The 233922-nt window shown below is 34.3% G+C and overlaps 1 protein-coding gene across 6 annotated transcripts; it reads right to left on the bottom strand.

The window, feature by feature from the left end:
- Positions 1–19245: 19245 nt before the first annotated feature.
- On the bottom strand, positions 19246–149811 carry Hmgcll1 (3-hydroxy-3-methylglutaryl-CoA lyase like 1). 6 transcript variants are annotated; one of them, XM_076860069.2, is made up of 9 exons: positions 149704–149811; positions 115780–115860; positions 115469–115576; positions 90838–90933; positions 88557–88705; positions 80749–80812; positions 77935–78123; positions 23053–23178; positions 19246–19347 (listed from the first exon to the last, which is right to left on the bottom strand). In XM_076860069.2, the coding sequence occupies exons 1-9, from the start codon at positions 149809–149811 to the stop codon at positions 19246–19248; spliced, it is 1023 nt and encodes a 340-aa protein (XP_076716184.2). The 6 variants fall into 6 exon arrangements, with proteins under 6 accessions (XP_076716184.2, XP_076716186.2, XP_076716185.2 ...); XM_076860071.2 differs by lacking the exon at positions 23053–23178; XM_076860070.2 differs by lacking the exon at positions 90838–90933.
- Positions 149812–233922: the final 84111 nt, after the last annotated feature.

Below are 233922 nucleotides of genomic sequence, written 5' to 3'. Positions count from 1 at the left end.
CTGGCTTTCAGAGCTGTTTTTTTTTTTTTTTTTTTTTTTTTTTAATGTGGTTGAAAAGACTGGTTTTTAAGCTCAAACTCAACAATGACTTCTTTGTTCTGGGACCAGACCCAACCTGTCTCAGGAGTAATGAATACTGTTGTTTCATTGGTTTTGGAACTGTAGCATATCATGATTTAAGGAAAATGAAAAAAAAAAGGTGGCTTAAGATTTTCCATAATTTTCCTATTATATACACACAATAGTTCAACAGAACATTGGTTCAACTAAAAGAAAGTTCAACTAACAGTTAATAAAAATAAATGTGGAAATAAGTACTAGGGAAATGAGATGAAAAGAAGTGAGATGAGAGGAAGTAGGAAGATAGAAAGAAATAGATGCTATAGAGTATCAGAAATTAGACCTCCTTCCCTCTCTTTCCATCTCATTCATTACTTCTATTGCATGTAGAAGATGAGAGAGTTATTATGTCAGAAGCATACCAAATACAAAAACCACATGGAAGACAATGCTTTTGTAGGTATTTTGTGACTGGAGTTAGCCCATTGTTGTTTTTCAAGTAATTTCATTATCATTGCCACAGATCAGTGAAGACAGACTCAAAGCAAATAATTTTCCCACATCATATCCCATTTGCTGGTCAAATTCAATCCCTTTAGTTAAGTCCATGGAACATGGCTAAGGTTTCTGAATAAGAATTAGTTTGATTCCCGTTAGTTAGTTAGATCATGGGCACTAAATCTAGTATCTACAGAAATTCATTTTTATGATATAGGTATTAGAAAGCTGAGTTCCATTTTAAACCTAACCTTTAAAATGTATTATTGATTGTACAGTTTTTATGATAATTTAATTTTCAAAAACATCTGTTTTGATTTACCTTCATGAACTTTCTTTGATCAATATACTAATACCTGTAAGAGATGTATCAAACAGGATAATTGGGTTATTCTAAAGTAATAAGCAGTCATGAAGCATAAATGAGTTATAATCAAAGAGTTTTGTTTTTGATCACACTATGAGTCCATTACAAGTAAACTCTGATCTACATCCTTCACTGGGAGGCCTAGGCTGATGAAATCACTTTCCTCTGAATATTAGCAGAGGGAGATTAAAGATTATGACAAAGTACACATTTTATCATAAAACTTGTGTTTTGAAGTAACATATCTAATTCTGTTCACATTTCATTGGCTAAACCAAGTCTATGTCTGCCTACATCAGTAGGCAGCAAGTGTAGTCCTACAGAGCAGCCCAGGGGATAGGGAAAATAACAACACAGTCTAACAAAATATGTTACAATTATTTAATTACTCAATGTGGCAGTCTTCCAAGATTTACATTTAATACTCATCAGAGTTATCTTTGATAGGCACAAGGTTTTTCTTCATGTTTTAGATGAACAACAATGAATTTAGCAAGACTAAGAAATCTGTTGAAATTTATACAGTTGATAAGGGGCCAGGTTGGAATTAGAATAGGATTTTTCTACTCAAAATTCAGTCTCAACTCCTATTTATTGTACCACATATGGTTTGTAACTTCTTTTGGGATAAGAAGGAGAATGCATTTGACATATACAAAAATAATAACTTAAGTGATCCATATTACAACTCCGGGGTTAAGAAAATTCAGTTTTAATGTAAGCAAGTTTCCTTAACTCTGCTTAAGGAATTAAATGCCAATGATCCAAAGTTGTTGTCATTAAGGTAGTAATGTTCTCTCACTGGCAGCTAATTAATCTGCAGCTGGGAAAACACATTAGGTATTTAGAAAACCAGTCAGGCCAGGCACGGTGGTGCATGACTATAATCCCAGTGACTCAGGAAGCTGAGGCAGGAGGATAGAGAGTGCAAAGCCAGCCTCAGCAAAAGTGAGATGCTAAGCAATTCAGTGAGACCCTGTCTCTAAATAAAATGCAAAATAGGACTGGGGATGTGACTCAATGGTCGAGTGCCTCTGAGTTTAATCCCTGGTACCAAAAAAAGAAAAGAAAAACTGTCAACTGGGGGGTCCATTGGGATGGCTTAAAGAGATCAAAACCAGAGATTTGAAAGATGAAAATTATGTACATAAAGTTAAGTTACATGTATGAGAGAGTGCCAAAGGAAGAATTAGTGCTAAATGTATTAATTGCCTCTGTCTGTTTAAGATGTACATACTTTGGGGTTTGAAAACAGAATCATATTCATTATGTAAGTTGGGAGCATCTTAATTATCCTGTCACTGACTCCAACCATTCTGGGATTATTGGATAATTCCAAAATTACAGTTTTATAGTTTTCTTGATGCCACTTCTTTTTGCATAAAAGATTGCTCTTGCTTTCCCAGTGTTATTCTCCAGTTGCTTTCTCATGCTATCAAAGAGAGATAATAATTAAAAATTTGGGGTAACACTATCATCTACCATTTCTTGTGCTGGACCTGTATATTAGAGACAAAGTCCTTGCTACAATTTTCATGGAGCTGAAAGTCAAGAAGAGGTGACTTAGATATATAATTACACAAATACTTTCACAAATTAGCATTAATCATAGCAATATTGAAATACTTTGGCAGTACATCCCATTTGAATTCTCTTTACTTGGTATCCTGAAGTGGAAAGAAAAGCAATATGCAAATTTAATCATTTTGAATCTAACACTATGATTGATTTATACTCTATATTAGAAAGTAAATATTTGCTAGTCTTGATGATAATTATTCATGCCAGGACAATGATATAGTAGGGATTTGGAAATAGTTTTAGCAGAATTGAAAATGTATTTTGAGGCTTAACTCTTTTGAAGGCTTAAAACAATTAAAAATTTATTCATGAAATATTTAACAATTATTAAAGAACTTGGCAACTTTCAAAAGTTATTTCAAGCCTGGTGTGGTGGTGCACACCTGTAATCCCAGAGACTCAGTAGGCTGAGACAGCGGAATCAGAGATGCAATGCCAGCCTCAGCAACTTAACAAGGCCCTAAGAAACTTAGTGAGTCCGTGTTTCCAAAACAATTTTTAAAAAGGGTTGGGTATGGGGCTCAATGATTATAACATCCTGGGTTCAATTTCTGGTTAAAAAAAAAAAATTTCAAATACATTTACAAAATTTAAAAGTTATCATAAATATTGGAAAATTCTTTTGTTAATTAAAATTTCTCCCATTTAAATCTACAATTATGTTACTAATAGACTTTTAAAGAGTCTATCATGAAAATAAATAAATAGTACTATACATTTAACTATACTATGATAAGAAAAATTAGATTTTCTGGTTTTCAGAATGCAAAACCATGTATTAAACTCAGCCTGAATACCTTAAAGTACACCATGCAGCTTACCACAAAAGCAACAGGCCCTGAAACAGGTGGAGAATGTAATTTTCATTTTTCTAATGTATACCAGAATCTAAATTGCATCTTGCCTTCATTTGAAACCCAGCCATTTAGTTATAGTAAACTGACTTGATGGGAAGTTTATCTTAAGACTTATGTAATCTTCGCCCCTTGAGTATCATGATATTTGGGGAATATGTTTTCTGGGAATAACATCTGGTGGAACAATCTTTCAGGTTACCTGTTGTGACCTTACGTTTGCATCATGGGGGGAAAATATGCTTCCAATTAAAATCGTCCTATGGGGATGCTATTCTTTATGAAATCAGGGTGAAGAATAGCTAAGGAGTCTGGTCTGTGTCTGACAGCTGGTGCAAAGCACCTTGAATCAATAAAATTCTTATTAATTCCATCCTAAGTACTTGCTATTGGTTCACATGGACATGATTCTACAAATAACCGTAGATTTGGAAACTGATGATTTGGCTATTGTAGAGAGAAATACCCAATATTCCTGTAAAGATGCCTACATATTAAAAAAAAATCAAATAAATTAATAGTTGTACACCAGAACTTTGTGTGGTCCATTTTAGCTTATTTGAGGATCTCAAGTAGATTTAAAGATATAATTTCTTTATCCTAAATGATGTTTCTAAAAAACAAGACATAAAATTTAACTTAAGGTTTATGTGGAGGAGATAGAAGTTCTCAAATAGGTGAATTTACTTCCAAAGATGATCCAACCATTCACAAGCTACCTCCAAGATTGAACCCTGAATAATGTTAAGCCTATTAAACATTCTGCAGTCATATAAAACCTATTAAAAGGTTGATTTATCTGGTTTTTTCCTCCTTTACTGTTCTCAAAGCATTGTCTTTCAGACCTCCCTTTATTGTGCTTATCTCCCAGTGCAAAGAAAGACAATAGAACATCGTGTTAATTATCCATTATTTACACCACATTACAATTTTTGGGGGGATATTATATCTTATTTTTTTCTGGAACATTTTACAGAACATTTTCTGATTCATATTTGAATATAAAGATCCAAAGAAACAATATTTTATTTTGCTACATGTACTTTAGCCCCTGGCTTCCAGTAGAATATCAACTTCATGGCCAATAATGCGAAAGGAGTTGACCCTTCATACACTTCCTTTCACTATACAAATCTCGAGGTAATTGCTGTGGTCTGAATATGGTTTGAGTGTGTCCCCCAAGGTTCCATGTGTTGAAATCTCATCCCCATTGTAAGGTTTTAAGAGGATGGAAACATAATCCAACTACGACATGTAGAGGTAAGGCCTTTGGGAGGCCACTGGGATTAGAGAAGATCATTAGGGTCATCTCCTATGCCTGAATCTGGTGACCATTAAGAAGTACATAAGAGACCACAGGAAACATCAATACACATGTGTGTTCCCTGTCTCCCAGCACATTATAACCTGAGCCTCCTTGGGACTCTTCCAGCGAGAAGGTCATCACCAGATGTGACCCCTCAACCTTGGATCTTCAAAACTGTGAGCCAAAATAAGCCTCTGTTCATTGAAAGTCACCCAATTTGTAGTCTTCTGTTATTTACAATAGAAAATTGACTACTTCAGTAATTAAGCCATAAAAAAAGACAGACTCATTCCAGATGCTCCTTAGGAGCCAGCCAACAAGAAGAAGTAATCTCCCTCTTCTTCATATTTTTTTAGTCCCAAGGAATTGGGGTATCATTCAAGAAACCTTTATTAAAATAATAATACTACATCACATGTCAAAGCTAATTTTTTACCTAAGTTTCAATTTATGCCTTCTGAACACATGGGCAAGGAGAGTGATCACCATGACTCATAAGTTTGAGGCAGTAAACATGACTCCCAAGCATCTGCCCAAATGAATTCTTTAATCATTATACTTTGAGCTCCTTGTTACCTAACGTGTGTTTATACATGAACATCCCCCATTTTCTCCTGTGCTCTCATCACACTTTCCTTCTTTAAATTTCCCAAACAACACTATGCTCCTTCCTTGTAGAAGGTATTTACATACATGTTGCCATCACATAAGAGTAGCCTTTTCCGTTCTTTTCTATTTAGCATCTTATTCATCTTTCAGATTTCATCTGAATCATGAATTGTGCCTTTTGGATGGTCAGGCTTGGCACATACACTCTTAAAGACAGATGAACTTCTCTTTCACAGCACTTAGGATTATAATTATCATTTGATAATAATTTCGGTGATTGCCTGATTACAGTTTCATAGAATACCATTGATTCGTCTTCTAATTGTTATGTATCTAGCACATGACAAAGTCTGGTCCTTATTTGAAATTGCCAACATAGTTGTCATACATAGAATTATAATCTTGTTTGGAGTACCAACACCCCCAAATAAAAAGCTTGAATTGTCAGACTAAGCATGGTGATGTGACACAGTTCTGCTCAATGACATTCAGGTTTCCTTGAAAAATTACAATTTTCCCAATAAAGAGGTAGATACAGCAATATTGCTATTGTCTCTTCTGGTCTGAAATATGGATGGAAATTTTGAGGTACAGTATTTTGGTAACATGAGAAAACAGCATAATGATGAGAGCTAACATATTTCCAAGCTATCTAGGATGGTGGAGTAGAATGATGGCATTAAGAGTGTTTTTATGACTCACATAGACACAATGAACCTACACTAAAAACCGGCCCAGAAGTTCAGACTGATGATAGCACATACTTACTAAGAGAATAGAGAGATTAATAACTCACACTTTGAATCTTTCTGAGAAGAGAAGGACTGATAGCCAAGCAGAATGACAAATAACTTGAATGAAGGGGATGAGTGGCACTAGTTCTGTTGTGTCTAAGGCATAGAACCAGAGTGAGGATTCCTATAATTTGAATTTACCTGCTGATGATAACATGGTTTGAACTTGCTCCACTGATGGAGTAGACACCTAAGCTCTCTTACCAGTTTGCACACAAGTAACACAAAAGTGGAAAGGAAAGGTGGGACCTGGAAGCTGTCAGTAGTTATATATCAACCACTGACTATTTGTTGTATATGGCATGAGCACAACAACTGCATCCATGTATCTCTTTTCTTATTTTCAGGCAAATGCAATCCTAACTTTTCATAAAGTGCTAAATAAATATATGTTAAGAGTAAATACTTTTTAATAATAAATATTTGATAAAGAATGAAGAGATGTATGAGAGTTTACAAGGGATACAGAGGCTTAGAATTTCAGGTCTTAATTTTAATTTTACTTTTTTTTCTGGGTAAAAGGTCCTTTAACTTAGTCACTGTGACAAACAGCTAAAGATAGATTGGATAACTAAATCCATGCAATGGTACATGATCATCTCTAGATGCTAGAATTTGAAGCCAGACATTGAATCAAAACCAAAGTAGTTAGACTGGAACCATGGTGACTGAGGAAGAGAAAGGTTGACATGAAAATAGTCAAGTCGGTATAATTATGTGATAGGCCAGACAGGCCTAAATTTGATATTAACTCTACCCATCGAGAAATGCCTTCCTTTTTTTCACATAAGTACTATTGGTTCCTAATAATATGGATTGATATAGATCACGGGAACCTTGTAGACTCTTATCTGGAAGACCTTGTTGAGCATATCAGATACACATTAGAGCTTACACAGTGCCACTACTTCTGTCACTTGTACATCTATACCTGCCACCCTACTGAGTGAACACTAATCCTGAACTAAGGTACCTTTCCAGCTTCAGAGAGTGATATCAATAAAGACAGGAACTATGTTTGGTTTATTTACTATTAAGTCCTCAGAACTCAGTAAAGTGTTTAATTTGTACAATGCTCAATACAGATGTTCATCAATTAACAAAAAGAATTATGCTGAATAAGTCCCATTTGTTGATTCTAGTTATTAACTCTTGTGCTATGGGTGTCCTATTGAGGAATTTGGAGCCCGACCCCACAATATGTAGATCATAGCCAACTTTTTCTTCTATCAGACGCCATGTCTCTGATTTGATATCAAGTTCCTTGATCCACTTTGAGTTAACTTTTGGGCATGGCGAGAGAAAGGGATTCAGTTTCATTTTGTTGCATATGGATTTCCAGTTTTCCCAGCACCATTTGTTGAAGATGCTATCCTTCCTCCATTGCATGCTTTTAGCCCCTTTATCAAATATAAGATAGTTGTAATTTTGTGGATTGGTTTCTGTGTCCTCTATTCTGTACCATTGGTCCACCCGCCTGTTTTGGTACCAGTACCATGCTGTTTTTGTTGCTATTGCTCTGTAGTATAGTTTGAAGTCTGGTATAGCTATACTGCCTGATTCACACTTCCTGCTTAGCATTGTTTTTGCTATTCTGGGTCTTTTATTTTTCCATATGAATTTCATGATTGCTTTCTCTATTTCTACAAGAAATGCCATTGGGATTTTGATTGGCATTGCATTAAAACTATAGAGAACTTTTGGTAATATCGCCATTTGGATGATGTTAGTTCTACCTATCCATGAACAGGGTATATTTTTCCATCTTCTAAGATCTTCTATTTCTCTCTTTAGGGTTCTGTAGTTTTCATTGTATAAGTCTTTCACCTCTTTTGTTAGGTTGATTCCCAAGTATTTTATTTTTTTTGAGGATATTGTGAATGGGGTGGTTGTCCTCATTTCCATTTCAGAGGATTTGTCGCTGATATACAAGTTTTTTCTCAGCAAAAGAAACAATAAGAGAGGTAAATAGGGAGCCTACATCCTGGGAACAAATCTTTACTCCTCACACTTCAGACAGAGCCCTAATATCCAGAATATACAAAGAACTAAAAAAATTAGACAATAAGATAACAAATAACCCAATCAACAAATGGGCCAAGGACCTGAACAGACATTTCTCAGAGGAGGACATACAATCAATCAACAAGTACATGAAAAAATGCTCACCATCTCTAGCAGTCAGAGAAATGCAAATCAAAACCACCCTAAGATACCATCTCACTCCAGTAAGATTGGCAGCCATTAGGAAGTCAAAGAACAACAAGTGCTGGCGAGGATGTGGGGAAAAGGGTACACTTGTACATTTCTGGTGGGACTGCAAATTGGTGCGGCCAATTTGGAAAGCAGTATGGAGATATCTTGGAAAGCTCAGAATGGAACCACCATTTGACCCAGCTATTCCCCTACTCGGTCTATTCCCTAAAGACCTAAAAAAAGCACACTATAGGGACACTGCTACATCCATGTTCATAGCAGCACAATTCACAATAGCAAGACTGTGGAACCAACCTAGATGCCCTTCAATAGATGAATGGATAAAAAAAATGTGGCATTTATACACAATGGAGTATTACTCTGCATTAAAAAATGACAAAATCATAGAATTTGGAGGGAAATGGATGGCATTAGAGCATATTATGCTAAGTGAAGCTAGCCAATTCCTTAAAAACAAATGCCAAATGTCTTCTTTGATATAAGGAGAGTAACTAAGAACAGAGTAGGGACGAAGAGCATGAGAAGAAGATTAACATTAAATAGGGATGAGAGGTGGGAGAGAAAGGGAGAGAGAAGGGAAATTGCATGTAAATGGAAGGAGACCCTCAGGGGTATACAAAATTACATACAAGAGGAAGTGAGGGGAAAGGGGGAAAAATATAAGGGGGAGAAATGAATTACAGTAGAGGGGGTAGAGAGAGAAGAGGGGAGGGGAGGGGGGAGGGGGATAGTAGAGGATAGGAAAGGCAGCAGAATACAACAGACACTAGTATGGCAATATGTAAATCAATGGTTGTGCAACTGATGTGATTCTGCAATCTGTATACGGGGTAAAAATGGGAGTTCATATCCCACTTGAATCAAAGTGTGAAATATGATATATCAAGAACTATGTAATGTTTTGAACAACCAACAATAAAAATTAATTAAAAAAATAAATAAAAATAAAAATATAAAATCCCCCCCCAAAAAAGAATTATGCTGACTGAAATTTATAGGCAAACAAGAATCATAATTTACACTTGGACCTTTTTTATTGTCTTATAGGAGGATTGACAAGTTCATCCACAGCTTATCAACTTGTATATAAGTCTAGTGAAAATGGTTCAAACATCAGACATATCTTGACTGCTTACTAACACTCAGCTTGGCTTCCCATCTTTGGAGATTTAAAATAATAATGAAATAAAAAATGCCAAAAGCTTTCCAAAAACTTAGTCTTAGACTATTGAGGGCAGGGCTTATGTTTTGTCCTATATATCTCAATATTTACTTAGACTGTTGGTAAATAAAGTTTACAATAACACTCCCAATTTATTAAGATGGAAAATGATGTAAATTCATTCAGCAAATGTTTATGGAGTGCTGCAATATATCAGACTTCATGAGAGTCACTGGGGATTCAGTGGAACATACGATTTAGCCTTTGCATTTCAGAATCTCACATCAAGTGAGAAAGACTGGCACCTAGCTAATAGTCATACCCCAGAGTGAAGAATGCCATGGGACAAATGAGTACCAGCTGCCTGAGAGAGAAGGACAGCAGAGGCCAAGTACAGGGCATGAAGAAAAGGTAGGAATTCAGGAGCAGAGAACTCTTTTGAGAGGTTTGGTCAGAAGCTATGGAGGGAAGAGTAGAAGAGGATAAGAGACAATAATGATAGAAGACAGATTTAAATCCGTAGTAACTATGACCTTGTGTTTCATGAGGAGTTCGGCTTTAAGACATTTCTGATCAAAAGTTTTGGAGAAGAAATGATTGGGTAATAGCCTTAACCTAATCAGTGAATTAATCCCTGATGAGATTAACTGAGTGGTAACTGAAGGCAGGTGGGGTGTGGCTGGAGAAAGTGGCTCATTGTGGGCATGGCTTTGGGGTATATATTATCTATCTGGAGAGCAGAGTCTCTCTCTCTGCTTCTGATCCACATATGAGCTCTTCCCTCTGCCATATTCTTCCACCATGATGTTCAGCCTCACCTCAAGCCACGAGGAATGGAGCCTGTTGTCTATGGACTGAGACCTCTAAAACTGTGAGCCCCCAAATAAACTTTTCCTCCTCTACAATTGTGTGGTCAGAACTTCGAGTCAAAGAAGCACAACTAAAACACTCTGTTGCCTAGGTTGGTGTTTAAACTTGTGAACTCAGGCAATTGTCCCACCACAGCTTCCCAAGAAGTGTTTATTCTTTATATATTTGGAATGCACAGTGGAAACTTTTTGTTTACATGGATCCACATGTTTTTAATAGTTCATCCTTAATTTGTTTAGGTAAATTACATTATATGGGTTGTAAAGTAATTTTTTAAAAAATAAAATGATATTTAATGAAATAGAGAAGTAAATGAACACTCCTTCAAAACTGTCACCTTGCTACTCTAGACAACGCTCAAACATTCTGCCAGGAAAGCAAAGTTTACTGCTTACTGAAATTATCTTATAAACATTTGAAATATTCTTTTGGACTACCTGGAAAAGAGAAAAATTAACTTGTCTCAGCCTGCATTTGATGTTTAAAAATAATTGAACATCATTTGCACTAAAATCTCACGGATAATGTGGATAAACAAAATGGGTAATGTCATGTTTGTTGATAAAATTAATAAAGCATGAAAACAAAATACAGTAAATGCTATCATTGCTAGCAATATCCACATACTGTAAAACAGAATAGTGCAGGAGTAAAATTTAGTTTCTTATATAGAAAGGACTCAATACCATTCATTTCTAAAAGATAATGTCACTGACATGAGTGCATGACTTCCCCAAATGACAACTTCAAAGGGCAACCTTGCCTGCACACATTAAGAATGACCTAATGACATTAGTGTTTTCTTATAGAGTCCAGTGGTCCAGCCAACAGCTTCTAGCTACAAGAGTGGTTAAACTAATTTTTCAGAAGACAGAAGAAGACTAAGAGGCTTTCAGTGTCTGTGTTCAACACTACCCTTTACAAGTGTGTAAATCTCCTCTAGGAAGACAACATTTTCCCCACTTCTCCTGTTAGTATTCATCTCCACATATTTCTCCCTTATCCCTCATTGAGCATAATTCTAACCTGAACTCCTCTGATCCTCAACATCTGTGAAGACTTTTAGAGTCCACAAAAACTAAGATATACTGCTCTTTGTTTAAGAAGTGTCCATAGACCTGCTTCTCTGGATGCTACTCTACAGTACTGAGTGTAGAGGCTGCTATAAAATACTTCCACTGGTATTCCCTGTTCCCCTCATCGTTGGAGTGTACACACATTTACAATATGAATTTTGTGAGCTGATTCTATACATTCTGATTTCATGTAGTGAAGGTCCTTGTAAGAGCAGGCAATGTATGCTTGTAATATGGTGACCTCTCTGCTTCCAGAATGTCAGTGTACAGTCTGATACGCTGGTATTCATGTACAGATAGAAAAAGACCATGACAAACCTGCAAATGGGGAGCTATATTTTTGGGACTCACACAATACAGGATAATGGTCTGATTACCTGGAACCTGTGGTCTACTTACCAATGACAGAATCCTTAAAGAACTGACTAGAAAAAGGAAATTCAGATGTAACAGTCATCAGAAGTTTGGAGTTGCTTCCTCTGAATTCCTTGAAGAGCACAAACCCTATCATAAGCTGCATCAACTCATCAGTATGACGCGGGTCAGAGGAGAGATGATTACAATGGAAGCCCAAAAGAGTACTCTTTTCCTAATGGAACCATGTAGAACAAGAAAGCAGAAGCCCACCCAGCTCGAGAGCCCACCAAGCTCAAGAGCCCACCAAATAAATACTGGCAATTCATGTTGCAACAGATATTAAAATCCACCTGCTCACTTGTCCAACTGCCAAAAGAGTGGGACAAATTACTATGTTCATGAAATTTCTAACTTTAAATGATATAGGATACAGAGACGGAGTGTACTATGATGGTCCATACATAAGTTTACTCAGCAAAAGTCTCATAATAAATTCCTAAGGTAAATAATACTCACATAAACTACAGAAATAAGTAATTCAGAGTACAGAACTCAATGATGCAGCTTCCGAGAAAATCATGCCAATTTAAAACTATATGGCTTTGGGTTTGATGATAAGTGGTAATTTGGGGGGATCCTGGCAGACCCTTTAAGACAACACAAACTCAACATGCAACAGGATAAAGGATGATCTTTTACAAGAGCCTCTCTGGGACTTAACTCATAATGGAAGAAGAAGTTCCACTCCAGGGCAGGGCCATAGGAAGGGATCATAAAAATGACGATAGTTAACATTTATTGATCACTTACTAAGTGCCAGGCACTTTGCCAAACACATAAGCATTATATCATGAAATCCCTCCAACAGCTGTGTAAATAAGCACTATTGTTATTTGAGTTTTACAGGTGAAGGAAGTGAGGTTTAAAGGCATTAGATAAATTGAACAAGGTTGCATAGCCAACGAATAACAGAACCAAGACTCAATACCAGCTGCCTGCCTCCAGAGCCCAAGATCAGATGTTGCCAAAGAAGCCCACCCCCCTCTGCCCCCAAGATTGATGGAAATGCATTAAGTCCATTAAACTCCTCTCTCACCAGGCCAAAATTGTTAGGTGACAATTTCTCTTTCCTGCAACTGATACATTATTATCATCTTCCTTTATGGCTGTCTCTACTATTCAACTTCAATTTGCTTTAATACTTATAATGAACTTAATAGGTACCATGTATAGAAACCTGATGGAAGCCAAGTCTCCTGTAAAAATCCTGATAAATAGAATCAAGGGGAGGAATGTGACAGAGAATACCAATGTTCTGCATATCTGCCTCTTCCTTGTACGCCCTATTCACATTGGAAATGTGAAATCATATGTTTAGATTATATGAATGTTAGTTGAAAATGGTAATTTGTTTTTATGGATAAAGGGGATGCAAAACTGAGTCTTGTCCATTTTTTATTCTGACCTAATTGCAAGTGTGGCAAACCATTATTTTGGAAGACAATTCATGCTAGGGCAGTGATTCTCAAACTTGAGGGTCCCTCACAATCACCAGAAGGGTCTGTTAAAGTACAGATTAGTGGACCTTGACTGTAACCCAGAGCTTCTGAGTCAGGAGATCTGGGTTGTAGCTTGAAAATTCGCAAATCTAGTGAATTTAATCACCATTCTAATGAGTTCTCTTACTTTCCCTCATTTCTGAAGAATATCCACAATCACAATCCGGATCTTGTGACCTGACTTCCAGATGATCCAGTTTGCAGGGAAAAACAGGCCATGATGCTCATGCTGCTGGTCTTGGGATTACACTTTAAAAACTATTGCTCTAAAATGAAGATTTCCAATTAAAAACTGTATATAATAATTGCCTAGTATATATGTATATGTATGTATACATAGATATATATGTGATATAGCTGTACATATTTAATGGTAATGCATGAAGCCTAACTGCAGACCAATTAAATCAGAATCACTGGAGCTGAAATTCAGACATTAGTATTGTTAACTCCCCATTTCCCATCCTGCAGTGATTAATCTAATGTGTAGCCTGGAATGAGACCACAGAGAGTAAATTATTTTGCGTATCAGACACAGAGAATTGAGGGGTTTGTGTATGAGAGGGTAAGACAGGTAAAACCAATAATTAAAATTTGATTCTGAAATATCTGTAAATGGAACCTATTGAAGGAATATGAGAATAAACAGGCCTGAATATCAAATCATTGTGAAATTTTTCCATCTTAATCATAAGATGATAGCTAGTATAACGGTTCACTTGTTTATTCAAATAGTGGGTATTTGAATAAAAAAGGCTTTTCTCTTTTCTTGAATAGAAAATAGATTACAGAGAATGTGATAAGGAAACTGAGTTTTATTAGCTGAAACTAGAATGGTGTATCGTGTGTGTGTGTGTGTGTGTGTGTGTATAAGAGAGAGTCAGTGAGACAGGAAAGGAATTACAAACACATCTAAATGCCCAAAGTAAAACTGCTTAATGGCTCTGTATACCTATTATTACTTCTCCACTTCAGGAAAGTTTATGTTGTTAATGAAATTGATTTATTCTTATTAATTCCAGAAGTTTCACTTTGGTTTGGTTCCTGCTTAGCAACACATTTATTTCCCTTACATTTTTGGTTTCTTAAACATTTTTTAACAACCTCATTGGTGTACATATGTATTAATTCCCTAATAAATCATTCATCATATGTCTTAAGGACTTGCAATAAGCATTTGCTTCCAAACTGGAACAAATAAATTCAGAAAAACCATTAAGGGCTCAGGAAATTTAAAAATACGTACATATCCCCAAAACAGCTCTGGTGAGATGATCTCCTCCCTTAATTTACCAAATGTTTGAATTAAACCCATTTTTCTTCTTTCCTTTATTTTAAAATAAAATTTATTGACAGAAGTGGAACCTATATTCCACTATAGCCCTAGCACTACATTCTGGGAACTAAGGAACTCAAAGTGGACAAGATAGGAACTATCTATTCTGTTGGGGAAAAAAAAAATAACTATTAGAATGGTGATTAAATTCACTAGATATGCGAATTTTCAAGCTACAACACAGATCTATAATAAATATTAAATAAGTTGAAGTGACAGAAAGTAACTGAGGATTTACTTTAGACTGAGTTGTCCAGGAAGACCCATTCAGGAGGGGACATTTATGCTCAGACCTGAGTGACAAGGAGTTAGTTTTGCTCAGGAAAAAGCATTAGAGGCAGAGGCACTAGAGTATCCCGAGATGGATGTGAGTCAGCCTCACTGGAGAAACAGAGAAAAGATATGGGCTAGAGTACAATGCAAGAGGAAAGAAGTGGTAGAAGGTATTTTGAAAACACAAAGTTTCCAGTGCCTGTTAGACACCAAAAGGAGGTGCCAAGCAGGCAAATACTTTTCAAACTGAACATGCCCATGAGTCCTATGAGGACACTGATAAAATGGATAAAATGCAGATGCGAATGCAACAGGTCTGAGGTGGAGCTCGAGACCCTGAAATTCCTAAAATATCCCAGGATAATGATCCTTCTGGGCCTGGACCAAATGTTGAATAGTGAAAATGTATTTATGAGTATTTGTGTATTTGTGAGTCTGTAGCATGAGCAAAAAGGAGAAAGCCAAATTTTTAAAAATGTAGAGAGAAGCAGCCAGAGAGGTAGAACATGGGGAGAGAAAGTAAAAAGTATTTGAAGCAGGTGGGAATGTGTCCCAGGCTGGGTGGCAAAGGTGGCTTAAGGTCAGATCAGTGTACTTAGATTTAGTACAGAACCGCCACTGGAAAACTTTTATAGAGTAAGTTAACTTCTAATGGTGCTCTGCTGTTACTACCTATCCCCCAAGTGATGGACTTCAGATTTTACTATTCTTCTGAGTCCTCACCCCACCCCCCCTCTCTAATGCCTGAAGATCTCACTTCCTACCTCATTGGGGGGAAAATAGATACCAATTAGCAGCATTAACTCCATTCATCTTAAAACATATTTATTTCAAATTTAAAAAAAAGAAGAAGAAAAAGTTCCAGTTTTCATCCCTTCCTCCCATCTCAGAGTGGTTAGAAATAGGATCCTTCCTTGGAGTTGTTCCCTGAGGTTTTCTTCCCAGATCACCAGTGATTCCATTTGGTCTATACAGTGGGTCTATTCCCGTGGGAATGGGGTATGTAATTATGTCCTACTCACTGGACTCTGAGGGGGAGTTTGAAATGGGGTGGAGGACAAACTTCCTTGATTAAAAAGGACCCTGGAGAAGGCAAAAGCCCTGCAACTGCTGAGCACTAGAATGTGAAGTCTGAGAGTGCCCACTGCCTTGCACCCATGAGGAGCAAGGGTCTAAAGGTGACCCCATACCTTGAGGTTAGACAAGAAGGAAAATGGAGAGAAAATGTTAACTTGTAACACGATTGAGCCATTGAGTTAAACAGTGGTGGAAAATCATTTTTTTTTTTTTTACTGAATATTTGGCACATAAAAGAAGTTTTATTGTGCTTAAGCCTAGTGAGTTTTCTGTTACTGGTGCACCCCATCACAGTAGAATCCGTCCTTCTGTTCATCCATTCAAGTGTAAGGAAGAGCTTTCTCACCTCTGCCCCTCTGTCTCTTTCTAATTCTCCCATTCTCCTTCCCTCACTCCATGCCTACATTCCCCCATCTCTGTCTCTCTTACTTTCCAGTCCCTTCCTCCCTGTCTTTATATCACTAAAACTATTGGGACTGCCCCATACAAGTACAAAACCCATATCTTCAGTCCACAAAAGCAAAATGGTCACTGGCATATATAGCAGTCCTTCTCCTGTATATTTCTTCAATTCAGATTTCTGACTGGTTCCCAGTCCTTAGTTTTATTTCTTCATTAAAATTGTGACAAAGATGATATCTGTGACTTATTTTCTCTGTGCTAAATAATCTATGACTTAATAATATTTGGAGTTAATCACTTAGAAGACACAGAATGTACATATATAGAAATTAATAACCATATAAGTACAGTTAAAAAGACATTTATTAAATGTTGTGGTGATCATAATGAATAGCATCACAATGGCATCTGAATTTCCCCAGAAAGTCATAGCCAGATTTCATTCATTTGCTTTGTGAATTTTAGGAATGCAGGATTCTAAAATTGTTATTTTTCAGAGAATGTAGTCTTAAAATGTTTGTCTATAATAGGTCATTAACACACACATGATAAAAATGCATTACAGGTTCTAATACATAGAATGAATATTTTCTTGACTTAGGCATAGATTTTATAAAATATTATTTTGATTTGCATTTCAACAAAAGCTATAATTGCATTTTTATTCTTAAATCCTTTCCCCGAAACTAAACATGGTATTGATATATGAGCAGGTGAGTTATTTTGGTGGGTCTTGCAATGATTCCAAGGATTTCTGGTTAGCTGAGACATAACTTTGGGTGGATTCTGTCTGTGGGTTTCAGACAGCTTTATATGATTATCTGAGTTTTCTTCCAAAACCTGAAAAAAAATCTCATTAAACTAGCAAAGAATTTGGGGTAAAGAAAGGGATACCAGTATCTAAAACATAAACTTTCATGTTGCAAATATGATTAGGTAACATCAGATAGTCATGAAAATGAATCTGCAGGCTGATATGAGTGCTGTGTAACTGTGTGCTAGAAAGAACCTAGAATTTCTATTTGCTCTGTTTCTTGAACAGTCCATGATTTTAGTTCAAAACAGCAACATTTCCCCGTCTCAGTTTCTATATGCAGTTTGTATCAAAAGGTACTTTTTCAAATATCTCAAAACTAAGAACTCAGCAGCTTTGAGAAAGAGAGGAAAAGCCAGTTTCCCTGCTGTGCACACTTGGTAAAGGTACCTTTTTGCTCCCTTAGTGTGCAAGGGTACATACTTCATGGAGAGAGATGCACAAGGGAGATATAACTGAAGCAGATCCATAACCAGTTGCCATTTTGCATGCTGCTCACACTATCCTCACACCCTACTTGAACCCCCAAACAGAGAACTGCTTCCAGTACTCTGCAAAACGAGTGTGCTATTACAGTCCCTGCTCCAAAACAGTGTCGCGAGCTGGTAGGTTGGCCTCTTCCAAAGGAATTTAGTTTGGTTTTGTCAATTATCAATGCTGACTTTCTGATACTTTTCTTACCCTGTATCTTTAAAGATGACTTAGTTGCAATCCATAATTATTTTCTTAAATCTATTTTTATTTCAATGGTTTTAATGAATATATTCCAAAAAGTCCATAAAGTTCACTTTCATATTTCAATTTATATTAAAATTTATTCAAAGATAAGATAACCAGTATTATTGGGAAAGTCTATATAAGTAATAGAACTGACATTCCAGATCCACATGTAAGAACACCATCCCTTTATGATTTGCATAGGTTATAGCAATGTTTTTCTAAATACCGTTCCCTGTTTCCCTTTATCTTAGTCTTTAATATACTAAATTTGTCTCTCTGGCAATGTTGTTGAGTACAAAAGACAAAATTTCTCCCATTTCAACTTTAAAATAACCATTTTAAAAGATGAACCAAAAAATGATCTGATAGGGTCAAGGTACCCTGAATTAACATAAACCAACATATTTCATGAACTAAAAATCATCTTAATATCCTTGGGATCTCAGTGATATTTCCTTGGGCAATTTGGAAGTGAACTGAAATTAAGGAGTTGGATTATGGTACCTGCATCTATGTGTTCTCATAACTGAAAACTTAAACATCTAAACAAAAGTCATACTTTATGATTTCTCAATAGTTTAGTAACATCATGCTTTTTTTTCCTTTTTTTCCATAGCTGATGAAAGGTAAAGTATGGTAAACTGGATGCGTGTAACAAACATGGGCGGCTATAATGCATTTCCAGGATATGGCGTCTTGCCATTGACCACAGTCTCTTGGAACCAGATAAAGTCACTGAAATAGTTAACAGATGTTAGCCTTACTTGAAATATAAAAGTTCTATTGCTAAAATTATGCAGGGTCAGATGGAGATTTGGCTCTTTATCCATAACTTAACTGACTTGGCAAATGGAAAGTTGAGATCCAGAGGCATAACACATAATATCAAGGCCACACACTCTGCACACTATGCGGGAGCTCATAAACTACTGACAATGTGTATACTGTACTAAGCTAGCATGATTAAGTATTAACATAGTACGTGACACTTAGGGAAATCTGAGGTCAACATTCACGTCTACTAAATTAAAAAGTCATCTCTACAAGAGCAAAAGATGAGACATTTTTTTCCTCCAAGTTCAAAAGGATGTCTACAAGTTTCATTACTCATCCTCCAATTATGATTTACCTGATGACTGGTATTGCTTACTATTGATGTCATAGTCTATTCAGTAATAATGTTTTTAAAAAGTTGTTCCTCTTTCTCCACCTTTGCCTATTACATTTCAAAATGAGTTGGCACTAATGATTTTCAGATGAATGTATGCTGCTGAAATGGATCTTCTTGATCTTAAGTCACAAATCCACTGATGTCAAGCACTGAAGGAGGCTTGTGCTACTTTAGAGTTTGTATTTTTATGCACAGCTTTGCATATAAAGTCACCAGCTTCCATTACTTTGTAGAGATCCACACCCTAGTGAGGAAAAGAAGAGACAGCAGAGGGAATGGGGCATTAGAAAGAAAAAAGACAAAACAGATCCCTTTAAATATTATTAGTAATCAAATAACTATTAAAAATTTATAAACACTGAATTGATCATTTTATTGACTTGGGGGCAACATTTGTTTTCATGAATCATGTAATCAATATTTAAGGTTGTTCTCCATTATTGAGACATAGAATCTTACATATAATAATATAGGCTAGGCATGCCTGAATAACTCAGTGTAATTCAGGAGAATATCAGATTTATAGGAAGGACAATAATGGAATTAGAAAAGAGTTCACAAAATATCAGTAATAGAAATAAAAATGATAATGTCTTGGAGAAAGTTGTATATGAGATTTGAATTTGGAAAAAAATAATCTCTTTAATATACAAGAAATAAATTTGATAAAGCCATTTGGATTACAGAAAAGATGAATGTAGCTTTTTAATTCATTATTACCCATATGATGGTAAAGGGGTTAGTTGTAAGTTAGATAAAATGAGGAAGTATTTAGTACACATCTGGAACTTCTTTGCCTGAGAGTGTGTACTGTCTGAAAATATAAAGAGGATCAGCAAAAGCTTGGGTAAATCCCTGGATGACAGACACGGTTGGGTATGAAGTCCAAGTTCAGGGCATACTCCTTACTCTGGGCCTTGAAGAAGCAAAAGGTCACCATCAAAGTCAGCACCCAGAACTCTTCTTTCCTAGGGAGGGTCACAGCATTAAGTGGCTCAGCCACAGACTGGCCCTTGTGTAGCATTTCGTAAGCTTTGTGCCCTCCCTTAGCATGGGCTAGACACAGTGAGGGCTTACAATTAAACATGTGCAGTCTTCCTTGCTCTTAGGTAGTAGTTTTAATCTTTATAGAAGTCTGAATTTCTAAAACAGACAAGTGTAAATGTTCATAGAGGTTTTCATAATAATGATCATCATTTTAGAAAATGGAGACTTTTTAAAAACTTCTCTTAAATATTTAAAGCACCGTTTTCTTTGTAGTTTACTTCTCTTTTTCCAGAATTATCAAGAAAAACAGTTTGTAAAATAACACATTTAAGTGACTGTCATTATTTTTCTTTTATTGTAGAGCTGTTTCCAGGGTAGTTGTTTTCAGGAGTGAATTTGCTTTGGTATGAGAAATTTAGTTTTGTCATAGTAATGACTTCAGACAGTATTCATTAGGCACATTTTAGGTTGATCCAGTAATATTTAAATTTTGTAAAACTATCTTCATGTGTCTTTCATTTCTGAATGATATTCGACCAGGGTTCATAGGAAGATTTTGGTCATTAATGTTCCTATTTGCTTTCTAAGGATTTCATTTATAACTATTAACTCTGGAATTCATTGATGTTATTCCAAAGAAGAATTTCATCTTGGTCCTTCTCTACCATTTTATTTGATTCACAGATATCCTCATGAAACAACACAGCATTTATTTTTAAATCATTTATCAGGTGCCTAAACATGTGTCATGCACTATCATTTGTTCTGGGGCTTTCAGAATCTGACATGGAATATGGTTTCTGTCTTTAGGGAACTTCTGCTCCCTGATGTAGAACCATAAGCAGAAAAATGTGTACTATAGTTTGAGCCATGGAGATATGCTCAGGTGCTTATGAAAACAGAAGTGTGGAGCAACCAACTCATGAGGAAAAGGAATGGAGATAATGTGTCAGGGAAGGGTGCTAGGAGGGGTAAATCCTGACTTGGATTTTATATGAGAGAATGAGTCTTTGAGAGGAAGGAGGATGTGTGGGGCACTATAGGCAGAGAGAAAAGCAATATAAGATATCTAAAAAATAGCAGGGTACATATGGAGGACAGTGGACAAGCTTATCATGATGCTTATTGAGAAAAGCCAAAACATGACTTTGGAACTGAAAAAAAAGTATAAATAGGCTGGATTATATGATAGAGCACAGTCTTGGTTTTTGAGGAAATAAGAATCCACTGATGGGTGTTCAAGGTACACTGTGGCATATTCATACTTGTATTTTAAGATAAAATGTTTTGATGGCAACATGGAGGATAAATTCCAAGGCAAGTCAGAAGCCATCATCAATGTAGGAGATCACTATTCAGGAAAGAAATAAGAGCCTACCCACATGTAGTCATGGCGAGGACAGTGAGGAAGGTATAAACAGCCAAACTTAAAAATCAAACTAGTGGTGCTTGGCAAATGATTAAGCCTGTGATTCATGGTGAGATTAGATTCTACAGAGAGCCTTGCCTTATGAGCCTGGACAATGGTTAAACAGTGGCTGCCACTCAATGCTATAATCCTTCTTAAAATTCTTAGAACCAGAGCAACTTATTTGCATTTGGAACCCACAGTTACATAACAGGACCTGACACATACTAAACATCACTGAGTTTGATTCAGGATCTATTTCTCTACAGCTTCTGTCATAGCCTTCTGATAGAAATGATTAAGCTGCTTAGTAAATGAAATTGTACTTATTCCTAACCACAGAATATAAAAAATAGCTTTTGGTGTTTGTAGAAAACAGCTGTTGGTATTTGGTGTCAAACAAAATCTCAATATATAGTTTTTGGACTTTTTTATTATGTCACAGGCATTGAGTATGAAGCAGCTACAATAATTGCTATCTGCCTGTGCAGGATGTTGAACAGGTAAGCAGAGTCATGATACAGCCTTGTGTGGTGTGTTCCAAGGTGAAGATACAGAGAGTAGCAAGGAAGGACTAAGGAGAGGAGATTCATCTCTTGGCCTAAGAAATAGACATGGAGATGCTGGGAGAATACTTTAAGGATGAAGGTACCATGCTTTCCAGCCGAAATGGAGTATGTGTCATAAGGCTATTCCAAGGAGTGGTAAATCATAAGGGGTAGAGGTGAGAAGCAGAATGTGGACAATAAGCAAGTTTGGTGCTGCAGGAACATTCATGTAATTAGGGTGAAAAAGAAGACAGGCGGAAGGCGGGGAGGGGGAAAAATCTATTTAGTAATACAGTCCATGCTTTTCCATCTTAGAAAACAGTTTGGATTTGTATTCAACTGTGCATAGATTTTTTTTTTTTTTGCCTTTTATATTCTTTCTTTTTAAAAACTGCCTTACAGACTTACAGATTGTTATCAAGTATGTGGCAAAAATGGCATCGATTTTGGTGGATGTTACCACACAGCATGTGCCTTTTCAGGTGCTACTTGGAAAGGGACCATTCTTGCCATCAATGTCTCACATGCTAAATATTTCCAAGCTCCATTCCCTTACTGATCATTTGATCATTTGACCCTCACTGGGGTTTTTTCAGAAGCCCTCATTGTCACTGTGAGACCATCTAGATCTCAGTTTCCTCCAAGGAAAGTATACAAAACACAAAACTGCAAAATTCAACAATCATAACAGTAAAAGACACAGGCTCTCACAAAGTGTGTAAAGTCATATCAGATCATACATGGAAAAGTACTTTGGAGTTTATAAAACACTATAAAATGTGAAATAGTAGCACTATTGATGATTGGGCTATAGCGATAGTTACTTTATGAAACTGCTGGGGGAAAAAAGAAAAGAACTCTATTATATTTTCCCACTGTGCATTTTAGCAAATAACAAATATGTAGTAAAACTTTGACCTCAACATTGCTTCTCAAATCTGAGAAGCATTTCAATTTGGAACTGGAAGTAACACGTGAGTATTGAAATATTGTTAAAGCAACTTACTGTATTGAGCCCCAGGCCATTAAGCATATATATCAAATCCTCAGTGGCTACGTTCCCGGAAGCACCTTTTGCATAAGGGCAGCCACCTAATCCTGACACTGCAGAGTCCACCACGTTAATTCCCATCTGGAAAATAAACCAAAACACCTAAGGCTTCTGTGTGTAAATAGTTTCATTTCTATTCAACCTTGGCAAACAGCAAATAAACAACATTGAAACATGTTATCCAAACATATTCACTTATCCACCTGCTGTTAGAACAGTCCCTGGGGTGCCCATTTCTTTTCTGACTCATCTTGTGACTTAGACTAACAGAAACTCTGCTAAGGATCTCCAGAATTAGAAATCCTTTCAACAGAAATTAAAGTGGTATTATTTTTTGATAATAGCCCAACTGTAAATAGTAGAGCTTTCTGAAGTGAAGGATAATTCAGTACCAGTTTTATATATTCTACAAATTTCTATCTTTATCATAAAAGCATTGCATAAACAACATTCAATAATTCCAATACCACAACTCAAAATCAAGGTATCTGAGAAGACCTGTAAGTGTGTGACAGAGAGCAGACATGGTGTTTGCAACAGGATTTTGAGGTTTTGTCACCCTTTCAGTTTGTGCGATCTTACTGAAATATTATTTTGTAGACAAAACTCTGCTCCTTCGGGAGAAGATAAGCAATATTTAAGAGGCAACACACACCACTAACAATAACACCAGCTCATTTATTGAGTTCTTACCTAGTGCTGAATACTAATCTTAACACCATATGTATCTTAACTCTGCATTATCAGAAAGTCTCATGAAGAAGAAGATATTTTGACTTTGTGTGTGTGTGTGTATGTGTGTGCGTGTGTTCCTGGGAATTGAACCCAAGTGTGTTTTAGCACTGAGCTACACACCAGCCCATTTTTATTGTATTTTTGAGACAGAGTCTTGCTAAGTTGCCCAGGCTGTCCTAGAATTTGAGGTCCTCCTGCCTCAGCCACCCAAGTAACTAGGATTCAGGCAAGTGCTGCCATGCCCAATTTCAGAAGAAACTTTTGGATTATCAACCAAAAAAATAGAGAAAAACACGTATAACAGGTACAGAGGGATTAAACAGTTGGCCCAAGGTCACTGTCTGCCAGGTGATGTACTCTGCAGAGAACTCTTACTCTGCCTTGATTCATAGCCACTGGAAACATGCAAGGTGGTACCTGACTGTATGCTTGGGGGCATAGAAGTGAAGATCTATGTGCTGGAGACACTGGAAGATGAGCACATACAGAAGGCCCTGGAGATCAAATACTAAGGACATGTGAAGAAGCAGGGCATGTATGTCATTCCTCTTGAAAGGTGATGATTTGATGGTCAGAAGTTACAGAAAGGACTGACCTAATTTTTCACTCCTGAGCACTGTAGAAAAAGTAACATGACTTCATCTAAAACAAGAAGCTCCTTGAAGCAAAACTCTTGGCCAGCTGCCTCTTAAGTGGTTCTCAATCACAGAATCTGAATCACAGATTGCTGCTACATCCTCGGAGTTTCTGATTCAGGAGATCCTGGTTGGCACCTGGGAATTTTAATTTTTCAGAAGAAAGATCCCAGCAACTGCTGATCCTCATTTCTTTTCTCCTCTCCTCTCCCCTCCCTCCCTTCCTTCCTTCCTTCCTTCCTTTCTCCATTTCTTTACCTTTATTTTAAAAATAAACTTTATATTTTTGGACACTTTTAGATTTTCAGAATACATGTGAAGACAGTACAGAAAATTATCATGTACTACTCACTCAGTTTCCTCCACTTTGACCATCTGTTAAAGAAAGCATTTTGCAAGGATACTTGTTAAAGCCCAATGAGGAAGACTTCATTAAGGGTCATTGTGATAGCTACAGGATCCCTGCAATAGAGTTTTACTGTGGGAGAGAGACACTGGGACCAACTCCAAATACAGCATGCACAAGTGGGAATTTATAGCTAAAGAGCAGGGAGAGGGGTCAGTGAATGGAAAATTACTAAGAGGGAACAATAGGGGTAAAGGGGATTCTAACTAAACCAATCTAACAGGCTTTTTCTGAAAATAGGCAGAGTGATCAGTCATCAGGTGGGTGATAGTAGAAGATGAGAAACTTGATCAGATACAGAGGGTGATCAGATGTCAAGGGTTGGGGTTCTTGCTACACTGATTTAGCAAGGATTGCTAAAATTGGATTTTTGGAGCAATTACCCAGATGAACCTAGAAGAAAATTCAGAAATCTGACTAAAGTTTGGATACACAAAGTATCTGCCGAATTTTATATTATTATGGTATATTTGTCACAACCATTAAACAGATACTGAAATGTTATTATTAACAAAGTAGATACATTATTCATATTTCTTTAGACATTTTAAAAGGAATTTCTAAGGCTGGGGTATGGCTCAGTAGTAGAGTGCTTGCCTAGTATGTGTAAGACCCTGGGTTTAATCCCCAGCCTCTTAAAAAACAAAACAAAATTTCTTAAGATATTTTTTAGCCAGTGTCTTTTTCTATTCCAAGTGCTTTTCAGGACACCACATTACATTAGTGACCATATCATCTCAGGCTCGCCTATTTTGAGTAGTACTAGAATATATTTTATACAATGTGCTTCAATTTGGGTTACCTAATTTTATTTATTTTTTTCTCATTGCTAGACTGGAGATATAGAACCCTGGAGGGAAGACCACAGAGGTGAAGTATTATTCCCAAACATCATATCAAGGGTACATACTGTTGCCATGAGTAATGACTGCTAATATTAACCCTGATAACCTGACATTTGCCAAGTGTCTGCACTGCAAAGTGTATCTCTCTCTCTCTCTCTCTCTCTCTCTCTCTCTCTCTCTCTCTCTCTCTCTCTCCCTTTTCATATTATACTCTTTGAAGAAAAAAAAAAGTCACTGTGTGCAGTTTTCCCTTAAAGAATAAAGAATATCTACATAAATTATTTGTAATTCTTCTAAATGAGAGATTTGTCTATTTTGCCTCATTTATTTACTTATTTATTTGAACATTCATTTGTATTAATAAGGACTCATAGACACATAGATACTTATTTTGCACTTTGGGTTACAATCCATTACTATATGTTTTACTGTTGTAGGGGACAGATGAGGCAAGGCACCAAAGATAACAGGAAACAGTTTTATTTGGCTGCAGCAGGTTCAGAGGGCACACTTTTGCTGTAATCAATCAATCCCCTGAACCCCGAGTTCAGGTAGTTTCAGAATTTCATACCCGGCATGTAAGAGGAGGGGCTCAGAAGTTCACAGTCTGCAGAAGTTCACACAAAAGAAGCTTTTTCTTTCACTGTTCTGGGCAAGTTAACCCTTCAAAGACAATATCTGAGAAGGGGAGAGCTTCTTCTCCCCTTTTTTTCCTCCCCCTGCCAGCTGTTACCAGGGAGCCCAATTGGTAACTCCTCTTATCTTAGAAATGTAGACATCTCTGTGAAACTCCAGCTCAAGGCCAGAGGCCTTGCTTACACATTTTTACAAACAACTATACTGGATAAATGTTTGTGAAAAACTAGTAAGGGGGTGTCCAGCACCTGGCATGCTGATTTCTTCCCGGCCAGTGGCCAAGTAAAACAGGGCAACACGAAAATAGGAAGTTTATCTACATTGAACTTTTTTGAACAGACTCTTGTTGACAGTGCTAAAATCAGCCATGGTGAAGATTTCTGGAGAAACCCAGTGGAGGAGGAGGGGTGCCACTACATTACAATATAGACATGTTCCACATTTGGCCACTGGGAGCTCTCTCAATTGGCTCCTGTGTCCCTTTGGCATTCAAACAGAACTGCAGTTTTTGAACCACTTTTCTAGTTTTCCTTAAAAGATTTAACAGGATGTTCACCAAGGCTCTTGAGGGTAGAACTACAGTTCAATAGGTCCTGGTATTATTGGGACCTGGGACAAGTTTACAAAAGATTGGTAGACTGTTTTTGTACCTTCATTTTTCTCATTATATTCCTCAATATGGGAAAGCCTCAATAATTCTTTCCATTCCCCATAACCTTTCTCAAATAATTATCTGACAAGATCAATTATATGCAGGTTGTAATAACAAATCAGCTAGTAGACTGGTCTATATAGAGTAATTTACATTTGATATGAAACAAAATAGTAAGAATAAAGAATTACACTATAGTGCCTGGCGCATGCCTGTAATCCCAAACGCTCAGGAGGCTGAGGTAGGAGGATCGCTAGTTCAAAGCCAGCCTCAGCAAAAGTGAGGCACTAAGCAACTTAGTGAGACCCTGTCTCTAAACAAAATACAAAATAGGTATGGGATATGGCTCAGTGGTGGAGTGCCTCTGAGTTCGATCCCTGGTAATTCCTGCTCCCCCACCAAAAAAAAAAGAATTACACTCTAGAAGTAAAATTTATGATATTATCTAGTGGTTGGAAAAGGCAAATATTGAAAAGTGCTCCATCTGGGGGAGTCTGCCATGACAGGGCTTTTTTTTTTTTTTTTTTTTTTTTTTTTAACATGAAGGTTAAAACTGATCTATTTAACAGAATTGAATTTATTATCAAAGACATAAAAATTTCAGTAGTTCTCAATCCTGTCTACCTATTAGAATTACCTATGGCTCTTTAAAACTACCAATGGCAAAGCTTCTCCCCAAAGTAATTAAATCAGAATCTCTGTCTGTGTATAGGGCCAGGTACTAGCATTTCTTTGAAGTTGTGCCTAATGATCTGTAACTAAATTCTCTGGGGCAGAGGTTCTTATCTGTATCACCCTTTGATAGTCTCAGACATGAGTCAGCCTGAAGAAGTCAACCATGGCCTTCCATTTGTCCAGAACTGCCATCTTCCAGAAATTTGCCAAAACAATGAGCACAAAGGGAAAGAGGTGAGGCACCCAATACTTTGTTCTCTAGGACTTTTAGAAAACATGGAGTTGTTCCCTTGGCCACATATGTGAACATCTGCAAGAAGGTTGTTATTGTAGACATCAAGGGAATGAATGCTGTTCAAAAATGAACCACACACAAATGTTTCCTGGGCAAAACTGGCAGTCAAAAATCTTATCCAGCATGCAGTTGGCACTGTTGTAAATAAACAAAGACAAGATTCCTGCCAAGAGAATTAACATGGATATTGAGCACATGGAGCACTCTAAGAGCCCAAACAGCTTCCTGAAACACATGAAAGAAAACAATCAGAAAAAGAAGGAAGTGAAAGAAAAAGCTATCTGGGCTCAACAGAGTTCAGCTTGCTCCACCCAGTGAAGCACACTTTGTGAGACTCAATGGAGGGAGCCTGAGCTCCTAGAACCTACTCTCTATTAATTCATGGCATAATGGGTATAAAAAAATAAAAGACCCCTGAACTGTGAAACAAAGGAAAAGACATTAACCATGGCCAGTCAACATTTCAAAGAGGTTTTTTGTTTGTTTTTATTTGTTTTTTGAGTACCAAGGATTGAACTCAGGGGCACTCAACCACTGAACCACATCCCCAGCCCTATTTTGTATTTTCTTTAGAGACAGGGTCTCACTGAGTCGCTTAGTGCTTCATCATTACTGAGACTGGCTTTGAACTCTCTATCCTCCTTCCTCAGCCTCCTGAGCCACTGGGGATTACAGGCATGCACCACAGCACCTGGCTCAAAGAGTTTATGAAAGAAGACCTCAAAAAACCCTTAGATAGCAAAAGTCTGAGGAACTAGCATAATAGGTGAAAGATAGCTTCAGCCCACCAGGTGATGATTGACTCCTGGGGTCTGGAATCCATGCATCATATCCATTTTCTCACTGCTGAGGATCAACACCCTGCAACTATAGGAGACCCAGAAGGAAAATTCCTTTCCTTGTCAAAAAAGCATGTTTTTTTTGTTTTGTTTTTTTTTTTTTTTTTTTTTTTTGTTTTTTATTCTTAGTTGACCTTTAGGGAAACAATGAAAAGAAAAAATCACTGTCCTATTTTGTAAATAAAGGCCCCAGTGACCTATTGTTTGGGCAAAGGTGAAAGATTAATTCACAATAAAGCAACCAGTGTCACAATAGAGAAAAGAGTCAACAGAGAATAGAGAAAACAGATCACCTTGGAGGCCAAGCCAACATGCTGAGTCTCACAGGAAGTCAGAGAGGGTGAGTGAGAACTACAACACTGTGACGCCTTAAGCTTCCAGACTGAAAAAAATGAAAAAAGAACTTTGGCCGTGAAATAGGATAGCATAGACAACTACACAGGAAATAACGTGTGGCTTCAATGGCAAACACAAGTCCCACAAAGAAAATCTTGCATAAAAGAAGATGAGCACCAAAAACAATATTAAATGATTCCACTTAGATACAGTCCTAAAATAGCGCTGATCAAGGTGGCGGGAAGTGAGGATAACAGCCATCTTCTGCAGTGTGGAAACAGTTGGGATCAAGGAGCGGTTCTGGGCTGTGGGGTCCCTTCCTTTCCTTGAATCACATTCCCTGAGCTTATCATCTGCATGCTTTTGTATATGTGTGTTATAATACTTCAATAAATATTTTTTAAAAGGACAACATTATTGGAACTGAAGGGAAACAGTCAAACTTAAACTAGTAGAAATGTAAACTAGAGTCTTTTATGGTGAGCAATTAACTAGTATTGTCAATATTGATTGTTCCAGAAATCCCCTATGAAAAAAGACCTTTCTATGAATATTTAATAAATCCGAGTTAAGTAATTAATAAGAAATAAATACATATGGATGAGAATATGTATGCTGACAATGATAACCCACATTTATTCATACATCTGTGTATAGACTCATTGCAGTTATAGTTTTTTTAAGAAGGGAAATTTGAAAACAATCCAAATGTCTCATAATGGGGAGTAATTTAAATTAATTTCAATGTATCTATAAATTGGAATGATTGATGCTACAAAAATAGTAATTAAGGGAAATAAATAGGTTAAAGGATTTTATAATAATATACTCATTATACTATCTTCTAAAAAGTGAAGGATTTAGATAACATACACCAAAATGTTAACACTGGAAATGTTAACACATGGGTAGAGTGTTATAGCTAATTTACTTTATTACAATTCTATTCATGTATTTTTTCCAATGCCCTTATTATGAATATTCATTAATATATAAGTAGACAATGAAAAAGAAAGTTTTCAGCAAACTTTAGCTCGTGCCCATGCAGTATAATAGCAAATAAATGAGATGATTGTCTACAAATCAAAGACTCCAAATTTCTCAGTGAACATAATAGTTCTGCAGCTAATTGATCTTTCTAGGGCCTAAGATTGTGGGGTCACTCTACAGACATGATCTAGAGAAGAGATTAACTGGAAAGTGCTCTTTCCCTCTTCTCCCATGTCACCTTAGCCCTAGACACAGATCTTTCCCAGTACTCACAAATTAACTGAATCAAATCTACTCACAAATTAACTGAATCAATACTAAGAGCAATACATGGATTTAAGGTTTATGCAATTTCAAAGACAGTTTATTAAAAAAACCTGAATGTATTACCTTTGAAGAGGAATATTATGATATCAGTTCCCTGAAATGAACAAATTATATTCCATGCATATATGATTATGTCAAAATGAATCCTGCTATTCTATATAACTAAAATGCACTTATAAAACATTTTAAATAGTTTAATGTTTATTACCTTAATTTAAACAACAAAAATGAAATTAGTTTCCCCTAAAGTATTTTTGAAACAAAATTACAGTACTTTAAAATATTTAATTTTATACAATATCCCCTAAATTCCTTCCTCTATGAAATAGTGAATCCTCTTCCTAGAAATAAAGATTTCAATGGATAATATTATCTATATACTAAATAATATGCCCTTTACATAGCCCCAAAATGGAAAAACCAGTGTTCACTAACTAATGAATTAATAAAGAAAATATGGTATATATATACGTAAGAGGATACTTTTCATCAAAAAAATAAAAAAGAAAGAAAGAAAAAATCCTATTATTTGTGACAAAATGGATGGAACTGGAGATCATCATGTTAAACAAAATAAGCCAGACCCAGAAGACAAGTTCTGCATGGTTTCACTCATATGTGGAATCTGAAAAAGTTGATGCTATAGAAGATAAAAGTGGAGTGGTGGTCACCAGAGGCTGGAGGGCAGGGGAAGGGGCATTGGGAAAGGCTGATCAGGGTACTAAGTTGTACTAAATGGCAGTAAGAAGTTCTAGTGAGCTTTTGCACAGTAGAGTAACAATAGATAATGATACTGTACTATATATTTCAAAAATCTAGAAGAAAGGGTTTCGTATGTTTTTTACCATAAATAAAAGATAAATGTTTGAGGAAATAGATATGTTTCACTGATTTAAACATCACACAACATACACATGAATTAAAACATCACAAGTTAACCTGTAAATATGTATAATTTTTATGGTTTTGTGTACCAGTTAAAAAGAGATTTAAAAATAAATTATGTGTTCTTATTTCTAACTAAACTGATTTGTAAATTTCTACTCATTGCTATACAAGAAAATTTAGTTTTACTATGGACATTGTCTTGAGATCAATTTCCTTGTCCCATTGAAAACAATCTGTAATAACATTGTGAACAGACTTGGAATAAAAACAATATTTATTTTCATCGATCATTTTGTTTTAAATAGAGGAAACATTTTAATATTTTACCACTGAAATCATATCATCCTTCATTTGAAAATAATAAATGGGTCACTTAGCTCATTTTATCATGAAGGAGATTGTTGGCATTAAAGGATTACTCTTAAGAAATGTTCCCTTTTCCTCTTCTCCAAACACAAAGCACTGTCTTCAGACTTCAGACTCAGGTTCCTGTTGTGTGTGCACGTGTGCATGTTAGGTCCATAGCAGACAGGAATGTTTTGTTGTTTTTGTTGTCTTTTTTGTTTTTAAAGAAAAATGCACTTTAGATGAATACCCACCAGGTGGCAATGTAGCACCAAAATCTACCAAGTTAAAGTCGCAAGTTTGCAACCCGATTATGTTCCAGCCCCAGAAAATACCAAACACATAAATAAATAGTTTCATATTTACCAAATAAATACTTTTATTCTATTTCAAATAAGAATACTAATGGTGAAGAACACATGAAACTATAAAATATCCAGTATATTTTTGCTTGTTTTTCCTCTGGGCTTAACATATTTATTATTCTATGCACCAGGATCTTTGAATATACACAAAACTCTGTGGTTCATGAAACCTAATGTTAGAATATAAAACAATTACATATTTCAGCATAATTAGATTAAATTTATTACATCAATTGTTTCTCACTGGTAAGTAGCCTGTTATTAACAAATGAGTAGGGCTGAAAAAACAAAAGCAAAAATTGAGGGATTTGAAGTCTCCTTGACTCCCACTGTTCTCAAAATTGCAATTTGTGCTATTAACCCATGGCCCCAGGATATGATAAACCTGGTGACTTGGGTTATGCCTTTTGTCTGCTTGAGCTCCACAAATAATGTGCTTGGACTTAACGGTTGAGTAAAATAGATAAAATAGTAGTGGCCACTTCTGGAAAAAGCAAATTGACTGTTATCAGGGGCATATGGTTCCTATACTACAATCTTAGGTGAGTTCTGAAAAGTGTTAATTTTGTATGAGCCTCAGGTACCTGGATCATGCTGAAAAGTAAACTAAAAGAAAAGTGATGACTTGTCTTTTTGTTGGTCCTATTAAGAACTTATTCCCCAAGCAAAACTGATAAACACAAGAAGAAGAATAGAAATCATTTTGCAAAATTTAGAATCTTCTATACATTCTTGTTTTCAGATTATTTAATGAAACCTAAACTCTTAGGTATTGAGATTATAAAAGTACCAAAGAACATGTAGCATTTGAATAACGTCAATTTGTTTTGAAAAAGTTGTCTATTTATTTTATCCTAAAATTTTCTTTAAAAATCTGTAATGTTAGATTTAATTTAAAATAGCAAGAAAATTCCCAATGGTGGAATTATTCATTTGGGGGTTAAAGTTAATCATTTTTTCAGTATGTTTCCTTTTCTACTTAGTCTTTAAAGCCGGTGTTTCCTCTAAAAAAGGAATAGCATTACCCATACATGGGGCATTAGTCTTCAGTAGCCAAGACAGATGGACACCTTTTACAATAAGCACAGATCCTGCCTAAAGATGCTTCTAACCAGTACCCTAAATCATTATTATACCCTGAGCAATGGTAACCCCAAGAGAAAAAGTCTTTGTGTTATTTAAGTGTATTGAGAACATATCATGCTATGGGAGCCATTGACAATGACCAGTTAGCATGTATAAATAATGCCCAGAATTTTAAAACTGAAGTATATATCAAAATTGGTAAACAATTAAGTAAACATGGGTTAATAGCACAAATTGCAATTAAGCAAATAATTGCTTAATTGCTTAAGCAAACACACACACATACACAACACACATACACAAAGACAGAGGTACAAAGACACACACACATACTGTTTTATTCAGGAATAAGATAACATAAAGCATTATTAATGCTTTTTCTATAACATGTTTGTCCTTTGGAAAAAGGTTTTACTAAATACTTGAATCCTCCTGGCCTCGCAAAAGAGATTATTTTCTTCCTTTTTTTTTTTTTTTTTTTCGGTGCCACAGATTAAACCCAGGAGCACTTAACCATTGAGCCACATCCCTAGCACTTTTTATTTTTTATTTTGAGACAGGGTCTCACTAAGTTGTTTAGGGCCTCACTAAGCGCTAAGGCTAGCTTCAAACTCATGATCCCCCTGCCATGGCCTCCTGAGCCTCAGTGGATTACACTACCCATGGATTTTCTTACTTTCTTTTGGAGCATTCATATTCAAATAGAAAACACAGTGTATGTATAGAAGGGATAAGAAATGAAAAGAATATATCAGAAGAAAATGCCCAATTTCATTTAAGACTAAGAAAATAATAAATGGTATTAACAAATGTTTAGCAAACGCGGCTTCATATGGTTAGTATGAGACAGAATAAGAATGGAACAAGTCTATACTATTGTTCAATATTAATAGTTCAGACTTCTCAAGGACTGATTATGTGCCAGGCACATGACTAAACACTACTTGCTTGCTTTCATTCAACTCATAAAATAACTCCAGGCAACAGAGTATGAATTAAGAAGAAAGTATTGAAAAATCAAAAGCCAAAAGACTTTATATTCTTATGAGACTTCCTTCAACTTTCTGAAAAGTTTCCATATAGCCTAGGAACATTATCAAGAGACTTCAGAAAATAAGTGTTTGTTGTCCTAGTGTTTGTATTTCTAGGAAGCTAGCCCAAGAAAATAGCCAGCAATGTTGAGATAGATTGATGGTTAAGGATGGACATTCTTTGTAATGTTACTTCTAACAGTGGGAATAAGTCCTTAAGTTAAATATACAACAAGAGGGAAATAGTTAATAAGTTGTGTAAAATAGACTAGTATGAAATAGTTAAACATTTTCAAGGAACATTCAATTGTTTGGGAAAATGATTATGAGAAAATGGAAGATAAAAGAACAGGATACTATGTTAGGTCCAATTCATTTGTGTTTCTAGATTTTTTCAATCCTGTATAATAATATATACCATAAGTGGATTCTCACTGGGGCTCTGGGACTTGTACCTAATTTCAATGTCAGGATCACATTCTTCGTTTTGGCAATAGGACTAATGCTCATTTTTGCCATACTTGTGCAAAAACAAACCTTATTAGTAAATATATATTCTTCTTCCATAATCATTCCTTTCTTCTGCCAGTACAATAATCCCCAAAGTATACTCAGGCTCTCATTTCTTGGATTCAATTCAAATTCTCTAGATGATTCCTTTCAGCATTATCTACTTTTGCCTATTCTTGAATGCATGTTGCTCCTATCACTTCATTTCTTCAGTAGCAATCCATGTTTTCTAATACACTGGCATAAAATAATCAGATCATTGCTTCTTAATCTTTAAAGAGAATATTAATTTACTTAATGGGTCCAAGGTGATGCCTGAGATGCTACATTTCCAACTCCTAAAATATGCCAAAGCTGCTGGTCCCCAGAACACTCTTGAGTGGCAAGAGACTAGAGTTAATCCTAGAAATATCGCAGATGTCAATACATCTTGCTCCAGTCCCAAAGACTCCCTCCTGCCTTGTGCAGTCTCAGAATGAGAACATCTGAGTGTCAGAATTTCCTGAGGTCCCTAGTTAACATGCAGATTTCTATGTTCTATGCCAAAACCTAATTTTTTTTCATGTAAAACCCAAATATATGTATTGTTTCAAATTATGAGATGACTTATGGATTTAAAAAAAAAAAGAGCTTGGCAATCTCTTAACTTTTGATTTGACTGTTGAGGTATTTCAGGTAGTGCTAGTTCTTCAGCAAACATCCGTTTCTTCCTCTTCTGGGATTCTCAGCAAGATGACATTACAGAACTGCCATTGTCCTTAAAAGTGAGTATGTGACTGTGTCCTCTTGGTATGTGAGCAAAGTGATACAGGCCATTTCTAGAATGGGTATTTTCAGAAACCATGTGCCTTCTTCCTTTAATAGTCAAAGGCAGATGACAAAGGCCCTAGGAGATGGTGAACCCAAAGAAGGAAGGAGCCTGGGTTCCCGAATGAACAGCTGGAAGGCAGATGCCCACTGACAAGGAACATGTGCAGTGGCCTGTTACATGAGTGAGACAAAAACATACATGTGTCCAAGCCATTATTCATGTGGGGGTGCAGTGTAATATCAGTAAATACAATTAGAACTCAGACACCAAGAGAAGTTTGGATTAAATCCTGCATTTTTTCAAGCTGCTTTCCATTTCTTCCATTGGTCTGTTGTTTTTGTTTTTTGTTTTTTCTTTTCTTTCTTTCTTTTTTTTTTTTTTAATAGGGATTGAACTCAGGGGCCTTAACCACTAAACCATATCCCCAGCACTTTTTTGTATTTTATTTAGAGACAGGGTCTCACTGAGTTGCTTAGAGCCTCACTAAGTTGCTGAGGTTGGCTTTGAACTAGCGATGATCCTCTTGCCTCAGCCTCCCAAGTCGATGGGATTACCAGTATACACCACTGCTCTCAGCTGTTTTTTCCTTTTTCATTCCTTCCCTTTCATTAGTTGAATATTTTTACTATTCCATTTATCTCCCCTATTGACTTAATATTTTGTCTTGTTTAAATTATTTAATAGTTGTAAATATACATCTTTAATTACAATCTACCTCCAAATACTTCATCACATGTAAGAAAAGGCGCTTATAACAATACATTCCAATTCTTTTCACTCATCCTTTGGGTTACAGTTTTCATATTTTTTTTACTTTTGTATAGGTAATACCATAACACACTGGTACTTCTTTTCCTTAAAGCAGCTATCTCTTAGAGCAATTAAAAATAAGAAAAAAAATCTCTGATTTTATCTAGACAACCCATTTCTGAACTTGTCTAGAGTAAGAATGGTAGAGACTCAAGTCATGGTGCTAGGTTCTTACTTTTGTGGGAAGGAAGAATGAAGATGCACTAGTGAAAGAGACAAGAAGTTCAAGAGGAAGTTCAAAGAGTGAATTTTTTTTTTTAATACTCAAACCCCTGTGAAGAATGCTGCACATAGTTAAGAAACATAACAGCTGAGAAATTCACTGAATTACAAATATGGAAATGAGTCATTTCAGCATCATGCAGGTCAGAGTAAAACTCACAATAGGTTTGAAAACAAGTGTAGCTTATAGAGCCTAGTGCTTAAGGAATCAGTTTGGGAAGGTAGACATCTATTTGAACTTGGTCCTTCACTTGTCCACTTTGTGATCCTGACAATGTTATTTTACCTCTCTGTTCCCCCAACCTAAAATGAGAGCAATAGTACTGATTCACAGATTTCTTAAGGAACCAGTGATATCTTTAAAAAAAAAAAAAAAAAGAGCTTATCATGTGTCTTGGCACATAGATCCCAGAAAAATGCTGGATTTAAAAAGTATATGACAAGGATATAGAGGTGGATGGAAATAATGATAATGGGGATGAGGAAGAAAGTGGGATACAGCCATAAAGAACTTGTATAAACAATATCTTGAGAGAGGCCACTGCATATTTTTCATAGTAATCTGCAAATCACAGATTTTTACAAGTAAATAATTAGGCCCAAAGCCCTTATAGAAAGAATACTGATTGATTGATATAAAAGGAATTAAGCCCCCACAGCTCTTACAAAGAGCTTTAGGAGCTTACCTGAAGTTCCATAGGTGGCAGTTATAGAAATGATCTATGGCACAGCCTTCTTGTTTCTGGAATTTCTATGGTTGTTCCTAAATGGATGCTAGTGGGAGGCCTCCCTTATGTGGTGAAATACAATTATATGTTAATAAGTGAAAAGAAGAAAGTGTATTAAAATAAAAAAAAGAATTGAAAATACAGTGATTCTGATGAAGAATAACAATGAAACCCATATTCACCAACCAGAGAGACCTTGTGAGAGCGTGTACACCAAATTTTTGGAAAAAGTCAAAGCAGCAACCAAGTTAAATTAGCTTAATGATGACCAGAACTTCACTCTATGTCACTCCATTAAACTTTGAGTACATGGCACAGGACCTGGAACATAACAGCTTATTACTCAAAGATTTTTGAAAGCACAATTGAATACATGATATGTACAGAACTATAATGAGTGCAATATCAAGACAAGCGCAAATATGATGGCAATAATTAGACATGGTACAATTTCAATATGGAGAACTACATTTCTGAGGATACAAAAACTGACAAAACATTTGAGTGAATCGTTACCTATTTTGTTTTCTCCCTGAACCTTCTTCTCTTGGAAGTACTTTCTCATAAAAATGGGTTTCTGGAAAGTGTTTGCTTGGTGACTTTTTTTTTTTTTTTTTTTTTTTTTTTTATTAATCCTGCAGCTGATTGGACCTAAATTGGGTCAGTCACACTCTCCTCCCCAGATTTGGAACAGAGACACAGAATCCATCTACCTAAGAGGCGAGATGTGCAGCACGCGGGCTATGGGCAAACAACTCTTTCCATGAGCAATGGGGAACACAGAAATCCAATCTAGTAAAAAGGGAAATAAAGCATAGTTGAAGGAGAGAAATGAAGCCTAAATTCCAGACAGCATTTTAGTCCTTCCAGAGGTCCAACTTTATTCCTTTTCCATCTTTGCTTTTTAAATAACATAAATTTAATGAGCTGAGGGTATAGCACTGTGGTACAGCACTTGTCTAGTATGTGCAAGGACCTGGCTTCAATACATAGCAGTAGAAAAATAAATAAATAAGTAAAGGAATAGCATGTAGCATTTAATGATAGCTATGCAATGTAGTTTAAACTATACAAGGATCCTAGTAATAGGTATGTTAGTCAACTTTTTGTTGCTGTGACCTAATTACCTGACAAGAACAACTTCCAGGAGAAAAAGTTTATTTTGGCTCATGGTTTCAGAAGTCTCAATCCTTGGTCAGTTGACTCCATTGCTTTGGGCCTAAGGTTAAGGCAGAATGTTGTGGCAGAAAAGCACATTGGAAGAAAGCTGATGAGCTCATGGCATCCAGGAAGCGGAGAGAGAGTAAGGAGCTGCAGACAGATATAGTTTTAGGCCCCAGAGAACAAGTTCCTTCAGCCACATCCCACTTGCCTACAGTTACCACCCAGTAGTCCATTCAAATTATCAAACCATCAAATGGATTTATCTACTGATGAGGTTGCAGCTCTTATGATCCAATCTTTTCATCTCTGAACATTGCTACATTGCCTAACACATAGCTTATGGGGGGAAAAAATTTTAAATACAAACCCTAAGAGCAGATATTATTATTATCATTTTTATTTTATAATTGAGAAAAATGAGACACTGCTTAACATTATTATGAATAATGTTATATGTTTGGTTTTAGGTAAAGATGAGATTTAGGATCAGGAAGAAAGACTTCCTTCCAAATTTCTGGTATTAACTTGTCTGCATACTTTCTCAAAGAGGTTTCTATAAGATACCTCTACATAAATTATTGAGATACATATACCTGTATATGAGTTCTGTGAGATACAGATACCCCTATATAAATCCCCCCTTTTGCATATAGTGTATTGAGTTGTCTAATTTCACTTGCAAACAAGAGTACTAACACAAATCACAAAGTTAATGATCTGCCACAGAAGATATTTCTAAATCTATATTACTATAATACAAAGTAAACTGCAGAGCTCTTATGAGAATTATAAACAAAGCTATTCAGAAATACCAGTTAGTTTTTAGCTTGTGGTGGAGCAAAAAAGGGACAGGAAAAGTGGCAGATAAGGTAAACATTTTGATGAAGAGTTTGCCTCTGAATCAGAGTTTTTGCTATTTCAAGCAGGATACTGGTGAAGAAAAGAGTATTTATATAGAGAGAATGGACTGTAAAAAGACATATATAATGAATACATCAAGGATGTACTAAGAATATTTTAATGGGACTTTATTGTAGGAGCTCCATTGTGGATGGAATACAGTTTCTGATAATGAGAGGACTTGAATGTCTTCTATAGGGAGGGCATAAATTTTATTGTCTAAGAAATAAAGGTTTATTTAAGGTTAAAGATTTATGAGTAATCATGACATCACCAGCACTTTGTTTTACACAGATCTCACCATCAAGGAAGCAGTTAATATGGAGAAAAGATGGAGAAAACTGTAAGTAGAAATGTTATGTAGAAAATTGGTGCAATGAATCAAGTCCTTGGTGGTGAGTATTAAATAAAGCAAAAGAAAGAGCTTTATTAAGTCATATATTTGAGATGAATTTATGAGGTAAAAATAGTATATAAAAGAATGAGGAAGGACTGAAGGAAGCGAAGGGTCATTAAAAAAAGCCCTGTGGCTTCTAATTTAACATATAAGTGGAAGATGGCACATTAACTGAGATGGAACATAAAATCAACCCTGGTGTCAGGTGAAAATTGCTTTTTTTGAAAGTATTAGATATAGAAAACTGAATTTTTACCATGTTTTTTGAAACATTCATGACTGCTCAAAACTAACTTTAATTCATTTTTTTCTTTGATTAGATGCCCTTTTCTACTTGCTCATTTGCGTTTCCAGTAATTTTGTGTATTTTTTTAATCTTCCTTTTTTATTAGTGTACTACAGTTATACATGACACTGGGGACCATTTTGATATAATTATATAAGCATGAAATATAATTTGCTCCAATTCAATCCCCAGTACTTTCCCTCTCCCTCCCTTCCCCCGTTCCCTTTCCTCTGTTCTACTGGTCTTCCTTCTATTTATTTACAGTTATTTTTTTAATTAATGCTATATATATATATATATATATATATATATATATATATATATATATATAAAAATGTGGAATTCACTGTTATATATTTATATATGCACATAGCTCCTCTCTCCCCCTCAACCTCATTCCTCTGCTCTACTAAACTCTCTTCTATTTTCATAGGATCCCCCACCTTTTTCCTTTTATTTTGGTATAGCTTCTCCATTTGAGAAAAAACACTCAAACCTTGACTTTCTGGATCTGGCTTATTTCACTTAACATGATGTTCTCCAGTTACATCCATTTACCAGCAAATGTCATAATTCACTCTTCTTTATGGCTACATAAAACTCCATGGTATATAAATAGAATGATCCTTTATCCATTTATCTGCATCTGTGCTGGTCCCACAACTTTACTATTATGAACTGCACTATGATAAACATTGATGTGGCTCTATTATTACAGCATGTTAAGTTTAGATCTTTGGGGTATATATCAAGAAATGGGATAACTGGGTCACATGTTGGTTCCATTTCTAGTTTTTTGAGGGATCTCCATACTGCCTTCCAGTGAGGTTGCACTAATTTGCAATTCTACCAAAAATGTATGAGTTTATTTTTTCCCTCACATCCTCACCAACATTTATTATTATTCATATTCTTGATAATTGCCATTATGACTGGAATGAGATAAAATGTCAAAGCCAGTTATACAAATAAGATACAAAATAAGATACCTGATGGCCAGAAATGTTGAACAATTTTTCATATATTTGTTGACTATTTGTATTTCTTTTGAGAAGTGTCTGTTTAGCTCTTTTGCCTATTTTTTCATTGAGCTACTTGCTTACTCGGTGTTAAGATTTTGAGTTCTTATACATTCTGGATATAATACCTTATCTGAGGAACAGTGGGCAAAGATCTTCTCCCATTCTGTAAGCTCTATCTTCACATTTTTGTGCATATTTTTAGTTTGATGAAGTCCTACTTATTGAATCTCGGCTTTATTTCTTGTATTTTAGGAATCTTGTTAAGGAGGTAAAGAACTTTGAAAATGTTCACATTTATAATTAAATCTTCTTTTAACCTAGATAATTGGTCTTCATTTGGCAGTAAAATAATTAAAAAGGTATGATAAAGTGATTTACAATTCCTTCAGGAGATCACGAGGCTCCCCCTCTCCTGAGTATACCAGGTTGCAGGTAATGAGTGACAGCAAATCCATATAGGTTTAGAGGAGACCTTTAATAGATGGGTCTGGACTTGATTCTAATGGTGTATGTTAAAAGGGTAAGTAAAACTCAAGAAACTTCACACCCACTAACTGGGATCCAAGGGAGCAAAGGCTAAGGTACAAGCATGGAAAGTAGCCTCAGGCAGTCTTAAACACAACAGAATAATCAAACATGACATGGAAAGCACCTGACAACTTCTCATTCCCCCCAGAAGGGCACTGATGATCATTACAAGGAAAAAGCAGGGTGTGGAACAAATTTGGGGTGCCATCAACAGACAGAGGCTGAATCAGCTGGGCAGCTGCATCTCAGGGACAAGAAGAGAGAACTAAGAAAGAAGACCAGGAAGTTCCTCACCAACCAAGATGGTGCTTAAATCCTCTCCGAATTTAGGGAGAAAAAGCAGGAGAAATTTGAGCTACATTTTAAATGAAAAGTAAGACAATTTACACATGCATTTGATGATTTATCAGTATATATTTGGGAGGACATTTAAGCTGCAAGATTTATTAAAATGAACATTTTATAGAGCTATAGTATATTATTAGATATACTATGAGTTACAAAATATTTTATAATACTACTTCACTATATGAATATTATTACTTACATTTTTTTTCATTTCTGAGAGTCCAAGTTCAAGAAGATTTCTAAATGATTTACCAAAGATCTTACTAACTATATAGCCACCATTGCTCAAAATATCTACATAGATATTTATGTTAACAATGGTAATATTTTTTCTAAGCACTGAGTACACTTGGGAAGAAGAGGGATGGGTGCATGTGAAATAATAGAGTTTTTCTCACCCCAGAAATAGGTCAGATGAAGCCTGCAAAAACAGTGTGATTGAAGCCAGTTATACAAATAAGATACAAAACAAAAGTAGGTATCATTACGGCTATATATAGGAGTTGAAGCAGGTTTGGAAGAAACCAATATATTAGAAAAACATGATATATTCCATCTGGGTGGCAGTAGGGCATACTTATCTTTAAAAAAGAGCTAATTATGTGGTCAAGAAAGTAGACATACTCTGTATAATTCCAGAGGAAAACATAGAGGTAGATTTTAGTTGACTGTGAGGGATGACTCTCTAGTCATTTAATGCTACCCACACTTACATGGGTGGCACTCTGTGCCACTTGAGAACTAAAAGACAACCTAGAAGTTGTAGAAGGCATCCCTTCTATAGTAAGAGAGGCCATCAGCTTTGATAGCCTCTAAGTATCCAATCCTCAGGCTTTCTATGAATGCATATTGAATTTATCTTGCTCAATAATACCTAATGCTGTCATAACATTTTAAACATAGTCAAATAAAATTTAAAAATGTTAAGGACTTCAGCTATTGCAGTTAGGGGCACCAGTGTTACTGGGGTAGATCAATACTTCTGTGTCTGAAGAGAAGACAGACAAATTCTAAGACACTGTGAGTTTGTGGGAAGCCTACATGCACATAAGCCTTCAGAATGCATACAACCATGATTTTCTGACTTTGATGTGCTGACAATCAAGAAAAGAGCCATAGTTTAAAAAAAAAAACAAACATATTTGCTGAAGATTCTCATCGAATGGGTGTGAAACCCACACCTCTTTACTGTTTGTGGCAAAGCTACCATATACCATGAGGCTTATAAAAACTTCTATTTAACCTGTAATGTGCTTTAGTATTTAAAAAATTCCAATACTTTTAAATATCTAAAATCCTGTGCCACCCTTTAAAAATGAAAATATATAAGCAGATAAGAATTTTTAGGTTTCAGTCAAAATCAAGTGTTAGTTCACTCACTAGTTAGGTAATTTAAAAGAAAATTCACCTATGGAGTATTCAGGAAAACACACTAAATACTTACCATGGATACAACCAGACGGATGTGACCTAATATTTTATCTGGGTAAGAATATAAATTAAGAGTCTCAACATCCACACAAGAGCAAGAAAGGTGCCAGGCCTCTGATATCCAAAGAACAGCCTGTGGGGGTCAAGCACCTGTTCTCCCTTGTCCAGCCTTTCTCTACTCTTTATCATAGAGGACACATTGATCCCTGCAAGCTGATCCCCAAACTTCCATATCAGCTTGAATCCTCCTTGATTCAGCCAAGAGAAGACCCTAGTGAGAAGAAGAAGCTGGGATATTTTCACCCTCTCTATGTGCTTTAGGTGGTATCTCCAGCAGATTTGTCTTTTTTCTGTGGCTTCCAATGCCCTCTGCTGATGATGGACAGGCCCTCATGGTCTCCTGTTGTGTTTAAATTCTGGGCTCCTGGAACACTGCCTTCTCCCTTGGTCCATGCTGCCTAGGGGGCCCCACTGCTTATTTCAGTGGTAGCTTCTTGCTGCTGCTAATCTCCAGGAGTGACAGAAACAACACTGTTTCAGGCACTACTGGGGAATGCTATTGATCAAATTATATTGTTATATTGTGTTTATGTATGAATATGCAAAAAGAACCCCACAATTATGTATAACCTCAATGCATCCAAAAAAGTTACAGAAAAAAACACCATCAACAAAAATGAACAAGATCAGCACTAATGCCTTGAAAAGAGAGGATGGTTGGTGTGTTTAGAGTAAGAAGGATATATTGTGCCTGGAGTAGAGAGCACCTGGAATAAGATCAGACACACAAGGTCATATCTTGAGAATAAATATGCATTGGTCAGGTGAGTGTCACTAATGCATCAACTGGGTATCTCAACCAGCATTTTTTCAATAATAAGAATAAAATACAACATATCTTTGTGCATTTTTGTTTCTTCCATCTCACAGAACATTTACTGGTAGATATCACAACATTTTAATAAATAAGACACACAAGGAAGCTTGTTATGGACCAAAGTTCCTATGTCTGTTAGCAAATTATGGTCATATTTATGCTTTCTTGTCACTTAAAATATGTTTTAGTTTTTCATTTCTTGCTTGATTAAATAATATGAATTTCATAAATTTCCATAAGTTAACTTAGAATTTCACTGAAAGAGAAACTTCTTTTTTGCCAAAATTAGTATGGAATGATAACTATTCTTAGAGCCTTCAGATCTATGTAAGCTACATAGTAAATTATGCAACCAGTCAATATTTAGTAATTATTCACTCACAAAAGGCTTAATAACTAATATATTTAAGATAAAATATGATTCAAAACTTATAATCTAATATAAAAGCTATGATGTACATGTGAATAATTAAAAGGAAGACTATGAGAAGTGTTAATTTAGTCAAATTGAGAAAATATTGTTAAAAGTTTAAATGTAATGAATTATTTCAGGCTGGGTTAATCAAGGATGGTTTCATGGAGTTAATGACATTTGAACTTGGCCTTGAAGAGTAGGAGAATTCTTCAGGCATAGATAGACTTGGAGAACAGTAATTAAGGAAGTATAAACAACACCAGTGACTGAGCTTCTTAATAGTAGTTTCCTGTTTATGACATTTGACCTTAGCCCTGAAATAACACTGGATCCCTCCTGCTAGATAGCTTAGTAAAGTCATTCTGAAATATCACTCATTAACTATTTACTAAAACTTATTCACTAAATTATTTCTATGTGTAACTCTCTCTGGAGGATATAAATAAGAGTAATATGTAGTATTATAAATAATTCTAGATGCTCAATGGAATACAATTTTAATATAGCATTATAATATATGTCTGCCTATATATGTGTCTGTATGTAAATATGCGTATATACTTATATATATGTATACATATACACAAATATAGGCAATATAGATACAAAAACATACTTTTCAAATGTAACCCAAATGTATATGATTGAATAAGTTTAATGTACCTACAGACAAATTTATAGGTCTGTATATCAGTATCTAGCTATCTAACTGTGTATATGTGTGTGCTTTGGTCATGTTGTGTAGTAACTGTTTAATTTAGAATTCTCACTTTTATAGGTTCTTCTTCCCAGCTCATGTTTATAGGACATCTGTAAGTACTATTGAGTTTCTCAGTAGAAGTATGTCTGTTCTTGCTCACTATTTCAGACCAGTACCTAATCTTGTTCAATTACTCACATTATCTCACATGTCCAGGAGGAATTTATATCAAGGTTTGTAAGCTATCTAACAAATGCATTCATGCCTCTGTAAGATATAGCCAGACATGTTTTAAAAATTTTATAGAATTGAGAATCTTGCAGGCAGTTTATCTTACTAAGGATATAAGAAATATAAATCTTAGCACAAAAAAGTACAATATAGTACTATAGCTATATATGCAAAAAGTTCTAATATATATATACAACTCCAAGTTTTATTTTCAGATTGGTATTTAGTTCTAAACTGTGTCATATATGTACACAAACAGCTCATTTCACTCTATTAGATAAAAATGGCAAACAAATGAAATCTTACAAAACACTAAGATTTAATTTTAATAACATTATTATCCCTTTTCACTAAACACATCTACCAAAACTAGATGAGTTTTGGTGGAGCAAACACAATAGCAATTGACATTAAGTTTTGTTTATAGCTCTTCACTGACTAAATAATTGACTTTGGAAAAGTTAGTTTACATCTTTGAACCCCTTTTTCCATATTTGAAAAGTGAGTTGTTGATGTAGTTCTCTTCAGAGTCTTAAAGTTATAAAAGTATTATTTTTAAAAAATGCAGGGGAAAAATAGAGTTTATGGTTACTCTGCTGATTATGAAGTCAATAAGTGATGCTTTTCAATCTCCTTTTAAAATTTCTTACAATTCTTTCTAGGTGGGAACATTTGACCCAGCAAATATTGTCTGGCTATGACATGAAACAGTCTTGCATGAGGTCGGCAGGCAGTCTAAATATTTGTTGATTAAATATTAGCATATTTTTGTTTCCAATTTATTATTCTATTGATAAACTAAATAAACATCTAAATGCCTGTTCAACAAAAAGAAATAAATATTTATTGTGTTATAAATCCACATGCTTTTCAAGAAAAAAAGGGTCCTTTTTCAAAATCAAAGTTTTAAGTGCTTTATGAGTCAGATTCCTCTAAGAACCTGAAGAAAATATAATGTTCTCTTGCTAGGAAAAAAATTAACATATATAAATACATACTTAAAACTGTGTATACTGATCTGATCTATGGCAGGAACACTTTTTTCAAATGAAATATATTGAGCTAGGAGTGGCCCATACTTATAAATCCTAGTGGGTTGTGAGATCGAGACAGGAGGATCTCAAGTTCAATGTCAGCCTTAGCAACTTAGTGAAGGCCTATGCAACTTAGCAAGATCCTATCTCAAAATAAAAAATAAAAAGGGCTGAGGATGTATGCCCTGGATTCTATTTCCTACACCAAAACAAAACAAAGAAAGAAACAACACAGAAAAGAAATTAAATGAATTAATTTGTAATGCAAATGTTGTTACTTGTGACTCTGTAGTTCATGAACATTTTTTTTGAGGTGCCAGGGATTGAACTCAGGGCACTTGACTACTGAACAACATCCCCAGTCCTTTTTTTTTTTTTTTTTTTTTTTTTTTTTTTTTTTTAATTTAGAGACAGAATCTCACTGAGTTGTTTCATTGCCTCTTTTGTTGAGGCAGTCTTTGAACTCACAATCCTCCTGTCTCAGCCTCATGAGCTGTTGTCCATGTATCTTAATAATGATACACTATATATTTTTAGATGTCTAGTCATTCTTCTAAAGAAACAAAGATTTTTTTATTTTAAGAATAAATTGTTTTTTGAAGACTCAAAAGAAGAAACAGGTGGGCCTTGTGGCTCATGCCTGTAGTCCCAGTGATTTGGGAAGCCAAGGCAGGATCACCAAGTCAGCCTGAGCCTCTTAGTGAGGCCCATACATTTAGGAGACCCCATCTCAAAATAAAGGGAGAAAAAAAAAGGACCAGGGATGTTGTTCAGTGATAAAGCACTCTGGATTCAATTTCCAGCACAAAGAAGAAGAAGGAGAAGGAGAAGGAGAAGAAGGAAAAGGAGAAGAAGGAGAAAAAGAAGGAGGAAAAGAAAGAGGAGGAGAAGGAGGAGGAGGAAGAGGAGAACAAACATTTAATCCACTCCTTGACTTTCTGCAATCTCCAAATATGAGTGACACACATGTACAGTGCTTTAAAAGATTTAAAAGTGAAAAAAGAAAGGCAAGTCACAATATAATTCTCCAAATGAAAATATACTATATCCCTCAAATATTTTTGCTAACATAAAGGTTTGGCTAATAATGAGCCAATTAGCAATGCCTGCTTATCAACATGAGGGATGGGGTTGGGGTTGGGAGTACTCCAATCAAATATTGTATGGGATGATGGTGATAATTCTGAAATATAATAAGGGTTGAATAGAAAAGCAAACATGGTAAGGACAGGATTATTAATATTTTTTTCCTTCAAGTTATTTTGGCTAGAATATTTACTTATTGAACATTGACTTATTTTGATATTCCACCTGAAATTAGAATCACTCTTCATACAACAGAAGGTAATCATAATTTCATCAGAACTTAAAAAAATAGCAACATATTTTCAAGGGAATAGCTTCTATTGTAAATATCAGTAAACTTAATCTTATTATTTGGACTGAAATAAACTGAAGAAGTACACAAGACAGTCAATTAAAAAAAAAATACTGATCACACTGGCTGCTACAAAACTACCAGATGGGCAGAAGGACTTGAAAGCACATCACTAGTTGAAACAATAGTCTCTCTCATTTTAGAAGACAGAAGTTAAATTGTAGGGAAAGCAAATAAGAATACAATTCAGGATGGCTGTTTCCAGAGACTTGTGTGATTTCTTGGAGTCCATGTGAACAACATCCCTAACAAATGCTGCATGTCAAGACCAATCTTTCCATTCCATCAGATAAGCCAACACACATAGCATTTTGTGGCCTCTAGGGTATGTAACACAAACTGTCAAAAATTAAAATCAGGACTGGGGTTGTAGCTCAGTAGTAGAGCGCTTGCCTGTGTGAGGCACTGGGTTCTAGTCACAGCACCACATACAAATAAATAAATAAGGTCTATCAATAACTAAAAAAAAAAAAAAAGCTTTTTTAAATTAAAATCAACAAGGAAGAATATGAGAATACCATATAATTAAAAAATTAAAAAGAGTATGAAGAGTGAAATTAAAAAGAATGAAAGACTGTTTTGCTTCTCTATGCTGAGTTTTCTGAAACATTGTTACTTCTTGTGTCTAATACTACTATCTACTGTCTTCCCACCTTGCCTTTCTCAGTACTCTCTTCTTGATCTGTCACAACTATGTATAAATTCATTTCCTTCCTTCCTGTGCTGACCATGTATGTCACCTGTTACATCCCTGGACTTTATCCTTTTCTAAATTTTACCACATTTTAGCTTTCTCTTCTCATTCATGATCTCCAAAACTCTTCTCTCCCACACATCTGCCTTCAACCCCTATATCTTCAATAATAATTACAGAGTTGTAATTTCATCAAGATGTTTGTTTCAAAATATAATCCATATATATTGTGTCAAGAGAATCCTATAATTTGTTCAAATTTGGCTGAACTAGAGCAATGAACTGTTGGTGATCTTTATCATGCTTGGATAACCTGCCAAATATGTCTAGGAATTATTTTAAAACCATATAAGATTCAACTGAATATATAAAATTCCTTTGTTGTAAGCATGAGTCAGATATATCTTATAATGCTGCTATATATTTCAGTTAATTATCTTCTTAGAATTAGTTAATTGCAAAACATATAAACACACACAACTCTATCTCAATTAAAACATTGTTTATATAAAAAAAAAGTGCATGTAAAGTACAAAGATCAGTTCACAGACGTAACAGCATATATGATCAAAGACATTATGCTACATTGTGAGGGTCAAGTTTGTACAGTCTTTACCTGAGAAGAGAAATATTGAAATAGCATCCCTTATGATATATATATAATTGTGCAGTGATTTTAAAATGAATGAAATAAAGCATGTTATGTTTCATGATTAAGTTATTTAATTTTTGTGCTTCAGTTTCCTTAAGAACTCTCGACTAATGAGAAAATTTCAGAAAAGTTATGCTAGAATATGCAAAATCTCAAAGCTTCTATGAGACAATAAAACATATTCTGATACAAGCACTTTAAAATATAGCAATGGAAAATGGAACTTTGTGTGTAAAACACTGGTGCAACTGCAGACTTTCAAGTATTTAGAACCAAATATCTATTTCCCCCCTAAAAACCCCAGCACTTCTCCAAATGGGATCATCACTGAAAGAAAGTGAGCTTTGTCTTTGGTCTGTTTCTGATTGAGCTGTTCGTTTTTCTATTCCACAGACTCCTGTCTTCCTGAGAGAACACTTGGGATACATTTTCAGGATAAAATATTTCCAAGTTCTTTTGAATGTTTTGGGCCTTATCTCCAGGGTAATAATATTCTGTATGTACAAGGATCATAAAAAGAAAAAAAAATACAAAACAGGTGGAAATCAAGAAATACACAATGAATTAGACTAAAATGATTTTATAATTTTAGCTTGTTTCATTCTTTAATTATTCATATACTTTAGATTTTAAATAGAAAATTGCTGATGATGGATGAAAATTAGAAGGTTTTATCATGGCACATGTATCAAGGGACAATAACTGTGAAAAATATTATCATTAAAGAGAATTAAATTTATTTTATTTGCTAATATATAAAACCAACTGAAAATATAAATGCTTTTTATGTCATTAAATTTTCATAAAGATGATTTCCTTTTTTAAAAAAAAAACTTACAAGAATATTAGAGAGTAAAAAATGCGAGACTCTTAACTACAAGTAGAAATCAATTAAAATGGATCACAAATGAAAGATGTAAAAGTACTGTCCTATAGATACAACACCAACTAATGTGACTTTTATGGATTTAATTATTTTTTTGAGTTTAACAAAATGCTTGTACTACTGAGCTTCTGTACATCAACCTGGGGATAATTTTTAATAAGTAAAGCCTCCTAATAAATTCTGCAAAATACAAATAAGTCATATGGCAATAGCTGGGCTTCACACTCAGTTCTGAATGTGGCTCAAATTTACTCAAATTAATAACATAGTGAAGATGAACAATTAAACAACATTTCTTCCTTCTCAATGTTCTTGGAGCTTCTGAAACTTGCCAGAAGTAAAACTAAATTGCTAACAGTGTGAGAGTTTTGGAACTCAGAGCTCAAGCCTTCTCCTACTCTCTCTTCCTGTCCAGTCTGAACTTGCTCATCTGTGAATATTATATATCTAGCCATTTATTTGTATACTTTCAGTAAATTTTGTAATTTTGACATACAAGTTTTACAACAAAAATTTCAATAGTAGTTGATTTTAAAACATTTGGTTTCTTCTAGTACTTTATGGTTTTTGTTGCAAAGTTGATAATTTTTTTCTATTATAACTTTATTGGTTGTTGTTTCTCTGCAGAAACACTACTATTTTGTATAATTTAGCCTAAAAATTTACCAAATTCTCTTATTAATATAGACACACATTACATTATTTATACATATATACATTATATGTATATATGCCTATTATTACACATGCACACACACAACACACAAAAAAATTATTCTTAAGCAAGTGATATGATTGTTTATATGAAGATCCAAAACTTTTTAGCATACATAAATGAGAGCACTTGAAAATATATGTAACATTTTTTTATTTATAATTATTTTTATTATTCCTTCTTTCTATATTCCATTGGTTAAGGCTCCTGAAGTGTTGAAGAAGTGGTAGTTAACTTATCTTTTGGTTTGCTTTTTGAAATTGATACTGTTTCTAAGTTCAATATTAAGTATAATGTTGATTATTTGACTGTTATCTCAGATCTCTTTTGAGCTCCAAGTAGTTCCTAATATACTCTTAATTTTAAAGAGATTTTATTATGAAGGAGTATTTAATTTTATTAGATTTTCTATGTTCTTTAAGACATGCTTTCCTCTCTAATCTATTAATATTCTGATTAGATCAATTCCTTGATATTGCACGAATCTTTCATTAATTATGGTATAAACCTTACTAGGTTATGTTGTATTCATCTTTAATAGATTCTGCTTTTTAACAGCTTAAAATCTGAGTTGTTAAAATCATCTCTTGTTATCATTTAAGATTTATTTTTTTGTTTTACAGTTACATGTATACTCATCTATTTTGAGAACTGTCAGACTCAAAAACCACTGAAGTTACCCTCTACTAGTAATGGAAGTGAACAATTTTACTAAGACATATTGATGACTGTGTTTCTTAGGCCCTATGTTGCAGCCTAGCGGGCCCCTACTCAATAAACCTTTATGGGGAGTAAGGTAGAAATCTGATCAAGAATATGCCTCATGCATTTAAATATTTTGACTCATAAAGAGGCAATATCACTGATCATGCAGGAGAAAACTTGATCAGAAAGAAACCTTAGAATAGTCATAACTGAGGACATGGAATGAGACAATCAGAAATAAGAGCTTTGTTAGGTGCCACAGAAAAATGATGACCAAGACCCATTTTTATATATAAATTATATATAAAATATATATATATATATATATATATATATATACACACACACACACACACACATATATATATATACACACACATATATATACATATACATACACATACACATACACATGTATATACATATAAGTATACACACAGACATATATATATGTATGTGTATATATAATATAATATATGAGCTAATTTGCAATTCTCAATGACCACTGTGCTTTCCATCATTTATTTCCACTGTCTGGCTTAGTTTAGACCTGTGTCTCTGCTCTGGTGACAGTTATAGCAGTTACTAAATTGGATCCATGTGTTAAACCTTGTTCATTGTTCACCCGCCATGTACCAAGCACACGACTTAGATCTGTTTCTACCCTCTCTCTTAGTCATGAGGTTCTACTCTTCTCTTAAAACACATTTCCAATCTGCTCTGCTCCTTTCTGTATTGTGCACGCCCTGCACACAAGACCTTTAATATCTCTTGATAGATTTACTGAAAGAATCTATGATCTGAATTGTTTTGTCCTATGTTCAGGAAATCTTCCTTTTATAGAAACACCAGTAATACTTTTCTAAAGTACAAATCTAAATAATCCCTTCTCTGCTTAAAACCCTTTGTGGTTCTCCATCATTTGCTGGATAAAGTCCAAGATTATTATCATTATTACTGAGGTCTCTGATGACCTGACAGCAGAATATCTGACCCAGACTCATTAATCATTGTCTTGAAATATGTAACTTTACAACTCTCTTTAAGTTCATTCTCTTGAACTTTGTTTCAGCAATATAAAATTTCTTATGTATTCTCCCATGCTGTTTTAAATCTCCTTGTCCTTACTGAAATGTCTTTTCTGCCTGGAATCTTTGCCTATGTGTTGATTAATTCTTCCACAACTTGAGGCATTGCTTTTTTCCTTAAGTAGCTGTATTTCTGGAGTAAAATTTTGGCTTCAGCTAATAAAGATCTTACTTTAAGACATTCTTGCACACATGTAAAAAATATTTATTCTGTGGATTCCCATGCCTATAGTTCAACTATATAGCCACCATATAATATAAAATATATTTTCTCTATGTGAATATTTTCATCACATTTTTTTTGCAAATGTTTCAACCAAGTGTCAGTCCTGGTTTCTTATATACAAGCATAAAGAACTAAGTTGTCATGCTATCTGACTGAATAATATCTCATTCCTGATCTACCTTATATCTGATTCCTACTAGACCTGAATTACAGATGAGAATAAGAACTCAAAGAAAATTGGCAGATCTTAAACAAAGATAGAGTTCTGAAATTTAAGTCTCTTTGCAAAGACACTCAATTTATCCCCTTTGAGTACAGGTGTGCGGCTCCTTTTGTATCCTTAGGTACTATAAAATCAAGTAACCATCTACTATTCTACAAGGAAATCGGCTTTAAAAAAAAAAAAAACAGTTTATTGATGTAAGAAATGGAGTGTTTCTTTTGGAGCTATTTTGACAGTTTGTAGTCATTCCTTAAAGACAGATATTAAGCACTGATTATATACTATGTGCTAGATCCTGTAGTAGAGACCTGGATCATGAAGCTCAGTCTTCTCCCTCACCAGTATAATAACAATGTACAAGTGGGCAGAGGAAATGCTGTGTGAACAGCAGGCACTACAGCGAGGACTGTCTTGCGGATTGGCAGTACAGCCCAGAAATGTGGGTTCAGTAAGTATTTACACATTGTGACTTAAAATTGGGTTGTCAAGAGGTTGAGAGAGATGAAGTGCACCAACAGAACAGTCTGTGTGAAGACCCCCAGTCCAGAGAAAGTGGGGGTAAAAAGAAGTATGAGAAATGGGGCTATAACAGCAGGCGGAGGGCAGCCTAGCAAGAGTTGGGATCTACTTCTTATATTAAATGTGCAATAGAGTCACAAAAGGGTTTCTAAACTTTTAAGTCCTTAAATCTAACAATGTACACTATGACAGAACAACAAATTCAGGATTAGTGATTTTGGAATTGTTCAAAATGAACCACCCAATACCATCTCACATGCATACCACTATAAAGTTACATTAAGAACATACACATTCTGCCAAGAAATATAATAGTAGTGTCTACAGAGAACTTCCAAGCATCAAAGTATATGATATTAAGATAACCAGTTACATCTAGCATCTGGCAAAGGACCACACCTTATAGAAGGTACTTGACAGATGACAATTTCCTGTGAGAGATACAAAAAAGCATTCTTCAAACATCACACTGCCACGTCCACTTAAAATACCTACCTATCCTTTGGAGTCAGTGCTGAGAGAAAAAGCCAAAGATGGAATGATGGAGTGATATTCCTGATTCTGCTATGGAGACAAGATTACTCACAGCTGGGGAATGGAATTAATGGGGAGGAGGGGAAAAGCTAAAACCCCCAGTGTCTGATGTGTGCCTATCCTCACGAAATAGAAGCTATTAATACCACAGTTAAATCACTCCTTCGAAGAAGCATGATTTACTCCTCACAACAGTTTACATATGAAGAACCAAGGAACATAGAAAAGTAATTTTCCCAAGATTGCAGAGTCAAAACTTAATCCCAGATATTGAAATTCCAGAGTTCCTATTTATAACTGCTGGGACACTTCCCTTTCAGGAGCTGACACACTATAGGTAGAATCAGAAGAAAAATAAACATGACTTAGTTTATAAGAGCAATAGCTCTGTGTTATTTCCTTTAATTAATTTGTTTATTTGCCTATTTGTTTTTTTGAGAGACTACAAAGGATGTTTGTAGCAAAAAAAAAAAAAAAGGAAACGTTTTAAACAGCATGAATTTGATAGGTAATTATATAAACCTATGTTTAATTGGAAAAATTTCCTTTATTCTCTAATTTGTTTTCTGAATTTCAAATCCAGTATATTGGGGGTAATATTCTGAAATTAGAACAAATTTATTAACCTCAAAAGAGGAATTTAGTGGAAGTAAAAAGAACTGGAAAAAGAGAGAAAAGCCTGCTATAATGGACAACTCAGACAGCAGTTTAAATGTAAGGGAGCATGCTACATGAAGCAGGAAGCAATCTGCAGACAGACTCAACATGAAACATGGGGTGACAAGAAACAAGAAGTGCAGCTCATGGCCCTGTTTCACTACCACTCTGTGCACCTTATGACTACTGCAAGGTAGAGACAACTCCTACAATCTGTTGATCTTGAAGGTGGCCATCTATTTATTTAGGCACAAGTCAGAATATAGTAATTATAATTTTGGTTTCCTGTCTACACATTCACATCCTATTATATTTACTCAGCAACTCTAAAGTTCCCTTATTAATAGCATGCAAGTGTGTGTGTGTATGTGTGTGTGTGTGTGTGTGTGTGTGTCTGTGTGTGTCTGTGAGAAGGGGGAATGGAGAGAGAGACCGAGAGAGACAAACTAGTTCCTCTCTTCTTGATTGATTCTTCAATTATCTGAAATATGTAATACAATGGAAGGGAGGGACTAAGAAAGGCAGGGGGTACCTAAGGAAGCATGGAATTAGTGAGCACAGCAGGAGGGAGAGGAGGCTGGGGACAGAGAGAAGAAATCACTTGCTACTGTTTGCTAATTTTCACTGGCCAAATGAAACCAGTGTGTAGGTGGACAGATTGCAAAGCCCAAGTGTAAACAAAGAATTCAGGGAGCTTCCTATGTCATGGGATGGATGCAGGTGCATATTCATGTTTGGGGACCTCTGGGAAATAAAAATTCTATTCTGTATTCAGATGCCATTAAGTTATTTACAACTAGATCTGGAGGCTTCATATTTATCATTATGAAGTATAAAGCCAAATGTCCCTTTTTCAGGAGCACCAAAGATTAACAGATTAGAATGTTTTCCACATGTCCACTTTTACTGTCAGGAGAATTTTAAAGAAGTTTTCCAGCTTCCGCAGCTGAACCAGATGTCGGTGGATCCCACAGTGAAATGAAATTGGCAGAGTAGCCTTCTCATGACCCCCGGGTTGTTTTATCAGGGATCATTTTAATGTCTAAAAGCCATGTCTTGCTCAAGACTATAAAATTTGGGGGTCCAATCGGCCACCATTAAAGAAATCTGCTGACTTGCTCGAACCACTGAAACCCAGCAATATTTCTTACTTTTCTCACATGGAGCTGTAATTGTTGTTTGTATTGGCGTAAGAACAGTGAAAAGTCTCATTTCCACTGTGTGTTTCCGGTCTCTAGTTTCAGAAACAGTAGAGAATATTTTACAGCCACATTTTCTGTTGTGTAAACAAGTCCTGGTGATTTACCCTATCGGTCTTTTCACTGTGTTCTCAAATGACCATGGGGTTGAAAGATATCATATGGATCATTTCTAACAATTTTAGCAGTATATATATACTGCTAAAATTCATATATATATATATATATATATATATATATATATATATATATATATAAATATATATTTTTTTAACTGATAGCTTTGGCCCAGGAAATCATGGCTGAAAGTTCAAATGTGATTATGATCACTTATTTTATTATTTTTTCTCTAACATTTACACTTCTGTTACTGTTAATGTAAAAAATATATTTAAAGGGCATGCATACTTTAAAACATGGTAAAATGATCATCTACTCACCACAGTTTAAGAAATGGGTTATCACTAATATTTTTGAATCCCCTGCAAGTTCTCCTTAATTGCATGCCCCCTTCTCTCCAGGAAAATTCTGTAAATCATTCCTTGTCTCTCTTGATTGACCATGATTATGAATTTTGCCGGGTTTGTTTGAACTTTCATAACTAGAATAATACTTAATATGTTCCTCTGTGAGTTTTCTCTTGACATATCCTCCAGCTCACATATTGGCTCCTGGGTCATGTCCACTCTACTGATAAGTTAATCAACGGCATTCTTCATTTCTGTTATAGTGTGTTTTTGTTTTATTGCTAGCATTTCCTTTTAAAATTTTCTTACACTTTCCATCTCTATGCTTATATTTCCATCTTTTTCTGCATCTAGTCTTCCCTCTGCCTTTAAAGCACTTACCCTATCAGTCCAGTTAAAGTTCCTGTCTCACCACTCTTATCTATCATTTCATTCTGATGATGACTGTCACCATGTCAATTTAGGGTATATTTTTTGCTTGTCTTTTTGCCTATTGTATGATTATTTACTTACTTGCTGAACCACAGACACATAGCACTTGGTCATGGGAACTGAGGTTAATAGGTGTTAAGAGAATATATGTTTTTCATCTAGGAATCTAATTGTGTTTAACGTTGGTTGCATCAGTGCCAGAGGCTTCAAATTTCTCTAGTTCTTAGCTTTGTCCTCTCTATTTTGGGTGGGCTTCCCTAAATGTTCCTCCTCAATTAGGCTCTAAGTCTTACAGCTCTTCCTGCCATAATACACTATTATTATAGCGGAGCCCTGTTTGTGTGGTGACAAGGTATGGGAAAAGGAAAGCATTTTACAATCCTGTGATTAAATCACAGATGTGTAGAGGGCCCATGTTTTCCCAAAACTGACCTTCACAAACATTTCTCCAGTGAAATATATATATATATATATATATATATATATTTATATATATATATATATTTTTTTTTTTTTTTTTTTTTTCTTAAACACCTTTGGTGTGACAGGAAGTCTAATGTGGATCAAAATGGAATGAACACAGATCTCCCAGCTGGGATAAAGTTCTAGCAAGGTCTTTTCCCCCAAATAATAAGCCTTTATTATGGAGAACATTTCATAGTTCATAGTTGATTATTCCTCCTTTTTTTTTTTTTTTTTTTTTTTTTTTTTGGCCAGAGTCATAGGAGGATCTTTCTAGATTCCTCACCTTCAGAACCAGAAAGGAGATAAGACCTATGAAGCTGTGGTGACCTAAGATGGCAGAGGTTTCCCACTCATGTTCATCTGTATGGCCTCCAGCAATTTGCCAAAATGACCATCTAAGGAGAACTCCATTGTGCATCTCTGGTTTAGCTTGTCTCTCTAGATTTGGTGGTGGAAATTTGCAACCTCAATTCTCTGATGAGTCCAAGAAAAGTTACATATTTTAACTTTTTCCAGCTTTTCCATGCATCTTTTTTAATGGAAAGAAAAACCTGATTTCAATGTCAACTATTTACCAATCTTTTAAAAATGTAGCTTGTATATCTTGTTATCTTTTTTCATGAATAATGTAATAAATCCCTGCCTATGCAAAATATTTCTTTTAAGTTATTTACATCACACAGACATAAAATCTGTTAAGAGTTGCCTTTGTGCATAATATGAGGTAAGGGCTAAAATTTTCTTTTCTAAATGAATATTCAATTTGCCTAGCACCATTTGTTAAAAAGATCATACTTTTCATATTAAAACAGTGATGCTTTAATCACAAATCAAGTAATTGGATATGTCCAGGTATTTTTCAGCTCTCTCTTTTGTCCTTTGGGTCTGTATGGTTTTCTTTGCATTACTAGTATTTTTTTTTACCTTTATAGAAAGATTCATTATCTAATATCCCTCTGTCTGAAATTCCTCTTTTAGATTGAGTAGCTTTTTAGATCATCTGCATTCCCACATCAATTTTATAGTTCTATTTGGTGAAAAATGACATTTGTTTAATATTGAGTTTTCCAAGCCAGAAGCTTATTTTTTCTCTCAACTTACTTAAAATTTTTAAAATTTTAAAATTTCTTTCCAAAATAATATGTTATTTTCTATAAAATAATGTTATATTTGTTGTTATAGTTATGCCTTATTATTTGACATTGCAATTGGAAATTTGTTACCACTACATAGAGAACTATTATTCATTTTTGCATGTTATGATTGTATTCTGAAATCCTCCTAAATTTATTGATTTTAACAGTTTAAGAATTCTTTTGGAATTTTGAATAGATAATTGTGACAGCTGAGATAATAATCTTGATTCATCTCCCATTTGTGCTTCATAGTTCTTTTCCTTTCTCTCTCACACTGGCTAGAACTTCCTAGTTGGATAAGCATGTCAAATAATTTTCCTCATCATTTGAGATGATCATAAAATTGTTCTTTATTTATTAATGTTAACTTCAGAATGACTGATTTAAGAATGTTTCCCCTGATTGATTTTAGGATGTTTAACTCGAATTTCTGGGACAAATTCAATTTGGTTCAAATGGATTAGTCTTTTAATATGCCACCAAATTCTACTTGAAAAAAAAAAATTAGGGGTATCACGAAATCAATTTGGCTGTGATTTTCCTTTCTTATGCTATCCTTGTAGGGTTTGGGATCGATGTTACATTGAACTCAAGGAACAAATGAGGTGGATTGAGAACAGTGGAACTAGAATGTCAGATCTAGCTAGCATCACACTGGGTTTTTTATAGCAGTAGCTACTCTTGAAGCAACTTAAGATTTTGCTTCCCTACCTCGGAGACCTATTTTTAAATGACAGTCCAAAAAAAAAAAAAAACTCCTACCAAAATGAATAGTCAGAAAAATTGAATGTCTAAACATCCCATGATGGAAGAATGGAGGAATTAAAAAGAAGTTAGGATTTATACATATTATACAGACATTAAGATAGTTATAGCTTTTAATATTTTTATTTCTAATTAATCATTGAACCAAACCTAAATTCCTAGAATAAAACAAACTTCTTAGTTATACATTTTTTTCCTATGTGCATTATTTGATTTGGCTTACAAATATTTTGTTTAGTATTTGGAATCAATGATCTCAGGGGAAAGTCTAAATTTTCCTTTCATATACTCTCCTAATCTACTTTGGGAACCAGTAATATGTGTAAAATTAAATGGGGTAAATTCTGTGTTTTAATATTTTCTGAAAACGTTTGTAACACAGGAGTTACTTGCAACTTTTCTCTTCAGTGTCACCCACTTATAAAGTATTTGGACTTGATGTTTCATTGGGGAAAAATATGAACTACTCATTTGATAAGATTCTATTTTTTCCATTATTGATAATTTATATCACTTTATGTATTCTATTTTTCTGCTGAGTTTTCAAGAATGTTGGATTAACCTTTTCATAGGATCCCTTTTTATGTGTTGATATCTGCTATACCTGTAATGTTGTACACTTTTGTATTCTTTTATTTTCATTTCTCCCTATGACATGAAAATAAAATAATGTGAGCTAGCTCATGAGGAATTCAAAGTTTCACAGAAAAGTAATAAAGAAATACTTAATTGAAGTTGGAGAGGAATATAACTGAATTTCCACATACATTTTTTTTCCTCCGTGCTGGGGTTCTAACCCAGGGTCTCAAGCATTCTACCACTGAGCTACACCCCCAGCCCTACCACATACTTTAAACTGGAGAAGTTAAAAAACAAATAAAATTGTATAAAAAAAAGAGACTGTGAGTTTGATCTGTCAACTTCATTGGGTGAACAGATTAGAAAAGAGCAGATGTATGTTTTTAAAAATAAACATTTAGTACTAAAATATTCCCTACAACACCAAACAAGAGTTTTTTAGGGGGGGAGATGGTTGCCTAGTTTGGTGTTGAATTTATGGACTCAAAGAAGATTTTTCTGCCTCAGCTGCATGAGTGCTGATATTACTTGTACTTGCCACCACACCAGGCTCAAAAAGTAATGCTCAAATTTGGAAATACTTAGAGGAAACCTAACAACAAACACAAGCATGAGAAGGTAATTAAATAAATCAAAGTCTACATATATGATTATTTTTTCAATGATATAGCAAAACACCCTAATCATTAGTGACAAATCTTTGCAAGTCAGTCTCTTTTTTTCTCATTTGTTCTTTTTAGATATACCTGACAGTAGGATGTATTTTGACACATTATACATATGTGGGATGCAACCCATTACAATTCTGATCCCATTCTTGTGGTTGAACATGATGTGGAATTACATTGGTCCCTTATTCATATATGAGCATAGAAAAGTTATGTCCAATTCATTCTACTGTCTTTCCTATTCCCCTCCCACACCTTCCCTTCATTCCTCTTTGTCTACTCCAATGAATTTCTATATTTCCCCTTACTACTCTCCCTTGTTATGGGATAGCATCCACATATCAGAGAGAAAATTTGGCCTTTTTTTGGGGGGGGGATGGCTTATTTCACTTAGAATGGCATTCTATGGTTCCATCCATTTACTGGCAAATACTAATTTCATACTTCTTTATAGCTAATATTCCATTGTGTACACATACCAAATTTTCTTTATCCATTCCATTGAAGTGTACATCTTGTTCAACTAATTATTATTAAACTAATTTTATATTAGGCTATTCTCAAATGTCACTGTTTGGCTAAATGAGAACTTTATATCAATTAAATATCAATTTAATTTTCAGGATAAATAGATAAATTCATAGCTTTTTTAACAAATTTTTTCTTTTAATGGTCCTGGAAATTGAACCCAAGGTTGTTGAGCTACGTCCCCAGCACTTTTGAGTTTTTATTTGGAGACAAATTCTCATTAAGTTCCTCAGGGCCTCACTAAATTGCTGAGATTGGCCTCAAACTTGCAATCCTTCTAGATCAGTCTCCCAAGGCCACCAGGATTACAGGAGCCCACCATGACACCCTGCTTAAATTCAATATCTTGGGTGAGAAATCATCACCTAGAAGACCAAGGTTCCTAACATCCTTCTGCCTCTTAATTGGTTATGTTTTTTTGTTTGTTTGTTTGTTTGTTTGCCTGTCTTCTGACAATGAAGTTAACCAGGCATAGTTTTACAGGGAACATCCTCACCAAGCACTGGCATTATAGATGGATCATTTCCTATGCAACAGGGAAGCCCTCTGCCAGCCTTTCCACTTTCTTCATGGGAGCTTTTGCTATGATCTATCTTCTGTTGAAAGCCACACATCAAACACATATAAACTGCACACCTCCTTCCAGCATGCATCTATTTTGAAGCTGCTTAATGTTTGCATTACAGTATGTCCTGAGATATGTGTGATTTATTTGAAATATGAGGTCTTAATGAAATCTGGGCAGGTTTATAAATTTCTGAATTATTTTTATTGGCTATGAAATTACTAACCCTCAATTAGATAACATAAGCATTAAAATAATTTAGTAGGTTTTAAGAAAAGTACTAATAGGACATTTTCTATAAGATTTAAAATCTGATACTGTTCTGATACCCATTTTGTCTATGTAACCACAAGCAATTCTCCATGTATTTCTTTATTTTCTATTTATTTTTCATTATACCAATTTTCTAAAGAATAATTTTATTGATACAGCAGGTGAGTACAACGTAGACACTCATCTGTAGACATTTAATGACTTTTAAAGTAAAAAAAGAGACTACGTCAGTTTACAGAGGCCTGAAGGTCAAAACTATAATCAGTAAGATAATGACAAATGTGCATGTGTATATCAATCATTTGTACTTGCCTTAGCTTACCAAAATTCAACAGGATTCATTTTAACTTCCAGATCCTACCTAAATTTAGGTTTAATTTGCTTAGTAAAGGTGGCCATCTTTCCAATTGGATCCTGGATTACTAAGGAGTCAAGAATTTTGTTTATCAATTTACATTTCCTATTCCCACTACCACCATCTCTTCAGTTAAAGAATTATAACAGGTTCCTAAAACTCCAATTCTTGCAGAGGTAAGACAGGTTAGTGGGATAGAAGATGTAAATCAGATTTAAGCTGTTAGAGCATGGGCAATCTGCGCATACTGAGCAAGACATACCTATTTCTGGAAGTTATTTGTAACTTAGTTTCAGCATTTTTTTTTTTTTTTTGCCATTAAACAATGTGAAATCTCTTTAGACAAGTTAGCCCTTCAATTAAATTCACACCAAAGCAAAGTTTTATCTGAATTCTCTCAATTTCAGAAAGTCGGCAATCCATGGATACCTATCCATGTTTGTGTAGACTGGGGAGTGGGGGAAGGATAATAATATTTGCCACACTTCCTTTCCTTCTCTTTTCAATTTCATATTTCAAGTAAAATGTCCAAGAAGGCTTCTTTTCATCTGTCTCCCTCTTATTATTTTTTTATACTCTGACATATAAAACTTCCTTAAAGGAATAGTGGTTTCATTTCTACTTCTTCATAACTTAGTCACATCTTCCCACTCATGCCACATATGAACTCATATGCCTGGAATTTGAGACGAAAAACACACTTTCAATGTTGGATTTTATAGTAAGACACCATGATTTTAAATAATAAATCATCATTACCTCATTGACAAATATATTAACATTCATAACTTATAGTTATTTTGAATTAACATAGTCTTTGAGTTCCCTTAGGGAGGGGACTCCTTAGGGAGTTTTTTGTGTGCATGTGCAAATAAGGCAACAATGAAGCAGGGTGAGATTTTGTAAGTTGCTTTGATCACTTTATTGAGTTTTGTGTTAGCACATAAAAAGTTTTCCTTCTCTTCAAACTTCATTTTTAATGAGTTCATCTATAGGTATTCTTTTAAAATAATTTTGTTGGACTTCTTATACAGCTGAAATGGTTACTAATACACTTTACCCTAAGATTTGCTATCTATAAAGTCTTGTGTAATTTCAAGGGGAAATGCTCAAAATGTCTATACAGAAAAATAAATTACATATTCGTTCCTAACAGAATAAAAACACTATTCTTTTAATTTGAACCTTTAACTGAAAATGGTGAGTTTTGGTTACTGAAGCAAATATTTCTTTTAAGAATGTTTACTGAACTGAAAACATTTTACTGAAAAATGTGACCTTTATTTGGTTATCTGTAGTTACTGTGAGATCAAAGTAAAGGGAACCTACTTTTTAAGCCATCCTCTTTAAACCTCACGTTTTTACCTCAGAAAATTGATGTCATAAAAATATGAACATGTATAATCATCTCTAAATTAATCATCTCTAAATTAATCTACATATTTAGTGTTTGGGATATTTGGAGGATGGAATTTTAAACATATTTGTTAAATTCTATTAGATAACATAAACATTAAAATAATCAAGAAGATTTTAAGAAAAGTACTAATAAATAGGACATTTTCTATAAGATTTAAAATCTGATACTGTTTGATTTAAGTGTAATATAAGTTATCCCCAAAAGCTCGTATGCGAGACAGTGCAGGAAGTTTGAGAGGTGAAATGATTAGAGCATAAGAGCTATCAGCTAATCAGAAGATTAATCCATTTTATGGATTTAATTTGAATGGATTAATGGATGGTAACCTTGGATGAGTAGGGTGTGGCTGGGGGAAGTAGGTCACCTGGGATGTGCTCTTGGAGATTATATTATCCTGAGCTCCTGGAACTCACGCACTCTCTGCTTCCTGGCTGCCATGTCTTGAGCTGCTTTCCTTCTGCCATGATGTTCTGCCTTATCTTGGGCCCAGAGCCATCTAGTTGGCTGATTATGGACTTAACCTCTGCATCCAAGAGCCAAAACAAAGTTTTCCTCCTGTAAATTCTTTATGTTGGGTATATTGGTGACAGTGACACAAAGTAGACTAAGAAAGATATAAAGCCACATTTAGATTCAAGGGAAATGAAATCTGTATCACAAAGAGATATCAATATTCCAATGTTCACTGAAGGATTTCCATATTAGCCAATATGAAATCGACCTAAGCATCCATCAGTGGTTGAGTAGATAAAGAAAATGTGGTACATCTATATCATGGTATATTATTTAGTCATAAAAAGAAGGAAATCTTGTCACTAGTAACTACAAAGTAAATAAGTTGTGTCTTCACTGAACATATATAAAACTTTTTCTTGTCATTTTTACACAGCATTTACATTATATTGGTTATTATAAGTAATCTAGAGATGATTTAAGGAATATGTGAGATGTATGTAGGTTGTGCACAAATACTGTTCCAATTTAAATAAGAGACTTCAGCATTCTAGGATTTTGAAATCTGTGAGGCAGGAAGGCTTTTGCCCAGAATCAATCTCCCATGAACACAGACAAAGTTACTTCCCAATTTGTATCTTCAGAAATGACTTCTTATCCAAGAACATTTCTTAGACATGTAACTTCCTGCTCTACATCTTCATCTAGATGTTCAATAAATTTCTCACATACAACATACTCCAAATTTAAATTCTAATCTTCAATCTCAAGTTTTGTCTACTCAGAGTCTGCCCTGTCTCAGTTGATGACTTCTTTAACCTTCCAGTTTCACAAGCAAATGTTTCAGTACACCTATGATTCCCTCCCTTCCCTCTACACACAATTTGTCAGAAATCAATTCAATAATAATAATAATGTCTATTATATTCTGCTGATTATATATATATATATATATATATATATATATATATATATATATATATATATATATTATATATGACGGTATGACCAATGTGATTCTGCAACCTGTACAATCAGAAAAATGAGAAATTATACCCCATTTGATTCAAGTGTATGAAATGTCAAGATCATTGTACTGTCATGTGTAACTAATAAAAATAAATAAAATTAAAAAAAGAAATCAATTCAAATTTCAAAATATATCTAGAATCTTCTCACCATCTCAGATAGTTATCACCTTTATTCAAATTATTTCCACTTATTGCCATAACTATTGTAAGTGCCTCCTTCCTAACTTGTCTTCCCATTTCCAATCTTGCTCCCTTTCAGTCTAGTCTCAAGAGAACAGCCAACATGATCCTTTAAAAAAAAAAAACTAATCCAGATCTGCTCAAAACCCTGCAATTTTTCCCCATCTTCTACAGATTAAAAGGGAAAGGGTACACAACTGCTTACAAAGATCTTCTATTCCCCTAACTCCTTACTCACCCAGCTCCAGTCACACTGGACACATTGTTTTTTGTTGAACACACTTTAGAATCTTTAATGTAACTATTCCCTGAATCTGGAATGCTCTTTTCCCAGATGTGAGAAAGTAACATCCTCACCTTCTTCCCTTAGTTGCTTCAACTTCTCAAGATTGTTTCCTCAACTTCCTCACTTTCCCATGCTCCAAATTTCCCATTGTCTAAATTTTTTTCTTTCATTTTTGGTTGCCTTTCTCATCAATTAATATACTAAAAATTGCAGTTTTATATCATGTATTTTTTCAGCATTTGTACACTCTGTTTGAGGACATTCTACCACTATTTATGTACTTACAAAAGTATTTGGTAGATAGTATATACTCAATGTTTTTGAATGAGGTCATTAATAATTAAAAACAGATTTAAATCATATATATTAAACAAATTAAAAATGAAATTTGAACAATAATTTCACAATATGTACATACATACACATAGGGACAGATGAGTGATAACTTATTAATTTATAAGTAGATCTTCTTAACAAGAAAAGGTACTTCAGCAAAGAGTAGGCAAAGCCCCAGATTAACATTTTATCTATAAAATACAAATAGTCAAAAAAACTACTCAAAAATAACTAGTAACAAATTACATCCGATCAAAATTAAAATGCCATAACAATTGCACATCAATTTCAAATGTATTTTAAATTATAATACCTTCCACTGGTGAAGATGATGAATTTGGTATTATATAAATACAGTATATAGGATGAAAATATTCTTTCTGAAGAAAATTGATATACCTAATACATTAAAAGCCCTATATTGTTCTTACTATTTATTCCATAAATTCCAGTCTAAGTAAGATGAACAAAAAATTATATTACAAGAACAGTAAAATAAATGTCTCCAATCAAAAATGGGATTGGTTAAATTAATATAAACATTTAACATACACACATGTAGTAGTAGGCTGCTTTTAACTGAAAAATTATGTTTGCAAAAGTTTTAATGATGAGGTGCTTGTTGCCTATATTGCATACAGAAAAATAAACTTGTGCCTCAGAATTCCCATCATCCACACAAATATATATGTATAAATATGCACACATGTATGAATAAGAATGAGAATGATATATTTTAATACTTAATACTACCATTTTTCCCTGTGTGGTAGGATTATATGTAATTAATTTTTCTTCTTTCAGATATTTAAAAATCAAAAAAACATTTTAGTTAGTAGAAAACAAACCAATAAGTCCCACTACAAATGTTTTAGCCAACAATAAAATAATGAATGCAGAATTTAGATCTGTTTGTACACACTGCTTTATTTCCCAGGCAGGGCTTCCAGAAGTCTATTTGCTTGAGGAACTGGGAGACCCTTAGAAATTATTTCCACAACATTCTGGGAAGTAACTCTGCCCAGGGCCATGGCCCTGTGGAACAAAGAGCTTGTAAAATGTGGATTACTATCATTAGCAAGCTGGTTCCACATCTCTTCTCATGATGCTGGCAATGCCATAGGAAGTTCAAGTATCCTGATGAAATCCTCCTATTTTTCTAAACTTGCAACATAAGAGTCATTGTGCTCTTTCTTCTTCCCAACCCTACTCTATCACCTCACCTTACTTGCACTCACAAGCAATATCTAGTTCCATTGATTCTGCATGGAATTTCTTTAACACACCCTTTATGTTGTCTTACAGTTTGTCCTAGACTTTTTAAGGTATTATAACAAAATACCATTAACTGGGTGGCTACAAACAACAGAAATTTAGTTCTCATAAATTCTAGAGGTTGGGATGTCTAAGACAAAGGTGCAAACAGATCCAGTGTCTGGTCAGGGCCTGTTGTTTGGTTCACAAGTGCTATCTGGCATCTTTTCTCTGTGTCCTCACCTAGAGGAAGAGGAAAAGAAAATCCCTCAAGCGTCCTTTCTTAAATTATATTTTATTGATACATTATAATTACATATAATATTGGGATTTGTTGTTATATATTCCAACATGCACCATTGCCATCAGTATTCATACTGGGAATCAAGGTGCAAAAACATACTGTGGTGTGGCAGGGTCTTATGCAATGCAGAATTAATCAGCCCTGGGTGCCAACCACATCCTTGCTCCAGAACACTGAAATGCAGTCATACCTCTATGTGCCTTCCGTATCTCCTTTTGTTAGCCACACTCCCACCACCACCACCACCAATTACTGTGTCATTAAAGCGCTTGGTTTTTCTCATTGCACCTCTGAGAGCTCCACCCTATCTCTAAACTCCTCATGATGACCATGGTATTATTGGGTATGGATAAATGACATCACTATTTTGCCAGCCAACATGAAAGCTGGAGCTATCTTTTAGCTGTGTGTGTGTGTGTGTGTGTGTATTCACACGTATTTGTGCATGCACTGTGAAGTAAACCAAGGCCCTTCTAAAGGCTAAGCATGTGCTCTACCACTTAGCTATATCTTCAGTCCTCTTTTGGGACTTTAAAGTTTGGGCCTTTTTTATAAGGGCATAAATCTCCTTCTTGAAGGCTCTGCTCTCAGGATCTAATCACCATCCAAAGGTTTCACTTCTTGATACTATTACATTAGGAACTGCATTTCAACATATGAATCTGAAGGGCACACAAACATTCTCATCATTTTTCATTAACCACAGGACTTCTTCAGTAGCCTTCTCCTTAGTCTTGGTGTCTCTGGTGTCCACACTCTTCATCTCCGCACCACCCAGAACTATACCAGTTCATATTTCACAAATAATTTAGATTACATTCTCTAAATCAAAACATTGGTTAAGTCATTCTAATTAAAAATATCCAGATGACTGTCCATTACCTTAAATGTTAAAAAGAAAAAAAGGAAATCACAACTCCCCAGGTTTTGGGGCAGTGTATCCCAAGGGTTCCTGTGACATAGCCTAAACCTACCTGCTCCTACTTAAAACTCAGAGGTTGGTAACTTGAGCTTACTCTTGTGTGACTCTTCCCTCGTATTAGATCATTTCACTGTTTGAGTTAGATTGAAACATGTACATTTTATGTCTTTATGAATAAACTACAAAGTATGACATTTTTATAATACTATGGATTATAACAAAACATAAAATGACATTTTGAAAAGAATGGCTCAGACTATTATGATCTTTATATTTCCTGGTTAATTTGTTACCAGTTTCCATCAGAAAAAAAATTATTACAAAAGATTTTCACTCAATCTGAAAAGTCTTTAGTAGAAACATATAACTGTAGGCAGAGGATGTGGCTTAGTGGTAAAGTGCTTGCCTGGCATACATGAGGTCCTGAGTTTAATACCTACTACTGTTTAAAAAAAAGGAGGGGTGGGGATAGGAGATATGTAACAATAATGTGAGTCTTACCATTATTATAGTGCGTGATTTTTTTTAAAAAAATTAAAATCAGCATAGCTTAAATTTACAACATGAGTGAATATAACTTTACTCCTTAACTATACAGCTTGATGGGATTTCTACCTTTTTTTTTTCCTTCTATTCTGGGGATTGAACAACCCAGGCTTCACGCATACTTGGCAAGTGCTGTACCACTGAGCTATATCCTCAGCCTTCCACATTATTGAGGAAACAGGACTGAGGTGTAGTACAGTGGTAGAGCACATGTTTAGTAAAATGTGGTAAGTGTGATACCCTGGGTTTAATCCCCAGCACTACAATAAATAAATAAAATAACTTTAAAAGTTATTGAGGAAAAAGATGATATTTCATTCTGCTTTTTAATTACTCATTATATCTAACAGCAGAAATACTATCACATAAGAAGGGAGTCATTAAATCCTTCATGGTTAAAATAATTTAAAACAATAATTCTAAATGGTCACAACTTACAGAAATAATTTCTATTCAACATTCCGCTTTATAGTAAAGAGTCATTTATAAGCAAATGGAATGAATTTGGGGTCTTTCAGATGGGGATTCACAGTATTTGACTTGTGATTATTGAACTCATCCTCCATCTGAAAAGCATTTAGTAGAAATATATAACTATAGGCTGGAGATGGGGCTTAGTGATAGAGTGCTTGCCTGGCATGTATGAAGTCTTAAGTTCAATACCAGCACTGTAAAAATGAACCAAGAAAATATGTAATTATAACCTGACCCTGACAGTTATTATAGGTGCAACTGTCTTTCAGTCTTGAATCTAACCTTTATGGGTACTGTTAAATAAGTATTCTGGTATTCTATACTGAGATGTGATTTCATAAGATTGAGTCAGTATGATCTAATGATGTATATACTTCCACCTAGCTCAAATCCAGAACTAGAAATATTCTGGCAATATATAAGACAGTTGTTCCTACAATAAAGCTAACAGCTTCTTGGTTTTGGTTATTATAATTATCAGTAACTCCAACTGTATGTGTGTGTGTGTGTGTGTGTGTGTATCTGTGTATGTGAAGGCTGGATATATAACCATCAATTAGTTACATTACATTAAGCTAAAAAAATAGTCATGAGATTAAAAGTTGATATTTAATAACAAACTGGACAATTTCAAACAAATATTCTAAAGGAATAGTTCTGTGTTGCATTATATTCTAGGGTAAGGGTGTGCATAAAATCTGCTGTAAATATGATCTTTGAAGAGAGAAAAAACATTTTAATCAAAATTGAAAAATGAAAAAGCTTAATGTGTTTTGTACAAACAGCAGGGCAAATTAGAGCCACATGGGTTGAGAGAGATGTGACAATACTTAATTGAAAACAAGATACTGAAAACAAGATTAAAATAATGAGACATTTGCAGAAGCAATAGGAAAGATGCTCAAAAAGATAATATGTTTTGAAATTTCCATTTCCTATGCCACAGAAAGAATCACATTTTATACCCCTATTCCCTACAAAAAGCCAAAGTTCAGTCCTAAGAAGACAGATTAGATTGAAAATAAAATAATGGTAGTAATTCATAATGCAGGGTCCTTTCCCCTCTAAAGATGATAATAGCAATAAAGATTCATTTTAAATTAAGAATATTTAATTTTAGAAAAGATGAAGATTAGCCAGGATGACTCTATCCTCCTGATTCTAAATATGATAATAGCTGAGGTCTAATATTGTTCTTTACTTTGGTACAATTAGTGTTAAAAACAAAGAGAAACCCACAAATTTAGTTTCTGGAATTCATCTGATCACACAAATAAAAATTTCCAAGAAGAGCAAACAGGATACTTTGGTTAACTATATATATTTTGAATTGATAGGAAATGTCATAAAATAGGTATTACCATGCAGCTTACAATTTCTTTTGCATAAGAGAAAAAGGAAGGTTACAAAAATATGGCTTTTGTAATATCATTATCTGCAGATAATCAGAAGTCAATGTCCTTGTCAGTGTATCCTTGCTTGAAAACTTAAGTAAAAAACAGAAGTACTCTTTGGGAGGACATTGGAGAATTTCAATAAAATGTAGCAAAAACACAACACTTGACTTTGTGAGACATGAATGGTTAACAGGGAACTACATTCTACATCTTCTACTTTCTCTCAGTATAGTCCTTCACTTTGCTTTTCTATACACCTACTATCCAATGCTTTACCTCTGACCACTTAGCCTATGGACCCCAAGAAAAATATTCCAATTGTCTAATCTGTGTTGGAGATTTCCCTTGATCCAATGAGCTATACTTATGGGAATGAAGATCACAAGGTATGCTGTTTCCTATGTTTATCACTTTATCCCAGAGTACTAATCAATTGTAAGTCAAAGAGCTGACATAGCTGAGAGAACAATTATTTTTAAAAAATTAAACCATGATTAAAAAGAAAAAATCCAAACCTTTTACTGATAAACTCAAGTGCTCACTTTTTTTTAACTTATAGGAAAAACATGATAATGAATTTTATATAGCTTTCCTGTTTGTCCAGAATGTATGAAATGATGTGGAATAGAAAGAGCAATTTTAGACACATTTGCTTTCTTTTCTCTTCTCTTTTTTTGGTGGTTCTAGAGATTAAACCCAAAGATGGGCTATCACTGAGCTATATCCCAGACTTTTTTTTTATTTTATTGGTTTTTAATCCTGAGACAAGGTTTTCTTAGGTTGCTGAAGCTGACCTTGAAGTTGAACTTTGGATCCTCCTGCCTTAGCCTTAGGAGTAGTTAGGATTCCAGGCATGTGCCACTGTGCCAGGCTAGACAAACTTACTTTTTTGGTGAGTTTCAAGCACATAAACTCTTACATGAAGATTAACTACTTTCATTTTTAGCTCTTTATGGTATAATTTTACATAAGTGTTATTTTTTAAATGTTAGCTAATTGAATGGCATCTAGTTTAAGAGCAGCTTTTTTCTAAGTATACGTTGATTCCTGTAGAGATATATGGAAATTGATAAAAAATTACAATATTCCTAAAAACAAACTGACTGGTCACCTTCGTCAAAATCAGAGAGAACAGTGAATCAAGTGCTTCATAAACCCCTTGACTGGCATACTTGCCAGGACAAAACTACTCTCAGGTCCCCTCACGTGCACTGTTCCTATTTTTCGATAAATCCTACTGTACACACACACACACACACACACACACACACACACACACAAATAAGACATTTATATCAATGAAAATATTTTGGAGATAAACTAAAGTGAAAAGAATTATTCAAATATTTAACCACTCTTTATCACTGAGGCAAGCAATCTAGCCACTTGGAAAAAATATATACAAGGATACTGTGTTCATCTTTTTCTCATCTGTGGCTCAATAACCTTGGTTACCACTTGAACATCCATAAATCCAATCCAACCAATTCCTTGCATTGTTATCAAAATCCTGCATTGCCTCTCAATTTTGTACAAATCAGAGAAATAGTCATAATTACAATTACAGTAGCAAGTAGCTTTCCCCTTTCTCTCTTTGATATCTTCCCTTCCCTCTCCCTCTTCTTTTTTTTGGGTAGCTTATTTATCATTCCATCTTTCTATAAGAATAGTTTCCAATAGGACACTGTGTTGGAAGAATCAACTGTACAGCAAGGAATGTATTTCATAATCAAAAAGATTTTGAAAATATGAATAAGTGATAATAGTTTTCCCTATAGCAGTAAAGAAATTTGAATCAGGACTTTTAAAATTCGAATCTGATTCAAGATCTAATAAAATAATATCTGTTAAATAAATTATTGATGACTTCATAAAACCTCTGTAGAGAATAAAGTTTTCAACTTTTTCTTTTCTTTTTTGACCATCTATTTCTATTTAATTGTTTAGCAGCTGTTTTGAAGAAATAAATTCAATATAATGCATGATTTGTAAAACACATTTGTAATGCAATGCTTTACGTATTCTGCTTCCACTAACAAATAAGCTATATAATAAAAGTTATTATTACCAATTATTATTAGTAGTAATCATAGTGACTGTAAAGATAGTACTAACCAAGTGTACTATGTCATTCTAGAAAATCTGCACCTCATCTCAATTTTGCACAATTCAGGGAGGTAGACATCATTTCATCCTTCGTAACAAGTATGTAACTGGGAAGCAGAGAGGTTTATCTAGCTAGGGATGGGAAGTTTTTTTTTTTGTTTTTTTTTTTAATTCTTCTTTAGAAACCTGAAAAACAAATTACATGAAGAAAGATTTGTTGCTTGGTGGCATTTTAATATGGTTTATTAAGAGTCTATATGAAAAAATGAATGTTTTTGATGTAAGAATTAGGTTAACAATTTGGTATTTCTAAAAGAATAATAAACATATGGAAGACATTACGAGCAAAGGCACATTAGCTAAAAGTCTATTAAGTTTAAGAGACAAAAAGGCACACAGTATTTCTTCATGAGGAGTCTAAATATTGCCTGTTCTGTTTTGTCTCTGTGCTACCAATTAACATGTTCTGTTATTTGATGTATGGGAGCTCATTTGTTGGAGACTCAAATCATTTTAGTAGAGGAAAATGAGCAACTTTTTAGTATTAAGTAGATTAAAGAATTTGTTCACTGGTGTTTGACTTAGGCACTTAGGGAATATGCAAGAGAGTGAAGCTTAATTTTTACATTAAAAATCGAGACAAGTATATAGGACTATGTACATTTCTTCCGTTACTAAAATAGTGCACGTTTTGTCACCTCATTTTCTTGCTCTTTTACTTTTGGGTGGTTATAAATATCCCACACTTAAATCTATATTCTCAGAATAATTTATATTAAATAATATCTAATAATTATGAATTCTTGACTTGCATACAACCATCTCTAGTCCTGTAAGTCATATGTTTAAGTAATAAAAAAAATACAATAAAACCTGGGAACCCAGAAAGATCCCTTTATTATATGACTAGTATGTGCTTTCCAGACTGAGGGGGACGTTCCATTTATAACTCTCATTTGTTTCCTACCATTGTGGCCAAGTTTCCACTTATTACATGTCTCCTTGCCTTAATATTAACTTCCAGTTTGGAACACTGTAAACTGTTTCTCCACCCCTAAATTAAAGCAAATGATATCCACCCCACATCCACCACCAATTTTACTAGCAGCCACTTCAAAGATTCCATTTTAAAAAGTAAAGTATGGCCACTGCTTCCTGAAGCCAAGATCAGCCCTGTTCATAATGAAGCTGGACTTTCTCTGACTTCCCTTCTACTTAAACACTGAGAGTTTTTTCCAAGACATCCTTTCGTGTCCTTCAAAGTTGAACCTGGTTGTTTTGCTGTTAGTGATAGATGGAGGGATGATAAAAGGGCTCTGGTAGACTCTCTCCCTATGTAGACCTGCTTGGGACCACCAAGTGGGTATTTTCTGTGACATTTCAAGACCACATCTAATTATCTTTAATAAACCTAAAAGTCTCAAAACATTTAAAGATTGCCTTAATTACATGCAATTTCAGGAATGCAACAAATCAGCAATATTTTTTAGATTGTCAATGTTTTATCAGACTATATAAAAGTGGATGGCAAAAAATTTTAAAAATGACAAAAACACTCTACAATTGTTCAACTTTCTGTTTCCTCAGCTCCTCTCTCCTTTTTGACCTTTTTCTTGGTCCTTCCTTGATAGTGGCCTCACGAGCCTCATGTGAAGTTGCTTATTATACAAGTCAGTGTTACCCTTTGTCCATGTGTGTACACTGTGACTATTAATTGAGCTCTGGGGCAATGTAACTGAAGCTGGATGCATACTAGTATCTTTCTAAGTCCTCGCCTCCCTCTGTATTCCAGCCTGCCATATATACAAACAGTTTGTGTATGTGGGGGAAAAAAGAAAACACAGTTGCAGATGCTTAGACTTTGTACTAACCTCCATGGGAGCTGCTGAAGGGTAAAAACCTACCTTTTCTCTCTCTCTCTCTCTCACACACACACACACACACACACACACACACAGAGTAATCCAAATAGTAGTTTAGCTTACGCTGAAGATGTGTTCCTTCTTAAAAGACCTGTTCTTGGAAGCTGAAGGTTCTGACTCTCAACTATCTAAAAATAATTTATATGCTTGGGTCTTTCAAATTCTGCAGGTAATGTGAATTTGAACCCTAAACCCACTAAGGGCCTATGGAAGGTTATGTTGGATACAGGGAGACTTTGTATTTCTCCCCCACCCACTGCCAGAAAAACAGTATTCTATAGATTCTCATCCATATTCCCTGCCCTGCTTCTGCCCAGAGTTGTTTCTTGTCCCCTGTGAGGCTATAACATGATGCCTACATGCCCCAATATTTTAGCTCTTAATGAAAAAAAGAGATGATACAATTGAACTAAATTTGTAAATTGTATAGATCTTAGTTTTTTCCCCTGAATACATTAGTCTTCTTTTAGTTCTGAGGACATGTTCCTCCTATCACTCAGGGCTTTTTGCCCAAATGGTATTAAAACATTCTTCTTTACACACACACACACACACACACACACACAGAGTCCTTATTGGAGATTGTTCCTTGTAATTATTCACATCTGATTTTAACAATTATGGTTATATATCTTTTAATTATGGGAAAGGAGTGGTTTTGCCATTGTGCAAACATCATATAGTGCACTGGCCAATCACTCCAAATGGCCTCTTGATGCATTCAAGAGACACAGTAAACATAGGATATATGAGGCAGCTCTTTGCATAACATGGCATTATTGTTTTGCAGTATTTTTTTAATAAACAGAGGAGTATATTCAAGCCAGGCATGGTGGCACACATTTATAATCCCAGCAACTCAGGAAGCTGACATAGAAGAATCACAGGTCAAGGTCAACCTGGGCAACTTAGTGAGAACTGTCTCAAAAATTAATACTAATAAATAAAAAAGTTCTGGGGATATAGCTTAGTGTAGACCGGACTTATATTCAATCCCCAGCACCACAAAAATTAACTAACTAATAAATTAATTAATTTAATTAAATAATGTTAGGGCTAGGGGTTGAGTTCAATGATACAGTGTGGGCCTAGGAAGCTTAAGGTCCTTGGTTCAATATCCAAAACCACCAAAAACCAAAAAAACTCTTTCAAATCAACAGAAAAAAAAATAAAAAGTATGGTATAGTAAATGCATAAACCAGTAACTGTTCTTTATTATCATTGTAAAGTATTATGTGCCGTACACAATACTTTATGTGCTATGTAGTATGTGCTATTCTGTATGTGCTAGACTTTCATAGGCTGGTAGCCTGCTAGGTGCATTTACAGGGCATCACCATAAACACTTGGGCAGCACAATGTTTAATGTTGCAACAGGACATTAAGATGGCTGTGACATCACTAGGTGATGGGAATTTTTTAGCTCCATTATTGTGTATAAGATCATTGTTGACTGAAACATAATTATTTAGCATATGATGTTCTTCCTCAGATAGGCCTTCCTTAACCATTCATGATGCAAAATCAGCAATAACTTTTGTATTTCAGCATTTTCAAGAGGCATATAGAGTTCACACATACAAAAAACAGTTTGGGTTCCCGGATATTACACTATAGCTTTTCATCCCCAAGAACTAAACTACCATTCATTGAATAATAAATTTGCTACACAAATAAAATATTACTCAAAGTATTCAAATATGGAAGATACATCTACAAAGAGAAATAAGAGAGAGAGAGAGAGAGAGGGGGGAGAGAGAGAGAGACTGACTAAAACTACTTCAGGAACTTGCTCAGGAACACTTGATAAGTTACAGTTGTAGCTGAATCCAAAATCCTGAAATAAAGCTTAGTTATCTATTGTTTTAGAAACTAGAAAACCTAGGCAAGGAAAATTGTAAAAATCCCCATGTCTGAAAGACCAGAGGACAACATTTTATCTTCTCTCTGAGTCAATAGAATGTTCCTTACTTGGTTCCAGAAGATAAGTAAGGATTTATGCACATATGTTACAATGTCAAAATAAGCTCTTATGGAGCTTGTTCTTCCCATTGTTTTTCAACGTTTGCCAAGCAACTGTACACTTTTGACATTAAGCTTTACATATTGATTTTCAGCCTCACCAAAAAACTTTTATACAGTCTTATATTTAGTTGTCAAAATACTTGGTTCAAAGATCATCAGACTCATCTATTTTTAGCTGAGTTTAAAAAACTAACACTAATTTAAAAATAATATTCACAAAATTATATATATATATATATATATATATATATATATTAAAGTAAACTTAAAACAACACAAAATTAATTTAATAAGCAATTCATAATCTTGAAACTTTTTAGATCTCTTCATTTTATCATATAATGGATTTCACTTGATTTAAAAAGAGAAGGCTCTGTCAAATGCAGGGTTGCCAACATCAGGAAAACAAATCAAGCAAAATATTCCGCACTTTGTCTCCATATATACCCACCACAGCTCACAAAATAACAAAAAGCATTTGTTCCAAAAATTACAACAGTATTTTCTATGATTTTTGTTTGTGCTCCTCAAAATATCATCATATTTCACTCTATTAATTTTTATGGTTGAGAGCATATGGGAGTTGAAGCAAGCAGATATAGCTCTAGTATGGATTAATAATTAAAAAGAACAGATTCACAAATTTAATCAAATCAAATTAACAGCAATGAGACCTTCACTGCCCTAACAAAAACATGTTGAATTTACAACTGCTTCCTGAATGCCTATCATATTTAAACATTATATTCTTAACATTTTACTGTTTTATAATATAAAATGCTTGAATACTATATTCATAACATTTTATAAATATTATTTCATTAATACTCTTAACGTGCTTATATTACAAATAAGGAGACACACCCAAAAGAGGGAAAAGCAAGGAGTCTGTAACACAAAAATGCAAAATACCTGAAGGGCCGTAAGGATATTTGCTAAGGCCTGTCCGTAAGTGTCATGGCAATGAACAGCAAGAGCACCTGGAGGTATTTCTTTCATGACACTTTCCAACATTCTCTTCATGCTTCCTGGAGTCCCCACTCCAATGGTGTCTCCCAGAGAAACCTCATAACAACCCATGCCATACAATCTCTTAGACACCTGTTGAGAAAGACCAAGTGTTAATAAGACAGTGGAAATGAACAGACTTATACCTCCTTGTTCCTTAGCAAACACCATCTAAAGGTAAAAATCACAACTAATGTGACTTTATCCATGGAAATATATGCTTTAGGTTTCTAGTCCTTCCCCTTTCTCATTAAATTTTAAGCATTACATAAAACTTTGAATGAAATTACTACCATTATCCTTTTATGATATTCAAGGTTATCTTAGAATCATCTGTTTGATTATCCATTTATCTATTCAGTTATGAAATTATAAGCTACACTTTTAATGATGGGAGGCTGATACGTCTCAACACTTTAATCAAACATAAGAATTACAGATTTACTTGGAAAGTAGTATTCTTCTAGGTATGACATCAAAGTTCAATAGACATCAGTAGCAGCTTCAGCTTTTCAATTGGTAGAGTACTGGTCTAGTTTTTCTGGCTCATAAATGAATGTACTTGTACAAGGTAAATTGTAATGTCTCCTCAAACTCAATAACTAATGTCACTTTCAAAGAATAATGTGAATTTGCATGAAGACAGCATGATATTTTGACAAAGACATGGGTTCTGAAATCAGAGATTTGGATTTAAATATCAACCCCATCAAAGCTAGTGATGAATCCACCTATTAAGACCTTAATTCCTAGTCTATAGGATACGGACAACAAAATTTCTTCCTTTGGTGTGTTTCCTAAGCCTTAATTATGTCATTTTTAAAAAATTATGTTAATCATACCAATGTTAATGGCATATTTGGTTGTGAAAATGAGAATGTGTAAAAGTTACTCTATATAAAATCTGGCATGTACTACTCATTCACTCATTCATTCATTCAACATGTACTTCCCCAGAATCTATTTTATGCCAGGCACTATGCTAGATAGGAAAGCAGATACTGACATAGCTTATGCTGTTATGGAGTTTTGAGTCCATATTTTATACAACAGCACTGAGAAATGTATAATAACAATATGCTAAAATAAGAATTCTGAAACAAAGAAACAAGATTTTATGAGCATACATCAAAGGAAATTGACCCATCTGTCAAACAGGAAGGATTTAGGTGAAAACTTGAGATTCAGTAAGCTTGAAGAGTGAAGGAAGAAAGGGTCTAAGAAGAGGGTTCCAGAAAGGATATGGAATTCACAGATTAGCAGGTTCCAGGCAGCTGAAATACAAAATGTAAAGAGCATCTCAGGCAGGAAATAGTAAAATGTAAAGGGCGGTGTGATGATAAAACAAAAGTCAAGGGTTGAGGGAAGAATAAGGGAGGACTAGAGGCTTGAAAAGATAATTGCAGCTTGAAACTGTCATTTCAGAGAAAAAGAGTGCAAAATGAAAAGAGGGCAAAGGGTCTCTTTAAGATGCTGCTGATCCTGAAAGTTTAAGGCTTCCAATCTGCCTGGGACAGAGCTCTCTTAGCAGCTCCTCAGGCATTCTGGTGCAGGAATCCAGTGTGTGCTACAACCATAGGTGGAGCAGAGCAAAAGAGAGAAAAGCAAGGAGTCTTGTGAAAGACTACAAAATCTAAGCTTCATTATTTCATAACATACCTGCCTTTGTGTGCAAGATTTTTGTTTCCATAAGATGATGTGATAGATCTTATTTGAAAAATTTGCAACAAGTTTCAAAAGTTTGAATGAGTACATGAAAGAGAAGTGGCTTTATTTTTTTTTTTTTTTTGAGAGAGGAGAGAGGAGAGAGGAGAGAGAGAGAGAGAGAGAATTTTTTTAATATTTATTTTTTAGTTATCGGCGGACACAACATCTTTGTTTGTATGTGGTGCTGAGAATCGAACCTGGGCCGCACGCATGCCAGGCGAGCGCGCTACCAATTGAGCCACATCCCCAGCCCCAGAGAAGTGGCTTTAGTTTACTGAGTTTGTCCTGTCTAAATTTGGATTTTGTAATAATGCCATCTTCACTGCTTTAGTGCCACATTATTAAGTTTATTAAACCTTAAAACCATAGCAGCAGTTTGTGTTAATATGCTTCGTATACAAATGATGATCTGAGATACCCTAATATAATTCCCAATGAGGGCAATAAGGGCATTGCATTCATAAAAATAAAGGAGGAACTAGAAAATAAAAAACTTCAATAAGCAGATATTTAATGACTGTAATGTGTTGCTGTAAAATTGCTCTGGAAAAACAGAAACTTAATCACAACAGAAAGATTTACAGGATCACAAATGAACAAAACCCTGAAGCAGTGTACATTCAGATCTGACACCAAACTATGAAGGAGAAGCAACCAAGGCCAAGTTTAAATGTGTGGATACAAATCTGCCCCAACATTCTAATGGAAAGGGGAACAGTCACTATTTTAAAGCCATATAAAAATGAAATGAAGTTTCTATTATTCTACCTTAAAGCACTCAGATCACAAGACTCAACTGTCATTTAACCTTGAAACAGCCAACTGGTAGATCTTCAGTGTTAAAACAATTAAGTGAGCAACCCTGTCTTCAGTGACAGTGTCCATTCTATAGCCCTCTTTAGTCTTTGCTGTGTAGAGCCAATAAATCGTTTTTTAAAAATTTTAAAAATCTACTTTTAAGAAACATGCATTATTTTACCCTTAACCAAAAAGGCTGGAGATGTAGCTTACTTCTGTGACTTTTTGCGGTGTAATACTTCCTTCGTATGGGCAGCCCAAGGCACAAGACACATACCTAAATTTAAAATAAAAAGCAATATGAATATATATATATATATATATATATATATATATATATATATATGGCGGGTAAGTAGGTAATTTCCATTTGATTTCCATGAAATTTCACTTTATTATCTTCCTTTATTATTATGTTATCATTAAACCAAACAAATAATTTTGGAGAATTTTCAATTAGTCCACATTTTTATCTTTCTAATAACTACAATTTGATGCATGTTATTTGATGGCAGATGGAGATAAAGTAACAAACCTTTATCTTGTGAACCTGTTGGTAATATAATAACATGTTAATGTTCAGAGCAGAAAATACTAGTTAAACACTTTAATTTAAATAATTGCATATATCCAGCTGTTAAATAGCTAAGTTTTCAGACATATCAATAGCCAGCATGTAAAAGACTAACTGAATTTCTCTGCACTTCCATCTAGATGTTCTGACTTCATTTTGATGCACTCATCTGTCATCCCAAAGTTCTCGGAACTGGGCACAGCCTCAGAGTTCATCTTGTTTCTCTCTCATGGGCTTCCCTAAACAATTCCAAACAGAAGAGTGTCTGGTGTGTTTAAAAGTTTACAAATAAAGATATTCTATACTTCAGCTTCTTCAGCAATCCACTCTCATATAAAAGTCAGGCCTTTCCTGGAAAAAAAAAAAAATGTTCCCTTTCCATTTTAAATTATAAAGCTTCAGGAAAAGCTTGTTTTAGGTGTATTCAGCTCATCACCAATGCCATTTTACTAAACTTAATTCAGAGTCTTTTGCAACACTATTATTAAAATAGCGCATCATGTATCTGATCATCAGGAGTAGAACCAAGCCACAGAAAGGAGAGAGGGGTGTTGAGAAATGAAGATATAGTTCTTTGGGCCAGAATAAGAAAAATTTTAGATACACAGGTCCCTTGAATACCACACCAATGATGCTGGGTTTTGAAAAGACTCAAAATTATTTGGGGGAACTCAAAATTAGTAGGTAAGTTAGTGATGAGATCAGATTTTTTCCCCAGAAGTATAATCTCCCGTGGAAGTAGTTGTCAGAGGAAAGATGCAAGAAAAAGCAAAAGACAAACTGCTATTATATCTCCCTGATTTTATAAACTGCTATTTATTGGAAGATATACAATGAAACTCATTATAGACTTTGGAGTATAAAAACAATGTACATATTTATTGACTCAGAACATGTACATTGATTTCAAGATGTAACTTAAATTTTGAGTTATTAAAATATTAATAAAAGTTATGTTTACAGATAGAAATAAATAAGCATCTGTCGGGCCAGCAGTGTAGCTCAGTGGTAGAGTAATTTCCTAGCACTGTAAGGCCCTAGGTTCAACCCCAGGACTACAGGCATAAATAAATCAACAAATAAGTAGCCCTAGAATCCAAGCAAGCAGTTGTGATGACAAGGAAGGAGAAAGTGTAACAAGTTCAAGCAAAATTTGAAAGTTAGTCCTGGATAGGAAATCTATGTGTTTTCTCTTCCAGTTACTATACTCTAGGATTGTTTAGAAAAACTTTGTAAATTTAATTATGATATGTAAAAAGAAAATGTTTTTATTTGAACATAACATTGGAGAAGATATTTAAGGATGGAAAAAAGAAGGATAGTTTGAATACATACAAAAATTGCAATAACATGTTAAATATATGCTGTATATTAATCCTGAACCCAAAACATCTAGATGTGAGTAAACAGAGAGTCCAAGCCATCTGTTTATGTGTCCTCCCACAAAATGTGAATAACAACAAATAAAATAGAATAAATTCCCTAAACAAAACAAAACAGACAAACCTCTCCTGTATTCTCTACTCATTGCTTGACTGTAGCTAACTCCCTGTCAGAATCCCAACTCTCACAAGGGCATTTTCATTTCTTCAGTTTTTCTCACCAATGACCTTTCCAGGTCTATGGTAACCTTTGTCTTCACACTAGATTACATTTTATTTTCATAAGCTCTTTTTTGGCCTTGCAAGTGTCTAATTTGACTTGTTCACATGTGGAGTACTTTCTCCAAAGCTATTATGATGGTCCTCAACTATATTTTCTTACCCCTTCTTTAACACGCTAAAGCAGGGTTTGACATGCTAAAGCCCAGGGGCCAAATCCTGCCCTTTTGCAAATAAAACTTTACTGGAACACAGCAAGGCCTATGTTTACATAGTATATATGGCTGCTTTTGTACTAGAACACCATAGTTATAATTGCAACAGAAACCCTCTGCTTCCCCCAAATCTAAGCTACTCATTTCTGCATATTTATAGAAAAAGCACTATAAAAAAAGTTAGGCTCCTTTTTCTGAGTTTAGAAAGGCCACCATCATTATGAAAATAATGCTCTACTTTGAAAAGTGACTAAATCCATTTTCTGGACTTCTCTTCCCTAACAATCCATGACATTGGTTCTCAATCTTAACTGCACAGAATCACCTTGAGAGCATAAAAAAACAAATCAAGGACTGGGAATGTAGCTCTGTACTAGCTCAGTGGCAAGAGAATGGCCCTGGGTTCTTCCCAAGCACTGCAAAAACAAGGCAAAACAAAACAAAATCAACAATCACAACAACAAGGCAAAACTCTAATACTTAATGACACACTACAAACATATTAAATAAAAAAAAAAACAAGAATAGAATCTATTTCCCAGTATTTTTGAATTTTTGAGATTCTATTATTATGCCTAGATTCAAGTTAAAATACTTTAAAGCTTTCTTTGAAAGAAAATTCCATAACTTCCTTCAGTAATACATCCTAGGTAAAGCTGCTGTATAAAAATATTTAATAATATGCTGAGCTATACATTTGCTTCACATATGATAATCTGTATAATAAATTCATTTTATCAATGGCAAACCAGAAGCTAAGAGAAATTAAGTAGGTTGTAGATGTAAATAAAGGTAAGACTCAGGCTTTAAAACAAAATCTGTCCAACTTCAGTTTGTGTCTATTACATCAAATTAGTTGCTTATAATTATTTTATGTCCAGCTTGGATTGCCATTCTAAATATTAGCTGGAGTCCAAGGAAACACATCAAGCTAAATATAGACTATTTATAGTTGACTCATAGCTTTTGAAGTACCTTTATTTGCTGTTATTTCTGACCACATCTTTTGAAACTTTCTATATTTTCTCTGTCCATTTGCCTTTTCACTATAATTGACCCAACTACCTTATTTGGACCTTTATGCTTTTATTTCCTGAAATGATGCATCCTTAGGTTCATTAAAGGAATCATGGAAGAACATTAGATGCCCATATTTATAAAGGTCCCTTGGGACAATTATAATGGGGCCCTGCACCATAGATTTCAAGCTACACCTAAGTACAGATCTTGACGGGCTTCTAGTGACCTGTGCCAGACACCTCGAGTCATGCTTCAGGTTCAAGCTGGCATTCAATTATATTGTTTGCTATCTGAAAGAGATTTGAAAATGTTATTTTTAAATGGCATGATTGTATACAGAAAGCAATCAGAAAATTAAGACAATGGCAACTCAAGAGATTTTTTTCTCATAGTTCTACATTTCTTGGCTAAGATCGTCTAGCTCTCAAATTTTTAATGATCCCCTTTAATCTCAAAGACTTGAAATTTACTGAGTTGCTCTCCTATATTCCAAAATATTTGTCTCCATGACTCCAGATATTTTATTTCATTTAATAAAGTCTAATATCATGGCTATTTTGGGATAATATGAATCAAAAAACCAAAGCAGCAATGTGAAATTAATCTTCTAACCTTTGTTTTTATGATCCGGTTCTAAAATGTAAATCATCATAATTTTTTTGCCAACCCACTCAAAATATCTACCTTCCAGGTAATTTGTCTGAAGAATTGATGAATGTACCCAGAGTATGAACTGAAGAAGACTATTTTTGATGGTGAGGACTGTGTCCTTACTTCATGTCATTTAGGAAGACTGCCATTTTAAAATTTGTCAATAATATAAAGCTGGGAAATACATTAAGTTCAGGAAGAACTTCCTAATAACAATGGTCTTATACTAATTGGATCACTAATATATGTGATATGATCTCTTCTGGAAACCTTTAAAACCAGACTTAATTTTGATTGGGTTTGGGTGATAGTAGATAAAGAGATGGAGAAAATGAGCTCTCTGGCTCACCTCCTCCTACATATTAATAGGTATAATCCACATTGTACATACATGTTATGATGAAAGTCAAACATTATCTTATCTGACAAATGTCTTTGTTTTCTAGATCTAAAAGAACTCTATGGATTGTCCATATTAGCTTAGTTATTATTTTGCCTTTATTCTTTTATCTCATTATTTCCAGTTTTACTTTTCTGGAAATTTGAGAAGAAATACAACAGGTCACAGATCAATATTATTGAATTTTGAAACTTTTAAAACAGTGGATGAATAATTTAATAATTGTTTCAAAGGAAAGTGAAAAATATACTACACTGAGCTTTCAGTAGGTTCTGACTTTGAGAAGTTCAGTCATGAATCAAATTATTCTAGGCCATTTTGTAGAATAGCTTATCTAGGCCACTTTCTAGGAGAGTGTTCATGGTTTATGCTTTGATATACAGAGCTGCTGACCTTTTTATTTTTAATGTGCATTGATAAGCATTTAAATAAGGAAATTAATGGAACCCTAGTGGTAATTTTGTCTTTAAATTAATATCCTCACAAAGAAAGTGAGCATACAATTCATGTGACTTGATTAAAGAGAAGTTACTATTCATTTTAAACAAAAAGCAATAAATCCTAAGTGTTTTAAATGATGTATAGGGCATTATTTCACATCTGAGGCATTTCAATTCAACAGAATCCTGGAAAACCAAAAAATATTTCTTTCCATAAATGCCATTAATAAGAGGAGAGAAAACAATTACATCCAGCACAGACTTTTATGTTCCTTGACCTTCATAACCTTTTTAACTTTACACAAATATTAGATAAGTAACGCAGATTTTTAAAACCTATGCCACATGAATTAAGTATTAAAGAATTAAGTACACAATTTAGATATTTCACTTCATGCATATATATGTATATGCAGCAGAAGTGTCTCAGAGATTACATGAAGTTTTGAATATGTATAAAAATGTGTGCACACATATGTGATGTGTGGTTTGGGAGGAGCAATTGGGCAATAATCTTCCTAATTCTAATGAAAGCTACTAGTTAGTTCACATGAAAGTTATCTTTTTATAAAATTTATATGTTTTTTTGTGAACATTTATAAAATGTGTACTGCGTTATAGTCTTTAAATCTGACAGCTGATGACATAAATTTTCTGGATGATGATCAACCACATATGTGATAGAACAACTGTTGCTATGTGAAATGAGCTGAAGCATCTGAGTTTTAACTGGTGGGGATGGCTCTTTTCCTGACATAAATACCAATGCTTTGTGAATGACAATAGCAAGTACCTAAAGTCTAGATCGCAAAATAAAAATAATTTTTTTCTTAAACTCCAAAATATTCTGTGGGAGGGATAGAAGATAATTTAAAGTGCACAAATAGCTAATGAACTCTCATGCTGAAAGGTATATTCCCAGAAAGGAATAGTGTTCCAGAAAATCCAGAAGTTGATTTAAAAAAATCATACTTGAAAACACATATTTCTCTACCGTGTTCTACAATAGAGTCTCCACTGAAGTTACTTTTTTGGTTTTACTGAGTCACTTCTCATCCATCTGTAGCCTTATCAAACTCTGCAAGGTTCTTAAGTCACAGTATAGTTAAAAGTTTCTTTACTGATGGGTAATATTAATTGTCAATCAACAAATTTAAAGATGACTTTGGGTTTCAATTAGTTCAATTACATTAACCATTTTTATATGAGAGAGTTAAAACCTAAGAGCTGACTTCATACAATTTGTTTATATACATCTTTCAACATTAAAAATCCCCATAGAGTTCCTGTTTGAAGAACAACACTTTTTACAGTTTTGCCTTTTTTTCAACTTTCCAACGAAAATTACTTTAGAGCTTACATTTCACATTTTAAAGACATATTGAAATAGAATAGGGTCTTCTTAGTTTTCTTTCTTTTAAAGGTAAACAACACAAAACAACTTATTCATATTGAATTTAGGAACTTAAGGGTATGTGCTTCTTTGATTATGTGTGTGCTTCTTTACATATGGTTATGTAAATTTTGCCTTAAAAATAAATATTCTTTGTTTTATGCATCTGGAAAGACATGAGCTTGCCTTTAAATTTTTTTGCTAGTTTTCCCTATGATATATATCTATTTTAGTTACAAAAATAATTCCACATCTTAAAAAGCTCATGTTGAAGACTTACCACAAAAAGAGGAGAAAGTTAAAAAAACCAACAAGATCTTTCACTATGGCATAGCCCAACTCTACTTATTCTCCAAATGACCTTGACTCATTTCCAATCCTTTTCTAATATCCTCAGTTAAGGGTGATTCACTTGGCTTTCTCATTTACTATTCAATCTTCCTGACACTATGGACTTTGCTCACCTCAACTAAAGAAAGTACAATGTACACCTAAATCAATTCTGTAGCTCAGTCTTCTCTTGCAAATACCATGCCTTTCAATTTATGATACTTACTACAACATGTTTTTCAAATTTGTATATTTATGAAATCAATAGAAATTTAGGTAATGTCTTTCTTCAGTGACACAGACTTTATTTTGTGTGCTAGATCACATAGGCATAGTTGCAATACTTTTTGTAACTGCTGGTGCTGGTAGCAAGCAAGAACCAAGGTAGGAGTTCCTCTCTTCTCCTTCTGTCTCTGGCTCTCACAGCTACTAGAAGCCCCCTTCTTTGTTTTCATTTGTTTTCTACTATATCTTGTCATTGATTTGCACATGGCTCCATCTAGGAACACCAAAATAGAGACCTCAGCAGAACAACCACATAATCTTTAAACTCAGGTGACCAGGTTTACTATCCCATTCCCAAACTCCTGTGTGAGAAAACTGGGCTTGTGGATCTCAGGCCAGTTTTTCTTTGTATATTTGGAATCTCCTGGATTGACAAGCTGATCACTCAGACCATGAGAAATGCTGTTTTTACAAGAAAGAGTCAAGGCAAGGAGAGAGGACCATTATCTTGCATATACCTGCACTTAGAGAAAAAAAATATAGAATAAAAAGTAGAGAAGAACTTAAAAACTATTTGTGTTTGTATGCTGTATGTAGTTTGTCAAGTATTTTTCAACAGTGATCTGCAGGGTACTATGAAGAAGTTTTGGGGTTATCCAGAGGAAGTAAGGAAGTCAGCAATTACGGGGAAGTTGAATGGGTAAAATGATGTTCCCAACTTCCCAGAGCAACTCAGAGGCTCAATGTTATGTCCAACATACTCTATTAAAGTAATACATAAACTTGTCCTCAAAGAAAGTCATGCTTTTGAAAAAACATATTTGAAAACCATATTAGATGTTTCCTTTCTTAAAGCTGCTAGGACTTTTTATCAATATATCAACACACACGTAGTTGAGATCAAAAGATAGTTGAATCTGGAAAGCTGAGAGTTGATATAATGGTTAGTGCTGGAATCACATGCCAGTCCCTCTGATCTTAATTCAGTTACACATTCCATAGGCCAGATACCCACGAATAATAATTAATGGCATTAATCATATGTGACTGTATAGACTGCCTTGATTAAATAAGATACAAATAAGATATCCTATGTATATGTCTACAGAGCTCATAACTAAGCTGTAATAATAGATGCTAATGAAATAGAATTTGTGGGACTTTATAAGTACCCTCGTACTGGAATATTCATGTGCCTTGCAGACTTAATGACCTCTTCAAACTTTCCCATACTTTCTTCAATGGAACAATTAATATTCTTCTTGCTAAAGGATTCAGATGCAGCACCAAAAACTGATATCTCAGTGGCTCCAGCAGCAACCTGAAAAACATAAGTTAAAGCCAAACGCGAAAATTTTCAAAAATATAAATGATAGAAGAAGAGTAACTATTAAAGCATGCTTATGTTACCATTTGACTTAAAATTTAAAACTAGACTCCTCTCATCTTGCCACATACACTGTTTTGAAAGGGAAAAAATATTTTAATAACAGAACAATTCTTCAAGTTCATATATCTATGAGGCACCAAAAACACAGAGATGATGTTTCAATTTAATTTTGCCTTTCAACATATTATCCTGAGAAATACTTCTACCCTAATTGTGGAAAATACTTGCACCCCAATAAAACCTTTATTTTCCACAGAAAACATTATTTTCAAACCAATTATTAAATTAGAGGATAGAAAACATTCTGGTTTTGTTTTTCTTCTTTTCCTACAATCCAAGAGAAAAATACTTTTCCAATTCATTTTGGATTTTGCCCCAAACTTTTCTTCCTAGCTTCTATTGTTTTATGTCCTGACTGCTACAAGCACAGTCTTGTGTATCTAAGACTCTTAATCCTCCTGCGAGTTTTTAAGTTGAAAATACTAACTAATATTTTCTTCCTTTGGCCCCCTTTGTCATCATCACTCCTTCCTCGAAGCTTCTCTATTGATTTGTTTTCAAATGTCAACCCTCCTGAGCTACATCCGCAGCCCTTTTTTATATATTTTATTTAGATACAACAACTCACTGAGTTGCTTACGGCCTAAGTTGCTGAGCCTGGCTTTGAACTCACAATTCTCCTGCCTCAGCCTCTTCAGCTACTGGAATGACAGGCATGTGCCACTGCCCAGCTTGAGTTTTTAAGACCAACTAATAATAATAATAAAAAAAAGACCTTCTCTTAATGCATCACTAGCATTCTGCCTAAGTTTCCCCACCCCGTCTCCTAATACATTTAAAAAAAATAAAATCTGTCATCTTTTCTACAGCCTTTAAAAAAAAAAATAGTAGTTTTTGTGCCTCTATCCAAAATAAGTTTAGACCCTCTAAAATAAGATGTCTGTTCATTGAACACCTACTATTCACCAGTACTGATGTTTGCACTTTGCAGGCCATTTTTTTTTTTTTTAAATTTACCATCAGTTCTGTAAAAACTATGATTATGCCCATGTCACAGACGAAAATATTGTGGCACACACACACACACACACAAACTAACTAGTTACTAAAAGCTCATATAGTAAAATTCAGGGAGTTAAGTTTTGAGTACAACCTTTGACTCCCAAGCCATCTATTCCACCCCACTGATTGTACAGTATCCTGAGGATGTCTTCTCAGTAACTTTCTCAAGGTGGAAGATGGCAACATTTACACATTCTTAAAATGCCTCTTTCTTTATAAAGTAATAATTATATCAAATCAAAGGAATGAAAAGATAAATGGTTCAAACAGCACATGTACTAATACATAATACACTAACTAGGACTCCACAACTTCAGCTTTATACCATATAGTCTCAAATGCAGAAGCAAAGAACAATCATTAACACTAGAGTAGCTTCAGTAGAACTATTGCAATAAGCCCATGTAAGCACAATACAGTAAGCTTCTGCTTAAAATTGGAATAGCTATTCTTGTATGTATAATTATTCAAGCTTTCACTTAAACATAAACCCCTAAATCACACAGAACCAGAAGAAAAACAAAGAAGAAAAGTCATTAGATGTACACACAATGACAAAGTTGAACTTCATGTAGAGGGAGGAAGCAACAGAAACAAAAACTTGGCCAAGAATTTTTTACAAAATATTTATCCATCTCAGGAATATTAATGATTTATCAATAAAAGTTTGAGTTGTACTCTGTATTACCTACTTAAGAGAGAGACACAAAATACACTGTCAAAAAATTTATGACAATGAAGAGTTTTACTTTTATATTTTGTTTCTGTTGTTTTAGTGTTTTGATTCTTGAATTTTCTTGAATGCTTAAATTAAAAGAGCCAATTATGTAACACTTTGGTCTCTAACAATGCTGTGAGGGTACGGATTTCTATGCATTCATATTAATATATTAGTAGTGTACTTATAAAAGTTAACTATAATGGACACCATTTTAACTTTGTACAAATCTTTAAAACAATTATGGGCATATAAATTTTAGAAAAACGAGTAGCACACTTACAGCACGGTGAAAACCCTGAAGATTAGGAGTAAGGACAGGATATCGAACTCCTGGATATTGATTAATGCCTTTCATCACTTCGGTGTGATCAGCCATCTTAAATACATAAGAGTTACATTTAAATATGTAGCTGAATATTAGATCAGACATGTTATTAGATTTTTGGGTAGGTTATAATTGCATATGCAAATATATTCTACAAAATAACACTTGAAATTTTAAAAATGTGCCAATATAACTGCAGAAAAAGTAGTTGTCAGTGTCATAGGTATGATTGGATATGAGCTTAATTAATTCATATAAAAAGATCTGGCCACATTCGTGATTACAGAGACTCAGAAACTTTTCTAATTTCCTTTAAAATGTTCACTTCACCAAAATTTATTCTCTATCATTCTGTATAATTTAATAGTCCAATCCTCAAACATTCCTGATAGTGAGGAGAGTGTGAAAGACTTCTTTGCTATGTCTTTTCCTTCCACAGGAGAATTTTATGACTAAACAGCTTCTAGTGCATGAAATTACAGTGTTTAATAAGATATAAATTATACATATCCATTAGAATAACTTAACAAAGCTGAGATATGTTACTTGGGTAGCACAGGTGTTTCAGTTAGTATAGTTATTATGCTTAATATAGTAAAATCAAAGAATTACTACCTTTTTCTCACAGGCAAAATATAAATACAGTAGAGAAAACAGCTATGACAAAAATTTAACCCACCCTATTAATATTTTATTTTCTGAATCTATTAAAAAATCAACTTTGACTTAAAATATCCAATCCACAAAGTCTACTAGTTACTCTTTTAAAGCAATCACTGATAATCAGATACCATGATTGATACAAGAAAATTATTACTTACATAACTATTTCATATTCTAAAATCTCAAATTATGCATGAACTATGTATGTATGTGTATGTGTGTGTATATATATATATATATATATATATATATATATATATATGAAATAATATATGATGGAATGTATAAAAATAAACTGGAAAATGTGTTTTAATTAGCAATCAACTTACATCAAACCAAAACTGATATCCTTACTGCAGAAATGGAGAATGAAGACTATTGTTTTATCTCTATACATATTTACTTCTTATAATGAACATGTATTATTTTGAATGTTAAAAACATAATTTAACTAAAGCATAAGGGAATTTCCTTAATATATGTATACATACTTTAAAGCAATATAAAATATTACAATATTTATTGTGTTTGCTCTATTAGTCTTCTCAACTTTAGTTAAAAGCCAGCAGACTAAAACTAAACATTTTGAATGAATACAATTTGGATTAATAAAATGTCTTAAATATATTTTAAATTAAAATTAAATTTTTAAGATGCAAAATAATCCCTCTGATTGACTGTCATTGTCATGCCTTACCAGTAATTAAAACTGCTTGGTTCATTCAATACAGACACATTTATTTAAACCTAACATGATTCTTGATCATTTATTTCTAAGGTAACATACCCACCATCTCCCACCTCATTACTATATCCTTTGCAAAGGACATAATATCTACCATATCAATTCATTTGTGATTCAAAAAAGCCAAATCCCTTATTTCATTTTAGTCTCATTTGATGTTAACTCAGATGTTTACTGAGCATTTACCATGTCCAAAACCATATGCTAGATCCTGTGGGAAAAACAGATCTTACTTTTCTGTGAGAAACTGAGGTCCTATCAATGAAGTCATTTGCAAAATAGTTGTGGAGAAAAAACAGACACACATGGAGAATTCACAATCCAAAGGAATACCTTGGCTGCTAATTAAAACACATAAAAGTTTGGAAAGGGAAAATACTGGTATGACCTAGGATAGTCTATGAACATTTAAAAGAAAATATGGCGTACAAACTGAAGTTCTTGACGGTAGCATATTATAAATTTAAAAATAAAAATGGTCATAGTAAGATTTCCAGTTCTACATACTCTTCCAGGTTCTCTCCACTGTCAATCAAGTGCAGTATTCTATTTACTTCCCTGCTGGAAGCTGGGTGGGCTCTGATTGTTCCAACGAATAGTATATAGTGAAAATAATACTGTATGACTTCTGAAGCTAGGTTATAAAAAAGGATATAAGTTCCATATGGCTTTCTATTTGGGGAAAGTTAGTGTGGAGAAATCAGCCAACATGCTAGGAGAAAGAAAAGACTCTCCTATGCAGAGAGGTACCCGAAGAGGCCTCTTGGAGAATCTGTGTCAATTGAGATTGAGGCCCCTAGCCAATACATATTATTATCCCCTCTATCTGTCACTGAAGTAACCTTCACATAACTCTGACCTCCAAAATAAAAGTGTACAGTTGAGATCCTAGACATTATGGACCAAAAACAACCTGTCACTCTGTGCCCTGCTCAAATTCCTAACCTACAGAATAAGTGAACATAATAGATGCTTATTTACACCACTAAGTCCCCAAGGACTTCATTATATAGACATACAATCTGGAGTTCTGAAAAATGGATAGGGCTAGAAAAGAAGGACAGACAGAAACACAACATTTGTCTAGAGAACATTACTGGTGAATAATCAGGGTTGAGATTATAAAGATGGACGTCCTACATTGTGACACATCTTTGACATACTTTCACATTAATCTAAAGATCTGTAATTTATCCTGAAGACAACACAAAGGCATGGAGAGTCAGTGTCGAACTGGCACAGGACTGAATAAAAGCAGTATTATAGAAGGATGAACCAGATGGAGGTACAAAGGTCAGTCTAGAAAGATGGAGATGATTCTCAGATTATCATGAGATTCCAGTTATGTGAAATTCTATTGTAGAAAATAGCACTGGGAATAGAACTCCCAAAGAAAAATTAATAGGACAGGAGCTAATAGCATGAATGATTACTTGAAAATGCAATCCTCACTATTTTATAGATTTCTTTTTAAAATATTTGACATTTGTACAGATTTCAACACAGTTTTTATTATCCACGGATATTGCCTTGGTGCTTGATGCTATTTAGAGTGTGAGCTTTCTGTCTCCTCTCTGCCTTGTTTTTCTCTCACACTTTCTCTCTCTCTCTCTCTCTCTCTCTCTCTCTCTCTCTCACACACACACACACACACACACACACACACACACACACACACGAATAAGCATTAATATGCAAATTATAAGAAAATCATAGCATTTGTTTATAATTTCAAGCAGAAAGAATTTACTATTAGTTTTAGCCTGTTGAAATTAAGTAAAAAGAACAACATTCTCTTACTAGAAAATAATGTCAAATCAATATTACTAATGCTTAAAATTTATTAAACATAATAACCTTAAACATTTATTGGAAACACCTACACTACCAGGATAACAAAAATGAATACTGTGTCCCTAACCAAATATAGATTAGGTTAAAGTATGGCATTCTATCATAAATAGCACAAAGGGCAAATCAAATTTTAATCTACAAGAAATATTAGTCATCTCAGCCTACAAGAGCATTTTTCCATTCTATATATAATTTAATGAAAGTCTTGAATCAATGTGAAGAACCTTATATAATGAAACAAACATAAATTGCTTTTTATAGATATTTCAACCAGTAGAACTACAAAGGAGACATAATAATAACCATGTTTCCATGTCATAACATCTGAATTTTGATAATCATTGAAGATGTCTTCATTTTATGATAAACATATGAACTAGAATCCAAAAACTCACTACTTTTTATTTTGAAAAAAGTCACATATAATGAGGCCATTTAGAAAATAATAGCATTCTGTCCTATTTTGTTTAATAAAGGCAATAAGAAAAGAGTTTAGGATATTCTAATAGGATGTGATGTTATTATAATGAATAAAATAAAGTAGGTTTCAATTAAAGCTATAAAATCCTTACTTTAATATCTTTTTCTTGGACAGTTTATGTTATACTTCAATCTTGATGTTATTTTAATGTCTAAAGTTTAACTATTATTCAAACAATGGAACTAACTATTTCTCTACATTACTGTTTTGACATTTAATTAAAAAAAAAAACCTTCCACATCTGGTTTGATTTAAAATATTTTTCAGATTTTTCTGTGGCTTTTTATTGAATAAAATGCAATATCAAGAAACCTCATGATTTGGTTGGGAACATGTTTTGCCATCATCTGGATATAGTCTGGAAATGACAATACCTGTGACTATATATTCAACAAAGCAGGCCTACCATGAGTAATCAATTTCTTAGGCATTCACATGTTGATATGGATTCAAATACTCATAATATTTGTAAGAGTTTTAATGATATACGAAGGGCTATAAGGATTAGAATGTACTTAGCTTATTGTTTAGAGAATTCATTAACAACTAACAATATCATATTTCAAATAAATTTAAATAGTCCATTTTATACATACTTAGACAACCTACTAACATTTTGCTATTATCTGAACACAATAATCTCTTCTAAACTTTTAGGCTTTTATTATGTTCCCCAGTCAATGGCAATGGCTAAATACAGAATGAGCATTGTTAGTTTTCTGATCCCACCGCAGTTCTCTGAGATTAGTGCAAGTTCAAGATAATGCATATGAGTAAACAGTAATAAACAATGACAAGAGTTTCTCATGAGTTCCAGAAAGGGAGTAAGTAATATTAGAAGTTTCAATATTTTTTGTAAATTAGCTATTAACTTTACAATTGAGGGAATACAAAAGGCAAGATATTTTTTAAATATCACAAGACCATAAATTTTTAAGTTTATTTCAATATTTATTCATTCTTCTTAATATTTATACACATACAATTACTATCTGTCTAACATTTAGGCGTAGAAAAATGAAGCAAATGTAATCCTTTCATTGATGCATGGGCTACTGAGGGGGGCATATAATTATGTGTGTGTGTGTGTGTGTGTGTGTGTGTGTGTGTGTGTATGCATTATATAAAAACACATATACCGTTAAGTACAAAATAACACATAACCATGTCAGAGAACATAGATAAGGAAACATTTTTCTTTATAGCCCAAGCTCAAATAATGACAAAATATTTAAGCTACACCTTATTTATGTCAAATGTAAATCACCCAGGAGCCTATTTTTTAGTGGAGCAATACTCTTCATAGTATTTGAAAGTATTCCAAATTTTTCATTGAGCAAAGTTTTCATATAGATAGATAGATGTAAAATTCGATTTTACTTCATATTAAAATAGTCACTTTAGAGTTGAGGCAAGAACAAATGTTCCATGTCCCACTGTATCTGGTATCAATATATATAAATATACAGGAAAACAAATTTTTAACATGTATGGAACTAACTAGTATGCAGATTATCCTTTCAAATATTATACACGTAAAGTTGTAAGAGAAAGAAACAGTTTCTATTAATACAAAAATCAAATGAAAATGTTTTTCTACCAGAATGTTTTGTTTTTAATTTTTATTAAAATCAAAGAAAATAGAATAAGCCAAAATCATGTGTGAAGTTCACAAAAATGTAATTATTCTTCTAGAAAAGAATATATCTCTGTATAAGATTATACATCACAAAATATTAGATTACATATTAACATGACATTACCAATAATGAGTTATTAAACTGATATTTTTTCCAATCTATCAGTAAAACTATTTTGTTTTATTGTGCTTTAACAGTGCTGGAAAATAGACTGAATCAATTTTCTACTTTCCCCATAGAAAATCTTATAAACTATTGTCATTAGAAAAAGGCAAAGATATACAGTTAAAAAAAAAAAAAACCTATGGGAAAAAATAAGTAATCTCAGACAATTCAAGTTTTCAAAGTACTTTTGTTTGAGGTGTTTATAATGTTTAATTTTAAAATTTTATGATTTCATGAATTCCTTTTTTAAATTAAAAACTAAAATTAATTTTCCCATCAAATTTTATATTTGATATTATAGATTCTTTTTCAAAAAGCAGTAGTGTCTAAGCTGAGGGGTGGGATAATTGGGTCAAATGGTGGTTACATTCCAAGTTTTCTAAGAAATCTCCATACTGCTTTCCATAGTGGTTGTACCAATGTGCAATCCTATCACCAACATATGAGTGTACCTTTCCCATATCTCCACCAACATTTATTGTTACTTGTATTCTTGATAACTGCCATTCTGACTGGAAAGAGATGAATACATGACCAATGTAACTCTACATCACATACAATCACAAGAATGTGATCAAAATTGGAATGGGTTGCACTCCATGTACACATAATATGTCAAATACATCCTACTCTCATGTATATCTAAAAACAACAAATTAAAAAAAGAAGAAGAAAGCCTAGAGAAGGGAAAAAGCAAAGGTAGTATCTCAGAAATGTTTTCTAGGAATTCTTTGTACTAATGTTATGTATCTTCTAATAAGTTTAAAATATCAAAATAGAATATTTCTAAAAGAAAAATAAAATTTTAAAATTAAAAAAAATGTAATGTCTTTGCATACATATCCAGGAATAAAGTTCCTGGCAAATGGTTGGTCACGTGTCTCCTATTTATACACAGATTTCAGCCAAAGAGATGGCCCTGAACTGTCCAAACATATCATTTACAAAGAGCTCAGCAGCTTCTTCATTTGAAGTGACAAGGCATAGACAGTGGCCAACTACTCCAATACTGAAAGCTCTCCAAGATGAGGCCTACTTCACATCTTTCCAGAAATACAATCCTGAAAGAAGGATACTGAGCCATACCTTAAGACTGTTTCTTGAAAATTTTCATATTTCCTATTTCCAATGCTTGTGGTGGAGGTATTAAACAGCAAGTCAAGTTATCAACAAAAGGAGAAGGAGGAGAACATAGAGTTAATGGGATGGGTTTTTGAATAGCACAATTAACAATGGCATCTTTTTCTTTGGGAGGGGTGTACCAGGAATTGAACCTAGGGACACTCAACCACTGAGCCACATTCCCGGACCTATTTTGTATTTAATTTAGAGACAACTCTCACTGAGTTGCTTAGTGTCTCGCTGTTGCTGAGGCTGGCTTTGAACTCGAAATCCTCCTACCTTAGCCTCCCAAGCTGCTGGGATTACAGGCATGTGCCTTGGTGCCTGGCAACACGGACATCTTTTAAAGAAGTGCAGAATCATCAAACAGAAAAGTCCCTGGGTATGGTATTTGAGGGCTCTCCATGTTCACTTTTCACCATCATTTAAAACGAACTTGTCATTGTCAGAATAGATTTTTTCCTTTACTGCAATCCATAGATTTTGTCTCTGCTGTTCCAAGCCAAGCACTATGATATGTAATCAAGAAACTAAACAAAAATATAGATAATCTAAGAGGCAGAAATAAAAGTGGGAACATTTAGAGACTGAGAGACTCTAAAACAGATGTGGGGTGTAGGAAATTTGGGGAAGTAAGGAAAGAGGACTTTTAAATTTTTGCGGTAGGATATTAATTGGCTCCTTTTTAATGTATTATATGAAGCTCAGTAAAAATATATTGTGATTATTTTTAACTATTTTGACATTCTGAGTGTACCTCTAAACATTTTCATTGTTGCCAAAGCAGGATCCTGTGAGGTCCTGAGTTTTATTTTAATTACATGCAACTGAAAGAATTAAGGTTCTTTACCTTGTTAGCCAAATTCTGTGTATAATTCAGAGTTATTAAGAATCAAAGCTAGAAATCTATTAGGAAAAAACCCATTCCTACAAAGAGGAATACTCATTGTAGTCTGTAGCACTTATTACCATGTATACTATGCTTAGTAAAGTGTTTCTCAAACATTAGTTTGAGGACTGCTTGGGTTGGAATTTCTGGACTGATTTTAAAATGCTATTTTGTGTACAATACTAGCCCCAAGAATCAAACTATGAGTGTAAACTGGAAATCTGCATATTCAGCACGTTGCCTGGGTGATTAATATGTGTGATCTAGAAGGGTCTGCAACTCCTTCCCCAGTGAGAAATAAAAATTTTTGAGTAGGTTTGTTCCACAACCCACATAAGACCTAGAGAATAAGATTGCATTTTTTCTCACTCTGCATAAAACTCAACTCAAAGTGGATCAAGGACCTAGGCATTCGACTAGAGTTCCTGTGCTAACAGAAGACAAAGTAGGCCCAAATCTTCACCATGTCATCTTAGGAACTGACTTTCTTAAAAAGACTCCTAAACCAGAAGGAGTAAAATCAACAATCAATAAATGGGATAGAATAAAACTAAAAAGTTTCTTCATAGCAAAGGAAACAATCAATACTGAAAAGAGAGCCTACAGAATGGGAGAAAGTCTTTTCCCACATGCAGCTCAGATAGAGCATTAATCTCCAGGCTATATAAAGAACTCAAAAACTTAACACCAATAAATAAATAAATAAATAGCCTGGGCTGCGGTTGTAGCTCAATGGAAGACTGCCTGCCTAGCATGTGTGAGGCACTGGGTTCCATTCTTAGCACCACATAAAATAAATAAAAGTCCATCAACAACTAAATCATATAAAAACAAAACAAAACAAATAACCCAATCAACAAATGGGGAAGGAACTGAATAGACACTTCACAGAAAAGAAAATACAATCGATCAACAAATATATGAGAAAAAAAATGTTCAACATCCCTAGCAATGAGAGAAATGCAGATCAAAACTACTCTTAAGATTTCATCTTACTTCTGTCAGAATAGCAATTATCAAGAATACAAGTAACAATAAATGTTGGCAAGGATATGGGCAAAAGGTACACTCACACATTTCTGGTGGGGCTAAAAACTGGTGCAACCACTATGGAAAGCAGTATGGAGACTCCTTAAAAAACATGGGATGGAAATCACCACTTGACCCAGCTATCTCATTCCTCAGTTTATACCCAAAGGACTTAAAATCAGCCTACTCCAGTGATACAGCTGAATCAGTGTTTATAGCAGCACAATTCAAAATAGCTAAACTATGGAACCAACTGAAGTGCCCTTCAACAGATGAATGGATAAGGAAAATGTGGTATATGTACATGATGGAATATTACTCCGTCTTAGAGAAGAATAAAATTATGGCATTTGCCTGTAAATGGATGGAACTTATGCTGAAAGAATTAAGCCAATCCCAAATAACCAAAGGCCAAATGTTTTCTCTAATATGTGGATCCTGATTCACAATAGGGCAGGGGGGTGGCTAGGGAAGAATAGAGGTACTTTGGATTAGACAGAGAGGACTGAAGAGAGGGGAGAGGGTATGGGGGTAGGAAGAATAGTGGAATGAATCAGACACTATTACCCTATGTGCATACATGATTGCATGATCAATGTAACTCTACATCATGTACAACCAGAAAAATGAGAAATTATACTCCATTTATAGATGATATGTCAAAATGCATTCTACTGTCATGTATAACTAATTAGAACAAGTTGAAAAATTATTTTAAAAACTTGCATACAAATGTTGATAGCAGCATCATTCCAAAGTATAGAAATAACCCAAATGTCTTCAACTGATAAATGGATAAATGAAATGTAGTATATAAATACAATGGAATACTATTCTACAATGAAAAGGATCAAGTAAATGGTACATGCTGAAAAAATGAAGAAACCTCAAAAACATTATGTTAAGTAAAAGAAGTCAGAAACAAAAAGCCATGTATTGCATGCTTTCATTTACATTAAATGTTCAGGCAAATCTATAGAGGTAGAAAAGACATTAACATTCTCAAGAGGCTGAGGGAAGAAATAGAAGGCAAGCAATTGCTAATAGGTACAGGACTTAATTTGGGCATGATGGAAATATTCTAAAATTTATTGTGGTGATTGTTGCACAACTCTGGGAACGTACTAAAATCCATTAAACTGAAAGAAAATAAAAGATTTTATCTTATGCTTTGCTATGAGCATCATCAAGATAAAGAGTGCTAGAATAAGTCACACCACTCTCAACATATTGGAGATTATGAAATTGGTTTCAGGTTGTATCAGACACCCAAGACCACTAGAGAGCCAAAGAACATTACATCAAGGTTATCCATTCCTCTACTGGAGCCCTGTTAGCTACAAACCATTCAACAGTGCAGAGAAGCTAAGTTCCCAGAGTTGTGGGATGATATCTTTACCAGAGCATCCAATTCTTAGAAAAATGCTCCCAGCTCATCTCTAGCCATACCAAAAGGTTTACAATGCTACATCATGCTAGTTCACATCTCTGATCCTCCATATCACTCCATCTGCCCAAAAATCATTCCTCCCTTTTCCATCTAGTTAATTGACTTAATCTTCCATTTTTAAACTCAAAAGCTCCACTTCTAACACATTTTCGAAAAATAGCTTGACTTAGGTGCTTTGTACTTTCATAGGTTACTGTCTGTTTATCAATGCTCTTATCAAACCTTATATAATTTATGTGTCTTTCTCCCTAACTTATCTGCTCCTAAAATACCTTGCATAAAAAGAGCATTTAATAAATGATTGTCTAATTAAAGGTCATTTGTCCTCCTTGGTTTAAGCCATTTATTCGAGTTTGAATTAACTTTGAATTCAGTTCAATGTAAATTGTGATTCTTTTTCCTCCATTAATTGCTCTAATATTTTATTGCTAGCAATAACAGTAATAATGACAAAGTCACATTTACTTTATTCTGAGGTAGAGGTTAGGTCTATGTGTGTTGAGTTTTTTATGTGCTGTCTCTTTAAACATTTTTAATTATCCAATGAGTGAGATGATTTCTGTAGAAGAAAAAATAGATCTAGAGATATAAGGAAGAGGAAAGTCACCTAGCTAGTGAGTGGAGGGTTTGGGCTGAAGTTCAAGTCCATCTGACTGTAAAGTGTGTTCTCTGTATAAACTCCTTGATAAATACATCTTCCATATCTTCTATATTTTCATCTTGGCTACTGCTAAATATTTTGTGTATCAAAATGGCAAAAACAAAGCTTGCTAAAAGAATTCAGTTCAAACAATTTGGAGGCATATTTTACTATCTAAATAATGAAATCTACTACCTAATAAATCTAGTACCTTTCAATTTAGACTCATCATCGAAATTATTTGAGGTACATTTTTTTTAAATGCTGATTTCTTGGATCCATATGTTACAATCTGATCTGTTCTGCAGTTGGATCCAGTAATTCTGGGCTGGCAAATATCTCAGGAGATGCAAGGTATTGGCAAATTTGGGAATCACAGTGAATTTCAATGGAAAGGCTGGGACTTGAGCGTGACCAAACAAGTACACTCTAGCTCTCTGCCCACATTCTAAAAAGGTAAGTCTCATTTAATTTTTATTCAGAGGTAAATTCAAGTTGTGCGGGCCAGAAGTGATTGCAATTTGGGGTGAAGCCTCTTTAAGAAAAAGATCTAACTTTCTAAGGTTTAATTAAGATATATAACTAGGTGTTTTGATTACCTTTTTTGTCACTGTGACCAATTACAAGAGTAATTTAGAGAAGGAATAGTTTACTCAGGCTCAGGGATTTGGAGGTTCAGTCAATGGTCAGCTGTCTTCGGAGCTTAGGTAAACAAAACATCATGGTGAGAGAACGTGATAGAAGAAAACAGCCCAGGACATAGTAACAGGAAGCAGAGAGAGCTGCCTTCATCATAGACAAAATATAAACCCCACAGTTACTCCCCCGGGTGACCTACTTCCTTCAGCTACATCCCACCTGCCTACAGTTACCACCCAGTTAATCAATATCAGTGAATTAATCCACCCATTAGGCTATACCTCCCATAATCTAATCTTTTCATGTCTGGATATTCTTTTTTTGTCTCACATATGAGCTTTTGGGGACACCTCATATCTAAACCATAACAGTAATTGAACACATTGATAAGATTAATCCTAGGACCTGGGGAGGGACCAAAACAGATCTGTTCCCATCTGTATCATGTATTGAGGTTCAACATAAGATTCTATCCAAGGTAAAAACAAGAAGTTTCAGTGACTAATAAAAGTTTGAAAAATAGCATCCTTTGTGAAATTTCCTATCTTCCATAGTGACATCATCATAATAGTCAAGAAATTTTCTGAAATACAGATTTAAAGTATCTATAGTATTGCTTTGCCTTACCACTTCAGAAACACTACCAACAAAAAATTGAAGTCAACTGAATATGTCTTATTCTTGGGCATATTCATAATATTTCTAGGCGTATCTGTGTTTCAAAATTTTCTACTTAATAAACAATCTTAAATTTTTCCATAAAATAGACTTAAACTCATGGACCTATAACCTTACAATATGCTAAATATTTTTCAAAAATATTTTTAAAGGATGCTTTGGTTTTGCCCCACTACCGACACCATAATCCAGAACAACATTCGTATTTCTTCAAGATAAGTAGACACTGTCAGGAGTTGTTTGTCTACCATCTCCACTGGTCAGATTAGACATAACTGATGGCATTACTTTCTGTATGCAGGAGTACATCAGGAAAGACAGATACAGAGTATGCGATTTTTTTCAACACATGCCATTGATTAATCTAAAAATGTAAATAATGTGGTTTCAGACCCTATAACTCAAACCTCAATTTGAGCAGTAATTCCTCTTAATGGTAACATTCATAAATTCAGTAATGAGAAAAAATGGTTCTAACAGTAACCATCCTGACTATGCTGGGTGAAAATGCTCTGGCCAGCTATGCATAGCACTGTAGCCTGGGTACTATAACCCTGTCTCATTCACAGACTCTTTACACAAATTCCATATATCTTAGCCTCAGTAGCATAGAGAAAATCTTGGTCTGCTTGAAGAAGTAAGACAGTTTTAATAAATCACAGTCTTACAATAATAAACACAGGAAATCTCTGGAAAATTGAACATCCAGTTTTGTTTTTTTTTTTCTTTTCTTTTCTTCTTTTTTTTTTCCCCCTTCCCAACACTCTGTCTTGGCTGCCAAAGCTAAAACGGTCTGACACCACACTCACAAAACTTCTTAAGTCCAGAAGCCTGAAAACTAATTTGGCCTGGTGTATGACTTCCTGTACTTCCTTAGTCAACCTTGCCTTTGTTCACCAAGGACGCCTGCACTGCCCTCTCCTGGATGGAATGCCTGTTCTCCTTAGGAGAGACCAAGCCACTGAGAGTCTCCCTGTAAACACAGGCATTTTAATCCTAATGCACCAAGGACTACAAATACTCATTTTTAAATTATATAATAATCTCAACCTACCCAAATGGATTTGTGGGTTGCAAACTGGGAGAGGAATGTTCTGGACAGGGAAACACACACACAGGTCATTTTATTCAATAACATTTTCCAGTTTCCCAAGATAAACATAAGGACTATACATTAGTTATTCTTTGTTCAGGTCAATGCCTTTTGTGACAACCCTCCTGGTCTTCCCACGTCAAAACAATCACATTCCCAACATCATTCTGAAGTAGGGGCAAGAAGTCTCAAAGCTCCCAGTATAATTTTCTTCCCACTCAACTTTGCTACCTCTCATATATTATGCCTTTGTGTTCTATAATAACATCGTAGTTATTTTCTTTACATGAAAGCAGAAGTGAATTTTAAAAGACTGGAACTAACTGTACTCATTCTACACTGACTGTAAATGCAGTTTCCCTTCTATTCTTAAATGCCCTTCTGCAAGCCAACTCTAAACACTATAGGTGGCTACAATAATGAGAAAGAGGGTAGGCCTGAGTTGTAAGAGGTGGACTAACTCCCTGGAAATAAAATACTGACAATGAAAAAAAGCTGTGGCAAAAAGTATTTTATTGCCATGAAAATCAACACTATCACTGCTATAGCTTATGATTTAGCCATGATATGAATCTGGAGATCTCCGAATAAATAGTGCAAAAGGCAGAAGAACCTCAAAAGTTGGCCAGAAAGCCCAGTAATAAACTGTTCAATACACTCAAGGGTTTATTTGATTATAACTCATTTAAAGATATTCACTGGATTTTTAGAACACCTTTGTATGACTTTTAACTATTTTAGTGATTTTATTCTTATTATTCATTTTAAGTTTTTAACTGCCTTGTTAGGCATACATGGTAGCTATTGTTTAGCAACTTCCTGTTTTCAATTTTTGAGTCCTACAAAAATCCAATACAGTTGTAAATATAGACACAATAAAAGCAATGAATGAGAGAATGAATAAATGGAAAGAATCCAAAACAGGAGATTAAAATACTTTACCAAATCATATCATAAAATGAGTAACATTCAGGTTTCAGATTTTTCTGTTGCTCCATCAGAAAGCACACATTAAATAATAGATATAATGATGTCCCCAAAAGCTCAGGAAGTCTACAACTTGAAGGATGTGGGGTAGGGTGGCAGAAATTATTATACTTAGACTACAGGTAATACATTTCTTAGTATATACTATAAGCAGAATTCAGTGTAAGAAACATGCATTTTTTAACTAATGATTGTGCTAAACTTACCAATAGATCTCATCTCATAGATGTAGAAGGTCAGAGTAATTAGGATTAGTGCTATGAAGTTATTAACATGAATTTGCTTCAAAATATTGATATAACAAAGAATGTTTAACTGTAACCTATAAGCTTTTTATTAGCAAATTCAAATTTTTCAAAGGAATTATGAAATTCTTTAAAAGAATGTCCTCTATATTACTATGAAGAATATCTAAAATCAATAGGTGTTACAGAATATTCTATTATTCTACAAAGTAATAATCCAAATTAGCCTAATCAAGAGAAATGGATAGATATTTTAAATATATAAAAGAGTAATAAAATCACATGCTTTATAAAATGTTTTCTATTTATAGATATACTGGTAGGGAAATATACTTATCTGTTTTATTTAATCAAATTTGTAAAAAAAAAAGTAAAATATTAGCATTTATAAGTTTCATTAGTGTGTAGATTTTAAAATATAACATTTATTGTCTAATGTGATTTTGAAGATATATTACATTTAACATTAAGATTTATTTCTCTTTAATCCATATTACCTCTAGATTTTCCAGCAACATATCAGACAATTGTAGATTGATATGCATGTATCTAAAACCAGAAAAACTACTTTTATTTTTAAAAATTACCTAAAAAGTGAAATTCTTTATAAATATCAGCAAAATTCATATCTTTTAAAATCATTATCTATTTCTAAAAACTGGTATGTTGTGTTTATTTATCATGCTCAGTATAGAAGGGTCATGAATTCTTAAAAGTCATTTCTACTCGAAAGTACTCAAAACTGGTGAACAAATTGGACCACATTAACACCCTACTGTTTTATATTTTAAACCAGGTTTTGAGTAATGGATGTGATTTTTCAAGTAAGCAAGTTGTAACTATGTCACATTGGAAGGACTTTAGTTCCCCCTCAACTAGTCCTTTGGGCATACTCTGTGTCTCCCAGAGTAGATTGCATTTAAGTGGCTTAGCAGGAGAGACATCAATGGAATGAGTTTCTGCTAAAATAAGATCAACAAACTCAGAGTCCTGCAAAAAAGACCATTAAAATGTCAGAGTCAAGTCTTTCTGGGCCAAATGGACCTTTATTTGGCTCAACATTTTATACAATTATATTATACAGAGCTTTCAAATGTTAGTGCATCCAGATAGCTCTACTAAGGACCAAAGTTTAAGAAAGTTTTGGTCAGAAACAAAAGTGGAATTTTAATGTAGTCCAAGTGACTTTGAAAATTTAGTTATTTTTTTAATGGGAAAACTTATAGAAAATTTGATGAAAATAATGAACTCAATAAAATTGAATAAAAGATGAAATAAAATATTTTATTGTAATATTTTGCTTTATACTCTTACAAATGTAAGAACAAAGAAAACCAATTTGTTAGTCAACATGTAACAGATCAAACAAATTTATTGAAAAGTAGTTCAAGCTTGGCATAATGAATCTTTTAATATATTTGTTTTTAGCGTAATGTGAGAAAAGGCCAAAATAAATTGAAATTACATGTTCTTCTTGAAAAAAAAATCTAGCCAATAAAATTGCTGGCATTATTGTTTTTAATTATCAGCTTTGCTTTTTCTTTGATATGGTAGTGGAACAGAAAAAGTCACTGTTAAATGCTGAGTAGTACCAAACAATATTAACAACACATTTTTTTTCTTATTTTATTGTATACTATCCTTAAACAAGTTCAAAGACAGAAAAAAAAATGTTTTCCCACCTGCCAAACTTTTGTTCATATTTCCATATCATGATTTAAGAGAAGCAAAGGGTATTTTAAACTTTTTTGAATATACTTCAGGCAATTGCTTACCCAATGTGAAAATAGTAGCAGGGATAAAATTATACAATGTAGCAGCTTTAAAATATCGAATTTCAAGTTAATTATTGCTTTCAGCCAAGCATGATAGTGCACACTTTAAATCTCAGTGACACAGGAAGCTGAGACAGGAGGATTGCAAGTTGGAGGCCAGCCTCAGCAACTTAGCAAGGCCCTAAGCAACTTTGTGAGACCCTGTCTCGAACTAAAAAATGAAAAGGGCTGAAGATGTGGGTTAAGAACTCCTGGGTTCAATCCCTGATACCAATAAAATAAAATAAAATAAACTTAATCACGGCTTTAAACTCAGAAAAGATGAAGCAACATCCCTCTCTTTTCTTGATCAGAGAAATATAGAAATTTAGATCATCATTGTATGTAGAAATGTAGTGAGTCCCAATACTATATAAGTAACATTTGCACAGGATATAAATCAACTTTAACACCATAACATAGACAATGTCTAGTTTAATATTCAGAATACACAGTTATTTTCATTTAGAAGGAGAAAATTGCATATTTTGATGCACATTTTAATGTCACAACTTAAAATAATGCAGGGTCTGTGCTAAGAAAAGATCAACAAAAGTCTAATTGCTACTTTTCATTTCTGGAGTATAATAACTTGTGCTCTGAAAATAAAACGCCTTCGTCACATTTTTTTTTTTCCTTTCAAGAATAAGTAGGCAAAACCTAAATAATGTAAGTCACTGAACTGAGTCATGTGTCATATGTGAGACATGAGAGGTAGGTTACAGTAGATTTTCTGTAACAGTGTCCATCCAAAGTTGGGACATTAATGACCAGGTCTCATGTGAAAGACATAGCTTCCGAAATACATGGAAACCATTTTTCCACAGCAATTTGTGCAGCAGTGTGTGCTCACTGTTTTCCGGATATGTTGCAGGGGCTTGTTGGGTAAAAGAAAGAAACTGCAAGCTCTCACTTTGGCCCTTTACTTTCTGGCTTTTTCCTTCTTCCTTTCTGGCAGAAGAGTTATTTCCCCTCCTGTAGTATTACCCTCTCTAGTTTGGGCTATTTGTTTGGAAATAGGTGTACAGGAAAAGTCTGGCTTCACTTCTGGACAGAAATAGTTATGAAGGCACATGCCAATGACTCTCCTTCATCAGTTCCGTCCTAGGTCTACCTTAACTGTAGATGGGGATGGGAAAAATGCAGAGGGTCCTTGATGCAGGGTTTCACTCTCATGTTGTCTACACAATACCTCTCCCTCAAATGTTCAACCCAATCCCATTTGAGGGAAAGCAATTTTGTAAAGGGAGTTGGTAGGAGCGCTGCTATTATGTGTTCCATCTAAGTGAGAGGCTACCTGGACTCATTTCAAAAGCACTGGTAATCATGGCAGCATTAAAATATGTATTGCTTGGAATTTAGGCATTTCAGAATGCAGAGCTTGTTTCTCTATAAACTGTATTTATTCTTTATCAGTAAGAAAAAAACCCCACATAATTAGGTTAATTACTAGGCCATTTTAAAAAAAGATTTTAAAAAGTGACCTTGAGCCACCTGCCCTCCTTCCAGAATGCCACACTTCAATCAGACAGTGGTGCCTTGCTGGCTCTGGTGGCACAGGCCTATAATCCCAGAGGTTCAGGAGGCTGAGGCAGGAGGATCGCAATTTCAAAGCCAGCCTCAGGGAAAGCAAGGTGCTAAGCAACTCCGTGAGAATCTGTCTCTAAATATAAAGTACAAAATGGGGCTGGAGATGTGGCTCAGTGGTTAAGAGTCCCTGAGTTTAATCCCTGAGACAAAAAAAAAAAAAAAAAAAAAAAAACGGTAGTGCCTTTATCCTCCCTTAGGCTTTGGGTAAGCTTTGTCACTGTTTCTACTGATAGATCATGGAAAGGTAATGCTATATAATTTACAAGGCTTGATTGTAAAATGAATACCACTTTTGCCTGCCTCTTGGAGCACTCATCTTTGGGACTCTGAGCTATGTTATTAGATATCCAAAAAGAACAAGCTGTGATAAAGTCCAAACTATCCCATCAGGAACCTTATGAAGAGGCTCTGAGAAATGAAGAGAGGTGCCCAGCCTGTCCCCATTGTCCCATCCACTCAGCCCCATCTGTTCAGCTCTGACTGCCATCTGTCTATTAGTACCTGAGAAAACTCTAGAGTGCCCAATTGAGCTATTCCTGAACTTTTTATCTACAAAAAAAAAAATGAATGTTGTTATGTTTAAAGCCACTGAATTTTGGAATTGAGTGTTATACAGACAATAAGAAGAACCTGATCAATTTTACTAGGTCCCAGGGGTATGTGGAAATTGTACATATTTGAAAACACACACACACACACATACACATGTGCACTAATGCAGAATATAAGTCACAAGCTATATCCTCAGTGGGAAACCTTTGCACCTGTTGAAGCAATCTGAAGGGTCTACAGTTCATTCTGTTAAATATTAGGAACAAATTGAGGTGGCAAATAGTATATGCTTATTTTCTGCTTGTTGAAGAACTAATGTATTTTATCTATATGAATATAATTCTTATAGCAGAATTTCCCCCATTTACATTCAATAATCATCTAAAGTCATTTACAAAAGCACTTAGCTTCTTCAGTCCTTCCTTGGGACCAAATATTGAACAAACAACATTTATCTGACATGCAAAAAATTCAGTATGCTCAAATAGTTTGAAAAACAGTATAATATTTAGACATAGTTTCTAAATAAAATGTACAGTTAAAACTCTTAATATAAAGATTTTTAAAGGAAACAGAATTATTATGTGCACCTGGACTTGAACTCATAGAAAAGACAAAGATATGAACTTCAGGATATTCTTGGTGATTAGAAATGGTTGGTTCCTGAGGCTGACTGAGGTCACTAAACAGACCCATCTCTATTATACAAATACATGGAAGGTCTAGAGGTAACAAGATAAGACAGTGACAGGTCACAATGCAGCTTTAACCTCCATGGCAGTATCTTAGTGGGCATTAGAAAATAGTGTATTAAGCAGATAATTTAGTATTCCAAATCAAACTCCTTCAGAGAAACTTTGGGTCAAGTCTTGCTCCCTTTCAGCCAATGTCCCACCACTCCCTCCCCTCATCTGGTTAAAGGGATTCCTGTAACACCAGAAAATAGGTACCAAGATCCTGGTAAATTTCACCAAGATCTTTTGTATATTGATGGCAGGGCCAACTCACCTGGGCTATATAATGTACTGGAACCCTCCAAAATGATTCAGTTGCTCAGACAGCTAGCTGTGTCTTATAAGCAAACAATCTGGGGCTCTCTGACTTCTTTCTCTCTCACTCTCTTTCTTTCTTACACACACACACACACACACACACACACACACACACACAACATATTCCATTACATTATCAATTCCTCTCTTCCACACACCCATGTTCTTCAGAAAGGGCAGAGTTAGAAATGACAGGACAGGACTTGTGAGCAGAAATTACAGCCTCCTGCATCTCATCGATGTAAATTTAAACCTGAAACCAATAAATGTGCTTTCATTGCCAATAAAGAACTAATTGTACTACACACTAAAAGGAAAATAAGGAAAAGTTTACACATTCCTCAGGCTAACTAACATTTGCTTAGGCCATATTTACAGTGTTAGAATGACCTATAAATAATTGTTACTTTTCCTTCTACTTTTATCAACCTAATGCATTTCTAATTCTGCTGTTAAAACTTATAATCTATCTATTCAAATAGTTGAAAATTAATTAATCAAGGATTAAGTATTTATGACTGAGCCTTTGCATATGAAATACATAAAAATAGGATGTTGATACATTTAGTAAATTAAAGATAAATGTAAAATTCTAGATCATGTTTTAAAATTACTCCATTTATAACAATTTAAACACCATAACTACTAACAGCCACATTCCAAAGTTGCAAGGAGCCTGTCTATTTTTATAAACATGTTTTATTCTCTATTGTTATTGTATATTCCATAGAAGTAAAGGGCTACCTGACTTGTTTCAAATTCTCTTACATTACATGTCACTCTAAAGAAACTTTTTTCCAGATAAGTTGTAAAGAACATGTATTTTTTAATGGCAGGTATTTTATCATCTATGGCCATTTAGATTATAGGTGTGGGATCCTGTTTTATATGGCACCCTGCTGCCGTGGAAATTCTCTTTTAGCTGTTTCAGTTAGAAAGTCTTTGCCAAACAAAACAGTAGGAGGGAAGCTGTAAAAAAAAAAAAAAAATAGCCTCAAAATGTTAAAAAAAGAAGTGAACAAGCAACAATGTAAACACAAACTAGAGTAATATTCCCATGACCTACATTTGATAGGAAAAAAAGAAAAAAAAACATAAAATGCAGAGAATATCTATTTAAAACAATGCACATTTACCTTTAGAAACAAAGTTATTCAGACACTATTATAAATAAGCTATTGTACTACAATAATTATGTTAAAAATCTCAGACCTCAGATATTATTTTAAGGTAAATATGTCTGGTCTATGATTTTCTTCTGAAATGAGAATGATATAAAATTTTTAAAGAAATTTTTTTAAAAAGAAGCAAGCTCACTGAAATCTAAATAGTCAAATTCTGTAAAAGATTATCCTCAAGATTGCCTTTCGAAAATCACTCCGTTTGTTATGTAGAAAGAGACTGGTATGACTTAGGAAGATGAGTCCCATATCCTAGATTCAGACTCACTGCTCTTTTGCAGACATATGATTCATTTACATTACTTCTTTTTGGTTTGAAATAAATATAACCAGATGAGCATTAAAATGAAATATATCTTAGTACAGCCATTATGAAAAACACTGTGACTGTGCACTCCAGACTCTGGGTATTCACATTCAAGGACCATTTGTGTGTCCTAGTAGCCTCCTTACAACCCCCCTGTGCTGCAGGCACCACTGCTGAGATTTCTGAGGTTCAGAGAGGTTAAGTTGCTTACTCAAAGTGCAAGGCAGAATGCAAACAGGGACACAGTTTTAGACGCATTTCTCCTCATCACAGCTGTCCTCTAGAACTATGTGGGGGAATACAACTGCTTATTTGATAATACCTTGAGCCTAGAAAGAGCTCATTAAATTTCAATAGGTTAAGTCCCAAATTCAACTCACGAACAAACTCAGAATAAATCATATGATTTTATAGTCCTATCACATGTATCTATTTAAAGGAGGCCAGGAGGCATTTTCCAGTTACTGCTCACAGGAGACTGCCTTTCCTTTTCTATTGCCCATCTTTTCTCTTCTGTAGGTGTGCAAGAAAAAGTATGGCCTTTAGAAAGGATTCCAGGCTCATCTTTTTAAATGCCCTCATAGATGGGTCTGAAGAATAACCTATCAGGCAATGTTTACTTTTGCATAATAACAGAATATGACCATGAGAATCATTGTCAGGAAGAATATTTTATCTTCCACTGAGGGAGGAAAACAACCTTGAAGAGGATTAGCAAAAGTTGGTATTTGAAATATTCATTGGTTAATATTATCAAGAACTGTCCTCTTTCCTAATCCTAATTATAAAGTTAAACCAGCATATCATGTGAAGTGAGCACAGACAAAAAACAACAGCAACAACAACAAATATCAAGTAAATTCATAAAGACTTACAGATGGAAAGAATTTGCACTCCCTTACAAGCAATGACAGCTATTGAAACAATGAGAATTTTGCAAAATAAAAATCTCCAGGAAATATGCCTAGAATAATCAACCTATTTGTTTACCTAAGGGAAATATGTATACCCTTAATTATGTAGGAATAAATACATAAATAAAAATGGGTCACTTGCCCATACCAGATAACTGAAAGTAATACTTTATTTTTCTTTCAGGCTGATTCCTTATTCATTTCACAATAATTTCTTGTGCACCTACTTATTATATCCCAAGCACTGGGGATACAATGATAAATAAAACTCCTGATCTTCATAGTGATCATGGTCTAGATAGTAGACAACTGGAGAATATTTATAAAATACAAAGTGACAGTGGGATAGAGGAAAATAACTCTTTTGAGGAGAAATAAAGATAACTGAAAAGTGACACATCAGCGAAAAACCCATTGCAGATTCTGTTACCTCAAATGCATTGTAATGAAAAGGACTTTAACATTTTCACATCATTCTGTAATAACTGCTTAAAAATGAAGAAATTGAGATGAAAAAAAAAAAAAAAAAAACAAGTGTATATATAAATGGGTAGGACATGAAAACCAGGAACAAGGAGCAGTTTGGTTTAGCAAGATCTTCAGTAAAGTGAAATAGAGTAATGAAGTTAAGGCTGAAAAGAAAAAGAAACTGCAAATGGAGGACAACTTGAATAGCAGACCAAAGTTTCCAGGCTCTTTCAATTGGGAGAAAAGAACTTAGAACGTGAGGTTGCAAAGGCTGATATTTCTGAACAATTACTGTAGACACAATAAGCAAAACATGGACACAAGGGACAGACAATGCTTAGGAACATCATTTAAGGAACTACCACATGATTGGTCAATGAAGGTCTTGGTTACTAATATGAGATTGAAAAAAGAGACTAGTATAGACTACACTGGGGAATAAGAATTCTAAGAGTCAATAACTGTTACCAAGTGGATGTTTGAATCTTCCCAGAATTCATGTTGAAATCTTAGATTCCATTGTATTAGGAGGTGAGGCTTGGGGAGGCTTTAGGTGATAGAGGATATGATGAGATCAATGTTCTTATAAGAAGAGACAAGAGAGAACTTGCTTCCTTCTTCTTCTGTCCAACATATGAAGATACAATAAGACCGCTATGTACAAACTAGGAAGTAGGTCTTCCCTAGATACCATCTCTCTTGAAATCTTGATTTTGGACTTCCCAGCCTCCAGAACTATGATAATTCTTTCACCCGAGCCATCAAAACTAGGGTATTCTGTTATAGCAGCCCTGACTACAATAGGAATTGAGTGAATAAAAAAGAAAGTCCCTTGAAAGTTAAAGTCCAAGATTCCAAAGGGAACACTTCATATACAGCAGGGTGGACACTGTGAGCTTGATTTTGAGCCCAATGTGTTTGAGGTGCCAGTGACACATTCAGGTGAAATATATTAGAGATGGTAGGATTACAAGTATTGATTTGCACTCATCTTAGAGGTGGGTGTTGATGTAGGAAGGACAGTCAAAGAGGAGAGCATAGGTAGAGGACAGCACTAGGATCAGAATCTGAGCAGAACCTGAAACCCAGTCAGTGGTCATGAAAAGACGTGAGAGAGGACAGGAAGAGAGTACCTAGGGGAGTAAACTAAACGAGAGATAGAGGATAATGGAAACCAGGGAGTGGGATCAGAAATAATCAGTGAAATTAAGTAATGGGGAGAGACTCTCCATGTTGGAGAACAGGCCCTGGATTAGGAAAGGAAAGGGCTGTCCTGGTTGCTAAATGCTATTTGCGTTTCAAAAACTAGAATCCATTCTCAGATTCAAGGACTGTTGCCAAACACCTGAAAACTCTGGATAAAGCTCTATTATCTTATCAGTTCTCCAGAGAAGACTATGGATGACTTTCCTCATCTCATCTTTGATGAATTTCATGTCTTATCTCTAGCAAATGTAAGCATTGAAAGAATCAAAGTTAAGGGAGCATATAGCTATTTCTCATCCTTTAATATGAAATTCTGTGGGGCAGTTCAGGCCACTTATCATCACTTCCTTTTATCAGATGAAAAAAATAAAGCCTAAAGTTTTTTTTTTATGAAAGCTTTAACATCCTAAGAAATATTCAGGTTATTTATAAAGTAAGTCATAAAATGATAAATGGAAGCCAAGTACCTAAATTTCTATTTAAGAGCTTTAACTTGGACTCATTACATTGGTCCATATGTTAGTGTGGGATTAGTACTGAGTTCCAAGGTAGATTTTAGGATTCAATTCATATAAATAATTCCATCAAAGGGGTTTTGCTTTAATCATATCAGGGCATAGCTAATTCTCTGTAATAGTAGAGAAAGTTAGTGTTTTAGTCAGCTTTTTCATTGCTGTAACTAAAGGACCCTACCAGAACAACTGTAGAGGAGGAAAACTTTATTTGGGGGCTCACAGTTTCAGAGGTCTCAGTCCATAGACAGTAAGATCCATTTCTTAGGGTTCAAGATGAGGCAAAACATCATGGTGGAGAGTGTGGCAGAAGGAAGCATCTCACAGGAGGAGCAGGAAGCAGAAAGACTCCACTCTCCAGATACAAAATGTATACCCTATAGCCATGCCCACAGTGAACCACTTTCTCTAGCCACATCCCATCTGCCTCCAGTTACACCTAATTAATCCCATCAGAGGTTAATCCACTGATTAGGCTAATGCTATAACCCAGTCATTTCTCCCCTAAACCTTCTTGCATTATCTCACATATGAGCTTCTGAAGACACCACATCTAAACCATAACAATTAGTAATTTACAGACAATTATATCAGGTTAATGTTTATCAGAGTATTTACTAAACAATTCTTGTTAAATTAATGGTCTAATTAAGAAACTGAATTTAAATACCTGTGGCACCCATTTGGAGGACACAAAGCTGGTTACTTCTATTACAGACAAGCCAGTTTGGGAAAGTCGATTGATAAATTCAATTTTTATGTCTGTAGGAACTATAACCTATAAAAACATAAAAAGTTAGTTTATAAGTAAAGTCACATGGGGTCTATTGTTGACAAACAGAAATTCACTTCCTAACTGAAAAGAAATGTGATTTATAAACTCAAGTAGCAAGTGAAAACAAACATGTCTTTAACATCCGAAGAAATGTTAATATTTAAACTGAGTGTTTGAAATACTCAGTAAAGCCAATATAAACTTACCTTTTCATTCTGCAATCCATCCCTAGGCCCAACTTCTACTATTTTAACATATTCAGGGAGCCCAGATAACTGGGATGATTCCTGAAAAGCAAAATATAAAGACAAGAAAAATGTAGCATTTAGATTGTCATACTTCTTATTTAAAAAGCTAAACAATTATACTATATTATAAAGCCTCATCCAGAAAGCAATAACAGTAAGAAATCAACATAATGATACAATCTAAATACCCTGCTTATATTTGTAACATGAACTCATTTTTCTTATAACTGCTTGATATTTTATGATTTAAATTCAAAAGAATAATTTCTAAAAATAAAATTGTGAAATAAGGGATTTACCCAGGATCTAAAGAGCAAATCTGGGGGCTGGGGATGTGGCTCAAGCGGTAGCGCGCTCGCCTGGAATGCAGGCAGCCTGGGTTCGATCCTCAGCATACAAAGATGTTGTGCCCGCCGATAACTAAAAATAAATATTAAAATTCTCTCTCTCTCTCTCTCTACCTCTCTCACTCTTTAAAAAAAAAAAGAGCAAATCTGTTGAATCATTCTGCATATAGTTATATCACCTTTTTAAAAAAGATTTCTTTTTTAGTTGTAGATGGGCACACTACCTTTATTTTGTTTATTTATTTATTTTTTTTAATGTAGTGCTAAGGGTGGAACTCAGTGCCTCACACATGCTAGGTGAGTGCTCTACCACTGAGCCACAGCCACAGCTCCTAGATCACATTTTTGTTAAAATAAAAGTTAAGCCATTGTATTAGCAGATATCTGCCACACAGAGTCATACCAGCTGCTACCTGCAATTCCCTGAACTTAAGTGTCGATTTGGTATTTTGGCTCATGCACAGAAAGATAAGGTTAGATATAAAAGTATGCTATTTGTTTCTCTGTGTCACACAACAGAGCTACTACACAAACACTGCTTCCTGATGGACACTCGCCTAGTGAACATAAGCCTCAATATCTTCCCAACACCCCAGCTCTAGCCCAATGTAAGAAATACCTTGTTATACCTTTTGCCCAACTCTGAGGTACTAAATGGGCTGGTTTCTGGAATTTCTGTCCCTAGACTAGGCAGGATGGACCTAGTTTAAAAGAGGCATCTGCCTTCTAAATATATTGATTTAAAGGTTATTATTTAATATAAGAAAAACAGAAATAGCCTGTTTTGTATCACAGTTTAAATGACAAAGAAGCTACCCTATATAGACTGTACCAACATAATCTCTTGGTACTTCTGAGTGAAGTGTTGGTAACTCATCATTAAGTTCTTCACATGGATAGTTGATAGAATCAAGCCAGATTCACAAGACCTGTGCCTTTCATCAGTAAAGACAAATTCAAGCTGATCAATTCATCTTGTCTCACTTTGTCCTTGTGACAATAACTGGCATACAATGGTGAAGTGGCTGTTTTGGATGCAGGATGCAGTTTTTGTCTATAACAGAAAAAGGCTCACTGGCCCTTTCTGTGTTTAAAATTCTTACAGGCTTTATTACTATTCTGTGTTAATTCAGTTGAAGAACCCAGATGGTCGCTGATATAATGTTAACAGACCATCCTCTACAATTTCCCTAAAATGGGGCAATTTGTTAACAAAAATTAGCCAAGAAGGAAGACAACTCTCATTTCTGCATCTTCTGTGCAAGTTATGATGCATAAAATTAACAGGAGGTGGAGAGTTAAGAGGGGAACATGAGTCCTCTGCTTTAGGTTCAGTTCTGAATAGTAGTCATGAGACCATGCCTAATTATGGAGTGCCTATAATGTCAACCCAGCAATAAAGAAAATGTATGGCATGGGAATATTGTGTAAAAGAGGGACTCATTTCTCTTTCCAGTCCTAAAATGGCAGCAATGAAACAAAACCTGAAACAAAACCAGGCAGCCTTAATACATGTGGTCTCATTATTGATGGTTGTTTCACAAAACTACATTTTCAACAGCAATTAGCTTTCAGCATACATGGACAAAGAGTATTTCTTTGTTTCATGGAAATTTTGACCCAAAGAAGGAACATAGTGTTTTTTTAATGCTTGTGTACAATGAGTACAATTAAAGAGCTGGGTATATTTCTCTGCATCAATGTGATAAATTTGGATAATTATTCACAGGTAATATGAAGAAAACCAACACTATGGTCATTTAAGTCAAAGCTGAATGTGTGACCATTTGATAGAATTTTTCAATTCTTCTTGAATCTAACGCTACTCTTCAGTCTTTCTAGACAGTTTGAATTAAGCTAGTGACCAAAGATATTCCCCAGTACAATCAACGGATCATTATTTATGCACAGTCTGTGTCACAGAATGCAATAGGTGCTGGGTGTATGCCAAAATGTAACCAGAAATAAATGTACCAATTAGATAGAAGCAGTAAGAGTTGGTAAGGAAATCATGGAAGATGGAGTATCTGAGAAGAGGCATATTCTATGTTCTGATGAGAAGATTATTAATTCAGGCACTTATTCATTTATTTATTTATTTTGAACTTAGGTCTAGTTTACACTCACAAATAGCCACATTGAAATTAAGTGCAATTGTATTTACTTGTGTGTGTGTGTGTGTGTGTGTGTGTGTGTGTTTAGTGCTGGGGATTGAACCTGGGTACTGTGCATGCTAGGCAACTGCTCTACCACTAAGTTACACCCCCAGCCTCATGTGCTTATACAACATGAGGGATTTTATATTAATCATTATGTGTGAATCTGTGGTAGTAATGCTTAGAAAGAGATCAAAGGTCACCAAGAAAGGGCTCTCATATCACACATATTCAGTTAATATATGTTAATGCTGATGATAACCAGAGGACACTTGAATGTCTGGTGGGTTGTATTTCAGCAGCTGCACTTGGGGAACCTCAGCATTTCCTATTGGACAGCAAGCATGCCTGCCTTTGCTCCAGCTGGACATACTATATCTTCCAAAGCGCTTTGCTAGATGAAAACCTTTGATAGATAATCAAGGAAAGGCATTCATGCCATGCTACTAAGACATGCACATATGCAAGACAACAAAGAAGAAACGTTTTCCAACAATTACCACTATTAATACTCAAAAATATTTGTTTTCCTCAACCAAAACTCTAATACATTATCCAAGATTTCATGTGTAATCTACTCAAAACCTCTACAGATAAAATTAAGTAATTTAATTTCTATGATCCCATAATACTTTTTAGAAACATATATTTTAAAAAATATCTGCAAATACGTCTTGCTTGCCTCTCTCTCTCGCTCTATTTCTCTTTTATTATGGGCCCATTTTTAAATGACTGAATTATAAATAATAAATGAATTCATACCTAAAACTAAGATAAGTAAGGTTAGCCTTTCATTTAGTGAGTACATTAGCCAATGTTATAATAGTTACTAGTATATGAAAGGAATCATTCAAAAATTCCTGCCCATAGCTAGTGAACATTTTAGTGGCACCTGGGTCTTCATGCTACTTTGAGACAGGAATGAGGGGGTTCTTTACCTATACACTGAATATGAGTGAGTTATAAGTTACAAGGAATTGAGGTTTTAAAATATTAGGCTGTAGAAGTTATTAACATAGTCCTTAAACAGGTCTATAGTCTAAAGTTTATTTTTATAACAGTAAAAGTCCTATGTTACTGAGCTTAGTGTATCCTGTTTAGTGTGCAGTACATTATATGATACTAGTCTAACACAAAAGATGCATTATCTAGAGTGAAGAGTTCAAAAAGCTGTGTTATACAGCTGAGTGTGTGCCCACATTTGGCATCATATTTCTAATGGTTCACTTTCATAGAGCAACAATAAAAGAAATACTATCTTGCATTTATATGTTGTATTTTTTCCAAAGAACTTTTTTATCTCCATTTCATCTGTGAAGCCACCCTATTAGTAAGGCAGAAATGAAAGAGAGATTAAATGACTTTCTAAGTTTACCTTCCTAAATTCCTTGGCTCTGATTCTAGTTTTCTTTAAGATGAGATTAAATACATTGTCAACTATTGAATTTTGCTTGAAAAAATAGTAATGAACCTTACTTTTACATAAAATGTAAGTGTTCTGCTTTATTCACATTTTTCAATTGTGCATAAAATTAAAAGGAGGCATAATTTGATGCAGAACTCTGAAATCCTGTGTGTGTGTGTATTTGTGTGTGTGCATGCATATGCAATACATACGTTTTCTAGCAGTAATAATGGATGCCTTTATACAGTCAACCCTATTCATGGTGATAGGTGTCATTTCTTATTATCTACCCTACAAGTACAGCTTTTTTCCCTACACAACACTATCATAGTAGAAATTTCTACACAAGTTTGTATATGTTCCACTGACTTCATTTCTTGAGAAGTAGTTTTTTGTGTGTACAGTTGAAATATCCTCTTTCATAATCAGTATTCCCAAGGAGATGACTCTGAGGGCCAAATAAAATGCTCCCACTACACAGATGAGAAGTGTGGATCAGGAAATTGTGTGATTTTCTTTTGAAATTAAATTGGACTTCTTGGGGAGGCATTAGATATCAGCTTTTCCAAAAGAATCTATTTTTGTCATCACATCTGAAATATGCACATGGTGCATTTTGTGGTAATGTTAAACTCTCTACACTCTGCTATTTGTTATTTCTTGGATATTAATTTCTCTTTTAACCCAATATAATCAGAAGCATGTAAACTATTATCACTGATATAGCAGATATCCACAGAAACCTTGGACCTCCAGAGTAATCAAAAGATATTTTTCTCCCTGGGTGATTCTTTGGAACCAAGAGCTGAATAAACAAAGCTGATATTTGAAACCCAATTTCCAGAATATCCATATTTCAGGGTTAATTCAAAGGCAATCTGTGTCAATTTAATAAGAATGCATTCAAAACCAAGTAAGTTTGTAATGCAAAATAATTTTTGTAATGTATTATTAAGGTACCTAATCCACCATGAATAGTATTTCTTAATTTACCAGCTCAAAAGGTAAAGGAAAGTATCTGAAAGCTTTTTAGCAATTTGGAAACAATCAGAAAGAAAGTAAAGAGTGTGCAATGCTTTGCTTCCCAACAACCATCAAAACAGTCAACGTTTTGACAGAGATTAAAAACAAGCTCTACAAACATGAATGTCCTATCTCTCTATGTATACTAAGGTGTATTCTTGGAACTTTATGGGAAACCAGTGTTGGGTGTCAGTGTAGATATACAACATAACTAAATAAAAACCCCTTCTGTAATAAATTTTGTGAACACTGGAAAAATCAATAGTAGTTACAGAAGCATAAGAATATTCCCCAACAGTTATCTGCACATATGGCAGATTATAGAATGGAATAAAAGGATGAATAATAGAAAATCATCTAAATGTATTCATTATTTTTATAAAACAGGCTCTCAATGGGCAGCATGTACATTCACTTCTCAGTTAAATTCCATTTGTAAAAAGTGGCTTGAGAAATAAATGCATATCTGTCTTTGATATTCATTAGTTAATTATTGCTTTATCAAAATCCATAGCTGTATTACAAATAAAACAAGATATAATGTTAAAAATAGAGAATATGAAAAAAGATTGTGAGGACAGTTTATAAAACATGAGTGATAATAATATAATAGTAACCACAAAAAATGAGAGAAACTACTTGTAAGGAGAAGCATTAAAGAAACTGGTAATGGTAACTTTTAATGCACACATTTAATGAACCACTCAGCCAAAGAGTTAAAATAAATTGACAAGATTTCCAAGAAAGACTCTGGGTGTGGTGGCACATGCCTGTAATCCCAGTAGCTCAGGAGGCTGAGGCAGGAGGATCATGAGTTCAAAGCCAACCTCAGCAAAAGAGAGGCAATGAGCAACTCAGTGAGACCCTGTCTCTAAATAAAATACAAAATAGGACTGGGGATGTGGCTCAGTGGTTGAGTGTCCTTGAGTTCAATCCCTAGTATCCCCCCTCCCAGAAAAAAGAATTCCAGAAGAGAAAACCCTTCTATGCTTTCTAGAGCATTGATCCTGCATATCTAGCTCTGCTTTTTTAAATGGTATTTGTTATTTACATTAGTTTAAGAAATAAAATTATTCTTTATTTGTGGCAACTTAATAATAAAATTAAGTTTATAAAAAATTAACCAACATGATCTATATTTGATTAACATTATCCTTATCACTTAATTATAGTTTAAGATAAAAATGAAAGTGCCAATTAAAAAAACAAGACTAAAATTCTGATTTGAAGGATTTTATTTCTGGAAAATTCTTTCCTCAATGTCTTTGCCAACAAAACATTTTTACCTGATCTGCTGACATCATTCCCAAGGTTTATTTTGGAAGCCACTAAAATTGCTTTTGCATTTTGCAAATTCATAAGCAGTCAAATTGATTGAATATATACAGATGATAATTTAAATTGGGTCGCTACTACTGTTGAGAAAAAGCAATTACATTGCTGTTCATGATCTTTTGATTATACCATATTGTCTGTATAATAATAGCAAGTTGAGACATCACATCCAAGATGTCCTCGGAGTTTTCAACTTTATAATATACTCTCTTAGACATAATAAAACTATTAGATGCCATTTAAATTTTGAATAAAACTGTTCAACTCTTAATAAAGTTCCTCCATCAAAATACTTAAGTAATGTCTATTTTCTGATTGGCCATAAAAAAAAATCAACATGTCTGAGTATTTGCATGCTTATAAACATACTACAAACGTTCTCAGAAAAATAACAAAACTACGTGTGATGTCTTATATCACATAATATTTAACCAGTTTTGGATATTTGTTAGGGATGAGTTGTTGAGTAATAAAGGTAGCAGAACAGGGGCTTACAGAAATACTATCAGGTGCTAGTAAACTTAGGTAAAGTCTACCCCTGGTAAATTTTGATGATTATTAGTAGCAGACTATTGTGGGTATGGTGAAGTGGTGCTCAGACACTCCGTGCAGGACTGAAGCATTCCCAGATGCTAGAGTTTTGGCAGTATTGTCCTTTAAGTAGCCCCTTTCCCTAGTTACAGAAAGCCTCCTTGTCTAAGCTCACGCCCATGCCCCGTGATCATCCAGTGGGTGGTTGAAGAAGGAACAGAAAGGCCTAGCCCCTTTGCTTCAGGTAGTACAACTTGAAGGACTATAGTATGGGCTCCAGAGAGCCTGTGTGACTATGACCTTTGTTGTGAGCACATCAGATTTCACATTTCTCCTTTGCTAATCCTGTATTCTTCACTACCCCCACAGGTATTGAATCCAAGGGCAACAATTTCCCACAAACAACTCTTCATCCATGAATCTGTTTCCTAGAAAATCATACCTAAAAAAAAAAAAAAAAAAAAAAAAAAAAAAAAAAAAATTGGTGTCAGAACTGATCTGAGGAAAGGGTCTGTAAAATGGGATTTAGGATAATTTGCTGACCAATTTATACTTATTTCATATCCTTGAAAATAGGTGGGATATTGCTACTTCCTGATAGCCTGTAAAAATAGATAGATATTCACTGGTTCTCCATCAGGACAATTGTATCCCCCAGAGGACATCTGGCAATGTCTGGAGACCCGGTCTCTTTTCACAGTGGCTGAGTACTACTACATGTACTTACTGGGTAAACATGTTGCAGTGCACAAGTCAGGCCTTCCTAACAAGGGATGATGGTTGTGGCACCCTGATCTGTACAATCAAAATAAACCAAGGATGAAGTGGACCAATTAGTTGAGGTCAGCTGCCTCAATAAGCCTTGACCTCATGCTAGTCTATATACCTGCACCAATTTTCAGGCCAAAAACCAGTGGAATAAAGGAGCAAACAAATTCCCATGAGAAGGACCTTATAATATTATAAAAACTATGTATATTGTAGTTTTCTAATATTTCCCCAAACGGCTTTACAGTAAATGAGCACTGGATAAAGGAGACCACTAAACATTTCAGTCTTGGACACAGATCCAAGCTGACATCAAAACTTAGAGATCCAAAGTATCCCCTTGGAAAACACCCCCTTATTAGAATAGGGATTTATAGAGGCCACATGGTAAGTGAAATCCTGTGACTCCATTCCTCTACAATCTCTCTTTAGTCCCTAAGTGTACAATTGGAATATATATATTTGGTAGTGAAACAGATAACCGCCATATATTGGTTCTTTAACCCATAATATAAAACTGTCACAATAGGAAAGGGCAAAGAGAAGCTTCTGAAAGAGCTCATTTATTCCCTTCAGCCAAGAGAGTAAGGAGGTGGAGAAGGAAAAGGGGAAAGGGGCGAGGGATAGAAAGAGGGGTAGGGGGAAAGGAGAAAGCAAAACATCCTGGGAAATGGAAGAGATTATGTCATCCTTACGTACCTAAAGTAAAGGAGTTATGGCCTCATCATAAGTCCACTTTAGTGACTAATACAGCCTTTACCAAAGCCAGAAAGATGTTAAAATTTTCAAGGATGTCAGAGAACTACCAAAAACTCAACTCCAAATGTAGCTTCTGTACCTGTTGTGTTATTTTTGGCAAAAGCCAATTAACACTGCCTCAAGTGTAAGGCAAGCAGCCACTGATTAAAGGAATTGTATTGTTTTCTATCTGATGGAGAGAATAAAATATTCCTCCCACTCCCCACTCTTATTTTTTTTTTTTTGAGACAGGCAACAGTAGAGATTTATAGAATTCTCCTCAAGCTATATTAACTCTTCTACTGTTATATTTCAAAGAGACCTGAAAAATCCAGACATTCTGAAAAATATCATAAAGCTTCACTATGTCAATGAATGAAGTTCTTACCATATTAAATGAAACTCAAACTTCATTAAGAATTTATAGAAGTAATTCAGGGGACCTTCAAAAAAATTCAGGCATCCAAAACCAAATACAGCAAAATGAAAGTGACTGTAAAATAGTACTAAATTCAAAGTCTTAAATAGTCTGACAAATAATGCAGAGATGCCATCTCTGTAGGACATGTTGACCTACTGCAGAGATTTAAAATACAAATCATGAATCGTACTGCTTCTCCATTTTAAACTCAGAGCAGGCAATGGTAATCAAACACAGTAGGCTTTCACAATGAGGCCAAGTACCACCTAGGACTTCTCAATATATCTATCTACTCCAATATCGACTACAAAGAGATACTGTAAATCTCCCATTTTCTATCAATGTTGAGTCTGATACAGAAGACAAAATGTATTTGCCATCCTGGGGAAAAACTATTTTGCCTGTGAGGTTCTGGTGATTAAACTTAGAACCTTGTATATAGTAGGCTACCCAGACCCTTTTTATTTTGAGACAGGGTCTCACTAAATTGCCCAGGCTGGCCTTGAAATTGTGATTATCTGCCCTCAGCCAAAGGGATCACAAGTATGCACCCACCATGTCTGTTGGAAAATGTTCTTACCACTCTGTACTTCATTTATTAATTTAGAATAAATTCAGGTAATAGCTATAAAGAGTTTTGCCAAATCATATATATATGAATATGTATGTACATATATAAGCTTTCCATAAATATAATAGCCATTCAACAAATAAATATAAGGGCAATAGTTTTTTGTTCATTTATTCATTTTCTTAATATTGATTAGATATCAAACATGCAAGATGTTATGCTAGATCTTGGTTAAAGAAAGCTTATTGGATATAGTGATTAATTTCAAAGGAGTTACTCTTTTTAAAATATACCCAAAATAAAGCATTCATTACTCTTGGTGCTGCATTTCCAATACCACTACTAAAGCAAATCTGAGGAATTTCTTAACAATACTGTAATTGGCCATCTAGTGTGATGGAAAAAAATATCTAGAGAAAAATAACTAGGCTGTAGCAGACACTATTGCACAAATGTGGAAAATATAATTTGATTATTCTTCTGTTCGAAATGGGAATAATAATGACACTTGGCCCATAATTTCATTGTAAAGATTCAATGAGAATATGAATATAAAGCATTTAGTATTGTCCTTCCTGAAGAGCCATTTGAGCAATGTTTGCCTTTTGTAAATATAAAGTGTAGACATAAAAAGGGTTTTAAAAATATTTTTGCAAAAATGATAGCTTAAAGTTATTCCATCTATCATTTTAAAATACACCTACCAGCTTAAAATTTTCAATGAAAGGGATCATTGTTAACAGTGGAGCCAATTACCTATACAGTCCTTGCCACAATCAAAATCCTACATGGAAATTATTCAAGATCTCTCAGCAAGGAACTCCAAACACTTTGGAGACATTATCCCCCATTCTGGAACTTGCCAACAATTTTATCCACCTCCAGTGCTGACACCATCAACTCCACCCATCCTGTTCCACTTGGCAATGTCAACCTCAGTTTGAACTTGTGAAAGGCAACAGAGGGGTACTCACTCTAATGTCAGGAAAAATGAGAGCTCATATTCAAAACCTGGCTGAATAATGCTATAAACGAATGCAGAAGTCACAGCTATTTACTTGTTGAAAATGTTTTTATGGAAAAAAATACTAATTTAAAAGGCAAATTAAATACATTAATAATTCTGATTGGCATCACATACTCAAAGACAAGAGTACTATAAAAAAGCCCATGTCCTCTTCTCAAGCTAGATTTTAATTTCTCCTTTCACCTCAGGGATGTTCCTTTCAGCTTTACAACCAAGAGAAGATCTATATTTTTTTTAGATGCAGATCTTCTTGTGATATGCAGCTAGCAGATTGTTCGACGCTCATACCACAACATGAGAGTTGACCCACATCTTTGACCAAAGAGACTTTTTGACTAAAGAGACTTCACAAAGCCTCTAAATAACCCAGTTAGTCATTTTATCATTCTTGGGGTACACCAATTATTCCATTTGACACTCGGTAATGTTACAGGAAAAAATTGTGACCTCGAAATACATCAGAAATTTTCAGAAACTTCGTCATATGGGACAAATTATAAGGGTAATGAAATATATTTAGAACACTCCAAGCAGTGGAGGGGATGTGAACAATTTTGAAGAAGCTATGCCAATACGTGAGGTCCTTTAGGCATGATGCCCAGAGCCAGAGGGTCTTCTTGTCTAGGTCGAAAGGTTCTGTGTAAAACTGACAGTCCATTCTTTATAATCTTTCTTCCCAAAGGTTCCCCACCTCCGGGGAAATCCACATTTTTCTTTAAATTGTTAAAGCCCACATGAAGATTCACCCTGACTCCTCTCTCTTTCTCTCTCTGACACTCTATATTATATCAGCAGATCAAAATCTATCTTGGAAATAATCACTTCTAACCTGGATTATTCCAAAGAACATGCTAAGTATTCTCTCAGCTTCTACTCCTACCATTTCCTTTCCAAAGCACCCAGCAGCCTGATACTACTTTGAAACATTCCCAGATACATCACTCTTCCATTCAATACAATTTCCACAACTTTCCATTTTCCTCAGTAAAAAATCAAAAGTCTTTGGTCTTTGTCATGGCATTGGAGGTTGTTGTGGCTTGGATCTAAAATGTTCCCCCAAAGCCCATGTGCTACAGGCCTGGACTCCAACCTGTGGACCAAACTCCTCAAGTTTCTACTACCTCCCCACAGTTCCACAGGTTGGAGTCCTTAAGGATAGATGTTGTTCTCGTCCCTGGACCTTTCTTTCTTTCTTTTTTTTTTTTCTTCCCCCTCCCCACCTTTCCCTCTGCTTTAGGACTGCCATGGGGTTAGCAGCTGTTCTCCACCAAATCTTTCAGCCATGACGATCTGTTTCACTTCATACCCAAAGCAAAGGACCCAGGAACCATGGATTGAAACCATAAGCCAAAATAAATCTATTCTCCTGTAAGCTACTTTTCTAAGGTATTTTGTCACAGTGACAAAAAATGATTAATACAAATGCCCTCCATGATCTTATACCTTATTATTGTCTGACAGACTATTTTAATTGTCCTTCACCTTTGCTCTAGTCACTCCAAATTCTTTGCACTTACTTGAACACTTGAGCATTTTAATTTCCTCTGCTGGGCTGTTCTTCCCACCCATATCTCTGTGGCTCATTTCCTTTAGTGGTTCTACTCCCTAAAATTTCTGTGTAAAATAATAATAATAATAATAATTCAGCAACAGCAACAACAACCCCACAAACAAGAATAAAATTTCTCTCTACTCTCTGATACCCTTAGTCTTTATTATGCTGAGGTGGGTATATAGAACATGCTTAGTAAACACTTTCTATCAGTCATATAATGGAATATGTTCACATTCATGTTATATATTTGAAAACCAACAAAATTCTACTACACATAATGCTCCCTGATACTTTGGAGAAAAACATCTAGAATCATTATATGTACATTAATTGTCTAAAAGAAGCCTTTAAAAACAATTCGAATGGAAAGAAGCTTCTACAAAAGGATGGTTAGCTGAACACCATTCCATTTCTGAAGGATTAAGAAGTCCCAACACCTGAAAGAATATACATGTGTCTGTTGTGCAGGTTCTCCTGAGTTGGCTGGGGTGAGTTGAACCTTAATATTAGTCTTACTGGACACAATATATCAAAATTATTGACCCTACAGGTCCAAATACTTACCAATATTCAGGATCATCTGGGAGTTTTCTAAATCAGAAGGGGAAATACTGTGATTATTGTAAGCAGCAATGACAAGGGGTTCTGTGAAATTTTGTATCTAAAATCTTGGGTTTTTTAAATTCATTTATTAGATGGGCATTGGTACCTGGCATACAGCAGGACAGATCAAAGGTCCTGTCTTCGTGAAATTTATACACAATAGCAAAATTAAAAGGCAATGATTTGCCAGGTACGGTGGTGCACGCCTGTAATCCCAGTGGCTCAGGAGGCTAACAGGAGAATTGAGAGTTCAAAGCCAGCCTCAGCAAAAGTGAGGTGTTAAGCAATTCTGTGAGAACCTATCTCTAAATAAAATACAAAATAGGGCTTGGGATGTGTCTCAGGGGCCAAGTGCCCCTGAGTTCAATCTCTGGTACCACCGCCCCCTAAAAGGCAATAATTAAAATACACAGGGATAAGTGTTATGAATAAAAAGAAATCAAGGAAAGGGGAGAGAAGACAATAGAAGACATGCTATAGTTTTATATCAGAAGTTACAGTTCAAGAAAAGAAAAAAAGAGAGGTGGGTGGTGGGGAGGTGTGCCAAGCTGGACAAATATATTGTGGAACATCCTGTTAGTCAAGAGATCAGCCAGGGCAACATTCTCCCGGTCAACTGGAGGAAATGTGCCCAGTGTAATAACTGTTCTAGGAAGTGCCTGAAGGCCAGAGTTAAATAGAGAAAAAGCAACCAAAGGCTAAAGTAATTGAAAAATCAGGATGCAAGGTACAAAGAGGGCTCAGGTAAAGATTTTTTATTCCCAGGCAGATGGAAAGCCACGGGAGTGCTTTGGAATAGAGGAAAGATATGATCTGAGGTTCATTTGTTTGGGCTTACTCTAGCTATTATCTTGGAAATAGACTGAAGGGATGGTATTTGGACCTGATGAATGGAAACACAGAGACCACAAAATTAGGAGGTTATGGAAACTCCAATGAGCGATAATGGAAGCTTGGATGAGAATAATTTGGGCAAAGAGGGCAAGAGGAGGCCCTGAGAGGACAATAACTTTTAACCATGTCAGAGTAAATCTCCTAACTCTCAGGCAGAGCAGGGCAGATGTGTACCTTACATCCTGATTTCCCCTAAAAGTTCAACAATGTAAAATGTGTAGACAGAATACTTACAAAAAGGAAATACTCCCAAATGTAAGAAAAAGCAAGTTGTTAAATTTATTCAAAACCTGCATCTCCATTAAACTCTTTCCTACCTTGCCCCAGAGCACAACTAAATTCTTTCCTCCAGGAAGCTGCCTCACACTTTATAAAGTGAGAATCAATCACCCAAACGATACCAATATTTTGCTTTCTCCATTTTACTTGCAAGGTCTCAAAACTGATATCTCACCTACGAATGCTGATTTATACTAAATATCTTTATACAGAGACTTTTTTTCCAATGGAGATCTGTAAAGTAGAGAAAAGGGACCAGAGGCACAGAGGAGGGAAAGGAAAGAGGAAATACTGTGAAATGATATTGACCATGTTATATTACTATATTGTTTGCAGATATGAACATGTGACAACAAATCTCACCATTATGTATAATTGTAATGCATCAAAAATATGTGGGGGAAAAAACACCTTTTTTTTTCCAATCACTGTTTTCTAGCATATGGTTGTGTTTAACTTGTTTATCACTTTAAGGGATGCGCTTCTAAAGCAGGGCACTTACCTTTGTCTCACTGCCTGCCACATCTAACCCCAGGCCAACCATAACAAATTACTCCATCTCAGGGAGCCTGGCAGCACTTCCGTGTTCCCTGGCAGAACCTGCCATCATCAACTCCAGCTCCACAGTCAGTAATTTCTAGATTGCTGCTAACTCACTGACTCCTCACCTGGCTTCACTTTCTGACACACTGACCTTTCCTGGCCCCAATTCTAATTAAAATGTGTGTTTTGTTTCCTTAGGGCTCTGTACCCAGCTGATGAGGTTGCTACTGGCTTTATTATTATTTCCTTTCCAGGTGGCCTATTTCATTTTAGAGACAACATATCTTGAACCCCAGAGGTGTCTCTAATGTTGGGAATGTGAGCAGACTGATGAGGGGTGGTCTGGGGCCGCTGAATTTCTGATCCTTCTTAAATCACCTCACGTGTGTATTTGTTCCTTCCATGTAAGTCTAAATCTAGCTCTGCTTAAATGTTCTCCATATACAGGGGAGTAAAGTGCTAAGCAATAAATCACATTGCCTGTGCAGAGTACAGCTGGTGCCCATTCAGCACCGAAATGTGCATCCTATACTTAAAGACTGCCTAATTCATTCTACAACTTTCTATCCTCTGGCTCAACAAGGCAGCAACAGAATGCATAGATAAGTTTCGTGTATTGGGCGCAATCTGAAATACTCCTGCCTTCCTCAGGATTGAGCTGGAAACCATGTTTAGAGAACCCAGTCTTGTATCAGGCACCCGTTACAAAGACAAAAAGAACTTAAAAAGGGTCCACAAAATGATTAAAGCAGCAGCTTGCAGGATGGACGAGCAAGGCTTAAAAGTACTAGAAATATTTCATCTTGGCCATAGACAACTAACAGGCAATTTTATAACTTAAATATGTTAAGGGATGCTTATTCAGATTAGTGTTTCTGTCGATTTTTATTTAACACAGAATTAAATTTAAACTGTAAGTTGAGGATAAGGATGAAAGCTTCTTAAAAAGTAAGGGCCATTAAATACTTTGAAGGGTTATTGTTCTTTGAATCACTGTCATAAGCTTTTCATTTGAAAGTGGTCCTGGCCCATACCTATTGTACTAGGACAAATAATATTATCTCCTTTTACTCTCAAAGTGTCTTGACTTTGACCATAAATTACATAATAATCCTAATTAAATTTATTACAAAATATAATTTGAAGGAATGCATGTTTAATTATATTACACATCCATTCTATTCCTACAAAAAAACAGAGCTTTCATATTGGCAGAACAAGGCCATTGCCTCTACCCACAATTCCTCCATTGTTCGTGAATATGATGACCAAGAACAATCATACTTAGAAAAATCCATCCCTTCAACAGTACCTTAATTCCAACATGTAGGCTGCCCTAGAGATTGAGCTTTGTCTAGTTTCCAAGTTTTTATAAATCTGCATTTCCAGAGAAATGTTACATACAGGGAAAGCTATGAAATCATGCTAAAAAAGAAGCCTTGTTTTCAACTCTGTTTTTCAAAGTGAATTTTTTTCCTTCTATCTCTCTCTGGGTCTACCATCAGCAGAAGTATCCTGACTGTTCCTTCCTAAATCTCATCAAAATTTAACTGACCCTGTTCCTAATCTAGTCAGGATTATGATCTTAATTATCTTTTTTTTTTTTTTTTTTTTTTTTTTAGGCAGCATCTCAGTTTCTTAGGGCTTCACTGAGTTGCTGGGGCTGGCTTTCAACTTGCAATCCTCCTGCCTCAGCCTCCTGAGGTGCTGGGATTATAGGCATGCACCACCATGCCTGGCTGATCTTTGTTATACAAATGCTATCTTCACTCCAAAATAGCCCAGAAAAACATTAAGGGCAGGCAGGCATTTTCATACATTTAACCTATGAATGGAACCAATCCTAAGGAACATTTTAGCAGTATGGAATTCCTTAGGTTTTGACTTCTTCGAGCCATCTAGGGAAACCATCACTGAAACAGATATGCACTGGAGAGGTGGAGCATACAGAGAATTATTTTAAAAGATTTAAATGAGACTTATTGTTTCAAAAACAGAAGTCCCCACCACCACCACCAAAAAAAAAAAAAAAAAAAAAGAATTTTGCTCTAAAAAGCTGTATTGTGAAGCAAATACTATGTATATAGCCCTCTATTTAACTTGCCCAGTATGTCCCTGCATATGCCCACTTAGATTTACATTTTCTTAAATGTAAATAACTGCCTGAAGATTTGGCAGGAAGGTTAAATCTTTATGGCACAGACTGCCATGAACAGGGTTAGACCACACTCTCATGTGCCCTCATATCTGGAGTTGACTATAAAAGGGATTTCTGGATAAGGAATGAAGCAAAATCATGTTACTTTTTGAAATGGTAAAAAGTGAATGTGTCTTCTTATGGTCTCTTTTTCTATCCTCCAGCTAAACAAGCTAAACAAAAAGGACCTAGAGAACAACAGCGACACAACAAGGAAGAGTCTGGATCCTGCTAGACTTGAGCCAGAAATCACCTGCAATTATTCTAAATGTGGGGTTTTGTGTAACAGAATTGAGGCATGTCAGCTAATGAAATATAGTTCTTATGTGTGTAGTGGATGATCATCGTGTTTATGAAATCTCCACCCATGAAAGAAAGGGCCTCTAAGTGACCATTGGGAAAGATGACCATGGCCAGATGTGGACATTGGTTTCCACGAAGCTGCTTTACTTCTTTCTCTCTAAATTTCAACTTTCCCAAGATGCTCAAATGTGTATCACCAGGAAGATTCGTATTCAGAGGTAAACTCGATTTTGTTGTTAAGAACAAATATGAGCCTTTTGGGGGAGAAAAAATAGTTCTTTATCACTTATTCTAAACTAAACAGGGAAATTCGTTTAGTTATTTATTTTTTCTATTCCTTAATTGAGTAAATTCATTCACAACTGAGAGTAGGCAGGAAGACATGATTATTCATAAGTAGAGTAAAAAGAAATATTTGTTCAAAGTAATTTAAAGCAACACTGCTGCATTATGAACGAGTTAGTATCAAACTGCTAAACCAAAACCATTCATTTGATCAAAGCCTTGGATTTCCATTTCCAAAGCCCAGAGCTTTCTTAGGACTTTAAAGTAGGGCCAATATAATTGGAGTAAGACTATAAAGTTGTAATAGCAGGATGTCTTTCCAGCTCTAAGAAATGATTTCCAGTGGCTCTGAATAACTAGACATCATCACTGTCCTTCACTGTTCCAAAAAAGTACTTCCCGGCGTGTTCTGTATTATGTGAATCTCATGTTCTGTTTCATGTGATACCTACAAGCTGTGCTGTCCAAATTCCAATTCCATTTTTTTATAAGTTCAGCTGTGATCTACAGTTCATTCTGCTAAGTCTTTTCCATAATCCCTCCGTTCCATATTATATATACACCTTCAGTGCTTCCTTCCCTCCCTCACATCCTAACACCTTCATTTAATCACCTCTTAATCATTTGCCTGAAAAGTAAACCCTCCAGTCACTTATTGTTTCCTTCCAGATGCTGCTGTTGAATGGCTCCCCATGGACTTCACCTAACATTCCATCCACGTTCATTTGGCTGTACAGACTGCGATCCCAGCACTCCAAAGCTTTTAAGCTCTTTCTTTCCAAGAAAACTCATAGCTAACACCATTATTTCCTCACACACACACACACAAAAAAAAAAAAAAAAAAAAAAAAAAACCCACACAGCTAACATCTGCAGACTGAAACATCAAAACAAAGAAAAAATTTTGCACAGTTCTGCTAAAGTTGGATGCAATCTTTATCAGCCATCTTAGGCAATAAATCAATGTTCTTCTTTTCGATTTCTATTAAAAAATGAACCATAGTGACCCATAGCAATTTTCCCTCAAAGAAATAGTTAACAAACAGGTACACGCAGTGACTTATTAGTCTTTGTACCTTCCAATTAAGTAAACTAAATCTCTGTTGGGGAAATCAATCTCTGCACAATTTATCAGGTTATTTAAAAAGTTTAATTTTATTCTGTATGTAAATAGTTGATTTCATCAGTTATTATTTAATTTATCAAATAAACTAAAACATCCTACATAAACTGTTTACTCTAAGCAAATAGTATGTAAGTTTTACCAGAAGATGTTGACATTAATAACAACTCTGAACATAACTAAATTATGTTATATTATAAAACTTCTATCTTATTTGTCCTACAATCTGTTAGTGAAACTTCCTTTTAAGAAATAAGAAAATAAGGCCCCTACAAACAGCCTCCTAATTCCCAGCTGTTTCCTGTATACATCATAATAGCCTTTAGTCATGGGCTTTTTAGATCAGTGGTTCTCAAATTTGAATCCCCTGTAGAACTTGTTAAAGCAGCTTCCTGGGATCATCTCCAGAGATAATGATTCATTAGGTCAGTCTGGGTCCATGAATTTGCATTTCTAATCAGCTCACAGATGGTGGTGGTGCTGATGATCTGAGGACCACAGTTTGAGTACTAGAGTTCTGGCTTAATCCATTTTTTAAAAAATTTTGTATGATTATGTTTAAATAACAGTCCATCACCATTAACTGGAAAAGCAATAAAATTCCTCTATCAATATAATGTAGCACTGCTTAAACATTTAGATTCCAATTTTTATATCAGTATTATTCTAATTGCACAGTTGCAATAAAAGTTTCTAATTTCTTCTTACAAAGTTCACAAGTCATTTCAACATTTTTCTTCTTTCCCTCTTTAAATTTCTAGTGATGTTTTATAAATCAATACTAGGAGCATCTACATATATTAGAGGGTACTGAAAGAAAGACACACACACACACACACACGAACATACACACATATTCACTATTTTTAATGCTGAAGACTTTGAAGGAATGGGAAATGATAGTTCAGGGAAAGTCTCACAATCATTTGCCTCCTCCACACCCCTGTCTTTAGGAATCTGTTCAATTCATGTGGAAGAAAGAGATTGAAGTATCAATGGTTGTCTTACACAGAATTGGTCAAAAAATGATGAAAGTAGCTCCTATCATCTAAAGTCCTTTAATAACAAATCAAGTAACTTAAAATTATTATTTGAAAGCTTATTTGAAATAATGTTTTGAAGTTACAGGACACTCACAAATGACGGATAAATAGGTTAAGCCATCAACTACAGAACAGATGGAACAGACACAGCAAGCACAAAGAGATTCCATCCAAACAATGCCTTCTCCTACCCACCCTATTTTCAGTGGTCCCTCTCAGTTCTTACTATATTGATCTCATACACAGATGTTCTCAAATGTTACAGGATTTACAGAATAGTCAACTCAATATTTTCCCTGAGTGCTGTAACTCTAAAACTAAAATATGCTTTGATATATCACTATTGATGGAACAGTGACAAATATACACATACATATATTCATAAACATAAATCTACATACAAGAAGGCATTCACACACTCTCAAAGGTCAGATGTAATGGTATCAATTTCAGTGGAGATATATGTTAATAAATTCATATTTATAAGAAAAAATTTATGAGCCATAAATTTCTCTGGTTTTATGAGTCATTAGTTGCTTTAGTTTTGTACTTTCCTTATGAAAACTAGAGCAATTAAAATTTATGAACACTTGAACAGTGTTCAAATTTTTAGTTGCTGATAACTTTCAATTTATAAATTAGTGATCTAAATGGTATTGATATGTGCTAGGGAGGGGGAATATTGAAACCAAAATGTAAAATATAAAACACACACCCTATAGACCAAATGTAATTATGCTCTGCCACAACAGTAATACAAACAACAAAACTGTATGTTATTTTTTCTAATTTTCAGTTCCTGTAATTTCCATTGCATATAAAATTATACTTTATTGTTTATGCATAAATTTAATTTTCCAGACTTATTTTTTTACTTCCTGAGAATTTATAAAATATCATTATTTCACAGCATATGTCAGCCCATTTTATATATTTTAAACTTAATGGAAATGTTCTCAGTGTCCACTTTCTACTGTCCCTACTGATTAAAAGAAAATGTCTCCAACTACACTAGGAATTTGAAGACAGAAGAAATTTAACATGAAGTCTGAGTAACTAAATAAGCCAGTACCAAGTTTTACATGTGATTATATCAAAACTAGCTAAGTAGGAATTAACAATAAAATAATAATAAGGCTCATATTTTTATTCTCCCTTCCTAATAGCTTGAGAAGAGGTGGCTTGGCTTCTCCTGCTCTTGCCTTTATACAACATGGAGCAAGTATTAAGGGCTGTGGCTTCCTGTGAGGACCATGGTGTGGTATCACAGACAGCTGCTTCTTTGGAGAAGACAAATATGAAGCTATTGAAATAGGGTATAAGGAACTCCTGGCTGTCCTGACATTCTGCATTTTCAGCAGTTTCTAGAAATACTGAGCAGAAATGGAAGGACAGCAAAGGGTCATGACAGTGCATTGTTCTTCACTCTTTGATTGGCTTGGAGTTCCTACATCTCCTCATTTTCCATGTGGAAGTACACTGAAGTTTTTATCTCAGGGAATGGTTGCATGTTTTAGAATAACTGTCTTGTCATTGTATTTTCTTTCTCAGATATTATATTTTTTTATTCTATAATCAATCATGAACAATTTGTTTTATTGTCTTACTTTTATATTTTAGTGACAAATGACTGAAAACTATTGTTTTCTATGCTTCACGTTACTAATGTCTGATTAATAAAGACAATTCAAAATATCACAATAGTACTTCTGTACCTGTAAGGTGAATAAAACCTTTCTTATTCCATTTACTTCACTATGGTGTGGTTTTGCTCTATACATTATGGTTTTGGATGGCCTCTTAGGGATAAGAATATTCCATGGTTAAAGTGAAACCAATAGATTTTTCCAAAAGAAGTTTTTTTGGGGGGAATTTTCAACATGCATATGAAGAAGTCTACATGCTCAATATCTGGTATAAATGCAACAATATATTTAATATAATCTGACTTTTCTTGATGACTTTGAGTCAACTGTACTTTTCCCAAGTTTAAGTTACTTACTGAAGATGTATGTAACAGAAATATCCTATAAAGCTATTTGCCTGTGGGTGGAGAGAGAAGGAGAGTTGGTAGAGTAACATCTAAAGGATAAAAGAAGAAAGTCATGAAAGGTTACAAGGAACTGTGGGATCATTTGAATAAGTTGGAATAATCTGTGTCAAAATAGAGGTGATTTATTTGTGTTCCTTCCATCTTAGGTTACAAATGCTGGTCTCAAAATGAATTAAAAATGGAACATGGGCTACAACATCCTAAGCATTTGTAAAGGACTTCAGTCTGACTCCTTAAACTAATCACTTCATCTAGAACTTCACTAGTATGTTAAAAGAAAAAAAAATTATTTTAATATGAGTACTATTTTTTTTTTCTTATAACTGAAGTTCCTACTGGTTGATAGACTGGCATGATGTGGGGAAAAAAATACAGACTTTGGAACCTGACATAGATTCAAGTTCAGTACCTCCAACAGGTGAGTGTCTAGGTAATGAACCACCAACTCTGAACTTCCCTTTCCTCATTTTGAAAGTGAGAATGACAAGATGGTCTTTGCAGAACTAAAAGAGTTCAGAAATAAGTTTGTTATCTGATAAAGAGTAGTTGATATTATTATGATTATGTTATTTCTAAAATTCTCCCTAATAATATTGTATTAACAGTTAACGGCATTTTGCATCGTATACATTCTTTGATTTGTTCCATGTGACAAGGCAGTTGCAAATCTGGAGCAAGTATGACAAAATACTCTTACTTCCCCTAAATAATGCATTTTGATTAAGACAAACAATTGACACTCTATTTAATAAATTATTGCTATAACTTTCACATTAAAAAGTCAACATCTGTATACTTTCTTCATATCTAAGAGATCTATTCTCTGGGGATGAGTATTTCTGTTAGCTTTATGAACCATCTCCTCTAGTTCAACTTTTCCTTTCAATATTTGCTAAAGCATCCATTCAGCAGAATTATATAAAATTAAATATTAAAATCTTGTCATAAGGGAATGGGGGTTAAGTGATCACAGACATTCACGAGTGAAACCCTGAATAACTACATCTGTTTCTCCAAAGGACTTGGAAATATCTTTTGAACACAACCCTAAAATCTAGGCAAAGAGAGTACCAAATTACTCTCAGTTTTAACATCTGACCAGGTCCACAACTTTCTGTAAAATGTAAGATTAGAACTGTCCCATATCCTTTAAAAAAAAATTAGAAAATTCTCGGCCCTTACATCAAAATTCTCAAAAAAGTAGAAATTGTGTCTAACAAAAATAAGATTCATATTTTGACTCTGATATTAACCTATGATCAGCTTCTATTTCACAGCAAAATAAATACAGATTGAGTGAAGAATTTAAAAGTGAACGCCAGACTCTGTACACCCAGTGGGTTACAGATGTAGGAACGTGGTGGCAAAGAGCCACTCTACTTCCTTTAAAATCCAAAAACATTTGGAAGGAAACCCCAAAAGGAAAGACGTCTGACAGACATGTTCTCTTTGGGGTTTCCTGCCTCAGTGTTTGCCAAGCTTCCTAGACCCCATTGCTTGTTAATAACGTTCACCAAAAAGACTTTCTGAAATGCTGATTTCATAGAGTAAAACTTGCATTAAAGAAGTTTTTATATAGTCGAAGTTTCCTGCCATCTGTATTTCCCTTACTTCACAAATCCAAGGAAGCATGACTTGGAAAGTTACAAGCTGAAGGTGACATTTGACGCGCTCACTATCAGTGGGAGACCAAATTCAAATACTGAATCCAAAACCAGAGACCATAGCTTAGACACTGCAACAGAGAAGCTGCTTAAACCCAAGGGGATCATTATACCCCTTGGCATTTCTACTCCTGTAAAATGGAGAGTCCTGAAGATGCACATTGTGCACTGTGTGAATTAACCCAATAGAAGCACAGATATGGGAAATGATTTAAAAGCTAGATTTTAATTTCTCTGACATTTACCCGGGTAGCAAAAAAAAAAAAAAAAAAAAAAGGAAAAGATTTTTTAACTCTCTGGAGTACCAGGATTTCAAAATGGACATTATAGTCCAACATGAAAAATAATAAAGAACTAAAACTACTGATGCTAATACTCTAAAAACAATCCTTGGATTCTCAGCACCATAATGATAATGGCAATAATACTTTTCATGAAATTAAATCCATATATTTTTGTCAATTAAAAGGCAGTTGAGTTGGCTAAACCCAACTGATGTAGGTATCATGGATGTTTGCTATATTTATCATATGCAACTCTTCACTTGAACAAGCATTTAATAACAGTATAAATATTTACATTCTCTGGATAACAAAAAGGAACATAAAATATAGCTGAGCCCTCAATCCATCCATACAACTTTCATACACTTAATAAAGAGATACTCCAATCTGTTTAGCCGTATTTGGTAGGGATAACAAGGGTGGCTCTACTAGCACTGTATAATAACTAGGGTTGGCAGAGGAAAGGTGAAGGATACAAGAGAAACACAGTTTCAACACTTACAAAAAGTGAACTAGCATCAATCCTCAAATCAAATTGAAAAAAAAATAATGCAGCAACTTTTAAGATTATGGAGCTTTAAACTTTATTAAGAGATGGTAGATTAGATAGATGAATGTACACAGAGATTGATCTCTCTGCACATATACATACTCTGTGTGTTTGTGTGTGTGTGTGTGTGTGTGTGTGTGTATGTGTATGTGTATTTGAAGGAATAATTCTTCATGATTCCACTCTATTAATCCTGTACATAAATCTTCAATCTGGTTATTCTGACCAGAAATACCTTCTACCTATCCAAATCTCATTTGACCCTCAAATTCACCTCTCCCACAAAGACTGCTCTTCTTTTCACTATCTTCCCATGCACTGGATTAAAACAGGTTTATAGCTTTGTGCTTTTAGGTTAATTGCAATAAAGAATTGTAGAGGAAAAAATGACTCAAATAAAAAGCAGAATGGGAAAAAAATTAACTTTTGAAGAAACATAGGAATGAAGAATAAAAATGTATCCAAGGCAATGTCCTTGGGATAGAAGCTCTACTGGCTTTATTTGCCCTAACACTCTGCATACTTCCCATAATGGTCCTCACCACCCAGCTCCTCCTATCAAAACCATGTGCCTAACATAGCTCTAGTCCCTTCATCATTGCCAAATAACCATAGCTGTGTGTGTGTGTGTGTGTGTGTGTGTGTGTGTGTGTGTGTGTGTGTTGCTGGGAATTGAACCCAGGACCTCACACATGCTAGGAAAATGCTCTACCATTACACTACACTCACAGCCTTGTTTATGTATTTTTTTTTAAGAAAGCCTTTCTAATCACTAATCTTATTACTTGGCATTCGTGTAAATTATATAAAAAATAACAGTTAAAAATTATAAACATCCATGAACATGATAATTCTAAAAGTCACCTTCATGTATAATTCTTTTCATATAAAGCCTGGTTTCAGAACGAATATATTGGGAATAAGATTCCCTCCCCAAAATTGTCTCTGTAAGAAAATAGCATATGAGTTGACTTACAAACACGGTTAGATCCAAGAGAAGAAATTTAAAACACTTGAGTATTTACCTTCATCTGAATTCTGATCACTAAGATGGCAAACTCCTGGTGATTTAAAAACAGTTTCTTGCCTGGTAAATGATTATGTTTAAGTTCTCCATTGTTGAAAAATATGCCAATATTCAGAAATGTCCTAGATGACCTTACTCAAATAGTCCCATGTCACTGTCCATTAAGGATAAAAAAAGCTAATCGTGAGCACAGAAGGGTTACCTTGATGTCTAAGACAGCCTGGTACATGAAGAGAGAGGGCAAGACCTGTTTTAAGGACATTTGTAGAGACCTACATTTTAAGTATACTGTCAACCAAACAAAGTATTTCCAGAAGTTAAATTCAGCTCACCTGGGCAGTAATTGCATTACCCATTTAGGTTAACAGTAGTCAGAAAAGTGGTAGGAAGATAGTATTCTAAACATTGCTTTTCTTATTAAGGCTTCAAGCAGGCTGGACAATCACTTTGGAGTAAGCATTTTTTTTCTGTTTAAGTGATAGTTCTTTAATATATCATTTTGTTTTATCTCTTTTAAAGACCATGTGTTATATGACAGTGACCCATAAAGTTATGGGTCCATGCAGTCTAGCTCCTTGGTTGATTAGGGGTAATAAAAAGAAACAGAACTAAAAGTTATATGTGCAAGGGGGTAGAAGAGGAGAGAAGAAAGGGTCAGGGAAAGTTACAGCACAGAGTGAATAAGCATAAAGAAAGCCAGAAAACTTGGAGGAGCTCAGAGCTAATGAAAAAAACAAGAGCACAGAGTAGGGGGGAGGGAAGGATGTGAAAGCCAGCTGGAATAAGAGAAAGCAAGGAACACAGGAGCCAACAGAAATCCAAGGACAGAAAGTATTGAAGATTGAAGGGAACAGGAAATTTATTGGAAACCAAGTTGTTTTTCCTCTTGTATCCAATGCAATTCTATTCCAGGCTGAACTCTAGTCTCAACCTCAAAGAGGACAGAGGGGAAGTCAAAACTCACAGCAGTCTTTTTTTTTTTTTTTTTCTTTTTCTTTTTTTTCTCATGGGCAGGAGCCAGGAGTTCTGGAAAGACAGATGAGAGGAAACATGATATGACAGCAGACTCCGACAGCAGATACAAGGGTAGAGGATGGCAGCAGCATCCAGCACAGTGTTTTCCACAAATGGGTGAAGTAAAAACAAAGACAGTTGGATTCCAACTCAGAGCAGCTGAATCAGAATTTCCAGCATATTTAATAAACACCTCAGGTGATTCCTGTCATCAAAAAAGAAAGCACTGGAGTAGTGGTGAATGCTACAGGCTCTGGAATCAGAGCTGCCTGAGTTCAAATCCTAGCTCTGCTTTTTTACTAGCTGCTTGCCATAAGCAAGTTATTTAAACTTTCTGGGCCACATTTACTAAATCTTTAAAATGTATTATTGTGAGGATTAAATGAGTTATTGCATGTTAAGTAACTGTGTAGTACCTGGAATATATTGAGAATTAAATAGTAGTAGCTGTACAGTTATAAAAATCCTTAGAATAGGAAACTCACACAAAATAACAAATCTTAACTGATTAAGAAATAAAAAATGAGGAGAATACAAATCGCTATAGCTTTTATAAAACATCAAGGAACAAACTTCCTAAGCCCAGGGTTTCTGGCCTTGGTCTCAGCATGCATAAGGTAGACATTTCCCTTCAGGAATCAAAATGTGACTTGCCTTGATCTAAAACTTTTTTTCAAAAGTGCATATAAATCAATTCTAATAAAAGGTGGCACCAAGATCTCATGTTAGAATCCTCATGTTAGAGAGATGAGGATTTCTCTTAAAATGGAATAAATCCAGGACTTGGCTGATGCTGAGACAGTCAAAGAATCAGGCACCATGAGACTGCTGAGACTCATTCTCTTGGTAACATACCTTATTTCACCAAAGAATGTGAAATAATCTAAAAAGAACAGATTCTCTTTAGTTATCTCCCAATATATTATTTCCAATAATTATCTACTCCTTCTGTAGAACTTTGCTTGCATCGTTCTTTGCCTTTCCCTTTGTGCTAATATGCATCTTGTTATGTTTGTAACTAGCAACACAGCTCTGTACTTAACAAGCTACACCACACTTTCAGGCTCTCCATCCAACATTTCTAATGATCTCCTGGCCTGACATGAGGCTTTGATTTTTCCTGCGGGGAACACCTCTCTTGGAACCATCACGCATAGACTGCTTAGTCTCCCTTGCTCATGACTGGAAGTATGGATGGTATCTTGAGTTTCTATTACTTATTAAAGACCCTCACTTCTTCTATCGGATAAAATCTCTTACTCCTTTGGGACTTTCGTGATTTGGCCATATTGTCCTAATTCCTTACTTGATGATTTAAATCCTTTCACTTTCCAAAGCCATTCAAAATTAGGTCACAATGGTTCCCATTCACCCCAAATACCAAGACCATTCTGCAGTGCGTCCGATGTCCTGGTGGACTTCCCTCCCCCTATTTGTTTTTTAGTAAAATTCACTGGACATTTACTCTATTGTAGCCATTAATTCACATGATCATAACAATATATGTTTATTGTTTATGGAGGCCACAAATACCTATTCTTTCAACTCTATCATTAAATCGTGAACCTCAAATCAGTATCACTAGTCTATGGAACTCTTTCCCCTCAGCCATCAAATGTCTTAATGCAACAAAGAAGGCCTTAAGAGTAGCAATGGACCTGGCACCTGTTATTTGAAGAATTATGGTGTAAAAATGAAACAGAATTCTCTTAAGGTGAATGAGTTCATTGTCTGAGATATATCTTTTGCTCCAAACAATGGTATTGATTTAAATATAAAGTAAAACCAAAAAGATAAAAGCCATAAAGATTAGAAATGTGAAGAGAGGTCAGTGACAATGACAGATAAGGCATAAAATAGGAAAACTATCCACATAGTTACAGCAAACAATGAAATGTAAACTTGTCTTAGGAAGGTGAGTACTCAGAAAAGAGCTTTTAAGAGATACATTTAAAGCAAAATAATAGATAAATGCACATGCCAAACCCAGTAGAAGAGGTTTATTTTTTGCTAGCTCTTCAAAAAATATGTAAAACAGATACAAATATATATGTAAGAGTCAAAAGAATCAAACCTTCTACAAGATACTTTTGAATAAACTGATATAAAGTACAGAAAATAGAGGAAGCAGTGAGAAAGTGAACCAGGAGCAAAATGTGTCCAAGCAAAATATAAGATTAAAAGAGATGAAAAATCAGTACTACCTTACAGTTACTGCAAGAAGTTCTGTTGTTGCACAATAGAGGATTACAGATAACAATAATGAACTGTGCATTTCAAAAACTAGATTAAAGATTTTAAAGTTTTCATAATAAAGAAATGATACTTTTCAGTTTGTGGAAATGTTAAATCTGATTTTAATATTCTACAAACATTCCATGTAGCCAATATTTTAAGTTCAGTTCCTATCAGGGAGCAGAGATTCTAGTAAAAATCCCAGATTTTAACTAGGACATCTGAAAGGCTACAAACTAAAAGCAACGGTGAATGGGAAAAGTCAAGCCTTAGCCAATAAATTAGACCCAACCTCATACAAGCCAAGCACTTGGTTGGTTTAAGATAATTAAACCTATGTTTACAGCTTGCCAAAAAGAAAAAAAAAAATCTTTCTTGAGAAAGACAGTATCATTTAAAGCCTCAAACCATGTCACAGTTCATACCAGATGTCTAATATACAATCTAAATTTAGTAAGCATAACAGGAGGGAAAATATGACAGATTGACTAAAAACCTGGATACTGAAGTTAGCAATGGAATTTAAAGTGATTCTGATAGATATTTAGAAATCATGATACTATAGAGTTGTGACAGAGAAGTAAAGTCTAGCATTAGAAATCTCAGAGAAATGCTTTAAATACAATATACAATAATTAAAATTAAAAATTAAATAGATTACCAATAAACTAGACAAAGCTGAAAAGGGAATTAGTGAAAGGAAATATAAGTGAGAAGAAAATATTCAGATTGACCATGAAGAAAAAAGAAATGTTGCAGAACATAACAATTAATGTAAGAAAGCCAACAACTATTAAGTCATGGATCTAAGAAGTGCTACAAACTCTTATCTAGGCAGATAGAAAGAAAACTAAACCTGGACATATCATATTATACACTTAGAAACCAAAACAAGAAAATGAAAAGTACACTATTATCAAACAAAAAATAGGAAGAGTACCTAATTTTATTGTTTTCAGCTTTGTACTGCTGTCATGTATTTTAGTTCTTTATATAGGATATATGTGTATATGAATGTTCATTTATAGTTATGAACATTTTATATATCTGTGTGTGTAGTTATACACATGTGCATGTATTATTTCAAATAATAACTGAAAGAAATCACTAGTAGGCTTTTTACTAAAGAAAACATTGAAGAAAATATTTATGGTTGAAGGAAAGTAAGAATAGAGATGAAAAATGAAGGAAAAGCAAAGGAAAAGGAAATATGCACATAAATATAAATAGATACTCACTGAATACATGTTTTGTAAATATACCATATAGAGAATGAATATATATGACAATAAAAATAAAAAGCAGAAGGCAGTAAATGGAATTTATGTGCTATATTTTCATTTTAATGTTATATTAGTACTACTTTGTATTATATTTTTTTAAAGATAGACAGAATTTTTTAATATTTATTTTATTTTATTTTTTTTTAGTTTTCGGCGGACACAACATCTTTATTTGTATGTGGTGCTGAGGATGGAACCCAGCGCCATGCGCATACCAGGCAAGCACACTACCACTTGAGCCACAACCCCAGCCCTGTATTATATTTTAACAAATCTAGGTAGTGTATTGATATAGTTAGCAATTAAGAATATAGTACAAATAGCATTTAACTAAATGCTAATGAAGGAGAAAAACTAAATATTAAAACTTAAGTATTCAAAATATACCAAAAAAAAAAAAAGAAATAAAAAGGGTGAATGAAGAAAGAATGTATGAAATAAACAAAAACAATCAATGGGATAGTAGTTTGGTTCCTATCTTAAAATTGATCCCCAATAACCATAAAGTACTTAATATATTTACTAACAGCTACGAGGTTGCAGTCTAAAAGTATATAATTACATTGCTCTTTCATTAAATTTAAGCAAAATTATAATATATTCATGTTAAATTTCATACTTTGAATTATGATTTTTACTGACAGCAAACATGAAGGATCAAAATTAAATGTGAATAACACTAAAGTTAATCACATAATCTAAAATTTTACTTTTAGAAATATAATAGGTTTGAAACACTGTGCTAGAATTTAGGTCTTAGGAATTTGTTGTTGTGGTTGAAGCAAGGTATATTAATATTGAGGAGATTCATTACTGTTTAAGCAGTACTTGAAAATCAAAGAGATATTACTAAACCAAGAACCTGAAATTTAATCAAAATATTATAACAAACCAGTTAAACCAGCTTCATTATACCCATTTTGACAGAGACAAGTATAGACAAGTATGGAAAATAAACCAGGTCCTAAGAAATAGTTTTAGGCACAGATTGAGCAAATTTAACCTCTTAAGTCTATCAAGAGAATTTTCTGAAAAACTATTTTCATTAGCAAATATACTTTGACCCAAAGAAGTGAATTAATGGACCCATGGTAGAATAAGCCTTTCCTTTACTGGACTCTAAATTGCTAAACTTTATGCAATATAAAGGTCAGACTACATAAAGAAAGGTAATATCTCTATGCAATGAAAAGTTTAAACAATGACAATATCCATCTACACTTTGAGCAAACTCTACATGTTCTAATTCTTATTTATTTTCACTAATTTAACGATTGTTAATTTTAACAATTTAACAAATATTTATTATGGTACTACAATGTGCCAATCATAGTTTTAGACTCTGAACAAATGTTAAGAATTTCAGAAGTATATGATGCTTATGGCCTAGAAGATTTAACAGTCATTTGTTCCCTCAGTGAGTACTTCTTGGACATCAAATCTGTAACCAGATACTCCATTAGGTATTGAGAATGGAGTGATGAATTGTTTCCTTGCTCTTATTGTACTTAATGTCTGGCCAGGAGATTAAACATCAAATAATGCTAAAACAGATATATAAGCCATATTATACATAATAAACAGATCACTAGGCAATGAAAATATAAAACAGACTACAGACCTTGAGAGTTTGGGAAATATTTCATGAGGAAGTAACATTCAGATTGATAGTTGAAGGTTGAATAGGAACTAATTAGTTGAAAAGAATTTTTCTAGGAGAGGGAAAAACAAGCAAATACCATGTTTCCAAAAGAAACATGATTTATGGAGAACTCAAAGAAGGCCACTGTGGCTAAAGTGGCAAGAACAAGAGAGAATAGTTTAAGATGATGTTGGTGAGTGATGCAATGAAAAGAGAAGCTTCAGAGAGTGCATTAAAAAAAAAAAATGTGTTGTCCATTCCAAAAGAAATGATGATTGAAAGGTGGCTGTGAAATAGGGGGATAGTATTATTCTATTTGTAATAATGACAATTTCTCATTTATATAGACAGTGGACTGAGAGATGCATGGAAAATAAAAGACAACTTGAACAATCCAATAATTCATATGTATGATAATAAAAATTGGTGGTAGCAGCAAACTTGGAAAATCAGGTGCATTTGAAGGAATTTCAACATGGAAAATTGCGGGGCTCTGTGATTCCTTGGGTGTGAGGAAAATGAAGGAAAAGGAGCTTTTGGTTTGTACCTTGGAATAACTGAATGAATTGTGATGGCCCTCCCTGCAGTAGGGCATGTTACAGAAGGCTGAAGGCTGGAAGAAGTAGAACATGAATGCAATTTTGGAAATGTCGAGTTTTAATTGCTTTTGAGAGATTCAAGTAGTGATATCAAGTGAGTAGTTGAACATCAGGATTGCAGCTCAAGAGAAAGATGGGAATATAAATATGCAAGACACATACAATCAAATAATAAGTGAAACTCTGAACATGGTTAAGAAGCTCTGGGAAAAATACAGATAATTCATGAGGAACCAGACAAATAAAGGCCGCTCAGCCTGCCAGGGAGATTGAGGAACAGAGAGGCAGGGCTTAAGGCAGTAAAGGTTTGTTACAAGAGAAGCCAGGGAAGGAGATAATGCCAAGTGTCAGGTATCAGTGCTGCTCTGAGTTCAAATAAGAGACATTAAAAAAAAAAAAAAAAACTTACAGTTCAACAGAATTGAGACAAAAAGAAAATTATTCATAAACAGTTGGACAAAAGAAGTAACTTTTAAACTATATTCTTGGGATGCATAGGAGTTTCCCTGGCAGAATGGTTGGAGGGTAAAAAGGAAATATTTAGATATTTAGTGAGGGTTTAGCTATTTCTGCATAGAGGAACAAGAAGTCTACATTGTGCTGATGGGAGTCCCAGAATCCCTTTTCTTTCATAGTATTTCTTCATCAGCAATCCTAGTCATTGTCAATGCATTGCTTCTGTGTCAAATAGGGCAAAGTAGACATTTATTTATTTAGCCAAAGTAGTTTATCCTTTATCAATTTTACCTTGTTGTGGGCTTTCCCACAAAATGCATAAATCAGAACATAAAGGGAGACAGGAAAATATAAGTTTCATCAGCAATAAAAGTCAAGTCATATTGTCTCAAACTTGAGAAATAAATGTGAAGAATTTCTGAATATCGTGCAGACTGAACAGAGAAGTTAAGAATGTTAACAAAGTTATAATAGAAAGCTTAAAACAGAATGTAGGAGCTAGGCACAATAGTGCATGCTTATAATTCAAGCAGCTCAGGAGGCTGAGGCAGGAAGATCACAAATTCAAAGCCAGCCTCAGCAACTTATCAAGGCCCTAAACCAGTTAGCGAGATTCTATCTCAAAACAAAAATTTAATAGAGCTAGGGGTGTGGTTCAGTGGAAAAGTACCCCTGGATTCAATCCCTGGTACCAAAAATAATACTAATACTACTACTACTACTAATAATAATAATAACAGAATATAAGATGACTATAGGAAAATTCAACAAAATTAAACAAACCAGTAAACCTGTGAGATCAAGGATCACCCTCCCCTCTACCACTGACACCAACAGGTTTTGAGTTAGAAGGCCCTGGCCCTCTTTTAAGGAATGAGGAAGAGTCTTTTTATGAATCCACAATTGCAAAATTCCTACTTATAAAGATTACAATTGCACATATTGCTCTACTAAACTGAGAAAACATTATAGAAAAATTAATATTAGAATGGTTGATTTAATGCCACGTAGCAAAATGATGCTTGTCCACTAAAATATTACAATAATACCAGTTATTATTTAGTACACAAGATGAATTGGAAGTACTTTTGTATTCAGCACCTATATATAAATAAAAAAAATTATAATAATACCTAAGCCCTGATTAGGGTCCTTCCATTTTAACATGTTTTAATATTTATCCACAATTATTGCTGTTATTCAACATTTTGTGAAGTTATAAATTTTAAGCTTTTTAAGGGAAAAGTAAATTTATTTATATACTTTTTCTTTATCTAATTCTTTTGTTGAGAGTGTATTAAATCATTATTATGTAGATACTATGTAGATAAAGACTATTATCTTTACATGGGCTTTCAGGAATAATGTGGGAATAAATTTTAGTTGCAATAGCCATTATTTACACTTTTATTCAAGATTGCTCGAGCTTGTTGATGCATAGGTACATCAGGGACAATTAATGATCCAATGGATAATATTTTCCTACTATGTCTTCCTAACCTCTGTGTTGGCTTTATTTCTTTTTCTGCCTTATGTTGTGACACATTTGTCATCTTTGTTACACAATATTAAGGAGGGAAATTAGAATAAGGTTAATGTCCTTGGAAAAAAAAATGCCTGTGTATTTAAATTACATTAGATAATGCGTCCCGTCCAAGGAAAACACAGAAATAATCATTTCCTTTAGATGACCTGCAAATTGTCACGGATAGAGATTTTGCTGGGTTTGACCTGTAGCAACGAGTATCCTTGTTCACAGCAGAGATGATGGGAAACCTTTTAAGGGGCACAGCCCAATAGGCAGGACTGCCGCAAAAAGGGGCACAGAGATGGCATAAAGGGAGAAGAGGGCACTAAGAGGTCGGTAAGAGAGAGGCCATCTGGCAGTGTGCATGAGGGTGGGGACACCCTAGGCCGCGAGGTGGTACCTGCGCCGAGTCGAGCGCCCCTGCCACTGAATCCCCGATCCAGAGATGCTCTCGGAGAAGCTGCTGATAGCTGAGGCAGTGTTTCACCGCGGAGGGCACATTCCCCATGGCGGGGCCTGGGGCTGCAGTCAGCGATGGGAGGGAGCCTGCAGGATGATGCGGGGCGGGCACCGCGCTGGGAAACTGCGCTAGTCTTAGTAAGCGCGCCTCCTGTGCGCGGGCGGTGAGCACTAGCCCAGCGCCTCTGGTGCGCACTGCGGCGGCGCGGACTAGCGTGGAGTGCATGCCCTAACCAGAGACTGTGCAGGGGACAGGGGTAAGATAGGTAGCTGCGTTGGACACAGGGAACCCGGAGAGAACAGAAACAAAGTACTGAGCTGGATGATGCTCAGGGAAGGCACTTTTTCCTAAGGGCTGTACACTCAGAGCTATCGGTATCTATTAGCACAATACCCACCTATCGCACTTCTCACCTAATTCAGATCTTACATAGAAAGAAACAGGCTTAAATGAAAGGAAGGAGGGATGCGTTTTTGTATCAGTTGAGTTTATTCTTTCCTACACATGGTGTAGCTCAGTGTAGATTTTTTTTTTCATCATTAGCTCATTTGAGTTTACTTTTTATGACCAAGGGGAAAAAAAAAAAAAAAAAAAGCAAAACTACTTCACAATCTTGAGGCAGTTTACAAGGTTAAAACACATATATAACAACAGTCTGATGAAGAAGAAAAGACAGAAGGTCCTAAATTAGGGAAGAGTCAGTAAATGATCAGTATGTTGGTGCTGCTAGTTAAAAGCTGAAATGGAATTATGTTTTTTAAGACATATGGATCAAGACTCAAAGTTATTGAAGCCCAGATCCATTCAAAAGGAAAATTCTTTAAAAATGTTCTTGGGACTTTAAAATAAGAGAAATCCTTAGAAAGTGGGAAATTTGGAAGATGGTTCTGGGGCTGACACTGCCTGCACTCACCCCAGCCCCCTTCACTAGCCCAAGCACACTTGAACTGTTGCACTATAAAACTTCGGAGTCCGCTGAGCAGTCTGCAACTGAAAAGATACAGTCAAGAATAGTCCCTTGCAGGGTATCTGGAGTTTCTTGGAAACCCAGCTAGGTGTCCATGACCAGGGTTTCCTCTTGGCCCTACTGTTTTCAGCAGCAAATATAAACTGGAAGCAGACTGCTGCACACACCATTGCCACAACCCGCTAAAAGTATCAAAAGATCACCTTGTAAAATATAGTGTAAATAAATTTAGAAGAAATTACTATTCGGAATTTTTTTTTAAAAAAAACATTATTACCACTTGTGTGGTGGTAAGACTTCCACTGGTAAAAAGAGGGCTCAGAGGATTTTTCAGTGAAACAGCACCAAAAGGGGCAGAAGATAAGATCTTAGACCCTCACAACTTTGACCAGGGGTGGATTAGATTGGAGCATCCTCTGAAATGCTATGGTGAAGTCATGCAGTTATTGGATACCTCTAAAACCTTCTAAAACACCAAAACTTTGGTTGCTGATTACTTGAACATTGTTATTTTATAGGCATATATCCATAAAACCAAATCTTTATTAGATAGTGTTTCCAGCAGAGCTCGGCTGTTAATTAATTTTCCAGTATACTTGAAACGAAGCATACAGGTTGCATTAATGTCTACTAACATTTTTCTCGCTGTGTTGTAATGCTGTAATGGAGTATCCTATTTGAAAGAATATATAAAAATTCAATTTGAACAACAAGAAATTTTAACTTTCAAAATGGAGTTAATCATTTGAAATTTCAAAAAAAAAATCAATTAAAAATGTCAAATATGTTTTATTCAAAGGCTGAACTTCTGGAGAACATGATCTCAAAGATAAAACAAATATTGTATGATTTTCTACTGCTGAGGGGAAAAAAACACATAGAAATAAATTTTAATACTTAGTAGTGTTCTAAATTGAAAAGGTCTTAAGAAATTTTTATATTTCTATTAGTTGTCCATAGTAATATAGTTTTTTTTATAGAAGAACCTTAAAAGTATGCAAATATTTGTGAGTTTTCTTTGACTTCACTTCATATGACAAAATACCATAATCTCAAAAATTTAAATTTAAATGAATAAAAGGGAGTGACAATATATGTGCTTTTACTGGTGATTCTTGATATTCAATCATGAATGCTTACAATTATTAAATTTTAACAGTTTATGATCTTGTAATTAATATTAGTGTACATATTTATGTTTTATCATAAAGGTGTTACAAGAGGAAAAAATTTAAGGAGTGGGAGAGATATCAAATGGACTTGTTTTAATAATGAGAAGTTGTAATATGTACCCATCACTTGCAAGTCTAAAAAGCTCAACGTAAAATAAGGATAAAGCAAACCTTTTGGAAATAACGATATGCTTAACACTTCTTAATTTAAACTTCTTAGGAGTTTCCTACAATAAATGAGAAGTTACATGTCTTAAAATGGCTCTTTTAATTTTTTTCATGATGAGACTTAGTTACCTTTCCAACATCAGCTCCTTCCTGTTTCCTAAAATTACCTACACACAAATCAAATTATGCATGATTCTCCAAGTTTCAGAGCTCTCGAAAGATGTCCTATCATTATAATTTTGTTTCTTATTATAGAAATTTTGGGAAATATGAGAGATACATGAAGATATCAATGATGCCATCCATCATTCTCATTCTAGAAACATTTAACATACTTTCTGAGAAAAAAAATTGTACTTTCCCATATGTGTTTTTATTCTGACCTTCTCATTGGATTTTAATTTCTTTGAAACAGTGATGCTAATGACTACACAATACCCATAGACATGTATTCAATATCAATATCATTTTCTATAATAATCCTCTGAAGTATAGCTCAGTATTCAATTATTTTTGAGAAGGAAGCAGGTATCAAGCATATGATCATATGGAAGTTTTTATGCAAATAATTACCTAATTAATCTTCTAAAATAACATGGCAGTGTAAATTTGCCACTAGAATTCTGCTCCTGTCTTAATGTTTTTTCCTATGTATAGTATTTCCTTGTGTAGTTGGTAACTTGTTTATAAATGCTTATCTTTGATGATGGTTAAGCTTTTTTTTTTTCTTGTAACAATCTTCTATGGAATATTGAAACAACCCTAACAAATGATTTAATCTCTGCTTGTCTGGGATTTTTAATGAGTTTGATTTTATTTCATAAAATAATAATAATAATAATAATAATAATAATAATTATTATTATTATTATTATTAAGTTATGTCATATTCATTCTACTGTCTTTTCTATTATTATTATTATTATTACTATTGTTAACATAGTAGTTCAGAGTACCATAAGGATGTTATGAATCTAGTACTTAAAACTATGCATGCTGTCACTTGCTTTCATTTTCTTTCATGGCTTTAATTTCATGGAAACAGGAGAACTTTTTTTACTTCCTATATATAACATGGCCTTTTGAGAACAATGATTCATGCTCAGGGCTCATTTAGTAGGCTACTCACATGGTTGTCAGTATAGGTGTACCCTCCCATGTGGTGCTTAAAACTTCAGCACCTGGCTGCCAAGGCTTGTGCCCTCTTGTGAATTTCTTGGCATTATTTGGCCTCTGGATATGTCCTTGCTATCAGTGTTTGCAGGTAGAGGAGCCACTTAAATCAGCTTAGTCCTTAATTCCTTAACAGAAAACTGACTTGAAACTTTTTCTATGATACTTGTGTTTGTGCCATATTTTTCACTTCATTCTGGAGTTGCTATCACTTCTAGAGAAGTAAAGATAAGGAACAAAAGATGTTCAATTAAGCTAAGAACACTGAATTTGACTCAGCCTGATAATATTACAATATAGTTCTGATGTCTCAGCTAATCCACAGAAAAGAAAATTAGACTGAAACCACACACTCTCTATACCAATTCCCATCCTTCTCACTATTTCTTCTTTGTATAAAATGACCACAATAAACGGCAGATTGTGTAATGCTTTTCTTGTTAACAAAGGGTTTCAAAAATGGAATGAGGAGGGAATTGTGTTTCCATCTAAAAGTAGGTAGACTGGCTTTATCAATTCTCTGAAGTGGCAAGTACTTGGTGGAAAGGATCCAGTTAAAATTGGCTGATATTCTGTGAATCTCTTTGGTCTCAAAGATGGATATATATAAGTCTGTCTAACAGCATGAATAGAATCAGAAGTCAGTTGAGTAAGTCAAAATTTTTGTAGTAAAGAGTGCCAAACTGGCATTTGGCCAGGTACCTACTGGGCAGGGATCAAAGACACATATGGTGAATCTCAAGCAATGATACCATAGAACTTTGGCAAATATCACAGCAGTAATGTACTTCAACCTTGAACAATAAAAAATGAAAGAATGAGAACAATTAGGATAACAATACTAGATGATACCTAAGGGAAAGCAAAGCTTTCATCATCTCAGCTTTATTACTAAAAAATTCAGATAACTTCTCACATATGTTGTTTCTGGATTATCTAAATTGATGGGGAGGATAAGGGTGTTTTTAAAACATTTTTGGCATTCGGTCACTAGAAAGTTCCATTAATGATAGCATTGTTCTGATATAAAGCATTCTTTTGAGAATAAGTAATGAGTTCTATTTTATTGAACTCCCCAACCCCAGGTGATGGATAACTGGCACTAGTTACCAAATGCAGAGCACATTATCCAAATGCAGGAGTTTATTTATCATCTTAAAAATTCAGAAAGATACAAAAGTATTTATTTGCCAAATATATTAAAAAATAAAAGACACAGGCACATACTGATCATTAGCTAATTCCAGATCATTAGATGGCTACAGTGAACATATTTTTTTGTCACTATATGTAAAAGTATCTTTTCATTCCATTAACTGTGAACTCCAAGTCTATGTAGAAAATGTTTTTATCATTTTGTGGGTTGTAATAAATATAACATTAACACACAAACTAGACTAACTCTTACCCCCTGGGCAATCTCATTCTTTGAATCTGTGTAAGTAGAATTGAATGAGAAAACATCAATCTATATGAAGTATAAAGCACATTGTGTTTTGCCTTGCACATAGAAGGTGCCCACTAACTTAGCTTTATATTTCCTTTTCTTGAATCAGATTAGTCCATTGTTTGAAAAAAATGATGTGAATGCTAACACTCAACATGGCTGGGAGGGAAGAATAGAAATTCAGTGTATTAGGCAAAGGGGAATGAAGGGAAGGGAGGGAGGGTCAGGATACAAAAGACAGTGGAATTAATCTGACATAACTTTTCTATGTACATATATGAACACACCACAGTGAATCTCACCATTGTCTACATCCACAAAACTAGGATCCTAACTAGAATACGATATACTCTAGCTTGTATAAATCTTTGTTAAAATAGATTATATTGTCATGTACAACAAAAAGAAAAAAATTTTTTTAAAGTCTGTGTGTGACTTTGTCCCCAGTGAGAGAAACTATGAAAAACCCAAATTTAATGACTTCTCTAGAACATTCAATCTATCAAAGGAACATTCTAAAAATTTCATTCTCAATGGCTAATGGAAAAATAAACATGAGAAGACATTTAAGATATGCATCTTTGGCTTTAAGGACCTCACATTTCATCAATGACATCTGAAGAAAAATAACTAATTAGCAGATACATTTTAATTAGGAAGTGTGAGAAATCAAATTCCAAAATTATATGATGTGGATACAAAGCATTTTTAAAGCAGAATTAGCATGTCAAATGTTTATTGCATATTCAATTGTACAATAAATATATCACAAGACCAAATATGGCCTAATGAAGAATAAAGCCATCTTTAACAAAAGAAACTTCTAATTTGATAATGAAATATGTTTTACTGAAATGTCTGTAACAGGGAAGAATGCTGGTAAGTGCCAAGTGACATCATTTCAGAGTCATTGAGAGGAAGGCAGGAAGATCCTCCTGGAGCTAAGATGGGAAGATTTGAGACAGGATGCCACATTGTTAGGACTAAGGAGATAGAGCCTATCATCAGGAAGGGAAAGCACAGGGATGGGTGACAAAGAGCAATAGACAACAGCCCACTTTGCAAAGAAATAATAAGCCATGGAAATAAAGATCTACACAAAAGTCCCTGACTTAATGAGATTTTTTTACCTTCTTGTTATGATTTCCTTTACCATGCATATTATAGGTAAAATGCCCATGTTATATTTCACCACAGCAATGATCATAAGCACATAAATCCACCCCCCCCAGAGGTGTTAAGGGAACTATTTTTAAAGTATTTATTTTGCAATGCACACTTTTATGTTCAGCTTTAGATGTTTTAAAATGTGTCATATCTGTTCTCCATGGGCAGCAGAATAAAGAGAATGTTAGTTATGTGACTAAACCTATGAAGCACTTCTCTAGGTATTTGAACTCAAGTGCATAAATTTTTATCCCCAATTTACAGATGAAGAAAGTGACACTGAGAGATTGTAAACTACAACTCTAGAGTAAAAGGAGAGTGGATTTAATTTTGTGCCTGTCAAAGTCTTTGCTCTTTCTTTTTCATCTCATGATATTCAAGAATAAATAAATAAGTATCCTTCATTTACTTGCTCCTCACCTTTTAGTAAAAGAAACCCTTGCTCAGAGACCTAATTTTTTTTCCAGTGGAAGGCCTGGGTTTTGTTTTCTATATTTGTGTAGGTGCATTGTATTTATACATGATGGTGGAATTCATTGTTACATATCTGTAACTGTACGCAATGAACAATATGGTTGAATCCAAGCTTCTGACTCTTCATCCTCTGAGAGTTCTAGACTATATCAGAAAAGCCAATCTTGTACTAAATATAAAAACCCCAAGGACATTTCAGGCTGGTGACATAAATAGTATCCATAGAAAAAGAAGAAGTTCAAGAACCCTCCCAATAACTTCAGCAGTGTGTGCTCTGCCTCCTCAGAGAGTCAAAACTGCAGTTCTCTGTCTTCAAAGGAGACTTAGGGAGGAGCCTCCACCTTGACAGTCACGTGTCATGGCATGGGGTTTTTCATTTCATAAACCATTCCAGTCGTGGAGTTACTATGGGTATGCAATAATCAAGAAATGCATGTGTCTGATAAGAATTATGAGTTTGTATTTCTTCATTACTTCTTTCCTTTACCCTCTGGAGTAGCCTGTCATACTCATTAATATCTTTTACCACATATCATGTGGTTTTGTTTTGTTTTATTTTGTTTCCTACACTAAGGAGGTTTTACTCTACTATTTAAGGAAGTTTTTTTTTTTTTTCCATCAGGGAAAAGGTAATTTCCTTGCCAGAACTCACTAGATTTCTCTTGGAAGTACAATTCTCTGAAGAATTCATAAAAATTGATTGGATAATGGAATTCTTTCTAGAATGTCATCACTCCAAGAACTCTTTAATTGAATATTATAAGGGGAAAAAGTGCTTTAGTAACTGGCATCCTTCAATGCCCTGCATTTCACTAGCCTCAAATCTCCACTAAATTTTCAAATAAAATGAACCAAGATAAAACCCTAACTCTTTGTGGTAATGATCTACAGTTATTCTTTAATAAAATTATCAGTTGTTTAACTTCCAAAAACTCTTATTTGATATTTGCATAACTTTTCACTCATTTATTTAAAGGTGGAATTAACATATAAATGTTATATGCTAGAGATCTAGGAGGAAGTAGGCTGGGGGAAGTGGAATAGGAAGCTTAAAACAATATTGTTGAGATCTTTCTCTTCCCACTGAATTTCTGCTCCAATGCCTTCCATTTCACCTATCTCCCCTCTATGGTGTATAAAAACATTTATTGCTTTAGTGATTACATCATCCTCTCAGAAACATTTCCCTATCTCATATATATTCATGAAGAGTTCCGATTCATAGTTTGCTTAATAGAAGCTTAAAAATAAATTAGTATGCTCAAACTAACTTGGATTATATGCAACTTTTGGAAAATACTTCATCTTCAACAGTAGAATAGCTTTAATTAGTTCTTCACAACAACTTCAGCAGCATTGAGATTTGGAGCCTGACAATTCTTTGTTGTAGGAGCTGTCCTGTGCCCTGTAGGAATTTTAGCAGAATACTTAGCCTCTACCCACTAGATGTCCCCTGGGATGCAAAAATCATCCCTGATAGGGAAGCACTGATGATGAGGAGGAGGAGGAAGAGGAGGAAGAGGAAGAGGAGGAGGAGGAAGAGGGGGACAACATTTATTGAGCATTTATCATATACCAGAAATCATTCTAAATACTTTATGTGTATATATTCTTATAAGAAAGGTCCTATCGTTCTCATTTTATAGATGAGACAATTTAAGCATAGAGAAGTTAATTAAGTTACTAGCAGCACTATAAGGCTAGCAAGAGAACCTGAATTCCAACCCAGTCTGGCTTCAAAGTCCAATTTTTTATTCATGAGGTCAAAGCCTTTCTGAAATCACACTAAGCAAGAGTGGAATCCATCAAACACACAGATCATTTTAAGCTTAAATTTCTTCCTATTGTTTCAAATATTTAGACTTTGGAAAGGATACTTCCTACAAATCCAAAACCTCTTCATAAGCAGGTTTCCTCAGTCCCTTGGCTCCATCATTGAGCTGTTGAAATCCCACCAAAAGACAGCTTCCCCAGGTACAGATTTAAAGCTCAGGTCAAGGAGTTGGATTTCTGCGATCTCATCCCCCAAAACCAGACTCCATATAGGAAACCCACCAATAACAAAAGGCTACTTACATGACTTATTGCTTTGTAATCATTTGAATATTAAGAGAATCCATTTATTTTTATTGAGTATCAGTAGTTTAGAAGCAAATTATTTTATTAGAATTTATTCTATATCCCTCACCATTCAAATATCATTTTATAAATCTTGTTACACATGGCAACCAAGGGCTAGTTAAGAATGTGGTTGTCATAGAGTGCTTATCTAGCACTTGTGAAGCCCTGGATTGGATCCCCAGTGCTACAAAAATATTAATAACAATAATCAGCAAAAATTAAATTGCTTTTCCCATCTCTCCATTTTAACTGTGCTGGGCAGAGTTTGTATTTCTACACAAAATTAAAATGATCATGAAGCCTTATTTCTAAAGGTTTCATCTCAGTGCTGTACCTTCAGAAAATGTGATTCTTTTTTACTCTGAATCTTAAATAGCTTTGGGTTGACCATAGAATATTAAAAGAAATAAAGTCTAAGAGTCAATGTTTTATATTTAATCAAACAAGAATTAATTTATGTAATCTTAAATGACTTGGTATATACTTTTTCCTTTCAAGTTTCTTAGGAAGGTTGTGTAAATAATAATAATTACTTAACTTACACTTATTGATTGATTTCTATGTGCCAGGCACTAGTCTAACAGTTCCTCATGTTTACTCTACATATGAACCACCCTAGATAGGAACTTTTAAAATCCCCATTTTGAATGTGAAGAATTGGAACCACAGAGAGGTAAATAATTTGACCAAAATGATTTAGCTGTCTTAAAGACTCAGCAGATTTAGCACTTGTTATGTTTTAGATATTTGGTGTTCCCTTGAAGCTCATGTGTGAAACAAGTTTTAGAGAAGAAATGATTGGGTTGTGAGAACCTTAACACAATCAGTGAATTAATCTCCCAATGCGATTAACTGAGTGGTAACTGAAGGAGGGTAAAGTTTCTCTGGAGGAAGTAAGTCTCCAGCAAGTAAGTAAGTAAGTAAGGTGTGCCTTTGGGGTATATAGTTTGTATTTGGAGAGTGAAATCTTTCTCTCTGCTTCTGATCATCATGTGAGCTACTTCCCTCCACCACACTCTTCCACCATGATGTTCTGCCTCACCTTGAACCCAGAGGAATGAACCAGCTATCTATGGACTGAGACCTGTGAACCCATGAGCCCCTAGATAAAATTTTCCTTCTCTAAAATTGTTGCTGGGTCTGGGGATATAGATTGCCTTGCATGCACAAGACCCTGGGTTCAATCCCCAGCACCACCCAAAAAATAAATAAATAAAATTATTGTTGTTGGGTCTTTTAGTCACAGCAGTGAAAAAGCTGACTAAAACAGCATCATAGCTTTGCTGTTTGTAACTTATGTGTACGGCCCTCCTAAAGTGAAGGAATTATCACGGATATAATATCATTCATCATTTGGTAGATTAATAGAACATGTGTCTTATATTGACACAATAGAAAAAATATATTTGGTAGTCTCTTATAATTATAACATCTATGAGATTCTTGAAAACAGAGGGTAATACTTTCATTTTATTTTCATTTTTTCTAGAATAAAGGGATTAATAACTAAAAATTATTTAAAATTCACTTTAAATTTTACTTAAACTGCTATTTTCTTTCTGCCCTTCTCATTAGTTCAAGCATCTGGGTTCCTCCATGGTTTTTTACATCACCTGTATTGTTGAGACTACCTGTCTCAGTTTTCCTGGATCAATCTATTTACACTTGTCCTTTACTATTTAGAATTTCATGATTTAATCATTTTAACAAAGAATCTTTGCTTAATGATTGTATTAAAATAAACAAGGGTCAGATAGGTTGACCCTCACATTATACTTCTAGCTTCTGCCAAAATATCTTCTTGTGGTGTGTGAGACATTCCTTCTGAGAATGCAGTTCTCACTTTAACACATGGCTAAATCTGCAAGAGGACCCACAAGCCTCTTTCTTTGCTTGATTTTTTCCAGATGTAACATATTCACTATCTCCCTTTCAAAGGCAGCACACAGGGTGCCAGCTGATAAAGTGAAATGTGCTTTGAGAGCAGCAGCTATGGAGAGCTAGCTCTCACTGGTCCTGCGTGGTGATGAGGGGGAAATTGACCCTGCTGTCCTAATGGTTCCTTGCTCTACCATCTAGTGGCCCCATGTCCCCTGAATAGTCCTGTGATATGCCTGGAGCTGGATCAGAGGCAAATATTTAAAATTATCAGCCGTGTGTGTGTGTGTGAATTATGTGAGGTTATAGAGGCTAAGCATTCCTGCTACCAAGTAGAAAGAAGTATGAACACTCTGGAAATATGTTTTTAAAAATTTTCATTGTGAAGTGTAAATTTACAATTGTATTAACTCTTTAATCTCTTGTTTGTAATTTTTATTTTGCAATTAAATCTTTCAATGATCATTGCTTGAAAAAATAGAAGTGTGCCTTTAAGAAAATAGGTTCTGAATTTCCATTTCTCAAGAAACTTGATAATGGACTTGGATTTGAATAAAATCTTTTTTAAATATTTACCATCTGCCATGAAGTTTGTACTGATTACATGGAAATTAGAAGACATTGATCTACTACCGAAGCATCAGCCTTTTAAGAAGACTATTCCCCAAAACACATTTATCTATCTATAAGCATGACTTTTAATTTAGACAAATGGCTGTTCTGAATTTGTCCTGCCTATTCACATTCCAAGAAGTTTGTTGCTGTTATGGTTTACACATATATAGTGAAAAGAAGGCTATTAATAAATCCACTCCATGAGGAAGAACTCTGTAATGAGAGACTCTTATTTGTTACATTGTCTTCAATGATTTCAAGTAGAAAAGCAGCTCAAGAAAGTGTAATCAAAGTTTGACTATAGTTTTCATAGAAATCAGGGAATCAAAATAAAGCTACTGAAGATGTTTGTACTAGGACTTGAATCTAAGGATGCTTTACTTCTTCCACTGAACGACATCCCCTTTTATTTTTTATATAAGATAAAAGGAGGCAGAGTCTCACTGACGCTCAGTCTGGCCTCGAAATTTTCAGCCTCTTGCCTCAGTGTCCCAAGTATTGAGGATTATAGAGGTGCACCACCACAGCCAGCAAAACATCACACATTTATTATCTCACAGCTTCCATATTCTACACATCTGGACTAGCTTACTTAGATCTTCTCCTCAGTTTTACAAAGCTGCAGTAGGGGTAAATAGGTTGTATTCTCAAACGAAGACTTGGCAAGGGAGGAATCTATTTCTGAATTCATTCAGGTTGCTGAAAGAATGTATTTCTTTTTGGTTGTATGACTGTGGGTTTTGATCTTTTGCTGGCTGGAGGCTGGAGTCCATGCTCCTAGAGGCCACCTGCAGTTCCTTGCCATATGGGCTTCTCCATGGTGATGACTTTCCTCACTGAGCCCACAGCAGAGTCTCTATCTCCTGTGTGTGAAGAGACCACCTTATATGACAGAACATAATCACAAGTTTGCCATAGTCTATTGTTTAGAAGCAAGTCACAGACACTGTCACACTCACAAAGATGTGATTGCACAAATATCATTAAGTTTTGGATCTGGAATGTTTCCCAAAGCTTGTTCAAAGATATACATTTGGTCAATTATTAAATTATAAGGGCTCTAACCTCACTGGTGGATTTATCCACTGCATAGATTCATAATTCAAGTGAAGTATTTGGGAGGTGGTAGAAACAATAGTAGGTGGGGCCTAGTCCTTGGGGGGGGCATAACTTTGGGGATTATATCTTGTTCCCAATCCCTTCCTCTATCTTTCTGTTTCTCAGTTGCCATGAAGTGAGCAGATTTTCTCTACCATGTACTTCTGCCATGATGTTCTGCCTCACCTCAGGCCCAAAGCAATGGAGCTGGCTGACCTGGGGCTAAAAACTTGTGCCAAAATAATTTTTTCCTGCCCTAAATTGTTTTTCTCACGTATTCTGTCACAGCAACACAAAGCTGACTACAACTGGTATAAAAGCCAGGAAATGGAAAAGATGTGACAAAGGTGGTATCACATAATTCAAAATATAGATCAATTTGTTGGTATATAATCACCCATTACTTGTATATTGTGATCATATTATTTAAAATATGATCACAAGTACTTTGTATCTGCACCCCTCAGAGATGGTAGGATATTCCTTCTCCTTAATCCATGTCAATCTCAATAGGCTCTTTTGTGATTTACAGAATCCTGTGGCAAAGAGGCATTGTGACTTCTGTGACTAGGTCAGAAAAAGCCATGAAGATTTTTTTTCCTGATTCACTTCTATCACTCACACTTAGAGGCCCTTCTTAGGACAGACCCTTTCAGAATCCAGTTTACCATACTCTGAGGAATCGACATCACATGGAGAAGCTATGTATAAGTGCTCCAGTCAACAGTCTTAGAGGCTAGAATTCAAGCAAACAAGCCATCTTGGAAGTAGATTCCCAGCCATGACATTCAAGACCATAATCATCCCCAGGTCTTCCCAAATGAGGCAGCAGATTGTGATGCAAGAAACATTTGTCCTCTTTATGCCCCTTTTCATTTGCTAATTCACAGAATCAATGAGTATAATAAAATCATTTTTGTTTATAACTCTTAAGTTCAACCTGTTTTAATGCACACCAGTAGTAACTAGAACAAATACTGAGGACTTAATATGCAATTTTTTGTTTAAAATCATAACATCAGAAGATTGATTTAACTCAAAATATTTCTGGCAAAACAGAATAAAGACATAATGAGAGTTTGGAAACTTCATGGATTAACATTTTTAAATCTCATTCAAGTACATTTCTCCTGCATTTCAATTACATATTTTAAAAATAAGCATTCTTCTTCCAAATCTGTAATCAACAATTAGTTCATAAAATGTACATTCCTAAGAGATCCATTTTTGCATTAAACTATGATTTGCAAAGTTGAGTATTTCACATGTAGAACAGCTGTGATAATTCTATTTATTATGAAGACATTGAAAATCAATGAAGAGCAATAAAATACTCATAGCCCATAATTAAAGCCAGTTGTTAACTTATCAACATGAGAAACTATTTGAATTAAATCTCACCATCAAATGAAAAATATATTAGAATAGCCTGTATGTATAAAAAATAAAATGTTATATGCAAAACACAACAAACAGTTCTTGTAATCAGCAAGGAAATGTGGGTATCGTTTACCACATTTTGTTTGGATTTTATTTCAAGGTCAACTTGCAGCATTTAGATGTTATGAATAATGTAAGATCTTCCTTGGAACCTAACACATGAAAGTGAAAATATTATGATTGTTGGCTTTCATTACAAACACCATGTCAATAAACTTAATAATATTTTAATAAAGACATGCTGAAAAAAATCTTGGAACCATGTACACTTTAATAAAGTTCAAAATATGATGCCTCTCTGAGACTTCCCTTGTCATCACAAAAGCACTAAAGGCATATTAAAATAACATGTTTAGATATGATTTACAACCACTTTCTATCTATGAAGACATAGCTTCATCCATAACAAGACAATTCTATGTTAGAATTAATGCCAGATTTACAAAACTGTGATTGAAAAGAATACAGAAGTTGGTTAAAGGGAATTGAAATACCAAATACATAAAGAAGTTGTAAAAGGAAGAGGTTGTAAGAGCTCAGGGCTTATGGCCCAGAAAATTACATGCTTAGATTCTGTGGAAGCCCCAGAACACTCACCACCCACCACCCCACAAAATCCCTGCACTCATTTCATTATCTATGAGAAATAATGGAAAGGAGCTACTAATGACAATGTTAAAATGAAGTAATTATTTTCAAAACTAAAATATGAATTCCAAAAAGAATTATACATAAAATTATAAATGGGGCAATTTGTAAAACCAGAAAATGAAAATATTCTTTATTTGCCAGCACAATCTCACAAAAATAAATCACTTTAAATTCATTTGTTTGGGACTGACTTACTAGCCAGTTAAGAGAAGAAAACAGACTTGACTATCTGGATGTTACATTTTCATGAGGCAAAACCTAGAAAGAACTATGATAACTAACAGGAGATGTTTGGGGAAATCCTCTGCAGAAGAGGCATTAGGCTGGTCTGTGTAATGATAAAAATTAGAATTTGAATCTGTGGGTAAAGTACTAAGCTTATTGTACTGAGGAATGGATTTCCACAGTAAGATCATGGTCCACTAATCTCTACAACTGTATAATCTGTATAACTAATATGCACAGCTTTGGAACACATTAGTTCCTTATCACAAAATGTGTTCAAATATAGGATCAAAAATAAGTAAATAAAACATAACTTCGGCTGATTGCTACTAGGTTTGCCAAATATCTTTTATATATATATAAAACATCTGTGTTAATTAGTATTGTTTTATGCCCTGAATTGACTTTGACAGGATGCCCTAAATGTCCTTTATTCAGCTTATGTTTAAAAAATTACAAAAATATCACAAAGCGATTTTTCTGTCACAGGAATTGGTCCTTAAATCACTTAAGTGGCAAGACTAGTTGAAAGCTGTACTCCACTAAGTGAGAGACAGACAGCCCCTCAGAGTTTTTCCTGTAGTTTTGACTGAGGAAAGACTAACAGGGGGACTGAGAATTAGAAGAACACATTTTTCATATTCAAACAATGAAAAGAAAAGGACTGCCTTTGGCCAGAGTTCCAAGTCATGACAAATAACTACCATTAATTAGTAAGATAGTTTCAAATCTCTACACACGCTCTGAAATTAACCAGTCAACCACAGCTTTGCTTCTGAAAGTTAGCAAATGAATAATAGCCCTGAACTTCTGAAATGAGTGATTCCTAGAAAGAACAAAAAATAAAAAATGTGTGTGTGTATATATATGTATGTATGCAGGTATATATATATATATATACACACACACACACCCTATAATTAGATTTTTCTTTGAGTGAAAAAATCTTTGATGATAATCTTTGATGGTATGTTGCAGGCATTTCATACATCTGTTTTCTTCACTTATTTGTATTTTCTTCCACAGTTAAACATGAAATCAACCAGGTTAAGTTGCACAAACATTTAGGTGGCACTAAAAATTTGAAACTTCTGTTGCATATAATTAATAATTTGGTATTGATCATCAGGTATTATTTAATGTGCACAAAATTTGTGATGATTCTATTTCAGTGAGAAGTATCAGCACTTTAGTATTTTTCTGTATTGCACTCTTTGTAGAATAAAGCAAATAAAATGTAATCAAAACAATAATTTTCAACAATTTAACTAGTAAATTCTTATATATGGATGAAAAGATGATCCTCAGGGAGAGAAACTGTTTATATTAATAATGGAACCACTTGGTAAGGAGTCATCCAGTGTATAAGCTACATGTTATTTGAAGTTGAAACATACAAGAGTTTAGATCTATGTGTAATTTTAATAAGAGCATGTGCCTTTTTCCAAAACAATGGTTATCAGTCTTCAGGGTGCCTCAAAATCACTTGGAGGACCTATTTAAGCACAGATTGATGTGTCTTACCTGAGAACTTTTGATTTGGTAACTCTGTGATGGGGCTTGAGAACTTCATTTTTTTTTTTTTTTTAATAAGTTCCCCAGTAATGATGATGCTGTTCGTCCAGGACACAAACTTTGATTTGAGAACTGCTAATTTTAAAAAGACTGGGGAAATAATATATTTTTTAAAAGTATCCCTTGTTTTTATTGAATGTTCAATCTACTACTTCTTTAAGTAAATGATTCTATTTTCTAGGCAACTTAATAAAACTTGTTTTCTTCAGCAATTTGAAAACAAATCCTGCTATTAAAGATCATATAGCTGAATCTTAACTTTTTCCATACGAGACATTCACATATTGTCTCTGACTTACTCCTGTTTGATTGTTTCAGACATTCAGGCCTAGCTTTCAACTTGTTTTTTAAACTGCATTTCAATTATAAAAATTCATTTTAGATTCTATCTTTAACTAATGCACTCCATTTTCTAAGAAATATAGGGAGATATTGTGAGTGTCCTTACTACATGTCTATATTCATATCAGTTACTCTCACTTCTCTCTTTGGTAGAAGAGTGATAGTTTTCCATCTGTTTGTGCATTCAACACTGGAATGTGCAGATTATAAGTACCAAAATCTTCTCAATGGTCTTGGCATTTGATTCATTTCCTTCATGATGTGAAGGACAGAAAATGTTCCTGCTTACTCAATTTCATGTCACCACAGAAAAATATTGCTGGTATCTCAGGCTCATCATTAAGCTTAGCCTTTTATTACATTTCACCAGTCTCAAAATGATTAGGACCCTAAGCTTTCTTCTCAAATGCCAAAAGTTATATAGTATGTTTGTGCTTCTCCTAAAGTTTACATGAAAACTCAAATAATTACTTTCTGTAGCTTATTTCTCTAGCAGGAAACTCTCACTTTTCTTTCTAAGGGCAAAATAAAGAGCAGAAGTATAAGCAATCTCCTGTTCCTCTCATGTGTTGAAGTTAGATTGTTTTTCTCAATGAAAATATTCAATAAAAATAAAAGGTAACTTGATTTTATTCCACAAGTACACACAAAAGTTGTATTGATTCAGTGTTTTTTACCCAAAGAGAAGTAGTTTGTTGAGTATCTGGAGAGTTTGGTGGGGGAAAAGGTCATTCATAAAATTGTCTCATGCAAAATTTTCCTTCCTTATTTTTCTCTTTTAAAAGAAAGCATTTAGAGAAAAGTAGAGTGTGCAAGGGAGCTGGCCCAGTTGCTGCAGGTTCCACGGAGAGCGAGTGTTTTATCTGCAGAACTCTTGCCAAGTTTCCAACTGACAAAGAAGCCCTGAAATATGAGCCTCCAGGTCAATTCATCAGAAAACAAATATTACATATAAATTAGTTTGAGGAAAAGAAAAGCACATACATTCTTTAACTTCCACAGGTATTTTCAAACAAAACAAACCCCTCCTACCTCAGCCAGTGTATTTGGCAAACACATAAAATTAGCTACATTTTAGAACTTACAGACTTAATGTTGAATTTATCTTTTTAGATTTGTTGAATGAACTTAGTATTTCTTAAGTCTTCTGGGTTTGTATTTTGAAACTTTATGATTATATTTTCAAGACTGCATTTCATTTTAGGAAGTTTCAGGGGAAAAAGGAATTTGTAAATGTTAATGTATTTATATAGGGGGACATTAAAATATTTTTAAAATGAAATTTTCAAGGGATATTGACATATAAGCTTGCAGTTTTAAGTTTTGTTAAGTTTTTAAATTAATCATAAATGAAATGTTTTACTTAAAAATATTAAAATTGGGCAAAAACCTAAATCTACAGAAGAATCATCATTAGATACAAGCTATGCAAGTTTCATTGTTTCGTAATATGGGGAATTATATTAATATTTATAATTACTAACATTCATAGAGTGGGTGGGCACTACATGACAAGGAATACTGTAAGCTTGCATGTCTGAATTTCAAGTATCCAAGGCACAAGCAATCATTCTTTTTTTAAAAAAATCTTTATTTTGTTTATTCATTTTTATGTGGTGCTGAGGATCAAACCCAGAGCTCCACATGTGCGAGGCAAGTACCCTGCCACTGAGCTACAACCCCAGCCCCACAAGCAATTATTCTTAAAAATGAGAAAACTAAAGCACATAGAAGTTAATTAACTAGTGATCATGTAAATGTAGTTTATATTCTTTAATTTGTTAATATTTAAACTTATAATGTGCTCCATTTGGTAAACATATAGATATGCTGTTTAGATCCCCTGGATGAGAAATTTTTAGCTCCTGCTGTGAGAAAAGCTATTGGAGAGAAGCCATCAGCTGCCAGTGCTTGCAAGTATCACCTCAGTGCAGAGAGCTGCACTCTCCCAAGGGTGGTCTACATCTAGACTGATAGGAAGAGTGGTTAACAAACTTGACCATTATATCTAGAATGGGCCAACTCTGGCTGGCCGTTTTAGCTGCAGAGACAATTGTCTGTCTTACCTTGAGACCTGACTGCTCATTCTACCTAGTCCTACCTCCTTCTCTCCACACATACTGATTCTACTAACACTTTCTAATAAATATCTTGTACGCTAAGCTCCATCTCAGTTATCTTTTTTTCCAGAGAACCTAACCTGGAATAATATTTCCCCATAATACTTAAATAGGTCTGCAATAAACATTTCTCATACTCTATATACTACTCAACAAATATGCTTGTATGCATATTTACAGACATCAATGAAAAAATCATATTCAAATGCATGTGATTTTTTAAAATTTTATTACTAATTTTGCTTGAGTTCAGGATTCCATTTCCTATATGAAAAAAATTATCATCATATCTCAATTTTTTCTAGAAAATTTCCAATATCCCCTGAATTTTAAGTCTTTCTATCAAATCTATTTTTATGGATTTAAATTTTTTTTTTTATTATTAGTTGTTCAAAACATTACACAGCTCTTGACATATCATATTTCATACATTTGATTCAAGTGGGTTATGAACTCCCATTTTTACCCCGTATACAGATTGCAGAATCACATCGATTACACATCCACGTTTTTACATACTGCCATACTAGTGTCTGTTGTATTCTGTTGCCTTTCCTATCCTCTACTATTCAGTCTCCCCTCCTGACCCCTCCCATCTTCTCTCTCTACCTCATCTACTGTAATTAATTTCTCTCCCTTGTTTTTTTTCCCTTTCCCCTCACTTCCTCTTATATGTAATTTTGTATAACAATGAGAGTCTCCTTCCATTTCCATGCGGTTTCCCTTCTCTCTCCATTTCCCTCCCACCTCTCGTCCCTGTTTAATGGTAATCTTCTTCTCATGCTCTTCCTCCCTGTTCTGTTCTTAGTTGTCCTCCTTATATCAAAGAAGACATTTGGCATTTGTTTTTTAGGGATTGGCTAGCTTTACTTAGCATAATCTGCTCTAATGCCATCCATTTCCCTGCAAATGCCATGATTTTGTCATTTTTTAGTGCTGCGTGATACTCCATTGTGTATAAATGCCACATTTTTTTTTTTATCCATTCTTCTATTGAAGGGCATCTAGGTTGGTTCCACAGTCTAGCTTTTGTGAATTGTGCTGCTATGAACATCGATGTAGCAGTATCCCTATAGTACGCTCTTTTAAGGTCTTTAGGGAATAGTCCGAGAAGGGGAATAGCTGGGTCAAATGGTGGTTCCATTCCCAGCTTTCCCAGGAATCTCCATACTACTTTCCAAATTAGCCGCACCAATTTGCAGTCCTACCAGCAATGTACAAGTATACCCTTTTCCCCACATCCTCTCCAGCACTTGTTGTTATTTGACTTCATAATGGCTGCCAATCTTACTGAAGTGAGATGGTATCTTAGGGTGGTTTTGATTTGCATTTCTCTGACTGCTAGAGATGGTGAGCATTTTTTCACGTACTTGTTGATTGATTATAGGTCCTCCTCTGAGAAGTGTCTGTTCAGGTCCTTGGCCCATTTGTTGATTGGGTTATTTGTTATCTTACTGTTTAATTTTTTGAGTTCTTTGTATAATCTGGATATTAGGGCTCTATCTGAAGTGTGAGGAGTAAAAATTTGTTCCCAGGATGTAGGCTTCCTATTTACCTCTCTTATTGTTTCTCTTGCTGAGAAAAAACTTTTTAGTTTGAGTAAGTCCCATTTGTTGATTCTTGTTTTTAACTCTTGTGCTATGGGTGTCCTATTAAGGAATTTGGTGCCTGATCCCACAGTATGTAGATTGGAGCCAACTTTTTCTTCTATCAGATGCAGAATCTCTGTTTTGATATCAAGCTCCTCGATCCATTTTGAGTTAACTTTTGTGCATGGCGAGAGAAAGGGATTCAGATTCATTTTGTTGCATATGGATTTCCAGTTTTACCAGCACCATTTGTTGAAGATGCTATCCTTCCTCCATTGCATGCTTTTAGCCCCTTTGTCAAATATAAGATAGTTGTAATTTTGTGGATTGGTCTCTGTGTCCTCTATTTTGTACCATTGGTCCACCCGCCTGTTTTGGTACCAGTACCATGCTGTTTTTGTTACTATTGCTCTGTAGTATAGTTTGAAGTCTGGCATCACTATACCGCCTGATTCACTCTTCCTGCTTAGAATTGCTTTTGCTATTCTGGGTCTTTTATTTTTCCATATGAATTTAATGATTGCTTTATCTATTTCTACAAGAAATGCCCTTGGGATTTTGATTGGCATTGCATTAAACCTATAGAGAACTTTTGGTAATGTCTCCATTTTAATGATGTTAGTTCTGCCTATCCATGAACAGGATATATTTTCCCATATTTTAAGATCTTCTTCTATTTCTCTCTTTATGGTTCTGTAGTTTTCATTGTATAAATCTTTCACCTCTTTTGTTTGGTTGATTCCCAAGTATTTTATTTTTTTTTTGAGGATATTGTGAATGGAGTGGTTTCCTCATTTCCATTTCAGAGGATTTGTCGCTGATATACAGGAATGCCCTTGATTTATGCGTGTTGATTTTATATCCTGCCACTTTGCTGAATTCATTTATTAGCTCTAGTAGTTTCTTTGTAGACCCTTTTGGGTCTGCTAGGTATAGAATCACGTCATCCGCAAATAGTGATAATTTAAGTTCTTCTTTTCCTATTTTTATGCCTTTAATTTCTTTTGTCTGATTGCTCTGGCCAGTGTTTCAAGAACTATGTTGAACAGAAGTCGTGAGAGAGGGCATCTCTGTCTTGTTCCAGATTTTAGAGGGAATGCCTTCAATTTTTCTCCATTCAGAATGATGCTAGCCTGAGGCTTAGCATAGATAGCATAGATAGATACAGTACCACTTTTTACAGTGAATGATGGGTATTACCAGTGCATCAACTCTCTAAATCACTTTTCCCAATTCCTTAGAAATCGCCTTCAAATGTCATACTATTTTTCATAAATTCATTCCAACTATTACATAAGCATTGATTATTTTTATGAATATCATAGATGTCTTATGATTTCTAACAGAATAACAATCTTTTATGGTTTAATTTTTCTTTTAAAAATAGATAAAATGACCAGGCATGATGGCACATACCTTTAATCCCAGAAGCTTGGGAGGCTGAGGTAGAAGGATCAAAAATTCACAGCCAACCTTAGCAACTTAATGAGACCCTAAGTAACTCAGTAAGATCTTGTCTCTAAAATAAAGTACAAAAGTGGGCTGGGGGTATGGCTCAGTGGGTAGGTGCCCTGGGATCAATCCTTAGTACAAAAAAAAAAAAAAAGATGAAATAATGCAAATTTTCACTTTTTAATTTTGCTATTAGATAGCTTAATAGATTAAAGAGATACAGGTTATTAAACAGATTATCATCTGAAAAAAAAAGTTTTCCTTCTACTTATTTCTATTGATGCCTTTCAAATATTTCACTGCTGTGTAAAGCTTCAGTCTCATGGTGAAGTAAGAAAGGAGTACAGGAAATAGGAAATAGGAAAGGATCCAATCCATTGAGTTTCATCTTTCTGATTAAAGCTTTGGTTTAAAGAAATAGTAAAGCATGAATAATTAGTCAAAATTAAGTGTTTGATATTTTGGTAATATTTTCATACATACACATGATACATGTGCAAATTTTGGACAAATATTCCATTTAAAGTTATGCAGGGACTCGGGTTGTAGCTCAGTGACAGAGTGCTTGCCTCCTATGTGTAGGGCCCTAGGTTCGATCCTCAGCACCACATATAAATAAACAAATAAAATAAAGGTATTATGTCCATCTTTGACTAAAAATTATATTTAAAAAAATAAAGTTATGCAGAAAAGAAACAACAATAAAAACTCAAATTCTGATTTCTATTCTTATTCTGGTCCCATAAGAAAAAATATTATATTAAAGCTACTACTGTTGTTTTGATGCAGTTAATTTCCATCTTTGTTTCTATTTGATTGAGACCATTTCCTTTCATATCAATACATATTAAAATTTACTTCTTATATTAGTGAACATCTAGGATATAAATCTTGGCATTGTACCGTTTTCTCACCTATTACACACGGTTTGTCCCAATATAAACTGTTCCCTTGATCAATTAGAACCTACTGCTACCACTTAATCTCTGACCTTCCTTTAAAATCTTATGGCATGTCTTTAATAAGCACTCCACGGGACACTGTTACATGTACAGTTATATATATCATCCTTAAAGAAATCAGAACCCCTGCACATTCCTCTGCCAGACACAAATTCTAAGTTTACTGGGTGAATGAGTCAATGGCTCCAGGGAGGTTTGTGGGTATAGAATTTCTCCTTTGCCTGGTCCAGACTGAAAAGAACACACAGCCAAACGTCATGGGCTTTGCTGAAGAATAAGCCTTTTTTTTTTTTTTTTTTTGTTACATGAAGGTCTTGAAAATAAAAAAGAATGTGGAACAATGCACCAAGATAATCAGAACCAATGAAAGTTAATTTTAGGGCAGCCAAAAAGACTGGTCATAAAAACTCCAATAAATTAAAAGAAAAAAAAAACCTCTTTTTTATCTTGCTCAGATAACTCCTCTTTTCCCTTTTCCTATTTTTCACATACAATTCAGGTGTAGAGGCTAGGAAAATAACTTTCCTCTCCTCTGTCTCATGTAATTTCTAAAACACCATGTAAAACTTAGAGCACTATGAACTTGCTTCAATTAATAATTCTTTTTTCTATATTCAAAGCCATGTTTTATTTAGTTTAAAAATAACATGAAATTTTGTTTAAGTTTCAGACAAAGTATACCACTGGAATACACACACACACACACACACACACACACACACACACACACACTATAAAGGAAAAATAGATGAAGTTAAAAAACATTGAAACTTCCAGTGTTGAGAATTCACAGCCATTATCTCATTATCTTACTACATTTATAGATTAATGATGAAAGAATGAAACTGGCAAAAGACTTCATCTTTTTAGTATTGCATATACATTTTAAATATAAGTTCACTAGGTATTAACAAGTGATAAGGGATATTGATAGTTCTTTCTTATTCTGCCCATTAAAGTGTTTTAGTTTGAAATATATGTTGAATTTCCAATATGGCAAAATTGGAGACTAGAATTAAAACATAATTTTAATAAGATTAAGTGTATATGAGCTATTTCAAGATTACTTGGAAATAAAATCTTCAATTTTAATAATTTATTCAGATAAAAACATCTAGAATTTTAAACAAATTTAATATCTACATACTTAATTATTCCCAGTAGAGGTATGTTTTAGTCAGATTTTTCATGGCTGTCACCAAAAGACCTGACAACAACATATGGGAGAAAAAGTTTATTTTGGCTCCTGGTTTCAGTCCACACATTGTCAATTTCTAAGTTAATGCAGGAAATCATGGCAGAAGATTATGACATAGGAAAGCAGCTTAGGACATGGCAAACAGGAAGCAGAGAGCCTTGCTCTCCAGGAAAAAAAATATAAACCCCAAAGTCATACCTGCCTCTGATCTCCTTCTACCAATTATACCCTACTTGCCTACAGTAAACCCATATCAGTAGAAAAATCTACTGATAAGATTAAGGCTCTCATAACCCAATTATTTCACCTCTAGAAAATATTGCATTGTCTCACATATGAGCTTCTGAGGGATATTTCATATCTAAACTATAAAATTCCACCTCTGGTCCCCCAAAGCATGTGTTCAATTCACAATACAAAATACCTTTAGTATATTTCTGATAGTCTCCATAGGCTTCAAAGTACCAGCATTGCCCCAAAGTACAAGTCCAAAAATCTCATCTCTGAGACTCCAGGCAAACTTGTGGATGTTTTCAACTGTAAAGATCCAAAGGGAATTACATGTATCCAATATACAATGGCACAGAGGAAACATTAGGAAACGTTTCCATTTCACAAGGGAGAAACAGGGGCATAGAAATAAAGGATGAAACCAAAGCAGACCAAAATCCAGCTGAGCAAACAAGTCCTGTAGCTCCACATCCAGCATCTGGGGCATAGGGCATTGTGATGTTCTCTCAAGGGCTTATGTAACTTCTCCCTATGGTCTTGCTGGCCTCTCTCTTAGCTTGTTCTTGCTGCTGTGCTCAGCATCTCTAATCTCAGTGATTCCACCACAGCTTTGGCTTCTCACCCTTTTTGCATCACCCTCTTGGGGGAAGCCCACAGGGATTCTGACCCTGCTAGACTTTGCCTGGTCTCTGAGACCTTCCTTTGATATCTCAGTGGAGTCCTCCATGACTTCCTGACTCCAGCATCCTGCATTCTTACAGAATCAGCAGCACCATATGATCTGCAACCATCTCAAGCAGTAGCCTAGTCTCCTCCTACCATGGCTGCAGCAGTGTCTGAATTCCTTCATGGCTGAGCATAGTGAAACAACTTTCTAGGCACACTGTCATGTGCTGGTGCCTCAGGGGTATATTCTCAAAAGAATTTTTAGTTTTATACCCTTGAGGCTGAGGTGGGTGCTCTCTCCAAAGTTTCTGGATATTCTCCAACCATCATTCCTATTGTTTCTGGGCAAAGTACTTTGCATTCCTTTAGTGGCTATTATCTTTTTAATAGCCACAGCTTCCTTAGCCTTAGTTTTGACCTGGGATGGGTATTCAACTGAGGTTCTTGGCATCCTGAACAAAGAATTGAGTAGGGCACACAGAAGTGACAGGCAGAGCACAGATTTATTAAAAGTGAAAGTGAGAGTAACACTTCATAGAGTGGAATGGGCCAAGTGAAGGAGTGTTTCAGGACTGCAAGTCTTGTCTTATATCCTGCCCTAAGAGGTATTCCCCCCCTCACAGAGACCTGATTAAAGACCTTTCCCTATTTGTTCCCACTGATCACTTGATTAGAATACTGTTCCATTTATTCCCATAGGTTACTTTATTTTTGCCTAATTAATTAGAGTACTGCATGTGTGGTGAGAGTGCCAAGAGCAATAAGTCTTTAGTGGTGAGAGAAGGCATGGTAATGTGGCTTATCAAAAACAGGAATATGATGACTCATCCATCTTCTGTTCTATCTGCCATTTTTCTTTTACCCTTCCTCCACCATCTTGACATCCCTAAACTTCTCATTTTTAATTACACTTTTCTGGCCATATTGAAATATTTTCAAATTATTTCTGCTTCTGATTATCACAGTAAACTTGGCTAGAATTTGCCAGCAGTATCCATGCCATTGGCTGAATGCTGTGCTGCCTTGAAGTTTTCTCTAACAGATTAATGAGTACATCACCTTCAAATTCAACATCATAAAAAGTCTCAGCACATAAGCGAAATGTAGACAACTTCTTTGCCAGAATGTAATAATAATGACCTCTAGTCCAGTTTCCAATAGAGTCCTCCATCTCGTCTGAAACCTCTTGAACCCCTTTTTTATGACCACAGTCCTATTAACATTCTGGTCTTCCAAGCTCCCACCAGAATCACCATTAAGCTCTACTTAAAACATTCTAAAACTTTTCCAGTTTATATCACTAAATATTTATCTAAAAATTCCTTCCACCTACTCCAAAAAGCTTCAAAAGTTTCTGAACTACATTATCATGTTTGTTACAGCAACAGTCCCACTTCTTGGTACCAATTTATGGTCTTTTCAGCTTGTTTGTCACTGTCACCACAAGATTTAACAAGAACAACTTGGAGGAGGGAAATTTTATTTTGGCTCACAGTTTCAGTGGTCTACATCCATAGATGGTCTAGTCCATAGCTCTGGGCCCAAGGTGAGACAGAACATTCTGGCAGAAGGATGTGGCATAGGAAAGCAGCTCAGGACATGGCAAACAGAAAGTAGAGTTCAACAATTCTCTCTCTCTTTTTTTTATTTTTTTAGTTGTGGACTTTATTTTATTTTATTTATTTATATGTGGTGCTGAATCCAGTGCCTCACACATGCTAGGCAAGCACTCTACTGCTGAGCCACAATCCCAGCCTCTTAACAACAATTCTTTTTCAAAAAAAATTTAAAGCACATGAAAAATCACAAATACATCTGCTTTAGTGAACAAAAACATAATTCTTTCCTGAACAATAGCAAGTACTGATAAATATTGATAAGATTTTCATATATAATATTTTTATATCATGCACATTTCCTCCATGTTCTTTTTCTACATAATTATATACATAAACTCATCTATAGAAATGTATAAACATATTACATAAATAAATCACATTAGAAATGACCAGATGCTGAGGTTGAATTGTATTTCCCCTCAAATTTATAGGTTGAAGTCCTAACTCCAAATGTGATAAGAGTTTGAAGATTGGGCTTTGGGAATGTAAGATTCTATAAGAATGAAGAATTGATGATGTCTTTAGTGCCCTAACAGAGATTAAGTAAAAAGGCAGATTTCTACAAATCTGAAAGAAGACCCTCACAAGACATTGAATCTGTGAACACCTTAATTTTGGAGGTACCACCTTCCAGAACCATCAGAAATAAATGTTGCTTAAGCCATGCAAGGTATGGTATTTAGCTAAAGCATCCTTAACTAAGATGATGTCAAAGTTAAAGTATATTTTTATATTTTGAACTTATTATGATAACTTGTATATACATATTCATGCATATGTTTTAACTTAATATAATTCTGTTAAAGTTTCTTTTCAGTAATTTAAGATTTCAAGATATCTGCTAATTTTGTTATTATTATTAACCCGTTTTGCCTAAAAAATTTAGGTTTTTATTATGTTTAAATTCTATAGAATAATTAGTACATAATTTTTTAGCATTTAGTCTTAAGAATAATAAAACTTCAAAAATATTTATAAAAATAAATCCATCATTTAGCCCTAGAAAAAGCAACTAGTAGTCCCATGTTTATTCACCTTCTTCACTAAATATTAGATAGAAAAGTAAATCCTGCAATCTAGTCAGTAAATTTATAAACAGAAATAATAATCACAAATTATATTTTGTTGCTATTTATGGAGGCCACAATTCTTATTATATTGGCTTTCAGTGTAGACAAAACACAAGTTTTCTAAACCAGGTTATATTAAAATGCATAGATTTATAAGCATTCATTTATAAAAGAAAAAAGAGGAAAACATGTCTACCTCTTCCATTCCCTCCTGAAAAACTAGAATTTAGTTAAAACCCACAGAAATGTAGAAGACAGGAGACGAGATGATAGCAACAAAATCTGGAAAGCATACACATGAGGAATAACTGCCACAGCAGACCAGAGAAAAGTCAATCCAAAACTAGTGATTGGAGAAGCACTGCAGAAACTTCCAAGGCTCAAGGAATGCAGGCATCTGGTGTCTCTAAAAACTGTGCATGACAGTGGAATTAAAAAAAAAAAAATGGGAGGTTTGTTGGCTATCTTTATAAGAAAAGTTCCCAATTCGATTACTTAATTTAATGTACAAAGAATGGTTGGTAAGACTTTGGTGGAATACCTTAGACTTAACATGAATTAATAATTAATGTTTGATAGGTAAAATATATAGCATTTGAAATTTGTATATCATGGAAAGATTTATCCATAGACCATTTCTGAATCATAGCACCAGATGAGTCTGGCTTAAAAGTCCTTCATTGCTGACTGCACTACTGTATCACAAGTGCATTTATTTTTTCTATTGTAAGTCTTTACTACTATCTACACAACTAAACAACTCTTTCTCTGTCACCTTAACAGAAACTGGAAACTTGTTTACTGGGAAAACTAAGCACGGGAATCTCTTGATTTTAAGTTCAGCAGAACTTGAAGAAGAATGTGTGGTACCAAAATGAATACAGAATTTTAGAAGAAATTGAAATAGTAACTTGTGACACCCTTTGTGCACTTTCCCCCTTGGAACAGCTATATTTGGACTTATATTCTCCTGAAAATTTCATTTGTGGTAAGATTTCCTTAAGAGAAAAGACTTATAGAACATGACATTTGAAAATATCCAACAAAACAGTTGTGAAGCATCCCATGGTAGATGATAAAAATAGCCACACAAACTTCTCCTCTCTGCATCTTTCAGTACAACATTGCAGATCTTCCCATTAAAAGGTGGGGACAATTTCTCTACCCTATGTGTCTGGGTTTGCTATGTGGTTTGCTTTGGCCAAAGGAATATTCACAAACATGATACAAAACAGATGCTTAAAAACCACTTCTGTACTAGGATTTGCTGTCTTCTGCACTTGGAATCCTAAAAACATCATGTAAATAAACCCAATCTAGCATGTTAGAAGATGAGAGAAAGAAGACAAAGATGCCTCAGCCAACAACTTTCCAACCACAACATCTGAGATCCTAGATCATCCAGCTGCCAACCAACATGGCGCTGATCACAGAAGCAAGAACTACTCTAAAGGAGAGATCAGCTGGGTCAGTCCAGACTCCACCTGAACCACAGACTCATGAGCTAAATAAATGACTATTGTTTTAAGTTACTTATCTTAAAGGTGAGTTTCACAGCAAACACAAGCCAATTGCTCTATTATAATGGCCATGATGGAATAAGAACCATTCTTTAACATAAAATTTCTCACTAGTCTTACTGGATCTAATTCTTTTCTCAACCTAAAAAAAAAAAAAAAAAAATCAAGTACTTGACTCATGTATGAGAAAAACAGAAAACTGAGAATAAAATGATCTTTTGAAAATTTAAAAGAACTAGGAGAAAACACAACCAATAAAAAGACTAAAACATCATGAAAACTTATTTAATGTCCTCAGAGAGATGAGATGATTTTTCACTATTTAACAAGAAGAATGAGATTATAAAAACGGAAATGTCAAGGAAAAAAAAGTGCTGTTGAAATTAAAAATATGATAGCAGAAATGGAAAACTGGATAAAAACACTGGAAGATATGATTAAGAAAATCTACAAGAAAAAGTCAAACAAAATAGAAGTAAAAGAAATAAGAACATCTGAGAATCAGTTTAAGAATTCAAATATAAATAATATTTATTTTAGAGAGGGCAAAGAAAATAGAGATGAAATCATAAGATAAATAATTCAATATTTTTAAGTAGTTGAGAATATAATTTACCTTAAATGCAAAATACTTTTAAAAAGACCAACACAGGTCATATAATTTTTGAAAACTCACAAAGCTAGAAATAAAGACAAAATCTTAAAGACATACAGAGAAGAGAAAAAAGGAAAGAAATTACATGAAAAGTATCTAGAGTAAGAATACAGTGGGACTGCTAAATAAGTAGTTTTTAGTTACTTCTTTGCAATTTTAGTAATTAAGGGAGTTTTTTTTTAAGGCTATTGGAAATTAGAGTGCTAAAAATCATTGAATATTTAAAACCACTGAAAGCTACACACCTTAAAAATTGTGAAGGGAACGATTTTCAACTGAAATTACAGTGCAGTCAACCTAGTTATCCAGTATGAGAGGAGAATAATGACTTTCTCAGGCATGTAAGGTTTTAAAGATCTTACTGTCCATAGGACTTCTCTCAGGAAGTTACTAGAGGGGGTGTTTCCTCCAAAGAGAAGATAAAACAAAAAGAGGGGTGGAGGGAAGTGGATACCAGTAAACAATGGATCCACCACAAGATGATGGAAACTGTCATCAGGACTCAGAGCAAGCAGGTACAACTGGGATGGGAAGAGGTAGAACTCAAAGAAGGATATGGGAAAGAAGAGGAAATAGAATACCAACCCGGTTGGGACAATGTGGTGGGTAAAGAAAGAAAACTTTCCTTTTTCTCTGTGCACCCACATATTATGAATTAAATACGTGTACGACTTGTAATGAAAAGAATATTTTGATATAGAAAAATTGTACTGTCCATGCAGAAATGCACATTCGCTATAAAATGGTATCTCTAAAAATGTTATTTTTTTTCAACATAATCTGTTTCTTTAGGGGTTAGTAAGACTACGGATTCTAATGCTTTCACACATATTTTAGATTCAAAAATATAGGTTATCTATATTCAAAATTAGTCAGTTACATGAACATATTTTCTCAGATATCAATATGTTAATGAATATTTTATAATGAATTATTTATATCACCATAACATTAGAACATTTTTCTTGGGATAAAGATTAATGCTAGAAAGATGCTGAGATATGGCTATGTGCCAAAAGTCCAGGTGTTGGGATAGACTTTCAGAAGCCATCCCAGGGACAGCCAGTACCCTGCTTTAGTGCCCACAACTCCCCGCAGCACCTTGAATGTCCCATGAAGTCCCCTGATCCTACATTAGAACTAAAACACACTGTTTTTAGAACAACTTATATATAACTAACTGATTTCCCCTGTATCATTACTAGGTACCACCTCTACAATTTACTCTGAAATAGACTTATATGTCCAACTACAACATGATCAATAAGTGAATACATTTAAAATGTTTGGTTTCATATTATTTCTATTCCCCCACCCTCACAGACATCGACTCTGCCTTTCTCCTTTAACAATGTAGTTGGGTAGAACTGCAAAGGAGCAGAGCAGAGTTTCAGTATCCTAGGAGCCCTTGCTCTTTGCAGACCCCTGGAAGATGCTTTAGAACTCAGTGAACACCTGTTTTCCCAATTATTACCTTTTTTTTTTTTTTTTGCTTTTAAAAATTGTAAGTGAAACTGTGACTAAAATAGATCAGTTAAATAGTTCAAGGAGGTAACAAGATAAAAAAGTAATGAAGACTTAACATTTAAGCCAAGATGAAGGTAACAAATTGAAATTCAGAAAAAAAGGGTAGAGGACCATTTTTGCCTTTCATCATAGTAACAAAATATAATGATATTAACAATTCAAAAAATAATAAAGAAATTTCTACTCATTCATAATATAATATGAATATGACTTTCGTATAAAATTATTTGCAATTTATTATTAATAATTTATCATCAATTCAAATTTTATTATTCTTATCTATAAAATATCTAATAAAGATTAAGCCAGATTAAAAATTTTTGGTACTGAGGATTGAACCCAGGAGCACTTTACTGAACTATATCCCTAGTCCTTTTTATTTTTTGTTCTGAGACGGGGCCTTGCTAAGTTGCTGAGACTGGCCTCAAACTTTCCATCTTCCTGCCTCTGCCACCTAACTTGTTGGGAAGCTTAGCATTTTGATTTAAGCCACTGAAACAAAGATTCTATTCTGTTTTAGATTTCTATAGTAAAATTCATATCATTTTAGGAGTTTTGAAATACTCACTTTCTAAGGGAACTATATGTATCATATCAATTCAGAGACAAGTGAGTTTTATACATTTGTATATTATAGCATATAAGATAACTCCTGAGACTGTTTAAAATATTCACAGTAATAAATACCATGCTTAGGAGGTAAACAATACACTTGGCTTAGTAACAGCATAATAATATTCTCAAGTTTTTAAGATAGAGAATTTCAGTGCATGGTTCTTTCTCCTGTGAAGTTTATTAACTGTCTAGGGAGACAACATAGCTAAATATGAAACAATGAGAAAACCACATAAAGCTGCATATAGACTATTGACATCTCTGAGAGAATCATCTAGAGTCCTGTTTGAATCTCCAAATTGGCAAGGACTTGCATTTGGAGCGGATGTTATGTTTCATATAAAATAATAGTTTCATTACTTTACAAAAGACTGTAAATGTGAACATAAGCAGAGAACCAAAGTGCTGGCCAGTTCACTCACTAGTCAGTGACTCACTAGCCATACCAGCCTCAAGGCATGTGTGACTCAGATGCATGCCTCACCTACCAAATTACATGGGAAAATTACATGAACTTTTCTCGTTCTCGCAAAAGGTCAAAACCACTAATAAAAATAAAGAATACTATGGTCTAATATGTGGTTATGTGTGCCTTGTAGTTACAGGAATGGAAAGAAGGGGTAGTACAGTATGGGTTGGACCAGTTATTATTTCCCATGGAGGCAATAACTGTTGGACAGCATTGAAGAAGGATGTGTTTGAATTGAAAGAAAAATGTTCAAGTAGATATGTTAGCATAGCTTAGTATTAAAGACTGAAATGAGAATAATGTGCTCACAAAAAAAAAAAAAAAAAGAATAAGCCATTCTAATTCAAGAAGAAGACAGATGCATGGTAAAATGAAAAAATAAGGTCAGAAAAGTATATAGGAACTATTTTATCCTTAACAAAAATAAGAAAAATTTACATTAATGTTAATTTTAGAAATTCACTTTGATATTGGGTACCAGAAAAAACTATTGATTTTCCAGCAAGGTAAAATGATGTAACAGCATTTTACAAATTTTAAACCAACACTGATAAGCAGAACACACTAAAAAACTTTATGACATGGATAATCATTGGGGAGCTCTGAAGTGACTAGACTTAGGCAGAAAGAAGTAAAGGAGAATGAAAAAGCTAAAAGTTACAGACATTGTGTAATTGCCTAAATTTAGTGACTGGATATGGGAAGGAGAGACATAAGCATCAAAAGAGTGTTTGTTTTAAAGCCAATTTCCTCAGATATCAGAAACATTCTTGAGTAAGCTCTTGCAAACATAATATTTCACTTATATTCACAAATATCTTGCTCAAATCCATTATGCATTCTCAACTGGGATGGGAGGAGGTAGAACTTTTTTATTTTTATTACATTCAACCTTTTCCCACTTACTGAAGACTCATTTTCTTTTTCCTGTTGTCTATTTACCATCACTTTGTTTAGCTAAAGGAAGATGAAAGTTTTTTTTAAAATAACATCAAAGCTTCATCATCAAAAACAGAAAGCAATGCAAATGTGTAATGTTTTCGCAAATGTTAACATCATGCAACATGATGTCTTTGATTCGAAGTGTCAACCAGCAGTTGAGAACAAGGAGATATGGCAGGCATTAATAAAATTGGTACATTTTGATCTTTTCTGAAAATGAATGTGTGTGTGCACGTGCATGCTTGTGTGTTGGGATGGAATGTTTTTTAAAACATCTGCTCAGCCACAACATCCAGCAAGAGTAACAGAAGAAATGAACGGGGAGGGAGATAAAAGAACAGCTGGATGTTTGAAATCTCAGATTCCCTGAGTAAGCTCTTGCTACCTGAGTTTAGCACTCTTTCTTGAAGATGACTACTGTGAACCCAGCAGGAATTTAAGACAAAGAGGAATTGGAGAAATGACTTGGAACATCTTAATCCATGCAACCAGAAGTGATAAATGACCTTTCTAAAATGGCTAAAATGCTTTTTTCCAACATTCCTGAAGTCAAATGCCCATAATAATGAGTGTGAACACAGCAAATCTCTTTCCCATGAAGATTAGTCTGTTGTTACCTTTCCCATATTCTATCACCTTTCTTGGTTGAAGTAATAAAAGCCCTGTGGCTCATGGAGTGAATCATTCATTCTCACCTGGTGCCTTATTCACACCCTGGAAGCGGGAGATTCCTCGGAGGAGAATCAGCCCCCAGAACATGTTTTACATCTCTTGCTCACCACCTAATTGGGCCTTTTTTTTTAATAAAATCAGCTCAACCTAGTGCAAAGAGGGAAATAGCATTCTACAGAGACAATGTGAAAATAAGGATTTCCCACTATCCTAAAAATAACTGAGACAATTTATTATCTATTAAGGTACGAATATCTTGAGCCACCAAGTAAACAAATATGCAAATCAGAAAACTCAAATTCTTCCTTAAAGAAGAGCTGGGTATACGTACAAACTGGAAATAAAGTTCCATAAACAAAATACTCAAAACTCCACTGTCTGGAGGGACAAAATGCTCTGATTCTAACAGGTGTTTTTTCATATCATTCTGAAGACCTGTAAGTAACACACACACACACACACACACACACACAATTATATGCCCACAATAATAAAAATTTTAAAAAATTTAAATGCATGTGGACTTTAATGAAAGCAAAATTTCTCTCTCTGTACACATATAATAGATTAGCTGACAAGTAAGACCTGGTTTTGAATTTTGCATAATTAAAAAAGAGGGGGGAAATAGTCTAGGTGAAGTCCCAACCCATAACAGTATGAAACATGACAGAACAAAGGACTGCCAAATGTTATGAAAAAGTTGTGACAAAGAGCTGACTGTTACAAGGCTCCAGCTAAGAGTCTCAGTTAAGAAAAACTCCCTTTCTTTAATACACTTGCTAAAAAGGGGGAACAAAATTTCACATGTATTATATTTAATTTTCTGTGGTTAAATTGATCATCATATTAAGTTACTAAAACTATATACTTTCTTTCCAAAATTTATGCTGGCTAGTTGTCACTTAGATGCTATTCTTGCTGAGGGTGGATTTCTACTGTTGCTTCAGTTAGAAAAGGTGCATTAATTTTAATCATTTGCCAGGCATCCCAGCAGGATTTCCCCATTCCACAGGGGAATGGTGTATGTAAGAATGAATAAAAAGAATTCAAGTGCTAGGACAGAAGGACTTGGAAGGAAAATTTGCTGTCTTAGTTCCATTGATTTTCTTTTCTCCATTGCTGAAGACAAAGAAGAGCGATATTTAATAAGAAGTATGATCTGAGAAATAAATTTCTGGAGAACTGGTAGTTGCCAAGAGATCTAATGACAGAAATTATTCTGGGAACCCAGATTGTCTGCCAGGGTCACCCACCCTCTGATGTGATATTAACCTGGTAAGAAAGAGCTACAAGTTATTCCACCCTGTATTGAATGTCTGGATAGAAGACATTCCTAATTAAGTAAATCATCTCCTAATTAAATAAAACACTGACCTTTGTGGTATTTGTTCAACTTTTGTAACTAACTAGTAATATGACTTAGAGCATCAAACAGAACCCAATCTCAATCATATGTTAATAAAATGGAGACCAGCTCAAATGGAGTGTTATCAAGGAAATGTTACAAATATTTTGAATTAAAACATTTTTTTGACATTTTTTAAATGTTGAAGCATCAACAATATTATGTGAGTATTATGCATATACATAAATATTCAGATAAAGGTCATGATGGAATATCAGTGAACTCTGAAGCTTAATATAAATAATGATTAAAATATATATTTTCTCACTAAGAACAAAGGGTCTAAATTTCCTGGCTACATCAGTGGCAGCTCACTCAAATTTCCATATGTCCTTATTACTATAAATGCTTTATTTCCAGTGTCACAGCTGGATTCACAACCTAAATCTCTTAAATTCAATTGCTGGTAAGCTAAATAGCTTATGGCTTAGTGTAAGGATTCATATTTCTTAACTTTAAGCAAGGAGTTGCTGCCTGTGGGGATGTGTTAAACTAACATATGACTAATACGCCTCTGGAGAGTTCAAACAAAGGAGGTGTCTTGCATTCACACCAGGTCCCCCATGTATTTTTCTCATTACAATTACAGGCTAAACGGTATCACTTTTAAATCTGTACAATAATAAAGAAAAAAGTTTAGAGGCCAAAGTGATGAACTCTTTAAAAATTTAATAAAATGAAACAAGCTCTATGAAGAAGGATTGAAAAGAGGGTTCCTGGTATCATTATTCACTTCTGACAGACTCTCCTGGGGTGCAGGACAATATAAGGAGCTTCCTGCAGCGATGTAAACTTTTTAAACCTTGATCCAATTGTCCCTCCAAAGTTGAAGTAAGTGTATTAATAAAATTACTTCTCCCACAAAAATACATTGAAAATAGGCATAAAATATCAACTGAAAAATAAAAACAAATAGATACATCATTATGTTTAAAAATATACATATCCAAGGAACTTTTATTCTTTAAAAATCCATGTGAATAACATTTAGCTCTTTAAGCCATATAACTAGTATAAATTCCTCCAATTGGAGACCATTTCTGATTATATGGCCTCTAGTAGTTCTTTCTGGAATAGCAAATGCACAGGATATACATTCATCTGATCTTTTCTTTCTTCTCTAACAGTGTGTGTGTGTGTGTGTGTGTGTGTGTGTGTGTGTGTGTGTTCCCACAAATACATAAACACAGGCATATTTCACAGAATTATTCAATAAAGAACTGAGACTAAGTCAGTTGTCACGATAGTGGTTTTGTGAGTCCCAGATGAGGGACCTTGAGAATACAGACAGGGCAAAATGCATTGGTGGTTACCAAAGCATAATTTGCTTTATCTGTACTATGACAAACCTTGAATTACAAATCTCACCTTCAACATGGTCAAATGCTTTGATCCTAAAACCTGACACTTAAAGTTGGTAGGATTAAGTCACAATTGCAATCTTGATAAGTATATAACACTTTTTTGGAGGGTACCAGGGGTTGAACTCAGGGCACTCAATCACTGAGCCACATCCCCAGACCTATTTTGTATTGTATTTTTGTTTGTTTGTTTAGAGACAGAGTCTCAATGAGTTGCTTAGTGCCTTGCTTTTTGCTGAGTCTGGCTTCAAACTCAGTATCCTCCTGTCTTAGCCTCAGGAGGTGCTGGGATTACAGGCATGTGCCCGTTTATAACATGTTTTAAAAAATTATAAACCAAAATAACAGTAGGACAAGGTGATGTTAGACATTAGAACTAGAAATTAGAAGCTGGAATGTGTTTTTATTCCACTATGAAAGACTTTATCAATATTTGACTTTCCAAATTTCCTTAAATGAAAAAGCCTGTTCAGTTATGGAGGTAAACGTAAAAAGCAAAATAAAACAAACAAAAATCTTTTGAATTTAAATTGAATCTGGTAATTTTTTTTTCAACCTTTGTTATCTATGAAAGTCATGCTAATGTCTTAAAAACTTCCTTTCCTCATTTCTAAAATACAGATGATAAACTGATCTAATCCACAGGGTTTATATACAAATGGAAGGGGATAAGACCAGGTTAAAAAAAATCTGTTTTGATATATGCTTGGCCTTATTTTGTGTTAGGTAGCTTTCAAAAATACACCGACTCAAAGGGATAAATTAAATAGTTTTGGGAATTAGGATAAATGGAAATTAGGAACAGGGGAATAAAGCCAGGAGTATAATAAACATTTAATTTATACCATATGGCCAAAAATATCTTTATGAGTAAGCTGCAAATTTACATCTATGTTTGTTGCAGACCAAGATGGAAATGACAATGTTTACAACATCTAAAGATATACAGACTCGTATTTGAATTCATATAAAATCACTATATAAATGCTATTATAATTAGTTATGATTATTTAAACTTTCTTTGCTTCATTTTTCTAATTTATGAAATGAAAATTGTACATATTGCAAAAGATCACTGAATGATCAAATTAAGTAAAGTATGCACCTGACGTTTAGTACAACCTTGATAAAAAACAAATATTGTTTTAGTAGTAGTAACAATATCACTCTCACCAGCATCAGCATCTTCACTACCACAATCATTGTTGTTACCATTTCTGCTACTAAATTTCCACTATTACAAGCAGGACAATGACTTCCTAAGAGACATTTGATACCCATTTACTACTATGTATTAGGTACTTCATTAAGATATTTCAAGTTGTTATATCATTTGATTATTTAATTCATACTGCAAATGATTTTAACATACCTTCTGGGTGACGGTGCTACTCTTGATACAGAAAATGTAGAGGTTAACCAAACACACACATTTCTGATCCCTAAGGAGCTAAAATTCTACTGGATGAGATAGGTATTTTGTTGTTTGTGTGTTTGTTTGGCTTAATGATTAGGAAATTGAAATGCATGCACATGCAAGTACAGGGAGCAGTCACTGTGGGGACCAGACACTAAAAATCAAGTCCACTACTCTCCATCCAGAAGTACCATTGTCCACAGTATTTCTAAGAATGGTTTAAGAGTTTCAAGGTTAAGACCTTAAAACAATTGCAAATGCAGTGCAGCTAATCTTAACCTCCTGACAATCACATAATGGTTCCATCCAGTTTTCCTTCACTAGTTGCATAAATCAGGAAAAAGGAAAACAATGATGATGATGACGGAGAAGAAGAGGAAGAGAAGAAAGCAGAGAAAGGAAGAGAAGAGAAGGAGGAGAAATGGAGAATTTTACAGTGTCTACCAAAGTTGAAGATGCCTGTACCATGTATTCTAGCCACTTCACTCTTTCATACACATAAACAGTAAAGAAACTGGATGTATATTAATGGGAGAATGAGTGAGTCTGCTTATTTATTCAGTGAAAAACTATGCTGAAAAAATAAAAGGTAACAAAATAGATAGACACTTGCCCATTAACATGAATGAATTGGATAAATGTAATGTGCAGCAAAAACGTAAGGTAAAAAACATCAATCTAAGTGAAATAAGCCAGACTTAGAAAGTCAAGGGTCAAATGTTTCCTCATATATGCAGAAGCTAGGCCAAAATAAGGGGAAAATGGGTGGGGTGGGGGGAATTGCAGGAATATAGAAGGGGATAGAGAAAGGGGATTAAGGGGAGGAAGGGGGAATGAAAAAAGGCAGGAAGTTAGGAACAAAATTGAGCAAATTAAGCTGTGTGCATACATGAACACATCACAGTGAATTTCACCTTTATGTATAACTATAAAGCACTAATTTTTAAAAATTATAAATAAATAGAAGGAAGACCAGTAGAGTAGAGGAAGGGGAACAGGGGAGGGAAGGGGGAGAAAAAGAAAAAGTATTGAGGACTGAAATGGAACAAATTATATTCTGTGTATCTCTGATTATATCAAAATGAACTCCAATATTATGTATCACCATAATAATAAAAACAAAAAATCATTCACAAAAAAGAGTAAATAAAGTACCATTTTCATATAGAGCTGTGAAAGTTGTACTTTTTGATATATACAGAAATGAATTAATAAAAATTAAAATTAATATAAAATTAATAAAAGTGAAAAAACACATATTAAGGATTGTGTCTATCCCCGATATCATACGGAGGTCAAAGAAAGAAAGAAAGGAGGAGACTACAGCCGGAAATAGAGAAGATCTTTCAAATACTTTGGGGATACTGTATCACCATAGTAGGCATATATTAAATATTTCTTTAAATCTTTCTCAAATTGAATATATATAATAGTGTATATATTATGCTATGTATAAAGTTTAATATCATACTATATGTTACATTTGATTGTATATAGTATTTAATGTAATATTTTAAAAATTTACTTCCATGAAATAATCTTTGCTCACCTTTCTGTTGTTTAATGTAAATTGTACTCCAAACGCATGATTAACTCAAAAAAATTTTTAAACACAATTAATAAGATAATCAAATATGCCCATTATATCATTATTTATAAAGCAAAACTTAAGAATAAATTAGTGCAACAATGGATGAATTAGGAAACCTCTACATCATGAAGTATAGAGCCCGGATGGAACCATCATTTGACCCAGCTCTCCCACTCCTCGATTTATACCCAAAGGACCTGAAAACAGCATACTACAGGGACACAGCCATATTAATGTTTATAGCAGCACAATTCACAATAGCTAAATTATGGAACCAATCTAGATGCCCTTCAGTAGATGAATGGACAGGGAAACTTTGGTATATATACACAATGGAACATTACTCAGCATTAAGAGAGAATAAAATCATGGCATTTGCAGGTAAATGGATGGAGTTGGAGAATATAATGCTAACTGAATCAAACCAATCCCAAAACACCAAAGGCCAAATGTTTTCTTCGATATGAGGATGCTTACTCATAATGGCTGTGAGGAGGGGAGCATGGGAGCAATGGAGGAACTTTAGATAGGGCAAATGATAGAGAAGGGAGGGGGCAAGGGGGTAGAAATGATGGTGGAATGAGTTAGATCTTTACTGTAAGTACATGTATGAAGACACAAAATGTGTGAAAATACTTTGTGTACAATCAGTACTTAAAAAACTGTGTTCAATATGTGTAATATAAAATGAATTGCATTCTACCATCATGTATAACAAATAAGAATAAATAAATAATTTTTTAAAAATTAAGAAAGTCCTAGTAGCTTAAATATTACTAGTATAGGTTATAATTTCAGTCAATTAAATGTCTTTTAATTAAAAAATAGTGAAAGCAGTTTATTTGGAGAGCTCTTCTCAAGACATTATTGCACAAAGACAAGCAAAAAAGCAAGAAACCCCAGGAAGAAAACACGATAAATTTCAGTAAAAGTGATAAAATCCTGTTTGTTTATAATGGTGTATATTATAAGGTATTTTGAAACAACAGGAAGAAGGGAAGAAGCAAGTAATAAAGAAAAAGACTGGGTAGTTTTTGAAGATAGCATTGTATGCTACAATCCCTTATGTATGATTATTCTTGAATATTTTGTATGCATTCATAAATAGAGCATCCAAAAAGTAAAGTCAGATTCATCTATTGATAAATAGTGATAATAAACCAAGTGAATATCAAGAGTATTGTGAGAGTGAATGCTACATGTATAAATAAAATAACCAACCAAAATGTTACATAGATGTGTTTCTTATGTGTGCATGTGTGCGCACATCTATGTGTTCACACACACACTCACAAATGTGTATGCTTTCCTGGCCAAGGAGAAACAAGTACTAAGATGTGTTCTGATTAATATTGGTTACCTTAGGAAAATAGAATTGAAATATTAAGTAGAGAGATAAACTCATTTTTCTACATCTTTGAATACTCTCACTTGTTATAATAAAAAGTATAATTGTAGGAAAAAACCACCAAGTGCAAAAACATTGTTTTATTAAAAAAAAAAAAAGGAAGAAGAAGAAATTAGAATTTGTTTCTTTTGGAACTGCATTTCTCTTATGATGATTAAAGCAATCCCTCTTCTCTGTAATGAAAAATAAATTACTTTATATTCCTACATCATTTTCTCAGGAAAAAAAAACAATTAAAATGAGAAAAAATAAGAATATTCTTAAATAAATTGATTAATGATAGGTAATATCAGATTATAGGTTAATCTGAGTGATTTTTTAGTCAGCCAGCTTGCTCATGCTTCTAACAGGACATGTTTGTTGTCTTTGTTGTTGTTTGTGGGTTTTTGTTTGTTTCTGTGCGGCTGGGGTCTGAACTCGGGTCCTCTGACATGTCAGGCAAGCAGTCTACCACTGAGCTACGTTTCCAGCCCCGGACATGGTTTTCATAACTTTCTTCCATCTTTTATAAAACATCCTTCAGAGAAGAGGCCCTCAGTGATGTCATACTGATATCAGTACATCATCATTAACTCAGTGGGAATCTGGTAGGCATTTGTAGGGCAATAACAACTAAGTTTAAGTGGCTTGATATTAAAAATTCTGGATTTACACAAAATTTATGAATTTCAGTTGTTTATGCAGAAAATATAAAGAAAAAAGGATAAGGGAAGAGGTGCTTTGAGATGAAAGAATATGATGTTTTTCACCCGATATAAAACAGGTATCAGTGTCTGTAGTGAGGGACTCTTGCATATCTCTGCATTTCTCAGGGTGTCTCTGCAGACAATTGGGTTTTTCAATAATGACCATACCTCCTCCTCTCTCATAGAAGGAGAAACCTGCAAAGCTGATGGTCACAGGGATTTCATAGTCTTTGCAAATTGTATTCGAATCAGTCTTTCTAGCAAATTCTATTTGCAGAAGCAGGTCTACCTTGGTTTTTCTCTGGTCTGTAGCCATCACAAAAACAAGGAAGCATCCATGAAAATACTGGACAAGGGGCATAAATTAAGAATGGACCTTGCATTGTGACATTCCAGGATAGACTTTCACAACATACTTTTCTTAAATAGCTCCTTTCATTCATCTGCATGTGAGATTGCCATTACCTTTGCTGTTGTCTGCTCATTTAAAAAAAAAAAAAAACTAGAAAGGGTTGGGGTTGTGGCTCAGCAGCAGAGCACTCACCTCACATGTGTAAGACCCTGGTTTCGAGCCTCAGCACCACATAAAAATAAATAAGTGAAATAAAGGTATGGTGTCCAACTATAACCAAAAAATAAATATTAAAAAAAAACTAGAACATTCCTTTTGTCTTCACCTATGTGCTTTAAACAACTATGGATTTATTCTGAAATTATGATCTTCCCCGAGTCTCTTGTGGAAGGAAAACTGTACAGATAGGAAAAATAATAAATCCATTTTCAATTTGTCTCAATAAAATCTATATTATTATTTCTCCATCTCCACATTAAAAAAAAAAAACTGCTTTCCTAAAGTTCATATCATTCAGTTCTTTGATTGTGTTATGGGAAGATAAATGTTTCAGCTAATAAAGTTCTGTTCTGCCCTGCATTTACTGTTGTATTACAATAATCTGCCCTTAAAACAAAGGCCTTCCTCATGTCAGGACAAGGACAAATAATGAACAGAAGAACTTCAGAAATCAATTAAATTTTTAAGCAGAATTTATTAAACCCAGAGCAGAAACATTTTTTAAATCCAAAAGAGTTTGACTTTTCAATAGCCATATCTTAGAAAAAAAATGTTTTTCTTATTACCAAGAAATATGCCTTCAAATAATAATGCAAACCTCAATCTGTCCTAAAATCAGAATTTAAATAATAAAAACAAGACTTCAAAAATGTAACAAAACATGAAGTTAATCCAGTCTGGGGGAAGAAAAGAAATAAAGAAAAATGAGCAATAGAATTGAATTAACTTCTTTGAGTGTTAACACCTGTTTGATGATGGGTAACCACCCATTACCCATAACAACCACCGTCAGAGACCTGTGAGATAACAGAGAGTGACCCTGGAAAGGAGGCTGAATCAGTTCACTCACCAAACCATATATTTACCTTAATAATTTTACACCCTTTTACCTCTCCCCATCCTGCTGCAATTGGAACCCAGAGCAGAATAACCCCTCCTAGTGAGTACTCTAGGTACTCTGGGAAGGACTTTAGGAAGAGCTGCCTTCCTAGAGAAGTTCCCCTTGCAGCATGGCACCAAAGTACAGGGTTAGAAATGGAAAACAGACACCTAGGCAAAAAGAAGACCTGCATTAGCCCTCTCAGTCCTCTGGAGACTTCAAGCAGTTCCCAGGAATGTTTGATAAATTTTCATATCTTACCATAATTATGTTGAGAGGACAGAGAGGAACATCAGCCTTGGAGAAATATCCTGATGTCGCGCCTGGCAGGACTGGGGGCAATCAGTGGAGTATGAATTAGAGAGATGAATGCCAACAACATAAGGCCAAACAACCAGTTCCACATTTTAGCAAAAGCCCACATGAGAAAGCTCTGTGTACTATAAACCAGTAATGTCTCTCCTAGATACCAAATACTAAATAGATTTATGAAAAGAAATAAGGAATAGAAACAAGAAAACTTTGAAATCAACTGAGTTTACATTGAAACATGTTGAATTCTTGCTAACTTAATGGTGTTTATCTCACAAAAAATAATGCTATACTAAAATATGTTGTATAATTTGTTATTATACTAATTTTTCTGATCAAATTTTATAGGATCTTGAAGTCAAAATTTAAAGTTATTTTGTAAACATAAATTATATTTGATACAACAGAGTAAGTTGCCAGGAGCATGTATCCAGTCTAGTATCATCTCTGAATTAATTGGTTCATTGAAGACTGGAGTGAAATTTACCATCTTCCCCTCCACTAAAATTTCTGCCATCTGCTAGATGAGTTAATGCTACCAAAGAGGACACATGCAACAGCAGAGCTACCCCATTCTCTGATTTTCACATTTTCAGAAATTTTCATACATCATTCATATGGTCCAAACTGGTATCTCAAAAAATTCAAGATAGCTCCATCTGTGAAATATTAAATTTAAACATCATAAATTGCCATCTTCAGCTTGATCATATCACTTTGTCTTCAAATTCTTTATGACCTGAAACATGTTGACACTTGGAATGTCTCCTGTCAACTGATTCTAGGATTCATTTCTTACAATGTCTATGTTAGATACCATGGTTCATCACGTCAACTCCTGTCACCCTTATCACATTACACCAGGCTTTCTGTGGCCTTGCACTGATCCAGTCTACAAAGCCCAACCTTAAATATATGGCTCATTTTTTTTTTTTTTTTTTGCACCTACACACACAGCTGCTCAACACTGTTGGAGAAAATTTCAAAAGCATATGGATTGATCATATTATAAATATATATTTTCCAGGCTAAGTTGAGCCTTTATTTCTGCTGATGGAGAGTTTTTCATTTCTCTAATAAGTTGTTTTTTTGAATTTCCTACAACATTTCTACCTACTCTACTTTCAGCAGTTCTCTGATTCTTCAACTTATTTCATATCTCTAGTATGCACACTTTGCTTCTGCTAACTGGAGAAAATATAATCTAGTAAAAAGAGATTGAATCAATTCACTCACCAAACCATTTATTTACCTTAATAATTTTACACCCTTTTTACCTCTCCCCATCCTGCTGCAATTGAAACTCTTCATTTGAAGGTGAATCCTTCCACTTAGACTCTAGATCTCCAGTGGTCTCTTTCATTCTCTTTATTTCTACTGGCTTCTGGTTGACATTTATACATGCTGCCGTATTTCTTCACCAAGATAGATGATATATAGATAGATTAATTTCCTCCCCTCACCTCAAGATTTCTTACAAATGCCAACCTAACATATTGAGTGAAAAATATACTTACTCTTTTTCTATTTTGTCACCCTGATTTCTTCCTCAATTTACTAAAATCTGCCAACCATCAAAATACGTACCAATACTTCTATATACTGTGCTCTTGACAAAGTTGTCTGTCCTATTTAGGAAATTTTTTAATTACTTGCATTTTTTAATCATGGGGTACTTCTCAATAACATCTAAGATTTTTTAACAATTCCTCTTTTCAGAACCATCTGTTCATAAGCATCTCTCTCTCCTAGTTAAACATAAGTTTTACCCTCTCCTGTTTATGCATTGACTGTCCTTTAAATTTTGTTATTACTGAGTTCAGTTCTAGATATCACTTCTTAGTCACCCTGGGTAATCTCATATACTTTCCTGATTTCCATTCCTATCCATGTGATAAGTCACAAATAATACATCTATACAAGATGTCTCTCCTAACTCATCATTTAGAAAACCAAATTCCTAACAGGAATTTTCCCTTAAAAATCTCAACTTTAGGACACTCAAATTGTCCCTACCCCAAAGATGCTTCTCTTGTCTAAGCATAAATTTCTTGAGTCAGAAATCTGGATATCATTTTTTATCATCAATAACTTTTTTTTAATTTTCATCCTGGGCACACAGGTAAACTGTTTTCCTGAGCACCTTTGAAAAGAGATGGGGTTATGTGACTAAGCTACTTGGTGAAAATTTTATCCACCATTTGTTATCCTGACCAGTTAAATATCTTCTGTAATCCAATCCCCACTTTAGTCTCTCTTATTTGACCCATCTGTTGGCTAAATTCAGAATATCTAGCAGAAGACTCTGAGTCCCAGTGGGGTGGTAGAGACAGACCATGAAAAAAAAAATTGATCTATTTATCAGCACAGTAAATATAGACCCTGAATTTATTGAGAAATAAAATAATCTTTTTTAAGCATTAAGCTTTCTTTTCCCTGATAATGCAAGAAGTTTGTCCACTGGAAGTTTCTGAAGACAGGTATGACACAAACTGATTTACACTTATTTAAATTCATTTTTAAAAAGATAATAGATATGAGGGTCCAAAAAAAAAATCCTAAACTTCATTTCAATCACCTACCACTGAGCTTGGGAAGGGCATAAAGATAATTTACTTATTTAGCTAACAAATATTTGCTTAGGCATTGAGATATGTTCTGTAAATACATAGTAAGCAAACATAGACAAGTTCCCTATTTTCATGAAGTTAATACTCCAAGAGACATAAATAATCTCAAAGCATTTGAACATATGAGAGGACAGATAATATAATTATGAACTTAGTACTTGGTATGAAGAAAACAAGCATATTCTATGATAGAATTTAAAAACATCATAACCCAAACTGGTACATCAGTGAAACTTCTATTTAATTCTTCAGGATCACTCTGACTTTAGTGTGAAAAATAAGCTAAAAGAGGGGGCTTACTCCATACTCCCAGACAAGGAAGGAGTCCAAGCAGAAGTTACTTCATCCAGCAGGATGGCAGCATGGTTGAAAAGAAGAAGACAGGTGCAAGGGGTGTTTATGAGAAATGATGTATCACACCTGAGGGTATATAGGTGGTGAGGGAGAGACTTCAAGGGTTACTGCTAGGTTATGCAGTTTAATAGATGGTGATATCACTCCTTATCGCCCAAGGGAGATGGAGTCAGGGTCAATCCACGTGAATGGGCTGGCAATGAAAAGACCACACAAACACAAAATACCTTTTTCAGGGGTCAGAGACGGCTCTGTGACATCAGGGGTCAGCTCTCACGCTGAAGGGCAAGAGGGGCAAGTGAGGCAAGAGAGCAAGCACACCCTAAACCCCCCTATTTATTCGAGAGAAGATATTTGATAGGATATTCCACCCAAATAAGGCAAGGGGTAGGATTTCAAAGGGTAGAGTCTTGCTTGGTGATAACTTGTGGCAGCAGATTGATTGACATCTTGTCAAGTCACACCTATTTCAGGTGCTGTGTGGGATCACAGGCAAAGCAAGAGGAAAGCACTTTTGTGTCACACAGCCCAATCAGCACACCATGCCAGACCTGTCCTCTCATATGTTCAAATGCACATAGCTCACACACACAGCCCACGGATGGCTCTGGACAACCCCTTCAGAGAAAAAAGAAAAAAAAAAAAAACAAAGCGGAGGTAGAGGGGAGCAAAAGAAACCATTTGTCAGATGAAAAACTCGATAGAATTGTATGACACAGCCCCAAATTGACACAGCCAGTGACTTTATCTTTACTGGATATTATCTTTATTATAGTCTCAAAAAGTTTCAGGTTGGAAAGAGAACTTTATTTATATTCTCTCTCCCTTCCTTCCTCTCTCTCTCTCTCTCTCTCTCTCTCTCTCCCCCTCCCTCCCCCTTTCTCCCCCTCCCCACCCTGCAGAGATAGAATCAAAAACACCTGTCTTACATGTCAAAATGAGAACTAAAGAAAATAGCTTGTGTAATTGCTTAATTGCTAGTTGTCATGCAACTGGAGAGGGAAGGAAATGCAATTAGAAGTGAGTAATTTTTCCAGACCTATCATATCTATCATATTCTTCCTTTTTCTGTTCAAGAGGTGAACATGAAGTGCAATTTTTATTGGCTGGTTTATTTATATATTTAAACATCTTCATATTTTCTAAAGTGTTGCTTTCAGTATATAACAGTGCCTTATTCTGAAGTTCCATAGATACTTAACTGTGTTCTTCACCTAATGCTGTATAGGGCACTGGTTGAGATAGATATCAATTACCCTAAAATCTCCTCTAAATACAAATGTTTATTTTAGCATTGTTTGTGATAGCAAAACAATATAAATCAAAATAGTCCTCAACTGGGCATTTGTTGGACAAGATATAGTATATGGGGGCTGGGGTTGTAGTTGAGCAGTAGAGCGCTTACCTAACACATGTAAGGCACTGGGTTTGATCCTTAGCACCACATAAAAATAAATAAATAAAGGTATTGTGTCCATCTACAACTAAAAGTACTTTTTTAAAAAAATTGTGTGTCATCATTAAAAGCAGTACTTATGAACTTGATTCCAAAATGTTTAAGTTAAAAAAGTACATGTACAATATCTATGTGGATGGCTATCAATTTGTATGAAGATACATAACCATACATACCTGTTTATTTACCAAGTATATCTCTATATAGATACATGAGACATTAGCAGAGTTACCTTCAAGAAAAGGAATTGGAAAATGAGGAGCATAGATCAGAAAGAAACTTAATTTTCTAATACAATAGATAAATAAACTATTTATATATAATGTGCATTAGTGAATATTTAAAACTTTATCTGTAAAGTAAAATGTTTAGATAGATGATAGAATGATAGATGATGATGATGATGATGATGATGATGATGATTGGTACTTGAGATTGAACCCAGAGGTCCTTTACCACTGAGCTACTTCCCCAGGCCTTTTTTTTTTTTTTTTTTTTTTAAAGACAGGGTGTTGCTATATTGCCCAGGTTGGCCTTGAACTTGTGATTTTCCTGCCGCAGCCTACCAAATTGCTGGGTTTATAGGCATGCACCCTCATACCAGCAAAATATTGTATTTTAAACAAATTTGTGCATTTTGATTTACATATCTCTTGCTTTGTAATAAATTTCCCTAAAACATAGAGTTAAAACAAAATATGCTTATTATTTAATGATTCTTATTATTTAGCAATTTCTATTGAACAAGAAACAGGACAAGGTTTATCTGAGGCTTTTGGTTCAAGTTCTCCCGTAAGATGCATTCTAATTGTTAGGCTGGCTGTAATTATCTCAAAATCTCACTAGAGCTAAATGATCCAGTTCCAAGTTCACTCACATAACTATAACTGTTAGGAGCTCTCAATCATTGCTATATTGGTCTTTCCATCTATTTGGGAAACTGTTATTACATGGCAACTATCCTCTAGCGGAGTAAGCAAATAGTGAGAGCAAGGAGAGAGGAGAAAGAGAGAGAGATCTCCAGAAAAGTCCAGTCTTTTTTTTTTTTTTTTTTTTTTTTAGCTGAATTTGGAAGAAGCATCCTATCACCTCCACCCTAAACTGTTCATTTGAAGTGATTCAATAGATTCAGACCATACTGAAGGGGGAGTTATACAAAAGTGTGAATAGAAGAAAACAGGAATCGGTGGGTTTTCTTTAGAAATTGCCTGTTACAAATTTTAAATATTCTTGCTAAGAGGTTAGACATTTATATGTATATACCTATCTATATAAATATATGTATGTATATACATGATATCAATATATGTATATATGTGTGCATATATGTATATATTCACACACATATACACATATATGTGCATAATGCCATATCTCAATAATAATGCAAGAACATTTTGAATTTGTCTTTGGAGCAATCTTTTTGTTTTTGTTGGTTGATTTTTAGAAGTAGAAAAATACCTTTTAAAGTATAATTTGAAGAATATGATGGGCAATCAAGTTAGATAATGTGACTTTCTTCCAAATGAGGGTGACTGTAAAGTAAGGATATACTTTTTGAGTCTTTTATAATTTTTGTTCATCGGAGCACTCACAAGATCATTCTAAGGCTGCATATTTATATAATTAGGCTGTTTCTTTATGTTTTGGACAGGACCTTGTTAATAGGATTATGTTTGATTGGGAAATATAAGACTTGGGAGGAGATTCTGATGCTGTACCAAGCAGTGTTTTCCTTCTTAATAATTTCACTAGCTCTTTATCTGCCTCCTTCCCTGATACTGCAACAATGCAGCTGCAGAATGCATTTCCTCCTCCAAGGTCAGCCCAAACCTTTCCTTTTATTCTTTTTTGGGAAATCCTCTTGGGCTTTCAACTGGAATTAAAACATTACCACAAAGTCATCTGTCTCAAATCTCAACTGTGGCACAAAATGCCTTCATGTGATGGAACTAGTTACATGAGGAACTTATTAAAATCATTAGGAAAGGTCAATGCAGCCTATTCTAAAAATTTTCAAGGTAAATAGATGGGACATTTTATTGAAACATTTATTCTTTCTGATCTTTAAGTTATATTTTATTATGAAGGCAACATACTATACCTACCATGAAGCTGGACAATTTGGTGAATTATTAGCCATACCACTGAAACCTGCAGGATGGGCCACATATTGCTTCACAATAACTGTATGAGGAACTATGGCTCCCTTGACTAGAGCATAAGCTTCTGAGAATGAAGAAACAGACAGGTAGAGGGGAGGAATCCCTATGCTCATAACTTTTTAGCTCATAAGCTTTTCCTCTGCAGGAATGTTCCTTTATAAACCTTCTTTTCTGGTTTTGAATCAAGCATGGACACTAAAGTCCCAATTGTATGCTAAAATATAATGGAATCAACATGACCTAGCCATGCAAATAATTTTTACAAATAGAGCTTAAAAAACAGCATTAACTAAACCATACAATATGCCAGAAATAGAATCTTGTTTCAAGAATTAACCCACAGGGTACTCAGTAATCAATTAATCCTCTTCATGAAAAAATCAGTTACTAAAAGTATCATAATCAGTTATTGTACATTTTGAAGTACCTGAGTTAAGACAATTATATTCTCCTTTGTCCCTTTTTGCCATGTGAATGAAAGAAATTACATGTTGTAGCACCTAATATTACATGTTAAAGCCTTGTAAAGTGTAGAGTTTGCATTTGTTTGTTATGAGAGAAGAAGTCATAAATTATCATAGATTCACAGCAGGACTCATTCATTTTACTTTAAGATGGTCTAACTAAAGGAGCATGAAGGACTCACACAGATATTCTTTCCAAAGCAATAAAACTCAAATTATTTTCTCTGAGCTATCGTCTTAAATGTTTGATTTATATCAAAAGGAAACGAATCCTACTGCATGGGGAGCAGCCAGTTTAAAAAGCAACAACAGTTAAACATTTCAGAATTCTTGGAAACATCATTTGCCAAAATTGCACGGAACACCCTTTACACAGACATGGGGGGAGAATACTAAAAGACATTGCTATTGAGTCTGTTTTACAGCATTTTATATGGAAGCCAAAAAACATTCACAATTTTTTTCAACTTTTTTTTTTCCTCTAAAGTTTGGACTTCTGTACATTATGTCCTTAAACAGACTAGGCTATAAAAGTCATGAGCCCAGTTCCCATTGACCTTTGACCTGCCTTCTTAACTTTGAAGTGCAGGGTTCCCTGTGTTTGAAGATAAGTCTAAGTGGACTTCCTGGAGAGATATTCCAGATTCTAATTACCTGCTGAGCACACCGCACTAACTGAGGGTGGAAATGACTTAACATTTAGAAGGCTTTTAATGATTAGTCATTCACTGCAAGTTAATGTGTCATGAATCAAAAAATCTTTATTAATTGCAAACAAGCATTTTTCATTTCTCCCAACAATGAAGATAGTTTTGATTATGTTGGAGGGCAAAATGAATGTTTTGTTAACATATTTAAATATTAATAATATAAAACATAACTAAAAATTTACCAAGTGTTAAGTTTTCCCAGGCTTTATGTTGATCTCATTTAATCTTTCAGTCATTCTACAAGGTTGGAACTGGTATCATTATTCTCATTTGAAAATAAGGAGCCTGGATGAAGCAAAACTCAGTAACATATCCAAAGATACTTAGTAAGTGACAGGAAACTGTACAAATTAGATGTTTTTGAGAATATGCATTCTGAACCACCACATATTAGACAAGAATGTCATGTGGGCAAGGATCCAGGTGGCGGTTTGTTTATAGCACAGAACCATAAAAAAGAAAAATGCATATGTGACTTTTTTAATTCTAAGCACAAGTATAGAGACCAAAATAGATGTGATGTTTTCCTTATATGTTAATAATATTCAATAACACCAAAAAACATTTAAAATGCCAATTAATTTCCTTAGATCTTCTAGGTATATGTAACCAAAGAATGCTTTTACTAGCATAATTGATTGCACATTATTAGGAAATAAAGCAAGACCATTTCTTTTGTCTTGTCAGCATACTCTAAATGCAGCAGACATTTATTACATTTCCTGGTTTCTAGGCATTTCTTGAAATCCTTGGCTATGCATTGGGCTTGACCTCCGTGAGATCAAACACATAGAGTGCACTTCCAGGGCCTTTCAGTATTAAAAATTAAAGCGTGTGCTTGAGTTGCACAAATTAGACTTAACCTATTAAAGACTTCAATTTAGAAGAGATTGGGACTGGAATATAGCTCAGTGGTGTAGTGCTTACCTAGCATGCAGGTTAAGCCCTGGGTTGAATCCCCACTACTTCCCTCCTCAAAAAAAAAAAAAAAAGAGGTAGTTGTGGTTAAAATGAGTAGTGGTTTGAGTTTTGGTTTTGGAGATGGAATCCATGATGATAGCCATGGTTGCTGAGGGAAAGCTAAGCACATGGGAAGTGCTGAATAATGCTGAGGCAAGTGTTCCCTGGTCACAGGATTAACAGCATTGTTCCTAATGCATAGTCTCCATCTGTTTCTTGAACATTCTGAACAATTGTGTAAGTTACCCAATAAGCTATTAAAAAAGTTTTTCTTCTTTATCAGTCAGAGTCAGCTTTTATTGCTTATGATTAAGTTAGGGTTTCTGGTTCTGGAAAAAGTGAAGTGATCCTATGCCACCCTGTTTCTCTCACTGAGCACAACTACAAAACACTGAGTGGACTGAGATGTGAATACTTTGAAGAGCAAGTACCAAAAGAAAGATGGAGGAATGACACCAGAATTCCAATTGTACAACTCTGATGAGTTTATCTTTTTTTTTTTTCTTTAGTATTACTTACCCTAAATTAGATGCAGCCACAGTGCTCCAAAGGTGAGTGGTGTGGGAGAGGTAGAGTTCCTGGAGAAGCCTGGCTCTGGGAATGGGAAAGATCAGAGAAAGTAGAGAAAATCTCCCAAGGGTTTTTTATCCCTCTACTTTTTTTTTTTTTTAATTTTCTCTCAGGCCTTACCCCCAAAAGAACCTTTTGGTAATGGCAGTGACCAGGAACAGAAATCAACTGTCCCTGAACCTAGGGAGGAAAATCTTCCTCTCATTGGTTAGCACTGTATCTTCAAGATGGTGGGACCAATCTAGGTACACTATTTTTTTTTTTTTTTTTTTTTTTTGCCTCTCCCTATCCACATGGTCCCAGAAATGGCACAGTAACTGAAGTGGACATCATTTTCTAACCAAAAAAAAAAAAAAAAAGTAAGCATTTGGGAAGCAGAAGGTATCAAGGAAAATATAGATAAGGAATAACCTCCCAAACTATTTTATTAAACCCCAACTTGTAAGTGCCTGAATCCATCCTTAGTACCATATCACATATCTATCAATTGAGTTAATGGGTAAATTTCCTCTCAGGTCCCACATTGAACAGTGAGTGATACACATGAGAAAAGTCTAACTTAAAATTGGAACAACTTTGAAAATTAAACTTGATTTTGGAGACACAGGGTTCACATAAAATAGGCTGATAAATGTGGCCTGAGCTAAATCAGGTGAATTGCCTGCTAATTCAAAATACCAACTTTCCTCATTATATATAAGAATCCGAGAGTCTCATAACATTAAAAATGTCTAGTATGCAATCCAAAATTACTTGGATTATGAAGAACTAAACAATCTCAAATTCATGGTAAAAGACAATAAACATCAATGACACAGATGATAAAGACTTAAAACAACTATTACAAAATGTTTAACAAGCAATCACAAATGATCTCAAAACAATTATTAGATTAAAAGTGTCAGAAAATAAGCAGAAAGTTTAGAAAGAAAAAATACAGTAACCAAAATTTAAAACTCACTGGGTAAATTGAAAAAAGCAAAGGGAAGAATCAAAGAGTTTGTAGATAGATCAATAGGAATTATCCAGTCTTAAAAACAAATGGGTAAAAAATTTTAAAATTGAACAAAGTCTCAAGGAAATTTTAAACAACAAAAATATATAACAATGATGTTGTTGGAGTCTCAGAAGGAGAGAGGAAAGAGTAGAGAGATAAAAAGTATTAAAAAAAACAGCTGAAAATTTCCTAAATTTGACAAAATTATAACTCTATAAATTTAGAAAGCCATGTGAAATTCCCAAAAATCAAATGAAAGAAATCCCACTCAGCTATAACATAATCACACTACTGAAATCTATACAGAAAGAAAAATTATTAAAAATGGTCACCTGCAAAGAAAGACACATTACCTACGGGGACTGAAAAGGGTGAATGACTGGATTTCTTTTCAGATGCCATGGAAGTCAGCAGAAAATGACACAATACTTTCAAAGCACAGAAAGGGAAGAACTATCAATCCAGAATTCTATATCCAGCAAAAATATCTTTCAGTGATGAAAGGGAAATAAAAACTTTGTCAAATGAAGAAAAACTAATAAAATTCAGAGCCAGAAGTCTTGCTATTAAATAAATGCTGAAAGAAATATTTCAACCAGAACAGGAGTGATTTTAAAAGAAAACAGAACATCACGAATGAATAACTAACAACAAAATGGCAAATATATACTTTATAACAGACTTTGATTTCCCTTTCTTTAAGTATATTTGACGATTGAAGGCAAATAATGTAATATTGATGAAACTTTCAATGTAGGTAGAAGGAGTAAATAGCATTTATGACATAAAGAATAGAAGATAAAGAAACTTAAATGTTTACAATGTTTCCACAGTCCAAGTGAAGAGGTACAAAATTAGTCCTTAAGGGACTGTGAATAGTTAAGTGTGTATTTATAATCCCTAAAGTAATCCCTCCAAAACATTATGCAATGCCACTATGTCAAAATTACAATAAACTACCATGTAATAACCCAAAAGACAATAGGAAAGGTTAAAAAATGAATTAAAAAAGGAACAATTAGAAAGTCAAGGAAAAAAATGAAAGCTGAGTAGAGTGGCACATGTTTGTATTGTCCATAGTCCTAGGGACTTTGGAGGCTGAGACAGAAGAATTACTTAATAGCCTAGGAGTTTGAGTTCAGTCTGTTCAACATAGTGAGACCCTGTTTTTAAAAAACAATAGCAACAGAGAAAAGAATAAAATCCTTGACAAAAAACAGATATATCAGTAGTTGTATTATACATAAATGATGCAACCTCACAAATTGAGAAAGATATTATCCAAATCAATTAAAAACCCTAACAATATGCTATCATCCAAATATCCACTTCAAATATGACATAGCTTAAAAATAAAGAACATAGAAAGTTATACTATGAAAACAATAATCAAAACATCTATAGTAGCTATATTCCTATCAATGCAGGCCTTAGGCAAAAGAAAGTTTCTAGGAATAAAGAAGAAAATTGCATAATGACAAAAGGGTCATTGCTGAAATGTGTATTTTCTAATGATATGCAGAAGTCTAAGAAGGATCCTCAATGATGTTCACCTTTGTGTAATCTTCTTTTTGAGTGTGGATAGAATCTGAATAAGATGAGATCCTACTCTTATGAATATATTAGGTTACATGGTAACATCAATATTTCAATTAGGTTTTGAATTAATCAAAATGGACAGTATCTATTGAATCCCAATCTCATTACACATTTCCTTTCAAAGCTGAGAATATTCTTTGACTGGTGGAAGAAGTCAGAGGATTTAAAGCATAAAAAAAGATTCTACATCCACTGGTCTTTGGAACCCAGGAGTCCTCCTGGAATTTGTACCTGCAGAATTATGAGGTAAGAAATCTAAGTTGTTTAGAGCTACTAAGCTTGAGGTAACACATATACAGCAATAGAAAACTAATCAGTACATAACGAAAGAGCTTTATCATCAAACAAAAACTTATAGAAGTGAAAGAAAAATTAAACATTTCAGTTGGAGACTTCAGAACTCCTCACTACCTCTCTTAGTAATAGAACTAATATACAGGAAAACAGCAGAAATATATGTATTAATCTGGTTTTTGTTGCTAATAACTGAATACCACAGACTGGATCACTTTATAAAGAAAAGAGCTTTATTTGGGCTCACAGCTCTGGAGGTGCAATGCCTGGTGATGGTCTTCTTGCTGGCAGAATGTGGGTTTGGAACGGGCCATCACATGGCAAGAGACAGGGAGAATGTCCTGCATGCATCTCTTTTCTTCTCACTCCCTCTTTCTATAAATGCACCAGAATTCAATCATAAGGGTTGCATCCTAAAGACTTAAAGTAATCCTAATCTTCCAAAGGTCTCATCTCTAAACTCCACTGTCAAATTTAAGTTTCCACACTCTTAATACCTCAAGGTGGGGATTAAATTTCTTCACTTGACATATTGGGGGAAACACTCAAACCACATCCAAACCAATATATAAGAACTTCACCTTGAGATTTTTTCATTTACTCATATTTAAATGCTAAGGATTCTATCAACATGATGTTTTGAGAAAGAAATATATGGAGTCAAGTAGCCAGGTAACTAACAATAAACATGGAGCATGACTGAGAAATAAACTTTCCTTATGTAAGCAATCAAATTTAGGGGATTTTTGTGGTTGTTAGTGCCACAATATTTAGTTTGTTTTGACAGACGAGTCTATCAATAGGGTGTTGTTTAAATAATTATATAACTTCCATGTAATAAAATGCCATGTGACTATTACATAAATGAGAAAGTGTCATATATACTACTAACATGGAATGACCTCTAGAAACATTTTTAGTTGAAAATATATGGTGTGAAAAATTGCCTAACACATTAAAGCATTGTTTGTTTGTGTGTGTGTGTGTGTGTGTGCGCGCACGCATAGTTTTGATTAGCCTAAGAGGGTTCAAAAACTGAAAATACAGGTTACTTCTAGGGACAGAACTAGGGGTCAGAGGACAATTGAGAGGGAGATTTTCAGTGTGTATCCTTTTGTACTGTTCAAATATTAAATCTTGAGAATGTATTACTCTTGTAAAGATCAATAATTGCTCTTAAAATTTGAAAGACCCATACAACCCCAAACCTCAAATATGTTTAAAATACATTAATCAAAAAGATAGTTAAAGGAAATAAACTAATATATTATTAATTTACTTCATAATAAACTTTTAAATTTTCTGATTGCTTAAGGTTTGTTCACATATTTTTCTTCGTCTTCTGTTTCCTAGAGTAAACCAATTAATTTTGTGAATTTAAGTTTTATAAAATAAAAAATGCATTTATTATGCTAAAATTCTTAGCCTAAAGAGTAACCTTTAATTCCTTTCTTCCTTCCTTCCTTATTTTCTCCCTTCTTCCTTCTTTCCTTCCTTCTTTTCTTTCTTTCTTTAAAATATTTTTAGTCATACATAGACACATACCTTTATTTTATTTATTTTTATGTGGTGCCAAGGATCAAATCCAGTACCTCACACATGCTAGGCAAGCGCTCCACACTGAGCCACAACTCCAGTCCTCTTTGTTTTTTTGTTTGTTTTTGACATACAAATCCTCTACCAGTTATAGCTAACCTACTTCCCTAGTCTGCACTATTTTCCTCATGATGGATCTTCCATCATAATTGAACTGATCAGCATTCTCTGTCTTTAAACGTATCTTGCATTTTCTTCCAAATGGTTCAATACACTGTTCTTCACGATGAATCCTGTTTTAGAGTTCATGGGTATGAAGTAGTAGAAATATAACAATAAAACAAAATTGTGATGAATATTTTGTAATTACGTTGTTCCTGAATATTAATCTTGCTCATAAGAAGTGCTATTCAAACACGTACAAGTCAGCAATTGCCTAGTACTATAATAATATAGAGAACCTACCTTTTATAACAGCCTATATTCTACTTAAATTGTTTATTGTGTACTATTAATAATTAGCACTACATGCTTAAAGTAAAATGATTGATTTGGCCACGAGAAGAAGTTTGATCACAGTGTAAATTATACATTTGCATGGAAAACTTTCAAGCACACTAATATCAGAATTTTTTTCAAGTACTATAAGACATATTTCCAATTTTTTCGTTTGACAATCATTCTTGACAACTCAGTTTACCTACTCATGACCCTTATAACTATTCCTTGGGAGATCTAGAAAAAGAGAGCTGACCATGGTAAAATTCAAGACTTCTGTCTGATAGAAGTGTTAATATATATACTTCATGTGGAATAAGGATGCTAATACAAAACACTTTTAATTCCCCCAAGATTTTAAAGTCAATTGGAAAGCTCAGCAGTTTCCAACTCTGTTCTATAAGGCCTGCCTCCTCACAGTTCCTAAATAAATATATGGAAAGAAGCAAGAAAATAAGGCCTTCTCTTGTGGAGGATCCAGCTACACTTAGCCTAACAGTATTGTCTAGAAGCAAACTATACAGTGTACAAAGCCATGTCCATTCTACCAGCCTCCACCTGCAAACTTCATTGAGACTGTATTATGTGTTTTATGTGGTGATTATCCTCTCCCTGTGTTCAATAATTACTAAACTTAAAAAAAAGAAAGGAAGACAAAAGCTACCCACATAAAGAAAAAATGATATACTATGATCAGAAAAGGTCAATGAACTGGAAATAATATTTCAAATCAACATGAGTGCAACTAAACACGTTTATGGAAAAATGGTAAAAAAAAAATTATTAACAGAATTAGATAATCAAATAAACAGAAAGAATTAGAAGAATGTCACATATTCTAAGGTTAATAATATGTTACAAGTTAGAAATTAATGCATAATAGTGTACTCTGTTTTATGGTGATATGACTTTAGGGATGATGATAATATTAAACTAATAAAACCATTGCACCAGCTATAAGATTTATTTATTTAAGTAGAGTATAGGCTGTTATAAAAGGTAGGTTCTCTATATTATTATAGTACTATGCAATTGCACATAATAGCAATTTCTCACTGTGTGTTAGATATTTTACAAAGTACTTAAAATGCATTGTCTCTTTCAATTTATACAGCCACCCTGACGTGATCAATGATGTATGAAGAAACTGTGGTGTAAAACTATTCAGAGCTGTCAAAGATATCAGAGCGAATAATCACCAAAGGTAAAAATTCAAAACCTATCTTCAACTGCTGTACTATAAAGCAAGGTGGTAACATTATGAATACAAATGGGATACAAGTAGGATTCAGGAGTTTGGGAGTCAAGAAGAACAAAAGGTTTGTTTCCAAAGTTACTAACACTTATAGATATCTGTAGATGGAAATGATACTGCTATGTCTTGCCATCATTAGGTTATTCTCCAAGTGCCCACAGGACTTCATCAAATCAGTAGTATATGTCTGTCATGTCAGAATGATGTCCCATGACTCATTCTGACCTCTGCTTACAGAAGCAATGTTTCATCTAAACCAGGATGAATGATGTGAAAAATATTTAACTAAATTTAGATCAGAGGTAATGAGAAAAACTAATTTTAATAATATGCAATATAAAATTATCAAATTGTGAAAAATAATGAAAGGATCATATGGAATCTGTAATTTTACTGTTTCTCTATGTTATGATGATTATTCCCTGAAATAGTATGCAAATGATTTGGGCAATGATACCTTTGCCATAAACTACAGTCTTTTTGAAACCCCTCTTCCCAATTTAGGGGCCCACAGATGTGAGGCAAAGGTAATGTGACTATAGGATTTCATCCAGCAATGTCAGTGAGGGTAATAGGACCTGTGAGGAAAAATTCAGGACTTGGGATTTAAATGAACTGAAAAAGAGAAAGTCAAGGAGGCACTTGGTGGAGGGTGATGTCCAACAGCTGTTCTCTTTTCTAGTGAACCAAGAGGAAAAGGAGACAGGCTTCAATTGTGGCAAGAGAAATTTAAATTGGACATCTGGTGGTTCACATAATGATCTTGTATTTTGTGGGGGGTGGGAGTGGGGGGGAAATGAAGAAATCTATAAGTTAACATTTGAAAGTATCATTTAAACAATTTCATAAATGACAAAAATCCAGTCATGCCAATATAGTCTGCAAGAAGGAAACAAAAAATATTTATGTGCCCCTAAGATCGATTTTTTTGTTGCATTCTCTTAGAACATGCTAAATAAATATTTTAGATCAAAGTATTTAAATCAAAATTTCCACATAAACATAAGCATGAGGTAGAAAGGGTTCACTGGAAGTGGTACAGGATGTACCAAAACTCTATTTACAAGGAGTTCCAAGAATAGAGTGTTTGTTTGTACACAGGCAAAAGAAAAAGTAGAAAGAACACGCACATTTTTATCTGGTCTATGCTTATCTCTTCTGAATATGCTAGTACTAGCAGTGCCTGTAACAATAAAATGTTTCCTATAACTAAAAGATTGACGATCATTTTCTAAACACTGTAATGTCTAGGCATTCTTAATGAGATTTCTGGAATCTAAGCTTACTAAGGCATTTGAGAGAGCAACTATGTGAAATAACAAGTAGCAAATGAGTTCAGGCAGGAAACATACCTAGTGATGGACACTGGCTCTCTCTTCTGCCATGCATTGTCCTTTGAAATACTGAAATCTCCTTCAGGGGCTGGGGCTGGGGTATAACTCCATGGTAGAGCAGTTGCCTAACATGCACAAGGACCTGGTTTCAATCTCCAGCACCGGGAGGGGGGAAAAAGACGTGTTTAGTGTGTGTGTGTGTGTGTGTGTGTGTGTATCCTCAGTTACATCACTTTATTTATCTGAATACAAAATAAAATAGGTGCATTCTTATTTATTGTTCCTTTTAGAACTATAATTACATCATTCTTTGTATGTGGATGAATGCTAATTTTTATATCAATACAAAATAAAATTTGGAATATTTTTATTTTATTGCTCATTTAAGAATTGTTAGTATAGTAACACAGACATTCCCATTTACATATCAAAGTCTCCAGCTCCTAAACTGCAATCCTTGGAATCAAGAACTGAATGCTTCTTTGGCCACCTCCAGTCAATTTTGCCTAAAGGTTGGCCTTATGTGTTTGATTACTTCTACACATTTCAGGCATATGCTTTTTGAGAAAGCACACTACATATTTTTAGAATTTCATCACTCAAGGCCACAGCTGGGTAATACCAAACACCACTCATTTCCAAACTTTTAATGATTATTGAAGTAAAATTTGGCACATCGCATGTACAGATACTCTTGTGCTCAATTAATATGCAACATAAGACTAGACAAAAATAAACAAAGAACAAGGTGCTATACATCTCAGCTACTGAAAAATACTACCCCTAGAGAGGTATAGCAAATATTCCTTCAATTATTTTCCTCCCTGCTCATCTATGAGAAACAGCATAGCAAAAGAGTGTGAATATTCAAACATACGCCTTCTAAAATTTCAGCACTACTAAAAATCTGTAGATGCTAAATTCATTAAATAGTCTTCCATTGAGGAAGTGCTGATAGCAACAGTGTGGCCTAAATTTCTCCCTTTTCCTCACTCCTGCTCCATGGCCCATTTCCAAGCATTTCCCTTACTATTACACACTTATATAAACTTCAAAATGTCAGTGCAGGAACATCATAGAACCTAAGGCTGACCACATTCTTTGCAGTACTTGAAATATCCAAAGTCAAAATAGTACCCATACTTTTTTTTTTTTCCCTAAAAATGCTTTAGAAAAACAGTATGTGCTAAAACTTCCCAGTTTGCTAAATGTTATAATTGTCCACAGTTTTTAAGTAAGAACCAAAATCAAAAGCTTGGTTTTAAGAATTAAAAAAAAAAAAAGTTTCTCAACAAAGGCAATACAGAAACAATTCAAACTTCCCATCTCAATTGAAGTGCATAAGAGATGATTCCCATATGCAGGGGAAAATGCTTTGCCTGCTTAGCACTTGGGACCAATTTATTTACTTCATATACTTGGGCACAGTACCAATTAGCACATAGTTTTATGGCAGAAAGAGATGGCATTGTGGTAGATATCATCTGGATGTTGACAACTGTGACATAGTTGTTATTTTCTGGCTTTCTCAAACCCAAATAATAGTAAAATTTAAAAATAAAATTTTATCCATATTTTCTACATAATAATCTTTATAGTCCAAAACAAATTCTAAGGATAAATTTAGCTCATTGAAGTTCACAACTTCTCACGCCCAAGATAGCTCTTCTGATAATTCTAAAACCCGCTTCATATATATAAATAGGAATAAAAATCATGTTTCAGGCTGGAGATTCTGCTAAAGTAATTCTTCAAGTGAAGTTTGCTTTAAGTGTGTCACAGAATGCTATAATTTCTACTTCAGACGTGTACCTGTTATAAAATTGATTATATTAGGAGGTATTTATGTTGCCAAATAACTTAATTCAGTCTACTTGCAGCTAAATGTTACAGCCCACTGAGAGTAAGGGTGACACAAAACACATGCTATAAACAGTAATATTTCAGTGGACTATGCTCTTTTCAAGGTCACCCACATTGATTTTACTTAATTTTCACATTTATCACTTAAGGTAACTGTGAAGATGTATATTGTGTGTGTTGTGGTTGCTTCCACTCCTCTATCAGTCATGTGTAAGAACATAATATCAATGATAATGATGGTAGCACTGATGATGTTGCTTCCCTGGATGCTCAGTGAAACTGTGTGTCTTTGTATGGATTAGATGCATGGACATACCCTCACCTCCAAACTCTTTGCAAAATAAATACCATGCTAAAATCAACTATGCAACTGGGATACGATCTACCCAGGTTGCTACCATTTATGAAGAATTATTAACCACTCTATGTCAAAGTGTTGGTAATCGGGTGGATATTTTGATTAACTAGAGCAATGGCTAAGGTAATGTTATGTAGGGGTATGAATATTTGGCATGAGCACCTGTATTCACTATGGAAAGGCCATGTTAGCTCTATTTTTGCCTTTCTCCTCCAATCAGTCATCATCATTCCTCACCTGATTTCAAAATAGAGATAGAGCTACAGAGGCTTTTAAATTTACCAAGGACAGAGAAAGATAAAAAGCACAAACATTAGAATTTCCATATGTGTCATTATAAACACAAAACAACCAGGAAATGAAATAAAAGTAAATATAAGAAATTGACTTGTATAGTTACAAACATACCTATTTATATAGTCTTAAGGGAACAGACTTATGAGGGAACACTGGAAGTTTCATAATAGTAAAATTGCACCTAAGTTGCCAGGTACAGAGTCCAAAAAATCTGATATACCTGGTAACACTGAAGAAGAAAAAAGAGAAGTCACAAGGGTAGAAGTGATGCTTTTTATGCGACATCTTATTAATTAAGATATTTAGTGAAGAAAATGGTTTCATATCATTTACAAAAATAATTGTCTCTCTGACTTCCCAGTTTGTTACTGTCATTAGACAAAGTCTGACAAAAGACAAAAAGTTTTAAATTTTATCAAGAATTATCTTTATTAATTAATTAAAAACACATGGAAATGGAGGGGTCAAGAGAAAGAAAAGGTGACAGACAGATCCTCAACATATAGGCATTATGATATATCAGCGATGTGTTTTACACTGTCGAAGGTAGTAATTCCTGATAATATCACTATGCTCTGTGAATGTCCAAAAATCTTCCTGAATTCAGATGCTCATGGTGTTCGGTAGAGCAGAGATTCTCCTAATAGGTGCCAATCATGGGAGTTTCTTGTTAGCAGGCAGGTTTTCATTCAGGATATGTGGTTGCCAGAAGATACTGGTGCCCCACAGAGATGCACCCTAAGTAGGACTGCTCTAGACAATCCATATTCACCTAATGGAAGCCTTTGATAGCATCTTTCTTCTTATGTCACAATAGGTTATGATGAAGAGAGTAAATATTTTTTCCTAATTAAACTCTATTGAGAACTTACATTCCTAAAGAATAAGACCCCTACTCTAAGTAGATGACGTTACTAAAGGGACTTATGCCAAAATGAATCTATGCTGTAACAAGCTGTGACTCTCCAATATCCTCAAGGTAGACATGAAGGTGAATAAAAGGCTGTTCCAAAATGGAAGCTTTAAACACAGGCAATGAAATTATAGAATGGAAAGCTGTCTCTCTGTTGCAGTGTTATTTATTTCAATAGGGCTTAGCAACACGTGTCTTGCTTTTCACTGGAACTCCTCATCCCTTGATGTTCAATAGGAAGGCATGTGAAACAGATAAATGAGAAAGAGAATCCCTGTCCTTGGATATTTTCTACAGGTAATGGTGCTAGGAACCCCTTAAGTGCCTCTGGGAAATCCCTTGGGTACAGAACAGTTTTTCCAGGAGAAAAATCCTGTCACTTAAACCAAGTCTGAGACTAGGGCCTCACACAAAAAGCAAAGTACAAAATGAATCTTTGCTCGTCAATAGTGGTTTTCAGCTCAATTAACTCTGTCCCTTCCAGTCCATTTACCACACACCAACAGCAATTTTGCTTAAGCATCATATTTCTGATGTTACTCTCCTGCCTGATACCACCCCAGAGCTTTCTACTGCTTTAGAAGCAACATATTATTTTATTACCAAGTTTTCAAGGTTAGGAGTTAAAGTAGGCTCTAACTTACTTTGGGACACAAAAATCTTGATTACTCAGTTTTATTGTTTTATTATCTTTAACTCCAAAAGAAAAATAAATAATTGGGTTGAAAGAAATTTAGAAGAAACTATGAAATGTTTGTCAAAATGATTATTTGGTCAGAAAAGAAACTCACAAAGCACTTTTCCTTCTGTCCTAGTTACTTTGACACATCACTGAGAAGTTTCATTATCTCTTTTAACTTTATTCATATTTTTGTTGGTTTTGAACAATCTTATGTTTTATTTTTCAATATTACTTAATATTGTTTCCCCCATTTATATTATAAATCAATAGGCATGTTATGTGCAAGAATTATAAAATGTGAATTCAATGGAAATAAAATAAAATGAAGATTTGTATGGTAACAAAGAAACAGAGAAAAAATTGTGGAAGATACAGGAAGGAGTTGCGTAGAATAATTCTTTCAAATGACAAATCTTTAAAATTTTATTATTTGGTTTATTCACTTCATCCAATCAGTGTTGTTGAAATCAACAAAATATAAAGTAATATAAATCATGATTTTATCATAAATATAGAAAAATAGCAAATATAAGAATAATATTAAATTTTATAAAGCTTTTTTATAGAAAGCCATACTCTGCACATACTTTTATATACTTCCACATATACTCCTATTGTAGGAATTCACAAAACAGAGGGTGCTTTTACCCAGACAATGTGCTAAACACTTTTCCTCTGTAACCTCCTAACAAAGTTTGAAGGATAAGTTTTATTTCTATTATTTTTCGATGAAATAGCTAAGATGTAGAGAAACTACAAATAATCCTATTGCACTGTTATGTTGTACTTTATTTAGATAATGTTTTATTTTTTACAAATTTAGATTTTTAAAAAAATATTTCTACAACCACAAACAACTGTAAGAGTAATTGTCCCCAAAATAATTTCAAATGAAGAATTTAGAAGAATAAGTTCAAAACCTTATTTTTATAGTTTTACCAGTTCTTAGATAAATGCTCACATTTCTAGCTTCTTTTTTAAAAAATATTCTTTTTAGTTATACGTGGACACATTATCTTTGTTTATTTATTTTTATGTGGTGCTGTAGATCGAACCCAATGCTTTGCATCTGAGAGGCAAGTGCTCTGCCCCTGAGCCACAACTCCAGCCCTCTAGCTTCCTTTTGTCAAGCACAGTATTGAAGTTTTAATATTATGCTTTGTGTGTGTGTGTGTGTGTGTGTGTGTGTGTGTGTGTGTGTTCCCTATAATATTCACAACTCTGTAAAGCAGACACATGACACCCATTTTACGGAGGAAGAAACTATGGCTCAGAGAGGTTAAGTAGTATGTCCAAGATCACAGGGCTACTGTATAATGCTCTCAGAATACAAGCCCAGCTCACCTTACTGTACAGCGTTTAGGCAGCACATCAAATTGCTTCCCACCTTACATTATGGCAGGAACCAATAGACTCTTCTCCTTCCATTTTAAAATTCTGTCCTTCCAGTCTCTACCCAAATTATGCTGGTGTCCCCAAAATGCTTAAGGGAACCTATATCTTCTTGGGATTAGTGATCTTTAAGTTTATTCAAATTTTTCTCTCATCCATATTCTAGGTCTCTGTATCATGGACACCTGATTTAGGTATTCAGTGAATATTTAAGTGGGCCTTGAAGATGAAGACATAATCAAATTAACTGTTACTATTAGATTCTTTTGCTCATAAAATTACAGACTGAGCCCCTTTTCAGGCCTTTAAGGGTTTTTATTTTCTTTTAATAAAAGATATTACAATGAAAAGTGACTCTGGTACTGAAAGTAATTTTGTTAATAAAATTTATTTTAATATTGTCAATCATTCACAAGAGAACTTTTGTACCTTTCTTAATGTTATAACCTGTCAAAAATTAATTTTACCATAGCTATTATGCTTTGGCTACTATTTTTCATGAAAATTAAAACACTATGTGTTACCACTACATTCCTAGTAATATTATTAAATTATGAAAGTTTGGTCATACCTAGTATCAATGATGGTGTTGAACTACCAAATCTCACAAAAACTCTTTGTAGGAAGGTACAATGGACATCAACACTTGAGAAAACAGTTTTGCAGTTTCTTAAAATGTTGCAAAATATATATATATATATATATATATATATATATATATATATATATATATAATTCTATGATGTATATATATATAATTCTATGATGTATATATATATATAATTCTATGATGTATATATATATAATTCTATGATGTATATATATATACATAATTCTATGATCCAATCATTCTGTTTGTAGGTATTTATTTAGAATAAAGAAAACATATAGAATTGTACATGAAAATTTATAGAAAATGTATTGTTAACACAAAAAATAGGAAGTAAATTCAAATATGTATCAGCAGGAAATTGGATGAACAAATTATAGTATATTACATAATGGAATAGTACATGACAACTAAAGAATACAGTATTGAATCATCCAAACAATAAACAATATTTTGGTACCAGGGATTGAATCTAGGGGCCCATTATCACTGAGGTACATCCCCAGCTCTATTTTTATTATTATTATATTTTAATTTTGAGACAGGGTCTAACTAAATTGTCTAAGCTGGCTTTGAATCTGTATGCCTCCTGCCTCAGCCTCCTGCATCAGGGGCATTACAGCTTACACCACTGTACTTGACTGCAGATGAGTTTCAAAATAATTATGTTGAGTGAAAAAATCCAGATGGAAAATGCATGGTCTATGACTACATTTACATAAAATTCTACAACATCCAAACTGGTCTATAATGACAAAAAACAGATCAGTGGTTGCGCAAATTAGTGGGAAACACAGGAGAAAGTGATTACAAAAAAGAACTGGATTTTGTAGATGATGAATATTCCATTGTTTTGATTCTGATATTGTTTTCATGGGTATATGCAAATTCCAAAATTTGTTAAATTATACATTGCAGATTTGTGGTCATACTTCAAGCTAATTTTAAAAACTAAAACATAATCTAACACTGAGATGCCACTGAACACATATACATGCAAATATATCAAATTGTACAATTGAAATAGGTGCAGTATAGAATATGTCAACTTAAAAAAAAAAAAAAACTCTTAAGAATCTGCCAAAGACAGAGGGAAGAAGATAATTGTCTTCATGTTAGAAAGTAGACAGAGAGTGAAGACAGAGTGCTTGGGGGAAACTATCATATCACAGTGGTTTCAAATCAGGTAAGGTGCTGGGGCTGGGGTTCTGGGAGCCAAGTGTACAGAAACCCACTGTGGGCTTCCTATCATGAGGATCTTTGACTACCTGCTAGAGGAAAGTTGGGTGTTAGGGAAGTGAAAGTGCATTAAATATTTTTTCTTTGCTTTTGTATCTGTTCAAAATCTTCCAAAATAAAATAATTGCACATAAAATTTTTTCCTTATAATACTTTTACATGAACTTTTAAAATGCAAAAGTAAAAACAGTAAGTAGATGGCTTTATAAAAACATCATGTCATTTTCTTTTTACAAAGGGCATCTCCAAGCAGGGTGTAGTGGCACATGCTTATAATCCCAGAGATTTAGGAAGCTGAAGCAGGAAGATAGCCAGTTTGAGGCCAGACTATAGCCTGCCTTTCTCTCTCTTTTCCCTGACCTTCTCTCTCTCTCTCTCTCTCTCTCTCTCTCTCTCTCTCTCTCTCTCTCTCTCTCTCTCTCCTCCTTGTCTTATTGCAGTGATAAGCCTTTAGTATAATATTGAACAGAAGTAGTGTGAGTCAATATCTGTCTTTTTCTCCACTTAATGAGAAAGCATTTAACACAATATGTTTGGTGTTAGCATATGATGTTTTGGAGAAGCCCTTTTATTAATTTTAGGAATATTCCTTCTTTTCTTTTTTTGATAAGCATATTTCTATTAATTTATATTAAAATTGGGAATGAAAGTATGATTCTGTCAGAAACTTTTCATGACTACATTAGGATTATCATATAATTTTTCTTTTTTTTTAATTTGCTACTATGGTCAGTTATACTGATGTTTTCATGTTAAACCAACATTCCATTCCTGGGATAAAATTGCAGCATTGCTTGCAATATATTGTCCCTTTAATATATTATTTTATTCAATTTGCTCAAATTTGTTTGAGCATTTGTAATTTTTACATCCATGAAGTAGAGTGGTCTATAATTTTGATTTCTTTAAATGTTTTGCTTTTGAGTTCTCTATTATTGTTAACAGTGGCCTTATTGAATAAGTTATGGATCTGGAAGTGTCTGTGTAGAAGAGGTATGACTTTCTCCTTAAATGTTTGGCAGCATTTATCTCTAAAACCACCTGTGTTTGAGGTTTTCCTGTGGAGAGATTGATTACTATGATTTCAATTTCTTTTTTCTTTTTTTTTTTTTTTGAGTTAAAAGAAAACATTTTAATATATCACTATATATCTTTCTCAATTAATGTTTTCTGTATATACACATATATATGTACCCATATATTATTTTATATTATATATATATATATATATATATATATATATATATTAGTTGTAGTTGGACACAAATTTCTTTAGGAGACATGATATGTTCAAGTTATTACTTTTTCTCTTGAGTCAACTTTGGTGGTTTGTGTCATTGAAAAACTACCTGCTTCATTCAATTTGACAAATCAATGGGCATAAAGTTGTTCATGTTATTCCCTTACTTTTCTGTCAAGACCTATATAATTTTTAATGGTGCTGCATTTCCTTCCAGATAACTTGAGCCTTTTCTTATCTTTTTATTTTCAGATTATTCTGGAGAGAAGTATACTAATTTTCATGACAATCTCAAAGAACCCATTTTTTTGTTTTATTTATTTACTCACTTATTGTGTTTTCTATTTCATTGATGTTGACTGTAGTCTTGATTATGCCCTCTCTTATTTTTTGTTTATTTTTAAGGTAGAAAATAATGTTATTGATTTGAGACCTTAATCTCTGTCCCCTATTTTTCATTTTTTTTCTTTTGGCTAAAAATAATTTTAAACTTTCCTTTCTTCTTCTTCTTTAATACAATAATTATTTAGAAATGTGTTAATTTCCTCATATGTGGGATATTCCACATGAATTTCTGCTATTTATTTCTAATTTAATTTCACCAACATTAGTGTTTTATGTATCACCTTAATATTGTTGTGTTGATTAAGAGTAATTTTGCATCCCAGATCTATCTGTCTTGTGATCTCTCTTGGTAAGTATTCCATGTTCATAGGAAATAATGTGTATTCTGTTATTAGGTGACGTTTCTATCATTTAAATTAAATCAAGATGGTTGATAGTATTGTTCAGGGTTTCTATATCATTGCTGATTTTCCTGTTTATCTAGTATTGAGGAATGGTCTTAAAATCAACTATAGTTATGAATTTGCCTTTTACATGTGATAGTTTTATTAGTTGTTGCAATGTATATTTTGAAACTCTGTTATTAGAATCATAAACTTTAGGATTGTTATGCCCTCTTCTTGAATTGACCACTTTGCCTTTACAAAATGATTTTCTTTATTCCAGAAATATTCTGTGTGCTAAATCTACTTTATATAATATTGATATGGTCACTCCAGCTTTATTTTGAACTATTGTTAACAATAGTGCTCTTTTTCATCTTTTTACTTGTTAGTCATTTAGCCTATATTTAAAGGTTGTTTTTTATAAGTATCATGTAGTTAGTTTTTGCTTTTATCCTACTCTGGCAAAGTCTGTCTTTTAATTGTCATGTTTAGATCATTTATATTTGATATGGTATTTATCAAATGGTTAGGTTTGAATCTATCACCTATCTATTTTTTTTTCAATTTTTTTCCATCTATTCTTTGCCTTCTGTCTTCTTTTTCTGTCTTATTTTGGGTTAATTGAACATTTTTATGATTCCAATTTATCTGCTTTGTTAATGTATGGCTCCTAACTCTATACTTTTATTTTTCCTTCCCAGACTGTAGGCTTTTATCTCATATACATAACTTACTCAAATGTCATAGACCCCATAATCTATTTTTATTGTTTCTGTTTAAACAGTCAATTATCCTTTAAAGAACTTTAGTTTCTTTTTTAAAAAAAAAAATCTTGTTTATTTAGCTATTTAGTTTCTATGTCTGGTAATTTTCATTCCCTTGTATAGATCTTCATGTCCATCTGGAATCATTTTCCTTCTGACTGGATTAACATTTACCACAGCATGAGTTTGTTAGTGATTAATTCTTTTAGGTTTTGGATTATAAAAAAAAAATGTGTTATTTCATCTTTGTTTCTGAAAGATGTTCTAGATGGATATAAAATTATAGCTTCCTCTTCCCTTCACTGTGGTCTGAAAATTCTCTCAAGACAATATGTTGAGGTAATCATAGGGAACACATCATTTGTTCTTGGTCCATGGTGACACATAGGAAACAGAACTGGATTCTGGAAGCATGGTAGAAGGACACTGTTTTAGCCAGCTTTTACCACTACTCTCACTACAAGACCTGAGCCAAAAAAAAAAAAAGAAAGAAAGAAAAAGAAAGAAATAGAGGAAAAGTTTATCTGGGGCTCATGGTTTCAGAGGTCTCTGTCCATAGACAGCTGGCTCCATTGCTTGGGATTCAAGGTGAAGTAGTACAACAGTGGAGTGTGGCTGAGGAAAGCAGCTCAGCCATGGCTCCCAGAAGGAGAGAGAGAGAGAGAGAGAGAGAGAGAGAGAGAGAGAGAGAGAGAGCTCACAAAATATATTTTTACTCCAAAGAAATACCCACAATGACCAACCTCCTCCAGCCACACCTTAAAGCCTTCAGTTATCACTCAGTTAATTCCATTAGGGGACTAATTCTCTTATTGGGGTAAGGCTCTCATAACCCAATCATTTCGCCTTTAAGCCTCTTGCACTATGTCACACATGAGCTTTTGGGGGAACACCTAATATTTAAATCATAATATAGGTTAAAAATAAATTGTTATGAAGAAGTAAGTAAAATACACAGAAATCTCAAATTCAGACACATATATGCAAAAATGTTCAGGTATTTTGTTCATCAAAAGAATTTTATGTCAACACATAATTGCACAGTTAAATATACATTTTCCATTTGACTATTAAGCCTTATCTATCACCAAAAAAGCAGTAGAGCAAAGACAGATTCTATGCATAGTCTCCAACTCTTCTGGAGCTTGGTATAAACTATTGTTTCATTTTCTCATGAACAATATACCAAATCTATCAACACAAACTCTGTTAGTTTTACTATTCACAAAATAATTTAAAATAAACTCTTTGGCATGTTTTTCCTATAACATCTTTCTTTTTCTCCTTGTGTTCTTAATATATTCTAAATAACAGTGTTATGATTCATTCCCTTCATTTCTTTTGCAGCCAACTATTTCTCCTCTCTGAAACATGAAATTTCTGAGGTTTATAAACGAATATCATCATGGTTTTTGCAGTCTCAACACATGTGGGAGGCTTGCTCTAAATTGACAAATAAATTAAGGAAACACAACTGAAACTTCTTGTGCATATTAATAATGTCAAGATTTATATTTTTAACTGATACTATTTTCCAAGTAAAATGAGAAGCACTATCTCCTTGAAAGTATAAACAATCTGTTAATGATTTTAGGCAAGAACAAATTTATTTTATCTTAATCCAGCCTGTAGAAAAACATTTCCTTTTCTTTTATGTGGGCTAAATTAAGTAAAAACATGATATTCTGAGCAGAGAAATCATGGAGTGGGCCCCTTGCTATTGTGTGCTGATGTTAATATAGAAGAGAGACTTCATGACTGGAAGGCATCCATGATATTAAACAGGCCATGGGGCTGTGAAGTGCTGAGAGTGGTCATGCAGAGCAACAGGCCACAGGAATGCAAATCATCCACAAAGCCAAGAGCAGAGCTAGCAGGTGGGCTTACCCATTTATCGGATGTCAACATACCATTCAGTTCAGGCCCCTTTAACATCTGGGAAGGCCCATTATTGATTTTAATTAAATAGAAGACAGGCTATGCAGTGTTTTTATATATGAAAACCACTGAGAGAGAGAGAGAGAGAGAGAGAGAGAGAGAGAGAGAGAGAGATTGTGTAGACACTGAGGGTCACTCTTATTATGTAAATAAATATAAGCATGTAGCTTACATCATATGGAGGTTTTAGTTTCACAGATTTTCCTATATGTTACTGTGGTATTTTATAGAAAATATTTCTTGGGCTTTTTGATAATTGACAAATTTTCATGAGGGGAAAAATGTGTTCTTTTAGCCCTCTTATGATTAACACTTTATACTTTTAAAATATTCTTATGTTAAGGAGTTTTGGAATAACCATAACATATCATTTCAAAATGAGTTTATACAAGATTAACCTATAACAGTGGAAAGTGTCAGGTTGTGGAATCAAATCATTTTTCTGGGATCCAAATCTGAAACCAAACCAGTCACAAGTGTAATTCTACCTGTAAGAGTGTACATATACACATACATCCACACACATATTGAATGTTTCAACTTGCGTAGAACAAGTAACTGTCAAAAGCTCTTCCAGCCACCACTCTTCTTGGCTCTTCTAGATGTGAAATTTAAGTTACTCATCATTTATAATAATTATTTAATTATCAAGGCCAACAAAGTTGGCAAGCAATCAGAAAGTTCATTTAGAATTTTATTACAAAATTCTTATGATTTAATTAATTTAGTATTTTTTTTTCTTTAGCTGTCTTTGAAAGGCAGAATGCTACCATTCAGTGCAAAATATTTCGTGTCTGCAAAAAAGCATTGTTGGAAACAAAGCTTCCCTACATAAATAACCATTTGGTATAAATTCTTAAATGTAAACCCATGGTATAGTTGTTAACTGAGAGTCTGGTAAGTATTTAGAGCACTATCATAAGAACTAAAACAGAACTAAGTGCGTCAATTTCCAGATCTCATTCTGAGCCAATAGTGGAGAATGACTGAGGGTACAGAGGACTTTTGGTGATTCAAACTGAGTAGGCAAGGGGAATCTAATCTTGTCATTACCAAGAATCCCCAGGTCCTCAGGCCCATTCTGATGGCTCTTTTTCCACATAAATGACAAGTCTTGAGCTCCCCAACCACAGCCATATGCCCAGCTTCCTTAGGCGCATTACATAGGTAACCTCCTACAACCCTGAGAGGGAGGAGTGGATCACTTCCTCCCTTCTGGTTATTCAATTCCTAGAAAGAGCTTCAATTTCTAAGATATAATCTAATTAAGAATTAGGGATTATTATCAAGAAGTTTCCAGAAATACAAGAAAAAATTCTCATTTCCCACCCAGTAAAAGAGAGTCTAGAATTCTGAACACAAATACACACACACACACACACACACACACACATAGATATACATATATTTATATATCTAAACATCTACAAATGCAGATACACGCACACACACACACACACACACACACACACACACATATATATATATATCTTTTACAGAGGCATGTGTCTCTGTTACATTTTCCTGTCTCCCTGCAACAAAATAAACAGCAAAATAATCTTCAAAAAACTGTATTATTGTAATAGACATCTATTATCCTACCACAAAACTTTTAACCAGTCATGTAGATGTCTTTTTCTCTCTCTAGAATGCCAATGACCTTGTTTGTGATTCATAATTAGTGCAGTAAGACTCATATATTAAGCAATGACTTTATTATGAGCACTATGTTAAATCCTGAAAAAATAAGAAAAAATAGAATTTATAAATCCCCACCCTAATGATGTATTTAATCTGGTGGGAGATAAATAGGAAAACTCATTGTAATATGTTTATACATGAGAAAGGCATCTAATTAAAATTTCTAGCTTTAGAACCTAGTGCTGAGGATAACTGGTGCTTAATAGATGTTTGTTTATGAATAGAATAATTTTGGGAGACTTAATTTTAAAGGTCACATTATAAATGTCTATAATTACCCATTTCTCAAAATGGATAAGCCTCTACTATGAAATAAACATTTTTAAAACTATAAACTAGTTGGAAAGACAATTCTTTTTCTCTACTACAGAATTAAATTCTACTGTTTAAGAAATAATACTTATATTTAAAAGAGAGAAGTGTCTACAATATTTTCCAGATTAGGGTGAGAACAAACAGTATCTTAAAAAAATTACAGTGATAGAGAAATAGCAATGTTATTAGAATTATGTCTAAGTCTCCTAATGAAACACTGAAGGACAGAGCCCTGCATACTCTGTGATATTCAGTAGGATTTGGGTTTTTAATGGTGAATCATGTAAAGATTTGAAGTCATTCATCTCCAGATTGTAACTAAGGGCTGGGGATGGGAGGGTGATAAATCCTGGGGCAGATGAATCCTGTAGAGAAAAAGAGCAGTGTCCTAAAAAAAAAAAAAATAAAAAAGTTGGGGGTATATATTTATGATAGAGATTAGAAGAAAAGCAATATGGGTGAGTATCGGTGAGGTAGAGCAAGGGCATTGGATGCGAATGGAGAAAGCCGACTTTAAAAAAAAATGTATGTTCTAGAAATAAACTGTTGGGGTACAGGAAGTGCAATTTGATAATAAAATGATTATCTGCCTCTCATGTTAGAGTTCCTTATACTTCCAACAAACTTTGAGAAAACACTATAAAACCATGCAACAATAAGTGTTAATGCTGTGAGGGAAGGGGACAAGACGACAAGTTGAAGGCTCCCTACCTCACAGCAGACTCACTGCTAGTGCTGCGGGAGGGAAGGAGCATCTCTTTGGGGAACTGGGTCTGGAAGTTCCAGGTAGTGTCCAGCAATCCTATGATAGGTTCTCATGAAGGAGCAGAAAGCAGCATAGGTGTGCCCATGAGTCTGAGGAATGGCTTCATACAACTTCAGCGGGAAATGAAATCACCTCCTTCCTCTCCCCATTGTACTACATTAATTTTCCTTCAGCAAAATTAACACTTCTGTGTCTCTGTTTCCAAATTAGAAACTCAACTCTTGCCAGCCTTAGCAGGCGGATGTGGAAAAGAAATAATTCAGTAAGAGGAGTATAAAAGTTCTATAAAGAAAGGAAGCTCTGGCACTATACACATAATAGATGATTCTCATCATGTGCAGTCATGACTGGAAAGAAAGTTAAAAATTTTAAAGTGAGATAAATAGGCTTACAGACAATGTGTTGGTCTCTTAAGAATTTGGAGAATTTTATTCATGTTGATGTGATTAGTAAGAAAACCTATACAAGTCTATCAAAATGTAGAAAGAATGAGCATTTATGAATTTATTGTCTCACAAATATATTCCAATGGTCAAATGTGTATATTATTGGAAATATTATATTTATGAATCACATGTTAGAGCCTGGGGTGTGGCTCAGTGGCAGACCACTTGCCTGCAAGCTTGAGGGCCTATTTCGGCATCTTTGCTTATCTACTTAACTGTTTAAAATGACTGTATAGTGTCTATGTTAGCCATGGTTGATAAGTCACAAACATTCTGAAATAGACATTCATTAATACCTTTTAAGAATATGTGTAATAATTTCTGTTCCAAGTGTGGAAATAAATACCTTCAAATTCACTATTGTAAATAAAATTTCTGCTTCAAATTTCAAGCACTTCTAATAATTTAAATTCCTAATAGGATTTCTTGACCTTATTTACTACAAATTAGAACCTCTATAATTTAAGGTGCTGGTTTATTCAGATATCCTTCAGACCAATTGAGAAGGTTGAAGATGCTTATTTACGTCTTTAATTAGAAATTCATTTTGTATGTTGAAGATTTACTATATTATTCAAAAGTGCTAACAGAAAAAAATGCCTCCACCAATACAAAAAATTAGATTCTATCATTGTACTAAACTTATCTCCTAGTTAGGACAGTTTTCTAAAGAATGACACAGACTCAAGGGAGAAAGGCAGTCTTTGCAATACCATCATCCATTCCTGGCTTTGCTCCAGCTGCATCTCATCATAGTGGAGAAGCAAGCCTCATGGCTACACAGTGACCTCTGAAACTGTGCTGCAGAGTCACAGGTCTGATCGGGCCATTTCTCAATGTCCACTTAGATGTAACTATGACACAGTAAAAATAGCGATTGCTGCTGGAATGCAGTAAAGTAACATTCAGTAGGGATAGAGTGAATAAATGTAACATTGGCCTTTCATAGTTACATTGACTGGACGCCCAGGAAATCAGAGGGTTGGCAAAGTGTTCCTTATACATACAGGTGTGGCAGTTGGAGAATGTGAAAGAAGTAAGATCATTAGTTGGTAGTTTGAAGAGGAAAGACTTGTTAACAGTTTCAGGAAATGTAATATGACGGCAACAGAAAGGCCCATTTGAGGTTGGTGGTCATTGATTTATTGAAAAAAATCAGATAACAAGGCTGCATTGTTCTTCACACTGAATCCTGTGGCACACAGTCTAGAGTTGAATCCATCAGGGTCGGGCTTCTGTTAAACCAGCAAAGGTCAAATAAGAATGTCAAGTGAATTTATGAAGTATTTTAAGTATTTCTTGATAGAATCTTTACTGAGTAAGGAGGGAAATCAGGACTTGAAGGAGAAACAGAAGAGTGAAAGGCAATGGGGTTGATGTATAGAAAATCCTGTAGACAAGAAGGGTTACTATCGTCATTATTAGAGGGAATAAGTTGGAAAGCTGAAAAGGGGGCTTGATTGAAGTTAGACTCTTCAGGGACTACAGTGATACTGATGGTGTCTGCATATAGTAGTAGCTGCTGGTGACTGGGAAGTGGAGAAGAAAAGCTAATGATTTGACTATGAATCCAATTTTATTATATAGCAGTAACTTTATAAACTTATAATACAAAGGGCAAGTGGAAAAATATTTGCAGGATATATGTTAAAATACTAGTAAGTTTACCGATTAAATATGTCTTTCAAATCAATAAGGAAAAGAACATTTCAATAAAAATTGACAAACAGAAACTAGGCAATTCTCAAACACAACTTAATAACAAATATATAAAGAACTATTCAGTCAAATTGAACCACCTGTTTAATTGGAAGAAGTATTTATAAATCACAATATCAATATTAGCAGATTAATAGTAATAAAACTATTCTCATTCTAGTGTAAATGTAAATCAGAACAACTTAGAATCAGTTTGACATTTTTAAGTTATTTTTATTTTTTAGATGATACATTATTGTACAAATTGTACATATTAATGGAATGCCAAGCTACATTTCCATAATATGTACAGAATATGATGTTTAAGACAAGTTAAACATATCTATTTCCTTGAGCATTTATCATTTCTTTATGGTGAAAACTTTCAAAATCCTTTCTTTTAGCTTTTGGAAATGTCCAGTATATTATTATCATCTATAGTCACTCTATCATGCAATAGCCCATCAGAACTTTTTGCTCCTATCTAATGTAACTCTGTACATACTGATTAATCTTTCCCAACCCAACCCCACTCTACCCAGACTCTGGTAACCACCACTCTACTCTCAATTACTATGAGATTAACTCTTTTAGATTCCAAATATAAGTGAAATCATGCAATCCTATTTTTCTGTGTCTGGCTTATTTCACTGAAGGTAATTATGTCCAGTTCCAGTCCCTTTAGTAGGACTACTAAATTGTATGGTAGTTCTATTTTTAATTTTTTAAGGAATCTATGTATAATTTTTCACAAGGGATGTATTGAGGTACTTTTCCAATAGCCTTGATAGGTGGGAAAGGATTCCCTTTTCTGCACATCCTCACCAGCACTTGCTATTATTAGTCTTTTAATAGTAGCCATTCTTATTGGGATGAGATTATATCTTATTGTGGTTTCAATTAGGATTCTCAGCATTTTTTTTAACCAGATGACCATTTTTATGTCTTCTTTTTAAAATGTCAGAATTGTACAGAGTCTGGTCTCACTAAGTCTATATCTAGTAATTTGTCCTAGGACACAATAAGAAGTGCATGTTTCTGGTTATTTTTATTTCAGAATTTATTTAGTATTGTATTATTTAAAAATTGAAAATATCTCAAATTGGAAACATCTTGCAGGAAATGGTTACATGGAAGTAGAAAGAATAAAATACTTGGTAATGTAGGAACATCATTTTCAGGTAAAGTTTAATATCAAAGAATTTTTATAAATGAGTGCTAAGTAATAAAACAATGCATGTATACTTTGTCCTTCAAATAATTATGTATATTTGTGCATGCTGTGCTCATTTAAGGGGTGTTATGTGTGTCTACAATACCATGAATAGACCTAGAAGAAAAGCTGTTAATTGTGCTTATTTCTGGATGCTGGATGACTTAAAGATACTTTTTAAATAATATCTATGCACCGTACCATATAAGAACAGTCAGCTACAGTTTGAAAGAAGACAACATAGAAGAAACAGAAGACACAATACAAAGTTAGGATATAGGAGTCTTGGCATTGTTTTGGATTCTTAAACCACTCATGTATAAATCCAGCTCCCCATTGGAATCCTTCCCACAACTTTGGTGAATACATTTCATTCACACTTTGTGTTTTGGTTGTTTCTCTTTTATCTTTTAAGTTTAGACTGAAACTGGCTTTTTTGTTACTTGAATAAAAAAGCAGTTGTAAGAGATTAATATAACCGTATTCTGAACTGCATAATAATGAATTCTTGGCACATAAATCTTCATCCTAATTTCTCCCCATTTCCTTGTAATCAATTCCTAAAAGGAACTGAGTGTGTCAAAATCTTGCTGCTGTTGGCAGTGAAAAAGAACTATAACATAAAGATTCCACCCAGGAAGATCAGCCAACCATACAAATAGAAAGTTGAGGGATGACCACATGGCAATTTGTCTACCATTTCTAGATTCTGGTGTCTGGTACGGAAAGTTAAGACAGTAGATTTTCATTAGGAAACACAATTGTTATTTGCTATTCTTTATCTATTTTTCTTTCCTTTTTCTTTTTCTTAGTGTTTCATATTAACTTATATGAATCTTCATAATTTCCTAAATTTTTTTTTCTATTTCATATATTACAATACAACTTAATAACATTTCTTCATGATTGTAATCCTTTTGATTGAAAAGACATTTTTTATCTTAATTTTTAATGTAAAAAAAATGTGCACCTAGTGTTATCTCCAAAAAATATTATTCCCTACTAGTTTATTGATTTTATAGAAGCACAGATAATCATCAAGTGTTATGCTTGGTCATCTTTTTAACTTTTAATAACTGTTCTAATTATAATACAATATCCAGGTTTTGCATATGTGTATTTTAAGGGAAAAAAATCAGTTATTTATTTTGCCTTCTAATTTCCATCAAAACACTGGTCTTCTGTCAGAAGTTACATCAGTTATTTATATTTTAATCCCTCAAGATGGTCATAATTCAACAAATGATTTTAAAGTAGATTGTGATATAATTTGATGGTGTTCACTTTAACAGAGACTTATTTTATTTTACACAGAAACTAATGGCACCTCTGTCATTTTTTCATTCAACAAATACTTATGATATGCCCTCTGGTGCCGAGCAGTGTTCTAGGACACAAAATAAATTCAAACATTGCCCTTGTGGACTATCTTTGTGGACAGGGAGAAAGCAATGCGTGAGATCACTAAGATAATGCCTATAAAATTCTACACAATTGTATTGCTTCAGAACAAAGGCTGGTCCCTAGAAAGACCTGATATGTATTATGATTGGAATGGTGATTATAGTTCCATAATGTGGTTAATGATTTGGTCAGGCATACCGGCATAGTGAAAACCTAATAGAATTCTGTACCTGAGTCTCAGTGGAGCTCCTGGATTGGGGAGGTGACATCACTCCACAAAAAGGTTACAAAGCTTTGTGCCCCACCGCCACTTACCCAACCATACACTTTGCCTATTGTCTCCTCCCTTCTATGATTCCTGATCTATATCCTTAATGATAAAACTGAAATTGCAAATATGAGTATTTATGAGCAAATTACTAAGCCTAAGGGCAGGGTGGTAGGGACAGCTGACTTTATAGCTGGCCTTTCAGAAGTATAGATATCCTCAAGGTCTTCAGCTGGTATCCTAAGTCTTGTCATCATAACTGTATGCTCTTCGCCTGTGCGTCTACATGAACTCTGGGTAGTTAACATCAGAATTAAACTGAACTGCAGGAACATTAGTGGTGCCAAAAAATTGAGTGCAGAACAGAATACATGCACATTGATCATTTTCAAATAATATGTGTCAGCAGTAATAGGACAACAATATGTATAGTGACACACATAAGGGAAGACCACAATTATTACTGAGTTTGTCCCCTGTGATATTCAGTTACCAGCTCAATTTGGTGTAAAGTAAGTTACAAGATAAATTTTTCTGTGAGTATTGAGAACTAATTGTATAGAAATCACAATAACTTTTACTGAAGTAACTTTTCCAGAGGGTTTCCTGTCCCACCCACATAAATATATGAAGAGGAAACTTGTGGGTCAGTTCTTCCTACTGCAAAGTAGAAAAATGGCAAGAATCCAATGGACATGATCAGTGTTAGCAGTAAGCCTGGATGATGTCGGAACAAAGACTACTTTTTAAGTCATCATATTTCATTGCTTACACATCTTTCTGGGATCAGTGCATCTTGACTTCATTTAACCAATTTTTCAACCATTTACAAAATAAAAATGTAAGGCTTTTACAAAGAAGTATTGAGAAAAATAAATCTAGATATAAACAGCATGTCCACAGGATTGTTATAGCAGCTCCAATTATAATGAAAGCAACGTTTTTAAGCTTTCCTACATTATGAACATAATGCTCCTAGTATTTCAGAAGCCAGGGGTCTATTTATAATAGTCTTGGCCTTGCTAAGCCAAATCCTTAGCATGTGAACTAAAGCCAGAACACTGAAGATCCAAATTACACCATGCAGAATGGCAGTGCAAGTTTCCTTTTCTATTTCCCAAAACAGACAAAGACCAGGAATTTATAAAAATCAACTAAAATTGTGCCTATCCTTGAATCTTTAAATATTTAAAATAAAAAGCAAGCATTTGAGCTCTACTCCTTGATTTCTTGAATCACATCTGCATAAGTTGTATTGAAGGCATTAGAAGCTGAGTTTATGGAGAAGATGAAGGACTACAAAAAAATTAAAATTACACAAAGAAGTTAACTCTACATAAGACCTTATCTCATTCTTGCAAAACAATAGCTACAGCTCAAGGATTTTAGTTATCTTTTTTTTTTTAAAGACACTATAATGTTTAAAAATCTAAGGATAAAACTGCCAGAAAACAAAGTCCTCCAATTCCTACTCTGTAAATCTCAGTTTGTGAAAGAATTGAAATGATTGAATGGTTGATAACAATCATTTGAACATTTGCTTTCATTATTAAGTGAAATTAACTCTCTGACAGCCTGCGTTTCCATGTAAGCCCTGAGTATTAGTTTCATATCTACATGGTAAGAGGCTACTTTACAAATGGAAATACCCAATCTCTGGAACTTGAGTAATTTTCCTCTGTTTTCCATTTCAACTATTGATTTAATACCAAACCATCATAACTGTCTGTTTATTATTACTCAGGTCAAAAGCTACAAAGCTCTGAACATTTTCATTATAAAAATGTCTTACTAACTGACAATACTAAATGTTTTCTTAGTTCGAATAATTTCAAAATTTCTTCTAATTAAAAAAAAAATTTTCTTAAGTGTTTAATTTCATTATTTTCAATTTAGAAACAATAAATTAATATGCATTCTGTTTATCAGCCATTTACTTTGTTTTTAATTCAAGGAAAACATTGATGTACACACTTCCCTTGCTCAATAGGCATAAAACTTACAAAGAAGACCCACCAGCAGGCTCTCAAATAGCTCCTGACACATGCCTACAATTGTGGAGACCCTACTCAAAGATTCTGGGCAGATGAAATATCACGCTGGACCTCCAAAGACCCTTCAGATCTATACTACTTCACAGCAATAAACTGTCAGAGTTTCTTGTGCTCTTCCATGATTCTCTCCAAGGATGCCTCTGAGAATATTTTGTTTTAAAGGGAAGTTTCTGAAGATGGTAATACTTTATAAAAAGATATAAATTATAGCAGTGGTATATCAAGTATTCTATACTCCTTGGTCAGTTTCCACTGAAGAATATTCCTGCCACTGTGTAATGACAGAGAATAATATAAATTAGCTTTTTCTCTACAACAGCGAAACTAATTTGATTTAAAGATGCTTGGGATTGACCATTTAGCCCAGAAGTGACATGGAAATGCTATCCTTTGCTGGGTGGTATTCATTCCTTGTGGAAAGCCTTTATGAAACTTGAACACAGACCATAGGCATTCTCATTCATAAAATGGGAACCCTAAGAATTACTTATTTTAGAAGTCACTACAGACAATATTTCCAAAATTCTATCTTACTTATTATAATGGCTATATAGTTTGGCTTCAATGTATTTAGAAATATCTTTCATGTGACCTAATATTTTCTATCAATTTGAAAATCATTCCACTCCTGGTTAACTAGTCAACTTTTCATCTTCTAAACAGATTACCCCTTATTTTTTAAAGAAATTTAATATTATTTAATCATCCTGGTAGTACACTTCTGTGCAATTTACTTCTACATAAGCAAATAATATTCAATTTAGAAGGGTTATCTTGCTTTTATTATTTCAAATATTTTCAATGTGTTCCAGAATAGAATTGCTTTTTTAAAAAATCAAAAAGTAGAAAGATAAGAAGAACAGAGCTATATTTTTCTTTTATGACTCTGACAAATCTATAACCACAAATATTCATGACTAATGATTATTTACCCAACTCATAGTAAAACATGTGATCTCAACAGGCATATAAAAAATTCCAACAAAAATTTTCCTATTTGGAGGAAACAGAAAGCTTATTATCATAGTAATCCATAGTATATTTTTAAAAACAATATTATTGAGACAAATTTTTAAAACTGTTCCCATGACTTTGTCTTTAATGATTTGTATTTGTTGCTCCCTGTAGAAATATCTGGAAAGACTTACCAAAAAAGTTTGATAGACAGTTAACCTAGCAAGATATTTTGAACCCCTTGCCTAAAACTCCTGGCAGTGCTCTTTACCCCAATGTTAAATTGTCCTGTGGTATTAGTCCTCCCACCTCTGCAAGTTCCCTTCCTGCCGCCATTTCTTCCTCTCGCCACTGTCCTCTGAAACCAAACTTCAGATCTGAATCAAAACACCTTGCCCTTCACACTCTGAGACTTCACCAGAGCACTCTGTACAGATGGTGTTCTCCATCTTTATGGTGAGCAACAAGCTGGACTCTGCCTTAACCACAGTTATTGATGATTTGGGGAGCTGAAAACATTTCTGCCTCACACCCCACACCCCGCCCCAACATAAAAACATTTCTAAATTAAACACAATATTGGACCTATAATTTCAAGTTGGTTGGAAAGTATACTTTTGAGGGGGGGCTCTCTTTGAGTAAACCCTAAAGAACCTTAAACTTTGTAAACTTTGAAATGGTGACCTGAACAATGTGGTGGGAAAAGTTCACAAAAAGACCAGTTTCCTCACACTCTGAAAGTAGTAAAAGAAAGGGGACTTTTTCCCCCCAATTATTTTAAAGGTCTTTTTTGCTGTGTTTCATTTACAATTTATGAAATTCTACCACAAAATGAAAATCATTTGAGAAAATATTCACTATCATATTCAAAGAAGTCAGAAAAAAATAACAAGCATGGGTTGCCTATTTTTTCTTTAGAGTGAAGAAACACACATTGATTCCTTTGACGAGTGCCATGATTGCAGTGCTGGTGGCAAGGGCTTTCTGAAATTTAGATACAGGTCTATATTCCCAAGTCATTCCACGGACTATTCCATATT

The sequence above is a fragment of the Callospermophilus lateralis genome, chromosome 6, assembly GCF_048772815.1.
Source record: "Callospermophilus lateralis isolate mCalLat2 chromosome 6, mCalLat2.hap1, whole genome shotgun sequence".
In the NCBI taxonomy this organism is placed as follows: domain Eukaryota; kingdom Metazoa; phylum Chordata; class Mammalia; order Rodentia; family Sciuridae; genus Callospermophilus; species Callospermophilus lateralis.
Note: the sequence above shows the minus strand (reverse complement) of the source record. Positions and strands in the feature narration are given on the sequence as shown.

Bases quoted from the DNA above. Each gene is read 5' to 3' on its own strand.
- Hmgcll1 (XM_076860069.2), bottom strand. From the start codon at position 149,811: ATGGGGAATGTGCCCTCCGCGGTGAAACACTGCCTCAGCTATCAGCAG. The intron at 90,934-115,468 runs GTATTTAAATTC...TATGTATTTAAG, and splicing joins CCTCCAAATGGGTGCCACAG to ATGGCTGATCACACCGAAGT. The intron at 23,179-77,934 runs GTATTTTGCATT...TTTATTTTCCAG, and splicing joins ATATCCTTACGGCCCTTCAG to ATGGGAATTAACGTGGTGGA.